General features: G+C 40.5%; 3 protein-coding genes and 1 long non-coding RNA gene across 9 annotated transcripts; all 4 read right to left on the bottom strand.

The window, feature by feature from the left end:
* Positions 1–14,865: 14,865 nt before the first annotated feature.
* On the bottom strand, positions 14,866–34,902 carry TWSG1 (twisted gastrulation BMP signaling modulator 1). 2 transcript variants are annotated; one of them, XM_043889294.1, is made up of 5 exons: positions 34,632–34,902; positions 33,016–33,172; positions 22,897–22,996; positions 19,568–19,834; positions 14,866–17,833 (listed from the first exon to the last, which is right to left on the bottom strand). In XM_043889294.1, exons 2-5 carry the CDS (start codon positions 33,136–33,138, stop codon positions 17,652–17,654), a joined length of 672 nt encoding a protein of 223 aa, XP_043745229.1. In that variant the 5' UTR covers positions 33,139–33,172; positions 34,632–34,902; the 3' UTR covers positions 14,866–17,651. The 2 variants fall into 2 exon arrangements, with proteins under 2 accessions (XP_043745229.1, XP_043745230.1); XM_043889295.1 differs by lacking the exon at positions 34,632–34,902 and adding an exon at positions 34,330–34,492.
* Positions 34,903–44,172: 9,270 nt separating this feature from the next.
* Positions 44,173–137,731, bottom strand: ANKRD12 (ankyrin repeat domain 12). Of its 5 annotated transcripts, XM_043889387.1 has the most exons (13): positions 137,599–137,731; positions 107,041–107,178; positions 96,383–96,530; positions 89,162–89,230; positions 85,115–85,261; positions 81,573–81,773; positions 80,336–80,478; positions 72,335–72,482; positions 57,224–61,914; positions 52,439–52,537; positions 50,099–50,242; positions 47,668–47,763; positions 44,173–47,039 (listed from the first exon to the last, which is right to left on the bottom strand). In XM_043889387.1, exons 2-13 carry the CDS (start codon positions 107,125–107,127, stop codon positions 46,854–46,856), a joined length of 6,159 nt encoding a protein of 2,052 aa, XP_043745322.1. In that variant the 5' UTR covers positions 107,128–107,178; positions 137,599–137,731; the 3' UTR covers positions 44,173–46,853. The 5 variants fall into 5 exon arrangements, with proteins under 5 accessions (XP_043745322.1, XP_043745323.1, XP_043745324.1 ...); XM_043889388.1 differs by lacking the exon at positions 89,162–89,230; XM_043889389.1 differs by lacking the exon at positions 107,041–107,178 and having other exon boundaries at positions 137,599–137,711.
* Positions 137,732–141,779: 4,048 nt separating this feature from the next.
* Positions 141,780–160,710, bottom strand: NDUFV2 (NADH:ubiquinone oxidoreductase core subunit V2). Its single transcript, XM_043889392.1, has 8 exons — positions 160,545–160,710; positions 156,478–156,543; positions 155,022–155,084; positions 154,818–154,934; positions 152,486–152,654; positions 150,813–150,922; positions 147,290–147,366; positions 141,780–142,096 (listed from the first exon to the last, which is right to left on the bottom strand). The coding sequence occupies exons 1-8, from the start codon at positions 160,596–160,598 to the stop codon at positions 142,003–142,005; spliced, it is 750 nt and encodes a 249-aa protein (XP_043745327.1). The 5' UTR covers positions 160,599–160,710; the 3' UTR covers positions 141,780–142,002.
* A 5,808-nt stretch (positions 160,711–166,518) lies between these two features.
* Positions 166,519–216,394, bottom strand: LOC122684816. The gene is made up of 4 exons (XR_006338158.1): positions 216,120–216,394; positions 173,906–174,159; positions 173,205–173,298; positions 166,519–166,783 (listed from the first exon to the last, which is right to left on the bottom strand). It is a non-coding gene; the product is annotated as an uncharacterized LOC122684816 (long non-coding RNA).
* Positions 216,395–231,837: the final 15,443 nt, after the last annotated feature.

Here is a 231,837-nt window from a genome sequence, read left to right as displayed (position 1 = left end):
GAAAGAGAAAGAGAAATGAAAGGGAAGGGAGGGCCATTTAACATCATTAAAAACATCTTTGAAGGTGTGATAGGCTAGTGCCATGAAAACCTAGAATGAAATGGAGGACCACAAGTTTCCTCACCCTCCTCTGCAGAGATGTAGAAGCCAAATCTACATTAGGGGATCCCTGCACCCCCAAGACATAGCCTGGTTATAGGAATGCTCCTGCTGGACAGGTCAGCACACATCCTGTGCAGGTAGGAGGCCCCGCCAGTCTCTCTCCCGATCACATCACCTGCCTCCTAATTCTAAATCGTCAATAGGGCTTCCCTGGTGGCACAGTGGTTCAGAATCCGCCTGCCAGTGCAGGAGACATGGGTTCCATCTCTGATCTGGGAGGATCCCACATGCTGCAGAACAACAAAGCCCGTGTCCCGCCACAACTGACCCTGTGCTCTAGAGCCTGGGAGCCGTAACTACTGAGCCCAGTGGCCGCCACTGCTGAAGCCTGCGCTGTGCTCCACAACAAGAGAAGCCACCGCGATGAGAACCTTGCAAGCCGCAACGAGAGAGTAGCCTGGGCTCGCCAAAACTAGAGAAAAGCCCATGCAGCAACGAAGACCCAGCACAACCATAAATAAATTAATACATTTTTAAAAAGCATTAAAAAAAAGATCATCAACAGCAGCAAAAACAGCAGCAGAAAGAACACAACAGCCACTTCCTAATTTTGAAAGTATGGTTGTTTAAAAAAGAAAGTATGGTTGTTAAAAGAGTGTGATGGCTCCATATATGCTGACGTGGAATACCCTCAGTGCAAAAAGCAAGTCACAGAGAAAGTCAATGTTAGCTTTGACTTAGAAATTCATTTTTAAAAGAAGGAGAGGTGACCTTGGCTGTCTGGACCTGCTGAAGCTTGTCTCTAGGGATATTGGCCTGCCTGGGGCAGAGGACCCCTGGACTGACCTGAGCGCCCTGGCAGGTTCATGGAGGGGAGAATTCCCCCTGACTATCTGGTAAAGAAGGTACAGGGCTGGGGCAGGACTTGGGGCCCTGGGAGGGCTTTTGGTGGAAGCCTGGGCTCTAGGGTCAGGGCTCCCCCTTCACATGGTAGGGACGGGGGATCTCGGGAGGACTGGAAGGAGGAGCAGATTTCGTTAAGTCAAGGTCATTAGGCCCTGGCTCAGGCAGGAAGGGTGCTTTCTGAGGGTCTTCCCCCTACCTGCTGCTGAAAAACGTACAAAACAACCTGGAAGAACCAGCCAAGGTCAAGCCTTGTGAGCCCAGAACTTGTACCTGTGACACTTGGTCCTGGGGGGTCGGCTGACGGTAGGACAGCCCGCGGTCTCCAGCCAGAGTCCATCCTCTGAAGGCCAACCGGCGTTCCCCCATCGTGGTACTCAAGACAGTTCACTTCTTGGCGGCAAAAAGCACGGAATGGCCCAGAACAACTGTCTCCAGTGGACACCTGCCCCTTCTGCCGGCCTCTGTGGATCGGGCCGAGGTCAGTCAGTGTCTCATCAGAAACTCGAGGCTTGTGCTGCGGTGTCGGCTGCACCTGGGAAGTGTTCAGGGTGGGGGTGGAGGGAAGCGTCAGATGCACTCATCCGAGGCTCAGGGCGCGCCTTGCTCCTGTGGGGAGCAGCGGGGCACAGCGGGTCTGCCCCTCTAGCACGCCGCCGCCTCCAGCGCTGCTTCTGAGGGCTGAGCCGCCCCTCCGAAAACGGCCGACTAGGGAGCGCGCAAGCAAGCAGCCCTCAAGTCAAGACTGAGTCAGTAGCCCGGGTTCCAAACAGTCTGTGGACTGCAGATCTCTGGAAAATGGCCTTCTCTCACTCCCCACCAGAAGCAGAGGCAAAGCAAGAACCTTAGGGTTTAGCAACCAATTCCGTCTGCTAGTGTGGTTTCTGGAAAGAAGCAAGCAGATGCAGGGGTGACTGTCCACAGCTTGGCCGTGAGGACAACAGAGGACGAGGAGCAGCGTGGCTGTGAGCTCGCGGAGGGGACCCTGAGAGCTTCCCCACAGGAGACTGTCTACAGCTGTGGCTTGAAGGTCACGCGTGCCACCTGGCCGCCAGTCTGTCCTGGCAGCTCCGAGACTGCAGCCAGCGGGTCACCTCTCCTGACAGTCCCCGTGTGCTGAGGGCGGGGCGGCCTGTCACAGGCAGGGAGTCCAGGCTCGGTCTCACTCAGCACCTCAGATGGCGAGGAGGGTGGAAGAGGGGACTGTGTCACCTGAGAGAAAGTCAGATGAGGGGCTGCCTTAGACTCGGAGCTGAATCCAAGAGAGGAATTCAGGAGGACAAGGGCTGAGATACTCAACCCCCACCTACTCTCTGAGGGTGTACGGGTATACTGTTCCTGGGAGATGACAAAACATTTCACCTCCTCAGCAGAGTCACAGACAAGGTGACCTAGACATCTGGGCAATTTCCAGGTAGAGTACACTCAGCCCAAGGTCTCCATAGAGGCCATGGCTGTTAGCACCATCACCAATGTTTCTTCCTCCTAGCAAGCTTTCTTTTTTAATGTGTGTGTGTGGGGGGGGGGGCGGTTTTCCCAGGTGGCACTAGTGGTAAAGAACCTGCCTGCCAATGAAGGAGCCTTAAAAGACGCTGGTTCGATTCCTGGGTTGGGAAAATCCCTTGGAGGAAGGCATGGCAGCCCATTCCAGTATTCTTGCCTAGATAATCCCATGGACAGAGGAGGCTGGTGGGCTACATCCATAGCATCGCACAGAGTCATGACCAAAGCAACTTAGCATATATCCATCCATACATACAGGTACATACATACACAGGTGGTAGTGGCTTAGTTGCTAAATCATGTCCAATTCTTGCAAACCCACGGACTGTAGCCTGCCAGGCTCCTCTGTCTATGAGATTCTCCAGGCAAGAATACTGGAATGGGTTGCCATTTCCTTCTCTAGAGGATCTTCCTGACCCAGGGATCAAACCCAAGTTTAGTGCATTTCAGGCAGATTCTTTACTGACTGAGCTATGAGGGAAGCCCATATACACAGGTGTATATATTTATATGTATATACACACAAGTACACGAGCAGTTCAATGTTAACTACCTACTAGTGTGGCTCATACAAAAGGGTTAAAATTGTCGGTGAAGATAAGCAACAGGGTCCTCCCGTATAGTACGGGGAAGTATATTTAATGTCCTGTGATAAACCATCATGGAAAAGAATATAAAATATATCTATATATATACACACGTATGTGTGTGTATATCTGAGTCATTTTGCTATACTGCAGAAATTAATACAAGATTGTAAATCAATGATACTTCAATACACTTTTTAAAAAATTGTCAGTGAGGAAAACCCAAAATTTGTCCCGTCGTATGAACCCTCTTCCCCAGCAGGAAATGGGGACAAAGCTGATTTCATCTGATTTCTCCTCTCTTTTGCAAACACAAGTGTAATTGTAAAACAGTATTATAATTCAAAGACCCATTCTTGGGCCATTCTCCCCCCCTGACTCCAGCTAATGCTGGGACCAGGCAATACTTCAAAAGAAAATCATTCTCTTTTCCATAACTCCAGTATGCCATTTATAGTAGGAAGTCATAGAGAACAGGAACGTAGTGTTAAAACTTGCAGAAGAAAAGCACGCGGTGAAAAGAACCATATTGTGATCAGAAAAGACACAAACGGAGCAGGAAAGGCACAAACAGCACAGCACCCACCTGGTGGTGGGGCGCCATGGCCACAGGTCTTAGCTACGACCTGCATCAGGCGCATCACCGCCGTCTTCAAAACGCTCAGACCTCCTCAGGGCCCTCCCTAGACGTATTTAACATTTAGAAGTTATTTTCAACAACCCCACTAAAATTTTTCTTAACAAGGTTTGCTTATGTTTGGAAGATTTTTTTTGTTTTACCCTTGGCTAAATGTAGGCCAAGTTTGACAACTGTATTTTTTATTTCAACTGAAAGTAATTATATAAAGTCCCTGTTTGTTCTGTTACTGCCTTAACAATCTCAACCTTCCTTATATACCTATTCATCTAATAACATGGCCCCACCTGTTTCATTTCTGTTTAATCTCTACCTTTCATTAAGTCACTAAAGACGCGCAGCTGTGCTTTATAATCCATGGTGACTGACCGCCCATTCCGAAATAGATGATTTCTCCTAGCTCTCGTTGCTCCTCTACCCTCTCACCACAAGAAGATAGTCAGGTCTGGTTCCATTAAGAACACATACCTGTACTGGAAATTCCCTGACAGTCCAGTGGTTAGGACTCCATGCTTTCACTGTCAGAACCTGGGTTCAGTCCCTGGTAGGGGAACTAAGATCCTGCAAGCTGCATAGAAAACTAACTAAATAAATAATATACAATAAAAATTCAAAACAAGCTATTAAAAAAAAGAATACTCACCTGTATCAATACAGCCAGGTGATCATATTAGGTTAGGTGAAAGCCCAACACCTCCATAAGGCAAGGTTTCTACTCAGCAGACTCTCATTAATATCAGGTTTGCTACTGCTGCTGCTAAGTCACTTCAGTCGTGTCTGACTCTGTGCGACCCCATAGACGGCAGCCCACCAGGCTCCCCCGTCCCTGGGATTCTCCAGGCAAGAGTACTGGAGTGGGGTGCCATTGCCTTCTCCGTCAGGTTTGCTAAAGTCATTCAAAAAACAACGCCTATTGGCCAGTCATAACAAAGAAAAGTCAGACACAGACAAACACAGACAAATGGACAAACCTAAAGGCTGGGACCGTGACCTGGGATGCGGAACTCTAACCAGAACTCTAACCAGAACCTCAGCACCCAGAACCTATCATATTGTCTCTCCAGGGTGGGACTCTAACCTGCAAGCCCAACGAGGTTATTAGACAATTTAGGCAGAGGTACATTTCAACACAGTTACCCCCAAAGATGGCTGAGGCTGACCCAAAAGCTATTCTTTTCACATGTGAAGTAGCTCTGAGAAGCCTGGAGCACCACGATGGGGACACAGGAACCCAACCACCCACCGTCCAGGCAAATTCGGTCTGAGTTGGCTGGTCAGGATCAGTGGTGAGGGCCCACACCCGTCGGGGGCTACAGTGCCTTGGGCAGGTGGTCACAAGACTTTGCTCCCTTTGTGGTTGCCAAAATTGTTCCTGGGTAACAGCTTGCTGCCTGGGACACACTGAAGCCAATGTTATGGCATCAGCTTTTGAGAAAAGAAAGAACTTTATTGTGGGGTCAGCCAGCAAGGAGACAGATTGGAGAGCCTTCTGTCTCCATGCCGGTCCCCCTGGCAGTAAACCTTTCTCTTCTCAAGGCGGGTGTCACAGTATTAACTCCCATGCAACCGGGCAGTGAGTCCTTACTCTCTAACAATATGGCAACGTTTGAATAAAAAAATAAAAAATATTACATAAGAAGTATGAACTTAGAAAGTAAATACTGAGCTTGCATTTTATAACTTTGTGAAATAAATGCAGACTACACAACACCTCCTTGTGAATAAAACAGGACATTTCAAATGTATTCCAGGGACTTGGCTGGTGGTCCAGTGGCTGGGACTCTGTACTCCCAAAGCAGGGGGCCTGGGTTCGATCCCTGGTCAGGGAACTAGATCCCACATGCCACAATGAAGACTGAAGATCCCACACAGCCAAATACATAAAATAAACAAGTATTGAAAATATTTTTAAAAACCATTGGCTCAGACAGTAAAGAATCTGCCTGCAATGCAGGAGACTCAAGATCGATCCTTGGGTCTGGAAGATCCCCTGAAGAAAGAAATGGTAACCCACTCCAGTATTCTTGCCTGGGAAATCCCAAGGACAGAGGAGCCTGGTGGGCTCTAGTCCATGGGGTCACAAAGTGAGTGACCAACACTTTCACTTTCAATGTAGCTATCACCCAGCCAACAGTTCTCCATACATGGCCAATCCCATTTCACTTTAATCCTAAGCATCTGCTGTTTGATGGAACGGCCAATAGTGTGTTTCAAGTGCCAGAGTCGGCCACAGACAACTCTTCCCAGGATTCAAGACGTTCTCTGACAGAACCCATCTGATGAAACATCACCAAGCCCCCCCTCACCCCAACCACATGGGTTCTGCTTCTGCCCCTGGCTCACAGCAGGCAGGTCACCTTAAGCTCACAATACATTTTTGTAGCACTGAAAAGATCGTAGGTTTCTCTATATCCAACAGTTCACAGATTCCTCCCCCTTTCGGGTGGGTGCTTGTAACCCTGATTTTACATAAAAGAGAATGAGATTCAGACTCGCTCTGTGACCTGCCCAGGACATCCAGGCAATGCTGGGGCTTAAACCACAGCCTGAAGCCCCGCCCAGCGCACCATCTTCACATCTTGTCTGGCTCACAGATGAAGCTGGGCACGTGTCCCGATTTAAGGTGAAAATAGAAAACTTGTCCATGGTTTTGGAAGCCCATGAGCACAGTATGTGTTTCTCCTGGCACCAGTTCTAATTTGGTGATTCAGGAAAGGCCATAGCCAGCAGGAGGCAAGCAGGACATGTGCGGGATTACAAGTATTTGAGCTTCTGGAGCCAAGCAGGGGTGACAGCAAAGACTAGGGAGGTGGGCAGGAGTCACTCTCGGAGGTGGACTGTGCACTGTTAGGAGCTCAGCTGTTAATCCTCTAGGGAGCAGGCGAAAAGTGACTGCATATTTAAAGCCAGAAGTTTGGAAACATTTGCACTTTACAAAGGTCATGCGGTGACTATGAGGAGCATGGGTTGAAGGTGCCAGGACCAGAGTCAGAAAGAACAGCCTGTGTGTGGCTGCACTTGGGCCAAGTGAGAGCTGCAAGGGGGTGGTGGGGGGCAGGATGGGACATGAGACCCCATGGCCAACTCAGGGAGCCCATGGGAAATGCTGACTCATTTGCATCCTAATGATATTGGGCTTCTCAGGTGGTGCTAGTGGTAAAGAACACGCCTGCCAATGCAGGAGACTAAGAGACGTGGATTCAATCTCTGGGTTGGGAAGATCCCCTGGAGGAGGAAATGGCAACCCACTCCAGTATTCTTGCCTAGAGAATCCCATGGACAGAGGAGCCTGATGGGCTACAGTCCATGGGGCAGCAAAGATTTGAACACAACTGAAGTAACTTAGCACACACACATGCTATTGTTATTAGGCAGAATAATATGTGGCACTATTCCCTGGTTTCATGTTTTTATTGGAAAAAATTTAAGATATAATGAACACAGCCAAACGACAGGCATTCGGTGTTCAGCCAGGTCTGTTCTGACAGCTGTGTGAGCCATGTGGGCAGAAGGATGGTGGCTGGCAGGTGACTTCAGGTGCATTCACGTGGGGGAGTGAGCACCATTTTCCTTCCCTTTCTCCTGCCGTGTCCCAAAGACACGCGGGGGAGAACAAAGCCAGCACCACAGCCTCGCAGTTTTTTCCTGCAATCTGGATGATGCTAGAGAGATTGCAGAGGGCTGGAGGGCAGAAGCAAACATGGATGTGCACCACAGCTGGGGGTGACAGGAGCCTGGTGTTTAGTGATGCTGGCAGTCCCACAAACGCAGGGGTCAGGACGGCCCTCGGCCTAGGTCACTGCCAGGCCCATCCTCACCACAGACAGCACTTGATGCCAAAAGACTCGGCTTCTGTTTCAGCTTGTCTTGATGACAGATTTGTTCTTTTAAAAATGTCACAGAACAAGTAGAACTGGAAGTTATGCTTATGCTTCTCCGTGGCTCATTTCATGTTCTTTTGATAGTTCCAATATGTTTCTGCTCTTGAAAAACTGGTTTTGGCCTGAGACAGTGTGAACTGTGGCTAGATGTCTTGGGCGGGCCAGGGGAGGGTGAGGGTGGTGGCCAGCACTGGGGCTGGACAGACTCTGGGGGGGACAACTTCACCCAATTGGGTGGTGGGTTTCTGTGGCAGATGATTTTCAGTAGATGGGCAGCAAACTGGACTTGGCTGTCATGATGGCTGTTCAGAAGTCTGGGTGCCTGTCAAGGAAATTCAATAAAGCCTTAGCCATATTTATGAGAATTCTCACAGTATATTGTCAAGTTAAAAAAAAAAAAAGACTGCATTTCACTGGCCCAGTTCTGTAAGAAAAAGTACACAGGTACATGTGGGTAGAGAAAAAACACTAGAACATTGGGTTACTTGGGATTTGGGGCTTTAAAGAACAGACTCACTGAAATTTCTCAAGAAAACTGGCTTGTTGTAAGAAAACACCCACACGAGGATACAGCAAAAGCAGAAAACATGGGGCTGAGATCATTCTGGGTTCAGGCAGGCCTGAGCTCGTGCCACGGGGGCTTCGCTCTGCCTTGTGACTGGCCAGCCTGTGACACCCCTTTCTGTTCCTCCACGATTCTGGCGCGCACAGGACCTGCGGGCTGCACTGGTCCTCCTGCCTCCAGACCGCGGCTGGGAGGCAGGCTGCTTTAGGTGGGACACCTCTGCTCCCTGGTCCAGCCAGCACGGGACCCGGGTTCCGGGGTTACCTGACCAGCGGGGCAACCCCAGGTGTGCTCAGATCATGCACACACATGTTGACCTAACCATGGATATGGGCTAGGACGCAGTTCTGCATGGTGCCACGGTGCCCCCTAGAGGGCGGTTGTCACCCGCAGTCTCCAGACAGGCAGGTGGACGCCCCTCACGCACCCCTTGTCCTGCAGAGTGTGGAACAAGGCTAGCTTCCCGCCACTGTCTTGCTCTGCGCTCAGTGTGGCTTGGAAGCATCCGGAAGAGCCCCAGCCCTGTCTGTCCCCATTTCTCAGGAGAAACATCTGAATTCGAGAAATAATTTAATCATTCCACACCCCCCACCCCCCCCAAATCCATTCTGTGAATCCATTACTATCAGGAGAATCAAGCAGTAAATGAATAGTTTTCTCCTTTGCTCTATGTTCAGTGGATGTTTGTTTTTCTTTTTATCTAGAAATCAAAGAGAAAAAAAGAATGGGAGAGTCTTGAACACAAAGACATGGCTGTTAGGAGACCTGAATGCAGGAGGATGGGCCACAAAAGCCCACACCTCTGGACAGTGGGAAGGCTGGGGCCTTGCTGTTTGAAGACCGTCTCCAGAGTCACTGAACACCTGCACCTTCTGAACATCATTCAGGATGCCTGATCAGTGAGAATGTGTTCTTTCAAGGGGTCAGGTCCACTTTTGGAGCCTGGAGAGGAGCCTGCCTGGCGCCCTGCCACAGCCCGGGGATTCCTTCAGTCTGTGCTCTGGGCCCTTGTGGAAGGAAGGCTCTTTGTGTCTGTGCTCATGTCAGAAGGTCCCTGGGAGGAGACCTGGTAGGTCAACTCAGAGGATGCATACAAGGAGGGTTGTAAACACTCTGGGAGGCAAGGTTTGTTTTAATAAACTAGCAATCACCTTGGAACAATGACACGGCTCCACTTCCTCCTCCCCACAGGGCACTAGGAACTGCCAAAGTTGCTGGGCGCTTTAGAAAACAGGCATGGACAAAGGACACTCCAGCTCAAAAATGTCACGGAGGCCCCACTGCTGGGTGGGAGGGAAGGGGGATGTAGCACAGCCTTGAAGGCAGCAGTTCCACAGCTGGTCGGTCGATGCAGCAGCAGAGGCGGGCCCTAGGTCAGTGTGCTTTACTTGACCAAAGGACATTCTTCTTAAAGATCATTCTCGCGGGATTTTAAAAAGCAAGGTTTGGAGTTTCTTGCTGAGGTTTTTGTTTAATCTGATTAGTTTAAGGAAGTTGAGATGTGGCTGTTTAAATGAATACTGTGGCCTGACTTTATATTCTTAAAGTCCTTTATAAGGATAATGAAGTAAATCCCAGGTAAGAGAAAACACAGACCATAGGACTATCTGTCCTAAAATCTTATCGCTCAAATCTTAGATCCCATTTGGAAACTATTTATTAGAATTTGAGAAATGAATATATGTCACTGGTCTGTCAAAAATGTGACTAGATCAACCATTTGGGGGGTTTTCAGTTACTATCAAGACTCCCACTGACAAAGAATTTTGTCCTTGTCATATGTTGTTAGCATGTTTATTAGAGATCAGATAGCTAGTCATTGAGAGGGACTCAGTTTTTGCTGGGTGACAGAACAGATTTTTTAAGGAAAAATATTTTAAAGGAAAATTCTGCTCATGTCTTTTTGAAAATTTTAGTTTTAGGTATGTATTTCTGAAAAGGTAAAACATGCTCATGGCTCACAATTCAGGGATAAAAGGGTTGGTCCCTTCCCATCCTGTCCTTCAGCCTCATGTTTGCCCACTCAAAGGCAGCCAAGGTTTTCATCTCGTGAATCCTTCCAGGTATTTCAAGTGTACAAGCGAATGTGAACATTGTAGAATATCATACGTTTTAGGGTTCCTCAGATGGAAGCCCCATGCAGCAGCTACAGAAGCAAACAAAAAATATTCCCAGCAAGCCAGGTCTCCTGGGAACGGACCTAAGCCTGTTTATCTGAAAGAATAATGTGAGTGGAAATGAGACTAGATGTAACCGCTGGAATCAAATGCATCAGAATGCTCCTTTAGGCAAAACCTACTACAAACACCTGTGGTATGCCTGCCGCCTCACTGACTGGCCGCCCCCCTTGTCTGTCCAACTCATACACCTGCTGAGGGGCCCTGAGAGGAAAGTCCTTGGCAAAGACACTCAGAAATGCCACCACTTCCTGTTAGCGAGGTCTGTGCCCCAGACCAGTACAGACATCAATTCCACCAGTACCTGCTTTATTCCCCAAATGCCCACAGGCATAAGTTTCAAAAGTTTAATTATCAATACTTCAATTTATTTTCTTAAAAAAAACCCCCAAACCTGAGGAACCTGCTAGCAGTACCTGGAAGAAAATCTCAACAACAATCCAGGGGGAAAAGTCACTTAAACAAGCGGCAAAGCCAAAAGCATTACAAAACTATAGAACGTGACCCCAGACTCTGTCCAAAGGCAGGGAATGCAGGATCAGACTTGGCAGATGGAAGGAATACTCAACACAGGTGTTTGTACTCAACACGGAGAGTGTAGAAATATTAAATATTTCCTGAGTTCCCTGCGGCCCAAGTATAGGCTCTAAGTAAGTTTTTAAATATTTTGGCTGCCAAAAGTTAGCCACCTGGTTGTGGTGGGTGTTTAGTTGCTAAGTCAAGTCCAGCTCTTTGTGACTCCATGGACTATAGCTTGCCAGGCTCCTCTGTCCATGGAATTTCTCAGCAGGAATACAAGAGTGGGTTGCCATTTCCTTCTCCAGGGGATCTTCCTGACCCAGGGATTGAACCCAGGTCTCCTGTATTGCAGGCAGGTTTTTTTACCATCTAAGCCACCAGGAAAGACCCAGAATTAGCACCTACTAAATTATAAAATTAAAGATTATAACAAATTATTACTGCATTATCCTCTTGTGAATTATGAATAAGCTTAAAATAACAGATGTAGCAGTGGAAGAGTAAGTCCTTGCTGATGAATGTTTCAGTTCAGTTCAGTTCAGTCTCTCAGTTGTGTCCGACTCTTTGTGACCCCATGAATCGCAGCATGCCAGGCCTCCCTGTCCATCACAAACTCCCCGAGTTTACTCAAACTCATGCGCATCGAGTTGGTGATGCCATCCAGCCATCTCATCCTCTGTCGTCCCCTTCTCCTCCTGCCCCCAATCCCTCCTAGCATCAGGGTCTTTTCCAACGAGTCAACTCTTTGCATGAGGTGGCCAAAGTATTCAAGTTTCAGCTTCAGCATCAGTCCTTCCAATGAACACCCAGGACTTATCTCCTTCAGGATGGACTGGTTGGATCTCCTTGCAGTCCAAGGGACTCTCAAGAGTCTTCTCCAACACCATAGTTCAAAAGCATCAATTTTTCGGCACTCGGCTTTCTTCACAGCCCAACTCTCACATCCATACATGACCACTGGATAAACCATAGCCTTGACCAGACGGACCTTTGTTGGCAAAGTAATGTCTCTGCTTTTTAATATGCTATCTAGGTTGGTCATAACTTTCCTTCCAAGGAGTAAGTGTCTTTTAATTTCGTGGCTGCAGATGAATGTTTAGAATGTCCTTTATTGAAACTCAAAGTACTTTTTTTTTATCCTCAGAAAATGTATCGTGCTTGAGAGTCAAACTGGCTTTCAGACAAGTTCTTTTCGTACTTTGGCTAAAGTACTATTTCTTGACTGATTTACTAAATTATATTAGTAAGAATTTTTATTATGTCAGGCAAATAAAAAATATTAATTGTCAGACCTCAAATGAAAAACTGCAGGTGTGAGAACATTTTAATGCACATTTTCTGTTGTTTGATGGTGAGATGAGAGTGGCAGGGTGAGTGGGATCAGACTGGGGGCCTGAGAGGCCTGCTGAGGAGCCGGGTCTTTATCTGAGTCCATTGTGGAGCCACCGCTTTAAGCGGACATCTGATAGGATCTGCTGAGTTCATTCATCCATAACCCAGTCGGGGCCAACCTCCAGGGTGCAGGGTACTGTGCTTAAGGCAACCACAGAACAGAAAAACAAGGCCCCTTCTTCATGGGCTTTGAATGCTGGGTGAAAAGAGATGATTAACAAGAGACTGACTGGTAGATACTTTTGGGGAGGCGGGGCACTGTCACTGCCTATTAAAACAATGGAACCGGAGGCGGGGGTAACGGGGAGGGGTTGCTGCTTCAGAAACAGAGGCGGAGAGGCCTCAGCTGAGGTCTGAGTCAGAACAAGTAACCAAAATCTGCACAAACAGAAGCTGCCGAGGAAACAACTCCTGCAAAACCCAAGGGTGGCGTGAAGCTGCTGGGGGGCAGAGCCAGCAGGTGTGGGCAGAGGAGAGAGATGGTCTGAGCAATGAGGTTGCTGAGACTGCAGGCTGAGGGGCTGCGGAGTCACGACCATAGACCCAGGGATGCCTCGTGTCTCATTTCCTTACTTCTTTAAATCAAGTCTGATCCTGAGTTCTGTGGCAACCAATGTGTCAGCCCGAGAGGCTGTCATGTGCCCTGTGTCACACAGAGCCCTGGGGCCAGTGTGTGGGGCCCTGAACAATGAGGGCTGAAACCTCCATAAAGAGGCATCTGCAGGGTCAGGAGCCTGGCCCTCTGCATGAGCTGCCAGCCCTCTCAGAGGGCCTCTGCCCCTGCGGAGGCCGGGGCGCCCCGAGGTTGGGGAGGCCCAGACCCCTTCTGCAGCCTCCTCTGTGCTCTCTCCCCTCCTCCCAGCAGCATCCCCAGGGGCAGGTGAGGCTTCTGGAAAACAAAAGCAGGAAGTCTGCCTGCCTGATTCCTCCTGGGCACCTCAACCCTCTGGGGCACAGGAGCAACCAGGCCTGGCTCTCTGCCTGGAACTGGAGCTAGGGTTAGGTGGTGATGACCATACAGGCAGTCTCAGAGGCTTGCCCTGGCTTCAGTGTGAAGCAGTGAGCTCCAGGGGCAGGAACCATCAAGATACTGCAGGGGTGACTGTGTCTGAATGGGGGGTGGGGTGGGGGAGGGAGGCTATCTTCAGGCAGAGGGGCGTCTCTGCACTCTCCAGCTTCCTCCATCAGTCCCAGCAGCACCAGGAGGACAGGGGTGGGGGGGTCCTTCTCTCCTCATCTCTGCTCTTCAAGCTCTCATTTCAGAAGTCAGATGGCAGAGTTGTAGCTGCCTCCATCCTGCCAGCACGACTTCAAAATAAAAAGATGTAAATTTATTTTTTGTAGGTTAGGAAAAACCTCTAAGAACTCAAGAGCCACAACTCCTAACCAGCAGCTGCAGGCTTGTCTGTGGGCACTGTGGCCTGGAGCTGATGCACCTTCGACAGCAGCCTGCTGCCTGCAGTCCGCCCTGTTGCAGGAAGGGGGACCCCTTCCAGGGCCCAAAAAGGGCTCTTGTCTAACACTCCGAAATGAATTGTCTGAGGAGACACTTGTGCTGACAAAGCAAGAGATTTTATTGGGAAGGGGCACGCAGGTGGAGAGCAGGGGGGTAAGGGAACCCAGGAGAACTGCTCTGCCTCCTGGCTGCAGTCTCAGGTTTTATGGTGATGGGATTAGTTTCAGGGTTGTCTTTAGCCAATCATTCTGGCTCAGAGTCCTTTCTGGTGGTACACGCATTGTTCAGCCAAGATGGATGCTAGAGAGAAGGATTCTGGGAGGTGGTTGGACCTGTGTGTCTCCTTTTGACCTTTCCTGAACTCTTCCGGTTGGTGGAGGCTTATTAGTTCCGTGTTCCTTACCAGGACCTCCTGTCATAAAACAACTTATGCAAATGGTTACTATGGTGCCTGGCCAGGGTGGAAGGTTTCAGTGTGCTTCCCCTAACAGCCCCACCAACTTCTCAAATTCAGAGGTCCCCCTCCTGACTCCAACCCTCCCTACGTCAGCTCCTCACAACCGCCGGCCCTGGACACCGTCAGCAAAAGAACAGCTTTCTGGATCAAATGAATAACCTTTCCTGAAACTGATTCTACCCCTCAGGTCTGTCACCCCTGACGTCAAGCAGGCGGGCAAGAGCAGCCTGTCCCCCCTGGACCTTCCCCTCTCCACCATGCCGTCACAACGCAGCAGTCTGGGAACAGCCCTGACCTCACTGCACGAGAAGCCTAGGGTGCTCAGCTCCAGCAGCCCTGCCTGTCGAGTCAGGGTGGGGCCGATATGCCTCTACCCATGGCGTTCTCAGTGCTCCTGCTGACCAACCGACCAATCAACCAACCCTTGGAAGTTCACAGGAGGCTGTGTGGCTTCACAAGGCCTGCAGGGCAAGGAGAATGTATGTATTTCATTTCCAAGGTTTCCCCATGTTGGAGTAAAGCCCATGAAAAAGCAGAAAGCAAACTTGTGAAAGAGCCTTTGTTTCAATAGATCTGTAGGGACATCCAGAGAGAGGGCGACATGCCCTTAAACAATAACTGTACCAGCCAGAAATGGCAAACTTATTCTACTTTGCTACGTTGACATTAACAAAGAACATTGCACACTCATTTCAATTTTTTATTAAAATACTTTTTTGTTCATAGGGACAACCAAAGGAAAAAATACATAATTTTATATGTCATAGATCATGTAAAATACAATAAACATAAACTCTTGGGAAAGCAGAATAGATTTTAAAAATCTTCAATGAAGATTTCATTAAAAACAAACTTTAAATATGTGGCTTTTTATATTTACCTCATTTTCCAGAAGTCTTGGCTTCTTTTCTCTATTGTGATGCTATTCTATTAATAAAGTTATTCAAATATCCTAACATTTTATCGAGTTTGCTTTCTGAAACTTTAGAAATCATATTTCTAAATGAATGACTCTCTTTTATAGCATCTATGTATCTTACTGCACTTGGATTATCATTTGATTTGGTACTACTGTTGTGAGCACAGTCTTAGTAATAATTAGATGTTATGGGGGGGCAGAAAAGCACAGACATGTCTTACTAAAGGACAGAAACTTTTATATATGACTTTTAGAACACCTACTGGTTTAAGATTTAATTTTTTTGGATCTAGTTATAAAAAAGGTCACAAAATGACTTTTGATTTTTTTTTTAAACCAGAGCTTTAATATAGAAGTGAATTGTGCTTAGAATGATAATAGATGGTATAAATTATAGTAGAGCTATCAGTTTCCCAAATGCTATACTTTTAATTTGGAAAACTATTATTCAAAACCTGAAATACATTATAGAACTGGAAATGGAATTGTTTAGGTGAATGCTTTAACTCCTTCATAAGTCAAAAAGTTAAGTAAATTTGAATGTAAAACTTACCATTATATTTAGGGATAATTTCTATTGGGAGAAACAGTGATAAGAAAAATCAGTTAAAACACAACATGGTTCAAGAAATTATTCTTCCAATAAGTGATATTATATTTTAGAGTTTAATAATGAACACCAAAAAAGGAAGATAAATGCAGTTAAAAAAAAAAGCTTGCTGACATATTTATGGAAAATTAAGCATGTTGTCAATAAACACAAAAACATTCCTCTATTCCTAGGTATAAATGACTCTGAAAAACAGTAAAGTGGAAATGAAGCAGCTGGCTGCAGATATCTTTAAAATTTTCTCTCTTAAGTTCAAGAAAACCTTCGGTTTTATAGTTATTAGTGAAGAAAGGGAGCTAATGTTTGTTTTCAAGGCACTTGTAAACAGAGGCATTCTAGGTAAAAGTAAGAAGACATCCCAATGTTTTCTCATCTGAAAAATACATCCATGAGCTAAATTCCAACTTTTTAAAAGGCTAAAGTACCTTGAGTGTTCATTAGAGTTATCTGAGAGAAAAGGTATCAAGTCTTAATATTTTATGAAAGTTAATCATAATATCACATGTGATCTTGTAACTACTGTTCAGATAATGAATACAAAAAGCATTATCTATTTTTATATACTAAAATATTTAGATATACAAAGAGGTATTCCTAGAAAGTTATTTATAATTCAAATATATACTATTTGAGAAATTAATAATTTTGTAAAGCTAAGAGTCTCTGGACATAAACATGTATGTTTCAGTTTCACCCTTGAAGACCAAGATTTTACTACCAAGAAGGGCACATACTATTTAAGCTTATCTTCATTGACACAATGTTCTGTAGTGTATTTAGAGTTAATGTCATCTTGAACAGAATTATCTGGGGGTAGGGGGAGCAGGAAGCAGTTCATAATCTTAACCTCCTACTGTGTGATTTCCTTTGTTTAAGGAGAACACTTGATTCAGATACAAACCTAAAGGAAAGGTTACAAAATAACAAAATAATGAATGTAAATAGTTTTAAGTTTTTCTATTAGAATCCCCATTTTCAACCCTCCCCTTTCATACCTGGATTCTCTGCCCTGTCCCCTCTGACCACCCGTCCACTGGAGGACGTGGCGCTAAGCCTGAGCGGGCTCACTCCCCCGTCCAGCGAGCACAGCGCTGCCATCTCCATACAAGGGGCGCCGTGTCCCTGGAGTCCAGGTGGCAGCGGTTTCCCACTCCTGGAGCTCTTTACGCTGGCCCCTTACGTCAGAAAAAGCTCTCCCTTCCTCTTACCGAGCCGTGCTCTTCACAAAGCCTCAGGTGTGCCAGGCAATTCTTGTAAAGATGCTTCATACGACCCACACCAGCACTCTGGGCCTGGGCTAGAGGAGGAGAGGCTCTCCCTAGAGCTTTGTCGTATGTGGAGTGCAGGACTGAGTGCTCCAGAGAGTTCTACATTGTAAAATACAGTAAGCGTTTATCTTCAAAAACCGCTGTAAAGAGGTTTCAAATTAAACTTTTATGGTGATCTTTTGGTGAGATCTCAGAATGATCTATATGAATATCTATCATACGCACAGAATGGATAAATAATACCAGGCACAGTGGAAAATGGCAAACAACTCTAAAAACTCAGTGTCCCAGGAGTAGTACAGTGAAGAAATCATAACTCATTAAAATGCTCTAAACCTTTGACACAAGAGGCTTCTGGAATGTGGCAGAAGATGACAGGAGGCTTTGGGTTAGAAGCCTCTCCTCTCTGCAGGCATTCTCTGTGCACTTGCTCCTCACATGACCAAGGCTGCAGGTGTTTAGAAGAAAGGGCTCCCACCAGCAGCAGGCAGGAAGAGCAATTAGAATTGGAAGTCAGCACAATCCTCGATTTGTCAGACTTTAAAAGTAACTCAGTCCAAACTCTTTACATCTTCTCAACCTGCTGCATTTGGATGCAACCAGTAGACATTGCTGAATAGCTTTCCATATCATACCTCTGACGAAACTGCTTCTGTCTATACATCTTCTCCTTCCTTAAAACATGCAGTTCATACATTTGACAGTTTTGCTACCATAGTCGATACACTCTGGACCGATGCACTCGCAGCAGGCATTATGGAACCAGCGATACTTGGAAGCACCCATGGACTCGCAGGATATTTTACACTGATGTATGGACATGCAGTCATCAAAGTAAACCACAGTACACATGTGTTCTGAAAAACCAAAGATTAAGTAAGGTTTCAGAGCAATGAATAGGAAAAGCAGGAAATGCTTTAACACCTAGCTGAACACTACTAGCAAGTTATTTATCTAAGCTCTCTTGCTGTGAGCCTGCCCAGGCCGGTGGGTGAGGTGTGGGGAAAAGAACACATCTGTTAATCACATCAAGAAGGGAGTCTCCCGCTCCAGCTCAGACACAGAGGGCTTCCTTCACCGCTTCCTCAAATTTCACTCTGACCTGGAAGGAGATCATTGGGCACCTCCAATAAGGAGAGGATCCTCCAGCTAAAACAAGTTTGGGAGATACTGTTCTAAACTTATACTGAGAATTTACAATAAAATAAACTTAAGAAATTCAAAGGATGCAGTGTGGTTAGCAATGTGGCACAATTTGGCATTGGTTATTAGAAATTACCCTGGCTGGTGTCTCTAGTAATGAGCTTCGTGCTTATTAGTTCATGAATTTGAATAATCTTTGAGAAAAACTTATGAATTATTTAACATCTAGCATGTTGATTATCTCGGAGAAGGCAATGGCACCCCACTCCAGTACTCTTGCCTGGAAAATCCCATGGACGGAGGAGCCTGGTAGGCGGCAGTCCGTGGGGTCACGAAGGGTCAGACATGACTAGGCGACTTCACTTTCACTTTTCACTTTTATGCACTGGAGAAGGAAATGGCAACCCACTCCAGTGTTCTTGCCTGGAGAATCCCAGGGATGGGGTCGCACAGAGTTGGACATGACTGAAGTGACTTAGCAGTTAGCAGTAGCATGTTGATTATCTATATTTCAATAATGGGAAAGTGGCAGTAAGACATATTTGTACATTTCTGAAGTTTCCCAAGACCCAGAATTTGTCTTATAAAGCACTTTAACCTGAGGGGAGTTACGGAGTCTTACTATTAACAAAAACTGATCTGCTTTTACTGTTGAGGGCTGAAGTTCATACTAGTTCAGATAGGTAGGCTTGTAATGGAGGGCACAACAAGAAAGGCAAACAAAAAAGCACAAATTATACTGCTTGTGCGATACGTCTCAGATTTTAAGAAATAACTCTAATACTCAAACCTGTCTTATCCTTCCACAGTGGACCTGTGTGGAGAGTTTTATTTGGAAACATCACAGACTTTATGAAAGTTACATCCCTCTTACATTCCAAAGTTCAGGTATGACTTTGCTCACTATTACATGTTCCTAAACATGCTTCTCCAAGTCTTACACGTCACTCATTCAGTTTCCCTTCTGACCAACAATGCTCACTAGCAGAGCACTGGCTGGGGTCAGGCTACACCTGGAAGTCAGGTGTCTGTAATACCAGCTGGCTCATTACAAAACTGAGCTGATGGCCTGGCATCATTCGTGACATCAATGCTATTACAGAAACCTGGGCTCCTAGGATGCTCCAGATGTTACCTGATGATGAACAGCTCTGCATAAGGTAAGCAACCCTGTTGTTGTCTCATGAAAATAACAATGAAAGCCTAATGCAAATAAAATTAGAACCAGGTTATCTATTTTTCAGTGTAGTCTTTATCATCAAGAGTCTGAAGGAGTTGTGAGAACAACTCCTTGTTTACTCAGGGATGGGGTTATTAAAGTCCAGAAAATACTTAAGACTATACACACTCAAAACCAAAAAGCTGCTCTAAAAGATGTTAAAACAGGCTTCACAGACCACACAGAAAGCAAGGGGGACAAGAGAGAAAAAGTCGCCTTTGGCAGTTACCTTTGTCACTAGAATACGGAGCATGAACGTTGTTACTGGGAACAGACACGTTTTGGTGGTGGGGTTGGTTCACGGTTTCCAAAAATGAAACCAGGTTCTCATGATGTGAGAGCTCTTCTGCAACAGGGAAGGAGACGATGTTCCAGTTCAGCTGGGTGTCTCCTTCCGTGAGTGCGCGGAAAAGGGAAGGGATGGGCTCGTGAAGCTCCTCCACTGTGCTCTTCGAGGTTGGTGGCGTGTCGCTATAGTTTCGAGGATTACACATGCCTGGCGGTTGGGGCGGGGGGATGGGAAGGAAGGCAAAGAGAATAAAATTTCTTTTTCTCACTGATTGAAATGTCATGAGATACTATTAGGTAGTGCCTTGAAACCCAAGCTCCAAAATAGTCAAGTCAGGTGCCTTCTAACATGTACACAGACACTTTCCTAGCTTTTTGGCTAAGAGGCCTAGAGGCAATGACACCCTAGTAACATAGAGTACACCAAGGGCCCAGATCTGGTTTTCTAAATACCTATACTTGACTAAGAGGAACAAAGCTCCTTGGGGAAAAGAGTGACTCCAGGGGTGGGTTAGGGAATGTCCAAAATGACCCTGGGACACCCTTCTGTGCCAGAAAGTAAGAAAGTAATTAATGAATGATGGGACATGCCAAAAGACATGGGAGGCAACCTGAAAAGGCTCCCATTGGCCAAACTGACAATTTTAACGTTAAAATAAATACTGACAATAATGGACTACCACTCTATAAATAAAATAGGGATTTATGAGTCTTTATATTATAAATAAATGAATTTAAAAATGGAGAAGGGAAAGCTCTTCCTTTTGGTCTTCTAGTCACAGGAAACATAAGAGGACAGAGCAAAAAGTTACATAATCACAAGAAGCTCTCAGTCAGATCCAGAAGGTGGCATATTTTCCACCAGAACTCTCTAGTTCCTTCATCAAGTCAATGGAATTTTAAAAGGTGATGAGGGGAGGTGGAACTTTTTTAGAATAAAAGAAACTAAAGAAACCTAACAAGCAAATATACTAAGTGGACTCTGCTGGATCTTGCTTTGACTAAAACAACAATAAACAGCCCTTAGGCAACTAGGGCAATCTGAATAGGACTGGGTGTTAGATATGAAGAAGTACTGTTAAACATGTGAGCTGTGGCACTGATATTATGTTATGTAAGGAAACTCACTCTTTCTTGAGATGAATAACTAAAGCAGTTTGGAGGTACAGTAAAACTACGTATTTACTTTCTAACAGCCCAAACAAACAAGGCGGGGACAGACACACAGACAGATGATGGATGGAGCAGGCATGGCTGTTGGCACTGGGGGCCATTAACAGCAGCTCACTGTGCCCTCTGTGTACATTTGGAAAAGTAAAAACAAAACACACACGCATACCCAAAACAAAGCCTGCGGGTAGAGATCCAGCATCTAAACACCACCCGCATCTGAGGAGTCTGCTGAACAGCAATGATGAAATAAGCTAGATAATCAGTTCCTCTTAAGAGAAGATCAGAAGACAGGAACAGATGCTCTTACACAAGGGTGCTGGAGGAGGAAGCTTGCTGGACAAAGTGCATGGTTCAAGTCCACAGTAGGAGACGGGACAGGAAGCCTGCCTGCCCTCTAATCTGGGTCCCTTCAGAAGTCTGGACCCCACCCACAGAAAGTATGGGAGGTGTTTCCACTTAGAAGGGAGGTGCGGCCACAGGTCTGCAAAGGACACCAAGGGAGCCCAACCTGGAGGAGAACTGTCCCCAAGGAGGAGAGCACCGCCACATAAAAAGAACTGGAGTATCTAAACTTTACGCCAGAAACAGCAGCTGAAGCTAAAATGAGAGATGAAGTTATGTAATGAATTAACTCAAAGTTGAAAACTGGTCATTAAATCCTTAAAGGTAAATAATATTTTGGAGGGGGCAAGCTAAGAAGCACACCAGTTACTTCTAAAATTGTAGAGATATGAACACATACAATTAATCTTTCTCAGTGGAAGAACTCTTCCTAGAAAAAGCCAAATGGCACTATTGTGTGATGGTTAAAAGACACACACTCTCTCTCACACTCACACACATTCTCTCTCTCTCACACACACACACACACACACACAAACCTCTCTCTCATATACACACACTCTCACACACACATACACACTCTCTCTCTCACTCACATAGTATTTTAGGTAATGATAAAAGTACATTCGTGTATTTGGCTTCCATGTTTACGATAAATGCTTTTACATGTTTATCAGGGGTCAATACCATTGTCTCATTTTTGCTTTCATTATACATGCTAAATTAACTTATATTTAATGCTCTAAAATAATTCAAGCTTCTTTTATTTCAGTTAACATCACACACACACACAAAACTACACCCATCAAGGGCAGAGAATAAACTGTCCATTTGGGGAGGACGATGCAGTAAGAACTCATTTATTTGACAGTCACAAAACACTGACATGCCTTCTGTGTGCCAGACACTGTACCCGGTACTATCTTAGATACCGAGATATAGGGGTAGGAGAAGGCACATGGACTGCAGCTGTCTCAGAACTCAGTACAGGGCAAAAGAGAACAAGACACTGAAATATTTCTCCTCTTTGGGAGAGTCCAAGAGCTGAATGTCACCGCTACAGTCTCCCTCAGGCCCATGTCACCGTGGAACTCTGGGAAGATTCAGGAGCAGAAGACCTATTTTATCTATAAAACAAGAACTGCATGCCCCCTTACAAGGACAATCAGAAGAGGGCTCTTGGAAATTAAAAGTGAAAGCCAATGGAATTCCCTGGCGGTTCAGTGGTAGGACACTCCACTTCCACTGCAGGGGCCACACGTTCGATCCCTGGTCGGGGAAGTAAGATCCTGCATGCTGCACAGTGCAGCCAAAAGAAAAACGAACAAACAACTCTGCTGTCTGCCAAGACTGACCCACCCCCACCCCTGGCCCCCATGCACCTATTCCTGACCTCTTTCATTTAAAATAAAAAATAAAATTTAAAAGTAAAATAAAATTTGCATGACTTTAAAATATATATATATGTATAAATAGTACAAAAATTAAAAATAAAAGGTAAAAAAAAATCTTCTGCTTGTTCCTCCACTCTTATTTCACAAGAATTTCTTCCCACACCTTTTCTATAAAAATACAAACACACACATATATATGTAAATACTATTCGATATAAGCAAATGCAACGATGTTCTAAACACCTACAATATCTTATACACACCCTAGTCTATGCACATAAAATACATTTATACTATTTAAAGTCTCTTAAAGTCAAGGATTCTATGATAGGAAATATTAAGAAACTTAATATCAACTTACCAACACAGTCACAGCACTCATCCCAGAGGGTCCCAAGACACAGCATGCACTCCTTACAGCAGGAGCAGTTTCCTTCTCCAGGGCGGCACTGGCAGAGCTCCTAGAAATGAAGCAGATGCTCAGACTTAAAATTCCAAATAACTACATTTAAAATCTCTACTTTTTTGCAGCAAAAAAGCACTCTATAATATCTACATTTATAGTAATTTACTCTTGGCACATTATTTTTTTAAATTTAACATCATTAACTATTTGTAGGAACATAAATATCTACAATGTAGATATTTAGACTTGGAATTGCATTCAAGTACTACTTAGCTCTCAGGAGATTTAGAATTTCTTTTGGACACATTCAATGAATGCATTTTGGATCCTTTTATCTTATTTTGAAACAAAATAAAGAGATTTTACTTCATAATCCGTAACTTCATCTCCCATATGAACGCAACACACTCAGGACAAGAACAGAATCCACTTTCCAGCTATTAGGTTCATTGTAAAATGCACGGCCAGTTGACTTGTAGTGGGAGCTGTGGTTCCTCAATATGTAAAGTGTAAATAACAGCGTCTTTTAACAACTAGTTTCATTGATCTAAGCGTGCCTGGCGTGGCTGCCTGTTTACAAAATGGGCAGCGATCCTTCCCCTCCCCACGTCACCTTCTTTGCAGCTCCTCTGATCAAGAGACAAGGATCTATTTCCAGACCTCTTGAATGGAAGTCATCCTGAAACTTGCTCTGATCAACAGAATCTGGTGGAAGTGATTTAGTGTCAGTTCTGAGTATGGGCCTGAAGATGGTGCCAGTGTTTTCACTCCTTCTCTTAGAATTTTGCCCAGCTGCCATGTGAAGCCCCGGAGAGGGCCACATGGACAAGTCAGTCCATCTGAAGCCACCCCAGCTCAGCCATCCTCCAATCAACCAGCAGCTGACAACAGCCACAAGAATGAGCCCAGAAAACCCACTCAGCAGATAAAGGCCCAAGCTGCTGACCCTCAGAAAGAAAAGCAAAATAAATGGTTATTGTTTTAAGTCACAAAGCTTTGGGATGGTTTGCTACTGCACAAAACTAATTAACGTGGCTTGCTTTGTACATGAAGCTTCAAGGTAATTCCTTTAGCCTCTCCCCTACCCCTCCTCTGGCCACCAGAGCCACTGCGAAACAAACCCAACCTGAGGGAAACTCCGTGAACACATGGCTTGCTTGGCTTTCTCCAGTTGGTTACATTATATATATACACATATATAAAAACATAGCACAATATTCATCCCTATTAATCTTACTATGTTTCTATACCATTAGAGTCAATCCATCACTCTTATATGACACAATTTTTTGCAAGATGATATTTCCAGTTTTAGTGAGAGGTAACTGACATATATCACTCACTGTAACACTGACATACATTAAACTTTCATGTTTAAGGTGTACAGCATGATGGTTTCATTTACGTTTACTGTGAAATGATCCCTGCAATAGGTTTAGCTAACATCCATCATCTCATATAGATAAAATGAAAAAAAAAAAAAAGATTTCTCCTTATGATGAAAACTCTCAGGATCTACTCTCTTAACAGCTTTCCTATATGTCACATAGCAGCAGTAAACTACAGTCACCTTGTGGGACATTACAGCCCTAAGATTTACTTATAACTGCAAGTTGGTACTTTTTGATCTTCTTCCAATTTCCCCTCCCAGTGATCCCACTTCTGGTAACCACAAATATGACCTCCTTTTCTATGAGTTTGTTGGGGTTTTTTGCACGTATTTCATTTAACACAATGCCTTTAAGATCCATCCATGTTGTTGCAAATGGTAGGATCTCCTCATTTTTTATGGCTGAATAATATTCCACACCCTGTATGCGTGTGTGTGTGTGTGTGTGTGTGTGTGTGTATGTATATATATGTATACAAATATATGCAAATACACACCCCCCTCCCACAACTTCTTTATCCATTTATTCATCAGTGGAAACAGGTTGTTTCCCTATCTTGGCAGCTGTATGTTATGCTGCTATGAACATGGGGGTGCAGAGACCTCTTGGAGTTGGGTTTTTGCTTCCTTTGAATATATCCCCAGATGTGGAATTGCTAGATCATGTGATGTGTGGTGGTTCTATTTTTAATTTTTTGAGGAACCTCCAAAATGTTCTCAACAGTGGCTACACCGATTTACATTCCCATCAACAATGCACAAAGTTCCCTTTTCTTCTGAAATTCTTCACCTCTTTCACAGCCTGTCCATGTTCCAGCACCAGCTTCAGAAAGATGATTATCTTCTATATCACTTTTACTTCAAAGTCTCCATCATAACTAGAGAGCTAGTTGTGCTGAGATGTGGGATTTCTGTGTGGACTGGCTATTTACTAGTTCACTAAACTCCCTGTGACCAACCCTGAGCACCACTCTGTAGGCTGAATGTAGGATCCCAACCAAACTGGATGTTCACAGAGCCAGGAAAAAAGCCTGACCCAGTGCCTCCACTTTTGTCCTGCCACCACCTCCCCCAGAATTCCTAAGTGGGTTTTATGTAACATTAACAGGCATTGTGCTAAGAGTTTTATATGCATTATGTTGAAGCTCATAAAGCCCTTATCAAGTTATAATTATCTCTATTTTCCTATAATGTTATGAATTTGTACATCATTCAATTAGTAAGTGGCTGAGATCTGACCCCGGTTCTGGATCACTATTCCTGCTTTTAAAACATAAAGCTTATTAATATAAATAATAATATAAAGCTTCTCATTAATTTATCGTTTCAGTAATTATAGTTATTACTTTCTTAGAACAAGCCCATAATTAAACTTAGCTAACCCTTCAGGTTGCCTAATCAAAGGCACTATTATATCTTTCACTCTCAGTACTTGAATACAATGACAAGTGCTACTGCCCAAGTTTAATCATTGTTTGTAAAGGTAAAATAAGTATCATTGGCATGAGCTGCAAAACCAGTGAGTTGGGATTTAATACCTAATTCTGTTTTTGCCTCAGCCAGTTAACGATTACATCACTGCCTCCATGGTCTGCAAGTCTCAGGGAAAGTGTGGGTGTTGCTCCTGGTCCAGATGAAAGGCTGGAGGGGGCGGACCAGCAACCCAACCCAACTGGGCTCCAGTGTCCTCCTGCCTCAGGGCTGCTCCAGCCTCAACGCCTCCGCGAGCCAGAGCTAGGGGGACATTCATCTCCACCTCTGCGCAAAGTACCACGCTAGGTGTTCTTAAGGCATGGTGATCACACCGTTCAATACATTTATAGTGGAAAAAACTGAAATCTTATACTAAATAGAAAACAGAAATTTATACGTTTGAGCTATCCTACATTGAACAGCATGAGTATTTACAGATAATTTGGCAATCTGCTTCAAAAGCCTCTATGAAATGAAAGCATGGCAGGATGAAAAGTTGTGGGAAGAGTCTAATCATTTAAAATGTATTTTTACTATGTTAGTATCAGTGAGAATCTTGAATATTACAAAGAATTTCAATTTTTTCATGCCAAAAGACAGATTTCATATGATTATTCAATCTTTAGTGGAAAATCTTATTCTCTGTATGACTAAGGTGTTGGTGAGATCTTAATCCTCTATGCAAAATAAATTGGGGGCATTATTCATCTAAGAGTAAGCCAAGACTTATAGCTTCATTTTATAAACTCTTTATGAAAGAGTTTCATTTTATAAACTCTTTATGAAAGAGTTCATTTTATGAACTTCCATACTTCCAGGTCAGAGATGGAAACTGCTCACTTGAGGGGAATTTTTATTTATATTCTGATGTAAAATCACTGGTAAATATCTCCACTCTTTAACTGTTGCCAAAATCTGAGAGATTTTGGAAATATCATCACCAGAAACAGCATTAGAGTCTAGTGGACAGCAGACAACTTGGATTTACAGGGTCTGGATTCAAGTCCTAGCCCGCAAATGGCAGCATGTCACACCAAGTCTGTTTCTCAGATGCTGTGTGATCCAGCAGTCCCACTCCTAGGTATTTACACAAGAGAAATGAAAACACACATCCACACAAAGACCTACACATGAAAGTAAATAACTTCATTCATCATCAACCCAAACTAGAAACAATTCATGTCCATCAGCGAGTGAACAGATGAAGAAATACACACGACAGAACATCACTCAGCAAGACCAAGAAAGGACTCCCTGAAACACACAGCTGCACTGTCAATCTCAAAAGCATTCTGCTCACTGAAAGAAGCCAGTAGGCACAAAAGGGAATGCACTGTACGATCCTGTTAGCAGACATTCCGGAAAAGGTGAAATTACAGGAACAAAAATCAACCAGTGGTGGAAAGGTACTGAGGCTGGGGAAGAGGTTAGTCTTGACTCCCTGGGCACGAAGGGACTTTTAAGGGTGATGAAAATATTCCCTATCTCAACTGCTGTAGTGGTTACATGAGCATATATGACCAATCTTACCCCCAAAAAGCTTTGGGAGACTAAGGAATACCTAATCTCATCTTTGAAGGACCAGTATAGTACACTGAGGTCCATAAATTTATTATTTTAACAAATCTGACCTCAAAAGTATAAAGTATTACATAAACATAAACTGGTATTTAAAAAAGTAATGCAGAAGATAGTTCTGAAAATATATTTCTCTATTTTAATTTCAAACTAAATTTCTCTAAAATATATTTTAAAAAAAAACAAAGAAACATAAAACAATGCTGGTGAAAAATGCAGAATGTTAAAGTTGTACTGATATACAACAACCTTTATTCTATATTTAAGTGTTAAAAATCACCTAGACATAGAATAAAAAGGACTGTATCAAATATTAAGAGTAGTCAGTATTTAGATTCTAAACAGGACTATAAATTGCTTCCTTTCCTTTTTCTTCTTCTATGTGTTTTGTGGCGTCCCTTTGAGAACACAATATTTTTATCAAGGCAAATAAATTTAAATTTAGGTGGTAGTAGACTTCTTAAGATCCAGTTTAATTGTGTACAGTACAATAAAAAAAATAAGACACTCAAAAACATAAGCTGAGGTCCTTACATATTAAACTAAACAAACTGATACTATTTATAATATCATGACCTAAAACCCCCAGGAATGTAAGAACAAAGGTAATTACGAAAATGAACACTGTGGGAACATCAGTAATCAACAAACCATCAGCCTGTACCTGCAGTGACACAATTTTCACAACCCTTACTTAGGTCAAATGAGTGTTTAAAAACCAAATATAAACAACACATCTTCCAATAATTAACCTTTATTCAAAAGAATAAACATAATTATGTTAGTTACAACAAATCTGTTTTGACATATGAATATTCTTTAAGGAGGACATCAGACAGACTTTCAAACTTGGGAAAGAAATATCTAACCCAAATCTTATCAACATGTTCAAATTCTAATTGGCCAACTTTTGCCTTGAAAATAATATAAACTTAAGTGAAATACTACTAACATTATGAAAACAGAATTTATCCTTTTGGTTAAATAGATCAGCATACAATACATGAACTACCAAAATATATTAAATTACACCCATTTCTTACATAAACCTCATAACAAAACTTTAATCCTACTTCAAAAGTACCCTAAAGCATTTCTTTAAAATCATCCAGATGAGGTGAAGTGGGAGGAGGTGGAGAAGAGACTGGACTGGCCATATGCTGACCAAGGCTGAAGCTGAGTGATGGGTGAATGGGGAGTTATTTTACTATTCTCCCTATGAACATTACATTTAAAAACTTCCAAGTGTTCTGATAAAATCCTCATCTTTGGGGTGTTTTTTTTTTTTTTTTTGGCCCCAACACGCAGCATGTAGGGAAGCATGAAGTCTTAACCAGTGGACTGCCAGGGAAGTCCCCCGCAACTTTGCACTGAAGGGAAACAATGACTTATTCTACCCTTAAATTACATCAGGTTTGACTTATTACTTCTGGATATTAATTTCAAAGATTTTCAGGAGGCATTCCCTGAAGCAAAACAGGACAAAAATAAGTCAGAGTCACAACTTTTAAAGACAGGGAAGTAGAAAAAAAAGAGGGAAAACATAGTAATGTTCATAAAAGGAAAGAAGAAACATCGCATATTATACACCAAAATATTACTAGTCTAGTAACAAAAAAAGATAACTGTAGCAAAAAACTAACGTGGAATTTAATTAGCACTGATTAAGGAACAAGGGAGAGTAAGTTAATTGTTTAGTTTACTGTGATTAAGAAAACCCTGATGTTACCTGAACTATTTACAATTTTAACTTGAAATACATTAAAAAAAAACTAGAATTATTAGTGAGAAACTACTTTGAAATTTCAACTTATTTCAGAAAATCTAAGATTTATTGAGTAGTTAAATCACTTTTTACAATTAAAAAAACCAGACTGTTGATTTAGTTCATAAAAGTGCAAAATATATATTCAGACAACTGGCAAAGTGCTAAAAGAATGCATCAGTGGTCTCTGAACCCAAGTTTGAATAGCTTCATGAAATATAATGTTTATATCATCCTAAACATGACCATAAATATTAGCTAAAAATACAAGTCAATAAGGGATTTTTCAGTTCTTAATACAAAAGGGGTCTGAAGATTTCAGCAGTAGAAGCATAATATTGATCCAAATTTTAAGTATTCTTTTCGAAGAGGCAGAAGGAAAAAAACAGGAAAGATTTTGTTAAAAGCAAAATCTTAAAAAAAAAAAAAAAAAAGCAAAATCTTGTATTACCATTTTTCCCCTAAAAGAGGACAGCTCAACCACTCGTTATATGAGCAAAGGAATACACCAAGATGACAATATTGCTTTCCTGATGTTAAAATTAGATTTCTTTCCTGTCAGCACAAAATAAATACTTACACAGGGACCACCCTTCTACACAGCAATTTGTAGGAGGGGTAGGAATACTGTGTTGGTAAAACACATTTACACAACTCTGAGCTTCCAGGGAAAATGTTTTATATTTAGTTATTTCATGAGTTGCCGAGGACTCAAACATAAACAAATGTTCTAACTTATCCTCACAGTACATCATTTCAACACTACAGATGTTGTTCAAACCAAACCAAAAGAACAAAAAGCAAAGCTAAATGCCCTCTTAGGAGGGAAGTTTCTTCTACAGCATGGGCTTCCTTAAAGTTCTTATCTCCCATCTCTGTTTCTGTGCATGTTTTTCTGCAAGTTTAAGGAGAAAAGCTATCATTGCCATCTAAAATGTCAGTGTGCCTTGATCTATGTTGAGTGGAAATGTGGAATTTTAATAACTCAGTATGTGTGATGGCAAACAAAGCCCCAGCAATTCCTCACTTTCTCAGGGCTGTCAACCACTCTAAGAATCTCCTGAACACTAGGGACTCTTTTCCTAGAAAACTGTACATATGCAAATTTGAATATAATTCTGGAGATCCCCTTTAAAAGAAGCACTTAGGAGGCCCAAAGACCCCAGCTGACAATTCTTAACAAGTGAAAGGTCAACAGCCAACCTATTTCTCAAGTGAAGAGAACAGGAATAAAAGAGGGCATTAAAGTTCAAGTTTCTACCTGACTAGTCAGACTACCCTCCACACAAAGGCAAAAAAGACAAGAACCAGGTATCTACCAACCAACTACCACCCCAAACACAGCACAAACACCGGCCATTCAAAACAAACAAACAAAAACTTCACTTCAGGAAAATGATCAGCCTCAGAGCAGAGAACACACTCCAGCATCGAGGAGTTCGCTGACCCTCAGCGATACCCTCCAGTCTGTGTGTGCCAACCCTGCCACAAACAGTCTGGCCAACCAGGCTTTTACGCTTCATTCTTAACTATAAAAGACATCAAAAGAATATTGTACATTTGAGGAAAGCCTCCTGCATGAAATAAATATACACTGAAAGAAAGAAATTATCTTGGAAGAAAGAGAAACCTAAGTAACAGAAAGGGGTGTGGGGGGGAGGGGAGAGACAAAGCTCCATCTCCATTAATAAAACTTCTAGTAATTCTTAGAGATATCTGAGAAAACAGCATATTCGATACAAGTAAAAGTGTTAATATGAAAAGTTAACAAGCAGAAAATAAGTTATTGCTAAAATTTTAAAATTCAATAGAAAGGGTTTTAAGAAAATCCTCAATACTCAAGGCCTCTATCATTTTAACCTTATACACTGCCACTACACACTACCAAGGACTATCTCCACTACTCCAGAAAAGGAACAGATGATTCTTGGCTCTGAAGGAACAGGAATTAGAATGCTCACATTACTGAAACCGTGGTTTTTTTTTTTTTTAAAAAAGAGTCCTACGATCTTCCAATGAGTTTACCAGAATCACCATTTAATAGGAGAAGCTGCACCTGATTTTCCAGTTTCTACACATTTTTTTAACCTACTTTTGGAAGCATTTTGTATTACAGATTTTTTAAATTAAATAGCAAAACAAAAACTTTTAAGAGTGTTTATCGACAGTAACCAAAAGCTTTCTTCTTTAAATACTGCCTTACCAAGCAAGGTCTTCAAATAAAATCCAATTTTTAATTAGCTGAATAATGGAAATCATAGTCTTGGAGAGTCAAAAATAATTTGAGACTTAAGTAGATTTCCACCTAAACATGAATATAGCAATTGTTATGAGACTATTTCTAATAGTGAATAATGAAGATACATTGAAACAATGTGGGAAATGGCACGGATTCCCCTATGACCACAGCACAAAGCTGGATTTCACGAGAAGACTACAAAATTTTCAGCCACCATTAAGCAGGCGTGTCAAATCAAAACTTCCAGGTATAAAACTACATGATGTTAAATAATTATTGTTAATTTTTAAATTCCTGATAGCTGTGTTCAAGAGTTCTTATCTTTCAGAGATAGACATCAGAATTTGATAAAATAATGTCAGGGGTCTGCTTGACACTAACAGAGATGGGGACCCTAACAGTGCTGGGGAACAGAGATGAGGCAAGGGAAGCCCTGGGTTAGTGACTGCTGTAACTGCTGATGGTTACTATTGTTCATTATACTCTTCTCTCTTCTATTTAAAAACATCCAGAGTTAAAAAAAAAAAAATTAACAACCAACCAACCAGCCTCTCTAGTTAAAAGTTTTGGTTTAAAATGCAAAGTGAGGGTACTTGGAGTATGAGACAGTGGTAGGAGTATGAGATGGTGGCAGCCACAGTCACAGAAAGGCCAGGCTTCCCAGAATGTTAACTATTAATGAGCACCAAAACGTCACAAACCAGCACAGAATACCTCTCATCTACATAACTCATTATCACTTCTAGTACATATGTACAAGCGCTCTCATATCTGGAGTACAGGCAAGAGCTGGCTGAGTCATACTTCATACAGAATTCAAATATATGTAGTTTTAATAGTGCACTGAATTTCTTAGCCAACAGCTAGAATGGAGGCTAATTAATACAGACCCAAGACTGATGGTTTAACAGGATGGGAAAAGGGAGAACAGCTGTATAAGACATGAAGTTCACCACTAATTAAGCCAACTTTATGGGCAATAATAATCAGTATGCCTATGGAAAGGCCATAGCCTACGTGTTCAGACACAGGCCACGTTCCACAGCCACTTATTAGCTCTATGAACTAAGCCAATCGCTTAACCCCACTTTTTTCTTCAGAAAGGCTTGCCTTGATGGCTGAGAGAGATCACCATCAAGGATCTTGAAAGCAGATTCTCCCAATGCCTGAGACCTTGAGAAACCCTGACCCCAAAACACCCAGCTCAGCTGCTCCTAGGTTTCCAACCCTCAGGAACTGTGTAAATAACAAATGTTTACTGCATTAAGTTACTCTGTTTGGGGTACATTATATTTAGAGAACAGTCTGTCTATGATTTGACTATCTAAATTTTTTTTTCCTAAATATAGTAAGTGAGCCTCTTTGCTATGTAAACTAGATTGTACAACAGAACCCTTTAATCCACCTGAATAGATAGCTCATCACCTGTAACGGCCTGTTTACAAAGCTGGATATTATTTCCTGTACTGAACTCCTTGAGTCTGAGTTTGCTTCTGAAGTATGGGGGCAAAACCCCAGACTAGTGTTACGGTTCTTACACTGTATTACATAGACACTCTGTGTATTTGCATTCTGTATCTGCTATACAATAAATTTTAATATTAGTAAAAACAGCATTCTTAGTCCTACCTGAATGAGGCATTTGCTCACATCACTGGCACAGAGCGCTTTGTTACAACTCAGTGACATAGGGACCCATGTCAGGAACACCAGGATGGTGAGAGTAAGCATAACAACAGAGGGTGACTTCATGATTCTTCAAAGATAATCAGTAACTCCCAGGAAGCTAAACAAACAAAAAAACAAACAAAAAACTTTAACTCAAAGGCAAGTGCTAAGGTAAAAACAAATACAAAAATGAAAAACAAATAAATAAACCAAGACTCATTGTCTGTGTTAGGACTTATGAGTGATCGTTTATAAATATTATTCTCAACAAAAGATTACTTATACACTAAAAAAAAAAGTTACAATTTTATCTAGCAACATCTTGTTAGCCATCTTCAAAGGTATAGAATTCTGAAATTCCTCAGACTACCCAGAAATGGTGACTGTGAAAGTTAAAGTAAATAAGTAGTTTCAATACTACACTGTTACTATTCAGCTTTAGTTTCAGGTCTACTATTCAACTTTCAGCCAGTCAAAAAACCCCCAAAACTATTAATATTGCATTATAAAAATTTAAAAACATTTAATGATATTTTAATTCCCACAATTAAAATAAAATTTAAAAATGCCAACTATTCTAGTGGTTACTTATTACTTATTACATTTTGTCTCTTAACGTAATTAGCTAGAATGAAGCAGCTCAACGGAAAGAGTGGGCAGTTGTTCCTGAAATACTTTAGCGATTAACAAAGGGAAGAGTAAATTATTGATTGCATTAAGAACTCTGATTTATCAAAATGTGACGATATTCTTTTACTTCTCTACCTTAGCTACCAAAGATTCAAAGTTACTGAAAAAGATGTTACAGTCCAAAATGAGAAAAAGACCAGCACAAATTCTGACGGTGGTAAAAACAACCAACACTGTCATTAAATTTTCAAAAAGGGGAAGATAAAACTTCCTAGGGTTTAAAACACACACTCAAAATGGAATCAATGAAATAAATAGGTGAGGTGAGACGGATAAAAGGTACGTTTATGGGCCTTTCGGATCGCTGTAAACCTTTATCCTAAGTGTGAGGAATAACAATAAAGCAAAACCACAGAAGGTGGAGAGAGAATCGGGGCTCTGTACCCGGGCGGCTCGGTTCTGGACAAGGAAAGCCCGGGGACGGGGCCAAGGCGGGGCCCCTCCCGGACCGTCGGACCTACAGCCCGCTGCACTGAACCCGGAGCCGCCGGCCCGTACTCGTGGCGGCCCAAGAAGGCGTCGGAAAATGGAAGCTTCCTGAACTAGTTATCAGCCACAACCACTGAACAGGGGGTATTTCCCCACCTCACGGCTGTCCCCAAGACCCTCCCCGAGCGGGCGTCCAGGTGAACGAGGCGCCGAGACGCAGGTAGCCGGCTCCTCAGCCCGGAGCGGCTGCCTCCGGGGCCTCGGGAACAAAGCGCCGCGGCCCGGCGGGCGGCGCTGACAGCGGCCCCGGAGGCCGCGAGGAGCGACGCCCCGCGCCCGGCCCGTCTTGTCCCCCGCAGGCCGCCCAGGCCTCGCGGGCCGCGTCTCCTCCAGCCGTGCCCGCCCAGCCGCGGCCTCCAGACCCAGAGCAGCGCCCCCGCCCGCCCCACGCCGCTCACCGTGCGCAGCGAGCTCGCCGGGCCCCAGTTCCCCGCGGGTCGGCCGAGCGGGCGCGCCGCTGGCTGTGGAGGGAGGCAGGCCGCGCCTCCACGCCGTCCTCCGCACGGCGCCCGCAAACCTCCTCCGCACCGAAAGAGGCAGAGACCTGCCTGTCGCCGCCTCGCCCCTGCACCCCGTTTCCCTCCGCCCCTCCGGCTCCCGCCTGGGCCGCCGCCAGCTCCCGCCAGGCGGCGTCTCTCACTCCCCCCCGCGCTCCTGTCAGCGCGCGGCCCGGCTCCGCCCCCCAACTAGGCCCCGCCCCCGCCCGCGGGCCCAGCGGGCCTGGGGTCCCACCCCGCTAGGGCTCCGCCCACCGGAGGCCACACCCCCGGCCGGGTACTCTCGCCTGGCCCACGCGCTCTGTCCTTTCTCCCTCTTCCCCGTCAGCATCTCCGGCAGCTTCTTGTTCCCACAGACCCTGCGGTCCGGCTCTTGCCCCAGGCTCGACTTGCCCTGGTCCCAGAGCTGGGACGTGACGTGCACGAGCTCCGAGTCCTCACGGCCATCCTGGGAGGGAGCTGGTCTCCGCCTGGTTATGGGGATGCCCAACTGATAGAGGTAACTCGCCGGTACCCGGTGCGGCTGACACCTGAGCTAAAAGTTGATGTCAGAGGGAGGATTTATAAAAAACGCAGGCTTCTGGGGTCTGCCCTCACCTACTGAATAAGGGTCTCCAAGAGTAGAGCCTTCAGTCTTCAGTGCACTGGATGCTGCACGCTTGGGGGGCCCCTGACCCTGTGCTCAGCGCTGGAAGAGGGCAGGGGGGCCCGTGGTGCTGGTCCAGAGGGTGGTTGGCCAAGGAAGAGTGAAACCGTTTGCTGTCGTTCTGGGGCTCCAAAGGGCTCCGGTACACAATCCTTTATGTTTCTTCGCAGAAGGCATTCAGCAAAGAGGCAAAGTGATAAATAAGAAGTGTTTTACTAGACTAGGACGCTTGTAAGGCTTACAAAAGAGTGGGCAAAGGGGTGTCACATCCCTAGGCCATAGTTTTTTAATCAAAGTGGGGAGAGGGAGAACTTCTTTGTCTTTCTTGAGTAGACGCCATGCTTCCATCATCAGTTCCTCCTTCAGGTTGGGCAGGGGAGTTTTGTCAAGCTAGGTCCATAAATTACTGTTTTTTAATGTGTGCAGAGAGCATATCCGAGGGGTCATTAACTTTCTGAGCTCATTGGGCAGGATGTGGGGCTCATTCCACCAGTGTTTTATTGCTTGGGGGTCATGTCCCATGCTTTTGTTGCATGGTTTTGTTGCTAAGCAGGACTGCTTGGTTTTGTGGTTAAGCAAACCTGCTTTCCTGAGTAACCATTAAATTACAGGGGTCTCCCATATTTTTCTATTTACAATCCCCTAGTAGGATAGACTACACCAAAGCTTTTGACTGTGTGGATCACAACAAACTGTGGAAAATTCTTCAACAGATGGGGAAACCAGACCACCTTACTTGCCTCCTGAGAAATCTGTATGTGGGTCAAGAAGCAACAGTTAGAACTGGACATGGAACGACAGACTGGCTCCAAATTGGGAAAGGAGTACATCAAGGCTGTATATTGTCACCCTGCTTATTTAACTTACATGCAGAGTACATCATTTGAAAAGCAGGTCTGGATGAAGCACAAGCTGGAATCAAGACTGCTGGGAGAAATATCAATAACCTCAGATATGCAGATGACATCACCCGTATGGCAGAAAGTGAGGAACAACTAAAGAGCCTCTTGATGAAAGTGAAAGAAGAGAGTGAAAACATTGGCTTAAAACACAACATTCAGAAAACCAAGATCATGACATCTGGTTCCATCACTTCACGGCTAGTAAGTGGGGAAACAATGGAAATAGTGACAGACTTTATTTTCTTGGGCTCAAAAATCACTGCAGATGGTGACTGCAGCCATGAAATTAAAAGACACTTGCTCCTGGGAAGAAAAGTTATGACCCACTTAGCATATTAAAAAGCAGAGACATTACTTTGCCAACAAAGGTCCGTCTAGTCAAGGCTATGGTTTTTGCAGTAGTCATGTAAGGATGAGAGTTGGACTATAAAGCAAGTTAAGTGCTGAAGAATTGATGCTTTTGAACTGTGGTGTTGGAGAAGACTCTTGAGAGTCCCTTGGACTGCAAGGAGATCCAACCAGTTCATCCTAAAGGAAATCAGTCCTGAATATTCATTGGAAGGACTGATGCTGAAGCTGAAACTCCAATACTCTGGCCACCTGATTCGAAGAACTGACTCATTGGAAAAGACCCTGATGCTGGGAAAGATTGAAGGTGGGAGAAGGGGATGACAGAGGATGAGATGGTTGGCTGGCATCACCGACTCAATGGATATGTGTTTGAGTAAGCACCAAGAGTTGGTGATGGACAGGGAGGCCTGGTGTGCTGCAGTCCATGGGGTCGCAAAGAGGCAGACACAACTGAACAACTGAATTGAGTGGGATTAACTGGGCTTCCCTGGTGCTCAGATGGTAAAGAATGTGCCTGCTATGCGGGAGATCTGAGTTCAATCCTTGGGTTGGGAAGATCCCCTGGAGGAGGGCATGGCAACCCACTCCAGTATTCTTTCCTGGAGAATCCCCATGGACAGAGGAGCCTGGCGGGGTACAGTCCACAGGGTCGCAAAGAGTCAGACATGACTGAGCAACTAAGCACAGTAGGATTACCTATTTAACCACCTACTCCGTCCCTATCAGACTAGCTAATGGGGTGGATTAATTATTGATATTAGTCCATTTTTATACAGTAAATAAGTATACTTTTAAAAAACCATCCCTGAAAATTATCTGAAAGCAATAATTAAGTGTACACAAATTTAAGGATCTTATTCTTGGCATTACTTACTGGTTAAATGATTATGATACTCCAGTGCAAAGTGCTAAACCAGCTATGAAAAATAGTATTATAGATCAGAGGTTTACAAACTTTGTATTCTCAGGACCCTTTTACACTCTTGAAAATTATTGAGTGCTCCAAAGATACTTTGCTTATGTGTGCTACAGCTATCAAAACTTTTGAAATTAAAACTAAGAAACTTCAGAAATATTCATTATTTCACATATTATGTACTCTAAAAAAAAAAAATATGTGAGAGGAGGATGAAAAGGCAAATAAGGTATTAGAATTAAAGTAAGGATGGTTTTGAGCTCAGGAACTACCTGTCTTGGGACTCCAAGTCTTGGAACTCCAGCTTACACTTGGAGAACTAACACTGCAGATGAATATCATTGGCCCGGAAAGATATTCACGACATGTCAACGTTTTACAGCAGTGCATGTATTTAAAATGACTAGTATTTAAAACTGCATACAATTATTTCAAAAGGCCTGGAAAGAAAACTGTGGTGTAAGAAGTGGTTGTCTGTTGGTGAGATTATGAGCAATTTGTGTTTTTTCTTTGTGCTTGTCTGCATTCTCTCATGTCTTTGCTAGCATTACTTGGATAATAAGAAAAAGATAGTTATTTTAATTTGAAGATCCTCTTTGATATGCTCTAGAAGAGCAAATGTCGGTTGAGCCTCCAGGTGGCTATTTTATTTCACCAATGACCAATGCAATAGCCTCTTCGTAGGGTTTGATAGGCTTCCCAGGTGGTGCTAGTGGTAAAGAACCCACCTGCCAATGTAGGAGACATTAAGAGACTCAGGTTTGATCCCTGTATTGGGAAGATGCCCTAGAGGAGGGTGTGGTAACCCACTCAAGTATTCTTGCTTGGAGAATCCCATGGACAGACGAGCCTGGCAGGCTACACTCCTTGGGGTCACAAAGAGTCGGACACAACTGAAGCAACTTGGTGCAGCACAGGGTTCAATGATGGGGTCAGATGTCACCAATTCACCTAAGGTGATTCAATCATCTGATGTAGATGCATCAGTTGACTGTCAAACCACCACAGTGAAGAGGTTTCCTATTGCTGTTAACAAATCACTGCCTTAAAGCAACAATCCATGTTTTCTTACAGTTCTGGAAGTCCTAAACTCAGGTTAGATCAGAAGAGCTGTACTCCTTCCAGAGGCTCTCGGGGAGACTCTGTGCCCTTCTAGCTTCTAGAAGCTACCTGCATTCCCTGTCTTGTGTCCCTTTCACCATCTGCGAGGCCAGCAGTACAGCATCTTCAGGTCAATAAACCAACTTCCCTTCCACCCTCGCTCTCCCTCAATGGCCCCCCTTCTCTCTTCCTCCCTGTTTCTCAGCTCCTCTACACGTCTCTTTCTCAGACTCTCTCTCCGTCGCAAGATTCGTAACTTTATGATGTTTCCAAAGTTCCTCTTCCCATGTAAATTGACATGCACAGCTCTTAGGGATTAGGATGTGGGCATCTTCGTGGGTGGGGTGGGTGGAGGCAGTGAAGCTAGGGGAGGGGGAAGTTGTCTTGCCCAGTATAGAAGGATAACAAGGACAACTGTAGCTTCTTACCTCTGGGTCTCTCCTCACTCCAGCCAATACACCCCAGGAGACAGAGAGCAAAAGGGTCACCAAGGCACAGTGCTGGGTGCCCCGGGTAAGCACTCCAGTTAGTCTGGAGTCTCCACTTTGGAGCTTCCTTACAGGAGCGTGGGCAGATCACCCAGTCCAGCCCATGGGAGGAGGAAGCTGGGCTTGCCTGGAGGAGGCATCCAGCCTGTGCACCACACAGCCCAGTGGAGACAGGAAAACCACTCTGTGTCCTGGAACTGGCCAAGTGCCCCAGGCTGGGTACTCCAGTTTGGAATCCACCACTCCCCTCTTCATGCTTTGCACCCAAGAGACTCAGCTGAATTTGCGTATTTGATTTACAGATCTAAAGGGAGCCAGTCTACCAGCTTCTCAGCTGCCCTGTGGGGGTAAGATTTAGGGATGGAAGGCCCTTTGGGGAGAAGCCTCCTTCCCCCATCCTCGCCCTGCTCTTCCCTCCCTGCTTTGTGGTGGGAATTACCACAAAGCTTTCAGAAGAAAACACTGAGTTCCAAAGGCCTCTCAACTCTTCCTGTTTTAAACATAAAGAAATGTAGAAAATCTTGAGGCTATATATATAAACTCAAAATGGATTAAAGATCTAAATGTAAGACCAGAAACTATAAAACTCTTAGAGGAGAACATAGGCAAAACACTCTCCAACATAAATCACAGCAGGATCCTCTATGACCCACCTCCCAGAATATTGGAAATAAAAGCAAAAGTAAACAAATGGGACCTAATGAAACTTGAAAGCTTCTGCACTACAAAGGAAACTATAAGCAAGGTGAGAAGACAGCCCTCAGATTGGGAGAAAATAATAGCAAACGAAGCAACAGACAAAGGATTAATCTCAAAAATATACAAGCAACACCTGCAGCTCAATTCCAGAAAAATAAATGACCCAATCAAAAAATGGGCCAAAGAACTAAACAGACATTTCTCCAAAGACGACATACAGATGGCTAACAAACACATGAAAAGATGCTCAACATCACTCATCATCAGAGAAATGCAAATCAAAACCACAATGAGGTACCATTACATGCCAGTCAGGATGGCTGCTATACAAAAGTCTACAAGCAATAAATGCTGGAGAGGGTGTGGAGAAAAGGGAACCCTCTTACACTGTTGGTGGGAATTGCAAACTAGTACAGCCACTATGGAGAACAGTGTGGAGATTTCTTAAAAAACTGGAAATAGAACTGCCACATGACCCAGCAATCCCACTCCTGGGCATACACACTGAGGAAACCAGATCTGAAAGAGACACGTGCACCCCAATGTTCATCGCAGCACTGTTTATAACAGCCAGGACATGGAAGCAACCTAGATGCCCATCAGCAGATGAATGGATAAGGAAGCTATGGTACATATACACCATGAAATATTACTCAGCCATTAAAAGAATTCATTTGAATCAGTTCTATTTTGTTTCAAGTTCTTAAGATCCTCCTAATTCCCTCTGTGATGTACGGCTGTGAATCCACCAGGCAGGACGCCCAAGGGAGCTCTTCCAAGGCTCAGGACCCAGCAAACCTCTGGGGAAGCTGCTGGCCCACCTGCAGGGAGAAAATGCTGTTTTGGCAGAAGATGTTTGTACAGCACTATCAAGGGCTATTGAGAGATTTACAAATCATTCTGGAAAGCTCCTAAGGCCTCTCAAATCATGAGTAAACACTACTCATGGCTCACTCTTGCCTACCAGATGAGGTCCAAACTCTGTAGCTTCTTTAAAATACTTTTTTCAACTGTTTCCTTTTTTTCTGATTACAGAAAATTTAAAAATTATGGAACCTCATGCTCACCCCTGGCCATTTTAGCCTCTGGAGATTGCACCTTGTTTTATGTATATTCCTTCTTTTTTAAGTCACATGTAGTGACATGCTTGTGAAAAATGAAATGATGCTAAGAATACTTCACTGCAACATGCTTTTTCCCACCTGGCATATCTAGAACATCTTTTCATGCTACTAAATGTAGATCTTTTTTAGAGGTTATACAAATACTCTCCATAAAGCCAAGGTGGTCTATTTGCATTCTTCATTCTTTTCCACTCCTGTATCCTGCACATTTTTCCTTTGGCTTTGGACAGGATTTTTTTCCTTGTTGCATAAACCCTATCCACTTTTTTTCTAAGTTTATTTTATTGGAGCATAGTTGATTTACAAAGTTGTGTTTCAGGTGTACAACAAAGTGATTCAGTTATACATATTATTAATATCCACATTTTTCAGACTTCTCTACTATAGGCTATTACAGGATATTGGCTCTAGCTTCCTGTATGCTACAGTAGGTCTCTGTTGTTTATTCATTCTATATATAATAGTTTGTACCTGCTAATCCCAAACTTAGTCCATCCCTCCCGAACCCTCTCCCCCTTGGCAACCACAAGTGTGTTCTCTACACCTGTGAGTCTGTAGCTAAGTTCACTTGTGTCGTATGTTAGATTCCACATATAAATGATATGGTATTTGTCTTTCTCTTTCTTACTTTACTTAGTATGAGCAGTCTTCATTGTCTGGAAACCTTGCTTCCACTCTGAAACTCATGGGTATGAAGTGAGAGGCGAATGGTTCCGGGGCAGGTAAGAGGGGACCTAAGACTGTATCACAGCTGTGCTGATGTTTTATCCCATGGGGAGACACAGCAATTCTGAGACAAGAGTTCTTTCGAGACTGAGCTGGGGAGGGCTAAACACAACAAAATAATTAAAATAACAATAAAACCAACCCACGCCAAAAAACCCACAGGAAGGCAGTTGGTTTCCTACTTTTACCTGCTTGCCAGCATCTGCTTGTTCACTCCCTTGCAATTAGTGTTGTTTTTGGACTTTTGTCTACTTCTCTGTCTGAAATGGAGCACGACCCTATGGTCCTTGTCCCCCATGTCCTCTGCCTGCCTTCTGTCTGTGGAAAAACTAGCCAAGAAATAAGTTAATCAGAGAAATGAGAATATGCAGAAACAAGGAAAACAGTTAAGAGAAACCAAATAATAATAGTTTAGTCATTAAGCAGTCAAGGACCTTTGGTTCCTCCTCCAGGGCTACAGATAATATTCTGAGCTATATCCTGCGAGCTGTCTTATAGGTACTGAAACCCCCACCAGGTAGAAGTTAAACTGTATGACGACCTGACTGACCATAACCATGACATAGCTGCCACAATTCCTAGAACTGGCCTCAAGGAAATGGGAACAAACTGACCATGGAATTGAAGACTAGCTATCACTGATGACCAATTTCAAGGTGACTATCAGAGTTGTGCTGTTTCTGCACATAGCCCCCACCCTCAGCCTATACACGCTCTAGCCCACTGATGGTCAGAGGAAAGAGTGGGCCTTTGGACAGAAGTCTATCCTCCCCTCAAGTTGTCAGCACCCAAAATAAAGCAAGCTTTTGCCTCTTTATTACCTTCTGAGCAGGGAGCAGCTGGGCCCCACTTATGGTTACATGTTGGGAGTACACTTTTATTTTTTCAGTTCTACCCCTTTATTGCTACCAGCCCATCTCCCTCCACCCTCGTGCACACATGCTCAGTCATGTAATCCCATGGACTTCAGCCCGCCAGACTCCTCTGTCCATGGACTTTTCCAGGCAAGAATACTAGAGTGGGTTGCCATTTCCTTCTCCAGGGAGTACACTTTTAATTAAGATGTTTCTTCATGAAACTTCCACCACCTAACTTACTTCTAAGAGCCAGAGCTTCTTGGTGCTTTCTGGAGGACAAACTGCTCCTTCCACCATATCCAGCCTGTGGTGTCACTTGTTCAGGGAACCAGATGGCTTTAACAGGGCTTCCATCTGAAGTATCTCCGATTAGACTGTACCGTTCAAGATTTTCTGCTCTCTGCCCTTCAACAATGGCTTCAGCTTTTTGCCTTCAAGCCTGTCAAACTTTTCAGGTTCTGAGGTTTTTCTTTCTTTCCTTCAAGCTCTTTAAAATACAGATGTCATATTCATCCCTTTTGTTTTTAAATATCATTCCCATCTCACAAAGCATGTTGCTGTGATTATCTTTCCCTTTTAGGAAAACAGAATTTTTGTATTCTCCAAATATTCCAGTTGGGATGGTTACACAGTAGTTTAATTAAAGCATTTTGAGATAGTTAAAAATATACTACTATAATTTATTTTAGCAAAACTGCTTACATAAGAATGTTCGCAATGATACAACATTGTGCCTTAAATCCCTATCACTAAAACCTAAATGCATGGATATTCACACATTCCTTAAATTCTTATGGACATTAATAAAGACCTGACAAAGGATTTGTGTGCAGAATAAAAACTTCCTATAAATCAATCAGTAATAAAAAGACAATACAATGAACACTTGAGGACTTTTCACACAATAAAACATACAAATGGCCACTAAACATATTAGTAATGTTCAAACTCCCTAATCATCAGAGAAATGCAAATTGAAAGAACAGGAAGATACCACTACATATCCCTCAAAACTGCTAAAACTGAAGACTGACAAGTCAGTCTTTCCAAATGTACTTTTTCACTGTTTAAATGCTAATGCTTAAACTCTAACCTTTTTAGCCATCTAATTAGGAATTATTTAAATTTTAAGGTTTGAAAAGGATTTTTTTTTTTTATAGTAGCAATTGAAAAGGATTTTTTAAGAAGTTGTGAAAATGCTTTTTTTCCAAAAATACAAGAAGAAAAGACTACCTCATGAATTTTAAAAAGTCAATTTCCCCTACATAAAATTTTGGGCTTTTATGTGTCAAAGATAGGATAAAAAATATTAACTTTTTGGATAGCTAAATATATACTTAGCATTGCTCAATTTCTAGAGTAACTGTCTTATTCTTCAGTCTGCTAAAATGAGCTTCAAGGGGTCTTTGCTTGAGATTTTTAAAGTTAAGTCTGCAGCATGTCTAACATGTAAAATTCATTTTTGAGACCTCACCTCATTACTGAGTAGACAAGGCTAATTTTTGCCTTAGAAAAAGGTTGTTTCCCAACAAATGAGTATTTTACCATTTTGCCACCTGCTCAAGTAAACACTGGTGTTGGGCTTGGAGTCATGTGGGAGTGGAAAAGTAAAAAAAAATAAATCACTTATCACACATTTCACTCTTATTTTTTCTATAAAAATATAACTCTTTATTAAATAACATGCACAAATATCAACTAGTCATTTATTAAACAGATATGATTTAGAACAAGATTTAAAGAAATACAAATCCTTAGGTACAATTTAGTATCTTGTTCATGATATTTGAATAGTTAAAAAAAAAATCACTGATTAAACTAACCATCATTTATTTCTTTTAGAATCCTATATCATTTTAGGCATAGACTTCATTCCAAGTTTTTTTCTAGCATTTCAGAGCTTCAGAATATCTTTAATATCAAGAGCCCTTAACTACTTACTTAAGTATAAATTCCTCCAGAGAAGGCATTCACTTTTTTTTTCCTAAGCTATTCCAATTAGCTTTGAGTCACTTTACAGAGGAAATCTGCAGAAGCAGAATCATGGCAGACAGGCTCCAGCAACTTGAGGTACCGTTGAAGAGGGAGAGAACTGTGGTTAGTACTAAGACGCTGGGGTGACTAAAAAACGCCAGATTTCTGCTTGCTTGGTTTTTCTCTTCTGCAGCTTGTTCTGTTTGGCCAAACAGTGATTTTTTTTTTTTTTTTCCGCGTCCCCCATCTCTGGTTGAACCATCAGAACAAAATGCTGTATGAACTTCCCCTTCTCGTGTTTTCTGTGACTTCAATGCTCAGTAATCTGGTTTTTTTACTTTTAGGCAAAAGTATAAACAAAATTTGCATTAATTTTTTCATATTAAAAAGTATTGCTTTTATAAATTAGCTTTTAATGTTCCCAGCCTTAATAAACTTAACTTCAACAAAACCAGTGCTTTAAAATCTACCCTGCCTTTCTTGGCCTCATTTATCCAATAAAAAAGGCCAAAATCTTTCATCTAAATTTCTAAAGACTACTACATCCAATCTTTATAATAAAGTCCTTGCACTGTGTATTTTTCACATGTGCTGCTTTATTGCGCATGCCAAGTACAGTATGAATTAAAATATAAACTGAAGTAAAAATTCAAAACCCCTAAGCTTAATATATACCTTTGCACTCAAAAACTTCAATTTACATTCTTTCCCATTAGCTGGGACTTCCAACTTGTTAGCTGAATTTAAATCACTTTATTCCTTATATATTTTCTTTACTTCTATTGGAATAAAAAACATCCATTATTATTTTATAATTCAAGAAGGTATGACGGAAAGTTCTGTAAATTTTATTTCATGTACTTATGATCAATTTTACATATAACCTAATTTTCTTTCCGAAAATGTTTAATAAGTTTAGCAGCAGGTTTCAAATCTGAAATATTCCTGAACATTTGACATCATGTTATAGCAGAAACTGGACTTTTTCTATGTATATTGCTAATTATTTTACTAAAAAACAGCATACCAAATCTTACTTTAATTATAAAATTCTGAAAAGTATGTTTTGCTTCTTGATACAAGGAAAAAATACAACATATTAATTTTTCATAAACATTGCAGAGGTCAATAGGAATATGTCCATTGCTTTTACTTATTGTGACTACCAAGGATTTCTTTCTTGAGTATTCAGTTTTTATTTAAAAGTGCAAAGGTTATTAAGCTTAAAACATTATATTTGAGCAATGTAAAAAAGTTTACAATGATTTAACATGACCAATAAAATTTATTAAACATATTTACATATATTCACAGATTCTTTCATACTTGAGTATTAAAATAGACATTTACAATTTCAGAATTTTCATTCAAAGGCATTTTTTTGGGGGAGGGAGGAGAATAGGCTCTATCGTGAGATGAAGAAAGAGCTGTTTCTTTGCATGACTAATTCTAAATAAAATGTCCAACATAGTAAGTCAAAGGTCCTACCCTGGGAGACTGGTATGAAACACCTTACACTACCGCCAGGCATCACTGTGGAGAGGGTTAAATTATAGGAAGCATGCAGCTAAGTCACAGTCTCTACAATTCTGTGATGGTAACAAGCTAACGCAGACACGCATGCCTTATTTAAAGGTCCTGCTACCTCAACACACTATCACTACACTCCATACCATACAAACTACAACTTTGGTCCAATAAAACATTAGACAAAACAGTTTTACAATTATCTCTTTGTATATGTTTTGACTACCAATCCCTTTGTATACATTTTGACCATTAATTACAAGATTTACATCTGCACAATATGTATAAAATAAGTTATTAAAAAGGAAGACAATATTAAAACTTTCGAAAAGAAAGCTATACAATTAACTTACAGATAAAATAAACTGAAGAAATTTTGTGCCAAGTTTTCCTTCCACATTAGAAACTATTTGGTAGGAACTGCGCCTTTTAGTTTGTTGATCTATTTCAGCAGACCGTGACAGAACCTGAACACCCGCAGTCACCTCGTACAGAGCGCTAACAGCTTCCAGCGCCATTAGCAGCCCCCTCTGCTCCCTACTCAACTATGACATCTGCCAACGGGCTCCAATGTGAGTCACATTCCACCAATATAAATAGTAGTTTTCAGTTAGAAACTGCTTGGATCTAAGATCCAAAATAATTCTTTTCATTTTTAATAAAATGACAGTGTTTACTACATCACCAACTTTAGTTGAACTTTACTAATAATTGTGAAGGCATAATATTGTATTTTTGTCAAAAGGCAGCATTCCACAGCACAACACTCTTGAGCCTCATTTGTTTAAGATACCACCAGGAAGTAACGGCTGCTATATAGGAGTCAATTCAAAGTCATCGTTAACATCAACCAGGGGAACGTAAAACTCCTGAATTTCATAGATGCTGATAGATTTATAGGTGGCAGGATCAAGTTCCTGGAGTTTGAGCTGCCATTCTAACCTCTGGACGGCATTTAAAGCTGCAGCTTCATGCTGTTGCCTCATTAAAAGACAGGTCTATTTAAGAGAAGAGAAGAATTAATTATTTATTAAAAACTGCTTTGTTTAAAAATTAATCTCATGCATTGTTTCTTTAGGGAGCAAGATGGATATACTAGGGTATGTGAAGTTTCTGAGTTACGTCCATTTATGGTTTACACTCTGTCTGTATCGATATCCATACACCAAATCCTTCTGGGCCTGTGATTTCACACTCATCTAACAGACTTCAATTTGAAACTGTTCTTTTGAGCAATAAAATTTCAAGTTATCAGAAGAATTATGAAAATCTAAGGAAGAGTGATTTTTTAAAATAATTGAAGCCAAACAATTTTCTTTATAGACTATTGGCAAAATAATATTTCTTGTCTTCCTGTTCTCCCCCTCCTCTTGTACAAAGGATAACAAGCACGAAGACCCACTTTAGAAACAGCTTTTTCTGTGGCAGCTGCACCTTTGATACTGAATTGAATTCAAAAAATGGCAGGGGGGGGTCCTTTTCTTCATTTATCTTCCAAAGTATGACCAGCGTGAGGATTCACAGCTTACCATCTTTCGTCACCTAACCACTCCTCTATCACACAGCAACAGTTTCTGTTGATGAAGGGGAAGCATCCAGTTAAAGTAAACTTCTAAACATACATACCTTTAATTTGTCGAATTTATCATCCACATCTTGTAACCAAGACATGAACTGTCTTGCATTAAAGCGATCCCTCACAGAAGTTTTACTGTCATCAGACTGAAACAGAGTATTAAAATAGTTGGATATTACAAAATAAAATAACCTACTTTAAAAAATCTATATGCCATTTTATCTTTTTATAGTATATTCTACTTTTAAAGGAATGATGAAAGTATATTTCAAAGAAAGATAACATCTAACCTGAGTATTTAAAAAGGCTGATAAAATATTTCCATACTGAGCTGATTAGTTAGTTATTAGAATTATTAGGATGTTGGGTTTAGTAATTAAAGAGAACCCTACTGCTCTGTGAGTCAAAAACGTCTCAAAAAGGCATGTCATATGATGTATTACATGCCTGTGACCTTATTAACATATAACTGATCATGAAACTCATTTTAACATGACAGTTGGCTCAGACCTGGTAAAGAATCTGCCTGCAACTCAGGAGACTTGGGTTTGATCCCTGGGTGGGGAAGACCACTGGAGAAGGTAATGTCAACCCACTCCAGTATTCTTGCTTGGGAAGAATGGCCAGAGGAGTCTGGAGTGCTGCAATCCATGGGGTCGCAAAGAGTTGGACACAAGTGAGCTACTAACACTGTTACTTACCACATGTTGGGAGTAAACAATGAGGTGGCAGACAGGGCTTTGGGGCAGACATTTCTCCCAGGACCCAGTCCTTTTGTAGGACCTATTCTCTGGAGAGTTTATAAGGAAATCCTACACCGACTCTTAATAATACCAGTTTTGGTATTTCGTTAAGATAGGCAATATTCAAATGTCAGCTTTGTATCCTATTGTGTAATCTCAAACTGATTCTATACTCCTTCAATTTTCTATTCTGTAAATGGGGTTAAGAGCATCTCTTTATATCTTGTTTGAGAATTGACTTGTGAAGGCCTTGTTCTAATGCCCTGGCAACAGGCAGCTGCCTCCATGACTGCCCTGCCCAGCTTGACCACCAGCACCGCCACAGGGGTATCCAGGCCTCACGCAGCCCCACTACCACACTGCCCACATTCTGAGCTGTGACCACTTTTGCCCTGGTCTTCAGGAAAGATGTGTTGACTATTTTAAATTTTATCATTCAATCCTTCTTAATATTACAAGTTTATCTGGAAAATGAAGAGGTCTGATAAGAGAACAGCCTACCCAAGGAAGTGGACTTGTTCCTTAGACCCTCTGCAGCTCTGGACAAGCCTGCTCCTCAGTCGAGAGAGACTGTGTATCAACTGTAAGGCCAGCCATACAAGGACAACAGGCCCACAGTCGTTCTCAAGACGATGACTACGTTCTGTTGACTGTGGCATGATCCTTTTTAGCCTCTGATCAGTCTGGGTTTACTAGGAAAATTCACTTTTCAGAAATTCTCTTTATGACCTGTCTGGGACTCCTTTTTTTCTTTTTAAAAAGATGAGAAAAATAAAGCCCAGAAAGAACTAAGTAATTTTCTCTATAGTATACCGCATATACTTTGTTTCTCTATGGTTGGCCTGATTTAATACAGCATTTCCCGGGACTTCCCTGGTGGTACAGTGGATAAGAATCTGCCTGCCAATTCAAGGTACATAGGTTTGATCCCTGGTCCAGGAAGATCCCACAGGCTGCAGAGCAACTTAGCCCTTGAACCGCAACTACTGAAGTCCATTTGCCTAGAGCCCATGCTCTTCAACAAGAGAAGCTCCTGCCATGAGAAGCCTGTGCACTGCAACTAGAGAGTAGCCCCCACTCTCCTCACTACAGAAAGCCTGTACATAGCAATGAAGACCCAGTGCAGCCAAATAAATAACTGACTTTTTTAAAAAACCCAGCATTTCCTAGTCTTTTTTGGTGATAATCCTTCATTGTCTTGTGTTTATACTTTTATATTCTCTTATGACGGGTGAATTTCATTCTGGTTTATGAACCACAAAAAAATTCTGACTGATGTCTGGTTCTGGATTCCTGAAATTTATATGTGGCAGTTCATGTTTTCAAACTACAGCTACAGTTTCCCATAGTTCTTTTAATTTATCCCAACAACACCCAAGATCCAAATAAAGCCTGGCCCTCTCTCAGCACTGACTCAACCCGGGTTCCACCTGACAATTTTTTTTAGCTTTCAGCTTTAAGCTTCCCAGTTGCTCGAAGGTCAGGGTCGGGGTATAAAATCCATGACAGACACAACTCACAAGTTATCTATAAAATGACGCTATCTTAAACACACACGTATCTGTTCTGTAATTGTCTTGATTTAATGACGTTCAGAGGGCCAGGTGATCTGGAAGTGCTTCACTCATTTTCGCCTTTGTTGTGCTTTACTGACTGCTGAACTCAAGTTTGTCCTGAAGATAGCAACTACCAGAGGCGCTGCTGTCCTGGGGGCACTGAGGCAGCAGGGAGACCTTACCTGGGCATCCAGGGGCACGCTGTACACTTCCGCATCCAGGAGAACCGTGCATGCACTGAATGGCAGTGTCTGATTTGCCAGTGTCCTTGCAGCTCTGTAATGAACCCGAAGAACCTCCTGTTCATTGGATACAATGAGTTTTTCCTAGTTGAACGAAGAATTAAAAAAAAAACCTCTTCAACCACTTGTTTTTCAAAAAAAAAAAATCAACTTAAAATGTTAAAAGAACTTGAATCTCAGAGCAGTTTCTCCTTCATAGTAAGGCTGATAAATTTGAGAACTCAGAATTCTAAAAGTAAAGTTTCTTTCCAGAATTGGCAGTCTCTTTTTAAAAATGATCTTTTGAAAGTGTACAATGATGGCTTTCATTAATGATATATAGTCATCTACTGGTATCTGTGGGGGATGGGTTCCAGGACCCTTGTGGATACCAAAATTCATGGATGTGCAAGTCCCTTATATAAAACGGCATCATATTTGCATATAACCTACACACATACTCCCATATACTTAAAATCATCTCTAGATTACTTTACAATACCTAAGACAATGTAAATGCTAGGTAAATTTGCCAATATGTGGCAAAATCAAGTTTTGCTTTTTAAAACTTTCTGGAATTTTTTTCTTGAGTATTTTGATCCACAGTTGGTTGACTCCATGAATATGGAACCTGTGGATATGGCAGGCTGACTGTATTTACCAAGATGTTCAATTGTCACCACTTAACTCCAGGATATTTTTGTCACCCCAGGAAGAAATACCTGGGCCCACCAGCGGTCACTCTGCATTCCCCTTCTGCCCCTGGCAACCTTAACTCTACTTCTGGTCTCTATGAGTTTACTTGTTATGAACAGTTCATACAGGTGGAATCAAACTGTGTGGTCTTTTGTGACTGGCTTCTTTCGTGTCACATGTTTTCCAGGTTCATCTGTGTTGTAGCACACATCACTTCCATTCATTTTTACATTTTATTTATCTATTCATCAGTTGATGGCTCCTTTGGGACATAGTGAATAAGGCTGCTATGAACATTCATGCTCAATTCTTTGTTTGAATGTGTCTTTTTATTTCTCTTGGGTAAATAACTACGAGTGGGATTGCTGGGTCATATGGTAGGTTTATGTTTAATTTGTTGACAAACTGCCAAAATGTATTCAACAGCAAACTCCGGGAGTTGGTGATGGACAGGGAGGCCTGGCGTGCTACAGTCCACAGGGTCACAAAGAGTTGGACACGACTGAGCGACTGAACTGATTCAACAGCAGTTGTGTCATTTTATGTTCTTGCCAGCAAGGTAGAAGATTCCAGTTTTTCAAACCCTTGCCAACATTTGTTATTATCTGTCTTTTTATTATATGCATTCTAAGTGTTCTGAAGTGGTACCCCATCGTGGTGGCATGGTGGAGGCTTCTCTTCTGTAACAGCAAGGCGTTTGTAACATGGCTACATGCATAGATGAAATATACCACAAGCTTGTGGCTGAAACAGCTACTGATGTGGGTTATATGACCTAACTCCTTTCTGCTAACAAACTGTTCACTGATGTGGGTCATGCACAGTGTTGTAAGTTGTTTGAGTGAGTCTTTATTTGCTTTTCTCTTTGTAATACTATAACTTTATTTCGTTCATTTACAAACATTATTCTGAGCAAAGGTTTTATATAGGAATCCATGGCACAAAAAAGGTTAAGAACCTCTACCTTAGGGAATCAATCATGAATGAAGAAATTACATACAATGTTTTGCTTGTATAAGAATCTACGTGTATGTCTGTAAAGAAGGGTCATAGCTTATATCACATTTTCAGAAAGTCCCTGACTGTCCAAGAAGAGATATAGAAGGTAATTTTTTATTTTTATCAATCTAAGTTACTTTGACGATTTCTATAAATAATTAGATAGGTTTGTTCTCTTGTCATTTCATGACAAAACTAACCACCAGAAACTGGAATACTAAAGCAGACCTAAAGGGACCAAGGAGCGCAGCCTTAGTATGATTCTGCACCATGGCAGCTGGTACCAAGCAACAATCTCAGAACCTGGAAATCTGTATGTCTATACAGGAATTCACTGCTACCGGCCTGTAGATCTGGCAAATGACACAGAAATTTTAAGAGGTTTCTGTATATCAAATAAATCCTGAACATAAATTGTAACATAGGAACAGCTACCCAAAAACAGGCTTAAAAATTCTCCATCTTATTGCAGAAGAACGAAGATAAAATCAAGCCATTTCCCAAAATGGTTCTAAATAAGGAAGATTCACTAATAAAAAACTGTAGGCCATCATAATCTACTGTTAAAAGTTATTTTTTGCATAAGTGAATTTAAACATTTCTTACCCTTTCAATACTGTGCTGCAAACGTAGTTTCATCCTGACAACTTCCTGTTGTCGAAAAAGCTCTTTAAGTGGATCTGACAGTGAAGGTGGGGGTGTAATCTAATTAAAAAAATAAAGAGTTGAAAATATTAGATTTCATTTACAATAATCAGCTAATCCTATAAAATTAAACCTTTTTAGTGCAGAACGTAATGCAAACATAAATTCTTATGTTCTTTGAATTAAATAATACAGTAAGTAACAATTTCACAACTGGTTGTTACTTTTCAACTCTTTGAAAGAAAGCAAAACATTTCAGAAAACGTACACATTTTACTTTTGAGGCCACAGCAAATCCCAAACAGCAAATCAGGATGGAGGGAGCTGTTTACCGCAGAGACACGTTTTAGAGTGTCCGTATGTGACAGCTCACAGACAGGGAAGAAGGAGTAACAAACACACAAAAACACTGAACAAACAGTCCAAAAGAGGATGGCAGTCTGAGTGTACAAGTAAGTAAACTCTCTCTGCAGACATGATAAAATCCAAACACAAAACTGCAGAGTCTTGTATTTAGTGAGTTAACTTTTATAAAAATAGATGAAACTGTCTTCTAACAGAGTTGTGGTTTTCAAACTTCATTACAAATGTGATACCTCACTTTGTCTATCCATTCTCCAAAGAGCTTACAGTTAGTTCACCTCTGATTTGATTATCATGAACTGTGCTTTTTGATAGATGCTGGAGCTTAAGAAAGCTGACTCACTCTCAAGCGTTAATACAGAGAGACATCCAAGTATGGCAGTAACTGTCTGTGACCCATGCATATTCTTCCTCTGCCCCCAGCTTTTAATAACTGTCAACATACTAGAGTGAAGAAACAAAGTTTTCTCAGAACATCCTGGCACAAAGCAGTAACTTTGGGGGACTCTTCTGGCAGGGGCACAAGGAGATACTGACGTGCAGCTGCAGGGACAGTGTAGCACTATACCTGAAACACTTGCCAAAGATGCAGAACTGGACCTAATCAAGACTCTATTTATAAACAGTAGACAGTTTAACACCACTAGGATTCAATCAGTTGAGTCAATGCAGAATATTCTATAAAACAACTTATTGGGGCTGATTTTTCAGGTCTCTAATTATACATTTGATTTGTGTCTTAAAACTTCTTTAAATTTAGTAAGAGGCAAGAGTACAGTTTGGTGCTATTATTTCAGTTTTGAAAAATCACACAGGCATCCTTCAAGTGGCACAGGGAAAACACCTCCTCCTTTAAGACTGGAGTGTCAGAGAAGGCTTCTCTACGAGGGTCATGCCCGAGCTCCACCTTAAAGGAAGAGCCAGAGTAAAGAGTTCAGAGAAGTAAGTTGTGGGGGAAAAGAAAGAGAAAGCAGGGAGGGAGCTAATTCGCACAGGAGAGAACAGTATGATCACCTGCTGAGACAAGCAGTCTGGTGTCAGGAGGCACCTGCAGGCAGGCCTGAGCTCTGGAGCATCGAGTGTGACAGCAGAGAGGGCAGGATGGGGAGAGCAGCAGGGCCCAGCGCTACAGGCTGTAGTCTACCCTGCACACAGTGCTTCTCCAGGCATGACTCACAACGCTGGGGCCACAAACGTGGTTTACAGGAAATGGCCCCGAACAAGTGAGGTTGGGAAATACTGTGTGTGTGTATCTATACACACACACACACAAATATACTTATTTACATATCTCATAATTAACAAATTAAATTTTAATAGTTTTAGAAATCCTACAGTGAAGAAATCTATTTTTTGATTAATGATGTTTCCCAAACTTATTTGGTCATGAAAAACACCCCTCTTTCCCCACTGAAGAAGGTATTTAATTAACATGCTGTGGAACACATATTATGTGTAACACATTGGGGTAAATTTTGTATGTAATAGGGAACCAGGGAAAGGTCTTAACAGCTCACAGCTGTACTGGAGAACAGCTATTAGGAGGACGTGACTGTAAGCAAGGAACGAAGGAAGCAGGTCACTGCTGCACTGGTGTGAGACGGGGAGGCAGTGAAAGGGATGTGGTCTAAAATGTTGGTGACTGACTGAGGATAAAAAAGAGGGAGCAGCTGAGGACTCGCAGGTCCTTCAGCACTAGGACTGGATGGCTGCTAACAGAGACCACAAGAGGGGACCCAAGGAGAGAGAAGCAGGTTGGGGCAAGTTCAGTGCTGAAACGTTGAGCAGACCAGCTAGTATAAAAGAAGCCAAGGAGGGAGGTTTGTGCAGAATATATAAATCTGGGAATTCTCAAAATACATCCATCTGTAGAGAAGGAGTATGTGGAGACTTTTTGAGGACACTTTCCCTCTGCTTTCTCCTCATCTTGTCCCATGTTGTAGGACATTCAGAAGACGTCCAGAAGCACGTAGAACAGTTACGGAAGTCAGTAGTGTATTCAGGGTTGAAGACAGAGGCAGGCATCATTCTCCAAGAGACCTGCAGTGTCCCAGCCCTTCATAAGATTACAGCTCAAAGGGAAAAGCAGGCCTGTAAACAGTTAACTGTAACATCCTGGGGAGGTTTAAGGAAGACACAAGCAATTCTGTTCCGACAAGATCCTGCCCAGTGACATCACAGCTCACATGATGACAGGCGAGAAAAATGGCCCTGGTGAAGACAGCATTCCACATAGAGGGAACAGCACTGCCAAAGGACCCAGGCAGCAAGCAGAGACTCCACAGAAGAGGGGGGCTCAGTGTGGCTGAAAGGCTGGGTGACTTGGACGAGTGGTGAGATGAAGCAGGGGTGGGGAGATGGGTCAGGCTGCTGTGCTCAGATGTAGGTTATTATGTGTGGCCAATGGGGAGCCAGCTAATCACAGCTGAGATACTTCAACAGGGAAACAGCTTTTTATTGTTTTTAAAGGGACATAAATTTAACAACAAACAGAAAGTGCCAAAAGAAACTAGGAGAAAAAAGAAGTGGAAAAATTGCTGCAATGCTGAAGTGAGAGATACTGACGAGGGCCCTGGAACAAGCAGCAGAGAATGTCGATTCTGGAATGAGTCCTCAGATCTAAGGGATAGAACCTGGTAAACTGATGGGTTTCTACTATGGTGTCATCACCAATAAATAACGTGTTTGTCAGGGAGTGGGTGGGGGGTCCTGTTCCAAGGTCTGAGGTCGGGGTGGGTGCCATTAGACCTGCTTTCTGGAAACAGAGAGTTGGTGGCCAAGGCTCCGCAGCAGCTCAAGTTAACCTTCCCCACCCAGGGCAGGCTCCCCGCCAGAGGCTCCCACAGGTGCATGCAGTCACTGCACTCACCTCAGGGCACCTGCCTGCTCTCCTCAATTCCACTTCCCTCACACACACAGGCAACTCCCACCTACAACCCTCCTGGAAAAGCCTCAGGGTCAGCATACTGGGGAACCAAGCCTGGGACATGTGCCTGAGGTCATTTAACTGACTGTGCCCAGGAGGCACCTCCCATCTGATTCTGGAGATGATGTGGCTCAACAGGATGTTTTGGGACTAACTGCACATCGAAGGCTGCTGAAATCACAGAAAGAGACAGGACCTTGCTGACTGAAGAATTAACTCCTGGAGAACTCTGATGTTTAAAGGGTTGGTATAAGAGCCATAAGAAGACAGAAAAAGATAAGTGAGGCAAGAGAACCAGAAGAGCACACCATCATGAAAAACCAGGGAGGGGAGGAGTTTATGAAGAACCAGATGGTCATGAAGTTGAATGTGAGAGAGAGCAAGTAGAAAGAAAAAGGGAGAGGTCAGTGAGTCAATTTGGAGCTCATAGGGGATCTCTGCCAGTGCACACACAGTGACTGGATGAACAGGAAGTGACACAGAGGGGATGTTGGGCACAGACCACTCTCCAAGGTGCGGTGTGAGATCGCTCACTAGGCATGACCAAGTGCCACAAGCAAGGGTAACTTTTTTCTCCCCAGGATGAAGGAGACCTAAATATGTTCAGTGGATGGGTAATGGCCAGTGAAAAGAGAAACTGTAAAAATACAGTAGTAAGAAGTGTTCTCATAGAGGAAGGTTCCAAAGAAGGCTGGAGGGAATGGAATCAAAAGGACAAGGAAAGGAGTTACCCTTCAGAGAAATAAAAGCATTAACTCCTTAGGGTTGAAAGCAGCAGCAGGTAAGAAACAAAATACCAAGGAGCAGTGCTGTTCAGTAAGGCAGCACAGACCACACATGACTCCTGAGCACTGACTGATTCGTGGCTGGTCTGAACTCAGACGTACTACAAGCCAGCCTGGTTTCAAATACTCAGCACCAAAAAAAATACCTATGTAGACTATCTCAAAAGCTTTTCTATACTGATTGTATTTTCACATAGAATTGTGGATATATTGAGTGAAATATTAATTTCACCCATCTCCTTTTACTCTTTAAAATGTCAAAAATCAAATCACTCAGTCGTCTCTGGCTCTTTGCAACCCCATGGACTATACAGTCCATGGAATTCTCCAGGCCAGAATACTGGAGTGGATAGCCTTTCCCTTCTCCAGGGGATCTTCCCAACCCAGGGACTGAACCCTGGTCTCCCGCAATTCAGGTGGATTCTTTACCAGCTGAGCCACCAGGGAAGCCCAAGAATACTGGCGTGGGTAGCCTATCCCTTCTCCAGCGGATCTTCCCAACCCAGGAATCAAACTGGGATCTCCTGCATTGCAGGTGGATTCTTTAACAACCGAGCTATCAGGGAAGCCCCCATTAAAATGTGGTTACTAGAAAACTGAAGACTACACATGTGACCTCCATCACATTCCTACCAATGGGGCTGCAAGTGTATGTCAAGTGAGGCTACTTACTGTGGGTATGCAGATCTTGCTTAAGGGGTTTCCATCCAGGAGATACGACCCATTAAACGTCACATATTCATCATAATACTGAGGTGCCTGAGGGATCACACTACATAACAACTTGCGCTTTTCTTCAATCTTTTTTCTTATGTGCAAGTATTCAAAATAGGGATTTGCGCGCTCTGAGCTGTATGGCTGGATCTCATCGAGCTTCAGTGAGTCCACAATGGCGGCCAGGGACTGCTGGGTTTTCTCTTTTGCTTGCAGCAGCGAGGGACTCACTTGCACGGGCTGAGGTACCCGGGACACTTTCCTTTTCCGCGGGTGGTGAATCTGAGGGTCGTCCTCCTCAGTTAATCTTATTCTTCCTCGAGGGGATGCAGATTCACTGTCTTTGTCTGGTAACAGTGCACAGCTGGCCAGAAGCTGCTTGCTTTGACTGGCTCCTGTGTTTCCTTTGTTTCTGGTCATCCTTTGAGGGATCTGGTTTTCAGGTTTATCGTCTTCAGCACTTTCCTCTAGTTCTACTTTAACTAAGTGTCCGTATTTATGCATTTCTGGTGGAGCCGACGGCTGTGGATGGTTCTCTAGACTCGATAAAGTACTCTGTTGTGACTCCTCATCCTCGATGGAAAGCAAACATTTCTCACTTTCAGGACAATGTTTTGGATTATCTGGTTCACTCAGGTTTCCTTTTGGCACCCCTGCATTCATTTCACATAAATCAGAATCACACTTATCGTTCAAATGAGTCAAAACCAAACTCTCCAGTTTGTTTTCTTTTTCATGTGAAGTATCCTGAATATCAGAAGTGCTTTTTTCAGCCTCATGGCCACTGGAAGACTTAAACATTAGCTTGCTAAATGTGTAATGAGGATTTGGCTGGGAAGACGCGTCACTTCCATTAAAGTCCTTTTCTGATGGCAATACTGGCAAAGCACTAGCTTTCTCAAAATTTGGTGCTGCTTCTTCAACAATGCTTTCAGAGTACACTGGGACAAAGGCATCTGTCTTCTGAACGTCTGTTAGGACAAAAGTATTTTCTGTATCTTTTGTAGGTTCAGTATCAGTATCCAAAACAGAACTGATCATTTGAATTGCATTCTTCTGCTGCAGAATACCTGGTTCTTGAGTGGTGACATAGGACAAAGAAGTATGTCTGGAAATAGATTCACCATCTGAAAGTGACTGGCTGTGAGAAGAGCAAGGTTGCTGTGAAGGGAGAAAGGATGCTGGATCCTGAGCACAAGTGTTTCCTGGCAATTCAGTCTGGTGCACGGACACAAAGTCAATATTCTGTTCTCTCAATACTTTGTTTTCAGGATTACAAAAACCCTGAACAGAAGAATCTTGATCAGGTGCAGCAGAATTTGGGCAGCTAAAGTCTCCGGTGTTTAACGACTCCATCTCCCATGACTTAGTTTGGATCACACCAACCTGATTAGACGGCTCTAAGTGCACAGGACTGCCCATCAGCGTGCCCATGGGAGCAGTGCCCTTGATGACATTTGTATCAGTAGAATTATATTTGCTGTTTACAGATCTAGTTGGAGAGGCTGCAAAACTGGAATGTACATTAATGCTCAAAAGTTCTCTTTCAGGCACATTGGAGGAAACCTCAGATTTGGGAGAAGGACAAATCTCTCTTGGCACAGCTGAGCCATCTTGACTGCTCTCTTCTGATATTGTTTGAAATTGCTTTGTATGCTCACAAATGACAGAGGGCATGCTACATCTTCGGGCTTCTGCAGCTGATCTCCCTTCATTTGTAACTAGTTTAGCATCTTCAACAGAAGATGCCCGGAGATGGGAGGTCAGAAGCCTGCTAGCATACGATGCTTTAATCCGTTCTGATAGGTCAGTCAGGCTATCCAGCTCCCTGTCATGAAGGGCAGGAGATTTGGCAACTGGCAAAAACGGTGACTGGGAAAAAGACATTTGGGAATCCGAACCCTCTAACATAAAGTCTGAGTCATACTCAATTGGAGGCCTTGGGGTTGTCATAGTAGTAAGGCAGGAATCTTCTGAGCTAGCCACTGAAATCATGGAGACAGACCTGGAGCTGAGACCTGGCTTTTCACTTTCTGATCTAGGAGACCTGTTCAAGCTATTATCTGAAACAAAGGATGACTTGCCTAAACTCGTCGTATTTTTTGTGTCCACAGATTGGGATCTGTTACTTACAGCATCTTTACAGTGTTTCTCCTTAGTGTAAGTATCAGTCAACTCAGAACTCTTTGACCTAGTAAGTTCTTTATTTTTGGACTCAGCTAGTGCATGCTTTGTTTTTTCTTTATCTTTTACTTTAAGTTCTAAACAATTGCGATTTCTCAACCGTTCCTTTTCTTTTTGTTTAATCTTTTCCTTGTGTTTTCTGTGCCACTGCTCTATTTCCAGGTCTTTAAGGCTTAGCATCCGTTCAAAGCTGGTCTGCATTAAGTCGTCATTCACGAGCCTCTTTTCTTTGGGCCGAGTATCTTTTGATGCTGGTGATGACTTAGGTTTAGGCTTATCTCCTTCGGATTTTAGTTTGAGTGAACTACTCAGTTGAATTTTATCCTTATGTTTGTCTCGTTCTTTGTATCTATCTATATCTTTATCTTTTTTATCTTTTTCTTTTCCATCAGGAGTTCTCAAAGGTTCATCTTTTGTTTTTTCTTTGAGAGAGAAAGTTTTTTCATGTTGTGCTTTACTACTGTCTGTTATACTTGACTTTCTCTCTTCCTGGAAGTGTTTGGAATTACTTATATTTACACTGTCTCTAGATTTGTCCTTTTTATCTACCTCCCTATCTTTTTCTTTATTTTTGCTTTTTTCTGATTTAGTATAGTCACTATTATCTGATGGCTTGTTTTTTTTTTCCATCAAGTGCTTCTCTTTGCTGTCTGCTGGATGTCTCTCCTTCTCAGGTTTTTCTTTGTCATGTTTCCTATCCATCTTTTCTCTACTTTTATCTCGGTCATCGTTTTTTTTAACAGTAGTAATGTTTTTTAGCTTCTCACCTTCTCTATGGCATTTTTCTGTGTGGTGTGAATATAGCTTGTCCTTTTCTTTTATTCTGTCGACACATTCACTAGGATCTAATCTGTCTTTCTCTGACTTATGCTCATGTTTTATCTTCTTCTCTTTTTCAGAATTTTTTCTGTCAGCCCTCTCAATGTCCTTATCTTTGGTCTGAAATCGTTTCTCAGATTTTTCCTTACTTTCTTTCATATGCTTTTCAATTTCTATTTCCTTTTCCACTGAATGTAACCCTATAGTCTCTTCAGTGGCACTTACACCTAAAGAGCTGAATTCTGTTTCTTTATCTGTAAGTACATTCTCTCTCTCATCTTTTAAATCTTTTATTTTTTCCTCCCTAAAAGATTTCTCACTTTCCTTTTTAATCTTTTCCCGTTCTTCTTTAAAGTTTCTCTCTTTGGAGATATGCTTTTCCTTGGTTGATTTATCATCTTTAATGTTTTTCTCCAACTTTGACTTTTTTTCTAATGTTAGGGACTCATGTTCCATACTTAAAAATAGATCTTCGGTTTCATCACTTTTAAAAAAATTCTCTTTCCAAAACTCTCTATCAAATTCCACACTACGTTGCAGCTCTTTAGTACCATCCCTACTTTTGTATTTTTCCTTTTCACCTTCAATTTCTTTTTTATGCTTTTCTTTTTCTCTTTCTTTATGTTTTAACTTATGTTTTTTTAATGTTTTACCCTCTTTATCCATTTTTTTCAGTGTGCAATCTGAATTTTCAAATGTTGGACTGTGATCATCATCTTTTATTTTGGCATTTGACTTTTCACCAAATTCTAAGTGGAAATCTTTATGATGTTTGTTTTTTTCCTTATGTTTAAAAGATTTTACACTTGAACTTTCTGGCAAGAATTCAGATTCTATATTATCATACCGAACAAGATCAGGCTGTAATGACATTTCAGAACTTCCTGGTGATAAACAGGTTTTAGAATGTTCTTGTTTTAGTGGTGTTGTCTGCTTTTCACTGAGTCCACAAGAATGTTTGGGAGATTTACCACTGGAAATATGAAATAAATGTAATGAAGTATCATCTTTCGGGCTAAAAGATTTCCTAAAATTCCCCTCGTCTCTGGTCTTATCTGAACAATCTAGTGTAGTATTAACTGTCAAGTTTGTTACTCTGGTATTTTCTTTCCCCTCTTTTTCTTGCTTCAGCTCTTGGTTCTCTTTATTTTTGTTCTGGTTCTTTAATTTTCTTTTAACTTTGCCTTTCTGTTTGTGTTCATTTGAAACTCCATATTCCTTTTTGGTTTGAATATCAGAATTTGATGTTTCAGGGACAGAACATGGAGCAGAACACTTTTTGTTCTGAAGAATTTCTTCATCTGAACTTTCAGAACTTGAATATAAAACCCTAGATGGCTTTTGTTTTTTACTTTTAAATGATTTAGGATAGAAAGCTTTTTCCTGTTTTGCAAATAAACTATTCTTTTCTACTTCAGATTCGTTCTCTTTTCGCAGTTCTTTCCTAAGAATATGCCTGTCATCGATCATTTTATTTATTTCCTCTTCATCATCATCTTTGAACTCATACTCATCAAGGGCAGATGGAAGAGGTGCTTTACTGGGAACTATCTGTTTACTTTCACAGATGAGAGAGTCTTTCTCTGTCTCAGAGTCAATATTTTCATCAACGCTGGAAGGATTTACTGACTGAGCCTCTTCAGAATCTAGAATATGAAAAAGAAAATCTCCTGTTAGTCAAGAGACAACTGTCAGGAAGATAAGACTGAGAGAAAAACATAGTATATATAGCAAATACTTCAATTCTGAAAAAATTTCATATTTATATGTAAATAATACAATGAAAAAATAGTAAGAGCTCTGCTACAGTTTTCTGGAAAAGCTTCAGAGGCTGCTTCAGAATGAGACCTCATGACACCTGTAAAAGCACACAATACACTGAATATCCTATATATATATATATAAACTAATATTAAAATGTATGAACAATATAATTAAGAGGTTCAAAACTCCAAAGGGCTGGATTCAGGGAAACATTGGCTACTAATGTAAAAAATAAAAAAAACCATTTTGTGGCCACATCATGTGGCATGTGGGATCTTAGTTCCCCAACCAAGGATCAAACTAGTGCCCTGAGATGGAAGGATGGAAGGATGGACCACCAGGGAAGTCCTCTGTAAAATTTTATATATATGTACATTTTCTTTTTTCCTGGAGAGAGAATATTTAAGTAAAATTCTTTGATGCAGAAAAGATTAACAATCACTAACTTAAAAACTATAATTAAATAAAAATTAGATTATTTTATATGCTTCAGAATTTTTTTTTTACTAGTAAAAGCATAAATGATCAAATGATTCCCATAAGGACAGAACTTGAATAAAGGTGAACGGTTGTAACTATACAAGAAACATGATTGTCAGCTTTACCACCTGTTTAAAAAAAAAAAAAAAGAAATATATCCCCCAATTACAACATCAAGATTGTAACAGATAGACTGATATATAATTTGAAAAAAGCTACTTTATCCTTTAGCTCTTTTATAGATTTTTTTCCTTCCTAGTTGGGCATCTTTTCTTAGCTGAAATGTACGTTGTATGCATGGAGCCTCCAACTGCAAAGAAAACCCAGGCCTGTAAAATTAAAAGAAAACTGAAGACTCTGACCAAAAGAGAACATCAAACTTCACTTTTTTGGCTAAATATATAACAATATAAAGGTAATCAATTTATTTGAATACATCAAGTTTCCCCTAAAAGTGATCTAGCTCTCAAATATTCTTTACATGGAAACTCAAATTGCAGAAGCATTTTAGAGTGTCTGTAAAGTTCTGAGCACTGGACAAGAGCTCTGGAGAGATGTGGAGAAGATGTATTAATATTCTAATGCTATTAGCTGCCAAATGAGTGACAGTTTTATTGACATGTGGAATTTAAAAAAAGAACATTTTTAGAATGACAACTGCTTGTAAAGGTGACTCCATTCCCGGTTCTTAATACTGCAATATAGAGCATCAAACTGCAGAACTTTATGGTGCAAAAAAGGGAACAGCTGTTTTGGAAGTAGTATTTGTTCTGCTCCTCGACTAAATAAATACAAGAATATGTACTTATATGACAGGTGTTATTTTCCTTGTTGGCACCTTATTTACAATTTGTTCTTAAGGACTTTTCTCCCCTTGCAGTTTTTAAGGAGTGGATGTTTTATGGTTTGTATATAACTATTCTATTCTTTCTCATTAGGTAAGTTTAACTGGAAACTGGGAATGATTTTTTCCCTTCTATATTCCTTAACACCTCAAGTAGACACTAGAATCAATCTTAAGTAAACATTTAGTATGCTTCTCTAGGCACAGAGTGCTCAGCAGGAGGTGTGATGTGATGAAAAGAACACAGCTCTGCAGAGTAACAGTGACTCAGCCTGATGATGGCTCAGATGGCTGTTGGCACCTAGTCTAAAGGGTGCAGGTACCCTTCTCCAGTCAGTACGTGGGAAAGGGGAGCAGGCTTCCGACAGCAACAGCACTGAAAGGGGTGGGAAGGATATTAGGAACTTCAGGCAGACTTCAGGGTGTGAAAACAACTAATGTAACAAAAGGCAGCGCAAACACAGCATGTCCCATTTCATATACAGCTTTTTTTCATTCAATAGTTGCAGACATTTTCTTTTAAAGTTGCATTTTCTTTATTACTGTTTTTAAGGGCTGCATGCTACATGGAGTTAATATGTAATCACGATATACCGTGATGACAGTGTGGAGTTACCCCGGGAGGAGGACGGCAGCCTGGCTCTGGCCACTGAGTTACACCTGCCCACCAGGCTCGTTCCTCTGCATGTGGGCTCTCAGTACTGCCAATCAGGACCCTGCATGCTCTCCTAAAGCTGGCAAGTCTGGGACCCCAGTGATGACTCTACATATGTGATGCCATTCCACTGGCAGACCAGGTTCAAATCCCTTTTTTTCCCTAAGGAGTCCTAAACCTTTCTGATTTACTTTACCCAGGATTATGGATAAAGCTGGTCTTGGAATTCTGGCGCAGTAGTAAAAACAAACATGTTTGCTCCACCTCTCAGGATAGGGAGAAATTCACCTAAGAATTCAAACCCGCAAGCCCCTGTACTGAAAATGGCCACGGTCATCGTGATGTGACACAGTTTTCAATTTGGTTCCAACTTTTTTTGTCTTTACTATCTATTTAGTTACTAGATTTGAATTTGTATTTAAAAGTTTACTGAATTATTTCTGATAAAAAAGCTCCTTTAAAAAATATTATGTTTAATCATTTCAACAATTTTCTTTGGGAAATGAGGAAGACGAGTAAGAAATAAGCAATCATTAAAGCATTAAATTTTTCATTAAAGTATTTTGTTATCTGTGAAAAACTGCTAAATAACAAAACAAAACTTAATTGATTAAAAATGCAATACATTTGAAAGTTGCACTTGTACATCTCAAGGCATTATTTGGAAAATAGTTTTCCTGAAATTGAAATCATGGAGATACAATAAGCAAAATCCAGATTCTGAGAAAAATTACCAGGCAAGTGATTTTTTCAACAACAAAAAATTACAAGAACAAAAGAACGGAAGGGGATATTTACATGACATGGTGAATTTTCAAAATCTAATTCACACACTATGTGTACTATAATCTACTCCTTTCTTGATAAATTCTTCACAAACCTCTCTGACTCTTTGTTCTAAAATATGACAATTGCTCGTTGCTGTCACTTGGGAATTTTTCATCAAAATCTGAATCTTTGTATTTTCCTCTTAGACTTTTTTAACCTTGCACTTTAGTTGCGAATGAAATTCTAGGTTCAAAACAGTTTTCATACAACGTCGAGCCTGAAGCTGCACCCATCTTCTCACAACAGCTTTTAAGAACAAGAAATCAGAGTCACTCTGACTGATTCTGGGAGTCTGTAAACTTTTAAACAATCTTTATCCTTGAAGTCGTGACATAACCTGATGTGGGGTTCTCCCTTTCCATGCTTTTTGCTTTGTATATTCCCCTTTCATCTATAAATATCTTTCTTCAGTTAAGAGACATCTTCAACTAAAAAAATTATTTTCTTCCCAACAATTATTATTTTTTGTAAAAAGAATACTGGATATGCTGGGTATGGTTTTTTTTTTTTTAATCATTTTTCTCATATTCCCACTGCACTTTTCAATGTTTTATGTGTTGCCCTTCTCTTAGACTTCAAATTAGATCTTCAGCGATGTCCAGTTTATTCTTTGACGCCATAGGGAATGCTTACTTTCAGTAATGATAAACACTTTGAATTTCAAGGACTTTCCTGGCCAACTTTTTCAAGGTGGCTTTCTGTTAGAGTTATTGGATTGACTGCCCCCACCATCATCCCAGCGTCTCCAAGCACACTGAGAACTTACCCTTCTGCTTCCTATGTAATTTTCATTCTCCAGATCAACTGTTGTGCTTGTTCATTTTGGCCCTTCTTGTTTGTCTTTCAGTTGATTTTCCTCAACTCTCTGGATTTCTTTTCATACTGATAAAGGGAAAAACTGGTTTCTTCAGCAGTTTAATGAAGGACCTCTACAGCAGGCGTCCCCTGCATGTGTGCGCCATGGTCCCTCTAACCGCAGTCTGTTGCTGAGAATGCGCCTGCAACAAGCTGGCTCTGAACTTCAGAGCCCCTGGGCTCCAATGGGAGGGATATTTGAGTTGTTGCTTTGCTCTGCAATACTCTACTAACCACAACCAGTATACTGAACCTGATTACATAAATATAACTTACGTTCTAATCAAGAAAGTAACATTAGGAAAAAAACACCTGCATTTTAGGAAACATATCTTTATAGCTTCCATATCCCTAAATTGATTGTAAAATGCAGTCTAGAGACAGGAAAATAAAATATTGGGTAATTTTATACAGCTTATTTTAAATCTCCATTTCTAAATCTCAATTTAAAATGAAATAAACCTCAATTTTCCTAAGTAAAGGTTAGTTATTTTAATTTTACTGTATAGGAAAAAAGTAGTCATGTTTATTTAGTACATTTATTTGGAAGTAAGTATGCCATATGGGAATATATTTTCACTGTATTTCTACAGTAACAGGTGCAGGTAAAGGAGTTACAGCAAAGAATTTAGGGGTGAGCTGGGGAGAGAAGAGAGGATAATCAATAGGTGAAAACACTGTCTAAAAGCGAAATTGACATAAAAAGTAAAACCAAGTACCACACCACTCTGTACACTCTCTTAATTATACATTCCTTTCTACCAACGTATCAGTCACACAAAAATGAAGTCTATAAAGTATAAATTAATCAAGACTGTCCCCCTCTGAAAATATGACTGGTATCACTACAAAAAATTTGATGTCACTAAAGGAAACTGACAAAAATCACCCAGTCTCGGCTATTCCATCAATACGTGTGTGTGTGTATATATATATATATATATATGCGCATATATATATATATATATTTTACATGGAGGTCCTTTAAACCATGAGTAGGTAAAACAGGATAGCTAAGGCTAAACTCATTTATTTGTATATATATATGTAATATTTTAAGTCAAAGGTCTTTTTTTTAAGAGTTCTGCCCAAATGTACCCTTCAGAGTTTTAGTCTTAAATATTCAGCAATATCTCAAGGACTAAAATAATGTGACAGACTCACTTTAAGTTGCTAGGCACTGGTAGAAATGCGGTTTATAAGAGAAACCATCAAGCTAATATATTTTTAACAAAAAAATCGATTCATTTTGAATTTGCAATAAGCCATTTGATATATGTTGGGCAAATACACTTAAAATTTCTTGATTATATTTACATAAACTTCAAAGAGAGATATTATTATTTTATGTAACATAAATTTGCAGACATCCAAACAACATACCAGCTGCAGTTACAATTTCCCATTTATTTTCCTGATATATGAGCAAGTAAAAAAATATAGAACTATGCAATTTTTATAGACACTACTAAAGAGCAAATGCTTATAATATGGTAATTTAGGTATAGTAATTTCTTTCCCTTTTTCTACACTTAACAAAATTTGACATATAAAATTTTAAAAAGACATTCAACCTTGAATTTAAAACTCTTAAGCTTTAGAGTTAGGTTGATATAATGAATCTACATAAAACACATGATAAAACCTGTACTGATTTTAAAGTATTGGCTTTCAAATAAGAGAACTATAGAGGTTTTTGATTGTTTAAGATTCAGGTAGAAGTAGTTGGTGATATTTAGAGAAACGTGTGAAGAATTAAAATCAGAACTCTGTGTATAAAGTGTACCATATATATCACAAAACAGAGGAGAAAAAGCAGAGTATGCAAAACATGGTGACGGAATTTCTTTTAATTGATCACTAAAGAATATCTTATTGCCTATTATGCTGTATGCTCAGCCCTCTGCACATCACATGCCTTTCCATTTCTTGTAAGCACCTATACCACAGTGATGGGTGAAGAATTAAAGTCGTTGAACACCAAGTACAGTGCTTACTCTATGTGACCTCTACCTGTAGTCTTTATGCTTCCAAGGTTAAAAGAAGCTTGTTTTAAAACTTCCTCAGGTGAGTCTTCTTCCTACTTACAGTTAAATTGTTAACATCACATAATCCATTTAATAAAAATTTCTGGTCTATTTTGACTTAAGTAATTGTTTTTTGTATCTCTTGATTTATTAACTGTTATAATTCCATATTTGCATGAATCAATAGTCATATTTTCATAGTTCCTGAAATATAAAACTGAGGATATGAGTTTAACAAATATGACAATATATTTAGAATAGTTACAATCTTTTAACATTAAGAAAATAAGGCTTCAAATTACTGGTCATTTTGTGTATTTTATGACACAGAAATGCACTCAGCGAACACCAGAGGGAAACAACATATCACTGTCTTTTTGGAAGTTTCTTAATCTATCTCACGGTAGACTCTAAACACAGACTGCCTACTTATGATGGAGTATTTCCTTGCTTAATCTGAAGCATGCAAGTGAGCAAAGCTTACAGCAGTGGCTTAATAAATATGGCCAAATTACTGGCAGTCAAAGCAATGTAAGGAAAGGGTGAACAATTATTTCTAACAATGCCTGGCATTTTCAACTTTACCCACTGGGCACTTTGTTTACGCAATAAAACAGGGTCTGCAAATCTGCAGCAGAATCTCTATTTTGGCAATTAATGAGTGTCAGAAAGCATGGGGAGGGATGCAATGCGACACAGAGTCACCCACTTCTCCGTTACCGTAATTCTGGTTCAGGAGCGTGGTCTGGTTCTCTGAATATGACTCAGCTTTCAGCAGGTTAGCAAGAAGCAAATATCTGTAGCAAATCCTATTATCAGATAGAATTTCTGTCAGGAAGGTAATATGGAATAAGACTGTGGAAAAAGGGCAGAGGTTAGGGGGAAAAAAACCACAGAATTACGCAGATTTAAGTGTCATACACTTGTATGCAAATCAGTTGTACTGACTAGGACATGAATTCCTGCAACAATATCATGAATATCTGATGTGCATGACATAAAATGACTACTCAGGGAGGTTCATGAACTTGGGCCATCCTGCACATTGTTTATTACTAATGTGTGATGAAATGATGAAGCAACAGGCTTCTATCAGAGAAAATCAGTGACATCACAAGTACACTCTGAGTTCACAGGACAGGCACCTCTTGTCAGAGCATTCTCCTCTCTCATGAAAGAAGCTGTGCACTGGCGTATATTCTGGCACAAGCTCTGTGTCCTGAGGACCTGACACTGTAGAACAGTGCCTCTGAGCAGCGCTGTCACCAAGCACAACATCTAATGGGATAAGCCAAACTCTAAAATGTTTCCTACAGAATGCCTTTTTATCTACTCCAAATTTAAGTTCTGAAATCCACAGCCAGTTATACTCTCTAACTTTGCAACACTTAAAGTGTATCTGTCACATGGATGACATAACATACAAAATGAGTAACAATGCTGTCAGGCTTTACATGTACAAATGTCTATGGGCAGTCAGATTAATACTCGATTAAATATTAATACATTCTGAATTTAGATTAGATGATGTTTAGTCTGACAAGGACCTCATGTAAATTAAACAATAAATTTGGGTATTTTCATCAGTCTTTTTCAGCAACTTCAAAATCTTTGTATGATACTTACGGATGATTTTTACTGATGATTTTTAAATCATTCCTTGAGGGATTTTGATCAAGCAATAATTCAGGCACATTCACCATGTGGAAAATAAGTATGCTGAAAAATCAATACATAGCTGATGAACACATGAAACAGTATCAGTAAAAATAAAAAACCGTTCTAAAAGACGTGCTTTACTCAAATGAAACATGTAAGTTCAAATAAAATACTTAACTTCTTCCATGGAAAAATTTATTGCAGCACTTTTTTTTCACAGAAAGATTTTTAACCAAAGCTGCTTTTCACTGCTATTGTTTTCTGAAGAGACGAGGATTACAAAGTCCATAGGCATAATAAGTGGGAGAATTAACATATAAAATGTTTCTCTTCTTCAAATCTTATTCTCTTACTTTCCTATGGAAGCTATGTAATTCAGTTATTATAATCCTTATTTCACACAGCACAAAGATGTTCAACTGACTTTCAGTTTGCACCTGGCAGATAGATTCACAAATACTTTGAAATTAAAGAAGTGACAGGGTTAGGGGATAATCATGTTAGTATCTCCATTTCCTTCACCAGCTATGTCCTCTGAGCTCATGGATGGCCCCTCCGTGCTGAAGCACCGAGGAGACCTTGCTGTTGCCGGACCAGGTGTTCCCAGACTCACCAGTCTCCTTAATGGATAAACTCAGTCTACAGGTTCAGCGACTCTAGATTTGTGGGTAATGGAAGCTTCTGGCATAATCCCTAAGGCCCAATTACCCCTTCCTCCAATTAAATATTTGTTAAGCAATGTCTATGTACCAAACACTTCAGTCTACATTTATTGGAGGGTGAAGGAGAGAAAATATACACAAAAAGGAATGTTGCCACCTTTACAATTCCTCCTATAGTTTTAGTTCCCATCACTACGATTCCCATTACTAAACACTGCTGTCAACCCTTTAAATAACATGTTTGTCTCTCTCTATTCCTCCCTCCCCCATGTCTATTCTCCTTATAATCAGCCCCCCTTTTGGATGGGTGATAGTTAAGTGGAAGCCTTTATCTTTTCCTAAGTGGAATATAGGAACAATCATTACGCTGGCCCCTTTCAGAACTACTGAAAACATACCAGACGTTTCCCCTAACATTATCATCTTGAGAATTTCTTAGTATTTAAAAAACCCAATATCCTGAACCTTTTATGTGCTATTCACCTTAACTGAGTTTTGTACAAAATTCCCCTGGAGAAGTACCCATTAAGTACACACTTAAAATTTTAGTCTTGTCCATTTTTTAAAGTCTGATATGGTGTTTTAAGTCATTTTTATTTTTTTCTACAGGTCCTCCCTCTTTTCGAACAATCCAGCTGGGAGAAGATGCTGGGTGCAGCTCAGCACATTTCTCTGTCTGGGCCCCTCCTGCCAATGGCAGCAGGATCCGACCCGGAGGACTGAGGAGGGGAGCAGACTGTCCCTCTAGCAGGAGGGCAGGCAAGGGTTTCATTCTCTTTCTAATTTAATGTTGGCAACTACTGATCCTCAATGCTCCTGGACATCAACCAACAGGGGGTTGCAAAGTGGTCAGTTTCTCTTATCATTCTTTTAGCTGGATTAATCTTATAAGAAAACATTTCTTCTCATCATAATGAGGTTACCCAGTGATAGAGTTCATACAGGAACATGGAGGCAAAATAAATGATTGACTTTTCCCCCTTTTTTGCCTATTTTTTAAGATAACAAACTGGTTCTTTGGTGACCATGAATTAATTTAAAAATTCACCATGAGAGGTTCATGAATTTAAACATGTTCGATGGGTTTCCAATCTTTGCAATTAACACCCTTATTGAAGCTCAAACTTTCCCATTTTTGGCCAGTGGGGAACTGTTCCAAGCCATCTAAGGCCTTCTGACAAAATCTGAAATCTGAAATAACAAGATGTTCTATATTTCCTGCCCTAGACTTAGTTTAGCATCATCCATTGTTTTCCAAGAAAGTTTGGCTTTCTTTTAGTAGAAAATATTTCCCAATTATAATCTGGGTACCAGGAATGACTACTGCTACTGTCTTTGTCAGCTTTAGATCTTTTCAACAGATCTAAATTTATATTTTAGTTTTAATTTGGAAATAAATTCAACTCACAAAAAGTTAGAAAATAAAAAATAATAAACATTATAAATACTTTACCTAGGTTTTCCTATTGTTAATGCTTTACTCTTCTTGCATGATACTTTCTCTCTATATATAACATATGTGTATAAATACATATTCTTCCTTAACTATATGAGGGTAATTTACATATATAATGGTTCTTTACCCTATATACTTCAGAGGGTATTTTGCAAGACATAAAGATATTATTTTGTTACAGCACAGTTGCCAACTTCATGAATTTACACTGAAACAACACTAATCTACTGTCCATATTCCTTGCTAAATGATCTAATAATATCTTTTATAACTACTTCCCCCTTCCACGACAGAAACCAGTCCTGGAGCAGGTATGTTTTTTACTTATCGGTTTTTTAAAAAACTCTGAGTATGCCAAAAGTTTTCTGAAATACTCTTCTCAGATCTTCCCTTTTTTAAAACTGTGATTGTAAAATTGTGCCCCAATTTTACAACAATGACCAGAATTCAACCACCTAAACACAAAAATAAAAATGCAAAGGTACTCATCAATGCCAGGAAGGGTCTGGTGAGCAGTGCTCTAATTGATAAAAGGATTTAAAGAATTCAGACGTGGTACAGCTAGCAGTGGCAGTGTGTAGCAGTGCTGGTACCTATTAATGGGGAGAGAGTCTACAACAGGCTCAAATCTGACATCAGCAATTTGTGGGGAAAAGAAATCACAGAAATAGGGCAAGAGCATCGGGACTCCATTTACACGGAGGACGTGGAGACAGGACCTCGACTGAGGTTACCGAACTCACCATTCTGAACAGCTTTTTCTGTTACAAAGCAGAAGTATGACATTCTACTAAAATAGCATGTAAACACGTGAACGGAGACCATGTAGAACAAACCTGTGTAACTCTCATCATCATCAGACAAAGGCACCTCTCTTTTCAGCAGCAACTCCAGCTCCTCTGTTTCTGCCACATCCACTGGACGCTCCCCATGTTTATTAGCTTGAAAAGGATTTCCACCATGACGAAGCAGCAGTTTCACAATCTGCAACATTGAACAGTAGGAAGACTCAGTCCTTTCGTAGACTGCATTATCTCAACCATTCTCCCGATTACACGCATAGTCTCCTCCAGCTCCGTCTACTCTGCCTCCTTCCCCAGTGTCTATTCTAAATCATAATTACTCTCAAGTTCCATTTTCACTGCCATCCCCCTTCAGATCACATCTACTACAAAGACAGTTGCTCCTCCCCCCCCCCCCCCCTTTCTCCTTAAAATTGAAGTTGGGCTGTCTTAGCACTGAATCTCATAATTTTTCTTCCTGTTTCATCAAACATTTGACAAATATTTACTGAGTACCTATTAACAAGGACTGCATCAAGTTCTGCAGATAAATCAATGAACAAGAGTAACAAGCTCCCTGGCCTCTTGCAGTGTACAGGCTACAGGAATTCTCAAAAGAAGTATTTCCCCTGTTTAAGGCAACCAGCCCTACACCAAGGCTCTTTAATTATCTTCTTTTCTCCATCTCCCTGGGATGTAAACTATCACTAACTGATATGAGTTTACTTAAAACTAATGAAGCTTAAAATGCAAGGCCTCTGACATTCCCGGTCCCCTTACATGGCCCTGTATCTAGCTTTTCATTTGTTTCTTAAAGAACTTTGTCCCCACAAATTACATAAGCTTTGGGCTCCACAAACCAAAATGTGCCTGGTTAGTCATTTTTTTGGTTTCTTTCTTTCTTCCTATTCCACTTCTTTTCTATATTAAAACCTCTTTCTTGCTTGACTCCTTTCTAGAAACCAATCTTTCCAGTTCATTTCTCTTTTGCCTTAAGACAATAATGGGAATAAAGAAACAGACTTTTAAAAAAAGAAACTGTTTAAGCCTATACTCTTCTCCTCCACCTAAACCTCTCTTCTTTCCTTAACAGTCAAGCTCCTGGACAGTGTTTATCCTTGCAGCCTTGACTACTCCTTTCTTACTGGCCCTTTACCCTTCCACCTACAATTATGTTGCCATCAGTCCAGTGAAAGGAGTCTTCTAAAATCTGTGAATATCTAAGCCACAGGTGATTTCCCTAGGGCTCTGTCCTTGATTCACTTGATTGATGCTCTGTTCTACATCATCTCCCTGGAGCGCTCACCACCCACTCCGAATGAGATGACAATTATGCAATCCATCCATCTATTTTCATTCTCATGCTCATTCTTTCTTAGCCCTCTTCTTCAGCTTCAGAACCAAATATCCAAGTGTTCTTTCAATATATTGTATTTTAATACAAATGTTGAAACCAATTGGTCCCAGAGCTCATTAAACTTGCACCCTTATCTTTTATCTTTTCTATTCTTAGTTACTAGCACCAAAATACACCCAGTCACTGAAGCCAGAAAGATGGGAGTCATCACTGATTCTTGTTTTTCATTCATTGTTGCTGTTTAGTCACTAATTTGTGTCCTTCATTTTTGTGATCCCACAGACTGTAACCCACCAGGTTCCTCTGTCCATAGGATTATTCAGGCAAGAATACTGGAGTGGGTTGCTAGTCCCTTCTCCAGGGGATCTTTCTGACGAAGGGATTGAACCTGCATCTCCTGCATTGGCAGGAGGATTCTTTACCACTAGCGCCACCAGCGAAGTTCTTTTCACTCATATTCCTCGTCGGACAGGTGGGAAGTATTATTAATTCTGCTTCATAGACATCTCTTTTGCTTTGAGCTGTTATTTCCAGTGACATGAGTGTGTTCTGTCACAGGTAAATCTGTACTATAATTTATTAACACGTTTCTGCCCTTATCCTAGACTATAAACTTTATGCGAAACCTTTGTCTTTGTATTCTCAATATACAACTATGATGTTTTCTGGTATATCACATCTTTCTCAAAAAACAACATTAAACAAGATGCTACAAATTAGGAATTTCTAACAAATGAAAGTATTTAAGAGTAACAATGATTCACAGGGAAATAAAAATGAAAAATTGCTTCTAGGCTATGAAAGAATAAACCATCAAAACAGAACACTTGAAATGTTAAGAATACAAAAAGAAAACAAATAACTCATGTCAATTGTTAATGTTTAATTTTCCTATTTATTAATTTTCATCAAATTACATGTTTTTTAATAAGATCAAATAGCTTTCCAAGGGTGCTAGTGAAAAACAATTGTCCCTGATATTTATCTCCGAATGCTTAAGTATCACATCACACCTAGCATGCTCCTTCTGTATTTTTCAGTTTTAGGTGTTGTCTACTGTCTTACAATGGAAGACAGGGACTCAGCTCTCGTTTACCAACTCCACTCCTGTACTCCTATACACAACCATTCCCCCTCCTCCTAACTTTCCAAGACAGTCATATTATTTTGTGTGTATTATGACTAATATAAATGTTGAACCAAGTAGCATACCATGACTAAATTTCCATTCTTACACAAGTTATTTTATCCCAGAGTTAACTATCTTCATTTTTCATTTGCTCAGTGTTCTACATACTTATCTTTAACTCATCCCCCATTCTGCTACAAGCACAGATCCCTTCAGTTCCACACAGAACCACTGTTTCTGTTAAAGCCCTTCTCAAAGCCTTCTCACTTACTTTAAAATGGACTCACTGCTGTCTAGATTTGCTCCTCATCTGTCATCTTCCTTCATCCTATCATCCTAGAAACATCCTTTCCTCAGTTTTGTGTTGCATTCTTTAGGTCGTATCTTCTTTGTTGGTTTACTCCCTCATTTTGTTGAAATACTACCTCCAGGAGATTCTTGAGAAATGGTTAAATAATCTGAAATTTTTTTCCTACATGTCAGGAAATACCTTTACTCTATCCTCACTTGAGTAATACTTACTTTGGACATAAAATAGTTTTCCCTCCAATTTCAAAGGCATGAGCATTATCTTTTAGCTTCTAGTGCTGTTATTGAAAAGTCTGACACCATTCTGATTTTTTACCTTTACACAGAATTTGCTTTTTCTCTCTGTAAGCTAGAGGACGTCCTTTGCCTCTATGGTTCCAAAATCCCAGGATGATGAATTTTTATCTCAGTCTTTTTAACATTCATGCTGAGCATTCAATTGCCCTTTCAATCAGTTCTGAGAAAATTCCTGCTTTTATTTATCTGATAAAGTCCTGTGTTTTCACTATTCTGTCTTCTAAGAACTCTTTAAGACACTGGATCTCCTGAATTAATCTTATTTTTTCTCATTTCCCGTCCTCGATCTTTGTCTTTTTGTTTCCTGGTTTCTGGGAGGTTTTCTCAACTTTATGTTTAACCTTCAATACTCTATTTTTCATCCTGTTATCATTTTATTAATTTCTAAGAGCTTATTTTTTTTGTAATTTGCTAATTTCCTTATTTAGCAAACCTTCAGTTTTTGTTTCATGGCTACAAGAAACTCTCATCTCTTTGGGGAAGGTAATGAGTTTTTTTTTTGAAGTTTCTCTTGGTCTGTATCCTCTAAGTTCCTATTTTTCCATTTGCCTGTTCTGATCTTTACCTTCCATATCAGAGACCTTTCTCAAAGGTCAGGGGATCAATGGCTGTCCACATTTAAGACTAAGAAACTAAAAGACTTACTGTAAGTTTTCCAGGCCTAGGTAGGACTTGCTGATAGATGGACTTCGGGCTAATGTGATATGCCTGGGCCACTTCATGGGAGCCCCTCTTGGCTAGTTCACTTTTCTATGGAGAAATCTCTCAATTCACGCCTTACTGTCACCATTCTGCTTGACTGAGGTCTTAATAAGCTGACGTTTAATCCTTACTTCCAACTATTCTTGTGGTATGTCAGTACAGACAGCATGGTTTATACTTGTTAGAAAATAAACCTTCAATCAAATCTGCCAGGGAGATGTGCATCTGGCTGTGAAGGGTTAAGAAGGGCTATGAGGGTCAAAAACAGTTTGATCCAATCCTCTTGTTTTCTTATTCAACAGGCATTTCCAGGTGAACCCAGCCATCAATTGCTGAGCTTCAGTTTTTCTGGGATTTTGTGCTGAAATGGCTTTGGCTTCAATTTTCTTGGATTTTTTTAAATCAGGAGGAGCTGGTAAATTTGGTCTGTAGGCCAAATCTGGCCTGCTGACTAAGAATAATTTTTATATTCTTATGAAATACTTTAAAAAATCGATAAAGGAGAAATATAGAGGAGGACACAGGAAAAAGAGCAAGAGGAAGAAGGAAGGAGGAATTTACTATTTGGCTTTCTACAGAAAGTTTGCCAAACCCTGTTCTATGTAGTCACCACTCAGTCCTCAAATTTCTATCTCCCTAAATACTGGTTTCCTGTTTCGTCTGTTCTTTGTCCTTGTGGGTCCACGTTCTTTAAAATCTCACTTTACTATCATTTGAGAGTTTTGAGAAGGTAACTGAAGGCAAAAACCTTTAGTTATTATAAATACTGGTATAGTGAACATCTTCACAAATTGAAATATTTCCTGCACCACATTTTCAGCCTTATTTCCTTAGGCTAGAGTCCTAGCTTGAGAAAATAGAAGATCTTGATGCTGCTGAATGCCTTCTATACCTATTAGGAAATAATTTTAAAAATATTTATTCCTATGATGGGACAATTAGTTCATTCAAGCATGCTACAAAACCCCCAAATCTAAATAATCAATACTTTACAGATCATCCTCACATGCAAAAAACTATTCTAAAAAGAATTTAAACTAACAAAGTTGCTTAAAATAGCAGGCAGTATATTAGAAGTAGGTAAAAATGTTGAGACAAGAAGAAAATAATGGTAGGTGGTATCTAAAACAGAACCAGGAATAGGGCTACTATAAGAACATATATTATAAGTACTATACAGTTGAGAAAGGTAGGTCAAAGATTAGGTTCTTAGTAAGCTACGTTAAGAAAAGCAATCTTCTCTTACTCTGAATAATTTAGGACAGAACTACTATCTTTCTGTTTTTCCCACCTTAGAAATGTCTTATGGATGGTTGCAGTCATCATGAGTATCACTGGAAGAAATCTAATTCTTTGGTGGAGAATCATATGGTACAGATAAACACAAATGAGCTTTTGGTAGCTCTCATTTCCCTCCTCCTCTTTGGGGACAAGTAAAGAATAAGGAGAAAATAGCCCTCAACAGCTATGAATTATGACTCCTACTATCCTAGGCATGTTGGTAGGAGGAAAACCAAAGGTCTCCTGAAAACAGCATGCCAGTCTCCCTCTGGAAGGAGACTGGAAATAGTGTTTGAATCCTTGTAAGTACATCAGCTCAAAGGTCAGCTTCTGGAAATATTTTGCAGCAATGTGCATATTTAGAAACTTGTATTCATAGAAACATGTCTTACTCATAAGGCATAATTCTTTAACATTACATTTAGCAATCAAGAAATCTTTTTATGCAACATTTGAAGAAAAAGTATTCATGTTTGAAAAACTATCAATAATGCTTTTTTTAAAAAGGGAAGTGAGCACAGTATTTAACATAGCACACCCAGAATATAAATTACATATGTATGAGACTCAATATTCAATGCAGTAAACAGAGAAGCACATGAGTAAAAATTAATATAGTTAAGTGCTATCCCATAGGTATGTATGAGCTGTCAAAGGAGCAAAAGAGACTGGAACAATGGTAAGCATCAGTTTAGGAAAAATAACATCATAGGCTTCATTTTTCTTCAAAATTTGAACTTGAGAATTATGAAAAAGTCTTTTAGAAAGATTTAAATGAGAAAATGACATTTTTAATTTCTGAGTTTCAGTTTCTAAAATATTTGAGTATATTTGAAAAAATAACAATATAAAAGTAGCCTTTTAATCTCTAACCCTGACATTTCTGTAACATTTTAGATTTCAAGGTAGGTTTATGTGCTCAGTGTCTTTTCTTCCTTCAAAATATCCCCTTTAAATAGGTATTATTTATTATGGATGAGAAAAAGGAAGTTGAGAGGAAAAAAGTAACTTGAGACCACACATTTGGCAAACTAGCCAGGCCAGAACTGAATTTGTATCTATCTTCACCAAGTTTCATTTTTTTCTCAACTAAAGCAGCTTTTAAAAGGCAGGCAGCATGACCCTGAAATTTTTATTGTGTCAAAAAAGAAAATAAGGCTGAGAATGTTTGCTGCTAATGAAAGAACTAAAGGGGATTTTTCTAGCATAAAGGTATGAGATGACATCAAAATTCGAGCTAGGGTGTTAGAAAGCATGTCCTATGTTATTCACCAGAGAGCAGAGAGTGTATTGAACAACAGCTCTTCCAGCTTAATATATCCTTACCTCACTTTGTCTTAAGAAGACATTGGCATTTATCTTATTTAATCCCTTAACTTGGACTCTTATCAGTTTAATAAACTTGGGAGTGTCTCAGACCAATGGTACCTCATGTGTCTTTGTTTCTCCATACTGTGGGAGAAGCTAAGGGTACTGGAATGTAGTGGGTCATACAGTTTCCACAAGAGACACCAAAGGATGTTCATTTACTGTGATGATTAAAGTGATTAATACATATGAATCATTTACAACACTTATCTCCGAGTGAAAACACACAACTATTGCCGTGAGAAGTTAATGCAATGTAGTTCACAAATTCACAACCACTCCAGCCAGAGACTGGAAATCTCACAGAGACTGAGAATCCCACATGAAATTCACGGCAAACAGAAATCCTTGGACAGCGTCTGTGCCACAGATCTAGGGCAGCTAGTCTCACCTGAAGCCGGATACGAGACATTTTGTATACAAAGATACTCTCAAAAACAATGAACTGATGGATGTGTCTGACCTTATTCAGGGCATTTTAGAGTTATGAAAGAGAGAGTAAGGAAATACAAAATATATATTTACACAGAGAACTAAATAAGAAAAATTAGAACAAGGCTGAGTAGTAACCAAGGTAATAAATAAAAATCCAAGGCAAAATAAAATTAGAGTACACTCTGTGAGTCTCAGAGAAGCAATATATATTAAAATCCTTTGTAGGGGTCAGTAACTAGAGACTAAAAATTTAATAAAGCAAAATAGCTTACACCTTGTTAGAAATGAAGAGAAGAAACACAACAGCTGCTTTTGGCTAATGGTACTGGGAAGTGTGAAGGGACGCAAGGGAGAATTTAGGTATTTTTCTGAGCTAAACAATACTTTTCAACTTTCTAAACTATGCACAAGTATTCGTCAATAAAAGTCAAAATTAAGTGAAAAACAGAAACTACTTCTTTGATGAACCAAATCCTTTGCTTTAGAACCACTGCTAACAGTGCCCTAGGTTGATCTGCTTTGGCTATAAGCAGGTTACAGTAATGGAACTAAGCATTAAACACACTTAAAACATAAGCTTCATTACAACAAAGATGGGGTAGGCTTTGATGTCAATATGCCAGAGAGTGAAAATGCAAATGGAATTTAAAACCCAGCATGGGTCATAATATTGCATCAAAACAAATCAAACATGGTATTTAAAGATGCCATTAAATTTTCAAGCATATATAATCGTGTTTGATTAAATCATGTCTTATATACATAAGCATCTGAATATCTTTAATAATGTCAGCTAAAATTCAAGAACAGATGTTATGTACAAAGGAATCATTAAATATTAATATCTTAAAAAAGGTATGACAGTGTAAAATTTTTATAAGAAAATATGCTTTAATCACTACATCTAATTATCCGACAGTAGAATGGCCCTTCAAATAAAAATTTTGCCAAGTTGCTTAATTATCAAATTAAATAGATTTTATGCAAAGATAATGCTAAACCCATAATAGGAATTAGCAATTAGAAGGTAGAAAAAGGGAAAACAAAACACAAATGAGCTGGTCAGGCAATGAATGAAATATGACACCAGACTGTACAACTAAGAAGTGAGTTAAATTACTCTGGGTTAAATTTATCTTTTGAAGATGTGTATTACTGCTCCTCCTGTCATACTCACATCTCTGTGCCCACTACTAGCGGAATCATGGAGTGGAGTGTCATCATCTAATCCTTGTGTATTAACATCTGCTCCAGCTGCTATCAGTATCTTAGCAACATCATAATATCCCACGTTGCAAGCTTCATGCAGTGGTGTCCAACCTAAAGTTACAATATTAATTGAACATATGGTTCACTTCTACTAATTCAACACATATGCTTTTACTATAACCATGTGTGATACAGTAATTCTAAATGTACACAATACAGAAGGAAAAAGGAATGATGAACAAGCTACTGAAAATAAGTACCTAAGAAAACCACTAATTTTACAGAAGGTTCATCCACAGTAGTATTATTTCCCATGAAAGTGAAGTCGTTCAGTCGTGTCCGACTCTTTGCAACCTCGTGGACTGTAGCCTATCCGGCTCCTCCATCCGTGGGGTTCTGCAGGCAAGAATACTGGAGTGGGTTGCCATTTCCTTCTCCAGGGGAGCTTCCCGACCCAGGGATCGAACCAAGGTCTCCCGCACTGCAGGCAGATGCTTTACCTTCTGAGCCACCAGGGAAGCCCCATTATTTCCCATGGGGCTAAATTATTTGACAAAAGTATTAAATTAACATTTAAGCTTACCTAATGAATATAAACTTGCTATAATTTATAAAAATCAACTGAATTATAAAATAAAAAGTAGAAAAGGGCAAAATAAGCTTGTTAGGGTCTTGCAATAATACAAGATATTAAATAGAGTTCCCTGTATACAGCAGATTCTTATCTATTAATATTTTATATACAATAGTGTATATATGTTAATCCCAAACTCCTACTAATTTATCTCTTTCCCCTACCCAAGGCTCTCTCATATACTTTTTTTTTTTCTTTCTTCCATATACTCTTGATGGGAGTGTAAATGGATCAAAGGTCTTTTTTTTTGGAGGTTTATTTGCCTGATTATCAAAAAATTGGATAAAACTTTTATCCTAAATTAGATAAAAAATTATATGGTAATATGCCAGATAAAACAGAAGCTTAATATTTAAGAATTTGAGTGATTACTGACATGGAATTGTCAGTAACCCTGAGATCAGGGTTTCATGTACAAACTCCAAAATAGTTTTACATTAAAGTATACTTTTAGAACACTTTTATTTCAGAAAGAGAAACAAAGAATGTTGATTAAATTGAAACCAGAGTCTGTTTAAGGGATAATCCCAAAATTTTAGTTCCTGAGTATGTCTTTAATTACAAGTCTTACCTGCAAAATCTTTCACATTCACATTTGCCCCTAAACTTATTAGTTCTTTGACTTGTTTTACATCTCCTCGAATAGCTGCCATGTGTAAAGGAGTTTCACCACGTTCATTTCTTTTATTAACTTTGTCTTTTTGTCGAGATGAGGAACTGGGAGTTTTCTTTTGGGCTGGTGTTGTTTGCGAAGGATGATTTGGTGTGGAATCTGTAAGAAAGAGAAAAGTTTAAAGTTCTAGACTAAATATTTTGTATATTCATGTAAAGGTTTTTACAGGTAATGTGCTAATTTCTTGGACTGAGGGAGTACGTTCTCACCCAAACAATCTGACACTTGACTTGGATAATCTGATAATGACCCAGAGTAGATCTTCCTTTAGGGTTATCAAATACTGCATGTGCCAACTAAGAAAAAAATGTTTCACTCTGTCAATTCTACTCTGAAAGTACCTGCTCAATGAATAACTTGATAAATTGTAAAAAAACCCATTTTTCATGGCATGTTATGATACTATGTCAAGACCTAGATGAAACGACATTGAAGGCTAGAGTTTACACCTCTTACTCAAAGTACTGGACTCAAACTATGTATTCCAACATTAGGTACAAATTAAAGTCATACATGATTTTAGTATGAAATGAAGCTTATGATCCATAAGAAATAAGGACAGTTTAGAAAAAGGCCTTTAAAAATGGGCCGATAAAGGAGGGAAAAAAAGTGCTTTGCTTTGATTTCTATCTTTTGGTATTTGTTCCAGTTTCTCTCTCAAAAACAAGAAAGTTAACTGCATGACACTTAAAGTCCTCTCCTCCCCATTTCAGAACTAAGAAAAAAACAAACAAAAAATAGTTTCTTAATCAATTAAGGATTTGAGACGTATGTACAGTGTTAATAATTCTGAAAATTTACAACTATTTAAAAGGAACAACAGCTCTAAGGGGAAAAAAAAAGTCTACAGAAAATAATTTTCTAGCATCATATAATGACTTCCTTGCAAACTGCCACGATGGGAGTGCTAAAGTATTACCCCTCTTTTCTCATTAAGAAAAAGGTTTAAAGTTTACCTTTTGAATTTTAAAGTACACCGAGTTAGTAACGGTTTCTTATCTATGAATTTCTATAATGTACACTCCAGAAGTACATGAATCTTGTCTAACTCATTACTGTATCTCGACTGCTTAGAAGACTTCCTGTTACACAGTGTACTTACACAACATTTGTTGAGTGAATACATGGTTATTATAATATTTATAGTCAAATAATTTATTTAGGAAATTAGTCATTGAACTTTAAAACAAAAAGGCATTTTTAAATTCAAACAACTTGCAAGGAATTAACTCATATAAAATTTTCTCAGCCATACCAACATAATATAACACAGACAAAATACCAGTAGTACTACCCATAATGGCAAACAGAATAAACATGGAAAATGAGTTATGTAATGGATAAGACTATGAACCTTAACAACCGTATCTATCAGCTGGCAAACAGGCTAACACTTCAAAAGCTTTCCCCTCTATACATGTATTAATAAGAAGGACTGATATACCCTTAAATGAAAAGAACAAACTGCAGAACAGTATTACAGTATTAACCTTATTTATATTTAAAAACAATCAGCAACAAAAGATACGTTTACATGTTAATATCTAAAAAAAACTTTGAGAAGAAATTATGAATAGTGCTTGCAGCTCAAAGGGAGAGGTTATTGGAAACGAGGAAAGATTTTTAGCTTCTTGCCTTATTGCATTAATTCTTTAATTTACTCCAAGGATACAGGTTCACAGTATTAAATAACACTTTTAAGAAACAAAAGTTTTCTCATCTAGCTATTAAATCTGAGTCAGAGCCAACACTTTACAGAAACATTTGAAGTTTAACACTGTAAATAACTTTGATTTGGCCAGTCTCCCCAAGTTGTGGGTGGAAAGGCAGAAGAATAACCAAAACAACATGCCCCACTTTAAGGAGAAAGCCCTAACATGCTCTTGTTAGTGAAAGATACAGATACACTTACGTTTTAATGGAAACTATGATCTATAGAAACTCTAAGAATTTTACCAAGTTGTCCCATTTTTTAATAACAAAGAGCCAACACTGGAAAAGTTCACTCGAAAAACTGTGTTCTCGTCAATGCATTTCAACAGGGTCTGTCATGTTACGCCAAGTGTTATACAAAGATGCCCTGAAGAAAAGAATTTTTCTTCCAAATTTTTGGAACTTTTCTTTCCAAAAGAAAAAGATTTCTCCAAAGAGATTTACTTTCTTCTTGCATTGGTCAATGAGAACTTTATACAACTTAAAACTCTTGTTTTTAGCTACCAGAATGTATAACTAAGTTCACTGCTCAATGTAGTAACTATCCCAGCCCAGCTGTCTGGACCTTATCTACCTTTTAAACTCTTTTAATAAATGAGCAAGTTGGTTGTTTGTTCCTTCTTTGTCTTCATCCTGCTGGTAAGCCATCTTTAATAATTTCTGGAGGGCAAACTATTGATACTTGAATAAACACAAACACACAGAAGAAGCACAATATCTTAAACGGAAATGTGAAATGAAACATGAAATAAATTTACATAATACACTGCAGATATTTTTTCTTTTGAAATAAATTTTGTTGCTGCTGTTGTTCAGCCATTAAGTCGTATCCGACTCTGCAACCCTGTGAAGTGCAGCCTGCCAGGCTCCTCTACCCATGGGATTTCCCAGGTAAGAAAAACGGAGTGGATAGCCATCCCATTCTTCAGGGGATCTTCCCGGACCAGGGATCAAACCCATGTTTCCTGCACTGCAGGCAGATTCTTTACTGTTGAGCCACCACAGAAGCCCAAAATAAATTTTAGCAGATCTTAAACAATAAAACATGAATTACACTCTTGCTTCTAAAAGCACGTGATAAGATTACCAGCTTACAATAGAATGCTAACTATAAAAGTAAAGTATAACTATAAACGTAAACTATAAACCTAGAAGTAGCTTTACAGAAACTGAAGTAAAAATTTCTGCAGTAAGGTAAAAGCACACACAGTTCTGCAACAGATTTCTCATGTGGACTGATCCAATTCTAAATAATAGTTGACCCTTGAACAACTCAGGGATCAGGGGTACCCACCCTCCTCACATTTGAAAATCCATGTGCAACTTACAGTTGGCCCTCCAAATCCAGAATTCTGTATCTTCAAATTCAATCAACCATGGATCATGCAGCAGTATTTACTACTGAAAAAAATCTGTGTGTATGTGGACCCACTCAGTTCAAACCTGTGCTGTTCAAAGGTCAACTGTACTCATTTTAGTAGACAAACATTTGCTGAACGTCTGCTAAGAGCCAAGATCCCTGCTCCTGTATAACTTTTCATCTAGTAGATGAGACAGACAATAAACAATTGTCACACAAACACATGCTAAGATTACAAACTTTTGAAGAAACTGATTAAGTCCAAGAAAGGACAAACATTTAAAGTAGTTAAAAATAACTGTCAAGACAAAACTACAATGTGAAGAAAACCACGAACACATAGGAACTCAATGATGGTGAGTGTTACCTGGACTGTTGTCCCTTGCTGTCATCTGCATAAGAAGTGCCATCTGCTTTCTCTCTGAAAGTGGGTAACCAAAAAGAATGCTAACTGGAGTGGACTTCTTATTTCCAGCTTCCTTTTTTGTTTTCTTCTTTTCTGGACCTTCTTTCTCTGGAATTATTAATAAATATGTAAGAATCTGAAACAAATTTAAGCACTCAAAAGTAAAGCATAAGGAGACTTTTTAAAAATAGATGATACATGTTTATGAGAAACAAGAGTAACAGAGAAACTTGCAATAGGCAGACAAAAGAGCACTAGGATTTTATTATATAAGCAATTTTCTCCCTGAATGCTTTGAAAAAAACATCTTAATTGTATAATTTTCAGAAAATTACTTAACATTTGGAAATTTAGTCCTAGTAAGATCTGTATTTTAATGATCGATTCTATTAAATAACACTTCAAACATTCCTTAGTTTTACATCTCTGAAACTCCTTCATTCACTCTAATCTTATTCAATTATTCCTAAGCCTATATAGCAATGTTCCTTCACATTACCTCCCTAATTCCACTAATAATTTGTACATCTTCTAAGGAGCTGTTTAAGACAAAACACATCACACAGAGTAATTACTGAAAAATAATACTAAATCACTCTATTGCAGTTACAGGATAGTTGAACATGGAAGACTATTAATCAAAGCTGAAACTGAGCAAAATTAAAGATTCTATGTGTGTGGGAAGGGGCCGGGGGAATTAATAGAGGTCCTGCAAAAATTAAAAAATGTCTAAAAAATTTTCAAAGAGATTTGATCCATCATAAAGCCAGTTCTCAGATTTAGCTATTTGGCAAATCTCTGGCCAATGGAGTCAACATTCCCCATCATAAGTCAGAAAATTCAGATGGAACTGAATTCCACAGGTCAAAGAAACATAGGTGCCAGTTACTCCTTCCTTAAGGACATTTCTGGAAATTAATTCAAGTGGCCGTGTGAGATGAGCTGCCTGTTAACTGTCTAGGCATCTGTTTCCTGGAAAATCCTGTACCAACATCTGGGATTTACTGATCTAGGTTTGCAGTATAGAGAGGAGCTACAAAACTATAAATAAATTAATAAAAGTTGTAAACAAATGTAAAATAGCAAAATGAGTGCAAGAAGACAAGTAGTAGTCAATACTGTCATTTTTCTCAGGTAGATGTGGACAGCAGTTAGACTACTCCAGGAGATAAGCATTTATTGATCTAGTAACTTTCAAGAAACAAATAAAAGTTTGATACTATTTATATATTACTGTATTATTATTTAAGGCATAAAATCCTGTAATGTGCCACTTAGTTAATCAGGACGAACTGGCATCCTAAAGGCCTGGAAAAATCAAAGGGCCTCCTTTACACTGTGCTGGCCACAAATCACCCAAAATTCAATAGCTCCGAAAATGTCCATTTTGTTGATATTTGAAGAATTTTACATAACAGAAATAAAAAATTCCAAGATTATTAAAGTCAGCCTTTACTAATAGTGCTAATATACTATTTTCTGACTTTTCATTTTATTAATGATCCAATTAGTATAAGGCCCATTTCATCAGTGTCACACCTAACTTACTAAATTTATTATAAACCCCCAAATAGGTCTTTTGGAGAAACCTATTTTTTCCTGAAACACATTCTTTTTCCTAATAATGTTCTATATGCTTTGGTTCTCAGATTTAATGAGGAACCACAACTGTTGTTTTAATAGTTGTTGATCTGAATACCAAATCTTTAAATATAATGAATGTACTTCTCACTTAGATTAAAACTCTTAACAGTTTAAAGAAGGAAGTTGTTTTAAGAAAAAAAAGTACAGTCTAGTAATTAGAAGAAGCAAAATAAAAAATACATATCTATCCTTAAAACACTTTAAAAATTTTGGAAAAAAATTTTTCTTTTATTTTCTCATTTACAAACTCTTGATTTCTGGTATTAATCGCATTTTAGTAACACAATGTTTTAAGAAGAAAATGCTTGAGGACTTCCCTGGCAGTCCGGTAGTTAAGACTCTGCACTTCCAATGCAGGGGATGGAGGCTAGATACCTGTTAGGGCACTAGGATCCCATGTGCCATGAAGGAGTGGCAAAAAAATTTTTAAAAAGTAAATTCAATAAGATTAACATCAAACAGCAAAAATCAATTATGTTCCTTTATACTTGCAATGACCTCCTAAAAAGAATATACTCTAAAGTGATACTCAGTTTATAGAAAAAAACTTTAAATAATGAATTCATTATTAAAATTCCATGCTGCAAATGAACAAAGATACTATATTTTGGAAAAGAATAAACAAACTGGATATATTCCAAATTTTCAAACAAAAACTCATACTAGCATTTATATGAACACTATTTTTTCTCTGAGTTACCTTAGCCATCTGTCTTGAGTTCACGCTTTACATGAGACAGGAAAATAAGGTAGGTGAACAGTAGCTGGTGTAAGATAGAGATAACTTTATACCATTTTTAAAAATCATAAATCTTAGATTAGTATGTCCCAAAGTGTGCTTTTTCATGTTGAAACCATTCAACAAAACTCTGTGAAAGCATGGATTCTTAACAACTGGACCACCAGGGAAGACCACCTTAAGAGATTTTTTTTTTTTTTCACCTTAAGAGATTTTTAAAGAAAAATCCAGGTGGTTCACTTAAGACTAAAGAAAAACAGATACAGCCTTTTCAACAATCCAGTATTCTTTACTTCAAGGTTCAGAGGACCTTTAGAATTACAGAGATATCTCAGTCTTATAATTCTGAAAATTAGTGCTTTCTTCTCTTGTCTTATCAGAATAAACAGAAAGCTCAACACTGTCACACCTCAATTAAGTATACTGAGAAAAGACAAATGTTTTTTTTGGGGAACTAGTTCATAAGCCTACCAATGTCTCAGAAATATGACATTTTTCCCATAAAGCAGTCACAGTATAAGGAATGAAACTGTGGGAGCTACAATTCAAATACAGATGGTTCTGCAATATCTACAGTTTCTGACAGGTGAGTGCTTATATCTTCTGATTTCCAGCCATGACCTTCATATCACAGGCAATTTCATCACATACTGCTCCTTTAGGTGTGCCCTGGTACTCAGGGGCCCCATTTTAGGAAAGTACCACTAACTCCACAGTAAGTGTAGATCTGTTCAATTTAAATGCTGACTGTAGACAAGCCATTGCCCAATTTTGATAACTAAGTATTACTGACTTATCAGGTCAATTAACAGTTTTCAGCATGACTTTAAGAATAATTGCTTTGCTGTATACCAACTCCACAAATTTATAAAATGAATACAAAGTATATTGGAAACAGAAATTTTATTTTAGTTTTTACAGTTAAAGGCCATATGCTAAAAACTGGACACTGAGGGACTAAAAAATATTTTACATTTAAAAAGTTCAGAGATAAGAATGTAAGCTAATTAAAAAATAGAAAAAAAAAAAGAATCAAAACACCTAGCTAATTTAGTTTTCACATACTAGGGGATACATTTACTCTTTGATAGCATTTCTCCAGGAAACTTGGTGTTTTAATCCATTTTTAAATTCAACAGGGGCAGCAGCAAAGTCAACAGACTAAAGAGGTCAACTGAAAAATTTTTTAATTTGTTTTAAAAAACACACTGCATGCTTGAAGAGTAAGATATTGTCTATGAAAATCACTATGTGTGGTATAACGTGTGAAGGGCGTACAGCTAAGAGGTGGAGGACCAGGGCACCTTCCCACAGGGGTCGCTGCTCAGCACAGCTCCAAGGGTGTGCCTCTCCTACTCTTCTACGTGAACGGACCCCCAGCTGTGCTGCATGCCTGAGCGGTTGTCTGCAGGATCCTGCTTGCAGCATCCACACAGAACACGTCTTGGACACAGTACATGGGAGCTCTTAAATGAGGCTGGAAAATTTTATGTCACTCATATAGTCACTTATTCAACCACAGACATCTATATGCTGGTTTGAAAATAAGTTATTTATAGTACAAGAATTAATTATAAATGTGACAGAAACCACTGGCTAACAGGAACCCCTGATAATCTAGTTACCTGAGCATGTCCTGTAAGAAGATATAAGTCTCTCCCCCCAATTCTCACTTGTATGTCCTGGGTCTGAATCTACAGAATGAGAAGAGACAGGAGAAGAGAAAAAAGCATACGAAGGGAAATGCAGAATTCAACAAACCAACATTTTTCAAAAGACCACAATGATGTATCACTGTTTTTCCAAAAGATCACTTTTAAGGTAAAGCCAAAAGGACATTTAAAACACAGGTTTGGCCAATACCTAAGATTTCAGTTTCTTTGGTCTTAATGTGAAGAAAGTCAACTATGTAGCTTGCGATAACAGTTATTACTGAGGCTGCTTACTAAAACATATCATCTTTCTTGAGAATATTTTTTCAATCTCTGAATACTGATAAAAGAGACAGTACTCTGTAACTGCTTTTCTGTTTAGAATTTGCCTTTAGAGAACTTGAATAAAGACTTGAATCATCCTTTTTGTTCTACGAATGCCAAAACTACTCAGAAGACAATAGAACATTTTGGACTTCCAGACCAAATATTTCTATAAACTATCAACATTTCAAATACTATGAATTATTACACTGACCACCTCTTAGAAAGAAAGCAGGCTAAAGCAAAACAAAATTTATCAGCTAAGAAATGGAATGCTGCCTAACAACTCAATAAATTAGACAATCAAGAATATGGAGAACTGACTTTTTGACAGTATGGCCAGAGCAAATATTTTTAGTTACAAACAAGATGCTATTATAACTTAAAATAATATTATTCTAATCTTTACAATCTCAACTTATTGGTTCATAGTTTTTTTTCCAGAATGATTACTATAGACATTATTCATGAATTCAGTTAGGTATAAGGAAAAAACAAAAATATTGGGGGAAAAAAATTTAGAGAACAAGTAACTCCTAAACATAATATTTGCAAAAAAAGATAAGCCTAAAAGTTTAGTGATGAGAAAGCTCACTCAATTGAAAGGGAAATCATTAATAAAATAACATTTAGACCAATTCTACAGCCAATGGGTAAACAGACTGAATCACAAGCCTTTCAATAAACAATTACATTTGCTTTTTGTAATTGTTAACAAAACCATTAAGTTAACAACTAGAAGAATTCTATGAAGAATATTTGACATTTCAAGATAAACAAAAATTTAAAAAGGCCTCCACAGGTTGCAAAGTGGCAACTAATTTGTTGCACCAACAAACTGAATTAAATGGATAAGTGAAAGCAGATCATATTATTGTGATCAATTAAAGAATAGGGGATAAAATAAACTCGCTTTCAATTATATTCATTAATATAAGAAAGCAGTTTAATAGTTTATCCAAACCTTCCTTTGGAAGTAATTAATCTATCCTGACCCCACACACCCTTTGGCTTTTACTCAAGTAAGTATGTTCGTATTTGGGGCATCTGTATATGTATTCTATAAAGATTTAATTAAGGAGCTAGAAAATTATCAGGGGGAAGGGACAAAAATAAATCTATAATAGACAATCTCCATGAAAATCACCAAAAGAGGAGTATCCTTATTAAGCAAAACACTAATTTTATGTTAGTTTTAACACAGTTATCAGAAAAATAACATTTATTTTCTTTTTTAAAAAGTTGCCCTCTCCAAAGTTGCTTGAGTCATTAAATAGGGTAGGATCCTTCAATGGCATCAAAGCCTCAGGAAAGCAGGTCTTGATGGATGGCCGGCAGAGACTGAGTTCAGAGCATGTGAACACACTCTACAACTGCGACCATGGCCTTGGGGAATGGAGCATACTGTGCCTCTCTGCATCTTCTCCTTCCACATTTATTCACACATTACTTACATATGCCACTAGAAAAAATGCAGTAAGCAAATAGATAATGCTTATTAAGAAGAAATAAACATTTTTTAAAAAGTAAAAAATGTTTTTTTTTTTTAACTTAAACATGCAAACTAAAATGAAATACTACTGGTTTATCACTATAGATAATTAGATCTATCAAACCTAAAACAAACAAAAACAAAAAAAAAACAAGTGCCCTGATGTTATTTGAGATTAAAGAACATAAATATACTGCTGGAAGATTTTGTAACTACATATAATTATTTTAGAGAAATGTCATAGAAACGTTGTATCCTTTTAACCCTATAACCCCACTCTTGGAATGAATAAGAAAGAAAAAAGTCAGGGTATAACAAAAACACAATCTGGAAAGACACTCTTATGGCATTACTCATAACAAAATAATTCAAATGTAGGCTGGAGGCCAAGAAGAGACTCACTCGTGTGTAGCCTCAAATAGTCAAGTTCAGTACTTTCATGTTAAAGAACTGTTATGGCATCCAATGAATGCCATTAGACTAGGAAAGAGAATTAGTATGGTTTTATGGTGGACAGAGCAGGAATAAAGTTCACTCAGTAGAAACATTAGCAACTATTAAAGATAACAGTAGTTATCAGTTATTAATATTTTGCTGTTGTTTAGTTGCTAAGTCATGTTCAACTCTTTGGGGGCCCCACTGACCACAGCCTGGCAGGATCTCTGTCCCTGGGGTTCCTGGGCAAGAACACTGGAGTGGGCTGCTATTTCCTTCTCTCCAAGGGGTCTTCCCAACCCAAGAATCAAACTCATGTCTCTTGCATTGGCAGGCAGATTTTCTAACAGTGAGCCACCAAGGAAGCCATATCAGTATTATAAGGTGCCTACTTTAAATATTCATTATCCTCTTTCTATTAATAGGAATACTCCAACTTTAATCAGAGTGACAATATACCCGGCTCAAAAATATTCAACTTTTCAGACTTTCCTGCAACTAGCAGAGCTTAACCAGTTGAGGTGCAGGCAAAAGTCTCTAGGGAGGTTGTTTCAAGAGTAAAAAGCATCACTGGTCTTTCCTGCCCAGGAAGGATGTCCTGTGACTATAAGGCAAAATGCTGAAGGACAAAGCCTGTATACAAGCTAAGGGTGGCAGAGCAGAAATATGAAAGGAACCTAGTCCTTGTCGGTATTACTGAACTGCTGCACTGCCTATGTATGCCTGCTCTTACTGCAGTAGATGAAAAATCTCTAAGTCAGTTTTCTATTTTAACTAATATACTGCAAACTGCTTTTATATGTTATGTCACTCAGAGATCACAATTTCTGAAGTTGGTATTATATATGCACTTTTACAGATGAGACAAACGGGATTTACAAGGAACTCAGCTAATCTGGCCACAGCAAGAACTCAACATTGGTCTGTCGGACTCAACAGCCCCTGGTAAGAAACACTAGGCTCTGACTTCTCTCTGTTATAACTGTAATAACTTATCTTGTCTGGATTCTAGGCTGGGAAAGACTGAAAGTAAAAGCTAAAAAATTGTGATAAAGCAAGCTGATGATGTAGCTGTAAAGAAACAATTTGTTTTCTAGATCAGAAGTAGTTACTTCCATAGGCTCAGTGAGTTACGTATAGACAAGCCTCTTAACATTTTATGGAACAAAATTTATAGAAATTCTCTAATAGGATAGGATGATGTGGGCTAGATACTGGAATGATATAAGTAATTATCCTGGAGATTTGTTGAAATGAAGACAATTATGATACAGCTATAAGAACTCATGGGCAACACTTTGAATTATGCTGTAATTTCCCCCAAAATATTATCTGTCTAGTTAAGCAACTACTTTTCTAGAAAGTGCTATCTTTTAAAAAATTAATAAGCATGAAATAATTGAGAATTTAAAGAGTTTAAGACACACTAGGCTATCTCAAAATGAAGACTAGCAATGACTCATCTGGCTGATGGCATTATTGCTGATTATGAGAACCACTGAATCTTTCTTGGACAATATGAATGTCTTAAAAAAAAATAAGGATGGTTGTTTTATAAAAATAATGTATGTCTGTCATGTTAAAAATTCAAGGCATATAAAAGAATACAAAGAAGAACGTAACAAGTCATCCCCAATACTGGAAACAACATGCTAACATCTCCTGAGTGTCATGAAAAGTACCTTTCTAAATGCACGTAAAGACAGAGGGATCAGGGGAGAGAGAGAGAGAAATCAATTTATGTAAGAGGAAGAAAATACCATACATATGTGCGATCTTTAAATAAAAATCTGTAAGATTAACTTTAGTTTAATCCAACATAAAAAGAAAAGGAACTAAAGGAATCACTTCTCTACAAGAGATTCATATGCTAAAATATAAACACAGGCATATATATAAATATACAGATAAAAATTTAAATACAGAAAGATTAAAAGTTTTAAGCAATAATTTTGAAAAAAAATTTCAGTTTTAGACAATTTCAGTTAATCCCTTGTCATGAGAGATGATGAGATGAGTAGCACTCAGCTTTTTCTCCTTTTTCCCCATTCCCTATTCTTTTACTTTTCACCAACTCAGGGTTCATAATATTTACATTTTTATTCAGGACCCTTAATAACTCACTAGGTTTAGGTTTAGTTCTACAATGAAACAATCTTTATATTTAAACAATTTTCTCTCTTTGTATGTGTGTTAATATCTGTTCTATGTGCATAAGCATATAGACAAATATAAAGAATATGACATAATGCAAACAGTACATATTATTTCATAACCTGTTTTTCTCTTTCATAACCTGTTTTTTTAATTTGTATACTATGAACATCTTTCCATACTGCTTATTCTTCTACAATATTATTTTTAAGGGTAAAAGGTATTTCCTCAGTATTTACCATAATTAAACAAATCCTTTTATTTCCTATCAGCCCTTTCCTGTTTTTTTCCTATTATAAAGTTGAGAGAAATACACTTGAAGATAGTTTTCATTCTCATCAATAATTATTATTGAATAAATGCCAAAAGAAAGAATAAGTCAAATGTTAACAAGTTTAGTTTTTAACATAGGTTGTTATATCAAGGTAGTTCTATAACTTAAGACAAAGTAAATCAGTGACCAGTTTGTATGATTTAATGAAAGTGAAAGTTGCTCAGTTGTGTCTGACTCTTTGCCACCCCATGGACTATACAGTTCATGGAATTCTCCAGGCCAGAATACTGGAGTGGGAAGCCTTTCCCTTCTCCAGGGGATCTTGCAATCCAAGGATCAAACCCAGGTCTCTTGCATTATAGGTGGATTCTTTACCAGCTGAGCCACCAAGGAAGCCCTTGTATGATTAACCAATGATAATTTTGTCAGTCATTATAAATTCTATTTCCTTGACTACTATTATTTCATATATTTCTTTGTCAACTATAATTCTGGTGTTCTGAACTACCTGCTTGTATCTTTTGTCCATTCTCTGATTTCTGTGTTTTTTTTTCTTCACATGTTAGAGAACTTTAATTAGATTGTGTTGTCATATATGTTGTATTTCTCCCTTCTATACTTTATTCTGTATAGTTTCAGCTAATGATCTAAAATATTAAAAAGATCAATGTCAGATATGAGTTTTGGTACTATAATTTATCATTCATATTTGAAACAGCCATTAATGGTACTCTGGACTCTTTTTTAAAATTATGAAAATAAGACAGCTTGATTGTAAATAAGACATTTTTCCTTGGGCCTGGGGAAATTCTTCTCAATGCTTTGGATGTGTGGTGTGTATGTGCATTCATGCAAAACTAAGGCATTCATCTGTTACTTACTAAAATTTATAAATTCAGACTACCAAAACTACAGACATACATTTAAATCCATCAAAATCTTATTTAATGTTAGCATGTGACCTTAAAAAAAAAAATGTTCATACTACACAAGTCTGAGAGAGAGCTACAATGCCCTATTAAATTCAAATAGTGGAAAGACTGTAGCAGAGAAAAGCATTAATCCCATCAATAATATATGAATTAGACTATGTTCATTCAGTGCCTAAAGTTCATGTCTTCCTAAGTCTTTCTCCTTTATTTCACACTAAATGAAAGGCAAATAACCCACCTGATCTAATAACAAGGGTTCTCCTGGGAAGTGTGTTATTTTGAAATCTTATATATTTTGAAAAACATGTTAACAACCTTTGAATTTTTCTAAGTCCCTTCTTCAAACTACTAACGAGAGAATACTGTCACTGCAAAACAACCTACTTAGTGTAAGTACTTTAAAAATGACTAGCAGAAGGACTTCCAAGGAGAAAGTCTGAGACAAATTAAAGCCTGTATATCTGAAGGCACATGAGCACTTTCTTCTCAGCTAAATGACTTCGTAACCTTGAAAACAATGCTGAAAAATAAGGAGGGCCAGGCTTAAAAAAAAAATCCGAACCTTTAGAAGGGAGTGTAACTTAAAATGAACAAAGCACATAATTTCTTACTCAAAAAAAAAAAAGAGCAAAACTTCTAATTCAAGCTAAGAGAAATAGCCAAATACACAAAAGGAAACCTAGCTACTACCAAAAGTGTACACTAAAACTAGGTTATTTTCTAAAGCTATATTAGCATAACGCATTTCAAAAGTCCTTAGGGTGTTTTCAAAGATTGTGGAGTCAAGATTATTTCTATATTGATGACTAAGGTGGCTAGAAAGATAAAAGTAGGATATAATCTCTGTACATAAATTTAGAATACTGATTTTTTTCTGAGAGTGAAACTAAAAACTAAAACATTCTTAAGAACAGTTCATTATTAATACTTCATTCAGGGGATAAAACAATTATGATAAACATACAACAAACATTCAAGTTTATATGAGTTTTAGGAAATTACTATCTCAGGGCTAAAATACAACCTAGTATTTATAGATAGTGGTCATAAGGTTCTAATCTATTACGAATAACTGGGATTGACGGATGTCAAGTATCATTCCTGATATAGTGTGAGTTTTGAGGAAAAAAGTACTATGAATTGGACTGAGGCAGCCTCAATATTTTTCTTCTTTTTTTGGAAGGGACATATTTCTGATTCATTTCTGAATCTAAAATGTCTAAGCTTTTTTTCCTTTGGTGGGTTCAATAATTTGTCCACAAAAACTGAACAACTCTTTCTCAAATCTAGCACATCAAAGATCCATGTAACTGAGTAAATTTTCATCACTGAAATGCTCCCCAAGAAATCAAGTTCTTAAAATGGTAAGAGGTCTATAATGAACACTAAGACTAAGAAAAAAAACTGTTTTTATCTATGATAGAAATTATATTTGGGCAAGGAATATATGAATTTCTGCCCCAATGATAAACCTGAAATTCTGAAATACAAATATTTCTCTATAAAATGTAGTACAAAAGGAATGATAAAATCACAGTAAAAGAAGGATAATGATTTTACTAGAAAACAACAAATTTTCCTACCTGTGTCTGAATCTCGTTCTTCATTTCTTGATGGGCTGATGGTAAAAGGAAGTTTACGTTTCATGGACGATTTCTCTTTCATCTCCTTGCCCACATCATTTCGATCAATTTTTGGAGTTTTGCTATAGGATGCAATCTTGTCTTTACTCTGTTAAAAAATTAAACATGAATAAAGTTATAATGATACTAGCTAAGCAGTACAATATTAAAAAATTCCTTATGAAGGAAACTTTCATACACAAAAGTTGAAAGGGTATTACAAACTACCATCATATTCAATGTCCTCAAGGCCCACTTTCAACAACAACATGTTTTCTAATTTGTTTCATATTCCCTTTCATTTAGTAATATAATATAAAATAACAGTAAAACAAGATATCTTGAATATAATAGAACTCTATGTCTAAGATAGACATCATCCAATAAACAAATATATAAATCAGAAAAAGAATTATAGATTGAATTGAGCAGTAAAGATTACTGAAAAATAAAACTATCAAATTATTTCCCACGTGTAAAGGAAAATCCTTTTGAGCTGTCTTTTCACTTCTGCTAATGAAATGGAGCTTCACAGGCATGCCTTTTGCTTACAATGCTGTTTTAAACAGTCAATTTTATTATTATTCTGGCATATTGAGGCTAACAGGTCAGGAGACCACTGCCAGTTCAAAGACAGTTTGTCACTCACAGCTCCCAAGAAAAGAGGGCATGTCACACGTGCAACACAGTTTCTCCTGGGGAAGCACCTAGCCAGTTCGGGGAGGCAGAGGGAGGGAAAGAAAGGCACGTGGAAGCTTTAGTGTGGCTTCCACAGGAAAAAGCTAGGAGAGCAAGCAGGTTTAGGGTTGGCTAGTCCGCATAACTTGTGCAGGCTCTGGGGTATACATGTCACTTCTCTAGTTGTCTGGTACCTGATGGTTATTCTGCGTAACCGTCAGGGCAGGGGGACAGTGCCAGAGTATGAGAGTTGCTAGAGCTGGTGGTCAGGGATGAACCCTGGATTGCTGGTTTGCAAATGAAAGGTGTGGTCACAAACGAGCTATTTATTTTCTCTGGGAACTGAGTGGCCCTGGGAAGGACAGTCTGCCCAAGGTCAGTGAGGCCCCAGATGTCAAAGTATCAGAAGTAAACAGGAATGATTAACAAAAAGGTTAGCCAACAAAGTTCAAGAGATCTGCCTTAGGAATACAAACATTTTGTTATTAACAAAAGAATCTAAAAAACACATTAAGAAGTCCCTTCTACCTTGCATATCTGTTAAGATACTGTTCTATGACATAAACAAGTTAAAACAAACCAACGTGTTAAATATGTTACATGAAAAGTGTTCACAAGACTATATCAATCATGTTCTCCTATGCGATAATTTGGTGACTAGTGTGAATATTCATACAGGGCTTCTAAGATAGCCCAGCTGGTAAAGAATCCACCTGCAATGCAGGCAACCCCAGTTCAATTCCTGGGTCAGGAAGATCTCTCGGAGAAGGGACAGGTTACCCATTCCAGTATTCTTGGGCTTCCCTGGTAGCTCAGACAGTAAAGAATCCGCCCGCAATGCAGCAGACCTAGGTTCAATCCCTGGGTTGGGAAGATCCCCTGGAGAAGGGAGCGGGTACCCACTCCAGTATTGTTGCCGGGAGAGCCTGGCAGGCTATAGTCCATGGTGTCCCAAAGAATTGGACACAACTGAGCGACTTTCACTTTAAGTGTGAATATTCTTACCTGCTACCAACTTACTCTGTTCTCAAGTAAAACTGTCCTTAAAACTGTTACCCAAACAAAGTGTTTTTGTGAGAATCTTAACACTAAAAATTATTTTCAGATCTGGGGAAAGTAACTTTCAAAAGAAATAGTTACTTCTGATTGTCCTGAAATTTCTATATTATCAAATAGTATTTATATATTAATATAAATACTCTTGTCTATTCAGGAGAGGGTCACTGGCACATTCTTCTTTCATATGATGACATAATAAACTTAACAGATTTTTTCATTTTAAAATATTAAGTGCTTTTAATTTACACTTTTTCTTAAAATAACCTACAACAGCCATCACACACAGCATGAAAGTATTAACAGTTAGCCAAGAATGACTTTCTATCACTGCTGATACTAAACAAGGTGCTGGTAGTCTTCACCAACTCAAGAAGATAGAAAAAAGAAGAGGTATAAATTTACCTGGAGATAACTTAAAATATATATACATATATAAACCCTTGAAGGATATAAATCAAAATGTTAATGGCTATCTGTGGGTAATGGCATTGCAGGTGTGACGGGAGACAATCCACCACAGCTTTCTTGCATTTCTGTACATCTAGCAAACAGAAGCACTAAATAAATCCCTTTGTTCTATCTTTTCAAAGTTATCTGTATACAGAACAGCCTTGGAAGACAGAGACAGTGTTTTCCTCTGCAGCAAAGGGTAGATCAGATCTGTTTACTCTTCAATATATAACTTCTCTCCTTAGGGCTAAGGTCAGGTAGATTTACCTCCCATTAAAAAGATTTGGGGTTCCTCTCCCGTTACACAATCCACTGTATATGTAGTTGTCACTGGCCTTCACTACATGCCTTTGTGAGAAATAGGGCTCTGACAACAGACACAAACACTGATATATGGCTACTGCTATGGCTATGTGAAAAAAAACTTTTCTTTCTATCTGACCCAGGAAGTCTCATGTCTTCTGCTGGAGTCCATGAAACTAATTAGCCTGCAAATAGGGTAGAGTAAAACCTCAAGATTTTTCATCTCAAACAAAGCAATTTCTTTTTAATTTTTTTAATTTTTTTTTTAGCAATTTCTATTTTCATTATGCTTATATGTTTTTTAATTTTTCTACAGCGAACATGAATTACATTATTTGGATAAAAAAAGTTCTCAATTATCATGTGGAGAAGACAGGAGATAATGAAGACTGAACCTTCACTGATGATGAAAAGGACAGGACAGAGCTATTTAGGAAGGTAGATGATTAACATCCACTCGTTCACACTTCATGAATGTAACTCGATATTTAGACTATCAGAATATGTTTGATAAAAGATATTGTTTTGCAAATTATAAACACCAACTTATAGCTAGAAATGCTTCAGCGGAAAAACTTCTAAACTAAAACCAATGGGGAAAAAAAAAATCCCACAGATTGTCAGTAAAAGGATAAAATATTTGAAGAATTCCGAGCAGGTATTTTTGATGAACCCCTGACTACTGTGATACTTAATAAGGTAATAAAATCATTTCCTATAAAAAGCATACTGCTACAGAATTATTATTTCAAATATGGTCTATTTGAATGCATTTAAGAAATTAAGTTTTGGTTCAGGTTATTTTTAAATTTAGAAATCTCTTAACAGCAATATCTTGTGTTATATTAAGCTATAAATATGGTCTCTATTTACATAAGAGAACAACTACAGATTCATTTCTAAAAATTTTATGGAAGGAAAAGCTCAGCAGAAGCTAGAAATTGGCTTCAAGGCCAATAACTCACTAAGAAAAGACAATCCTAAGAATAGGCTTTGCAAATAAATAAGTGAAAAAAGATAATCATGTTGCCTTCTCTCATCCCCTCTAATTTTGTCATAAGAAACAGTAGTAACATATAGTCTATAAGCAAAAAATTGAGAATGGATATTATGGCCCTTCTTCTCTTAAGCTGTCAAATATTTGTTTAAAATAAAGAAAATTACTTCCTACAGCAGCTTTGGATGTCAAGCTGCTGGGAGGTCCCGAGCATGGCAGACTGAGCATCATGCACACTGCTTCAGAGGGGCTTCTGACCCTTACACAAACACACGTGTGCTCCTGAAAAAACACTGCATGATTAAACTGAGGCTGAGAACAGTTAAATATATCCCTTTGGGTAAACCAACTGTTAATAACTGAAGAATTTAATAGTTTGTATCTATTCTTCCCATTTATTTTATAAACCTAATGATTAGTAAGCATTCTTAACTTACCTAAGGAATGTTTTTAACAGAAATATATTAGTAAAAGTTTTTGCTTTTTTGCTTGCCTCTACAGTTTTAAGAAATCAACACTTTTATGAAGGCAATGTTCAGGACTACTGCGTATTTAGTGGCAATGATCAAAAGATAAAAACAAAGCACCTAGAAGATTAAAAGCTTCAACAATTTTGGCCTTATAAATTCAAATCCAAAAACTAACATCAAGTAGCCTCACATATAATTTAACAAACGCAACCTTCCCTATACTTAAGCATTTAGAAGTGAAAGCTCCAATTCTCTCCTCAGATCTAACACTGCATCCTGTCCCCACAACTCTGAGATTTCCTCTACCCAGGTCCACTGCCAAAACCCAACAACTTCGTCTTTTCCATTCACCGCTGTGGCACCTGGCCACTCTCCGCAGTGCAACCTCTGCTTCTCTCTTGTCCTCTCCTGATCCCTCCAAAAAAAGTGTGAATTCCTCAGGGTATACTCTCCTCCACTCCTGCCCCACTCTCTTTGGGTGACATCGTCATACCTATAGGTAACTTTTCCACAAATTCTCATACTTTTAACTTCCTTTAAGCTGTTCTCAACTCTAGCCTCGTTATGTCTACTGATACTTCTATTGGATGTTCCGATGGCCGACTTCATTCAACAAGTACAGACCAAACATGCTTCCTGAAACCACCTCTTGCTTTCCTGAGTGCCCTCTAACAGTCCAATCAACCTCAGCATGGACCCAGACCACTTTTCTACATACACAGGTAAATCTCAGTAATTCAGTGTCTTTCAGACCTGCCACTTCTCTCTATCCTCACAGTCACTGCCCACACTGCCTTCTCCTTGGATTTTTAAATACTACTACTGGTCTCTGCTATGGCCCTTCCCTTTGGCTCCCTGGCTACAGAATAAATTTCAAGATCTTTAGCAAGGAACACAAGGCCATAATGAACTGGTCCCTGTCTAAAGCTTATTTCCTATCCTCCATCCTTCATAGGCTACATCCTAACTTTGTGTGAACTACTTTAACAGATTCTTGTCTTTCTAAGATCTCCTGCTTATGACTACTATTTACTCTCATTTTCCTGCTGGTCACATATGTACTTATCCATGAGAATCCAGATTATGTATTTTTTCCACTGTGAGACTACCTGAACGTCCATAAACTGCTTTTCTCCTTTGTTCCATCACTGTACACGTGAACACTTTCACTAGTGTGCTTCCTACAACAGTACACAAGTTCACAAAGTGTGGTCCCTTAGATCATTTCAGGGGACCAGCAAGGTCAGAAATAAGCTCACAATAACACATAGGATGTCAGTGTATCTTTGTCTCCTATTCTCTAAAAAGTGTGCGTTTGACTCTTGAGACTATGTGACAAGAGATATCTGAACACATGGACTGCAGAAACAAATAATTTGAATATCTTTCTGTTAAGCCACACATTAAAGATATTTTGCAAAACTAATGACACGCTTCTCCCTGATACTGTCTTGGAATATATAGTTTCATAAAAATATATTCTTAATATGCAACAGCTTTTAGACCAATTATTAAACACATAAATTTTTTCTCAGTTTTCATTTCTGATTATGTAAATGTCAATAGACATACTCATTTATAAAAAAGCCCTTCAGCCTCCTCAGTTATGCTGAAAAATATTAAGGGGTCCTGAGAGCAAAACATTTCAGAAACAGAGACAAAGCAGTTACTTAAGAACCTTCATAAAGATTTAGACCAAACATTAACTACTTTTTGTTTCAAAGGTTCACAGGAAAGGCACACAACACAAACAAGCATCCCACATGAGGTTTGTTGGATAAAATAAGTAAATTAGTGAACTCATTCTCCTTGAGACTTGGCACATTAAATACATTTGAGAAAACTTCTGTCTATAGTAGAATGAAGATACTGGCAACTTATCTCTGCAAGAAACAACTATAATCCTAGACAAAATTGTCAAAAAAATAAAAATTTCAAGGCTCCAGAAACTGAACAAAAACAAACAAACTGAGAAGCACTTTCGGTAAGAACTGCTGAACTATGGATAAGCAGACTGCATTCTCGCCTGGGGCTGTTCTCATTCCCGGCTAATGCTTAGTTTGCAAGACAAGGTTCCAGGGTGGAGCTGGCAGTGAAAACCAGCATCTCTGCTGCCAGACAGTCGCTGTGACTTGACATAGAAAGCCAAAACCTCACCCCTCAGTCGCAATGTTGATAAAAACAGCCAACAGGGTAGGAAACAAATGGAAGCAGGGAACAAAAAACACAGTTCTATTAGTTAAGGCTGTGTGGTCCCACTGTTGGGTAGCAGCAGCAGATAGACAAGCCAGAAATTTAACAGAGCGATTGAAGAAATCAAGGAGCCAGGGGAGCACTAGATAAGACAGCCATTCACCCCTGGCTGACAGGGCAGCTGGGAAAGCATGTGGGGAAGATCAGAGAATGGCTAGCCTCTGCACACACCCCAGATGACACCAAGACCATGTGCGCATGTGGCGGAGATGTGTGAGGGTCCAAGCTCTCCACAACACCCTGAGTCGACAAGGAGCCTGCACGCATGAAGGAAGACCTGGGTGAGCCCAATGGAAAGTAAATGCTAAGGCAGGTCTGAAAATGCCTGAACACTGTGAAGGAGGCAACAGACAGAGCTGGACTCCATCTTAGGCCAGGCTGCGAACATTAGGCTACACGCATGGTCACCCTCCCAGTGGACTCTGAACTTTGTGCCGGGTGTCTATAGAAGTGGCATACCAATGGGAAACCAGACCCCCAGATAAAAGAGCCTCAGGACTTGTACTTGGACTTTCCCTTGCCTAAAAGAATATGCTAATTATCTCTGTAACAGAACAAAGTCACTAATTCCATTATGTTTATCGGGATATGACCACAGTCCTATTGATAAATGTCCACTGTTTATCTAGTCTTGTGACACAGGAACCATGGGTTAACTTTGATCGTATCTCTCTTTCACCTTGTCCAGACTAGTTTCAAGGAATTTGGGGAAGTGGGTTTGAGCAAGTACATTTAGGGTGTATAAGGTTTTCACAAAAACTAGTCGGGGTCCTTGGCTAAGAGGAGACTCTGCCTTGGGCCCGCCGGTGTAATAAACTGCACTCCACCATCTGCATTGTCCTTCTGAGTGAGTTTGTTTCCCAGAATGCATGGCTACAACAACTGAACATGCTCCCTAAAACACATGCAAATCTACCAGTGGAAGGTAGAAACCTTACTGGCTCAAGGTGTTTCAGCAAAGTGTCTGAATCAATGGTTGCTGACTAACCCATATAAGTATGGGGCAACCCCTAGAAAGCAAGACCAAACAACCCCCACCCCCAACAAGACCCCAGTGGTTGTGACAAAGTAACAAATATCCAAAACACCTGACACCTTACTAAAAGCAAACAAAAACTAGCAACAGTTGTAACTTTCAGGTGGAAAATAAAGAGAAACCAGAGTTGTTGTAATATATAACGCAAACTGTTTCGTTTTCAACAAAAATGAAGACACATGGGAAAGTGAGGAAAAAGTATTCAACAGAAACTTCTCTGAGTTGGTCAAGATACTAGCTTTGGCAAAGACTGTAAAGTAACCATCAGAAAGCAAGAAAACATTGTTCAAAGAATCAAAGTACCACAACTTATCAAATAGAGATCTGGAATAAAGGAAAATTACAAAGAAAGCCAAATGGAAATACTTGATTTGAAAAGCAGAGTGACTGAAATTATACTAGATATGTTCAACAACAGATGTGAGATGGCAAAAAAAATCAGTACCAAAAAAAAAATCACACCAATTCATGAAGTATTAATCTACAGATCCCAGAAACTCAATAAACTCTAGGTAGAATAATCAAAAAGGGATCCTAAACACATTACAGTCAAATTATTTAAAGGAAAAAAAAAAAGAACAGCAATGAAAAAAATTCATCACAATTAACAACTGACTTCTCATTAGAAACACTTGAAGCAAGAAAGTGGGATGACAATCTATTGATATTAATACTAAAATGAAAAAAAAGTCAAGTAAGAATTCTATACCCAATAAAATAAAGGCTATCAGTCATGAATGACCACAAACTGTAACTCCACTTAGGTGAAATATCCAGAATAGGAAAGTCTATAGAGACAGAATGTAGGCTTATTCACACTAGGGCTGTGGGATTTAGGGACAGAATGGGGAGTTACTGGTAATAGGTACATAGGGTTTCTTTTTCAGGTGAATATATACTAAAATTGATAAAGGTAATTGATAAAGGCACAACTGAATTCTACATTTTAAGTGAGTGAATTGTATGGTATGTGAATTGTATCTCAAAATACTCATTTTTTGAGAATGGCAGAATCAAGATAATCCGCGGTCAACGAAGACTGAGAGAAATCACAGTTGAGAATCTGTCTTACAGTAAAATCTAAGGAAAATTCCTTAGATGGAATGGAAATGGTAAGGAAATGACACCAGTGCCCTGAATTCATAGGAGGAAATTAAGAGTGCCAGAACTCGTCAATTTCTGGTAAAAACAAAGAACTGTATAAATATATATAGTTCTCTTTAATTCTCTTCTTTCTTTAAAAACAAAAAATGTATAAAATAATAATAACATTCTGTTGTTGGGCTAATAACAACTGTAGATATAATCTATATTACACAGATAACACAAACGAAGGGAAGGTAATACAGCTATACTGGAGCCAAGTTGCCTTATTTTACTGCATTTAACTCAATAATAACCTATAGTAATTAGCATGCACATTATAATACCTAGATCAACATTTAAAAATACAATTTAAGAAACATGGTCACAAAACATAGAAATTTAAATAGTGCACTGAAAAATACATATATATTTTAAAAAGGCAACGAGGGGAGAAGAAAAAGATCTGAAACATAAGAACAGAGAGCAAAATGACAATTATAAATCCAATCTTATCAATAATTAAATGTAAGCGGGCTAAACACTACAATCAAAAGCAGAGAATGCTAGTGCAATCAAGCAAAAAGAGGAAATAGAAGCATTCATAATGTAAAAGAAGTTAAATTATTTTTGTAAGCAGATGACAATCCCAAATGCAGAAAATCCTAAGGAATTCACAAACTTTTAGAATCAATATATGAGTTCAGTAAGGTCAAAGGATACAAGATCAGCATACAAAAAATATCTGTATTTCTATATACTAAACATTAAAAAAATAAAAAATGAAATTATCTACAGTGGCACCTGAAAGAATGAAATATTAATAATTTAACAATAAAATTACAAGATCTGTACACTGAAAACTACAAAGCATTAGTCAGGGAAACTGGAAATCTAAATAAATGGAGAGAGATTCTGTGGCGATAGATTGGAAGACATATTGTTAAAATGACAGTACTATTACAGTCTGTAACCTACAGTTTCAATAAAATACCTGTAAAAATTTCAGGGTTTTTTTTGTGGAAGCTGATAAACTAATCCCAAAATTCACATGGAAATGCAAAGGACTTAAATAGCCAAAAGAATTTTTTAAAAGAACAAAGTTGAAAACTTACATGTTTGATTTTGAAAGCAGATTTGAAGTTTTTTCGGGTTTGGGGTGGGAACAGGGACACACTGCAAATGGGCATAAGGATCTTTTAACAATGATGAAAATGGTCTAAATTGCATTATGATATAGTTGCACAATTTTATAAACTTACTAAAAATCACTGAATTGCACACAAAATGGGTAAATTTTATGGCATTTAATTATACCTCAAAAAAGCTGTTTAAAAGAAGACTTATACACAAACGTTCAGAGAATCTTTCTTCATTTTAGTCCAAAACTGAAAATATTTCAGATGTCCTTCAACCATAAAATGGCTGAGGGGAAGAAAGGAACTTAAAAGAAACAAACAAACAAAAAAAACTTCAAAGGTAACGTATAAAACTAACTAGATGAAGGAGAGACTAGGGACAGTGAGACCAATTACTAGGTAACTGCAGAAGTCTAAATAAAGGTTTAGAGGGCCTAAATTAAATAGGAATGAAGAAGGATAGTTGTAAAAGGGCAGAATCACTGGCAAGGACTAATAACGAACAATAAAAACAGTTAACATTTATTGAGTACTTCCTGTATAACAAGCATTGTATTAGATACAACACTTTAGTCATTTCACTGTCACAACAATTCTATAAAGTACCACTGTCCTCTATTACACTGAGGTTGGAAAAATTACATAAGATTTATCCAAAGTTACAAACATGGAAAACTGAATAGCTACTGTATTTGTGTGTTTTGCTACCAGGAGTCAGGGGGAAGAAATAACAAATGACTGTGAAGTCTTGGATTCCCCAACCCTTGATTATTTCTCAAGTTAACTGTGCGATCTTAGTAATTTTGTTATCTTAGGGAATGAAAAACAATCTCACCCCCAAATCCCCAAATCTGGCTTCCATACTGTTTTTTATTTTATGGACAATTATTAATATTAAAAATACTAAATCATGGCAATTCCCTGGCACCCTAATTCAGTGCTTAGGGCATCTAACTACTTCACTGTGGAGGGCCAGGTTCAACCCCTGGAAGGGGAACTAAGATCCGGCAAGCTTCTAGGTATGCCCAAAATTAAGTTAATAAAACTTACAATTAGAGAAGTTTTTTTAAAAAGTAAATAAAAGTACTAAATCAGGAGGTTTTTTTCACAATTTCCAAAAAGTCGACAAAATCTTTAGCATAGTCATATACCTTTCTTCCATATGGTTTTTCTACCATATTGCTGTCACTGTCAGAATTTTCACTCTGAACTGGTTTTGTGAACCCAGATTTGGGCATCTTATAGCTGTTCAGCTAGCTTCTTCTCTTGTCAGTCTTCTCATCCTGGATCTGTAAAGAATGGATATATAAGGGTTATTTGTATACATATGCAATGAAACCTACTTAAAGTTTATGCACCACAATTAGTGCAATTTGGTTACCTCTATGTCTCTATAAAGTCATTTCTTAGGTAGGTTATCTTAGCCTAAAGTAAGCTTTCATTTAACGATCTAAGCTTTTAATTAAAGATCTCCTATTCAAGTCCATTCAGCTTGCCACTGAAAAGAAGAAAACTACTATTATATCGCTTTTCATCTTCTCTAGACTAGTATCTAACCTTAGCTTTTGGGGTAACCAGCCATGTCGAAGTGGAAGTTAAGTGTCTGTCACCCCGCCCAGCATGGCTCTAGCAGCTGGAGCTCCTAACAGATTCTCTGGTAGTTCTGCATTAGTCTGGAAATTATTTCTAATTATTTCTAGATATAATGAGTAATTTTACAACATCTAATGCTATTTTAAATTAAATAAAGTCCTCACTACTTAAAATACCCAGAGTGGTTTCCTTTCATTCACTGAACTCCCAGACACCCCCAGGTATTTAGTCACTCTATAGTCTATACATTGATTTAATCCTTATCATACTGTAATTGTCACTTTACATATTGTTTTCTTTCCAACTTGTTCAGTCTTCTGTCTCCTGCTCTACAAACTGATTTAATAGATCAAAGAGCCTCTTGGAAGCCTTTGCTTGAGAGATCCAGAAAAAATTCCAAAACGTGGGTTTTACAATACAAAACGGGTAGCCATGAGGCTAGACCTGTGTTGCTGTTAGCCACATATGCTTGTTGAAAGTTAAATTAATTAAAAATTGCTCCCACACTACACAGTACCTCTGTATTGTTGGCCCTGTTATCTGTTCCATGAACACAGAAAGCTCTCCCGCACAGCCTTTGGCTACACTAAGGCTGCCGGCTAACAGGAGCAGGACTTGGGGCACAGCAACAAGTATAACGACTGACAACCTTACTTTTAACTACTTGATGCTGTAAATTTCCTATAAGGGGGTATCGATCTAAGTAAGATACATTCTAGGATCTATACAAATTATTAAAATCCAGACATTCTAAATAGAAAATTAGTAAAAATCTATATTCTTCAAATTGGTGCTTTAAAATTTGTGGTTTCAATAGAAACATAACCAAAGTATCCTTAACTGAAATGAGTTAATCGGTAAATTATCAAAACTAGTTTAAATTAACCTGAATATAGCCAAATTAGAGTATAATGCAACACATTAAACTTCCAGAGTTCAAACAGTTCAAAGCTTTCATTTTATAGAGCAGGAAACAAACTTGAAGAAATAAAGGGAAAATACTGACACTACACGGAAGAGGCAAAGTTTCCCTTGGGGTCATTTAACTGTTTCTACTGTTACTATATAAACAGAGTCATTTAAACATAGCACTGTCCTCAAAGCCAGCTCTATGCAAAGCTTACAGAGTTAAGAATTACAAGTCATATCTAAACAGAAAAATTCTGACTCAAAAGCAAAACTGAGCTGCATAGTATCAACACCCACTAACCCAGGTGAGACTATGAAGATAAAGCAGTATCTCTTCTGTAGATCAAGTGAAACAAGTCACTGGTGAATGAAGAAATGTCATGAATATTTTTCAAAATTAAAATTAAACATGGCAATAATATTGTAATAATAGACTGTTAGAAAAAGCTGTTATTATTCAATAACTGTATTTGGAAAATCTCAGCACCAAGAAAACTGACAACTGATTTTTAAAATATTACTTTAGTCAATCAAGTATTTGATATATAATTAGGTTCTGGGCCTAAAATATATACTGTAATCATTAGAACGATCGATGCACAAAGAGGTGATCAAAATCACATTGGGTAAATAAAACTTGACTGTTTAAGAATGTACAAATAACCCAACAGAAGGCAGAAACAGAAATACTGAGGAATGAAAAACAGAAGGAACACACAAAACAGTAATAAAATGACAGACCTAATCGAAACATAGCAATAATTATATAAAATGCAAATACTAAAAATACCAATTAAAAGACACAGATTGTCAGAGAAGAGGGAAACAATGATCAAACGATACACTACTAATAATTTCACTTCAAATATAATGGTATGAGTAGATTAAAAGTAAAAGAATGGAAAAAGATATGCCACTCAAGCATACTCAAAGGAAAGATGGAGTAACTAAATTAATATCAGACAAACAGATCTCAAAGCAAAGAGGGACATTACATATTACATACCTTACATATTACATACTGATAAAAGGACAGTTCACAGAACATATATCAAACTAGCAACAGAACTTCAAAGTACAGGAAATAAAAACCGGCAAAATTGACAGAATAACCAAATTGATAGTTATAGTTAGAGGCTCAACTACTCTCTAAGTAAGGCAAAATATCAACAAAGATATAAAAGGACTAAAAAAATGCCATCAATGTGAACTGACTGGATTTAATTGACATTTATAGAAAAATATTCAAGAAAAATTTCTGCAAGAAAATTAGATACCAAGGGAACATTTCATGCAAAGATGGGCACAATAAAGGACAGAAATGGTATGGACCTAACACAGAAGCATTAGATATTAAGAAGAGGTGGCAAGCATACACAGAAGAACTATACAAAAAAGATCTTCACGACCCAGATAATCACGATGGTGTGATCACCAACCTAGAGCCAGACATCCTTGAATGCAAAGTCAAGTGGGCCTTAGGAAGCATCACTACGAACAAACCTAGTGGAGGTGATGGAATTTCTGCTGAGCTATTTCAAACCCTAAAAGATGATGCTGTGAAAGTGCTGCACTCAATATGCCAGCAAATTTGGGTAACTCAGCAGTGGCCACAGGACTGGAAAAAGTCAGTTTTCATTCCAACGCCAAAGAAAGGCAATGCCAAAGAATGTTCAAACTAAACTCATGTACTGCACTCATTTCACATGCTAGCAAAGTAATGCTCAAAATTCTCCAAGCCAGGCTTCAAAAGTACGTGAACTGTGAACTTCCAGATGTTCAAGCTGGATTTAGAAAAGGCAGAGGAACCAGAGATCAAACTGCCAACATCCGCTGGATCATCGAAAAAGCAAGAGAGTTCCAGAAAAACATCTACTTCTGCTTTATTGACTACGCCAAAGCCTTTGACTGTGTGGATCACAACAAACAAAATTCTTAAAGAGATCGGAATACCAGACCACCTGACCTGCCTCCTGAGAAATCTGTATGCAGGTCAAGAAGCAACATTTAGAACTGGACAGGGAACAACAGACTGGTTCCAAATTGGGAAAGGAGTATGTCAAGGCTGTATATTGTCATTTTGTTTATTTAACTTATATGCAGAGTACATCATGAGAAATGCTGGACTGGATGAAGCACAAGCTGCAATCAAGATTGCCGGGAGAAATATACATAACCTCAGACATGCAGATGACACCACTCTTATGGCAGAAAGTGAAGAAGAACTAAAGAGCCTCTTGATGAAAGTGAAAGAGGAGAGTGAAAAAGCTGACTTAAAACTCAACATTCAGAAAACAAACATCATGGCATCCAGTCCCATCACGTCATGGCAAATAGATGGGGAGACAATGGAAACAATGATAGACTATTTTTTTTGGGCTCCAAAATCACTGCAGATGGTGACTGCAGCCATGAAATTAAAAGATGCTTGCTCCTTGGAAGAAAAGTTATGATCGACCTAGACAGCATATTAAAAAGTAGAGACATTACTTTGCCAACAAAGGTCCGTCTACTCAAAGCTATGGTTTTTCCATTAGTCATGTAGAGATGTGACAGTTGGACTATAAAGAAAGCTGAGCGCCGAAGAATTGATGCTTTTGAACTGTGTTGTTGGAGAAGACTCCAGAGAATCCCCTGGACTATAAGGAGATCCAACCAATCAATCCTAAAGGAAATCAGTCCTGAATATTCATTGGAAGGATTGGTGCTGAAGCTGAAACTCCAATACTGGCCACCTGATGCAAACAACTGACTCTTTGCAGAAGACCCTGATGCTGGGAAAGATTGAAGGCAGGAGGAGAAGAGGATGATAGAGGATGAGATGGTTGGATGGCATCACCAACTCAAAGGACATGAGTTTGAGTAAGCTCTGGGAGTTGGTGATGGACAGGGAAGCCTGGTGTGCTGCAGTCCATGGGGTCGCAAAGAGTAGGACACGACTGAGCAACTGAACTGAATTGAACTGATTTGAAATAAAAGAGAGAAAACCTATATAATCAAAATAATCAATGAAAGGGGGAGCATTACTACAGATACTAAAAATACCAATAGGTAAAGGACAATAGGGGAACATCACAAACTTTATACTAATAAATCCAAATTAAATGAAACAGACAAATTCCTTGGAAGGCACACACTACCAAAGCTCAATGAACAAGACAATCTCAACAGGTCAGTACTTTTTAAACAATTCAATTTCACATTTAGGAAAAAAAAAACTCCTAGCATCAATGGTGAACTCTACAAAACAAACTTCTACAAAAACTCTCCAGAAAAGGAAAGAGAATATATTTTACGAGGCCATCAACACTCTCTGATAGCAAAATCAGTCTTTTACAAGAAAATTCCAGAGCAATATACTTTATAATCATATAACAAAACTGTCAATCACATTTAGTAAACTTGTAAAAATCAGTAAATTAGTAAAAAAAAAAAAATCCAACTATATAAAAAAAGATAATACATCATGACTATGTGGGATTTACATGAGGAATTTGAGGTCAGCTTCATGTTTGGCAATCGATCTATGTAATTCACTGTATTAACAGACTAAGAGAAACAACCATTTCAACAGATGCAGAGAAAGCATCCATCCATCTATAACATCTAGCAGAAAACACAGGAGAATATTTTAGTGATCTTGGGTTAGCCAAGATTTCTTAAATAGACTATGAAAAGCAGAAATTTATTACAAAAGAAAATATATGGATTAAGTGGGACTTCGCAGAGGTAACTCTTGCTCTTTAAATGACACTGTTAAGCAAATGAAGAGCAAGACATACAGGGAGAAAATACTTGCAAACTATGTCTTTATAAAAGACTTATATCCAGAATATATAAGTAACTAACCAATCAAATAGCATAATCCAACCTTAAAAGAACAAAAGATTTAAACAGTCCATCAAAGAATATACAGAAAAAGATGTTCAACCTCATTAGTCATCAGGAACATAATAATGAAATACCACTATACATCCATGAGAATGGCTAATATTAAACAGTAAGGAAGACCAAATATTGGCAAAGATGTAGGGGAACCAGAACTCTTACATATACAGCCAAGGGTTAAACGGAAAGGCAAATTAGTACAGTGCTTTACAAGTGAAAATAGTTGGTGGTATCTTCCCAAGGCTAAGAAGAGTTATTCTTTACTTCCATCCCTTGTATGATAGTTTTGGTGACTATTACAACACTGCTTGTTGTTCAACCTCCTTGCCCTAAGACTACACAGAGACAGCAATACCTGTTAAGGGCCAGCTATCTGCAAGCTCTATGACAGACTTCCTTTGCTCTCTAACAGCAAAAAGGAAACAGTTAAAAAGTTTTGATTCTCCCTTTTCAAAGGTGTTTCTTTCTTTACAATAAATACATTCTTGCTTGTTATAGACCAAAGAGACTATGTATTCATCTGATAGTAACTTAATTCTGGGGATGACAATCCATAAATGTATGCTATTATATTCAAGAGTTTTTCTACTCTACTTAGTCACAGTAGCAAAATATATCTTCTTCTAAAAGTGACTCAGCATTCTCTTTTTTTTAAAATGATGTTCCTGTTTGTGATAACTCAAGGGATACTAAAAAAAATTATCTTTAATAGTATTGCTATCTGAATAACTTTGTTTCTAATAAACTACTCTAGTTGCTATTCAGAAGTACCAAGGTAGCAAATAAAGGTACATCAAAAACTCGAGTATAAACTAAACATCATTTGGATGAAGAAACTGTATATATGCCATTTATTCTTTTAGTTTAAGCACTTTAAGAACAAATGTTGTTTTTTTTAAACGGAGTCAAAATTATACCAAAAACTTATTAAATTTCTTACACAGTGGTGAGTAATGGATGGTGAATATTTCTGGTTGGTTAACATCATTGTCTTGAACCATCTATATATTCAGTGTCACCTTCCACTGTTCCCCCTTCCTACATGCACGCTATTCTCAAAAACACACTTAGAAATTTCACAGCTCTCTAAATGGTCACAGAATCTGCACTTAGTACCAGTTACATCATTTGATTACTAGTCAAAAAAATGAATCCATTGACAACTTAAATTTATCAAGCAAATAAACAATAGTGGCCCCAGAAGTCCTCGATGATAAGTGCTACACATTCATTAGGTCTGAAAGAGACTCAGGAATTTGTCCTTTCAATAAATATCCCAGTGGTTTTATCATCAGGGAAGTTTGAAAAACAAATTAAATGATGGATCATTTTTAATCATATAAAAAGATCTCAGAAAAGAATTCACTTAGGAAAATTAAAAATAGGGGATTTCCCTACCATACTAAACACAATGTGTATGTATGTGGGTGTGTGGGTTACCATAAAATTTAAAAATAACCACATTAGGCAGCCTGATAGTCTCTTTAAAAACAAAACATTTTACTATCATTTCCTTTTTTCACAGGATGATAACTCTTTGGAAGAGTATTTTAACTTACAATGAAATGGATTCTGAAGAGCATTCAAACACTGGTATCATATTTAGTTTGTTCCTCTACAGGTTGTTAGTTATGCCATAAATACTCCATAGCTTTCTTCTCCTAGGTTTATCTGTTTCTATTTTTTACGGGAAAATTTCAGAGCAACCATTAGTTTCTTGTGACTGCTTATTAATTATGACATTTAATACTGGCTTCCCTTGAAGTCGATTTTTTCCTCTAGACAGAAAAATTGTTTTAGTTAATGCTTTTTTGTACTTTTAAGTTTGAAATAGTCTCAACAGAAGCCTATAAACCAGTCAACATTTCTTTCTTTTAGATTACAAGTAGAAAATGATTTAAGTTCTATCCAATTCTTTCAGCTCAGTTCAGTCGCTCAGTCATGTCCAACTCTTTGCAACCCCATGGACTGCAGCACACCAGGCCTCCCTGTCCATCACCATCTCCCAGAGCTTGCTCAAATTCATGTCCATCGAGCTGGTGATGCCACCCAACCATCTCATCCTCTATCTTCCCCTTCTCATCATCTGCCTTCAATCTTTCCCAGCATCAGGGTCTTCTGCAAAGAGTCAGTTGTTTGCATCAGGTGGCCAGTATTGGAGTTTCAGCTTCAGCACCAATCCTTCCAATGAATATTCAGGACTGATTTCCTTTAGGATTGATTGGTTGGATCTCCTTATAGTCCAGGGGATTCTCTGGAGTCTTCTCCAACAACACAGTTCAAAAGCATCAATTCTTCGGCGCTCTGTTTTCTTTATGGTCCAACTCTTAACATCCATACATGACTAATGGAAAAACCACAGCTTTGACTAGACAGACCTTTGTTGGCAAAGTAATGTCGTTACTTTTTAATATGCTGTCTAGGTTGGTCATAACTTTTCTTCCAAGGAGCAAGCATCTTTTAATTTCATGGCTGCAGTTACCATCTGCAGTGATTCTGGAGCCCAAAAAGATAAAGTCTGTCACTGATTGTTTCCCCATCTATTTGCCATGAAGTGATGGGACCAGATGTCATGATCTTAGTTTTCTGAATGTTGAGTTTTAAGCCAGCTTTTTCACTCTCCTCTTTCACTTTAATCAAGAAGCTCTTCAGCTCCTCTTCGCTTTCTGCCATATGGGTGGTGTCATCTGCATAGCTGAAGTTATTGATATTTCTCCCAGCAATCTTGATTCCAGCTTGTGCTTTACATTTAAATGTAACTTTAAACAGTTTTTTCTAAACTGATTTTTTCAAAGCCTCCTTCACTGAGATCTCTACAAACTGCTTTTGAGAGGGCAGGGGTAAAATCACAACTGCAAGAAAGCTACATATCTCAAATCTCTTGACCTGTGTAAGGTGGTGAAAAAGATCTCATCGTCCATCTACCTTAGCCAATTCTTTTTAGTAGGAAAAATCACTCCACACATTCTCTCGGATTACATACACATCTGCTTTAGCAAAAGGAGTCTCCTCAATTCCTGAGACACAATGCACACCTGATGCTTGGGGGACACAATGCACGCCCACCCCCGAAGTCCAGTGTACTGTAAATCTGCCAATTATTGTTGCTACAAATGCCTATCACTACTCATAAAGTGTAACCAAACAGGTGTAACAAACAAGAACAGCAGAATCAAATACAACTCACTCAAGAACAACGGTACACACAGATAAGCATCCTTTTTTTTTTTTTTTTTCAATTTTTTTATTAGTTGGAGGCTAATTACTTCACAACATTTCAGTGGGTTTTGTCATACATTGATATGAATCAGCCATAGATTTACACTTATTCCCCATCCCGATCCCCCCTCCCATCTCCCTCTCCACCCGATTCCTCTGGGTCTTCCCAGTGCACCAGGCCCAAGCACTTGTCTCATGATAAGCATCCTTTTTGAAAGCAAGGTAACTGCAATGATGCTAAGTCTTGTGTGCAGGTCAGACAGAATAACAACTGCCATGGCTCTTCAATAAACATTTCTAAGTTTCTCTTTTTTTATTTATGAACTGCCTGTTATACTAAAGCTTTAAAGCTAACTATTTGGGGAGAAGTTTATCATTTTAGCAGAAAGTACAAAACTGCCAACAGAAAGAGTCCAAACTTTGAGAAGATACTCTGAAAAGCTACTCCAAACAAACTTTGGCACCATGTCTGTGGGCGAAAAACTATCCAGCCTGTCAAAAGGAGGGTAAGTTAAAAGACAAAGGAAAGAGAGAAGACACTGGTGGGCTATAGGCAAGATAAGAATGAGAGAAAAAACACCTTTGGTTGGCAGTACAGATGGAGAATTTTGGAGAACAGAAATGGATAACAGAATATGTGAAGCTGTATGCTACGGTAAAAATCGACAGAAGTGTCCCTTTAGGAATTAAAGAAAAGTCTGTAATTTGAGACATTTCCTAGTCTTTCAGCTTTAGTGAGCACTGGACCCTCTGGAGAAGGCAATGGCAACCCACTCCAGTACCCTCACCTGGAAAATCGCATGGACAGAGGAGCCTGGTAGGCTGCAGTCCATGGAGTCGCTAAGAGTCGGAAGTGACTGAGCGACTTCACTTTCACTTTTCACTTTCATGCACTGGAGAAGGAAATGGCAACCCACTCCAGTGTTCTTGCCTGGAGAATCCCAGGGATGGGGGAGCCTGGTGGCCTGCCGTCTATAGGGTTGACCGCACAGAGTCGGACACAACTGAAGCGACTTGGCAGCAGCAGCAACAGCAGGACCCTCAGAACCAGTGCTTTAAACACCATTTGTTGTCTTTACTCACTCTTTCAACTAACTATAAGTCTGACTTAAAAATTCTTCATTGGGGAACCACAAACCACTAGGCTTTTGTCTTTAGCTTCCATCTAGAAAACCAGAAGAGATCTAACTCGAAGTGTGCCATCTTCCCAACTAAGTTATCAGATATACTTGGCTTTAGCACAGCTCCAGAGTTACTTGGCAGTGAGTACTTTTTTAAGAATGCATTTTTACCAAGGTAGTGGGGGCAGGAAGAGAGTTTTCCTACGATTGGACTAAGGTAAGTATAAGTTTAAAAAACGTCAAAAACAAAGCAAAACAATACCCCTAAGAGAAAACAAGCAGAAGAAAGTTACTGACACCAAGACATAGTAATGGAAAAATACAGACTATACAGATTAAAACAATTGAAAATATAAACACAGATGCAACAAAGTGACAGTTTAAAATAATGCTTTCCCTAATTTCAACCCTAGGCTGATATTAATTTAAGGATGATCAAACTGTGCTGGCAGTATTTTTGATGTGCTGCAGTAGGTTTGATGAGGTGTTCCTTGATTGACATTACTACTTTTATGACATATCAATTTACTCAAACTATGCTGTTCTTTTAGGCTCATGCCATCTCGTAATTCAAACTTGCTTGCTTATCAGAAGCAAAGCAGAATAATTTTTTAAAGATACAGACTCACCTTTAGAGCCACTGAAACGATACCTGGGGAGGCAAGACAAACACCACTTTTTGAAAAGCTCCTTTGTCGCTGCCTGGGGAAGAGGGAAAACAGGGACTGGCTGCTCGATGGGTACAGGGTTTCTTTCTGGATCATGAAAATGTTCTGGCATTAGTGGTGACTGTTGTAAAATACTATAAATATACTTAAAACCACTGAATTGTACATTATAAGAATTTTATTTCAATAAAAAAATCTCCCTGGAAGTACACATTAACAATTCTGAAATCACTACACATGTCCTCTGGAAACAAACATCTGAGAAAACAAGACAGTGGATGTTAGGAGATTGTCTTCTCACCACGGGAGCAGGACGCTCCAGACAGGCAGGTCAGGAGAAGGCTGGAATGTGGCAGAGGATTACTGTCTGAGACATCAATATGAATTCATGTCTAGTTTGATGTAAGATGGTACAGAAAAACCTGAAGGATCTTTTTGGCCAACCCAATGGCTACAGACAGTTACATACAGAAGTATTCATAGATATACATACACAGAATTAGTACACATACATATACTCCTTCCTGTCAGCTAAGTGAGCCCAGAAGCAACAACACCTGACTAACAAGGAGCACACTTAAGATCTTGGTTACTATTACTTTTCTCCATTGAGAAGATTCTGGGCTCCTTAAGAGAAATGGCTGATCCTAAGACTGAGGCAGGACACAGACAAGGTAAGTCTGGAGACTCTCATACTGCCAGAGTAAGGAGGTGCTCAAATAATATGTAAACATATAAAGTTAACAATGGGAATATGTCAAAGGGATATAGATATCAACTGAAGGAGGTCCCTGCTGGCAAACTCACGATAATCTGAACAACAAAGTAAAACAGTACTGGGTTATAATCCAAGGTAAAATATCTGTGTCCATACTGACACAAGTAAATGTTTAAGACAAAGAACAGGAGAGAACAAATTTTCCATGAAGAATTCCAGGTAGTTCATGGGGATTTTCTGCTCTCAAGGTGGTAGGACATAATGCCCTACTACTCTGTTAAGTCTGGGTCACACAGTAACTTTCTTCCACAGGACACAACATGGAAAGAGGGGAGGAAAGAGTAAGTTGAAAAACCCTACAAATTCTAACTCAGCAAGGTGAGCAAAGTTAGCATCAGTAGTGATAAATCATGTTGACAGTATGTATCTTTTTGATAACATGTAGTTAAAAGGGCATTTTACCTCTGTAATCTTCCTTTTCAAAATGCTTAACCCCACACTTTTCACAGGAAAAATAAAAGGTGAATTTCAATAGTGGAACATCTTACAAAAAAACACCTGACCAGTACTCTCTAAAAGTCTCAAGGTCATCAAAAACAAGGACAATCTGAGAAACTATCACAGCCATGAGCACTTAAGGAGACGTGATGACTAAATGTGATCGGGTATCATGAACAGGATCCTGGAACTGAGAAATGAAATTAGGTAAAAACTATAGAGACTGGAATACAGGATGGATTGTAGTTAATAAGAATGAATCAATTATATAAATGTATACAGAGGACATTGATCACAGAGGACACTGGGGTGAGGTACACAGGAACTCTGTTCTATCTCTGCAATTCTTCTGTGTATCTAAAACTATTCTAAAGCAAACAGGTTATTTTACAAAGAAGTTCCCCAGGTAGTTTTAATGGTTTGGGAACTGCTAAAGCAACATTTGCCTTGATCCTTTTCACAGAAAGCACCTGCATACCTACCAACCCTCAGTCACTCCACTCCATACTGACTTTTCTTCACTGATAGCCTTTATCTCTGCCTCAAAATCCTGCCCATCTTGGTTTTCTTGTCTCTCTCCCATCTCTATCCCATGCTCCAATCCCTCAGGTTATCTGACTTCTTAATATTAAAAACCTTTTCACTCCACTTTAGCCACTTATTTTTCCTCTTTTGAATTTTGTTAGCATTCCTTTGCCATATCTACTTTAGCGATCATCATTTTCCTATGATTTCTAAATGAAAAGTCATGCTGTTTTTTTTGAATACACATACATACACAAATGAACTGTGGTTAAATATACTTAATATAGAATTTGCCACTTCTAATCATTCTTTAAAGTATAATTGAAATGAAACATTAGTTTCAGGATGGCTATTGTACACTATTAGTTTCAGGTGTACAACTCAATATAATTTTATTTGTATGTATTGCAAAACAATCACAGTAAGTCAGTAACACCCATCACCATGCATAGTTAAAAAATTTTTATGAGATTTAGTCTCTTAGCAACTTGCAAATATGCAATACAGTGTTGTTAACTACAGTCACCATACATTCTTTTTCCCGTAACTTTTTTATCTTTTGACCTCTTTCATTCATTTCTGCCCTCGCCTCCTTCCAGCAACCACCAATTTGTTCTTTGTATCTATGAACTTTTTTTTTTAAAGGTCCTCTATCTAAGAGAGATCCTATGGTGTTTGTCTTCCTGTCTGACTTATTTCACCTAGCATAATACCCTCAAAGTCACTCATGTTATCACAAATGGCAAGACTTCATTCTTTTTTATGGCTGAATAATTTACCACTGTATATTTAATCACATTTTTTTTTAATCCATTCATCCATACATGGGCACTGCAGTTGTTTTCACTTCTTTGCTATTGTAAATAACATATTTGCAAGTTAGTGCTTTCATTTTCTTCAGATAAGTACCCAGAAGTGGAATTGCTGAATCATAAGGAATTATATTTTTAATATTTTGAGGAACCTCCACATAGTTTCCCACAGTGGTCATATCAATTTACATTCCTACCAATAGTGCTAAAGGGTTCCCTTTTCTCCATATCCTTGCCAACACTTTTTTAAAACGTGTAGATCTATGGCATTAAATCCATCCACACTACTATGCAACCACTACCAGCATCCAACTTCAGAACCTTTTCATCTACCGCAACTGAAACTCTACCCATTAAACAATAATTCCCCACTCCTCCTGGTCCCTGGCAGCCACCATGTCATTCTCTGTCTCTATGAAGTTGACTACTCTAAGTACCTCATAAAAATGGAATGATGTAACATTTATCCTTTCTTGACTGGCTTATTTCACTTAGCCATGTCTTCAAGGTTCACCCATGTTGTAACATGTGTCCTTCCTTTTACAGGCGGAATAACATTCAATTTATTGTATGTAAAAACCACATTTTGTTTATCCACTGACAGAGACTATGCTAAGAATATGAGTGTACAATGGACTATACAATCAAACATACATTTTATGTCTCTATTTTCTTCATGTATCCTTTCTTCTCTTTTAGGCTCAAACTACCTCTATTTCAAGATCTGAAAATATATTTTCTTTTATTCCCTGTAATTTCTTTTCACATTTAACTCTTCCCATCTGTCTGTAATGCTAGTCTTTAATAACAATCTTATTCCTTTATATGGGGCTTCCTGGTGGCTCAGTGGTAAAGAATCCACCTGCAACACAGGAGACACAGGTTCAATCCCCGGATCAGGAAGATCCCCTGGAGAAGGAAATGGCAATGCACTCCAGTATTTCTGCCTGGGAAATCCCACGGACAGAAGAGCCTGGCAGGCTACAGTCCATGGGATTGCAAAGAGCTGGATACGACTTAGCAACTGAGCACGCATGCAAATAATGTTAAACTAGAAAAGCAAATATCATTAATAGGAATCAGAGGACAAGTGAAAACATTTGCAACACATATGAAAAAGAACTAGTAATCAAAGAGCTGTAACAAATCAATTAAAAATCAGAAGACGACTTGAGGCAGTTCAAAGAACAAGACATACAAACACGGAGTAAACACAGAGAAATATTCAGATTCATTCATAATTTTAAAACTAGAAAATAACGTATAACTTTTCATTTAAAAGACTGACAGAATTAAGGCTGTGTTGGCAAGGATTAAGGAAAATCATACATATGAATATTCATACACTACTGATGGCAAAGAAATTGGGATTACCTCTTTGGAGAGGAATTTGGCAAAACTATTAAAATGCAGATGCACAGCCTTTTGTCTTAATAATCCAACTTTAGTATTTACCCTACAGGTATACTATACAAATATGCAAAGATAAAATACAAACGCAACCACTAAAATGTTACTTGTATCCAAAACACTGGAGAAATAGTCTACTCATTTTATAGAATCTAGCTAAATGAAGTACAGTATATTTTTATGCTAAAAGTTATGCAAAATTCCTATTTCCCTGACCGTTCCTCTTCTGCAGAAACTCTAAGTGTCAGGAGTAACTCAGGACCTGATCCTGGATCCCTTTTTAATCCCTAACACACTCCCTAAACAACCTGATCCACTGAAGAGCTACTCCCTTCCAAGTCTGTATCTCTAGTCCTCCTCTAAAACTCCCAATCTGTCTACCTACCTGCCTACCTGTCATCTTCACATGGGTGTTTAACAGGCATTATCAAACCAAAAACTTACTACAGAAAACTCTTAATTTTCTCTGTCAAACTATCTCCACACTCCCCACACTTCTTCATTTCAATAAATGGCAGCATCATCCATCCATCCATCCCTTAAGCCAAAAACTTAGAAATACTGACTCCATCTCTAAAGCACATTTCAAATTAAATCCATGTCTTCCGTATCAACTGCTAACCAACCCAAGCCACCATCATCACTTAGACTAGGGCAAAACTCGGCAAATTATCTCCCTGTTTCTATTCTTACCCCACCCCTCCCTTCTCTCTCTCACACACATATTCCTTCTACAAGCAGCCATCAGTGGTCAGACCTCTTAAAATTAAAAATCAGATGCTACCACTGACTTGCTTTTTTGTATTGGTTTCCCACCAGAAAAAAATCACAACTCAAACTAAACCATATGGAACAGAATTAATGGAACAGACATGGGAAGAAATTTTTAACGCATTTAAAATTCTCAAAGAAACAAGAGAAAATTCCAATATGCAGCAGGACTAAACAGAACCAAGAAGAAATGCATAGTATGAAAGTACAATGATTGAAATAAAGAACTCCACAGATTAGGTAAATGGATAAGCAAAAGAATGAGTTAGCGAGCTAGAAGATTAGGTAGAGGACAGTTGCAGAAGATATCAAGAGGGAATTCTTTTTTAAGAAAAACATTAAAGAACAGACAAGAAGCAACAGAATCTATATTAACAGAATTCCCAGAAAGAAAAAAAACTGAAGACAAACTACTTGAGAAAAGGACAATAATTTTCCAGAACTGAGGAAAGATCAAAGATCTTAGATGAAAATGTCTGGAATACAACCTGGCATAGAGTAGACTCCCAGTAAGTAGCTAACTGTTGAATGAGAGAAGGACGGAATGAATACAAATCCAAGTGCCAAACAAGACAGAAAAGGAACTATACCCACACGCACTGTAGACTTAAAAAGATAAACAAAAAATTTCAAAATCTAGAGAGGAACTGCAGGTCACACACACAGGAGAAGAAATCAAACTGACATCAGAACTTGCAAAAAGCAACAGCAGAGATGAGAAAATAATGTTGAAATACTTCAAAATGTAAAGGGAAAAGAATTTCAAACCAAAAATCTTTAATTAAACTAAGCCATCATTTAAAAGTAAGGGTTAACAAGTCATATTTTCAGGCATAAAAAGGTCTTAGAATGTATATATACATAAAACTCTGTTCGAAAATTGTTTTAAGTAGGCACTTAAAGAACTGAAATAAATCTATGAGAACACTATGTGATATATGGTAATTGTATGCATGTTCGGTCACTAAGTCACATCTGACTCTTTGTGATCCTAGGGACTGTAGTTCACCAGGCTCCTCTGTCCATGGAGTTTTCCAGGTCAGAATACTGAAGTGGGAGTCATTTTCTACTCCAGGGAATCTTCCCAACCCAGGGATCGAACCCATGTCTCCTGCATTAGCAGGCACATTCTGTACCAGTGAGCCACCTGGGAAGCCCTTATATGGGAATTAATTATTTGTTAGGAATAACCTAACAGAGCTAGTATATCATACAAAAAGAAAAATGACCGATGGATGGATGCTTGAAGAATACCTCTACAGAACTACAATTCTACAAAACATTAACATGGCTGCTGGGACCTTGTGGGGGTAGGAGGTGTGGTGGCAGAGACGAAAGGAAACTGAGAAAGTGGATAATGTACTTCTCTTGTTTGGAGGAAAGAAAATATACATATTTGAATATATATTTTAAAATATACATATTTGAATATACATTTGAAAATACACATATTTAAATATAATTTTAAAATACAAGATTAAGAAACTGTGGGAAATGAACAAAAATACAGTAAATAGAATGTAAATAATTTCCAATAGATATTATGAAAATTACAATAAATGAAAATGGATTAAACTCATTAATTAAAAGATAAAGAGTCTCTGACGTTGGATAAAAACAAGATTCAGCAATATACTTTGTAAAAGAGACCCAAAAAGGACACAGAAACAGTTAACAATAAAAGGACAGGAAGAAGACACACCAAGAGATACAACCCCAGGTTGGCAGACTCTTCTTTCAGCCCCATTCATCAACCATTCAGACCCTTACTGATCTGGGGACAGTTCCCTGTCATTCCTGGGCCTGAGGGTTTCAGCTTTCCTTTTAGGACAGGGCTTCAATTTCTGCTTCCTAATATTCCTTTGAGATCTTTTTCCATTTCAAGCACCTGCTGATTCTGCTTTTTTGCTTTCAAGCTCAGCTGTGTTTTTTAAATATTTTATTTTTATCTAGCTTTCCATATACATTACTGAAAAAGAAGGGAGTGTCCCCAGTCTGCCTCACAGTCCAGAAATCCCCAAAGCATACACTTAATGTTCTCATCTACATCATGGAATGGTAACGCTCAAATAATAAGCCTATGAGAAAATGTTATCTTCACATACAAAGTCTTTGGTGCATATAAAATATTCAAATGCTGCCCTCTAAATTTATCAGCAATTTTACATTCTAACTAAAGAAAGTAGAGATGGAACCATATGAATGGAATGGAAATTCCTAACTTTTTTTCCTGATCCAGCTTCCACTGGGCTACAGCTATGCTGAGGGTAATAAAACAATTCCAAAATTGTTTTGAGAAAAAAAGGTAACTAGTAGAAGATGAAATCAACAGAATTCAAATGACCCTTAAGAGCAGGGACTACCCTTGTGGTCCAGTGGTTAACACTCCATGCTTCCACTGCAGGTGGCAGTGGTTCCATCCCTGGTTGAGGAACTAAGATGCCGCGAGGCGTGGCCAAAATAAAATAATTACTTTAAAAAATAATAATAAATAAAAGTTATGGAGCTCATCCTTTAAAGGAGAGAGAGAGAGTCATTGAGTTAGGGAAGTGACTATTATTTTCTCTGTGATTTGATCTGGGAGACTTTAGTCCAAGATTCTATTCTGAGATCTACCACTGACTTTTTGGTTGACCTTCATTACTTCTTGGTACTTCTGTTTCTTCTTGAAAGTAAAGTTAGGCTAGATTACATTGAAGAACTCCTATTCTTCCAAAATCCTGATTCCAGAATAAGAGGTTTAGAACAATTTCACTCCATTCTACGTTTCTATGAATACAAAAATGATAGCTTAAACTACTAAACAATTTTGACATCCTTATTGCTGTGCTCCCCCATGCAAAAGGGCTTCTCTGGTAGCTGAGTCAATAAAGAATCTGCCAGCAATATAGGAGACCATCTGCAGCACAGGAGACCTGGGTTCGATCTCTGGGCTAGGAAGATCCCCTGGAAAAAAGAAATGGCAATCCACTCCAGTATTCCTGCCTGGAAAATCCCATGGAAAGAAGAGCCTGGCAGGCTACAGTCCATGGGATCGCAAGGGTCGGACACGACTTAGTGACGAAACCACCACCACTCACGCAAAAAAAGTAAACCATCAGATATAAATATTAAACATTTCCTATCTGCACAAAGACCAAAAGCTTAACTCCCAAACTAACAGAAAAGCGTTAAGATAAATCTTAAATATGGCCGTATTTCTGGAATAAGAACTGGACCTCTCTACTATCTCAACTACTTAAACAGTTAAGAGTTCAGTCTCTGAAATGGGTTCATGCCTGCTTTATCATACCTTCCTAAAGTAAGCTGTGGGTGATTTTCACCACAATGTTTCTGGCAGCTATTTCGTAACATTTCCCCACAAGAATATGATGGTTGTATTTCAGCCCAAGAAATTAGTATCATAAATATCACAAATTTAACCAACAGCATGAAAAAGGTGAAAACACCCACATCCTTTAAAATAAACTGTCTTCAGCACTGTCCTTAAGACTGTATTTTCTACAGTTCTTAAGAGATGTCTATGGTCTATTTTATATAGTTCTATATTAATTTTTATAATAAACAGGTATTACTTGTATAATCTACAAATGAAAAAATTTTTAAATAATAAAAGAGGTCAACTTCCACTTGGGTTGCTCTGGAGAACTACAGTGTTCTGGTTAGAACCCAAAGGGAAAGACTGATGAGATGGCAGGTGAGAGAAGTACCTCAGACAGAGGTAGAGGTACTTTCTGTGTTTTATATTTTCTAATCCAGCCATTAAAATAGGAAAGCAAACAAAAGATTAAGGACAGAAGCTCAATCCAGTGAAATAGGTTGCACTTTGTGTTGGTGCTGCTGTAGATTTATCTCCTTCAAAAATCTAAAAGTGAAAGTAAAAGTTGCCAAGTCGTGTCCGACTCTTTCCGACTCCATGGACTGTCCATGTAATTCTCCAGGCCAGAATAATGAAGTGGGTAGCCTTTCCCTTCTCCAGGGGATCTTCCCAATCCAGGGATCGAACCCAGGTCTCCTGTATTGCAGGCAGATTCTTTACCAACTAAGCTATCAGGGAAGCCCTAAAGCACAGCATTAATTTAGAAGACTGTATCAAGTAAATGCACTGTAAATAGTCAATTTAGTTTAGCTCTATGCATGTATTACCTTCAAAATTCCACCAAGGTAAACCAGTGGTATAAAAGACAGCAACACTTAAGACAGCCAAATTGCTTGAAATATAAACAACCAAGCAAGGGTTCATGCTTGCTTTATCATATCTTCCCAAAGTAAGCCATGGTTGATTTTTAGCACAATGTTTTCTGGCAGCTATTCCATAACATTTTCCCACAAGAAAATGATGATTGTATTCCAGACCAAGAAATTACACCCGCCCACACAAGAGAGCAGGCCATAGGGAAGGACAGCAAGAACTGAAGCACAGCAGGGGAGACAAAGAGGCTAAACAGAGGAGGAAGGGATCAACATGAAGTACCTCATCACTGTGGCGTTTGATCTTTATAATGACAAAAGCAATTTAAGGCTTTAAAAAAGTGAGTGACAAAATTTGAGTAGCATGTTTAACAAGGGACCATTGAGGGGAAAAACGGGGCTGTTCGGAAACTCTGGAAGAGAGACTAAAGAGCAATAACAGGAAAGACATGGAGACCACTTTAAGTATGACAACCAGATTGTGAGATGGGAATGAGAGTCCACAAGAGCAAGGAGGCTAGAATGACACCAGCAGCAAGAAGCAGAAATGCTTTGAAAATACTTTAAAAGAAGCAATTATCCATTGTATTTATCTCCTAATAGAAATGACCAAACAATATCTCAAATTTTTTAAAAAAATAAAGTTCCCATTACTTCGTTATTTACAAAAGAGAATGTAAAAATATTTTCTGGCATTGTCAACAGTGGACCATAAAGGATCACATTCTAACAATACAGTTAGAATTTTTAAAAAAGTAATACAGGCAGTTGGATTTAGGATGATCTACCTGCCCTCGATATCTAAGCATATTTACATATAAGTTTATTTCCAGAACTGTAAAGGTCAACATACAAAATACTCATCTGCAATGGAGAGTTGACATAAATGACTTCTAAGATGCTAAAAGTGAGTTGCTGGGGTTACTGACCTCTTTCTGGCCCGATAGGGCTCTAAATGTGTGACTTCCATAGACCAGCAGAGGGCTGCAACAGCCCAGAGAAAACGGTCAGGCAGCTTTGCTTGCATCTCTGGCACTGAGTGGTGGAAAATTTACAATACTGAAAGTAGAGATCTAATAACCATGACGTACTCACTCCCCTATCAACAGACTCTAAAAGGGGGCAAAGACCAATCCCCCAAACCCTGAAAACTAGCAACACTCACCATTAAGCATTCTGCTACCAGCTCCTTTCACTTATTGCAAAATAGTAAAGTATTTGGAAGCAGAACAAAATCTCACTAATGTAGGGTAATTAGAAGGGAAAAAAGCCAGTCAAAGTGAGTTAGCAATTCACACTTCCTTCCAGACCACTACTACACACTACTGCTACAAGACTAACCTTCCTAAAATGATTTCATGAGGTTACCCTCACATCTACTTTGCCAATCTGTTCTGCATATAGTGCTATGCTGAAGTCTTTACTCTGCCTAGATTTGAAGGTAGATTTCTACCTCGTGTATACAGATAATCATTTTCAGCTCCACTAGTCAGTCCACCCTTACCGGTATATACAATACACAACAGAGCTGAAATGGAAAATGTCACCATGGTGAACCCTGGAGATAGAAAGAAATTTACACAGTCTAGGGAAAGGGTAGAGCCACTGCTGGGAAAAGTTTGCGCAGAGGGACATAGGAATTTGCTGGGGGAAGAAAGCAAATGGCTCAGGGAAAGGTATACAGGGGCCTTCAACTGAATTTGTAAATGTTTAATTCTCAAGGTTGCAGACAGGTGCTATATGCACAGTATGCTATTTTCTGTACCTTTTAAATTATCTGAAATATGTGAAAATCAAAACATTTTTGGTATTTTAACTTCACCCCTCAAAAGACAAGTAACTCGTGATCTGCTCAAGAGATCAGACCTCTGGTCCATTCTCAGTACATACTCACCCTCATTTTTACAGCTTTCTTTAAAAAATGATAGGTACATATTTTAGCCTTAAATGAAAGGACTTTTTACTGCTTAGATAATTGCATATAATTTGAATAATGGTACATAAAAAAATAAAAAGATTTGAAATAAAAGGCATGGCATAAAAACCCAGAATAGTTTTTATGATAATCACAGCTTCTGCAATATAAGCCTGAAATCCTGAAAATCATCTTTATCTACGCCCAAACTCTCTATGTGTTAGAGGAAGTTGAAGTCAGTACCCCTCTCAAGAGAGCAACACTTATGAAAGTATTAAGTTATTTATCATCTACATACTACACCATTCCCACCCTGACCCAACAATAAGGTGGGTGATTAACACTACTTCAACTATAGCCAAAGTTGTAGCTTCCATACAACTTCACACCAAGGCTGAATTGTCTGGGCCTTCTTTTAGTTCTGATCTACCACTTCTGTGTCCTGTATACTCTCCGACATAAATCCACTTACAATACTACCCACAAGAATTCAGGACAACTGCCAACTTTAAAGGAAGTATAACCTATAAAAATACTGAATCGCTGTATTATACACCTGAAACTAATATGACTGATACTATATATCAACTAAACAGCAATAAAAAAAGAATTCAGGATAACTGCATATGAGTCATTTAACAGGTGCTCTAAGTTAACTTAGGATAGTAGTATGCATGATTGTTAGCTCTTTTTAGTCAGGTCAATTTAGGACTGTAAACTGCTTTCCTGTCAAAGGATGCTGAGGAGAGTAACCAGGAATGTGGTACAGAGGGAACGAAGCATAGTGAATTCACTGTAATCTAACAGCATTAAGTATGTGACACAAAAAGGGTGGTACTGTGGAAACTCCAATCCCAATGGCAAAGAGTATGTGTGTATTTGGTTTCATATTTAAAATAAAGCATTTCCTGAAATATAACAATGTAAATATTATGAACTGGGGGTAAAAAGGCAAATCTCACTGATGATGCCAATATTAAATAGCTTTATCTATAAAAAGAAATATACTGTAAGTCTAAAAACATAAACTTAGGACTATTTAAGAATGTAACAGTTCTACATCAAAAATTGAACTTAAATTGCCAACTCAGTGATTCTTCTTCGTCTTTTTTGAACACACCTATATCAGAGCCTGAAAGTCATAGGACCATCCACTAAAAAATCTGCAATGTAACTTCCAGATGTTTACAGAGCCTCTCTGTAATTATGGATCCTTGTTTTAAGTAATTATCTCTTCCAGCTAGATTTTAAGCTCCATACAAGCAGAAACTGTCTTCTTCAGATATGTGCTTAGCAATGGCACCTAAAATCTTAATATCTAAGCACTTTTTCAATGATCTCCTTGTCTGCTATATGAATTCTACACAGCCTCTTGAATTGTTTTCCAAGAAAACCTGTGTTACATTATTCCCCACCTTGAAAATTTGTTTTTATCAAGCCCCTCTTCCTGGCAATCACCTTTTTCATCTGCTACCCATTTTCTCCCCCTTAGTCCCAGTTCATCCTCTTATGCCAGACCACTTGCCTGACATCAGCCCTTAGAGTGTGATGGAATCTGGGGTACAACAGGGAACAAGACAGACACAACCCATGTCCTTGAGGGCTCACTGTGTTCCATTCTATACCAACTAGAAAGCATTTGAATGATTAAAGAATACTGTCCCCTATTTCACATATTCAGTGTAAATTCTTAAAAAAAAAAAACAAAACTACAGAAAAATACCAGCGAAGATCATATTAAATTCCTCCCTCAACAACGCTAAATGCAATACTGTTCATAAAAACATTTATTTAAAATTTGTTGGGTTTTCCTTGGTGGTTCTGTGCTTAAGAATCTGCCTTCCAATGCAGGGGATGCAGGTTCCATCCCTGGTTGGGGAACTAAGATCCCACACGAGGCAGGGCAACTAAGCCCATGTGCCACAACTAAGACCCGACATAGCCAAAACAAAACAAATATAAAAAAATAAAATGTTAACTAAGCATGCACTGTTTAAAACCTTGATTATATCCATAATACTTGTTCACTGTGGCAAAGCTTGAAAATACAGAAAAATAAAAGAAATTCTGGTTACGATCATATTCAACATCCAGAAATATTCTGTCACATTGTCAGAATGAATCATTCAAAAACTTTCCTTGTAAAAATTCATAATACAAAATATTTTCCCCACAAAGGTTCAAATTTTATATATCATTATCTTTTTTTTCTCTTAATAATATCAACTTCCTTGAAGGTGTAATTTTTTAAAGGAGCAATACAATCACTGACTTAAACTCATCTGTACAATGAAAACAAACTTCAAAAGGGCATGGTAAAGAGTGAATAGAAGGGAAAAAAGTAGAAGCAATGACATATTATTTTCTTGGTCTCCAAAATCACTGCAGACAGTGACTGCAGCCATGAAATTAAAAGACGCTTCCTCTTTGGAAGGAGCAAGACAGTGTATGAAGCAAATACATCACTTTGTCAACAAAGGTCTAGACTCAAAGCTATGTTTTTTCCAGTAGTCACAAATGGATGTGAAAGCTGGACCATAAAGAAGGCTGAGCGCCTAAGAATTGATACTTTTGAACTGTGGTGCTGGCGAAGACTCTTGAGGGTTCCTTGGACTTCAAGGATCAAACCAGTCAATCCTAAGGGAAATCAACACTAAATATCCATTAGAAGGACTAATGCTGAAGCATCTTTGGCCACCTGATGCAAAGAACTGACTCATCGGGAAAGACCCTGATGCTGGGAAAGACTGAGGGCAGAAGGAGAAGGCGGAGACAGAGGATGAGATGGTCAGATGGTTAGACAGACTCAGTGGACATGACTCTGAGCAAATTCTAGTACACAGTGAAGGACAGAGGAACCTGGAGTGCAGCAGTCCATGGGGTCGCAAAGAGTTGGACACAGCAAGCAACTTTCAGTAACAACAGAGTGAATGAGAATTTATGAGGACAGCCCATTATCAGTCACAGGATGTTTGTAATTGTGCCTGTGACCAAAGGATATGAAGTATCAATTCACAGAAGAGAAAAGGCAAATGATTATTTCTCCACATTATTAGCTAATGATCAAATTCCTGTAGCTAAAATCAAATCCATTCACACCACAATTAAAGATGAAAGTCTTGGATAACAAGAAAGTGGTTATATAATTTAAATAGAAAAGTAAGTAAAAGTAAAAAGTAAAGTTGCTTAGTCATGTCCGACTCTTTGCGACCCCATGGACTGTAGCCTACCAGGCTCCTCAGTCCATGGAATTTTCCAGGCAAGAGTACTGGAGTGGGTTGCCATTTCCTTCTCCAGGGTATTTTCCCAACCCAGGGGTCGAACCCAGGTCTCCCACATTCCAGGCAGACGCTTGACCATCTGAGCCAGCAGGGATGCCATTTTAAATAGAAGGACACAAATGTTAATGTTAACCAACAACAGATAGGGATAGATTTATTTTCACTGGATATTGGAAAGCTACTGAACAATAGTACCTGAAGGGGGGGGGAGGAGCTAAGGAGAGGAAAAGTGTACAGGAAAGGAACAGTGAGTGAGCCCCTCTGCTGTTACACATTCCTATTTACTTTCAATAGCATGAGGACTAATAGAAGATAAAGAAGTATTTTTTGGCCCTGTTTGACTGCAGCCTAAAGAGAACACTCATCTTCATTCTTGGGATGTTTTTATGAACCTTGGAAGACAGGGATAATTTCTGAAGGTTGAATAACCACTGCTGGGTGACCACTTCAACTAAAAATCGGCAAACAAATTGGATTGATCTTAAGGAAAAAATTGGGCTTCCCTAGCGGCTCAGACAGTAAAGAATCTGCCTGCAATGTGGGAGACCCAGGTTCGATCCCTGGGTCGAGAAGATCCCCTGGAGAAGGAAATGGCAACCCACTCCAGTATTCTTGCTGGAGAATCCCAAGGACAGGGGAGCCTGGCAGGCTACAGTCCATGGGATTGCAGACTTGGACACGACTGAGCGGCCAACACTTTCACAAACTTAAAGAAAAAATAATTCTCAAAATAATAGATGAACATTTATATAACATAAATTTCAAGTTAGTTCTTGAGTAATAGTGTCTGGAGTTGGAGACATTCCAGTGACAACTTTCTGAAGTCTTTTTCATAACTAGAAATGTACAATTACTCTCATCATATATTAAAATAACATATGTAAAAGTATCTAACAGTACAAAAGCTCAATAAAAGTTATTTTCTTTGATCACCAACTTCCAAATAGCCAAAATTAAACTCTGGTAAAAGGGACTTATTTTAACTCAGAGGTTGAAAGACTTTAGCACACAAGATCAGAATATAAACCAAGGCTTTATTCCTAGTTATAATATTTTTGTGTGAATTATGGTAGAAAATATTTTATAAATTAAAAATATTCTCAACTACCTGACATCATTAACCACCATCACTAATTAGTAAATTGGTATAAAGAATGTTTTTAGTACTTACTTCTACCCTGTTTGTTAAAGCTTCAGAAGTGGTGGAACAGAAAGCAAGCTGTGTACAATGTGGCTTTGGTGGAAGAGAAAATAGAAGTAGGTGCTTCTTTCCTTTTCCTTTAGATTTGCTAATACTTCTCTTTCATAAAGGAGTCTAACATTACTCCAGAGAATTTTAACCTGGATCCTATCCATGGTTCAATATCATCAGATTAGCAGACATTTTGCTGATCTCAAGAGTAGTTGTGAAATTCAAGCGATCTGATGTAAAAATATTTCATGAACTACTGAGGACATAATTTTTTACATACTATTATCTTTTACCATGAGTTTATATACCTATTTCTAGGAAGAAAGACCCATGCACGCATGGTTTTTGTTTTCTATTATAAATCAAAATGCCAACAAAACTCCTATTTAGGAAGAACAACAGTCTGAAATGTAAGAAGCTACAAGACTCTCATAATGCTTTTAAGCAATCAGTTCAGTTCAGTCGCATAAGGGAGTTTTATTTTTTATTTTTTATTTTTTTGGGAGTTTTAAAATATGCTATTTATCACTAGTATTTGTGGTATTTTCCCCAATTGTGGCCCAAATGCAAACTGATAAGCAGAAGTGTAAGCAAATACATATTTTGAAACAATTTTAATGCAATAAACAAATATTAAGCGATCAGCCAAAGAAACACAATTTTTAAATGCCAAAGAAATGATTTTGTAACTTAGCTTTGTAATTTACCTTTTTTTTTTAACCTCAACTTGGAAGTATTTCTGTGGAGGGTTCCACTGTTTGGGTTGCTATTTTCTATACTAGACAAACTCCTATTTACTCTTCCTGAATCTATTCCTTTATAAAAGTTCTAAATGAGTCTGGTTAGTTATCTTTCTCCTTCACTCACATTGTTTTAAGTATGTTTCCTTATGATCTGAAAGGATACATGAACCTCAATATTCATTTGCAACACTGTTTACAAAGTCAAGACATGGAAGCAACCTAAATGCCCATTGACAGACGAATGGATGAAGAAGCCATGATATATATATTCAATTAAATATTACTCATTAATAATGAGTAAAAAGAATGAAATAATGCCATTTGCAATAACATGGATGGACCTAGAGTGTGTCATAGTGAAGTTAAGCCAAACAAAGGAGGAGGAGTACCATATGACAGCCCTTCTATGTGGAATCTAAAAAGAAATGATGCAAACAAATTTACAAAACAGAGAGACAGAGCATGAACTTATGGCTGCTGGGCGGAAGGGACAGTTAGGGAGTTTGGGATGGACATGTATATACTGTTATATTTTAAATGGATAACCAACAAGAACCTACTGTATAGCACATGGGATGCTGCTCAACGCTGTGTGACAGCCTGGATGGGAGGGGAGTTTGAGGGAGAATGGGTACATGTATATGAATGGCTGAGTCCCGGTTCACCTGAAACTATCACAACATTGTTAATCAGCTATACCACCAATACAAAATAAAAAGCTTAAAAAAAATAAAGTATATTCCCTTTTAACAGTGAACATTAATATCAAGGTGGAGTCTGTGAGAACAGTTCTTATAAATCTGTTAACAACTGTAGTCCTTCGGTAGCTGGTGAGACTAATTTGCTTCTGACAACTAACATTAAAAAAAAAAAAACGACAACTATATCAACATCTCAGGAAAAGGTTTGCTGGCCTATCTTCCACAATTCTTTGTTTTTTTAACCAACACAGTAGAAGGTAGAATGCTAGCCCCACAAATTTTTTACAAAGTCAGAAACTTAAGAAACACTGTCTTAAAACGTCTCAAAATCAGCTAAGCACTCTTAATTAAAGGTAGAACAGAGAAATGGTTAAGAATGAGGACAGCAGAGTCTGTCGCTTTTTTAGGTCTGTGAATATCTACACACCACGTTCAAAGCCTCTTTTTCTCAGCCATAGTATTTGTTTTACGGGGTTGTTATGAAAATTATCTGAAATAGTTCACTTAAAAACTGAAGATTCTAAGTGCTCAACAATGTTTATCATAACCTTTAGCTTCAAAGTTACAAATAATCTGTGTAACACCACTACACTACAGCACTGATGTACTGACTCCCCATATTATCAATGTAAAGCACTAAAAGGAAAGGTCTCTAAACCTAATAGCAAAAGTCGTATTAACATTCCTACACGGTATATTTTATTTTAGATCTACAAGATAACCTTAACATGAACTACTCAAAAGCTGAGTTTACAAAGGAAATTACATCTCCTGTTGTTGCATATCTCAAAACTAGCAACAAATTAACATTGTTACTAAGATACATAACTGTTACTTTTTAAAAGTCACTCTCTGTTAAAGAAACAGACTGTGCATGCATGAGTGTATATGAGAATGTTTTCAAATGCTGTATGAAGAAACTTCATATGCTCCAGAGGAAGTCAGACTCTAACAATCACAATATTTAAAATGTTCATAAGAGGCTTTACTAACATTAGAACTAAGCAGGGATCAGAAAATGTATCTACAGGGAGTTATAATCTGTAAAACAGCAGGTGCTCAAAACAAGGAAGGTAAGGCTAAGCAAAAACCTAGGGATCTAGACACCTTAGATAATACAGTAGGAAACTGTTATTTTTAAAATATCACCACTTTTTATATGTGCAAAAGCTTATAGTATATAATGTGCTTTCCATATATAATCATATTGGGCCATCAAAAATGCTGTTAATTATATAACAAAATGTTTTGTTTTTTTGCAGATTACAAATGCAAGGCCCTGAAAATTAATATGATTTGTCAAAAACCACAGTTAGGAAGTGACAAATCAAGAATTTAAACCCCGGTCCTCTCACTTATATTTCCCTGTTCTTTCCACTACTCTATAAATCTACTTCTTAAAAGAAAAAAGCAAATTAGCACCTTCACAAAAAGAAATCTCTAGGCCAAACCACAGACTTTTAATTAGCTGTGCTGAGTTGGGGAAGTCATTTCCCCTCATCAGGCCTTTATTTTTTCATCTGTAAAATGAAGGAAACAGATTAGAAAATTTGAAGTCCCTTCCAGTTCGAAGGATAAATCTCTAAACGGTACCCTTTAAGAGTACCAGCATTTTACAAATACATGTTGATGTCAGCTTTAGCAACGAGTTCCAAGTCAGAAAGTGGTGTCATTAGCTATTAAGCAACGTATGGCAATTACTGGGTAAATTCTTCACACCCATGTGATAGATGCTGCTTCAGTAGCATCAAGTTTATATACAGAAAGCTGTCTAAACCTTTTCCAGACTACAATGGAAATTATTAAATATCACTAATCATTCTCTCTTTAGACTGAAGCAATGCTCTTAAAATATAAGAATGGTTTAAAGAAAATCTAACCACTAGTCAACCAGTACCAAGAAACGGAAAATTTTTAATATTATTTTTATTCTTTAGAATAAAAACCTCTTTTCCAATGAAGAGTTTTCCAAATATCCCTATTGTTTCTTTGATACCTCAAAGAGTATCAGATACATGTTTCAGCAACTTCTATAAGGGGGAAAAAAAGTAACATACAAGCATTTTGATAAAAACATCTTCCATTTAAATTCATTCCACCAGTTAGGTACTTATCGCCAAAGAAAATTCAAGCTTTTCTCCCCTTCACGGTATCAGAGAACTAAAATCAAAGACTGCACAATATACTTTCACCTATTACGTTCTTCCCTCATCTGAATATTTTTTTTCTTACTCTTCCTCAGTCTTCATGGAATACACACCCAGGGATTTCCACTTTCCCAGCTCTGCCTGTTCATAAAACCATCTTAACAACAACTATGGAAACCAGAGCGCTTAAGACCATTATAGGCCTCTTTCTCTTTTCCTTTCATGAATACTACTTAGGTTTTCCTTCATTTTACACCTCGCCTGTCCTTAAAATAGAACACATATCCTGAATAGTTAATCTTGACCTTACTTACTCAACCATTCGCAGACCTTTAGAAATTGTTAGTGCTTGTGTCAACTATAAAAGATTTTTTAATAAACCTTCCCCCTCTTGCCTAGGAAACATTTCAAATGTTTACATGTTTTTACGTTTAGCCCAAATTAAAGACTTTCCCCAACAAGCTTAGTTAATATAACGACTTGATCTTACACAGTCGACACTATCTCATTTTGTTTTTTAAGCCTCTTGGCACCAATATAGCATATGTTCTGCCAGTTCTGAGCTAATCTCCAGGAAAGCCTTTGTATAACGATTGAAGAAACTGAAACAGATCAGTGCCCAAGGTTTTTAAGAGCCTACACGAACATATGTTTTTAATCAACAGTCAATTTATTTTAAAATAGCTATTTCACCAGTTCACCTTCTTCCATAATTCACATAAACCGTTTTAAAATAAAAAAGGACACACGACTGGGAACACAGGTTCAGGTCAACTTCAGGATCAGAGGCTTTTCCGAAGCGTTAGGGATGCCGGGGTCTGAATCCCGTCACCGCGTCCACGGGGTGGCCGCGGGCGTCCAGTGGACATCACACTCTCGACCACTACGCCGCTTGAAGCATTCCCTACGGCTTCAACGGGTTCAAAAGTGTCAACTTCCCGTCCGAAACTGTTTCTTACTGTTGTTATTAAAACAGCTGTCAGCTGGGCTCCAGTGACCTCTTTGTACAACCGTTTATTCAACGCTTTGGGATCCTCGAGGATGCGTCACGGCGGGTTACCCTCGAACGAGCTCCGAGAGCCCGGCGGCCCGCGGGTCCGCGAGCGCCGGCCCGGCTCATCCGCGCCGCCCTCCCAGCCTCACTCGGTCCCCGCGGCTCAGACTAGGCGCGCCCCCAATCCGCCCCGCCCCGCCCCGCTCCGGCGGCGCCCCCGGCCGCGCACACCCGCTCCCCGCCCGCTCGCTCGCACACGCGCCGCGGCCCCGCCATGTTCCGGGAGCGGCGCGGCCGCCCGCCTGGCCCCCGCCCCCCCGGTCCCCGCCCGGCCGCTCCCGCCGCGCCCCGGCCCCGGCGTTCCTAGCGGGCGGCCCGTCCTGTCAGCGCGGCGGGGCGGGGCGCGTCCTTACCTTGCTCTGGGGAGGGGACGGGAGCGGGCGCGGCGGAGGGGCTCCTCCCGGGCGCCGGGGCCGGGGCTCGAAACCGCGCCCCTCCTTCCTCCTCGCCTGTCGCCACGCCCCCCTCGCCCGCACGGACCCCAGGCACGGCCGGCGCGGGAGGGTCTACCCCCGGGACGAAGGCCTCGGCGCCGCCGTCGCTGTCGTGCTCTCCGCCACCGCCGCCGCAACCGCCGCGAACGCTGCCGAGGCCGGGCTCGAAAACATCTCCGGTCTCCGCCGTCCCTCACCACAGCCTGCTCGCTCCCAGGACGGCGCCGCCCGGCGATTGGCCGCGGCGCGGGCACGTGACGCGCGGGCACGGGACGGGCAGCGTGAGCGCCCCGCCCCCGGCCCGCCGCCCCTTCCGTCCGCCCGCCCCGCCCCGCCCGCGGCCCGCCGCTCTAGAGACGCCGGGAGAAGCTTCCTGAGCTGGGGGCGGGGGTCGGGGCGTACCAAGTGGACGCGGGGCAGCGGGGTCGGCGGGGCGCCGGGCGGAGCCCCGCGTCGCCCTCTCCCCTCCGCCGCTCCGACCCCAGAAGGCAGGGGCTAAGGGAGCCAGAGAGTAGCGCAGGCGCCGCCTCGCCTTGTGCAGTGGCCACCACCGTGGCTTGACTGGAAACTTCTGGAAATGGCGGCGGCGACGAGGACGAAGAGGCTCTGTCTACGTAGGGTATTCACATGTTATTTTTTGCGGGGGCGGGCGGACGAGTTTGCCAGCTGGGACGCGGGAGACCGACGCTGCGCCCCCGGCTGGAGGCGGAGGCGGAGGCGGGTGTCCGCCCGGCCCGTGGCGCGCGGTGGGCCCGGGGCGTCCGAAGAGGCGGGCACCCGCTTCCGCGCACTGCGCCTGCGCGCCGGCCGGCCTCACCTGCGGGACCTGCGCCCGGGGACCTGCGCCAGGTGGGTCCGGGCCCGTCCCGAAAGCACGTCCACGTGCACCTACCCCCGGGCCCGCACGCACTCTGCAGTACGCCCTCCCCCAGTCACACCTTCGGATAACCTTTTAAGACAAATTCTGGTGCATTTTCTCCCAACCGCACGGGGCACTGCCAGCTGGAGGACTGCGCAGAGGAAAAGTCACCGCCTCGGCAGCCCCGCTGCTGGCAGTCTGACTTCCTCTGGAGGTTAATCCGCGACAGTCTGTACTTGCCCTTATTTAACCACCGAAGGGATTACATAATCGGAAGGAAACCATTTTATTCTGAGTTGCTTCTGGTGGCTTTTTATTTACAAAGAGGTTAATCCGCGACAATTTGTGCATGCCTTTATCTAACCATCAGAGGGCCCTCATCGTTGTGGCCTCTAAACTAACAGCACGGGTTTGTGACTTAGTGAAGTTAAAAGTTTGTCATTAATCAGCAGATGAGATATTTCAGACTTGACAGAGAAAGCTACATCCCAACATTTAACTATATAAAGCATAAACTTGCATTAAAGATCACTATTTTTTCCTTTCCTACATTTCTCCCATCTTGAAATACATCAGGTTCAATATGAATAGTAAGAGTGCACCTTGTGGCTAGAAGTGGAACACTGTTACATTTAATCTGGATATTTATGGCATGAAGTAACAAATCCACTAAAAATTTATAACCAACTCGTCTGACTTCTCAAGTGGTTGAGTTGGTTCTCATTTAACTCGCTGTAATTACAATAACAATAGCTATTTTTACAGCAGTACAAGCCTCAGTTAAAAATTGAAAGCAAATCTTGAATTTGCTGAAATCAGTTAACCATAATTTATGGCAATAACTATATGCACAGCCTTGTTACTTAAAAATCAGATTACGTGGGTAATTGTGATCCAAGGCATTGTACTGACTACTACTGAATAGGACACTATCTGTACAAAGTTCATTGTAGAATTATTCAAGTTGCAAAAGATTTTTAATTTAAACTTAAGATTATATGTGACACATTGTAAATCAGCCACAATTTGTTATTGGAAAGGTTCAAATGAAACTGATGAAGGGAAGAGGAGCTAATTTTCCTATTTAATGTTTAACTAGAAGTACAAATCAAGAAGGTAATTCTTATTAGGATAGAGGCCTGAAAAGTAGCTGGAGCTAGTTGACTATGTTGCTAAGGCTCTTCATTGTAGAACCCTGTCTTTCATTAGCTCAAATCTCTTCAGGAAGTGGGCAAAATGTTTTTTTAATAGCACCAGGAGGTCAAGGATCCCAAGCAATAAACATCACTCTTAGCCAAGGTTAAGTTTTATCACACTTATTTAGGATTATTACTAGCAGACACTTAAAATGTGTGTATGTGGTATGTGAAATAAAAGCCACCTGCAAAATTTACCTTCTTTCCAACTTCTTACCGTTAAGAATCAACTACTGTTAGGTTTCCTACATTTAAGTCCAGTTAGATCATTCAAAATATCCTGCCATATTTTGGGAAGGTGAATTAATAAAAATACAATCTCAGTTTTGGCTTACCATATTGACAGTCTACGCAGATGTAACGCTTGGGCAGTGAATACCCATATGATTGTCACTTGCTGTAGGATTTACTAGGGCAGTAGCTCCGTCCAGTTACAGCAAGTACTTCTGAGGAACTGGTAGCCTTCCCTAGCAACATTCAGTAGCCACTCCAAAAACCACCAAAAAAGCCAGGCATGAGTTTTTGCCCAATAGGAGGAATGACAATTTGAATTATTTGTTGGTTTATTTTTGTAATATGAACATTTCCTCCCTAAATATCTTTTTGAAAAAAACAGCATAGAGCTAGGAACTGAGAAGAGGAAATGAGGGAGCAAATGGCGTTAGACACATCAACAACGCCAGCTTCTCTTTACTGGTTTGAGAAGCAGGCTAGGCTATAGCTGTCATCTCCAGCAACTGAAAACTGGCAAGGAGTTTTGAATCAGTGTGTTCATATATCTTTGGAACCATCTTGGGTTACTATAATGAAATTTTACCTGCCAGATGTTTTTAAAAGCCTATCTGTAATTATTAAAAACCAGTGCTCTTGTGTAAAAAATTGGTACAATTTTCAAGAAAAATGGGCAAAAAAAATTACGCAAGATTCAATGCAAGATCCTAATACATACTACTGTAGTGCACTGTAAGTGATGATCTAAAAGTATGTTTTGATAGTGGTATAAGATTATGCCTATAAAGACCTAAAACAAATTTTCTGCTTCTAAAATAGAACATAATAACCAATATCCTTAATACATAACTTGTTTTTTCAGCCAGTATTTGCAACTTTTCCATTCATAACTTTCATCTACTTGGGAAAAAAAAAAGTCAAGAATGTAAGACATTTTTTACAATAGTAACTTTAAAGGAATTTAAAGTTATTTAAATTTTTCATAATTTTTAATTTTTTCATACGTATTTTGTCATAATTTCAAATAAAAGCTTAACAGCTAACAAAGAGAAGATAGACTAATTTTTTTTAAAAAAGAGATAAAAATAAAGCATTCCATTGCCTGTGGGAAGATGGTCTGAGGGCTCCAGGGCAGAAGTGAGCATTTTCACTGTGTTATTTTTTTTGTGCCTCTTGAAAAATTACTTTTGCTGTTACCTTCTTAGGTGAAAAATGAAAACTAATTCTTAAAGACAGTCTTAAAAAATAAAATGTATGTTCATGTTTTTAAGCATCATATACTAGTCTGTCATAAGATTAAGGCCAACCAGTGACTTTGAGAAATCCTGAAACAGTTGGATTATTTAGATTTACCCCTGAATTAAAGCTGGCTATTAATTTTTTATTCCAGCTTGCAAAACTCTTAGCTAGTTTCCTGAACTGGATGTTATACACAAAGGGTTTTATTCTTCTAAGTTGTAGTATTCATTCAGTTTCGAAGCTTGTAATATGCATTCAACGGAGGAGCATATTTCCCATTCCCACTGAACTTTCAAACTCAAGTTATACTTCATTTCTTCCCCTAGTTAGTTTTTGTGTACCTGCAGTGTCAGAAGAGTGAAGGATAATGTCAAAGTGTTTTGTGCCTTCCTTCTTTAAAAATGATAAACAGTACATCTAAAGACAACTACCTTATCCTTGTTACACCTACAGTCTGTTTGACATATCACTTACCAGTTGAAATAACAGTAACAACTGTGTGCCACAATACTAACAAGGTTTATAGAGAGATCGTATTAAGATTTGGCTATGGCTAAAGATGGGAGAGCAAAATATACTTGAAATTTGACAGAATTTTTATTTCACAGTACCCTAATATTGGTAAGTGAACAGGCAGTTGAAAATGATGCTCTGAAGTTCTGACATGATACTTAACAGCTGTAAGTTGCTAGGTTACAAGCAAGGTGTACACAGATGGAAATGAATAAGTAATATAAAAAGTTTAGGTAGATAGGAGATTCATATTTCTCCACTGACTTATTTACAGCTGGATATAAATTAAAGACCTGCTTGCACACCAAACCCAGGTCCTTTCGGTGGTTCAGTCAAAGAGGTAAGACCTCCAGCTGGCTCACAGGAGAAACGTCCACTCCTGAAAGAAAAGTAACATTAAGCTGACTGCTAATGATTACCATTTATAATTGTTACCTCACAATAGCCCAGATAAGAAACTATTTCTCTCCCAAGAACTAGCACGGACTATTTAATCCAAACATCACAACTGTTGCAAGATTTTCACTTCCTAAATATGAAAACTGATGTATAAAAATATGAAATATGAAAAATGAAAAAATAATACTAATACTAGTTCTCACTCAGCAGTGAACATATATCAGTGGCTCATTAAATCTTTACAACAATGCCAAGAGACAAGGGACACTGGCCAGTGTTTTACAGACACAGAAACCAAGGCTGGGGTGAGTCAGCGTCTATGCAGAGATGAGCACTAAGAACTCAACCCCAGAGGACATTTTTAAAAATCATGTTTTAATAAACTAGAGCACTACATTTATTCTTTTTATATTTGAATTTTATTTTGACTGAGATCCATTGTCATAGGGAATATATACTTAATACACTATATTTGGAAACAAACAGAAACTGAATTCTTTTGAGAGATTTGAGGGCTTGGGAGGAGGTCCCTTAGAGGCAGTGAAGATGAAATTAATTTGTATTGATGTTTTTAAAGGCTAAATTATTAGTATTTTTCAACAGCAGGCTCCAGATCAGCAGGTGCCACAAAGAAAACATGAACAGGTCCTCCTACAGTTCTATGAAGAGAGGCAGCAAGAGGTAGACGAACCTGTCCTCTTTTTACCCCCACACATACTTTCCCAAGTGATCTTTCAGGCTCAACCTCTGTCCCGTCTGACCGCTGCTGCTAGAGCCTCGCTCAGCACCTACTCCTGTTTCACCCTCCTATTCCCTGGCTTTGTTCATTTACCTTGTTCCTGCCACAGATTTCAGCTGAAGAACTTACTCAATTAAATCTTTTTATTCCCCTCTGGCTTTGCCCTTCACATTCTGTCATCAATCTTACAAGTCTATTTTTAGAGCCCTAGAAAATCATTTGTTGAGGGGACAGGAAAATGACACCACATAATCATTTATAAGCTCTTTCAAGCTACTATATTACATAATGCAAGTAACTAGTGTAGTATAATAAAGAATACATACAAAGTCAGAAATCAGTTAATATATCTGCATTACAGGTTTACTATGAAAACCAAATACAAAAGCAGTCACTATACACTATAGTATAGTCGCTATATTATATCTAACGGATAGGCTCTATCCATTAGAGCCTAAAATGAAAGTTGTAGGGTAAGTGGCAAAATGATGTAAAAACAGTATTTCACTTTGTAATTTTTTGTTTGTTTGTTTGTTTTAATGTTAACTGGTAGCAACCCACTCTAGTTTTCTTGCCTGGAGAATTCCATGGACAGAAGAGGAATCTGATGGGCTACAGTCCATGGGGTGGCAAAGAGTCGGACACAACTGAGCAGGTACACTTGCTGTTCTTGACTACCAGTAAAATAATAAAATTAATTAACTTTGAAGGACCTCTCTTTCTTCTCCTTTACTATGTTCCTTCTTGTGGAAGATGTTTTCTGTACCCCAAAGAATTCTGTAAAATTTAAAATATCTTTTTAAAACTAAATATGAAGAATTCAAGTTGGGTTTAAAATTAGTTTCAGATAATCCATACTAAAAAACAACCTCTATTCATCAATAATTTGGAAGCAGGATTAGATGTTATGTTCAGTACTTTAAAAACAATCCCTAGCACACAAATATTTATAAATGTAGGAATATTGTATTACCATCAGTTTAGCATTTTCTTTCTAGCCATCATTTACCAAAATAAAAGCAGCTCTGAACCAGAGAGACAGTCCTCTTTACCAGTTCTGGCCAGAGTATATGTGACAGCAGGGCTCAAAGTCAGTTACCACAGAACCACTTTCACAACTAGCACCTCTGTCAAATATTAAAGGCAAAGCACTTTATTATAAAAATACTAATAAGAAGTAGCCAGCTTTGGATAATTTAAAGAATAACTATAGTTGTATTTTGGTTACTGCCATTTTATTCACTTAAAAATTTTTGGCTGCACCATGTGGCATGTGCAATCTTGTTCCCACCCACCGTGTCCCCTGCAGTGGAAGTGCCGAGTCCTAACCATTGGGCAGCCGGGGAATTCCCTATCTCAACTTTCTAAATAAGAGGTAATAAGAAGGAAGTAAAAATAGGTTTCTCAACCAGTAATTCTAAAGTCTTTGGCTCAAATCTGGAACAATGTCAAAAACTCCCACTGAAGAACTATTTAAAGTTACTGATAAGCAACATCCCTATTATTAGATGTTGAAAATGCTTAACTGTGGTCCTTACTTCCTGTTTATTCATGTTCAAATACAATGTTACAGTACCCCCTGGATTAAAAACAAACTCTAATTTTACCCCTGGTAATCTCACCCAGGAGCTTCCCTGGTGGCTCAGACTATAAAGGATCTGCCTACAGTGCAGGAGACCCAGGTTCAATCTTGGACAGAGGAGTCTGGTGGGCTACAGTCCCTGGGACTGTAGCAAAGAGTTGGACACAACTGAGCAACTAACACACACAATCTCATCCAGACTTATAACTTTAAATACCATTTATTAATACAATAACTAACAAACTCCCAGTGTGTATTTCCAGCCCTAATGTATTGCCTAAATTCCAAGCTTGTATCTACCTTTCAGCCACTCTACCACGAATGTCTAAGTAGGCATGTCAAACATGCTAAGTAGCACATCCAAAACAAAGTGACTTTTCTTCCCCAAATTTGCCCTACCTCAAATCTTCTTTAATGGAATCAGAGGGACTCATCCTAAAAAGTTAGAAAGCATTCATAATTCCTCTGTCCCACAACATCCATTAAATTTTAAACTATTCTTTACAGAGCCACTAGGACGATAGTTTTAACAAGATCACGCATATCATTCCCTACTGAAAACACTCAACAGTTTTTTATACTGAGGATTCAACCCAAACTGCTTACCTGGGTCTCTACCTCTCTGACCTCTTCTACCCCTCTCCTCCCTCATCACCTCACTTCAGCCATAATGTCGTCTTACCTTTCCTCCAGGGCCTTAATACATCTTCTTTCCCCTCTATAACATTGTTCCTCCAGATTTTTACATGATTCCTTTGGGCTTATTCAGGTCATTAACTAACCACCTCAGAAAGGCCTCCCCTGACTAAATTTACCTCCATTCTCCCAGCATTTATTACTCAGATATTACACCAATTAAAGGACTTTCCTGGTGGCTCAGATGGTAAAGCGTCTGCCTACAATGTGGGACTCCCGGATTCAATCCCTGGGTTGGGGAGATCCCCTGGAGAAGGGAATGGCAACCCACTCCAGTATTCTTGCCTGGAGAAGCCCATGGACAGAGGAGCCTGGTGAGTCCATGGGGTCACAAAGAGTCGGACACGACTGAGCAACTAAACTTTTACTTTTCACTTTACACCAGTTGTCTCCATCACTAGAATATAAAATATATGACGACTTTACCTTGTTCATAATTTGTACACACAACCTAAGATAGTGACTCACAAACAGCTGTATCCAGAAATATTTGTAAAACAAATGAATGCTGAGGGAATGCAATAAAGTAGACAAAGCAAGAGAAATATTGTAATGTGAAATGACAAAAGGTTTCACTTCAGTAGCCGCCATGATGGAGACTGATTCTTCAAAGTGGAAATATTTTATTCCTAAAAATATTTTCAGTGTAGCTCAAGAAAGTGAGGAACTAAGAAGAGAATGCCAAGCCTCTTTTAAGTAAATTCATTTCAAGTGTTGAAAGAAGAGTATGTTTTTTAGGGGCCAGCTTGCCTTTGCTAAACTTAAGTTATCCTGAACTGACCTCTTTTTCTCATTGTATGTTAGTTGTTTAGTCATGTCCAACTCTTTGCGACCCCATGAACTATAGCCCACCAGGATCCTCTGTCATGGGATTCTCCAGGCAAGAATACTGGAGTGAGTTGCCATTCCCGTCTCCAAGAGATCCTTCCACCTAGGGATCAAACCCAGGTCTTCTGCATTGCAGGCAGATTCTTTACCATTTGAGCCACAAGCAAAGTCCCTTTTTCTTACTAGCTAGGGTCAGTAGTCAGCAAGAACACTGAGGGAGTACTTCTCAGTACTTCCAGCAGACCACAAAACCATGCATACCCTCTTGACCTAGTAATTCAACCTCAGAGAATTGTTGTTTACAACAAAAAGTAGGAAAATATATTTTAATACAATGTTATAAAGGTCACATCATAGTTCTCTCAATACATCAGAATACTATATGGCCTTTAAAACCTACAAATATGTTGAGACAAGGAAAACTTTATGACATAAGCAGAAAAAAAATACAAAGGGAATATGACTATTAAACTATGCAAACACTGCTAGTATTGAGAGAATTTTTAAGTAATGTGAACACTTAGATAAGGAATAGGAGTTTGTTTGGAAGCAAAAGTTCAGGGTGAAACCAGAAAGGAATAATTAGAATAATACAACCTGGATAAACAATGTTTAAGCTGAAAAAGATCTAGGTATTCTAACTGATTGTAAGCACAATGTAATGGTATAATGATGTGAAGTAAGAATTGATGTAATTAGGCTGCATTATTATAAGCATGATGTCTGGAATAAAGATGACAGTCCCACAGTGTTCTACATGCTGAGTATGTATCTCAAATACTGTGATTAGTCCAAGTATCACATTAAGAAAGTCATCAGCCAACTAGAAGACATACAAAGGAGGAAGACCAAAACTATGTCATGTAAGGAAAAACAATGAAACAACTGTGGATATTAAATCTGAGAAAAGATATGAGGAAGATGATATAGCTGTTTCGAGTAACTAAAGAGCTGTCATTTGGAAGAGGTCTAAAAATTATCTTGTGTTTGTTCAAAGGAGATAATCTTGGGACCTCTACGTGGAAGAGAGGAAGACAGACATTGAGGCAAATTCTCGCAGCATGAACTCTTAAACAATGAAATAGGTTTCTATTTGTAGTAAATTTGCCTTCCTTATAAATATCCAGGTATATACCAAATGATTATCTGACAGGGTTTTAGAGAGGGTAAAAAAATCATTTCTTTAAATGACAAGTTGGTTTAGACAGTATTCAAGCTCCTGAAAACTCCCATAGACTTACAGTATAAAATTTTTTAAATTAAGTTTACATGAAAGACTAACTTAGGTTAAGCCATTAAAATTTACTAAAAAGAAACTGAAAAAATACCTTGGCCCAGGTTTGGGGATTTTGCCAGCCTTGAGTTCATCAATAATTTCTTCAATATCTTTAGGTGTCAGATCCTCCTAGAAAAAACCATATAACAGTCATATTAAAATGATATCCTACTACTGAAATCAAGTGTGAATCCCTAGTTCTCAGTTTATTATTGTCTGTCCCAGCTCACGAGTTACTTACCAAGGCAGCACACCTGATAATTCCTGGACAGAGCCTGTCCTGCCAAATGCAATCGCAGTAGGAGCTGCAGCTGAAGGGGCGGCACAGAGCGGGGCTTTGAGGGTCTGCATTTGAACTCAAGTTCCAGCACTTACTAGCCAGCAATCTTAGAGAAATTACTCAGCTTCCCCAAATTTGTTTCTTCATTTCTCAACTGACTTCAGAGTGTTTTGAGGTTTAAAAGTGAAAATACATAAAATAGAACATGGCCATGCACATGCTCAACAAATGCCATGTCCCTGAAGAATCGGTGAGATGCACTGGCAGTCATAAACAGTACATGCCTTGTATCTATTGCTAAGCTAAAGACCTAATACTCTAGTGATATCTTCTTGATTTCCCAGGTGAAATTCAACCTGTTTCAAACTTAATTTTCCAAGGGAAAAGTAATTTTGGACACATTTATTTTAAAAATTCTGACCCTCCAATCCCCATTTCAACCAGAGCAGATTTGTATTTTGTACACTGTGCATCTGTGTAAAATTCTGACCTCGAGAAAGGATTCTGTTATTTAAAATAATAAATACAATTAAAACACACAGACACACTCCTAACCCTGGCTGCGCGGTAGGTTTAGTCAAAATAGAAGGGGGCAAGATTAAGAGGAAAATGCCTAAAGTACATCATATCCCCCCTACCCCTCAAAATTATTAAGTCCTTAAGATGTTCTGGCCTCTGGTTCTAGACTAGAGAATGACGGTGCCACACAGTGTCCTCAGAGCCTTGCCATACAGAAGTCCTTTAACAGATGATGGTAAACATTTATAGAAACAAAAACGGCTTAGAGTTCAAAAGATGCTCAGAACCTCAAAACTAGAAGGAATCTTTAAACTCATCTAGTGATTTTTATCCCCCGCAATTCTTTATTATGAAAATTTGAAAAGTATACATGAATAATCATGAATGAAAGTCGCTCATTTGTGTCCAACTCTTTGCAACCCTGTACAGTCCATGGAATTCTCCAGGCCAGAATACTGGGCTGGGTAGCCTTTCCCTTTTCCAGGGGATCTTCCCAACCCAGGGATCGAACTCAGGTCTCCCGCATTGCAGGCGGATTCTTTACCAGCTGAATCACCAGCGAGGCTCACATGAATAATCATATTTCTTGTCATATCTGAATTATGTACAATACGCCTTCTGGTTTTGTGTTTGTACTGTACCATTTAAAAGCAAGCTACAGACATCATGACACTTCACCTTAATAACCACAGCAGGCATCTCCTAAGAACATTTTTTTTTTTTGGCCATGCCACATGACTTGTGGGATCTTGGTTCCCTGACCAGGGATTCTACTTGGGCCACAGCGGTAAAAACGTGGAGCTTTAACCACTGGACTGCCATGGAACTCACAGAATATTTTTAAATGTTCTTAAATAATACAATGCCATTATCACACCCAATTAACAATAATGGTTCCTTAATAAAATCAAATGTCAAGACCATATTCAAATCTAACCATCCTCAAAATGTATTTTATATTTTTTCCCTAATTGGTAGCCATTCAAAGTTTATGTGACTATTTCATTTTATCCACCGACCATACCACGACTAACTGAAAGAAGCTCTTACATAAACCCATAATCTACTATATTTAAACTTACAGTGCTTCATACAAAGCCTTGACTGTCTAATTCCTGCTTAAATTAAGATCCTCCTGATTATGAGTAAACGGCAGAAATGTAGGAAAGGGAAAGATATTGCCATATTTTTAAAAGGTTTTTTTTTTTTTAAAGGTTTTTTTTTTTTAACATATGAGAAAGAGAGGGGGTAATAAATTTGAATCACCATCATTCAAATGAAGAAAATCCCTATAGGTAACAGAAGTATCCTAGAAATGTAAAATGCCAAAGAAGTCCAATTTCATTTTCATTTAAAATAAAATCATAGACTTCCATTTCAGGCATTATGGCACACTAGCTATCCTGACTGAATGTCCTGTTGTAACAACTATAAATTCTGGATAAAATAAAAAACAAAAACTTTAAAATTTTATTAAGACATTGACAAGGAAAAAATACTCAGAGGTCCAAAACTCAATGAAAACTTAGGGAGACAAGTGGAACACCAAACAAACTTGGCTTCAGGCTGCCACAGCTTATAGGGGCAAGGGACAAAGTCGCAGGCACAGGAGGGCATCCGAACCACACAAAGTGGAGACACCCGAAGGCTATATTCTCAATATAAAGGAAACCAGAAATTAAAACTGCCCCTCAAAACACCCGGCTAGTCTGGAACCTTACACTTCAGGGGAAGAAGAGGATATAAGGAGAGGGGATTTCTTTTGGGTCAGTAGTATTTCCAAGAGCAAGAGAGAAGCAACATCAACTTCTTCTGGAAGAATCTACCTTCAACATGGGCCTAAAAGAATTTCCACAAAGAAACTTCTAAGAGTTATGAGCTAACAAGATATTATGAATGAAAACCATGATATAATTAGGGTAGCAAGCAATTAAAAAAGATAACTAGAAAACGCCACACACCTGGATATTAACACTTTGAAAAAAATATATCAAAGAAATAAAATTGCGAAATTTAAAAACATTTAGAACTAAATGATAAAAATATTACTTATCAAAACTTGTGAGATCCAGCTAAAGCAGTTTTTAGAGAAAGGTATGATACCATCTCTGTAAAATTTTTAAAACACACAACACAGTATGACTACCATGCCTGGATACATATATTTTGAAAGTTTAAAAAACACATACAGGAAGAATACACACTAAATTTATGATAGTGGTTAGCTCTGGGAATGAAAAGGAACAGGATTTTGAATGGGGGTAGAGGAGGTTCACCCTCAGGTATAGCTTATTTCTATGTAATGGCAACCCACTCCAGTATTCTTACCTGCAGAATCCCATGGACAGAGGAGCCTGGAGGGCTACAGTTCATGGGGTTGCAGAGTCGAACATGACTGAAGAGACTAAGCACAGTACATGTATAATAACAATGATAAAAGTTGTAATACCTGAAGCAAGTGTGTTAAAATGTTATCTATTAAGCTGTGGTGGTGATTTTTTGTATTTAAGTTTTTGCTATTTAAAAGTTTTTAAAATGTATCCTGGAGTTAAATGCAAAAATGTTTAATGATAACTTTTTTTTGGATGACAATTTTTGAAAAATGTTCTGATGGACAATAATGTGGAAGCTAAAACTGACATATTTTTATTAATTATTTATTTTTATTAAACTTTGAAACCATGAAAAAAACCTTCTAGATATTTATACCAACAGGAAACCAAGTATTTTAAATATAATGTCATACAAATTTAATTTACATTAAGTAAATACTCACATAGTAGTTGTCATTTATTTGAACCATTGGTGCATTTACACAGGCCCCTAAACATTCCACTTCTATAAGAGTGAAAAGTTTGTCAGGTGTAGTCTCTCCAACCTTTATTCCTAAAAGTATAAATAAGCACTGTAAGGCTCAGATAATATTTTAATTGCAACATAGTTTAAGGAAAAAAAACAAAACCAACCCATTACAGAGGCATGTAAAAAGTATTTAAGAGCACTGAATTTCTTAAGCAAACTCTATAGTTTTTATAGAACATTCAAGGATTTCTTAAGTGGACCTGTTCCTTTTCAAACAGTCAAATTTCAAGGGCCTCATCTCAAGTGTTTGTTGTTACATAACAGTGTATCAGACCATATAAATTTTGATCATTGATAATTAACCTACTATTGTATTGTAGCTATACAATAAGACTGGGGAAGACTCAGAAAACAGTTAATGTCAAAGATCATTAAGAATGTGAGGATAGTAAGTACTCTCAAATCTTTAGGGAAGGCATTTTAAAAAATTTTTTATTTATTTTTGTTTTTTTCCATTTATTTTTATTAGTTGGAGGCTAATTACTTTAAAATATTGTAGTGGTTTTTGCTATACATTGACATGAATCAGCCATGGATTTACATGTGTTCCCCATCCTGAACCCCCCTCCCACCTCCCTCCCCCTCCTATCCCTCTGGGTCATCCCAGTGCACCAGCCCTGAGCACTTGTCTCATGCATCCAACCTGGACTGGCGATCTGTTTCACACTTGATAATATACATGTTTTGATGCTGTTCTCTCAGATCATCCCACCCTCGCCTTCCTAGGGAAGGCATTTTGGTAAAATCTGACCCAGCAGAAACAACCTTCATGCACAGTTGGACAAGTATGCAGAGAGATGCATACATGAAAGTAACTGCAGCATAATTTAACTTATATAGAAAAATGAGGCAGACATACATATTATTATAGTCAAAATCAAGTGCAAAAAAGCAAACAGACATATTACAGGTATGTATTCAACAATAAAAATAATTAAAACATTAACTCTAAAACTGATATACCCAACTGTCATCACAAATTTGTACCTCAGAGGTAGGGGGATGGAATTTTAAGTGGACTTCAGCCTCTGTTTTATATACTTTAATACTGTCCAGCTATTTTTACAACATGCAAGTACTTTATATTCAATAACAACAAGATTAAGAGACACCTCCTTTTACTTCATTTGATATGTTTAGTGATAAATGTGACAATGGCAGTTTGCCCCTGTAATAACATCATCTTCCACACTTCCCTTCCTGAAGCATTCTTCCTGTTCAAATCTTATTTGTTCGAAGTCTTGTTTGGAAGAATATGAGGATAATACAGTCACTTCATGTGCCACATGCTATCACACAATGAGTGAAACTTACTTTTCTAAACAACAAAAACTTTAAAATTTCAAGAAGCTTTTAAAACATACTCAATGATTAGGAAAGAAAACATGAAAACTCAGCTTTAAGAATGAGAACTAAAGGATACAGAACAGGAAGAAATAATGGTGGGCAAACACAGTAAGAAAAATTAACTCATGAAGTACAGATCCAGTATGATAGTAAAAGTTGGAAAATTTAGGTAGAAAGAGGTCACATTTCAAAAGACAAACTTATTTTTCATAAACATTATAAATATACTGTGTCCCATACCAAGTTTTTTCTGAATGGCTTCCAGTATGCTGTCTGAGTTTCGGAGCATGCAAGGCGTAGTAGTGCAGACTTGAATGTGATACTTTCCAACAGGCTTTCGATTATACATTGTATAAAAAGTTGCTACTTCATACACTCTCATTGGAGGTACTTTTAAAATTTCTGCAACCTAAAATATTTTAATAATATGGTTACAATGTTTATTAATTGAGCTTTATGTAGGTCATAAAAAACATTAATTTCAAAAATGCTTCAATTTGGTAAAAACCAAAAAAGTTCTTCAATACAGAAACTACATCTGTATTTGATATCTGTGAGGCATAAGTCCTTCAATTTTGACACTTAAAAATCGCACATATATCCAGGTCTTGACATGAAAAAAGAACTCGTTAAATGGCACTTCAAATGACAAATATATTAAACTTTCTCTTATCAGGGATTCTCAAGGAAATGTATTCTCAAAAGACATCTAACCTTGGGCTCACTCCTGCAGTATTAAAGTAGCTATGCTAAATCTAATTCTGTGGTACTAAATCAGGCTTATACCTCTGAACCTGGGGAACTCTCTCAAAATACACAAGCTGGTGTCCAATTAATGGGCTAGTTGTAGGGCCCTGGTGTCTAACTAAAATAGTTCTCCTGAGCTGCTGTTGTACACCTCCCTATGCCTTAGTGATGGTTAAGTAACAATGCATGGGCCTCTGGATATTGTTTTTGTTGTAAGGGTGGGCTTTCTTGGAGGGGGAGGGGCAGTAACATTAAAAGTCTCAAAGTGGAAAGAAGTTTGATTCTATTCTCTGTATGCCGTTTCTTCCTCTCGTACATACACATCCAATTCTACACAGGATAAGACAATATTTTTAAAATGTTTTCACACTTATTTTGCTCTGCTAAGCCTGACACTCAGCAAGACTTTCAACAAGCTTACCATTATCACAAACATAAATTTTTCAAAAAAAGTTATTTATGATTAGAAACGCACCTAAATCATCACTGAGGAAGTTGGCTGTTATAAAAATATGAGGAATTTAGAAACACCCCCAAACATTTATTTATTGAAATAAAAAAGCACCTATGTTTACTAAGTATATCACTAAACAAACTTGCTTTATAACATTTTTCATAATCAAAACAAACACACAACAAGGGTCCACAACACTGTTAGAGTACCGTGCCAAGTACATAAGAGATCTATGAACTCTATCTAAAATTTGCATCCAGGATTCCATTAGATAAACTGAGGACATTCCTAGACTCTAAGAAAGACTCTAAGACATTCCCCTTGTTACAATGAGAAAGTGACAAGGGGAATGAAGCACAGCAGAATCTCTGCAGAAGTCAGTCAAGTACAAACTGCACAGAATTAGAGATGAGTCAGCCCCAGCTCTACCACTTAGAAATAATAATATAATAATTGGAAGAGCTTTGTCTAGTCCAGAATCATCACTGCAGATGAGCAAGTCCAGAAAAAAATCAGATCTCTGAGCTCAAAGTAAAATATATTTTCCATTATATCAACACTGGCTTATTAGCCATGTGATTCTCACAAGAATCAAATAATATGACTTTGTATGACACTCATAAATAATACACTGTAACATAATACCATACAAATGTAGTTACATTAAAAGGATATGAATAAATTTAAAATCTGGATTACTGCTGAAAACACTATTAGGAAAAAATGAGTCCTAAAATATGCGTGAATATACTAACTGTATTTAAATGGGTCACTCAAAAGATTTCCCTAGGTTGTTGATTCCAAGCTGCCATAACCAAACGTCACAAATACCATGTATTACAAGGATTTTAATTAAAGCCTGGGGCCAAAAATGCAAAGTAATAAAAAGATTCACATTAGTTGTGAGCAGATCTTTTTCTCTGCAATTCTAGTATTTAAACAGTACATTCCTTTTCAGAATATCTTGACAGCAAATTATACATATTTGGGATCTTTTTTCCCTCTCAAAGACAGGAAAAAAGCCTCTTTCACTCTAATGCCCTTACTATTTCTTGCAAGGATAAAAAGCTCCACCCTTTCAGTTTTCTGCATTATTAAGTGAACCAATAGAAACATAAATATAATTTAGGGTATGAGATATATAAATGATTTGTTGTTGTTCAGTTGCTAAGTCGTGTCCAACTCTTTGAAACCCCATGAACTACAGCACACCAGGCCTCTTTGTCCCTTACTATCTCCCGGAGTTTAGCCAATCCAGGAGAACTTCAAATTCCTGGATTATGACATTAATGACCGTCAGAGAAATTTCCACATAAGGAAGTTACTATATACAACCTCTCCTCTTTTTGAACTAACACAAAAATGAAGTACCTTGTTCATAGCAGAGATGGGCAGCCATCCATTCTGTCTCTGGGCTAAATCCAGAACTGGAAGCACAGCTGCTGCTTTATGCCCTTCCGGGTAGTTTTTCACAATGGCCTCTATCCTCTGTATCAGAGAAAAAGCACTTGTTTTTATATATCTGGAAGATACTAAATATTCTGTAAGTTAATCATAACATTAATTCAGTCATACCTTATAGTTTTCTGGTGTGAAATCAAATGGAGTTTCTGGGTTATTCTCAGGAGTATCTCTGTGCTACACAAAAGGAAAAAAATCTTTCTCAAAATTATCAACATTTCCTGAAAAGTGTGAACAACTTTGTACCTTACTACTACTGATCATTTAATTTCTTCACTTTGATTCAAACACGATATATGTCAATCTATCCTTGCTTCAAAAGCAATGGCTAAACATTATTAACTACACATCTGATAAGTATGATTACCAAAATAATATTAGCAGAATTAAAAAACTTAGACATTTTCAAAATCACCCTTTGTAAGTTACAAGAAGTAGCCTTAGGATCAGAAACAAAAAAAAGTGTTATGCAACTTGATGAGAGAATACGATCTTCTAACGTAATTACAAAAAAATTCCCGATTATTGGGAAGCCATATGAAATTAAGACACAAAATTTTGAGTGTGACAATATGTACATTTTTCCAAAAGAATGTACCAGATTATCAGAGACCCACTACCTACTCCAAAAGCACCATCTCTTCCCAACACAACAGAAACTAGCCCACAGATAGTTTTCCATAACAGAAACTAGCCAACAGCAAGCTTTATTTCTTCTCCAATAAGAGCAGGCCCTCTTCAGACACTGACTAGAAATGGCATGTCAACAGGAAATCAAATGAGTCACACTGAGATTAAAACTTACATCAATTAATGTTTTGTATATATGGTGAAACAGAACTGAATCCCTTAATGTGTTAACTCTCAAAGTTCTGCTTTTTCAAGGACATGGAAAAGGAAACAAAGTTTCTTTGGACAATCATCTCAAACATTTTCAGACAAAGACAACAAAATACAAAGCAGGACTCTACTTTTAACAGTATGGCTAACTCATTTATTAAGATTCAGCCTTAAAATAATTCATTTTCCAAAACTATACCAACTGAATCATCACACAACTCCACCAAACTGCCCTTAAACACTAGACTGCTTTCTGAAAAATGTACCTTGCCACAGAAAGGGCATACATATCTTAGTCCTTCTGAATTGTGCAACCAATCAACCTCTACCTGTAGTGAAACCCTGGAAACCAAAAACATGAAGGACAACTGCCAATGTATTCACTGTATTACTGAAATCCATGAGTTTCAAGCTGGTGTCATTTTGGGATTCCCCAATCTGCAGCCTCAGAATCTTCAGCGAGCCAACATAAATGATCTTGAAAAATCCACAGTATGACAAGAAATCAGGTTAGGGCTCACAGTTATTTCACCAAGGAATAATCTAAATTCTTAATCCCAGGGTGGCCCTGGTACCAATTTAACTGGACATGCAGTGAATTCAATTAGCTATATTTAAACTCCCACAAACTCCCACTCCAGCAAACACCAGAGATGTTGCTCTTTAAGATGTTGCATTTAGCCAAACTTCCAAGTCCTTTCATTCTGAAGAAATCTTAGTAACTACTTACCACAAATAAGGCTCCTCCAGCTCCATTCTGAACAGCTGTCTTATGCAGATTTCTTATATGTTTTCCCTAAAATTTTAAGAAAGTTCAGTAAATCAAATGCCTTATGAAATTTTAAGATTAGTAATTTAAAGTAATAGAATGAACTTATAAAGTAAGTTGGACTTCCCTCATGGCTCAGCGGTAAAGGAAATGGAGATTCAAAGGTAAGGTTCCTATCTTGCTTGCCTACGGTAACACACAATAGTCAATGGAAGAGCCAGAACCACAAACTAGATCTCCTATGTTCTTTTGCATACAATTGCAGAGCTAATGTACCATTAACTTACTGCTTTTCACTTATGTCTGAATCAAATTGGATGCCAACCTTTATTCGCTATGGATCTTCATAAACATGTTTTCATTCTGTAAAAATGTATTGAATGTTACCCCCTTTTCAATTCTTCACTACTTTAGAAACTCCAGCCATAAAAGTATTAGTCAGAAAGCTGCTCTTAGTTGACCATACTCAATTACTTTGGAAGGAATCCATTTGATTACTCTCTTTGGGTTTTTTTTTTTTCTTTGCGCATGAAGCCAAGTCCCAGTCTATCCCATGATGAGCAGCTAAATTCAAAGAGAAAAACTAGTCTTAATGTCTTAGGCTCCAAAATCACTGTGGACAGTGACTACAGCCATGAAGTTAAAAGACGCTTGATCCCTGGAAGAAAAGGTACGACAAACCTAGACAGCATATTAAAAAGCAGAGACATCACTGCCAACAAAGGTCTATATAGTCAAAGCTATGGTTTTTCCAGTAGTCATGTACAGATATGAGAGCTGGACCATAGGGTAGGCTGAGCACCAAAGAATTGATGCTTTTGAACTGCAGTGTTGGAGAAGACGCTTGAGAGTCCTTTGGATAGCAAGGAGATCAAACCAGTCAATCCTAAAGGAAATCAACCCTGAATATTCATTTAAAGGACTGATACTAAAGCTGAAGTTTCAATACTTCAGCCATCTGATGCAAAGAGCCAACTCACTGGAAAAGTCCCTGATGCTGGGAAAGACTGAGGGCAGGAGGAGAAGGGGGCGACAGGATGAGATGGTTGAATGGCATCACCGACTCAAGAGGCATGAGTCTCAGCAAGCTCCGGGAGATGGTGATGGGCAGGGAAGCCTGGCGTGCTGCAGTCCATGGGGTCACAGAGTTGGACACAACTTAGCGACTGAACCACCACCACCACAGGAGGGGGGTAGGCAAGTGGGAAACCCACGAAAAGAAAAAGCCAGGGAGAAGCCCCCAGTTCGGTGACTGACGCCAAACAGCCTCGCTGAAAGAGCTGAGCCAATATGTGAGCCGCTGCCCAAGGGAGCAAGGCCGCAGTTTCAGTCAAGCTAACTGCCTGCCTGCAACAATAACTACAACAAAATACTCTTTGGAGGAATTTTAAAAATTCATAACCTCTATGACCATCATTCACAATATCCAGGACACAATCCAAAATTATTCAACACACAACAAAAAAGGAAACAACTCATTTTCAAGAAAAAAAGACAACCAGTGGAGATTACCAAACAATAATTTCAAAAGGACTACAACAGTGCATAAGGACATAAAAATATCTTCAATGAATGAAAAGATAGGAATAGAAACCATAAAAAAAGAACCAAACGAAAATTCTAAGACTGAAAACATAATCCATGAAAATGCCACAACCCTTTCACCTTTATGAAACTAATTAGTGGCTTGGCAGTGAGGCAGCATCAGTTGTAAAGTGATGTCAACAATACAGGAAACGCTGGGCAATTTACTTAAGGAAAGATGGAAATAAACCTATTCTGAGTAGATTTTGCTCCATATTTCATAATTTTTAGGCAATTCTTGACAATCATTCTATAAGATATTACTGCACAAAAACGAAAAATAAAGTTCAAGGAGATTAAAAATTATGCTCAAAGTCACACAAGTGTCTTCTACTAGACACAGTACTAAATTCTGGATATTTTTAAATCAATGACAAGTTGAAAAAAGCCTGTGACTTAAGAAATTGGCAGCTAGCTAACAAAGCAGCAATTATAACAAAATAAGCAATTTCTTTGAAAATGTAAATGATTCCCTTAAAAGTTTCTCTTTTAGGAAAGGAACTTCATTAGTGAGACCTCTTTACTCACGTATTTCCTGACTTTTGCTAAGTCATTCTGATATCCCAATATTTGTAAAAGATTAGAAGGGCCTGATTATATAAATTACAGAACATCTTCACAATGGCATATCATGCAGCATTAAAAATGACAGAAATGTTTACTGACCAGGAAAGTTGCTCAAAATGTATAATGGGAAAAAACAGGCTACAAAAACAGTATGAACAATACCATCTAATTTTTAAAAATTCCGTTAAGGTCTTTTCACTGCGGACGTCAAAATGTTCACGTTTTGGTAATTTCCCGTTTGATAAAATGACAGGTGATTTTTATTTTTTTAACTTAATTCTACTTGCTGTTCCTAATATTATGCTTTTCTTATTTTGTCCTTTCCACCTAGAATACCCTCTCCCCAGTCCATCTGATCCCACCCCTAATCTATTCCTATTGCTTCTAGGAAAAATTATACCACCTTCAAATCAAACTGGATGCTCTATTCATGAGTATCTCTTAACACTGCACGATTGACTCCTGAAGGATACTGGGGGTTAGGGGAGTATCCTAACTGGTTTTGTGAGGTTCTTTTTTTTGGTGGAGCTGGGGGCAAGGGTGGGGGCTGGGGGCGGTCAGTGCTTGCTGGGGTCTCAGTTCCCTTACCAGGGATTGAACCTGGGCCACAGGCAGTGAAAGCGTGGAATCCTAACCACTACGCCACCAGCGAACTTTCTGTGGAACTTCTAAGTAGTAGAATATCCGAACAAAACAGATTCCAAATGAGGTTCCTCCACATACCCTGGTGGCTCAGTCGGTAAAGAATCTGCCTACAGGGCAGAAGACCTGGGTTCGATCCCTGGGATTGAGATCCTCTGGAGAAGGAAATGGCAACCGACTCCAGTATTCTTGCCTGGAAAATGCTATGGATAGGAGCCTGGCTGGCTACAGTCCCTGGGTTTGCAATAAGTCGGACACGACTGAGCGACTAAATCACCATCTACTCTGGATCCTGCAGTAGTCTAGTATTTACTGTAGAAAAAAACACGCTTATAAAGTGGACCCGCTTAGTACAAATCTGTTGGATCAACTGAACCTTTACGTGTACGGTATTTACTACCTCTTACTGCGTAAGACTATCAATTCCACAAGAATAGGGGATGTCTAAATCCATAGCTTAACTGTAATATGGGGGAAATAACAGTATCAACCTCATAAATGAGATTTCGAGTGTAAAGAGTTAACAGTGCTTGGCACACGGAAAGCAGTAGCGGAATGTTGTTCCCTATCACCATTATTATCCACATTTGTCACCTGGAGCCCAGCAGGTAAGAGTGGACCCTCAAGCGTTTATTGAGAGACCAAGTCTGTACACTGCAATATCCGAGAACACCAGGGACAAGCGTAGAGGCCCAAAGTCCGGAGAAGGCGCGGTGCGGCCACCAGGAGAAACCGGGACTCACTTGCGAGCCGCTGGACTCACCCCACGCCCAAAACCCCGCTGGCCCCTTCCCCCGGAAACTGGCCCCACCGTCCCAAGGCCCAGCCGGGGACGCCCCGCCGTCCCCCTCGTCATCTCTGGGCGCGTACTGCTCAGTGAGCACGAACGAGCGTTTCGCCCGGGGACTAAGTGTCCTTCCCCGAGTGAGACGTGCTCGGAGGTCACGGGAGTCCGGCCCGACGGCCTCGGGCGCGGAAACACCCCACTTGGCCAACCTCCCCACAGCCACCGGGGGACCCCGGGACGGGGGGGATCCTGGCGCCGCCCCCCAGCCTCCCGTCCCGGGGAGGCTTCGCTCCGCCGCGGCGAGGCCTCCCCGAAGAGGGTGAAGGCCGCGGTGTCCTTGTCGCCGCCCGGAGCCAGTCACAGGCCCGGGCTCCCGCGTGCCCGCCGCTACAGGAGGCGCGGAGAGAGGCGGGGAGGGCGGCGTCCGCGTTCATTCGAGCCTCCTTACCCAGTGGGCGGCGAGGCCGGCCGCGCGGGCCGGTAGCGCCGCGGAGAGGAACATGGCTGGCCAAACTGCGGGGCTCCGGGCCACACCAGGCACGGTCCCGAGCGGTAGGCACGCAAGGCGTGCGCGCCCCGGAGTCCAGCCCGCGAGCCCAGGGCAGCGGGGGCGCGCGGGGGCTGCTGGGGCCAGTGGGCGGAGACTTCCGGGGCGGGGCGGGGCGGGGCGGGGCGGGGCGGGGCCCGCAGGCGCCCGGAAAGCAGTAGAGCGAGCGGTGCTTGGGCTCCACTCGTTGAAAGAAGTCTCCGGGAGACTGGCGCTCCGCCGATCCGGGCTTATGGGACGAGTTTCTCTCCTGGAGCCTTAAGAGGATTTAGCTGTCTCTCTTGATTGTACTTCCCTTGTACAATTGCTCCGTGGTAACCCCTATCAGTCGTGTGTTACACATTGCAGAACTGAAGACAAATGGGCTGCCACTCGGCTCCCCTTCTTCTGCTTTGAGGTGCGAGCCTTCGTGTTTAGGGGGAAATAATACGATAATAATATAATCTAGACTTGGCTCCGGAGTCGCGGAGAGTGGGAGGTGGAAGGCAAGCTGGACGGCCCTGAGTGACGACTGCCGGGCTGCGTGGTAGTGCTCCCTGCTATTCTCGGTTCTTTGTACGTGTTAGAAATTTTCCATAATAAAACTTTCCATAAAGAAAAAAAAGCCACTTCCTCCTTGCTGTTTGTCTGGTCATCTCTGGAAATTCCAGCAAATATGTGCTCGGTAACAGCTGTTCTGTGCCGAGCGCGTTTCCTGCAGTGGAGGGTTTACCCTGCCGCCTGCTTTGCTCCCGAGTCTCGCACCCACTCCCTTCCTTCTGCCCATTTTCTTGGCTGTAATAAACTTGTGAATGATTTCTGAACTTTCACATCAGAACAGGGACTTTTTAAAAACGTGTCCTTCATTAATTTTAAAACTCCAAAATATCCCTTTGCAACACTGTGAGTCATGTTTCACAAATGAGGGAATTCGAGTCACAGAGGGCTGCCAGCCAGTAGCTAGGAATAGACACCAAATGCCTTGGTTCCCATTCCTTTGCCTTATCTTTTATATTGGTTTGCGTCTTCTAAATTGGCTTCAGTATTTCCCTTTAAAAGGGAAAAATATTCTGGGCCTCAGTGTTGATTCAAGCTGTTTTATTATAGTGTTAGTCTCTCAGTCATGTCCACTCTTTGCAACCACGTGGACTGTAGCCCACCAGGCTCCTCTGTCCATGGGATTCTCCTGGCAAGCATACTGGACTGGATAATGGTTCCCTTCTCCAGGGGATCTTCCTGACCAGGAATTGAACTCAGGTCTCCCAAATTGCAGGCAAGTTTCTTATCATCTGAACCACCTTATAATAATATTATAACATTACCTAAATATTGATACACCTAACACTATTATACACATAACACTTTTATAGTTCTTACATAACTAAGACCAAAACATATCACAAACACATAGAAACTTATACATGGATGATATTGATTGATAAGGCATGGGTTCTTTACACCTGGAATGCATGCTATTTTACTGGATTCTGTGAGGGCCTTCTCTGACCTTCTGGTCTGAATTGCCTTCCCTAAATACACCTGCCTCCAATTTCATCACCACATTTACCACCAGGTTATAACCAACATAGGTGGAGAATCCGGCCCTTCTCAACTCATTTGGTTCAACAACCTAAACTGTACCTGTCATGAGAGGAATTCACTATTTGTTGACAATGAAAATCCCACGGTGCAAATATTCGGCCTCTCTGAAGGGGCTGTATGTCTGGTTGGGTCCAGGCTTACATGCATGCGTACTGGCGAGAGTGCTTTTCTAATACAAGGAACAGGAAACCTAAGTAAAGTTGATTGAACAGTATTGGGTTCATGATCTCACACAAAAAGAATCCCAGAGGTAGAGCAGTTCCAAGATTAGATAATTCAGTTACTCAAGGAGTCCTTAGAAACTTGACTGTCTTCCGTCTTTTCATCTTCCATTTTCAGCTGGGTCTCCTATGATGGTCACAAGATGGCTGCAGCAGTTCCAAGGACCGGATAGAGATGATGAAATTCCGAGGGAGAAAAAGAACTCTTACCTTTTAAGGAAGAGCTCCACATGTTCCTCCAGCAGACGTCTTTGTCTCATGGGCATTCCTGCTACAGTAGTTAAGGGATAGGCTCTGGCATCAGAGCTGGTTGAGGGCTTTGTAGCAGTGTGACTGGGCAAATTATCTCTGTGGGCTTCCATTTAAATGGTACCCTCCTCAAAACTTTACCCTGGAAATGAGATGGGTTACCAAACGCCTGTAAAAATGAAAGGAAATGAAACACCTGTGAAATGCTTTTAAAAGTACTTAGTTTATAGTAAGCATCAGCAGGGGGTCTTCCACGGTAGAGCAGCATCTTTGGAGGTGATAATGCGTAGATAGATAATCCGTAGATAGATACACAATCCGTGTATAATTCATTGGCATCCAGCAGTGAGCAAAGACTTAACAAAATAGGTGTCCCTAATTTCTGTTACTTAGGAGAGAAATCAAAAAGTGAAAAGAGTAATGCTTAAAATATGAAAGTTCAGTTAAGAGAATGTCTAGACTGTTAACACTTTTCCAACAATGATATACAAAGTAGAATGCTTTCCGTTCAACATTCAACTGCTGGTAAGTGCGGCAGCACTCTTCAGCAGTCCGAAAGATTTGTTAATGGCTAGGGTGATTTTGGCTTATCCTTAACACAAATAATTCTCAAGTGCAAATGTCAGGATTAATATTTCTCACGCCCAGTAATGTGAGTTCATTTCTAAAGCTACCCCACTGCACAATCAAGTATTCTTCCCTGAGTTCTTAGGTTAGAATTGTGGGGGCTGTTTGAAAAATCCCTATCCTTCCTTCTACTTTCAAAGTCATGGTTTCTGAACACAGACCCACATGGACATCAGTGATTTCAAATGTTAGTGACCAAATAAAAATAAATAAATAAATAAATAACAACAACAACAACAAAAACAAATGTTAGTGACCTAAAAAAGCTTTAGTGACCTAAAGCTGGCTTGATTACATATATGTGGATTTCATTCCAATCCCAAAGAAAGGCAATATCAAAGAATATTCAAACTACCATACAACTATGCTCATTTCAAATGCTAGCAAGGTAATGCTCAAAATCCTTCAAGCTAGGTTTCAGCAGTAGGTGAACCGAGAACTTCCAAATGTACAAGTTGGATTTAGAAAAGGCAGGGGAACCACAGATCAAATTGCCAACATTCAGTTGGATCATAGAAAAAGCAAGAGAATTCCAGAAAAACATCTATTTCTGCTTCATCAACTATGCTAAAGCCTTTGACAATGTAGATGACAACAAACTGTGCAAAATTCTTAGAGATGGGAATACCAGACCACCTTACCTGTCTTCTAAGAAACCTATATGCAGGTCAAGAAGCAACAGTTAGAACTAGACATGGAACCATAGATTGGTTCAAAATTGGGAAAGGAGTACATCAAGGCTGTATATTGTCACCCTGCTCATTTAGTTTATATGCAGAGTACATCATGCAAAACACTGGGCTAGATGAATCACAAGCTGGAATCAAGAATCAGCAACCTTAGATATGCAGATGATACCACCCTTATGGCAGAAAACGAAGAGGAACTAAAGAGCCTCTTGATAAAGGTGAAAGAGGAAAGTGAAAAAGCTAGCTTAAAACTCAACATTCAAAAAACTAAGATCATGGCATCTGGTCCCATCACTTCATGGCAAATACATGGGGAAAAATTGGAAACAGTGACATATTTTATTTTCTTAGGCTCCAAAATCACTGTGAACAGTGACTGCAGCCATGAAATTAAAAGACACTTGCTCCTTGGAAGAAAAGCTATGACAAACCTAGATAGTATATTAAAAAGCAGAGACATTACTTTACCAACAAAGGTCCATGTAGTCAAAGCTATGGTTTTTGCAGTAGTCATGTATGGTTGTGAGAGTAGGACCGTAAAGAAAGGTGCTCAGCATCAAATCAACAGAATTGATGCTGTTGAACTGTGGTGTTGGGAGAAGACTCTTGAGAGTCTGAGCAACTGAACAATAACATACATGTAATGGACATTATGGCTGCCTGGATAGTGTATATTCCACTATTCTAAGTTAGTACTATTGCGATAAGCCGAGAGAAGTTGGCCCTAAAAATAGCGGTCAACCCTTTAAGAATACATGTGTTTTGGGGTGGGAGATGGGGCACTGGGAGTCAGGAGAGCTAGAATAAAGTTGAGAGGAAATGACCAACTGTGAGAACTTTGGCTCTGCCAATCCTATGCTTTCTTCTCCAATTGAAGCATCACAAACAGGAAACATTAGGGATGTGGAATAACGGAAATCATGAGCTTTGTCATCAGAGGGACCTGAATTTGCATTCTGACTCATCACATACTAGATTCTGTGAAGCTGTGGTCCTCAATTTCTGAAAGTATAATGGGAACATTAAACCATTCAGTTTATGGAAAATGATGAAGATGACTCCTGGCACAGAGTTCCTTCCAGTACCTAAGAGGGGGTCTGCTCCATCTGTGGGATGCTTTAGTCGGGAGTTCTAAATTGTGAAGATTCCCTAGGTCACAGCCTACTTATTAAGGCAGCCTTGGGCAGATCACTGTGTACTCTGCCTCGAACGTTGCTGACTGGCCTGCCTTGCCTGGCTTTCTAATGTGTAATGTGAAATGCAGGCCCAGTCCTGCTTTAAGGGAAGAAGTGTGGCTGAGAGCCAGTTGTTATAAAATCAAAATTCAAAGAAAGGAAAAAAAGGGATAAGGTTACTGCTGGTGAGTAAGACAGAGTTGAAGGAGGTGGGCGGGGGTGGGGGAGTTCTTCAAGCAGGAGATTTGAGAGTGCAAAGAAGAGTCACCAGTCACAGTGGTCCACTGAAGCGCTCAGCTGTTTCATGCTGTTTCACACCTGGGTGAGTGGGGATAAGGACAGTGAATCATCTCTTCATGGTCCTTCCAGATTCTCCTCAAATTAACCAGGGATGTGTGGGACCAAACAGGAATGAAAATCAGAACAGTCAGTAACTTAGCTACACGGACTCCCAGAGTAGACTGTTAAAAAAATAATAATAATAAGCAAAATGTCACCTAAGCCATTAACATATTCAGGTGACTTCCCTAATGTGAGACTGAACCTAGTGGCTTCCATGGCTCAAGTGAAATTTTCTACCCAGAATTTAATCAGTTTGATCAAGTAATCAAAGTACTTAAACAACAATGAATATAATGTCTGCCTAACAGATTGGAGAAATTTTAAGACTGCTCATTGCTGGTATCAGAATGTGGAGCAACAACCTGTCATCCATCATGGCAGCAATGTAAATAAGATCAGCCTCTCCATAGAGTGATGTGGCAATGTGCACTCAGTTTCTTAATATGCAGATCCTTTACCCTGCAAGTTTATGCCTGTGAATTTATTCTAAGGAAATGACTAGAAAAGTCTACAAAGTTGTATGTACCCCACAGTATTATTGGGCTTCCAAAGGTGGTGCTAGTGGTAAAGAACCTGCCTGCCAATGCAGGAGACATAAGAGATGTAGGTTCTATCCCTGGGTCAGGAAGACCCTTGGAGAAGGGCATGGCATCCCACTCCAGTATTCTTCCCTGGAGAATCCCATGGACAAGGGAACCTGGTGGGCTATAGTCCACAGGGTCGCAAGAGTTGGACAGGACTGAGGTGACTTAGCACAGATGCACAGTATTATTCATAATATTGAAATCCTGATTGCCTTGTAAATGATCATGATCAATAGAAAACTGATTAAACAAATTACAGTACAGCCATACAACAGCTACAGATTAAAAATTAATAATAAAGATCAGTATTTATCATAAAAAAACACCCACAATAGAGTTTAATTTAAAAATTTTACAGAATGTTATGTATAACATGAGCACATTTTTTGTATGTGTATAGGAAAAAATGCAGAAAGGTACACACCAAAATGTTAAAAAGAGTTCTCTCTGGGTTAGAGAACTTTACACCCTTTGTACTGAATTTATTTCAATTGATATGTATTATTTTCATCACACAAAAAAGAAAACTATGTTCATTTTGAGAAACAGTCTAAGAAAAAAATAAAAGTTAAAAATGTAACTTGGGGAGACTTCCTGGTGTTCCAGCAGTTACGCCTCTGTGCTTCCACTGCAGGAGGCATGGGTTCCATCTTTGGTCAGGGTACTAGGATCCTGCATGACGCAAAAAAAAAGAGCAATAAGAAAAAAATGTTTTAATGAATAACTTTGTTAATAATTTTCTTTTATACTCACTTCTTTTTACTGGATGAAAATCTTCAGAGTTGCTTCCTTTAACTACTACTGATTTTTGTTCAGGTCTTTGTTTAGGGCTGGGAAGAGGGGAATGGGCTGTTTCTTAGGCTCTTTGGGGAGTTGTGATTCTAGGCAGACGAATTAGCTCTGGACTCCCTCCCACTGCTCCTTCTAGTCAAAGCTATGGTTTTTCCAGTACTCATGTATGGATGTGAGAGTTGGGCTATAAAGAAGGCTGAGTGCCAAAGAACTGATTGTTTTGAACTGTAATGCTGGATAAGACTCTTGAGAGTCCCTTGGACTGCAAGGAGATCCAACCAGTCCATCCTAAAGGAATCAGTCCTGAATATTCATTGCAAGGACTGATGTTGAAGCTGAAACTCCAATACTTTGGCCACCTGACTCATTTGAAAAGACCCTGATGCTGGGAAAGATTGAAGGCGGGAGGAGAAGGGAATGACAGAGGATGAGATGGTTGGATGGCATCACTGACTCAATGGACATGAGTTTGAGTAAACTCCAGGAGTTGGTGATAGACTGGGAAGCCTGGCGTGCTGCAGTCCATGGGGTCGGAAAGAGTCAGACACGACTGAGCGACTGAACTGACTGAATGACTGAACTGACTGAGCAAGGGCGGTTGATCCCGGTGCTGGGCCTTCATGGTCCTTCATGGAAGAGGGGTGCTTTTGGCAGGATTTACAAACTGTGTGCCAACTGTGTGTGTTAATGTCAAGACAAGAAGGAGCTGTGGTTCCAGGAGGTGGAAGGACAGGAGTGGCTGTGTGGACTCAGAGACAGCCTGATCTCATGAGTCTTGGTATCAGCATTTCAGAGCAGAAGAGACTAGACAAGATCTGGTCCAATCTCTTCACTTAAAAATTAAAAAAAAAAAATTACTGAGATGGCCAAGCTGTTAACAACTGCCCTCTCCTTTAAGAGTAAATTATTACATGTCACATTCTGTGAAGTGGTGCTCTAGCATACTCTGTAAAACTTAACGAAAAGACCCACCCTGCTGCTCATCTGGGGAGCAGCATGGTGTGCTCGGTTTCCTAGCTGCAGCCCCATGTACTGCTTGTGTTTATAGAGTCAAAGGTCAAAAGCTGACTAACAACAGATGAGCCCTTTCCTTTTGCATCACTTTTCAACTTTTCAAAGAACTTAAAATAAACTACCATTTTCCATTATTTACTTAAGGGACTTGTTTGGCAGAATTTGTAGCTCTTGGGAACCCCCATGTCATTCTCACGAAGTACACAATCTGATTCTTACTGATCTGCCAGCATCTAAGGAAGGTGAGTATCACTCTGCATGATCTGTGTCACCCAGAACAGAATAAGACAGCTGAGCTGCCCTGTAAGGTTTGTGACTTTCCACAAATATTTGATATGTATAGAATCAGGAAACCACTCTTTCCTGAGATAGAGGAAACAATAGAAATGGAGATAAGCGAGAAGGACTTGGGGAGAGAGCAAGAGAAATGGGAGAGAGTATATCACCCCAAGGATTAATTTCCCCTGAATAAAAAAACTGTTTTTTCTAACCAGCATTTTATCCGGGGCAAACAAAGGCACATTCTGAAAACCTACAGCAATCCTGAACTTCCAAGGGCTTACCAAAATGCCCAGCTGGCATTGTGCAGAAAAGGGCTTGCAATAATTTTCACATGGATTCACTCTTCTGCTAAACTCCAATTCAGAATCTCTGTGAGATGCCAGACCTCACAGCACATACAGGACCTCAGTCCTTGCTAGTGAACCTTGCTAGATTCTAGAACCTGAGTTCTAGATTGTATTTGCCCAATGACTGTGCTACAAAGATCAACCTGATGGTAATAACAAGTGCAGATTTCACCGGATACCATCTCTGTTAGTCCACATTGTTTAGTCACTAAGTCTGACTCTTTTGTGACCCCATGGACTGTAGCCTGCCAGGCTCTTCTGTCCATGGGATTTCCCAGGCAAGAATACTGGAGTGGGTTGCCATTTCCTTCTCCAGTCCACATTGTAGGTTTTCTCAGAATAGCATTTTGAAAGGTATTGAAAAATGAAGTCACCAGAGTTAATGTGGGGATTGCCCGGTTGACATTTTTTCTACCAAGTATTTGTTCAGATTGCAACAATAGTAAACTTCCTCTTTTCATGACTACTTTCTAAATTGGCATAATATTTTGTTAAATGTGTAACCCAGGTGAAAAAAGTTCTAAGAGGGACAGACTTTGTTATTCACTGAACCAGTCCTCAATCCATTCAGTGTTTGCCAAGTTCCTTTCATGAGTCAGGGAAGGGACCGCAGGTGCTGACAATGTCAGACTAAGGACACAGTCCTGCCTTCAGGGAGCTCACATTCCAGCTACTAGCACAGGCCTGGGTTCTTAGGTGGATATGTCCACGGAAGAGAATGGAATGTACAATCTCAGACTCTCATATTATTAATACATGGTCAATTCTGTTTGAAATCTACTGTTCTTTTACTGTGATGTAATATTGCAACTTGCCCTACTGTTTTGGGAATAATATATATGCAAAATAACAAACATTATTGAATACTTGTTATAACCAGCTGGTAAGGACATCACGGCGGGCAGACTTATAGGATGAAACTCAAGTATCCACCTTCCTTGTATTCATGGCCTTAAATAATCTCCTCCTCTAAGTGTAGACTTGCCCTAACCAATTGACTATGACAATGGTGATGGAAGTCACATCTATAACTAGGTTAGGGAAGACTATGACTTCTTCCTCTGTTGTATTACTGGCTTCCATGCTTTGGTGATGCAAACTGCCATACTGCAGAGGCCCACCTGACAAGAGCCTGAGGGTGGCTTCCAGCCAACTGCCACCTTGGAACTGAGGCCCTCAGTTTCCCAGTCCATGAGGAACTTAATGCTGCCAACAACCCTGTGGACCTGGGAGCAGATCCTTCCCCAGTCAAGCCCTCAGGCGAGGTTCCAACTTGGGCAGCTTCTTCACTTCAGCTTGTAAAAGACTGAGAAAGAGGGCCCTGGCCGACTGTGCCCAGATTCCTGACTTATAGAAACTGTGACATAATATATGCAACTTGTTATAAGCAGGTAAGTTTTAGTAGAGTAATGTGTAATGCATCAATAGATGTGTAATGTGGAATCTACCCCTGTTCTTAAGAGTTGCAAGGATAGATGGAGTCAGACAGAACACAGACTACAGCACAACGTGAAAAGAAGTGCCACCTTAAATGACTTGGTAGGGGTTTAAATGAAGGACTCAATTCCCTCATTCTGGCATTTTAATTCTTGTCTCAAGCTCATTTGATTTCTGTCATAGATTTTCCAACTGGCAAAGTTCATGAGCAACCCCATCACTTTAGTGCTTGCCCTGTACCCCACCTGAAAAGAAGAATAATGGTACATATTGGAATTGCCCTACTTCATGATGTGTTACTTGGGGGTAGGGGGAGTATTTTATACTTAGCGCTCTTTTAAGCACCTAGTTCCTGCCATTTTGTATGAGGAGAGGGCTCGCAAAATGTGAATGAGGAACTATAGCCTCACAGTGAAAGAGCTAAAAGGACACAGAAAACCTCTGAGTGTTTTGAAAGACCTGGTGCATGTAATGGAGATGGAGGGACAAGGGGCTGCCAATGCAGGTTCATACAGGGCTCTCATGACAACTCGTAAAACAAAGCCACCTCGAAAGTCTTCCACAGGTCATACTGAGAGCTGCACGCTTCCTCCAGAGGCTTTCCAGAATCACTGGCAGTAGCAGACGCTGCCTGTGTTCCGCTCACATCCCCAGGGTACTCGCCATCATGGTATATTTTAGAACAGCCTTACTGCAAGCACCCACAGCTCTCCCTGCGAGGGCTTCAGCCAGAAGTGCAGGGCAGCCCTCAGCCCTGGACCACCTGACTAGAAGGAAGGACCCTGAAGCTCTGCACCCTCCCTCTGTGAAAGGACTCCGAGCTGTCTTTTGTGCTCTCATCCACAGCTCCTCAGCAGCACTGAGCTCCAGGCACCCCATGGGTAATCCACCCAATCACACTCCCTTGAGTCACTCCACCTCAAATCAACTACTTGGACTCAAATTTTCATCTCAAAGTTGACTTCTGCGAAAACCCAACTGAAGACCCTAGTGAATAAACAAAGACCGGAGATTCAAGTCAGAGTCTGGGTGCATTGGTCTCGGTGAAGCTGTCTTGCTTAAGCACCTCAAGGACTAGACATGACCTGGTGAAGAGGGATCTAGTGAAGAATGTTGGGGTGGCGGGTGGGTGCAGGACTTCTAAGCTGAGTTGCTCCCTGGGGTGGGATGAATGTGGGGGCTCAGATCCAGCTGCTGGAACTGAGAGAAAGTTGAGCTCCAGGGCTGTGGCCAAAGGCGGTGGCCACAAGAGACAGCAGTTATGTCAGCAGTGGGCTGCAGAGACCCGCCTGCAGGAGGGCAGTGCCCTAGCAGGAAAGCACCCTGATGTGAGTCTGGGTGGTGCCTGGATGTGCAGGCAGCCCCTGTGGTGGGGGTGTGGTGGGGGAGACCGGACTCCGGCACTGAGGCAGGGTAAGGGCCGGGGGCTTCCCTCTCTGAGGAGGAGCTGCTGGAACAAAGGAAACGGGTCCTAGGGGGCCTCTGAAGCTGACCAGGGTCTAACACTGAACTCAGGCTACAGAACAAGCAGAAGCTGATCTATGCCCGGGTCCCTGGGGCTACAGCTCTCTGGTTTGGATCCACGTCCCACCATCCCAGAAAGTGGCTTATTTGGCCTTTCGGAGCTCAGCTCCCTCATCGGCAGCATGAAGGCTGTGCAAAGGTTTTAGCAACAAAATGTAAAGTTGGGGCAGGAGTTGAGTGTGTCCCTTCTCTTCTTGAGTAACTGGGGGCAGCCGGGAGCCGCCACGCTGCCCCTGGAGACAGAACTCGCTCTGAACGGAGAAGGAAGGTGAGGGTGATCTCAGAAACACCCATGATCAAGGAACTAATCCCGTCCTTTCTTGGTCATGCTGCTTCCTGTACCAGCTGACCGTCTCTGCTGAACTGATGCCTCCCAGGCAGAGCCCGGAGGACGCAGCGGGGATGAAGTCACAACTCTTCCCAGGTGTGCCCGTGTGCGCATGCGCCAGGCAGGCCGCCGGGAGCAGCCGTGGGGAAGGAGAGCTGCAGAGCGTCAGGGTGCCTGCCGGCTTGTGGGTCCTTAATGGGGGCCCCGCACGAAGGCAGGGTGATGACAGCGAGGTCGCCTAAGGAAAAAAATAAACTGGGTTCTTCTTCCATCACTGGCATCTCTGATTGACCCCAGAGACTGGCTGAGGTCAAGGCTGGCGACAAGGACCGGGTTGATCCAGCAATGGAGAGAGGAAGAGCTCAACCAGATTTCAGCGCTGAGACAGTACATCTGCCAAGACCCGTGATGGGGGGCCACAGACACAGTGATGAACTCTGGGTGAGGCCCAGGTACCAAGTGATCAAGGTGGACTGCAGTGGTGCCCAGAGTGGATGTTGGCACCTGCTAGTTATCAGCCCTGTGTCTATCTGTCTATCTGTCAAAGGGCTCCAGTGAGCACATGTTTGTGCCCCAGGTAACCGTTAATATATAGGACTGGTGGAATGTTCCATTTTCAAGATATACTTATCAAGCTAAATTTGTATTAAGCCTCTTAGACAGGAGAGGAGATTTCAAAAACCAGAGGACTCTTCTGAGAAATGTAGCTGCTTAATCACAACGCTTATGACGCTTGTTTCCAATACCCTTAAATTGACCTAGAAATCTAGAGAGGAATAGTTCAATCTACAGTACATCTTTGCCTTATCTTAGAGTTGACAGATGATTTTCCAAAATGATTTGGATGTCCCAATAAATTTTTAGAATATTGACAAATAAGTTGCTAACACCTATAAGTCAACACAGAGTCTGGATTCTTTCAGCAAAGCTGGGAGATATCGGTCACTCTGAGAAGCCCAACTTCTGCCTTAAGCAAGGTCCCAGGAGAGGTGGTTATGCTCTCGCTCTGACCTCTTGACCTCCTGAATCCTCCCAGGTCTTGAAGAGCAAAAGCTGAAAACAAGGGTCCCTTCCACGGCTGCAACTGGCTCCAGCTGTAATCACCCACACAAGGACTGAAAGGCCCCCAGTGACATGGTGGGAATACAGATATTTATTTTTAAATAAATTATTTTTTCTGGCTTAATCAAAAAGCTTTTATAAAGTTTAGACCACATGCAATACACTAATCTCTAGAGGATTTGGCAAAGATTTATTTTTTTCAATTTCTAGTTTTTTAAAAATGTAGGCGCAGATTTGCTTAGATTAACACTGATTCTCAGAACCCCCAAGTTCAACACAAAGGACAAGGTTAGATACACCAACTTACACTGCTGAAGGCTTCCAGGTGATGCAATGGTAAAGAAACTGCCTGCCAATGCAGGAGATGCAGGTTCCATCCCTCAGTCAGTCAGGAAGATCCCCTGAAGGGAGAAATGACAAGCCACACCAGCATTTTTGCCTGGAAAATCCAATGGACAAAGGATGGTGGGCTACAGTCCTTCCTTAGGAGCGCAAAGAGTCAGACACAACTGAGCGACTGAGCATGCCATTCTCACACACGCTGATGAGGAGCCTGAGACAGCCTGAGCAGATCTCTCTGAGAGAAAGCTGACATGTCCTGTCGCCTAACCGCTGGAAGTTTAAGTCATTCTGTTGTGAAAGCAAACACATTTTGGCATCTAAACTCCACTATGAGTTTGGTTTGCACCTTGGTTTTCTAGTTCCAGGTTCACAAAGAATAAATAGCAGAGTTCAGTGCAGCCTTCAGTAGACAATCTCCCCTGTGTACCACAGCCAGAGGCCAAGTCTTCATCCAAAGGTGCTGGTGGCCAGACACTTCACAACATGACCCCCAAGCCACTGGCAGCAGAGACGGGAAGAAACCCCTTGGAAATTCTGCTGAGAAAATGCTCCCTTTCATCCTAACACACATGTTCCTCCTTCCGGAAGAGACTGTGTGCTTTGGATTATGTTTAAAGATGTTTAAAGGCAGTCTTTGTGGGGGCGGGGAGACATTTTCAAACCCACCTGACCAATCCCATGTGCAATCTGAGTTTTTCTTCAAAAGGCTTTCGATTTCTTCTCTCAATATAATTTTCTTTGGGCCGAAGGCTGTTTTTCCTCCAATGCTGTGGGTGTCTAGTCCAGGAACTACTAGTATCTTGTCGATCATCACAGTGGACACTCTGGGGGTGACATAATCTGGGTTCATGCTGGGCCTGCAGTAGCGTTTGATTCACATCATGACTGCAAATAGAAATTGAGCCTGCCTGGGCGTATATCTAGAAAAGACAAAAAGTCTAATTCAAAAAGTTATATGCACCTCAGTGTTCACAGCAGCACTATTTACAATAGCCAAGACATGGAAACACCCTAAATGTCCATCAACAGAGGAATAGATAAAAAAGATGTGGTACATACATACAATGCAATATTACTCAGCTATAGAAAAAGAATGAAACAATGCCATTTGCAGCAATATGGATGGACCAAGAGATTATCATAACAAATGAAGAAAGTCAGACAGAGAAAGATAAATATATGTGAAATCTAAAAATATGATACAAATGAACTTAACTACAAAACAGAAATAGACTCAAAGACAGAGAATACAAATTTACAGTTACCAAGTGGGGAAGGTGGGGAGAGGGATAAATTAGGAGTTTGGGATTAACAGATACACACTACTATACATAAAACAGATAAACAATAAGGACCTACTGTAGAGCACAGAGAACTATAACAACCTATAATAGAAAATAATATGTAAAAAGAACATATACATATATGTATGTATAACTGAATCACTTTGCTGTATACCTGAAACATTGTAAATCACCTATACTTCAATACAAAAAAAATTTTTTTATTAAAATTAAAAAAAAAGAAATTGAGGATGCAGCTGTGCTCCATTCCCATTGCTGAGGTACACTCCCCCTGCCCCCCGACCGAGGGCCCCACAGATCCTGTTTATGAAACCTCTGGTCAGGTGGTCAGCTCTGTAACAAGCAGGAATGAGAGTCTGAGCTCATTACTTTCATCGTTTGCAATATACTTTATAAGCATATTTAATAAAAGCAACATAATATTCAAATAAAATTCAAATCCCCTTTGTTCCCCTCCTCCTTTGCCTTCTTCCACTTTTCTCAACCCCCAGGAATACCCTCCAGAACACAGCTCTGTTTATTGTGTGTATACATCCCCATCATCATAATAGTGTTTTTTAAAATTTTTAAATCATTTGTATTGTACTGTTTAAATTCTCTGCAACCTGTTTTTTTTTTTCTTCTGAGTGCTATGTTTTAGTGACCTATGTTAATAATAGTAACATATAGAGACCTAGTTTGTTTTTAAACTGCTATTTTAACATTCTTGGACCTACAAACTTTGTCTCACACAGGTTTGCAAGTTTCTCTAAAGGAGATCTAGATCACAAGGAATGTAAATATTCAGCTTTACTTGATACTGGTCATTTAATACCAAAACAGTTGTATTCATTTTCACTCCCATTAGTAGAAATCCAAGTTCCTATTTCGATGTCCTTTCCAACATCTCATCTTGTCCAGTTTAACATCTTGTAAACAATCAGAGGAATATCACGTGACATCTAATATCATGTGACATCAATTCATGTCTCTCTAAGTACAGTGAAGAGGAGAACATTTTGTGAATTTTGGTGATTTTGTTTGCCTTTTCTCTTTCCTGTTCATAATTTTTGGTCCACTAAAAAAAAATGGGGGTTTTGTTTTGTTGCTTTTTAATTTTATTTCCTTGTGGTTCTTAAATACTTTGCAATACATGTTACAAATATCTTCTCTGAATTCATGGTTTTTTCTTTTTAACCAAAATTTCCAGCTAAATTTTAATTTTGGCATCATTTAAAAATTACAAACAAACTTCTAAGTTTTTTCCTTTATGATTCATGCTTTTTTGAGCCTAAGAAATTCTGCTTAGCTCAAAGTCATGAAGATAATCTGCACATTTCCTTCTAATAGTATATAAGTTATGCTCCACATACAGTCTTCAGTAAGGTTCTAATTGAATATATTAATATTTACAAATAACTTGCTTTTTAAAAAATTTTTATTTACTTGTTTGGCTCTGCCAGGTCTTAGTTGCAGCATGAAGATCTAGTTCCCTGACCAAGGATGGAATGTAGGCCTCCTGTATTGGGAACTTGAAGTTGTTAGCCACTGGACCACCAGGGAAGTCTATACAAATAACTCCCTCGAAATTCTACTCCCCCAAGAGTCACCACTGATATTCTCAACATCGCTTGTCCACAGTCCCCTCTCCCCCACCCCCATTTTGATCCTGCAGCTATCACACAAGGAGGGGACTATACTAGCATTCAGGCAAGCTTAAATAATTAATACTAGAACATCATTCCTCATCAGGAAAATGCACATCAAAGCCATAAGGAGGTGTTGCCTCACACCTGTCAGAATGGCCATCATCAAAAAGACCACAAGTAACAAATGTTGGTAAGAATGTGGAGAAAAGAGAACCCTTTCACATTGTTGATGGAAATGTAAACTGGTGTAGCTACTGTGGAAAACGATGTGGAGGTTTCTCAAAAAACTAAAAATAGAAGTACCATATGACCCAGCAATTCCACATCTGGGTATAAAGCTGAAAAAACCCAACACTAATTCAAAAAGATACATGCACCCCAATGTTCATAACATCATTATTTACAGTTGCTATGATATGGAAAAAACCCAAGTGTCCATCAACAGAGGAATCAATAAAGCAGATGCCTCATGCATGCTAAGCACGTGCTCTACCACTTTGAGCTACAACCACTCAAAGATATATGCTGTATGATATCACTTATATGTAGAATCTGAAAAATATAATGAATTAGTGAATACAACAAAACAGAAGCAGGCCTACAGATATAGAGAACAAACTAGTGGTTACCAGTGGGTAGGAGGGGGAGGGGGAATATTGTGGTGGGGGAGTGGGAGACAAAAACTATCAGACGTAACATGGGCTCAAAATTTCATAATTACTGTAAATGGAAGATTCCCCTTTAAAACTACATAAAAATATTTTTAAAGAATTAATACTAGATCTGGACACAATTTATAGAATTTGAAGTATCAAGCTACAGGATTTTCAAGTTAGAGAACATCATGTGATTGTCTCATTTCCTTAAGCAGTATAAATAAGTAAAAAGAATGAGAAAGGAGAACCCTGTGAGGAGTTAGGACTCCCCAGGAACAGTCAGTTCTCCACGGTTTGGGAAACTATGGCACGAAGAACTGCCAGCTTTTGAAACCCAGGCACAAATTTTCCTAGTGTCACATCCAGCACACTAGGTTCATCTTGCTGAATGTTTTCAAATTAAGACTGTTGCTATTGCCTCTAACAAATAATTTATCTTAATTTTGCCACAGAAGTACATAAAGAGAAACAGAGCCAAGTCCTAGAGAAGCTCCAATTTGATGGAATGTGAATACCTGCGATCACTCTATTTTGGAGATTCTGTGGAAAGAAGTCATTTATCAAATTTCCTCACCACCAAGAAACAGGCTCTCATATCTGTCCTCTACATACACGAATATCACCCTTCAGTGTGTTAATACTTGCTGTTCTTTATGAAACTCATATGTAAATTCCTCCATGGGTACATTAAAATTACATTTGATTTTTGAATTTAAAAATGATCAAAACTGTACACAGATCATGTTTATTAGCATGTGGGAGGAGAGCAAGCATTCATGCAGACCTTTTATAATACACAAAGCATGGATTTCTGCAAACATATCTGGTCATTACTAATTTCTGTGCTACAGTGGTTTGAAAACATTTTACATGATTAGAATATTCAGGGTAGAGTTCAGACAAAAATCGCATAACTGTATGAGATTTGGAAGAGCTGCCTAAGGATTAAGTCCTTCAATGAACACAGCCATGGAGCAGAATTCAGAATGAAGCCAGGCTACATGACTGCATCACTGTTCCACTCCCTCAGATCTGGAAAGGTCTTTCCTTGAGGACACTGCTAAGGAGAGAAAAGAGGAAATTGCTTCTATGTATGTTTCTGAGATGACTTCAAGGGGTTTTTTTTAGTGGGCAAAAAATTTCCAGTCTGCCTTCTTTCTTTCTTTTTATTTTTTACATCTCATCTGAAAGACAGTGTGGTTTTCCACCAGCTTGGTGCTGTCACTACAGTCATTTTACCTGACCTCTTTTTTTCAGCAGGCGTAAGGCAAGGCTGAGCTCATACTTTCATGAAAGCCACTCTGCCGTCTAAGCAGAATGAACGCTGTTAGAAGAGCACGCAAATTGTAATTAAAGAAAAATCCAGCAGCCAGCAGTTTCTTTTGACCACAGCGGTTTTCTCCTCCCGCGCGTTCTGCTGAAACAGCAGCGCTGCTGTGCATGGCCAGGCATGGGCTTTCTGCTCGGCTCTGCTGTTCTTCTGATGAGAACTGCGCGTGTGAGGACGTTTTATTTCGTGCATGCTAAGGGTTGCATGCAGCTGGATTTCAAGTATCTAAAGACGTGGGCCCCTCCCGCCTCGTCTCTTCTCACTATAGGGTCCAACCCAGGGCTGTCATGGGTGCTCAATTATCATCTTCTAAGTGAACGTGTGACCGCACAGGTCCCTGCTTTCTACATGAAACAGTGCAAAGGAGGTGGGATCTGGGTCAATTACAGAGCAGGATCTGTGTGGTGCAGAAACGAAAAGATGAGCACAGGACTCCAACCAGAGGAAGCAGGAGCTGGTGTCCACCAGTGCCTTAAGTGATGGTGGTTTAGATCTATGTAGACATAGGCCAGAGGGTATACATGTGTGTGTGTTCACAGATAGTATGTGTTATGTGTTCAATTATACACACAGCCATGTAATGATTTCTACATTTCAAAGTGTTGTATATTATGCATACATATAGAACATATGGATAAGTGTATATATATTAGGGGTGTATGTTTATATGTGTATAGATGTATATGAATATATATATATGCATATTTATGGCTTCCCTGCTATCTCAGCTGGTAAAGAATCCACCTGCAATTCAAGAGACCCCGGGTTGATTCCTGGGTTGGGAAGATCCCCTGGGGAAGGGATAGGCTACCCTCTCCAGTATTCTTGAGCTTCCCTGGTGCTTCAGACAGTAAAGAATCCACCTGCAATGCAGGAGATCTGGGTTTGATCCCTGGGTGGGGAAGATCCCCAGAGGAGGGCATGGCAACGCATTCCAGTATTCTTGCCTGGAGAGTCCCCATGGACAGAGGAGCCTGGCAAGTTACAGTCTATGGGGTTACAAAGAGTAGGACACAACTGAGTGGCTAAGCACACAGACACACACACACACACACATACACGTATTACAAATAATTTGCACAAGAGTTCCTCTTTTTTAATTTTTTGGCCGCACCAGGCAGGATCTTAGTCCCCCAACCAGGGACAGACCCTGGGCTGCCTGCACTGGAAGCATGGAGACCCAGCCACTGGACTGCCAGGGAAGTCCTCCGAGTCCCTCTTGACAACCATCTTTGTTTAGAAAAATACCTTGCTTATACACTTGTGGGCTGGAAGGAAGTGAAGTCATAGCTAAACCAGTGTGAATCTAAATATCCAGAAGAATTTCGGAGTCAAGAGAGCAGATGGGAAGCAGATTAAAGAGAGGTGGATTCCACCAGGGCTTTCTTGGGATGGTTGTCTTGGGGGAACACAAAGAAAAGTGGCTGAATTTCATGTCTGTGTTGGTCCAAGCGGAGAAAAGATGCAGACAGTGGAACTGGCCCCCAAAAGAGATGTGAGCACAGCCAGAGCAGGCTTTTGTAACTGAGGGTGAACATGAACATGAGTCTATAAAATCTCAGTAAGTGAATATGGGGCAATCATGAGAACTCTCACTGACTTGGGAAGAAGGTCAAGCAAATTATCATTAAATCTTAGACGTTGCCGGCAGGTCAACTTAAGTCTCTGGGTTCTTGAGACTTGAGAAGGCCTCACTTCATTCCAACAAGTCAGCTCGTGCGGGATCTTCCTGAGGCCCAGAGTGACAAAAGAAGACAAAAGACAAAAGAAGACAAAAAGGAGACAAAAGAAGACAGACAAACACGCTAAGCCCACAGCCTCTCTAGGGGTTGTTAACAATAGATTTTGAACTGGTAAGACCTACTTAGTGGCTCCAGCCCTAAGCTGGTGCCAAACCTGAGCAGGTATAGACCTCTACATGACTGTCCCTGATGCACACCTGTGCCCACAGGCCTCACCTGAGCAGCGAGGTGGGAATGGGGCTTAGGGGGCAACCTGGGGAAGTACAGCAGCTTAGTTAGAATGGTGATGGAGTCTTGTTACCTTCCCCCAGGGCTCTGTTAGTGCATACAGTAAACTTGCGAGGTAATTCTATACTTGCAGACAGAGATGGGCACTGCTCCTCTGTGACAAACCAGAGCACCGAGGCTTCAGCTTGCTCAGCGCCCGCAGAACAGGATTCTGGGGGAGGAATTACGGTTTCCCGTGTTGGGCTTGGTTCACTGGATACCATTGTCCTTCTCCACAAAGGGTGTATTGTGAAATGTTCACAACAGCACTTTTAGGAAGAGTTCAATGTCTATCTCTATCTTGGTGAGAATGTGGGTGAATCTCCATGAGGGGTGGCAGAGTCCCCCAACAGAGGGAGAGCGGAGTTTACACTTGCTGTGTTGCCAGCCGAGCCCAAGATCAGGCTCTTCCCCAATGTCATCTGTGCTTTCTGAGAGAGGCGGTGACAGTGACCAGCTTCCTACAACGCGACAAGATAGGCACACAGGGTAGGGAATTACCCAAAGGCATCCTCTAGTCCACTTAAGATTTTGGCTCTTCATTCTTTCAGAAGTTTACCTCAAAAGAAATAGAACATAAACAAATACCGAACTCTGGTCAGTGATACAGATGTTGGAGTATTTAGCTGTGGAATGTTCTTATGCCCAAAGCTTGCTTTTTTCTTTTTTTTTCTTCATTAAAAAAAAATTGACATGTAGTTGCTGTACAATATTATGTTACAGGTGTATGATGGAGGGACTCAGAATTTGAAAGGTTATACTCCATCCATAGTTATAGAATATTGGCTATATTAACTGTGTTGTACAATATATTCTTGTAGCTTATTTCATACATAATCGTTTGTACCTCTTAATTCTCTACCCCTATACTGCCCCTCCCCCTTTCATCTTCTCACTGGTAACCACTAGTTTGTTCTCTACATCCATGAATCTATCTTCTTTATTGTTATATTCACTAGTTTTTTGTATTTTTTGGATTCCACGTGTAAGTGATATCATACAGTATTTGTCTTTTTCTGACTTATTTCACTTAATGTAATACCACTCACATCCAGATGCCTCTTAAACACTCCAGTGGACTGTCTTCCTGAGTCCCATCCCTGTAAGTGCCAATCTGAACTCTGGGCACACCACCTCACATGCTGAGAGAAACTCCTGCCCAGGTTTCTCTCTCCTATACCTCCTGCCACCACCTGCCTGTGACCATCCACTGTCCTGGATCAACAGGTGCCTCCCAGCCTGTCCTCCCACAGAGACTCACTTCACTCTAATTGAATGGAAGCTTTAAATGCCATCATCTTTAAAAAACATACATCTAATTATATCTCTTCTCAAAACTCATCAATGGTTTATCTCTGTGAAAGTGAAAGTGAAGTCGCTCACTCTTTGCAACCCCATGGACTCTAGCCTGCCAGGCTCCTCCATCCATGGGATTTTCCAGGCAAGAATACTGGAGTGGGTTGCCATTTCCTCCTCCAGGGGATCTTCCTAACCCAAGGATTGAACCGGAGTCTCCTGCATTGCAGGCAGACTCTTTACTGTCTGAACCACCAAGGAATCCCATCTCTGTGGTTGGGACAAAATACAGCATTCATACAGTGTGGGTTGTATGGACCTCCCTTTGCTGCCTCTGCTGGGGTCACATGAACCTCTGTTCCGGCAACAATAGAAGCATCTTCCTACCCCAGGCCCTGTGTATATTGGAATGTTCCCAACCATCCTGCCTGCGAAACCCCTACTCATTGTTTAGGTCTGAGCTTAAATAAGGCATTTTCAGAGGAACTTCCTGACATACCCCTCCACTACCTAAGCTATGTCTCACTGTTACTTTCTCCTACAGTAGAATTAGTGATACAGTTTGTCCATCTCTCCTGCTAGAATTCAAACTCCCTGTGGGCAGGGAGCCCGCGTGCTGTGCTCAACCCTGTGTCTGGGGACACAGCCCTGACACAAGTCCCCAGCACCCAGGAGGGGTCAGCTGATACACTTATCTGTTGGGTGAATGTTCACCTGTGCCTCAGGGAGAGGCAGTGTGAAAGGTGAAGGACAGCGTCCGAATCAACACGGCACAGTGATGACCTGCGTCGCTACCCCACCTCGAGTGTGAGCATGACAGGCGTTGCAGAATCATTCCCGTCCCTCCCCTCACCCCTCAAGCCTGCACACTCCCCACTTGCAGGAAAAGAGAAAGGGAGAAAGAGCATCCAATACCTTAAATGCCTGCTAAAAAGACTTCCTCTTCCTCACGAACTCACAGGCGCTTTGGGCAGTCTGCAAGTCCACAGGAATGAAAAGAAAAGGGCCTGAACTCAGAATCACACGGTCAGTGCCCCCGGCTTTGTAGCCCACTAGATTAGGACCTGACATGGATGGTTTTGTATCTTAGAACCTTCATGGGCCCTGCCTATGCTGCACACCTATTAGGAGACAAAATGAGCTAAAGTAAGTGAAAGTGTTTCTTATGGCATAAACCTATGATCACCACACAGAGGTGGGATACCTGTAGATTGAAGAATAGTAAAATGTTAGATATACTGATTTTGCTGTTTTTTTTTTTAACAACGAACGATGTCAATACCAGTTTTCTTAATATTATCTTACTGTGAGAATAATGAACAACTTGATATTCTTTCCACTTTAAGGAAGATATTAAATATAGATAGGAACACAGTAGAAATGACTTAAATTTAGAAATATTACTTCCTACGTCAGCAATTTATGATCACCGTTACCCTACACAGCACTTAAATTGTGTAAGCACTCAACTGACCTGTAAGGAATAACTTTCCAGGTTATGCCACACTAAAATGTAAATTTTTTTCTCATACTACTTTTATAACAAACCAACTCTATTTTCCTGTTTGTAAAAGTAATATGCATTCATAAAAATTCAAATGATATACAAATATAGTAAGAAGCAAGAGAAAATTATTCAATATCTTTTCTTTACCTACATAAAAAAATAGGCAAGATTTGCAAGTAATTATAAATATGTCTCGTAACAGGCATCATTTGATGATAATTTTAAAATCTCTCATACATGGAATTATTTCAAAAGACTTTCCACTTTTAATGTTCCACATTTTAACTTATCAGCTATTAGTTCCTTTTGCTGATGTGTATTTGAGATCATTCTTTTTGGCTGAAAAATAAGAACTAAAATGTCCATTAGATATTTCAGCAACTTTACAATATATAGAACAACTAAGATATAGATATTGTTAGCAAAGGGAAATGGCACAAGCATCCACAGTATTTCTTTTTTTTTTTTCCCCCACAGTATTTGTTAAATGTTACATTGAAGGGACAGAAATAAAGCTTCACAGCACATGCTAACTTTGCAAATTATTAACAAATACAGACATTATGCTGCATCTGTATTGCCACAAGGAAACAACTAAGATATTACTAATTTTAAATGCCAGGCTGTCAGCAAGAATGAAGCTGAAATCCAGGGATGTTCCAAGAAAAGGCAGAAACATGCCTGGAGCACTGAGTAAACTTTCAGGCTGAATTCATGTGAATCACTGGACAACCCTGGGTTTCTAAATTCTTTTGCAGCCTACGTGTCAGGAAGACTAAGAAAGGGCTACTCCTGTTCTGTACCTCCACCTAGTGGACAATGAAACCCACGCTCCGGCACATTGCTCGCCCCAGTTAGATAAGGAGCTGATGAATACTGTTTGGGACAGAGAAGACGAATTACCTTTCGAGTTTTAGTTTCGGTTTGGACTTCAAATTTCAAAATGCCTGGTTAGTGAAGCAAATCTGGTATTTCATCATCTTTGATCATCCAGTAGGAAAGAATAAGCAGCATTTATAAGCTGCATCTTTTCCTCTTTTCTAGCATTAAAAATGCATAAAGGTGTTGATCTCTCCACTGAGTTGCCATTAATACTTAACTTTTTAAAATCTCTTTTTGTCCTCCTTCTCCGGCTCTTGCTACCTATTTCATAAGTCTTTGATACCAGCTTCAACAACTCAGCCATTTGTTTTAAAGCAAAGAGCAATTCAGGTCCCCTTGCAAAGTATTTCAAACTGTGGGAGCAACACATGAGTGGATCCTGACATCAATACAGGGAGTCTTGTTCAGCATTAAAAAATAAAATATTCATTTTTTGAGGATCCTCCACACTGTTTTCCACGACAGGACCGCACTTCTATGAGAAATAATCCAAGACAGTAGGACTCCCAGAAACAGGAGCGGTGAGGTGGAGGTCAAGTTTCGGTTACAGGAGATGAAGAAGTTCCAGAGATCTGCTGACCAACACTGTGTTTGTAGTTAACCGCACCATACTGTGCACGGAGCGTTTTAAGAGGGTAGATGTCATGTTGAGTGTTATCACAATAAAAAAAGCGATCATTCAGGAGGGCTATGAACAACAAAGAAAAAAAGAAAAACAGACTAGCTTGGAATCTAAAATGTCAACCAGCCTCCCACACGTATGGTGATTGTAATTCTCTGAAACCTGTTACACGCACGTGTGTTATATGTCTTCCGGCGTGAGGTTTTTCATCCTGTGGGACAAGTTCAAAAAAGTTCAAAAGGCCCTGCTCTCTTGTTCTTAAAAAAGAACACCCAAATTACAGATAAAATCTGTTATATTGCAAATTGATTAGGGTTCCTTGTATGTAAACAGCTTCCCTGTTTCTGAAATAGGCGGTTTAAGATGCTCTGAGCCAGGTAACCACCAGCATCCCGAGCACAGAAGTGGAACTTGGTTGGCCAGTCTATCCTTTGTCTTTGATGTGAGGACGTGCCAGATGATCTGGAAGCCTTGGTGATGGGATCTGGCCTCTGGAGCCGGACAACCATGGTTTTGAATTTCAAAGCAGATGCTTCTCACTGTATGTCAGCCTCTGTGGTCTCAGTGTCCTAATCTGAACGTGAAACTGTTCATGCTTACTGAGTGGAGCTGTCATGAGAAGCAATGCAGACCGTTGTGCCCAGCACATGCAAGTGAAAGTGAAAGTCGCTCAGTCGTGTCTGACTCTTTGTGACCTCATGGACTATACAGTCCATGGAATTCTCCAGGCCAGAATACCGAAGTGGGTAGTCTTTCCCTTCTCCAGGGATCCTCTTCCCAACCCAAGGATCAAACTCAGGTCTCCCGCAATGCAGGCGGATTCTTCTCTAGCTGAGCCACAAGGGAAGCCCAAGAATACTGGAGTGGGTAGCCTATCCCTTCTCCAGCGAATCTTTGGAAGAAACAGTCAGTGTTGCACTGGCATCTTTTCAAACAGTTCTGTGTCTTTCTTATGGCTCCAGATTTCTACAGCTTAGAACTGCAAATATCCCTACAAGAACTAATCAGGATTGCTTCTCCAGAGCAGTCCAGCGAGAGCCTGTACGCTGCATTCTCTGATTCTGTTTATGACTGTGTTTACTATAAATCTCAGTGGAAGTGTCTTCCTTGTTTCTGCAGGGCCTTCTATATTTTACAGAGAACACGGGTCTCTCATGTTTTTTCTTCTCAAACTGGGATACCATCCTGGGGGGAGTGACCACCCAAATGCAACCACGGTGTCTCCTGTGAGCAGAGCAGGCCTGGGGAGAAGATGAGCACCCATTTCTTTATTTGCTTTAAACTGAGGGGGAACTGACATAGAACTTCACATCAGTGTCCGGTGTGCACCACAGTGACTCCACAGTTGTAAATATGTGAGACTGTCACCACGGTGAGTCTAGTTAACATCCATTACCACACGAAATCACACATCTTTCTTCTTGTGATGACAACTCTGAAAGATCCATTCTCTTCTTAACTTCCAAACATGTAGCACACTATTGTTAGCTGTGATCACAGCCTTGTTTCCATCCTCAGGACTCATCTGTAACTAGAAGTCTGACCTTTGACCCGCTCTCCCCCTCACCCACCGCCCTGCCTCTTGGCAGCACCAGGCTGCTCTCTGAATCTGAGTCCAGCTGCATTTACGCCCCTTCCCTTCAGTCTCTCCTCAACCTCTGCTCCCTCCTCTTTGCTCCTCCAACCCCAGGAGGACCTGAATGGACAGTGTCGCTAAAAATAGCACCTGTCTTGCCTCTTGGTTGTGGGGGAGCTGAGAGTGTCCTGATGAAGAAATAAGCAAAGAAGAAGCTGTGAGGGGAGCGGGGTTGCACCAGCGTCCAGTATTTTCATGTCATGAATCCATCTCGGGAACGTTAGCAACACAGGCAGGTGTTGAAGGCACCAGGGTCTGCCGCTCACCAGTGGTGCAACCTTGGCAAGTTAGCAGACCATGTGAAGCCTGTTTCCTCGGCTCTAAATCGCAGAAAGCAGTACCTCCCACTCATAGTAGATTTGAGAATTAAACGAGTAATGAGGGTAGATGTGCTGAAATAGATCCCAGCCACAATAAGTATTGATGACCGACTGAAGGTTTAAGTCCCCCTACATTCACAAATGGGAGCCTACTCCCTGGAGTGACAGTATTTGGAGGTGGGGCCTTTGATTTTGTCATGAGGGTGAAGTCCCCACAAATGGGATTGGTACTCTTATTAGAAAAGACAAAGATCTCCCCCAACCATGTGGGGGCACCAAGGGAAAATTGCCATCTGCAAACCACGAAAAGGACCCTCAGCAGACACGGACCTGTCGGCAATCTGCTTGTAGACTCTGGCCTCCAGAACTGTGAGAGTAAATGCTTGTTGTTTAAGCCACCAGTCTAAACAAAGGTCTGTATGGTCAGTGCTATGCTTTTCCCAGGAGTCTCGTGAGGATGTGCAAGTTGGACCATAAAGAAGGCTGGACACCAAAGAATTGATGCTTTCAAATTGTGGTGCTGGAGAAGACTCTTGAGAGACCCTTGGACTGCAAGGAGATCAAACCAATCAATCCTAAAGGAAATCAACCCTGAATATTCATTGGAAGGACTGATGCTGAAGCTGAAGCTCTAATACTTTGGCCACCTGATGCAAAGGGCTGACTCACTGGAAAACACCTTGATGCCAGGAAAGATTGAAGGCAGAAGGAAAAGGGGACGACAGAGGGTGAGATGGTTAGATGGTATCACTGACTCTATGAATATGAGTTTGAGCAAACTCTGGGAGATTGTGAAGGACAGGGAAGCCTGGTGTGCTGTAGTCCACAGGGTCGCAGAGTCGGACACAACTGAGCAACTGAACAACATTATATTGACACAGATGGACTCCAGTTCTCATAATTAGGTGTTTAGTTAGTGTGTATTTGGAAATATGTAACTAGCACCTCAGATGATTAATCATGGAAATGATAGTGTTTGAGACAACAGAGAAGTAAATTAAAAGTGAAAAGCTGAGCTGATTCAAAGAAAAAACACAGTAATATAGGAAGTACTCAACATTGACAAAATTGTGAGCACAGGATATGACAGACTTGGGTGTGAAACTCTGTTGGTTCTGGTGGAGTCTCTTCTGTGGGAGAGTCCTCCTGTGGGGCCCACAGATGAATTCTCACAGAGAGCCCATCACTGGGCTGGGAGGGGTCCGGGTGCGCCTGGTCTAGTCATCTTTGTTGTGCAGACAAGGTCACAGCTAGAAAAGTGCCCTGGCTGGATACTCTGACTTGGTGGAGGGCCTCCCCGGGGCTGAACTTTCACACAGGAAGTAGCAGCTGCTGGTGGTGCTCACGTGCAAGGCAGGCGGGTTCCCCAAGAGCAGCACCTACCACTGTGGTCACCAGGCCCTCATGGCCCCAGATGCCGGCAGACAATGTGGCAAAGAGGAGCCCAGATTCAGAGGCCTGGCATGAATGTTCTGGACAAACTGGAAGGGTGGAGGGAGAAGGCAGGACAGCCTCTGCTTTCTAAGAGCCAGAGGTGCAGCCACTTCCGGGAGGGGTTGGTTAAGGGAGGAGGAAGTGTCCCAGTCAGGGCAGGCTCTGGCTGGCGTGAATCCCAGGAGAGGAGCCTTGGGGCCTTGCTCTGGTGGAAAGGCCAGGCACCAGGGCAGGAGCCGGTGCCCCTGCTGTCCTCAGAGGCCTGCTGGGATGCTAGAAAGCTTGGTCCTGGGCTGAAGGCTGAGTGGAGGGTGGAGGGAGGCAGGTCCTACATGGCCTGTGAGTCTCACTACTAGGCTCACGGGTGAGCCCACCTTCCTGGGACCATGTCTGAGGAGCTTTCTCAGTGTTCAACCTGAACCAGATGGGATGGGGTCCCCCGAGAGCAAAACCCTTGGGACTAGAAAAGGCACCTTCCTTCGAGGACAAGGACCAAACACGGCCAGTCTCTACACAGGGTTTCTCAGGCAGCTGCCATCAGCTTCCCTGACCAGAGTTACAGGGTGGTTGGACCAGGGTTTAGTAACACCAGGCCCCCAGGCATCTCCACCATCAGCAGGAGACCTAAAGAATGTTAAGATAGTTCCAAAAACTAAAACAAGGCATACAGCAGACCATGAGCTTACCAATGCCAAAGAAACATCCAAACAGCAAAGTGGAAGAATAACTGTCCAAGTCGTTGACATTACAGCATTTGTGATTATTCCTTATGAACAGTCAACTACAGAAGGAACATGTCAGCCAGTTTTCTAGCAAGCTGAGATCCTGGGATGCCTGGAAGGATGACGGTAGGGACCTCTTTGGTTCCAGAAACTGCTAGGTGGTACTTTTCCCCTGATTTTGACTGTTTTGGTAATACGAGTTGAAAGATGAAATATTATTATTACAACCTCATGGGGAGAACCCCAACCAAAGAAACCTGAAACATAAAAATGCTTTTTTCCCCCTTTCTTAGATTTTAAATGCTAGTGCCAAACATTCAAATGCTGTGATTTAAAAAGAAATATTTTGCCTTTTAAATTTATTCCTGGGATGAGGGGAGGGTGATGTTTTTGCTTTCGTATGGGACTGTCTTTAAAATGTCCATATGAAGTTCTTCAAAAGCAAAATTTTTACTCTTGAAAGGAAGAAAAAAATTTGTTCCTCCACCCAGTACTCAGGTCCCTCAGACAAGGTGCTCAGCCTGCCCGGCCAGAGGTGGCCTTGAGAACAAGCCCATGGTGTGTGGCGGAGACAAGATGCGTGTATGCAGAAAGCCTGCCACATGGTCAGGACTTAATGTGCAGCAGCTATTAGCTCTTGTTTTTTGTAAACCTGAAGCAGGTTTTTCTTTTAAGAGTCCTGCCTCTCATGATCTGTGGGGAGAGGAGGGAGAAGGAAGGTCGACAAGAGTGATGATGACAGTGGAAGAGGCATGTGGGCGGAGTTCTGTGACCTTTGGGAAAAGAAATCATAAGCTGCCCACATCACCTATGTTCCCTGTCCTGCCAACTCAAAACCAACAGAAACACACAACCTCTGGGAACGGAAGACAAGAGAAGGCAGAGGGAACCTTGAGAGATACCGAGGGAAAATGATGAGAAAAACTGACTCTAACCCCAGGTCTCCAGGGAAAGCCTCCATTTGATGGCTTATTTGAACCTCTGCTGTTTGAAGGAAGACAAATCACCAGAAAAAGCAGAGAAACAGGGTGAACAAAGGAGGGTGAGAAAGTCATATATAGACTGGGCACCAGAGAGGTAAGTGCAGATGAAATGATAGTCCATGAAAAGGTAGCAATTTTTAAAAGGTGTGTAGGTACATACAATTCTGTGAAATATATTCCCAATGGTAATAATTAGAGGAGAGTTTGGCATAATTAGAAGATATTCAGTAAAGTTTAAAAGATGCTTAACTTCAGGCTGATTCATATCAATGTATGACAAAACCCACTGAAAAAAAAACAAATAAATAAAGGAAAAAAAAAAAAGATGCTTAACTTCAATTAAGTACACAAAGCACTGCTGAATTAATGAATCTAACAACATTCATTGGGAGTCACTGCGTGGTTGCAGTGTCCTTGGCTCCGGGAACAGAGCAAGGAGGGAAGTAAATGTCTGTTGCGTGTCTAATGGTGACAAGTGCCACAGATAAACATGCAGTAGGGGGCTGGGGTCAGGGTGGCCTGAAAGGAAGCAGAGGGGAACCCTTTGGCCTCTGGGGTTGGGGAGTACCAGGCAGAGCAGCAGTAGCTCGAGGGCCCTGGGCAGTGGGTCCAGGGGCAGGTGGGCAGGAAGCCAGAGTGATGGGAAATGGAGCAGAGGCAGTGAGGGGAGTCAGGGTCGGATCAGAGAGGCAGGCTGTGTGGGACCAGGCAGGTCCTTTTAGTCTGGCTGCGTTCAGAGTCAGTGGGAGGTTTTGAGCAGAAAAGCGATAGGATCTGACTTTTCATCCTTTTTCAGCAAGGACCCCTCCAGCTGCTAGATTAAGAATCAGTGTGAGAAAGTAAAGGCTGTAGCCACAGAACATTGAGTGGGCCACTTAATCACCCAGCAAGAAGCACCAGGGCTCCAGGAGAAGGCATGGTGGGCAGGCTTCCACCTGTCCTTTGGGGCGGTAAGGCCAGGAGGGAGGAGGGGGTAGGACGGAGAGCAACCCTGGCTGTGAACACAACCAGAAGTCTGGTTTCGGACATACTGGGGTCGAGTTTTATATTACACATATCTTTCTTTTCTCATGTTGAATTCTCCATCCACGTTGGAGAGGAGGTGCTGTTTCTTTTTTAGTATTACCATGGAACAGGAACTGAGGGTTTATGTAACAGTCTGGCGGGAACTGAAACCAGGGCAGGGTTGGGGGGGCGGGGTTTGGAGTGTTTCTGTTTAAACACAGGGAGACAGATGGACGTCCCACCATCCCATCTTCCTTCAGCAAGAACTCAACTTGCCATGGGCCTTCATGAGCCAGCCCTGGGCTTCCAGCACTTGGTGCTGCAGGCTTTAGCATGACGTCATTCTGGAGGGAAGCCGGCATGACATCATGTCCTCAGGCCCTGCTGGGACAGGCAGCCCATCGTGGGCCCTGGACACCCGGCAAACTTGTGCTGAGGGAGCCTGACACTCAGGCAGATCTGTCCCCTAACTAAGCAGGTCACTGCCAGGGGGCAGGAACTGCTTGCTGCCTGGTTATGTGCTGGGCACTCGACTCTGGTCCCTCTCCTGCACGTGCTGGTGTCATCTCTGTGCTACACGGAGGCAAAGGGAACTCATGCAAAGGGGGGATGTTGTGTGCTGGGCTGTCAGCACTGAAGTCCTTGGTCTCTGACCCCAGAGTCTTGTTTTTTGCCAGCCTCTAGGAAACAGGAGCAGGGCAGCTAGTCAGAGTCTGAGTTGGGTGAAGTCTCTCTTTCACACCTGTGGGCAGATTGTGCCCCTCAGAGGGGCTGTGGGAGCCCCACTCAGGTGGAGGGGTAGCACGGGGTGAAACAGGAAAGCTGTCAGAGCAGGTGGCCCAGCCGGCCGGGAGGGACTGGTCTTCTTGTGGAGACCTGCTCCTGAATGGAGAACTTGATGGGGCAAGTGAACAAAACTGATCCCGAGGAACGGAAGGGCTTGGGTGAGTGTTCAGTTTGTCTACACAGTGCTCCTTTCCTTCCTCATGTTGTAAACGGGAGCCCACTCTACAGTCCTCAGGATTGAGTAAACGAAGGGACAGGTGGAAAGATCATTTTCAGAATAAAGGTAGCAAATAATGGCTGCTGAAAACCAAGGGAATCCTTGTTCCCCTTTGTCTAGGGAGGGATGAGTCACCAGGCCATGAAAAATGTGAGATCTTTACTTTTACAAACAAAATCCATTTGCACTTATTTTTAAGAAATTGAAGACTGGCGAGGCTGCTGGAGTGCTGAGCCTCCCCACTCACATCATTACTGGGGAGCCCCCTCCCTCCTCTGTGGATCTGATGCTCAGAGGCCCCGGCCAGAAGATACCCACAGCAGGCGCTAGGGAGCACAGGGCTCTGGCAAAGCTGCTGACCAGCTAAGGGAACATAGGTCAATCTTTCAAAGATGCAGAGCATTAATTTAGAAACGTACCAAATTCCTGCAGAATTGCAACTCTAACCTTTATACTATGTGCAGTGCAATCCCTCGTCCCCTATCGGAGTGCATCCTTTTTTTTTTTTTTAAATTTTTTTTTTTTCGGAGTGCATCCTTTTAAGTAGATTTCAACGTTGAAAAGGGAGGGCTAGCATGACAGTGCTTCTAGAACCATCAACACAAAGAACTCACAGATGAATCAACATCACAATAACTTGTGGGAGTGAGGGAGGGGAAAAGTCCTTCCCCCCCAGGGATTTCCCCCCAGGTGTCTGTCTTGGGTCTCCTGCTGGTCAAAATCTGTTCTTAGAGGAATGAAGGGGTGGGTCGGAATGGTGCACCATGACAAATGATACAGAAGTACGCCAATGGCGATCTGGGTCTTCTGGTCTCGTGTTATTTCCCCCAAGAAAGAAGGAAATATTAAATCCAGTTCTTATCTTTATCCCTCTGAACACGCTGCCATCCCAAAGAGATAAGAAAATGGACACATGATGAAATATGGAGATCCCAGCAGCCACTTTGACACGAAGTAGGGAGCTCTGACTTCCACAAACACAGGTGCTTCTGTTTCTCATTTTGCGTCAGCCGAGTTAGAAAAATGTCTTCTCCCACACACAATTTTCAACATTTCTTACTTACCCCTTTTATGCACTCTTCCAGGTGTTCATACTGAAGGACAGGAATGATGTCACAATTTGAAATCCGGAACTCTGGCATCCAAATTAAGTTCTAATTATTTCCATCTTCTCTTGCTATCATGTCATACAACAAAAAATACAGTAATTGCAAACAGCCTTTGAATCAGACCTCCTGCAAAAGAGGTGGTGAATCCATGGAAGCTTCCAAATACCTTTTTATTCCAAATATCCCTAAAATTCTCATCTGGATTTTACATTCTGTTTTCTGCTGCCCAGATGAACTTTTCCTCTCTGGATCCACACACAATCTAAGGGGCTATTTCCTTTCCAAACATCTTTCTTCTTCAAATTCACGTCTCTTCTTAAAGATACATACTTTCTACTCATCTCCTTGGAAAAGACACTGATGCTGGAAAAGACTGAAGGCGGGAGGAGAAGGGGACGACAGAGGATGAGATGGTTGGATGGCATCGCCGACTCAATGGACATGAGTATGAGCAAGCTCTGCGAGTTGGTGATAGTCAGGGAAGCCTGGTATGCTGCAGTCCATGGGGTCATAAAGTCGGACACGACTGAGCAATTGAACTGAACTGACTGACTCATCTCATACCAGTCAGAATAGCCATCATTAAAAAGTTCACCAAAAAACGTATAAAACTAACAAATGCTAGAGAGGGTATGGAGAAGAGGGAACACTCCTATACTCTTGGTGGGAACGTTAATTGGTGCAGCCACTATGGAGAACAGTATGGGGTTTCCTTAAAAAACTAAAAACAGAGATGCCACATGATCCAGCAATCCCACTCCTGAACACATATCTGGAAAAGACGAAAACTCTTAATTTGAAAAGACACATGCACCCCAGTGTTCACAGCAGCATTATTTACAATAGCCAAGACATGGAAACAACCTAAATGTCCATTGACATATAAACGGATAAATGAGATGTGGTATATTTATACAAAGGAATATTACTCAGTCATAGAAAGAATGAAATAATGCCATCCATTTGCAGCAACATGGATGGACCTAGAGATTACCATACTAACTGAAGTCAGACAGAGATAAACATCATATGATACCACTTATATATGGAATCTAAAAAATGATACAAATGAGCTTATTTATAAGACACAATATCTTGTAATAAACCATACTGGAAAAGAATCTGAAAAAGAATACTTACATAAACCTGAATTTATATATATATATGCATATATATGTGTGTATATATATATATATATATATATATATAGGACTTCCCAGGTGGCTCAGTGGCAAAGAATCTGTCTGCTAAGCAGGAGACCTGGGTTCAATCCCTGGGTTGGGAAGATCCCCAGGAGAAGGAAATGGCAACCCATTCCAGTATTCTCACCTGGGAAATCACATGGACAGAGAAGCCTAGCAGGCTAAAGTTCACAGGGTTGCAGGGTCAGACAAGAGTCAGACAAGACTTAGTAACAAAACAGTAGCATATATATAACTGAATCACTTTGCTGTACACCTTATAATATTCACAACATGTAAATTGACTATAATTCAATTTAAATATATATATATATATATATATATATATATACCCTCCACCTACTCACTGAGTCTTTTCTTCAAGACCATTGTTAATGCAACACACATCACCCCACTGGTGACCATCGTGTTCTTGCAGCTAATGCAGAGAGGCCGATGCAGAGAGGCCGGCCCCAGACAGGACTTCCTGGTAAACTTCTCAAGGCTTCCTTCTAATGTAGCAGTTTCCCTAGAACACAGGACACTCCCAGAATGTGCCAATTCTCCTATTCTTCCTCTCTTGCTTGGTGTAGATGAAGCCGTGCAGGGGGGACATGGGCCCCATCCTCCCCACCCCCACCCCGCCCCCAACAGCATTCTTCATCTAAGGAAGCCCAGCCTCTCTCTCAAGTTCTCGGCCCTGGGGCAATTGTGAAATTGGCTCTAATGATTAAACAAAAAATTCTCTGAGTCTCTTCCATCTTCATCCACTATGAATGCTTTAGAATGATTATATATGATCAGCACTGTCAGCCATCTGCAAAAGAACCTAAACAACCCACCAGCACTGTATCTCTATGATTAAAAGACAGATCTGAGTTTGAAACCCTTGTGATTACTTTGCAGGAGAAAGATATTATGAGGAAGAAGTCTAGAACTTGACTCAGGCCAGGTAAGTGTCTCTGCTCATTTGGTGATGACAACACATTCTGCTAGATGTTCAGTGTTAACGATGTAAGATTACTGTATTGTGTAACCAAAAGAAGGAAGTGCTCATTCTTCCTGTTTTCTGTTTTAGGACAAAATGGAAAGATCATCTTGTTCTTATCCCATTTTTCCCTTACCACAAAGTGAAAATAGCATGTAAAAGTTAATGTAATAGCATGTAAAAGTTAATGTAAAAAGCAAATAAATGAAATATATCCTGAGTCCCTTAGTACAACAGATAGTTCTACAGCAAAAGAAGACTTTTTTCCCTTTGATTTACTTTTCTAACTATGGATGGTTGCTTTTATTATTGAACATTTAAAACAGTGTCTCCAAAAAAACCTCCATTATATGTCCCAAATGAAAGAGAACAGGTTCAGTTCAGTTCAGTTCAGTTGCTCAGTCGTGTCCGACTCTTTGCGACCCCATGAATTGCAGCACACCAGGCTTCCCTGTCCATCACCAACTCCCAGAATTTACTCAAATTCATGTCCATTAGAGTCGGTAATGCCATCCAACCATCTCATCCTCTGTCGTCCCCTTCTTCTCCTGCCCTCAATCCTTCCCAGCATCAGGGTCTTTTCCAATGAGTCAACTCTTCGCATCAGGTGGCCAAAGTATTGGAGTTTCAGCTTCAGCATCAGTCCTTCCAATGAACACCCAGGACTGATCTCCTTTAGGATGGACTGGTTGGATCTCCTTGCAATCCAAGGGACTCTCAAGAGTCTTCTCCAACACCACAGTTCAAAAGCATCAATTCTTCGGTGGTCAGCTTTCTTTATAGCCCAACTCACATCCATACATGACCACTGGAAAAACCATAGTCTTGACTAGATGGACCTTTATTGGCAAAGTAATGTCTCTGCTTTTTAATATGCTGTCTAGGTTGGTCATAACTTTCCTTCCAAGGAGTAAGTGTCTTTTAATTTCATGACTGCAATCACCATCTGCAGTGATTTTGGAGCCCAGGAAAATAAAGTCAGCCACTGCTTCCACTGTTTCCCCATCTATCTGCTATGAAGTGATGGGACCAGATGCCATGATCTTAGTTTTCTGAATGTTGAGCTTTTTTTTTTTTTAATTATTATTTTTTTTTTTCCAGTGGGTTTTGTCATACATTGATATGAATCAGCCATGGATTTACAGGTATTCCCAATCCCGATCCCCCCTCCCACCTCCCTCTCCACCCGATTCCTCTGGGTCTTCCCAGTGCACCAGGCCGGAGCACTTGTCTCACGCATCCCACCTGGGCTGGTGATCTGTTTCACCATAGATAGTATACATGCTGTTCTTTTGAAATATCCCACCCTCACATTCTCCCACAGAGTTCAAAAGTCTGTTCTGTATTTCTGTGTCTCTTTTTCTGTTTTGCATATAGGGTTATCGTTATCACCTTTCTAAATACCATATATATGTGTTAGTATGCTATAATGTTCTTTATCTTTCTGGCTTACTTCACTCTGTATAATGGGCTCCAGCTTCATCCATCTCATTAGGACTGGTTCAAATGAATTCTTTTTAACGGCTGAGTAATATTCCATGGTGTATATGTACCACAGCTTCCTTATCCATTCATCTGCTGATGGGCATCTAGGTTGCTTCCATGTCCTGGCTATTATAAACAGTGCTGCGATGAACATTGGGGTGCATGTGTCTCTTTCAGATCTGGTTTCCTCAGTGTGTATGCCCAGAAGTGGGATTGCTGGGTCATATGGCAGTTCTATTTCCAGTTTTTTAAGAAATCTCCACACTGTTTTCCATAGCGGCTGTACTAGTTTGCATTCCCACCAACAGTGTAAGAGGGTTCCCTTTTCTCCACACCCTCTCCAGCATTTATTGCTTGTAGACTTTTGGATAGCAGCCATCCTGACTGGTGTGTAATGGTACCTCACTGTGGTTTTGATTTGCATTTCTCTAATAATGAGTGATGTTGAGCATCTTTTCATGTGTTTGTTAGCCATCTGTATGTCTTCTTTGGAGAAATGTCTGTTTAGTTCTTTGGCCCATTTTCTGATTGGGTCATTTATTTTTCTGGAATTGAGCTTCAGGAGTTGCTTGTATATTTTTGAGATTAATCCTTTGTCTGTTTCTTCATTTGCTATTATTTTCTCCCAATCTGAGGGCTGTCTTTTCACCTTACTTATTGAATGTTGAGCTTTAAGCAAACTTTTTCACTCTCCTCTTTCACTTTCATCAAGAGGCTCTTTAGTTCTTCTTCACTTTCTGCCATAAGGGTGGTGTCATCTGCATATCTTTGCATCAGGTGACCAAAATATTGGAGCTTCAGCTTCAGCATCGGTCCTTCCAATGAATATTCAGGGTTGATTTCCTTTAGGATTGACTGATTTGATCTCCTTGCAAGTCCAAGGGACTCTCAAGAGTCTTCTCCAGCACCACAATTTGAAAGCATCAATTCTTTGGTGTCCAGCCTTCTTTATGGTCCAACTCTCACATCCTTAGGTGACTACTGGGAAACCAAAGCTTTGACTAGACAGACTTTTGTTGGCAAAGTAATGTCTCTGCTTTTTAAAATTCTGTTTAGGTTGGTCATAGCTTTTCTTCCAAGGAACAAGTGTCTTTTGATTTCATGGCTGCAGTCACCACCTGCAGTGTGATTTTAGAGATGAAGAAAATAAAGCCTGTCACTGTTTCCATTGTTTCCCCATCTATTTGCCATGAAGTGATGGGACCGGATGCCATGATCTTAGTTTTATGAATGTTGAGTTTTAAGCCATTTTTTTCACTCTCCTCTTTCACTTTCATAAAGAAGCTCTTCAGTTCTTCGCTTTCTGCTATACGGGTGGTGTCATCTGCATATCTGAGGTTATTAATATTTTTCCTGGCAATCTTGATTACAGCTTGTGCTTCATCCAGCCTGGCATTTCACATTATCTGGGTAGACTTAACCTAACAAGAGCTCTCAGTGAGTTTTCATCAGCTGGTAGCAGAAGAGGACATTAGAAAGAGAAGCAGGAGAAGATTCGACACCAGGTGCTGACCTTGAAGATGGAGAAGACAATGTACAGAGATTAGGCTGGCCTCTGGGACTGAGTAAACCCTGGCCACCAGTCAGCAAGGAAGCTCAGTCCTACAGCTGAACAAGCCAGATAAGAGTTCAGAGGTGAACTCAAGAAGAGGACCTGGTCCTGAGTTTGTGAGAATTTGTTTGGCTGCAATGGAAAACTAGCCCAGTAATTTGCAGCCTTCAAGTGGGGCCTGAACCAACTTGATGCATCAAAAGCTACCCAGAAAACTTTGTTTTTTGTATAAAAAATTTAATTATATAAAATTACTTTTTTAAACAAAAACATGAAACACTGGCATCTATTTTTGAATCAATTAAGTTATGAAACCATTTTCTTTTGTACAATGCACAGTGGCAGTGAAACAGTGTGAAGTGTAGTGAATACCTACAGAATTTAGTTCTCATTGTTGTATTTCTCCAAACTTTGTGTCTGTATATGTGAAATACAATTTAAAAATTGAGTTTATAGTGATTTTTTTGAAGTGCACCAGTCTTCACTGTTATTATCTTTATAAAGGACTTGTCTTAAACTTTCAAAAACAAAAAAGAAAAATAAAACTATGGTACTAGCATAACTTTGCTATATATTTTTAAGTGTTTTTATGTAGAACAATTTGAGTCAGCCCTCAAGCAACTTCCCTTGTTTTTGTATACATGAATTTAGAGAAAATTGCACTCATTAAAAAAAATAAAAAAATTCCCCAGTATAATAAACTCAACAGTAAGCTCAAAGCAATGTTAAAAAGACCACTGTGAATGGAACACAAAAATCACAGCTTTACCCATTAATAACTGGAATTCCTGATCAGGAAGTAGGTATAGAAACACCCACGCCCTAGGGCTTTCCTCTCTGGAAGAACACCTTTTGAGTAATTCTTTACAACTCCAGCATCAAGCTCCAAAGTGCTGGACAGAAGTCTGGAATTGCTTCTGGAGCAACTTGCAAGAACAGGAGTCCTCACTGCACTGCACACCTAGCCCCGATGAGTGTACCGTTCTCCGCGTGCCTGCACACTCATAGCTCAGCACCGTCTGCACCGCCAGGTGGTTGTTCTACAAGTGCCAGCAAAACTGTAGGACCTCTGACCTCCTACAATCCTAACGACCTTGAGCTCTAGGTCTCAGTGACGCATTGATTTTGCCCACTCAAACTCCCGACAAAGGGTGGCTGACTCTGAAGGGCCATAGCAGCTCCGTAGCACCTGGCAGGGTCAGCTGAGCCCCTAATGCAAGTGAACTGCAGCTGAACTTCTCCTTCTGCCCCAACCTGCTTCCCTGTCCTGCACAGGTAGTGCTCCCTGATAAACTCCTGCATAGAAATCTCTGCCTCAGGGTTTTTTTTCCCATGGCGGGGTAGTGGGTGAGAGGAGGTGGGACAGGGAGCATCTTTGGAAACAGGTGTTTGTAACTACAGCATAAGGCCCCAACCACTATTCCTTCCTACTTCCATTCTCCACCAATCTTAGTTAAAATAACTGGGAGCAGTGCCTCAAAACGAAAACTCTGAACAGGTCTGTGCCCAGCATTCCATTTTAAGATGCAAGAGGGCCATCTCCTAGGTCACTGGCAATCTTCGGTTCATCACATGATAAATCACTATCTTCTACCAGGGCAGGAAGGGAGGGGGAGAGCTGAGCAAGGTTTGAATTTTGTTGAGCAGAGCTGGCTGTGTGCTAGAGAGGAACAGAGAGGGGGTTACAGCTGAGGTTTCATGAAATTGAGATCGATGTTCTAGAAACATTTCGAAAGCAACTTGACTGAGAAAGATGCAAATGAGGGCAGCTGCCACAGGCAGCTGGTCTGGCGAGATGCTTCCTTTGCAAAGCCACCTAGCAGTCCGGTTGCTATGGCAGCAGGAGTAGCCCTTGACTGCAAATTCCAAGTAAAAAACACTCCTCTGACTTTCACTCTTTTTTTCTTTAGTATTTTGAAAGAAGCTTTTGAAGTAAAATATGCAGAGCTGGTAGCCTTCTTTGGGGCACAGTAAAGCAAAGTCCTTTTTCTCTTGTAGCCTTTCTGCATACATATAACCAATGCTTTTAAACTTGTGATTTGCATAGAATTTTAAAAAGGTTTTATGCAGCTGTGACCAAGCAATTAGGTGAGCAAGACTATGTGACATATATTGACAGCTCCTTAGCTGTCTAGATAATGCAGAATTATTCATTTTTGTACTTCAATCAAAAGAAATTAATTTGTTTATTGAAGTGTTACATGTCTTATTTCTCCATTAGTAAATTTTAAATAAATGAATTTTGTTAACTATTGTGTTTAAATAAGTCATTTCCAATCAGAAAGCAGAAAAAATTGAAATGACTATAAATCAATATAATTTTATATCTAGTTCTTGTTCAGATCTCAGATTCATAAACAAAGATGTTTTGAACAGTTTCCTTGTAGGGGATAATATTTGTAATGCCCATTTATTGAGGACTTACTCTCTTCGAGGTACTTTGCCAATCACTTTCATACATAATTTCATTTAATTCTGTTAACTTTGTGAGATGGGTGTTAAGTCCACGTTTTGCAGATACAAATTTGGCAGCTGTAGCATCTTTCTTTATGTGTGTGCTCAATGGGAAGGCCGCATGAGGACACAGAGAAGGGGTCTTCTGTAAGCAGAGGAGAGACCCTCGACAGAAACCAACCCTGAGAACACCTGATCTTGGACGTTATGTCTCCAAGTCTGTAAGAAAATGAATTTTCATGGCTCCAGTCCCCCAGTTTGTGGTATTCTGTGGTGCAGACGAATACAGCCACTACAAGAAAACATAACCAGTACAATTCTTGGTCTGCTCTACAAGAACACAGTACAGCTTTTTTGTGTGTGTGTGTGGGAAATAGTCTTTTTTTTTTTTTTTCATTTATTTTTATTAGTTGTAGGCTACTTACTTTACAATATTGTAGTGGTTTTTGTCATACATTGACATGAATCAGCCATGGATTTACATGTATTCCCCATCCCGATCCCCCCTCCCACCTCCCTCTCCACCCGATTCCTCTGGGTCTTCCCAGTGCACCAGGCCCGAGCATCGAAACATGTATATTATCTAGGGTGAAACAGTACAGCTTTTTTAAGAGAAGTTTTAGGTTTACAGCAAAATTAAGAGTCAGGTACATAGGTTCCCAATATACTTTCTACCCCCACCACCAATTCACGCCACTCCCACTTCCAACACCCCCCACCAGATGGTACATGTGTGACAGTTGATTGCATTGACACATAATTATCCAAAGTTCGCTATTTACATTAGGATGTACTCCTGGTATTGTACATTCTATGGATTTGAACAAACATGACATGTACCCATTATAACATCATACAAAGCACTTTCACTGCCCTAAAAATCCTCTGTGCTCCTTCCACTCATCTCCTCCCCAGTGTCTCCATAGTTTTGCCTTTTCTTGATCAACATATAATTGGAAGCATATAGTACGTAACCTTTTCAGACTGTCATCTTTCAGTTAGTAATATACCCTTAAGATTCCTCCACATCTCTTTGTAGTTTCATAGCTCATTTCTTTTTAGTGCTGAATCATATTCCAGTGTCTGGATGGACCACAGTGCATTAATCCATCCAATCACTGAAGGACATCTTATTACTCCCAAGATTTGGCAATTATGAATTCAGTTCAGTTCAGTTCAGTTGCTCAGTCATGTCCGACTCCTTGTGACCCCATGGACTGAACCATGCCAGGCCTCCCTGTCCATCACCAGCTCCCAGAGTTTACCCAAACTCATGCCCATTGAGTCGCTGATGCCATCCAACCATCTCATCCTCTGCCGTCCCCTTCTCCTCCCACCTTCAATCTTTCCCAGCTCAGGGTCTTTTCAAATGAGTCAGTTCTTTGCATCAGGTGACCAAAGTACTGGAGTTAGGGTTAGAATAAAGGTACTATAAACACCCATGTGCAGGTTTCTATGTGGACATAAGTTTTCAACTCCTTTGGGTAAATACCAAGGAGCATAGCACTGGATCATATGGTAAGAATATATTTAGTTTTGTAAGAGATTACCAGATTGTTTTCCAATGACACTTGAGTTGTTTTCTGTCTGGGGCTGTGATGGGTGAAATTGCTGTGAACTTTACTTTGAATATAGGCTATTTTTCCCTTGGAGAAAATACTGGAAGTAGAATAACTGGGTCACATGGTAAGGGTATATTTGACTTTGTAAGAAATTCCCAAGCTGTTTTCCTAAATGGTTATACTATTTTACATATTCACCAGAAATGAATGTGAGTTTTGGTTGCCTCATAACCACCCCAACCCTTGATATGTTTAAGCTTTTAATTAGACATCCCCATTGGTATGCAGAGGCGTCTCCTGTGCTTTCAGAGGACTGTTGACATGGAGCAGCACCTCCCGGGCTCACTTGGCATTTGTGTATGTTCTTTGGTGAAGTGTTCATTTAAATATCTCACCCATGTTAAACTGGATCATGTGTCTTATTATTGAGTTAAGAATTCTTTTCTGTAAAAATTTCCTTCTGCTAATATATCTTTGCATTTTCTTTTTTATTTTGAAGAGCAGAGGATTTTAATTTTGATGAAGTCTAATTTGTCACTTTTTTCTTTAATGACCCATTTTTGGTGTTTTAAGAAATCTCTAGAGCCTACCACAAGGTTGCAAAGATTTTGTTACATTTTTTTCTAGAAATTTTACGTGTTAACTTTTAGATCTATCACTCATTTTAAGTTTAACATATAGTATGAGGTAAGGGTGAAGGTTAATTTTTATCCAAGTGGATATTCAACAATTGTTGAAAACTTTATTCTTTCCTCACTGAACTACCTTAGTATCTTGAAAAAATAAATTTGCCATATAAATGTGCATCTGTTTCTGGACCATATATTCTTCTCCACGGATCTCTATATCTGTTGATTCCTATTTCTATCCTATGACAATAATACCACACTGTCTTCATCTTTAGAGTTTCAGTCTTGAAATCAAGTAAGGGAAGTCTCACGTGAGTCTTGCATGTCAGAGCTGGACTGGCTGAGCGCCAAAGAACTGACTGTTTTATCTGTAATGATATAGAAGACACTTGAGAGTTCCTTGGACAGCAAGGAGATCAAACCAGTCAATCTTAAAGGAAATCAACCCTGAATATTCATTGGAAGGACTGATGCTGACGCTGAAGCTCCAATACTTTGGCCACCTGATGCAAAGAGCCAACTCATTGGAAAAGACCCTGATGCTGGGAAAGATTGAAGGCAGAAGAGGGCGACAGAGGATAAGACGGTTGGATGGCATCACCAGCTCAATGGACATGAACTTGGGCAAACTGGGAGATGGGGAGGGCAGGGAGGCCTGGCGCGCTGCAGTCCATAGAGTCACAAAGAGTCAGACATAACCTGATGACTGAACAACATACAGGCCTACCTTAGAGACATACATGTTTGGCTCCAGACCAAATCAACAACCTACTTAAGGAAGCAAAACCAGTTTAAGCAGGTTAATGTTTTATGTGCTGTTTCATAGTCTTTAACTATTGAAATCTGCTGATGCGGCAGGAAAAGTTATTGACAATCCATAACCAAATGAACATGACTATGTTTTAATAAAATTGAAATCTTATTTTTTTATAATTTATGTATGTCAAGAAATATTTGTTTTGTTGCTTTTATCAGTATTAAGACATGTAAAAAAATTTTTTTTTGGTGGGCTGTATGAAAACAGGCAGCAGACTGTAGTTTGCCTAGTCCTGTCTTAAACTGAAGAAATCCTCTTTGCTGTTCATGTTTTTAATTTTTTGACTTAAACAAATATAGAGAGCCAACTTCAGGTTTTACCATTTGGTACAAAATGTAATATGTTCTAGCAGTGTTGGGATATTTAAAAAGATATAAAAATAGTGAATAATTCTGAAACAAAACCAAACACTCAGAATTACTATTTATGACTATTAGATATCAAAGATAGCATACCCCCAAATCACAGTTTTCTAGGTTTCATCACATTTAAAAAAATTAAGGTGAGATTCACACAGAATAAAATTCATCACTTAACCATTAAAGTGTACAAATTAGTGGATGTTAGTACATTCACAATGTTGTGTGACCATCAACACTAACTGGCTCCAGAACATTTTTCTCACCTCACTAAAAGAAATCCCATATCCATTAAGCAGTCATTCTCTACTCCCCCTTCCTCCAGGCCCTGGCAACCACTAACCTGCTTTCTGTCTCTACAGATTGCCCTCTTCTGTATATTTCACATGAATAGAATCACACAACGTGTGACCTTTTGTGTCTGGTTTCTTTTACTTAGCACTGTTTTCTAGGGTCAGTGCTATACCATGCACAGTGCTTCATTTCTTCTTATAGCTTCATTTCATTTCATTGTGTTGATGTACCAAACTGCTTATCTATTCATCAGCTGAAGGACGTTTGGGCTGTTTCCATTTATTGGCTACAATGAAGAGTGCTGCTATAAACATTTTGTGTACAAATTTTTACGTGCACTTCTCTTTCAATTTTTTTGGGGAATATACCTAGGACTGGAATTGCTGCATCATGTGGTAATGCTACATTTAATTTCTTGAGGAACTGCCAAGTCACTTTCCACAGTGACTGTTGCATTTCACATTCTCACCAGGAATGTCCAAGGGTTTAAATTTTTCCATATCCTCACCAACACTTGATATTGTTTGATTCTAGCCATCCTATAGTGTGTGAAATGGCATCTCATTTGTGATTTTGATTTCCTGGATGACATTTTTTCATGTGCTTATTCACCATTTTATGTCTTCTTTGATAAAACATCTATCCACCCCTTGTTGTTGTTTCTGGATTGCTTATCTTTTTGTCCTCAAGTTATAGCAGTCCTTTACTTCTAGACACTAGGTCCTTATCATGTACATGAATAGCAAATTTTCCTCCCATTTTGTGGGTCATACTTTCACTTTATTGGTACTGTCTTTTGATGCACAGAAGTTACTAATCTTGATGAACTTAAATGTATTTCTTCTTTTGTTGTTTGTGATTTTGGTATCACATCTAACAATCTATTGCCAAATTCAAGAATAGGAAAATTTACTGCTACGCTTTCTTCTAAGAGTTTTATAGTCTTAGCTCCTGTATTCATGTCTTTGACCCATTTTGAATTAATTTTTGTAGATGGTGTGAGAAGTGTCAAACTTCATCCTTTTGTATACGGTTTATCCAGTTGTTCTACGACCACTTGCTGAAAAACTATTATTTCCACATTGAATGATCTCGACACTGTTGTTGAAAACAGATTGGTTATAGAGATATAGGTTTATTTCTGGACTCTTGATTATAGTTTATTGGTCCTTATGTCTATCCTTGTCGGTACCACATGGTCTTGATTGCGGTAGATTTGTAGTTAAGTTCTGAAATTGAGATGTGTGAGTCCTTCAACTTTTCAAGACATTTTGCCTATTCTGTGTCTCTTGTAATTACATATGAATTTAGAACCAGCTTTTCCATTTCTGCAAAGAAAGGTAGGAGGAATTTTGACACAAATTGCATGGAATCTGTAGATTCCTTTATGGAGTATAAATAATAGAAGTCTTAATAATACTAAGTCTTCTTATGCACAACCATGGGATGTCTTTAAATTGCTTAAGTCTTCTTTAATTACTTCTGGATAAAATTTCCAATATATTATTGAATAGAAGTAGCAAAGCCAAGTATCCTTAACTTGTTCCTAATCTTTGGGGAAAAGCTTTCAGTTTTTATCATTATTCCTCACATTTTTGAGGCATAACAGCTTATCCCTCAAAGCAGAATCATAGCTGCTTTATCAAAGACAATTTTCCTAATAAATTTCTATAAATTTTTTTAGTAAAATAAAGCCTGTATCTCAACCTAAGGATCCTTTCTTGAGACTGAGAAGAGGAAGTCAGAGAAATAAAGGCAGACTTCCAGAGTTTATATCTCTGTTAGGTTACAAAGATGGGAAAAATAGAACTCTGAAATACTTAGTCCTACTCCTAATAATGGTGGAACAGTATTTCCCAGACCTTTCCCCAGCAAAAAGTAGATGAATTAGTTTGTTAAGAAGAGTTATGAGGTATATTAAATTTTGTGTGTGTGTGTGTGTGTGGTTCCAGGTTAAGTTTTATTCTTCCAGGACTTAAATGTATCTATAATTTAATAATCCCACTTAATTCCACAAAGAATTTGAGTTAGCTTATTTTTATCATATTTAAATATTATAGTGGTAACCATAAATTTGAATATATTTAGCATACGATTTAGTATGCATTTCCAAAGCTGCATGTTGTAAATCATACTCCAACACTTGGTGTAAATCAATATCCTGTTTTTCTTAAAAATGATTCAATTATTAAAGGTCATACTCCATTTATAGCTATCATAATATACTGGCTATTCTCTGTGTGGTACAATATATCCTTGTAGCTTATTTATTTTGTACACAGTAGCTTGCACCTCTTAATTACCTACCCCTAACTTGCCCCTCTGGAGAAGGAAATGGCAACCCACTCCAGTGTTCTTGCCTGGAGAACCCCAGGGACGGGGGAGCCTGGTGGGCTGCCGTCTATGGGGTCACACAGAGTCGGACACAACTGAAGCGACTTAGCAGCAGCAGCAACTTGCCCCTCACTGCTTCCCTCTCCCCTCGGGTAACCTCTGATTTGTTCTCTGTGAGTCTATTTTTGTTTTGTTATATTCATTTGCTGTATATTTTAGATTCCACATATGTGATAACATACTTTATCTGGTTTACTTCATTTAACATAACCCTTAAAAGTGTCTTAATTTCTTGGAATTTGGAGACACCTAAAGCTCCAGTGGAGTACTGGCCAATGGGAATGTCTAGGGTGCTGTGCATTACATCCCAGTTCAAGTATATTGTAGGAAATCACTGAAAAATCCACGTCTTCATACATTAAAGGTCAATATTTTGTCTCTGAGTTTCTTTTTCTTTCTGTATTATGATTACACAATACTCATGTAATCTTTTTGCATGATTACAAATCTTTCTCTATCATGCCTTTTTTTTGACAAGGACTTATCTCCCTGAGTGCATGATGTAACTGTTCTTATACTCTTTCTACAACTGAAGCTACTTAGCAATGAACTGGGGTCCTTCACTGTCTCTGAAGCATTCATGTATGAGATGAAAAACCCACTGTTTTGGATGTTACTGAGAAGATGCCTACAAGTAAGAGAGGTTCAGAGACCATAACCACCAAGGAATTTTTAATTAAAATTTACACTCTAAGATTTAGGGAAATTCTAGCTTTTCTGCACTGAAGCATAAATCCCATGTCATAATTGCTCGGCACAATGTATGCCAATGCTTTCATGAACAGTCCACAGAACAAGATGACAGAATGCCTGTACATGAATTTCCTGGCTAATCTAGCATGTGAAATCTAGTTACCATGAGCAGTCAGATGGAGAAAAATGATTATGATGAAGAGAAGGCCCAAGGGAAAGGATTTTTCTGCTTGAATAACTAAATGTCAAAATTAAATCATTTCCATTGGGAAAAGCGTATCAAATTCAAAAAGTAAAGAACCACAACAATGGGAAATGAAGACTTGCCTCTAGCATTATGTTTTCTCAATTTTTAAAAAACCACAATCAGAAATGTGTTATACACATGCACATACACACACATACTCTCTGAATTGTTGACTTTTCACACAGTGAATCCATCCAAGTAACCTGTATCTTATTCTATTTCATTCTGATTTTTTATTGAGGTAAAACATACAAGGCATAAAGTTCACCATTTTTAAGCATACAGTTCTGTGATATTAAGTACATTCACATTGTTGTGGAATCATCACCACCATCTGGAACATTTTCATCATCTCAAACTGAAACTCTGTCCCAATTAAACAATAATCCTCTTCCCCTCAACCCCAGCTCCTGGCAACCACCATTCTACTCTGTCTCTATGAATTTGAGTACTCTATAGATTTCTCATACAAGGGGATTTTGCTTTTTTTGGTGAAAGGCTTATTTTACAAACGTCCTCAAAGTTCATCCATGTTGTAGTCCATGCCAGAATTTCCATCCTTTTCAAAGCTGAATAATATTCCATTGTGTGTATAAATACATTTTGTTTATTCATTCATCTGTCGATGAACACTTGAATTGCTTCCATCTCTGTCTGGGCTGTTGTGAATAACGCTGCAGTGAACATGAGTGTACAAATACCTTTCTTAAAAATGCCAATTGCAACACATTAAGTTGATTTTCTTGACCTTAAAAAAACCAGTGTTCTGGTTCATTGAGATCAAATGTATCCTTTCCTTTGAGCCATGTGAAGCTAACCAGGGCAGTCTCAGACTCATTTCCCTTCCTTGAACTGGGAAGAATGTTCAAGTTGCTCAGTTGTGGCTGAGCCTTTGTGACCCCATGGACTGCAGTATGCCAGACTTCCCTGTCTATCACCAACTCCTGGAGCTTACTCCAACTCATGTCCATTGAGTCAGTGACGCCACCCAACCATCTCATCCTCTGTCACCCCCTTCTCCTCCTGCCTTCAATCTTTTCCAGCATCAGGGTCTTTTCAAATTAGTCACCTCTTTGCATCAGGTGGCCAAAGTATTGGGACTTTCAGCTTCAGTTCAGTTCAGTTGCTCAGTTGTGTCCAATTCTTTGCGACCTCATGAACCGCAGCACACCAGGCCTCCCTGTTCATCACCAACCCCTGGAGTCGACCCAAACCCATATCCATTGAGTTGGTGATACCATCCAACCATTTCATCCCCTTTCATCCCCTCTGCTCCTGCCTTCAATCTTTTCCAGCATCAGGGTCTTTTCAAATGAGTCAGCTCTTCGCATCAGGTGGCCAAAGTATTGGGACTTTCAGCTTCAGTTCAGTTCAGTTGCTCAGTTGTGTCCAATTCTTTGCGACCTCATGAACCGCAGCACACCAGGCCTCCCTGTTCATCACCAACCCCTGGAGTTTCAGCTTCAACACCAGTCCTTCCAATGAACACCTAGGACTGATCTCCTTTAGGATGGACTGGTTGGATATCCTTGCAGTCCAAGGGACTCTCAAGAGTCGTCTTCTCCAACACCACAGTTCAAAAGCATCAATTCTTCGGTGCTCAGTTTTCTTTATAGTCCAGCTCTCACATCCATACATGACTACTGGAAAAACCATAGCCTTGAATAGACAGACCTTTGTTGACAAAGCGATGTCTCTGCTTTTTAATATGCTGTCTAGGTTGGTCATAAATTTCCTTCCAAGGAGTAAGCGTCTTAATTTCATGGCTGCAATCACCATCTGCAGTTACTTTGGAGCCAAGAAAAATAGTCAGCCACTGCTTCCACTGTTTCCCCATCTATTTGCCATGAAGTGATGGGACGGGATACCATGATCTTAGTTTTCCGAATGTTGAGCTTTAAGCCAACTTTTTCACTCTCCTCTTTCAGCTTCAGCATCAGTCCTTTTAATGAATATTCAGGACTGATTTCCTTTAGGATGGACTAGTTGGATCTTCTTGCTGTCAAGGGACTCTCAAGAGTCTTCTCTGATACCACAGTTCAAAAGCATCGATTCTGTGGTGCTCAGCTTTCTTTATAGCATGTGCCAGAAAGGATGACTGAAGAAATTTTTTTCCTTTTAACAAAGGAAACCATCCATGAGTGACATGTGACACCTTGTGCAGAGAATCTCAAAAGGCCCCACTCAGACAGACACTAAGCAGCCTGTTGTCTTTCTGGAAGTAGGACCGCTTATGGCCAGCCAGGCTTGTAGTGTGGTCAGGGTTAAGGTCTATCTGAACAGCTATAATACCCAACACCTACCGCTAAATCCAACACAAGCCCAACTGCACTTTCTCAGGAAACTGAGTCCACAGACTGTGTTAAAAGATATTATGGGCTTGCAGGGTGAACATACTGTTCACTGTTTCAAAGTCTTTCTGAGAGACACTACTTCTTGAGGCATCAGTGGTCTACTGTCACATGATAAACCTTCTCAAAAATGAGTACTTTGACACAGCAACTGGTCCTTGGGCTGGTGGTTGGGATGACTTAGCTTGACATTCCTGCTCTCACTTCCAGAGTCATACACGTGGCTGTAATCATCTGCCAGTTCCACTTCGTCTTCCTCATGTGTACTGGCTGTTGGCCGGTCTCAACTGACATAGAGGTTGTTAGCTCAGGCTTCTTCACCTGGAGGACTGTGGGGTCTGAAAGGGGGTGGGGAGAGATAAAGAGGAAAGGGAGGGAGACAGACATAACGCTCATGTGCAGGAGGGAGTCTTCATTTCGGGATTTTGCAAACTTGAGACTTAGAGATTTGGAAGTCCTTTCTCCATGTTCTTTTTTTTAAAAAAATATTTATTTGTGGTGTCGGGTCTTAGTTGCCATACATGGGCTCTTAACTGTGAACTCAGTAGTTGCAGCTTGCAGGCTTAGTTGCCCTGTAGCATGTGGAATCCTAGTTCCCTGACCAGGGATCGAACCCGTGTCTGCTGCATTAGAAAGCGGATTCTTAACCACCAGACCACCACAGAAGTCCCTTTTCCATATTCTATTTGCCAAAGTGAGTCACAAGCCAGCCCAGTTCCAAGAGTGGGGAAATGAATTTCTTGGGAAACAGGAGTGGCCAAGCTCCATGGCAAAAGGATGTGCATACAGAGATAAGAAGGATTACTGTAATTATCTTTGTCAACAACTTGTCACTCTACTCTTATGGCTAAAAATGAAGGTATTGTCACTGGCAAAGCCATTAACAATTCTTAAGGAATAAAGATAGAATATGGGCAATAAAATAAAGTCTAACCTTTTTTTCCTTTTCCTTTGTGCTTAATCTAGTTTCACTTGCTCACAGGGAACCATAGGCCTCACACCCAGTACTTCAAACCAAAGTTTCTAGTACAAAATGGCTGCCCCAACACTTCAACTTGGTAGAGTGTGTGCAGAAAGCTGTACCTGGCACTTCAATTCAAGATGGCAACAATGGGCCCTGTGCAGAGATGCTGTGCATGACACCTGGATCTGGAGCATGAGCAACACAGCTGTGCCCAACCTGCAAAACCCCAATCTTCTCTTCACTTAAAAGAATCTTTAAAAAGCACCCTTGCCTATAGCCTTTTGGGGACAGCATATACTCTAAAGCAGGGGTCCCTTGGAGAAGGAAATGGCAGCCCACTCCAGTGTTCTTGCCTGGAGAATCCCAGGGACGGCGGAGCCTGGTGGGCTGCCATCTATGGGGTCGCAGAGAGTCGGACATGACTGATGCGACTTAGCAGCAGCAGCAGCAGAGGGAGACTCAGAGGACCGGTGGGTAGGGGAGCTGAATGGGGAAGGATGAGGAGGAATCATTTTATCCCTGTGCGTGTGGTGTGACCATTTGGAGAGGAGTAGCAGAAGCTGTTGATGCCTGCCTGGCAGGCAAGCTGAGGACCCTAGAAGCTTGCACCTTTTCCCTCTTCCTGGTCCTGAAATGTGCAGGAGCTGAGCCATCCCCAGTCTCGCTGCAAGCTGATACTTTCCTTTTGGAACAACCCCTACTTGTGGAAGACAGTGATCATTAAGGAATACTACCTTGACATTGCTGGCACAACTTAGCTCCCAGTGCATTGTGAGTGGGTGGGGGAGGGAGTGCATGCTCCTCCTGCATGATCCTACCCTGTCTCCCCTGTATTCCTCCAGGATACAGGATTCCTCCACGGTGCGTCATTCGCCTCTAAGCCACTAACTCTGGGATTATGAAAGGGGAGCTCCCAGCCATGGGCTGCACAGCAGCAGCCTTAACTTCCTCAGCTGGCTGTCAGACCACAACTGCCCAGGATCAAACAGGATTGCTGAGGTGGAGTCTGTCTGGGCCTCTGCAGAACTGGTGATTGCTATTAGAGTTCTTGGCTGCTCATGGGAGGGTTTGGGGCCTGGTCAGCCCAGTGCTGGCCTTGTTCTTGTTGCCAGCAGATCATCGACGAAGACTTGTTGATCGATCCCTTGCAGCACTACCCAGGTAGAAGGTTCTGAAACGAGAGGTAACTGAGAGAAACATGGGTTGTGAGGGGATCAGAAGCTGGGCCCTGAAGGCACAGCTGTGTAGAGGCCAGGACACTCCTTTCCCACATGGGGAATCTCAGGCTCATGCAAGCTGGATGTGGAGCCTGGATTCGTGTCATGCACATAGACTGGATGATTGAAGACCTCATCCTCAAGTCATGCTCAAGTCACTTCATCTCCAAGTCCTACACGAAGCAGCTGTGCTTACAGCATGAGAGTCCTATGTGATTCTGATAGAGGCAGGGTTAATCAAGCTCCTTCATCAGAATCTTCCTTCCCTGGGTCCTGCCATCCACAGGCCTCCTGCTGCTCATTGAGTTTGATTCCCTGGGCCCTTCACCCCCACCCCTTCTCCTGGGAAGCCCCACCAATTGCAACGGGCTTCTCTCTGGTGTCACATTGCACTTCTGTGCTGACTTTGGAGTCTTCTCTGAATTTCCACTTCCGCCGCTTGGCCTCTCACCACCAACACACAGTCAAAGCTGGAAATGGCTTAAGCCTGGCTGGTGATAATACTGAAGGGCTGGGGGAGGCAATGGACAGGGACCCCAAAAGGGCAGGACATGGAGCCTACTAACATCATCTCCCACATTGCTGGAGACGGGCGTCTTCAGCTACTGAAACACCTGTGTTCCCTGTTTTGTGTTTATGTCCCTGTATCTTGCACGAGTGTGTGTACACAGGCGTGCTTGTGTCGCCTGTGTTTGTGCGTGTGTCTGGCCCGCTGAAGACACAGAGGTGAAGGCGACAGAACATGAGATGTGGAGCAACCAAAAGAGGAGGCACGAGGCATCCACAGACTTGGGGAGACTGGTCGAAGTATCTCTGCAGTGCCCATTTCCAGGACAGAAGTGAGGAAAGGATGGCCAGTGACAACTGTCCTGCAAGTACCAGCCAATCGCACAGACAGTATCTCCTGAACTTCTAGGCCATTGTACTGCAGTTGGTCTAGTCTGGTATTCTGCCCTCTCGTGGAGAAATAGAAGAATGCTTATGAATGTAATTTATAAAATCCAAATGTATTCTTTACATGTTGAAGAAGATACTGTATAACTTTATTAAAAATTAATACATACTCATAACAGAAAAATGTAAAGTTGCTAGAAAAATACAAGGAAAGAAAAAAGTCATCCATGATATTATTTATCATTAGCTCAGAATTCTGAGTTCCTGGGACAGGGAGATAAAAAGATGAGGGTGCACTAGTTCTTTTAGTATAAAATTATCTTTTCTGCTATTTGAATGCCAACATAGAACTTGATTCTGATAAGTGATTCTTGCTTTCTTTACTTATTTTTCAGCCTCTAATTTTATAAATACCTAGTAATTTGACCCCCTGTTTAGAGACTGTTTGCTTCAAGGTTTTATGTTGTTGTTTTTGCCATTTTTGCTATGATTAAAAAATATTGCATGACGTGGCTACAGTAAAAAAAATAAAAAATAAAAAAATAAAGCAGGGGTCCCTATCCCCCAGGGCCATGGACAGGTACTGGTCCATGGCCTGTTAGGAACTGAGCTACACAGCAGGACGTGCATGGCAGGTGAGCAAGCGAAGCTTCATCTGTATTAACAGTTGCTCCCCATCGCTTGCATTACTGCTTGAGCTCTGCCTCTTGCTCAATGAACTCAATAAATGCAATGTGCTCAAATCATCCCACAACCATCCCTCCTACCCAATACAGTCCATGGAAAAATTGTCTTCCATGAAACCAGTCCCTGGTGACAAAAAGGTTGGGGACTGCTGCTCTAGAGCACGAGTTCCCACTTCTTCATTCTTTGATCAAAGAATAAAGCTTTCCTTTGCTTCTGAATCAAACTTGGTCTCATTTTATTGGCTCAAACAACACAGGGCAGGAAGACTCTTACTGAGGACTGATGCAAAGCGGTTAATAACAAACTCTGGAGACCCACATAGGACAGGTCATGGCCTTTTTGCCTGCACCTGTTGCCTAGGCTCTAGGCTTGGCATAAGTGGCTTTGGGAGGCTCCTGCAAGGATGACTGACTCTAATCTCTTAGTACACTCTGACAGGTAGAATGGTGGTGGCCTCTGGCTGAATTCAGAGCAACTCTGCCCAGCAACCTCATACCCAGGTGTGGTGTGCACCCAGCATAACCCCCATAGTCATCTGGACTGTGCCCCTCTGAGGAGGTCACACTGAGGCATCATTGGGGATTGGAGACTGAAACTCATGTGTGTCTGCTGCCTCTGGTTGGCCCCGATGGTGCTGGACGCCTGGGGACAGTGGGGACTTGTGGACGAGTCGGAACCCCAGCAGTCCTGCCTGTGGTCTCGCCAGTAGTGCTGTCCTCTTGACCTCTGTACATGGTGTAGTGGCTGCACCAGCTTTTTGCTGTCCTTGCCAACCTCCGGGGTCAACAGTAGCATTCTCCATTGTTACTTCCAGTTTAGTGAAAGAGCAAGGGCAGCTCTGTGAGTCAAGAGGTGAAACCAGGAAAAAGTCCAGGTGATGAGTATGCATGACAGAAGAGAATGAGGACACTCAATCCAAGTTCAGGAAAAGGCATCAAGGACACCTAAGTGTGAAAGGGTTCCAAGGTAGGCATGTGACCAGTGATCTGACTTGTCCGGTCAGCACGAGTTTCTCTGAAGTGGGCTGAGGAGACCAGTGAGTGGTTCTCAAGAGGCAAACGATAAAAAGGCCTGTAGGAAAGGCCACCTACTGGCTATTTTCCTCCAGTGTCAACCGGTGAGCATGGGAATCTGGACTAACTGTCCGGAGATGTTTGAACTCTGGTGAGTGACCTCAGCCCCCAATAAGGGATAGAAAGCCAAGGAAACCAGGACCTAATCAATGTGCCATAAGTACATATAAGGAAATAGGAAAGAGAAAATGTCCTCATGATCCCCCCCAAAGGGGTAGAAATGGCAGATCTCAACTATACCCTTGACAGCAAATGATCCAAAGAGATGAAGAATGACAGGGCCTGGAGGCTCCTAAGCTGGCACTCCAAATGACCCCTTAAGGAACCCTGGCTGACATTTGATATGGAGCAAAAACACTGTTGAATTCTTAGTTGACACCAATGTCATTTTTTTGGTTCTGAACACCAGATCCAGCAAACAGTCCTAAGAACTGTAAAATTATGGGGTGTTCAGGGAAGTCTTAAGAAGGGGAATTATAGAGCCACTGCCACTAGGATGGGAACTGGATGAACACAGGTGCATCCATTCCTTCCTGTTCCTCCTTGAATGCCCTCCACCCCTACTAGGAAGAGATACCTTACATAAACTGTGGGGTTACCCTCCACCTAATGGGAGACAAAGGACTGTTATCTCTTTAGACAAGGGGCTGGAGATGATAATGTTAATGACTGAGGACAAACCTCCCCAAACAGAGCAAGTCCATCTCCCTGGAGTGAATCCTGAGGTATGGGCCCCAGCACAGGTAGGACCAGTTAAAGGAGCCAGTCTTGCGATAGTTCATCTAAAACCTGGACATACACAGCCCAATAGAAAGCAGTACTCTCTGCCAGGAGGCCCTCTTGAGCATTTCCCCTGTGATACAGACCCTAAATGACCAAAGCCTTATTAGACCACGCCAATCAGCTTGTACCACCCCATTCTCTCCATAAGGGAACCCCAACAGGGAATACTGGATAGTTCAGGACATCAGGGCAGTCAGTGGAGCCACAGAGTATACACAGAGGTGGTCCCTAATCCCTACACACTGCTGGGCACTCTGTCACCCAGCAGGATGTAATATTCTGCCCCAAACTCCAGAGACACGACCTGAGGTAACAGACCCCTGGACCACCCTTGTGACCCTCTGACCTGAAGCTTCTCTTCTGAGAAACCACCCAAGTGTGGCCACGGAGACAGGCCTCACAGCAAGCATTGGATCAGGGTCAAAGGCCTAGAGACCTGCATTTTCAGGAAAAATGCGACATGTGAGCATTATTCTCTTTTCCACATAGGGGCCAGGGACCTTAAACTGTCTGAGTTTCTTTGTCACCCAAAGGTTATACAAATGGGGGTTGTCCAGGGATGAGTATGCTCAAGTCTGTGGGCAACCAAACATACCTGAAGAGAAGTTCCCCTCCTCCACCCAAGGTTACCAGCCACTCCTGCTCAGCAGGAAGCACTCACCGAAAAGGACTCAGGCCCTCAGCGTCCTCTCCCATCCACACAGTGAGGAGGAGACACAGGGCAGAGAAGGGGTTTGTCATCAGCAAAGCCCATTTATAATTCCCAGGGAATAAAAATAGAACCTAGGCGATAAAAAAGGATTGTCTGACCTTGTTTTCTCTGCGCTGAGTCTAGTTCACTGGTTCCCAAGGCACCAGGTACAGAGGCCTCCCTCCAGCTCTTCCCAACAGGATGCCTGGTGCAAAACGGTGGCGACGACGGCAAAAGCTCCGCCCCCAACACTCTGTTCAAGATGGCGGGGGCGAGCCGTGTGCAGAAACGCTGCACCCAGCACCTTGGTCCCGTGCAGGAGCAGCAACTGCGCCTGCGCTGCCCCCAGGATCCCGCGAGAACTCAGTCCCCTCTCTGCCATGGGATCCTTATAAGCAGCCTCGCCCCAGCCCTTACTTGTGGAGGCTCCTATTGGCGTGAGCTGCTGGAGGTGGAAGGCCCCTTGCTGGGAAAGGACTCATGAAGACAGGTAGCAGTTGGACCCCACATCGCTCCAACAGTGTGCCCTGAAGATATGTCTGCATCGGTTCTTCAGCAGCTCTTGTGATAGAAACTATCGGAGCGTCTGCTAATAGGAAGCTGCTACACCCAGCTTGGGACGCTGAGCATCCTTAGGAGGAATTGGGAACTTATTGCTTTTTGTTGCAAGAAGATTCCTAGGCTGTAGTGCTGACTGACAGAAGTAAAAATCTTAAGAACGTACACGGTGTCACCATAGTCTTAGTGCTTCTGCCCCATTCCCCCCCGCCCCGAGGACTGGGAGTCTGCAATTACAGACTCCGAGGGACTTTACTCCCGGGAGCCTGTGTAATAGATTTCCTTCTTCCTTTAGCAAGCATCCTCTGACTCAAAGCTGAGGACAAAAATACTATCAGTATGACGAAGGAATTTAACTGGTGTGCTTTTGAAGCCCCCCCCCCTTTTTTTTTTAATCTGCAAAAACAAAACCCAAAGTCAAGGTTGTTTTGAACTCAGTCGGGTGAGCATTGGCTCTCTGACCAGGAGAGAGTGTCTGTTGAATTCTTGGAGGATTCTTGGACATACTTGTTTCTGGGTCCAGAGGAAAAAAGATGCAAAGTTGTCAGAGTAGAAGAGGCTCCGAGTGGACTTAAAAGTGCAGGTGGCCAAGATGACTCAGTAGTTTTCTGGGTTGGAAGCTTGTCCTGCACAGGGAGATAGATGTCCTTCACTTTGAAAACCTGGGACGTGAAACTACCTCTATTTATAAGTTTAAAATTTTTACTTATGTTTCTGTCGTGTTCCAAAAATGATTTAAGGTGGCTTATGGAGACACAAGGGCTTCCCAGGTGGTGCTAGTGATAAAGAGCCTGCCTGCCAATGCAGGAGACAAAAGAGAAAGGGTTTGATCCCTGGGTGGGGAAGATCCCCTGGAAGAGGGCATGGCAACCCACTCCAGTAGTCTTGCCTGGAAAATCCCATGGACAGAGTAGCCTAGAGGGCCAAGTGCATGGAGTCAGCAAAGAATCTGACACGACTGAAGCGACTGAGCATGTGTGCATGCATAAACTCACCTGCACAAAGGTAAACAAAGATACCCTCTGGCTGGAGTCCATTTTACACACCAAATCAGGGCTTTGCCCACTGCCCTACTCTGCCCTGGACATCCTGTCTGTGAGTACTCAAGGCACAGGAGATTTGGTTCCAGGAGATGAGGCAGTGAGGGAACAGAAGTGACCAAGCTCAGAAGATTCTCCTGTGAACCCACCTATGAAACAGAAACAGATTCAGATATAGGGAACAGACTGGTGGTTGCCAAGTGGGTGAAGGAGGGATGGAGTGGGAGGTTGGGGTTAGCAGATGTAAGCTTTCGTATATAGGATGGATAACAAGGCCCTACTGTGTAGCACAGAAGACTATTCAGTATCCTATGATAAACTCTAATGGAAAAGAATATTTTAAAAAGAATTTTCATAGAGCAGAAATTAATAATATTGTAAATCAACTATGCATGCGTGCTAGGTTGCTTCAGTTGTGTCCAACTCTTTGCAACCCCGTGGACTGTAGTCCGCCAGACTCCTCTGTCCACGGGGTTCTCCAGGCAAGAATACTGGAGTGGGTTGCCATGTCCTCCTCCAGGGGATCTTCCCAACCCAGGAATTGAAACCATGTCTCTTATATCTGGGTTGGCAGACAGGTTCTTTACCACTAGTGGCACCTGGGAAGTCAAGTCAACTATATACTTCAATTTTAAAAATACTGATAAAAGGATTAAAAAAAAATCCTTCTGGTATTAGAAGAGACTGAAGAATGAGCCCAGGAGTGGAGGAGCTGAACAACATTGCAGAACCCCACCTGGGGGCAGAACCTCAGGGGAACAGCCTGCCCAGTCCCTTGGGTCTGAGTGTCACAGCCTCAGCAAGCTTGTTGTGGGCTGGCTTGTCATAGAAGTGTTGGCCTCATCAACGCTTTAAGGAGCTTAGATGTATTTCATAAGAGCTTAGATGAGAAAACAGAAGGTCCTCCCTGAAACCTCAGCTGTAGGTTGAGGCCCACTAGTAGGTCAGGAAATCAACTTAGTGAGTCTTCGACCAGTGATTTTTCATTAAGTGGAATAGAAAATAAAAAAATTTTTAAAGTGCTGTTTCAGGATTGCTTTTTCAGTAACAGATCAGTATGTATGTACAGGGTAGTGATGCAAATGTATTTCATATTCTGGGTCATGGTCAAAAAGCTTGAGAAGCGCTGAATTAGGCTACACTACTGTCAGGGAATAAGGCTGCCTTTTATATCAGCTTTTTCTGATTCTGAAATAATGCCTTTTCAAATAAGCTACACTGCATACTCCACCCTTTAAAAATTCAGAAAACTTATTGGAAGTCATATGAAACTCACAATAAGGCTCCCCACCCAACCCCACAACACCCCCTCCCCCCAAAAAAACAGGTCTGAGAATGTTTTGTAATATTGGCTAGTTCACATGAAAAGTCAAGTAACAAGAGCACGTGGGTAAAACATTCCATAAACTGTTTGGCAAAATAAAAACTTAGGGTGGTCAAACAAAGACTATTGTGGGGTTTTTCCCTCAGATGTCTCAGATCCAAAAATTCACCCCACTGCCACAACAGGTCAATTAAGACTGGTCTAATCAGGCTGCTGGTGGTCTCTTTCTGGAAGTTTCCATGGACACAGGACACAGTTTGTCTTCTCCTGCTGTCCTCTGCCCTGGTCCTCCTCCACTACCCCATTCCCTTCTCATACAAGCCCACATCAGAGCTCCTTCCCTTTTCTCTGAGCATCTATCTGAACATAGCCTTATCAATTTGTCAGGTTTCTCTTTTCTAGGAGAAAAATGCTAAGGGTCGAATTCATGGCGCATCAGCATGGATTTGTGTATTCATCTCAGGCCTCATCTCGTATCCTTATCCGTTTTTTATTTTTTAATCTCCTGCTTCAATGTTATGTCTTCCTGCTACAGCCTTTCTGTCTCCTCTGTGTGTGTGTGTGTGTGTGTGTGTGTGTGTGTGTGAGTGTATGCGCGCGCTAAGTTGCTTCAGCCGTGTTCAACTCTTTGCAACCCCGTGGAATGTAGCCCACCAGGCTCCTCTGTCCATGGGATTCTCCAGGTAAGAATAATGGAGTGGGTTGCCACGCCCTCCTCCAGGGGATCTTCCTCACTCGGAAGAGGAAGGAAACCTGTGTCTCTTGCATTGCAGGCAGATTCTTTACAGCTGAGCCACTGGGGAAGCCCAGGAGAGTTTATAAAGTGGGTGGTTTCTGCTCTAATTCTTTCTTTTCTTTTCTTTTTTTTTTTTTTTTTAATTCTTTCTTTTCTTTGTAGGAACTTTGTGATCTCAATCATTCATGACCCCATCTCAATATATCTATAAAATTCTATTGATGTTTTGTTCCATTATGTTCTTTTGATACCTTTTGTTCATCTCTGTTGATATAATTATCATTTGTGTTAAAATGGTCTATTTTCCTATATCTTCCTGACTGGATTTGGATCTTCCTTAGGAATTATGTCTTTTTCATCTTTGCATCAACTGTGTATTTAACAAAGGGCCATGCACACAGTGCATGAGTAATAATAAATGTTTGTTGACTAATTAAATGTAAACATTTAACTCAGGGTCAGTTAACCTATAACATAGGCCAAATACTGACATGTCCAACTTTGTGACCACAGCAGACATCATTAATTGATCACTGATCACAGTGTTCTTTCCCACTAAGCTGGGGTATAATCCCTAAATCCTTCTCAACACAACTCTCTAGCCAGCAACTATGAATAGATCATTGCTGTTACACCACGGGAAATCTGTCAACCTGGTTTTAACCTAATGTTACCTTTGCCGTAAGCTGCATTAGCTGGTGCAAGACAAGTTCCGGGTCAGAGTCAGCATTCATTGAGTGCCCGAGAATGACCCACAGATGATTTACAGAATCCCATGGGCAGAGTAGTCTATACTCCATGGGGTTGCACAGAGTCAGACAAGACTGAGTGATAAACATACACACACACACTCACACACAGTAGAGGTTGTTATGGATGAACAGTCAAGTTCTTCACGCTGTGATTTTACATTCTGTGTACTTCTCCTTGAGAAGATAGATTCGGTTCTTTCCTCCACTCACCTTCCTTGGGGGAAATGGGCCTTTTTTCTCCCCATGCTCTGCTTCGCAGTCCTGGTGTAGTCTCCAGGGAGCTCTGTGCTGACAGCATGATGAGCTGCTCGTGAAGGAAAAGCTATTCCCAACAGGATTGCATAATAGACACTTCACAATTGAGGAAATGATAACAGTGCTTACAAAAAATGGAAAAAAAGCCAAGAACTAAAGATTTCTCAGCTCTATTTTCAGCAATACAGGTAGAATTATATCTTAAGAAGTTTGACTCTATATAATTTAAAACTACTGATTTCAATATTTGAGGTCTTCTGTATTTGTTCTGTCTACTCATTTCTTTCTAAAGGAAAAAAAGAGCAATTCCTTCTGAGGAAAAAAAATGGAAAAGATGACAGTCCAGGCCCCTGGCCCCTGCAAATTACTTAAACTGGAAAAAGTTCATTTAGAAACTGAGAAAGATCCTATAGCTTAAAGATTTCATATGACTAATATTCATCCTTTTTTTTCAGATGGAAAGCTTTTGGACAATCACAGCCTTGAGATGTGACAAAGCTGCTGCAGCTGAACTTAAAAATATGAACCTGGACAGTGCTTGTTGGCCTTTCTGTGAACTTCAGGTTTATTCTTAGATCAGCTCCTTCCACGGAAGAATTGGAGCGTGGCTGTTCCCCATAGCACTGAATCTTTACATCAGTGGTGCTTTCTGCCATCCTGTCAGAGAACAACAAGGTGAGTGCCAGGTTTTGATGACTAGGATTCATGACCAACGTCCTAGGTCTATCTCAGGCCGCCTGTGTCACCTTTACTTGCCCTCTTCAGGTTTATTCTCCTGTCTTTAAATAGTCTGACCAAAAAAAAAAAAAATATGAGCCAACCACATTCCAAACCAGGGAGCTAATGTTGGGGAAAGTCCAACCCCAAACAAGATGTGTGTGTGTGTCTGTGTGTGTCTGTGTGTGTGTGTGCACGCTAGTCACTCAGTCATGTCCAGTTCTTTGCTATTCCATGACTGTAGCCCACCAGGCTCCTCTGCTTGGGATTCTCCAGGCAAGAATACTGGAGTGGGTTGCCATTTCTGAAACAGTATTCACTGAATTCTGAAAGTAGCCAGCATCAATAGGGGCATAAAAGGCATCCCAGAGAATTATGGGCTATGAGGTTCAGGGGTTGTTGTGGTTATTCCAGTTTACCTTGATTCATGGAATGAACATTGCACATTCTTATGCAATATTATTCTTTACAGCATCGGTCTTTACTTTTACCATCCACTGCTGAGTGTTGAGAAAGAAGTTCCCGCTTTGGCCCAGCTACTTCATTCTCACTGGAGCTGTTAGTAATCACTCTCTGCTCTTCCCTAGTAGCATACTGGACACCTTTTGACCTGAGGGGCTTGTCTTCTGGCATCATATCTTCTTGCCTAAACATAGTCTCCATGGGATTCTCCAGGCAAGAAAACTGGAGTGGTTTGCCATTTGCCTCCTCCAGTGGACCACGTTTTGTCAGAACTCTTCGCTGTGACCCATTCGTCTTGGGTGGCCCTGCAAGGCATAGCTCGTACATAGCTTCACTGAGTTATGCAAGCCCCTTCGCCACGACAAGGCTGTGATCCACGAAGGGGGAGGTTTACGGGACCAGGCGCTAATCTGGGATTCAAGAAACTTGTGCTGTGACACAAAGATAATACACGTCTCACCCTCTACTAGTTAAAATGCTTTTAAGCAGTACAGATAGAGAGCGATCTGCAGAATGAGGGCATGCAGCCATCTGTCACCACTCCTGATCCCCTGAACGTACCTTCCTATAAGCTTCCCTGAGGTTCTGCAGTTCTGCGGCCTGCAAAGGCATGAGGCTGGGAGAAGAGAGAGAACAGAGGAAAGTGGTTTGTAGAGAGGTCTGGTTACTCCTGTGTACATACAGTAAATATTTTATATGAGACCAGTTAATATAGCGCTTCATTTTTATGAAGAGGGAGGTCAAATATGTTATTGGTCTGAATATGTTTTATTTTGTCTTTGGCCCTCAGTCGTTTATTCATTTATTTGTCTATCCATTTATCTATTCAGCCAATATTTATTGAACACCTATTGTGTATCATGCTTTGTTCTAGGTGCTGGGGAGGCAGATAGAGATATAAAAGATATTCAAATAAAATGTTGTGAAGAAATATAAAGCAGTTATAGGAGGTAGTGAATAACAAGGAATATGAAAAAAAGTTGAAAGTGTTAGTCACTCAGTTGTGTCTGACTCTTTACAACCCCATGGACTGTAGCCCGCAAGGCTCCTCTGTCCATGGAATTTCCCAGGCAAGGATACTGGAGCGGGTTGCCATTCTCTTCTCTAGGGGATCTTCCCGACTCAGGGTTCAAATCCGGGTCTCTTGCGTTGCAGGCAGATTCTTTACTGTCTGAGCCACCAGAGAAGCCCAACGAAGAGTATATTGCCAAGTAAAGAGGTGGTTTATATTTGAAGGAACACTACGGAGATAATGAATTTGCATAATAGCTGTTAAAAACACTGTTTTTGAGACTCAGCTGTCTTTTATTTTTTGGTATTCAACTTATGAATCTTTCATTCTGATAGTCACTATATAAAAGAATCAGTTTTCCCTATGATAAAACTAAACCATGCTATTATAAACAATAATGTATTATGGAAGAGTATATATTATGTCAATTATTACTTAAGTAATTAATTTCCAAGATGTCACAGGTTGGGTTTTCCAGAAACAGATGCTGAGATAGAGTTTGATGTGTACGGTTTTTATTAGAGACCATCATCTGTGGAAAGGAGATGAAGGAAGTGGAATTTCTTGGAAAAAGTGTCAAACTATCATGCAGACTAATAACAACAGCCCTACAGAGAGCTCTGGAGCAGAAATGACCGTCAGAGTGGTACCAGGTTGGGCTGAAATGGCTGGGTCTCTGTCTTTGACCACGATCGGTCAGTGGACGTGGGTCCCCCAGGAAGAGCATGCACTTGGCCAAGTCAGCCCACGGCTGACGAGGCAAGCAGGATGTGGTGACACTAGCGTATCTCCCTAGCATCTGAGAACAAGCGCTTTGCCTCTCCTTCTGCAAGTCAGTTTCTTGCACGTACAGAATAATGAATGAGTGGGAAGACAGCAGTGATCAAAATGCAGTGATAGTTATGCTTTAAGCTTAACTTTCTACCAAGTCTTTTAACAAGAGCTGGTTAATTCTTTAAAAAAAGTTTTTTTATAGTATTTTTAGATGAGTTCTAGGTTCATAGCCCCTACATACACAGACTCTCCCCGCCGTCCATATCCCACACCAGACGGTACATGTATTGTTATCAGTGCACCTGTGTTGACATCATTATCATCCAAAGCCCCTAGTTTATGTCGGGGTTCACACCTGGTATTGTTCCTTCTGAGTTTAGGTAAATGTATGATGACATATACCCACCGCTACCATGTCCTGTAAAGTCTCATTGCCCTAAAATCCTTTGTTCTCTGCTGATGTATCCCTTCCTCCTCCTCAGCTTCTGTCAAGTATGGGGCTGTTTGCTATCTCCATCATTTTGCTTTTTCCTGCATCTCGTATAGTTGGAATCATACAGCCTTACCACAGTGGCTTCTTTCAGTTAGTAATATACCCCAAGATTCCTCCACATCTCTTTGTGGTTTGATACCTCATTTCTTTTTAGTGCTGAGTAATATTTCAGTGTCTATAGGGACCACAGTTCATTTATTCATTAGTTTACTGAAGGACATCTTAGTGACTTCCAAGATTTGGCGATTATGAATAAAGCTGCTATAAACATCTGTGTGCAGGATTTGGTGTGGACAGACAGTTTCAATTCGTTTGTGTAAATACCAAGGAGCACAACTGCTGGGTCATATGGTAAGACCACGTTTAGTTTTACAATAAAAGGACAGACTGGTGACTGCTCCATTCTGTAATCCCACCAGCACTGAAGGAGCCTTTTCGCTGTTCCACACCCTCACCAGCACTTGGTGGTGCCAGTGTGTTGGATTTTGGTCATTGTAATATGTGTATAGTGCATTAATTCTCCTTTAATTAAAATTTTCTGACGTTACCAGATATTTCAAAGAGTTTCTAATTTTAAGTCTTTGAGTAATAAAACTTGAGAAAGTTAAGTTGCTTCAATAGCAACTAGTTTTTGAGTACTACAACCAGGTCCACCTGGATGAAAAAACTGTGTTTTGGTTTTTTTCTTTAATTATTTTTGGTAAATAATTGGAGAAGGAAATGGCAACCCACTCCAGTATCCTTGCCTGGAGAATTCCATGGACAGAGGAGCCTGGCAAGCTACAACCCAGGGAGTTTCAAGAGTCAGATGTGACTTAGCAACTAAACCACCATCACCTAAAGTGGGCTTCCCTGATGACTCAGACTGCAAAGAATCTGCCTGCTAATGCAAGAGACCCAGGTTTGATCCTTGAGTTGAAAAGATCCCCTATATTGAAAAGATCCTCCAATATTCTTGCCTGGAGAATTCCATGGACAGAGGAGTCTGGCAGGCTACAGTCCATGGGGTCACAAAGAGTCAGACACAACTGAGTGACAAACACTTTGGTAAATCATAGATAAAAACAAAATATTAAACCAAGTGATGAGAAAACACTATTTCTTAATGTTGACATCAATAAACAAATATTTATGGGCTGGGATTACTTTCAATTCAAATACTAAAATAATTCTAAGGCTGTGTATCAAATGACCAATTAATAGATAAAGTTGCTTTGGGTACAGGTAAAGTAAAACAAATTTAAAACCTGATTAGAATTCTTCATATTGATTTTTTCAAAAGATACTTAAACTTGGCAGAATTCTTTGGGAGTGCAGGTAGTATCTGAAATATTGAGAAAAACAGCAAGATACAGGGCTAGTGTGGTTATTGAATTTGGGGACCGTGGGTCTGCCTGGAGTAGGAACGGGATGCAGGATGCAGGAGATCTGTTAGAGATGCTGACACTGACCTGGGTCTTGAAGGATGAAAAGACCCTTGGTTTTCTGACTGGTTTGTGGGGGAGGAAATCCAGGACTTGGAATCCAGCTTCCTTACTGACCTCTCCACTGACCAGGAAGAGGTTGCTTGTAGAACTTTAACAGCATCTCTAGCATTGCTCTTAAAAAAAAAAATCCAAACTATTTTCTAGACTTTTTTCCCTAAATAGGGCAGATCTGCAAAGATGGAAAGAAAAGGAAATACTAAAAATAACTTTCCCCAATTAGTGATAGCCAAACACATATGGTAAGATGGAAATAGTTTCCAATCTCCCAAAGCAGAACTGTGCATTCCCCAAGCGCAGGGGGTAATTAGAAACAGCTCTGATGTTCTCAAGGTGCAGTTGGGACAATGCGGTCTGACTTGGTGGGGACTCCGAGCATCACCTCCATGTAGACATGGACTGACGTCAACTGACTCGGAAACCATTTATATGTGTTATTTTATTTCACAAAGGCCTGGGTGCTGGGTTTCTTCTTGGAAAGTCAGAAATCTTGCATCTAAAAATAGAGGTTCTAGGGCTGGAATGTGGTCAGGATTGCACATTTCCTGAAGCCCAGAGGCAGGGGTGTGGCCGTCCCTTCTCAGCTGGCAGGATTTTGTTTTCCATTGTGGTGGTGGTGGGGGGGGCATGGAGGAGAGCCACCTGAGAGGGCGGTGGCACCAGGGGAGGGCGCGGAGGCTGCCAGGACAGCCTGGAGGTGCGTCACTCTGGGCTTCGGCCCAGTTGACCAGCTGGTTACCCGGCCTTGGCAACTGGGCTGCCACCTAACCAGCTGGCCGGGGACTCCTGCCAGGCCTGCATCCCCAGGTGGGCAGGGTCGGCAGCTACGACCACTGGGGCTGCCAGATCACCAGACGGGGAGGCGGGCAGCCTCCCCCCACCCCGACTGCAGGGTTGCCGACCACCCTTTGTCCTTTGACGGTCCCCAATGCTCACATCTCTCTCCCCGCTCTCCTATTCCCAGTGCAGATTTCAACCAGCACACACCTGTGAGAGTGGTGGTTGGTAAAATACCACATTGCTCTGTATGGGTCAATGGCCAGTGACCATGCCTGAGGGTCCGTTACTGCCAGGCATGTCTCCAGGGCCTCAGGGTTCTCCCCAGAGTCCCATCGGTCAGATGGGTCTGCGTCCACTCTGCTTGGTTTTCAGTGTTGTGAACCTGACCTCTGCCCACACCCATAATCGCTTTCTTTTCCTTTCTTCCACTGACTCCTCATTTCCTAGCTTGTTTTTGTTCAGTCACTCAGTCGTGTCCAGCTCTTTGTGGCCCCGTGGACTGCAGCCAGCCAGGCTTCTGTGTCCTTTACTAAATCCTTCAGTTTGCTCAGACTCATTTCCATTGAGTCAGTGATGCCATCCAACCAACTCATCCTCTGCCATCCCCTTCTCCTCTTGCCCTCAATCATTCCCAGCATCAGGGTCTTTTCCAATGAGCTGGCTCTTTGCATCAGGTGGCAAAAATACTAGAGCTTCAGCGTCAGCATCAGTCCTTCCAATGAACACTCTGGGTCGATTTCCTCTAGGATTGACTGGTTTGATCTCCTTGATATCCAAGGGACTTTTGAGAGTCTTCTCCAACACCATAGTTTGAAAGCATCAATTCTTCGGTGCTCAGCCTTCTTTATGGTCCAGCTCTCACTGTTTTGGCCGCCCCCCTCATCCCATGTTCCCGTGAATGACCTGCAGCCTAGGATCCTTTCTCTCAGAACTCTGGGTTTGTTCCTCTCCTCCTCCTGAAGGACAGGATGACGCCTTCCTCTGCCTCCTCCTGCAACTCCCCCTCCTCTGACCATGGGGTTCTGATCAATCTCATCAGGGACAGCTAGGCCGTCCTGCCTGGGGCAGGGGCCCTGCAGACAGCAAACGGCCAGACTCCCCAGGTTCTGAGACTCGTTTTCCCTGGTGCCTCTACTCAGCCTGCTCAAGACTGAAGCGCCTGAGCTGACCTCTTTACTCCCACCTGTTCGTCAGTTCGCCAGACTTGTAAACCAAGGCTGACTGATCCGGGTTGGGCCGGCATCCACACTGCCTGCAGCTCCTGCTTTGGACATAACAACCTCCTGGTCCCTGAAGCCACTGCAGTTTCACAGTTAGGTGGATGGGTGAACACACCTGTGCGGAGGACCCACTGCGTGTGGGATTCCTGTATAGAAGGCAGTGGAGGCCATGCCCCCACGGACCTCGAGTTTCTGGTTCAGAGAAAGAGGAGCATGATCTGAAGGGTAAAAAAATGGGATGAGGGAGAGAAACAGGTGTCCTGGGAGGAGGGAGCTGTCACGCTGGCTGGGGGGTGATGAGGAGAGGGGCCTGGGCCTGGGGAGGGGCCCCTGGGGGTCAGAGCCCTGGGTTTGTGGCTTCATTCTGCCTCGATTCCTCCAGCTCTAATATGGAGAGAATCATGCCTGCCTCACAGAATTGTCATAGGATTGATCACTAGAGCTCCTCCAGCCCCTGGCATGTGATAAATGAGGAATGAACAGGAGCGCTTGCCCGGTTTCACGGAGGAGACAGCCTCTGACCAGGTGGATGCAGACATGGGCGCATGCGGTGTCCGTGCAGGTTAGGACTCAGATCAACCAGGCACTGTTCCCACTGGTAGAGCTCCTAAAGAACCGACGACTTAAGTGATAGCCCAGTCCTCCATGATACTAATTTTTTCCATTTCCCTTTAAATGCACAGGCCTTGAAAGTAATGACCAAAGAAGGTCCCTAACGAAAAAAAAAAAAAAAAAAGACAAAGCACCCAAGGGAGGACTGTGGACTTCCCGGGTCTAAAAGTCCCACCTGTGGGTGGGACTTGGTGCCAAGGACGGCGTTCGCCCAGGGAGGGGCGTTTCTCGAAGAGACCACTAGGTGGCGACAGACACACACGGAGGCAGCGGGAATGTCCGCCTCCAGCGCGGGTCCCCGACAGGCGGGTTCGGGTCTGGCAGCCAGGCTACTCCCTGCAGCCTCCCGACCCCCACCCCAAGCCGGCTCCTCCCTCCCTTCCTGCTCTTCTCTCTTCAAATGTGTCCTAAAAGGCTAATAATGTGTCTCAGGCACGCACAGGCACTAAGGAGCAGAAATGTATGGGAAATTCTATGGAAAAATCCAATCTTGTGCATAGGTCTGTTACTATGTAGTCGTTCCAGTCAGGTCCAACTCTTTGCCACCGCATGGACTGTAGCGCTCCAGGCTCTTCTGTCCATGGGATTCTCCAGGCAAGAACCCTCGAGTGGCTAGCCCTTCCCTTCTCCAGGAATCTTTTCAATTCAGGGATCGAACCCAGGTCTCCCGCACTGCAGGCAGATTCTTGACCATCTGAGCCCCTGGGAAGCTGAGAGGACAGTTCTTGGCTCCCTGCTCCCTGTGGCTTTATTAGGAGTCTGTGTCAGCTGGATTCTGGGTAATTGGGTTTGATGGCTCAGCCTGGAGTTGATTGACATTCCAGAGGGATGCTGAGCCTGACTTAATCACAGTGCATTTTACATGGAGTATGTTATGAACCGTGGGTGCCCCTGTGACCTTGGGCAAGGGCATGTTTGGTGGGGGCATGAAGTCTGCTGTTAGAATGGGGGTGTGATGTGTAAGAAGGGCTTAGACTTAGGACGCTGGCACTTGAGTGCCAGTCCAGCTTCATTGCTCCCCGTGGACTTGAGACAGCACCTGGAGACAGGGCTTGTGGTGGAGTTCTACGATGGCCCCAAAGCTTCCTGCCCCTGGGGCACATGCTCTGAGTGGTCTTCACCCCCATGTAGGGTGGCACCTGTGGATATGGGGGGGATATGAAGCCCATATCATCTCACAGTGGATGGCAGAGGTGAGGCGTCTGCAAGAAGTCATCAAGGACTTAAATCAGCACCTGGGTGGACCTGGCCTAATCAGGCAAGAGGGTACAGAGGTCAGAGACAGAAGTCAGGAAGATACAGAAGCCAAAACCAACTGCACTGTTTTGGAGCAGACCACAAGCTAGAGAATGGTCCCAGCCGACAGACCAGCAGGACAGCTGGGACCTCGCTGCTATGACCACAGGGGCTCTGGCCGTCACTCCCAGGGTTATCCTCAGTGGGAGTGTGTAGGGGTGGGCTGGAAGATGCCCTGAGTGCAGCCCATGAGACCCTGAGCAGGGCCAGGCTGGACCCCTGACCATGGAAACGTGTCGACTTAAGCTGCTTAGTTTGTAATAGTTTGTTCGGCAGCAGCAGAAAATGAACTCAGGACTTGCCCAACTCCTTGGCACGATCATCGTGAGGACTAGAAAAAAGGTATGTAAAGCACCTGGCAGGTAGGAGGCTGCTCATGAATGGTAGCTTTTAGTCACATAATCTGTAATTGTTTCATTCTTTCTTCCCCAGTGAACATGAATCTCTCTGTTTTGAATGGATCTTGTGAAATGTTCAGAACTGCTGAGGGACTTGGATGAAAGGATGTGTCACTTGCTCTAGTTTGGGGTCTGGGACACAATGAACCAGGAGTGACAGAGTCAGTGGTGGTGACTTTGCAACCATGATGACGTTTACCCTACTGAAAATTAGGCATATTTTTCAATAGGACCCAGATCTGTTTTCCCCCTTAAAACCATGTTTGATTTGCTTCACAAGTAGCTTTTCTTACAGAAGAACCAGAAACCATGATTGAATCACGCACTGGGTAGAAACGAGTCTTAGATATAATCTGTTCCAACATCTTCAGGTTACAAATGAAAAAACAAAAACAAAAAAACCCCTGAATCTGAAGCAGCTTTGTTTAAGGCCACAAAGCAAATCAGTGGTAGGATGAGGAATGGAGTTCACATATCTTGATGCCAAGGCCATTTCCACAGATCCACATATTTAGTTCTCTTCTGAAATTTTCCCTCTATTTAAGAGTCAGGGCCGTGTTAGCTCACCAAGTGTCAGCATTCTCGTCCTCTCTCCCGGGTCTAAAAGTTATCTGGGCAATTAAAATGGGTTTGTAACATTTGTTATACAAATAGAAATAGATTCTATGCAAATGCTCAATGGATGAGTTTCCTAGGAGACTCGTGAGAAGAAAACAGCCAATGAAAAAGAACACACACGCTATCGTGGAGCCCATGTAGCTCCTGGAACTAAACCAAGGCTGGCCTGCAGCAGACATGTGTTCTAAGATGTACAGTGGATGGGAGAGTCGAGGCCACTGAGAAGTCATTTCTGTTTTGAACCAAACACAAAGGATCAGTTCTCTGTTTTGTCTGCTCCCAGGCTGTAGGCCCCTGTCTGGTCCAGAGGTCAAGCAGGCCTTTGACCTTCACTGAGGCTCCTCAGGACTGCCCTGGATCTTGATGTCTAAGCCATTGGGGTCCACTTGGCCTGAGCATCTCCTGGCACACCAGCTGAACATCAAATCGGGAAGCCAGCGACCCCTCTGTCCTTCCCTCCCTTCTGCCCACCTTCTTGGCACCCCCTCCTGCTCCTGCCTTTGCCCCCCACCCCTCCTCCTCCACCACCACATCTGCCACTAGTCTCTGGGTTTTCTAGCTTGAGGGCATTTGCTTTAAACCCTTTTCTGTTACTGAGGATCAGAATACCCCTTGCTCCCACTCAAAGTGGTTCCAAGCTCAGGGTGGTAGTGGGAGAGAACATTGGCTCTTCATTGACCCGGTTCCTAACTCTCTGTGTCCAGGGTACAAAATTCAAGGGACCGAACCTGCATTTTTTTAAAAATTCATCTTTATTGATGTATGGTTGCTTTACAATGTTGTGTTAATTTCTGCTATACAGTGAAGTGAGTCAGTCATACATATACATTTATCTCCTCCTTTTTAAATTTCCTTCCCATTCAGGAATTTCCAGTTATAGAAAGCCTGTCAGGTAAGACGCATGCTATCTAATGTTCGAAAACTTGCCACACTACTAGAAATGAGGTAGGTTTAAATAATTATGGAATTAGTTACTTTTCAATAAAAGGATATAAATCCGTGTAAAAAAATTCAAGGGACTAACATGTGATGACTTTGTGGGCATCATTTGTACAAACCACGTGAGGAGCTCACCTCTGTCCAGGTGGCCGTGACCCTAAGGAGCGGGTCTGAGATCCGGTTTTTGGAAAAGCAAGTGAGGCCTCTGAGGTCTGGTAACCATTCTGGACGAACCAGGCCTGGAGCCTGCACCCCAATACCGCCCCCAGTACTTCTTATCCCTTCCAATTGTCTTTCTTTCTGCAACATTGATCCTCTGTGACCCTCATATTTACCAGGTTTGCTGCATGGTGTCTGTCCCCTTGCC

The sequence above is a fragment of the Cervus elaphus genome, chromosome 27 (genome assembly GCF_910594005.1).
Source record: "Cervus elaphus chromosome 27, mCerEla1.1, whole genome shotgun sequence".
Classification (NCBI taxonomy): domain Eukaryota; kingdom Metazoa; phylum Chordata; class Mammalia; order Artiodactyla; family Cervidae; genus Cervus; species Cervus elaphus.
The sequence above is the reverse complement of the archived record's forward strand: the minus strand, read 5'-3'. Positions and strand labels throughout refer to the sequence as shown.

What these genes read in the sequence shown, in the direction of transcription:
- TWSG1 (XM_043889294.1), bottom strand. Translation starts at nt 33,138, where the DNA reads ATGAAGTCACCCTCTGTTGTTATGCTTACTCTCACCATCCTGGTGTTC. An exon ending in TGAGCAAATGCCTCATTCAG is followed by an intron (nt 22,997 to 33,015) that starts GTAGGACTAAGA and finishes CTTCATTTCTAG; the next exon opens with GAGCTCTGCCAGTGCCGCCC. An exon ending in TGAGTGCTGTGACTGTGTTG is followed by an intron (nt 19,835 to 22,896) that starts GTAAGTTGATAT and finishes CCCAACCGCCAG; the next exon opens with GCATGTGTAATCCTCGAAAC.
- NDUFV2 (XM_043889392.1), bottom strand. Translation starts at nt 160,598, where the DNA reads ATGTTCCTCTCCGCGGCGCTACCGGCCCGCGCGGCCGGCCTCGCCGCC. An exon ending in CTGGAGGAGCCTTATTTGTG is followed by an intron (nt 155,085 to 156,477) that starts GTAAGTAGTTAC and finishes CCTTTTGTGTAG; the next exon opens with CACAGAGATACTCCTGAGAA. An exon ending in CCATCTCTGCTATGAACAAG is followed by an intron (nt 152,655 to 154,817) that starts GTACTTCATTTT and finishes AAAATATTTTAG; the next exon opens with GTTGCAGAAATTTTAAAAGT.
- ANKRD12 (XM_043889387.1), bottom strand. Translation starts at nt 107,127, where the DNA reads ATGCCCAAATCTGGGTTCACAAAACCAGTTCAGAGTGAAAATTCTGAC. An exon ending in AAAAACCATATGGAAGAAAG is followed by an intron (nt 96,531 to 107,040) that starts GTATATGACTAT and finishes ATTTTTTAACAG; the next exon opens with AGTAAAGACAAGATTGCATC. An exon ending in TGATGATGAGAGTTACACAG is followed by an intron (nt 61,915 to 72,334) that starts GTTTGTTCTACA and finishes TTCATATTCTAG; the next exon opens with ATTCTGAAGAGGCTCAGTCA.